Source organism: Rhyacophila brunnea, unplaced genomic scaffold, assembly GCF_057557595.1.
Source record: "Rhyacophila brunnea isolate RB1 unplaced genomic scaffold, BYU_Rbru_1.0 scaffold_15, whole genome shotgun sequence".
NCBI classification, from domain to species: domain Eukaryota; kingdom Metazoa; phylum Arthropoda; class Insecta; order Trichoptera; family Rhyacophilidae; genus Rhyacophila; species Rhyacophila brunnea.
In genome coordinates this window covers 34,113,803-34,402,160 of record NW_028232806.1, presented here as the reverse complement: position 1 = coordinate 34,402,160, position 288,358 = coordinate 34,113,803, and the positions used below count along the sequence as shown (strand labels likewise).

The 288,358-nt window shown below is 34.2% G+C and overlaps 4 protein-coding genes and 1 long non-coding RNA gene across 5 annotated transcripts; 3 read left to right on the top strand and 2 right to left on the bottom strand.

Annotated features, from left to right (window-relative positions):
• The first annotated feature begins 44,942 nt into the window (after positions 1-44,942).
• ppk9 (pickpocket 9) lies at positions 44,943-60,119 on the top strand. Its single transcript, XM_085943323.1, has 11 exons — positions 44,943-45,171; positions 47,054-47,251; positions 49,041-49,198; positions 49,333-49,441; positions 50,634-50,745; positions 52,172-52,296; positions 55,616-55,767; positions 55,874-55,927; positions 56,222-56,316; positions 57,188-57,293; positions 58,928-60,119. Exons 1-11 carry the CDS (start codon positions 44,978-44,980, stop codon positions 59,080-59,082), a joined length of 1,458 nt encoding a protein of 485 aa, XP_085799449.1. The 5' UTR covers positions 44,943-44,977; the 3' UTR covers positions 59,083-60,119.
• Positions 60,120-63,983: 3,864 nt separating this feature from the next.
• LOC147075260 (uncharacterized) lies at positions 63,984-64,715 on the top strand. Its single transcript, XM_085942910.1, has one exon. It carries the CDS (start codon positions 63,984-63,986, stop codon positions 64,713-64,715), a length of 732 nt encoding a protein of 243 aa, XP_085799036.1.
• Positions 64,716-91,317: 26,602 nt separating this feature from the next.
• LOC147075258 (uncharacterized) lies at positions 91,318-146,775 on the bottom strand. The gene is made up of 11 exons (XM_085943322.1): positions 146,503-146,775; positions 137,922-138,197; positions 135,715-135,871; positions 131,392-132,279; positions 108,174-108,280; positions 104,403-104,591; positions 103,120-104,001; positions 100,260-100,363; positions 98,987-99,281; positions 96,011-96,106; positions 91,318-93,186 (listed from the first exon to the last, which is right to left on the bottom strand). Exons 1-11 carry the CDS (start codon positions 146,596-146,598, stop codon positions 93,046-93,048), a joined length of 3,231 nt encoding a protein of 1,076 aa, XP_085799448.1. The 5' UTR covers positions 146,599-146,775; the 3' UTR covers positions 91,318-93,045.
• On the top strand, positions 105,513-107,896 carry LOC147075259 (uncharacterized). Its single transcript, XR_015070078.1, has 3 exons — positions 105,513-105,994; positions 106,249-106,488; positions 106,781-107,896. It is a non-coding gene; the product is annotated as an uncharacterized LOC147075259 (long non-coding RNA).
• Positions 146,776-156,537: 9,762 nt separating the features above from the next.
• tup (LIM1_Isl and LIM2_Isl domain-containing protein tup) lies at positions 156,538-265,676 on the bottom strand. Its single transcript, XM_085942909.1, has 8 exons — positions 265,568-265,676; positions 197,774-197,963; positions 183,870-184,000; positions 181,980-182,177; positions 163,909-164,047; positions 159,306-159,468; positions 158,294-158,515; positions 156,538-156,876 (listed from the first exon to the last, which is right to left on the bottom strand). The coding sequence occupies exons 1-8, from the start codon at positions 265,674-265,676 to the stop codon at positions 156,733-156,735; spliced, it is 1,296 nt and encodes a 431-aa protein (XP_085799035.1). The 3' UTR covers positions 156,538-156,732.
• Between the last annotated feature and the right edge of the window lie 22,682 nt (positions 265,677-288,358).

Genomic DNA, 288,358 nt, shown 5'->3' with positions numbered 1-288,358 from the left:
TACAGTGACGCCCCTAGACAAAATGCCGCCCCTAGGCAGCGCTAAAATGCCGCCCCATTTTTATATAGTATTTTTTTTTCATCCTTACATGACCCCACGTGTGACCCATTATAAATATTTAGGTACATGGGTCAATGAGAAATGGGACAAGTCTCAGGAAATAAAAACTAGAATTGAGATCGCAAGGAGCGCCTTTCTCAAAATGAGACGCCTCCTTAGTAATCGAGATCTTAACCTAGGTCTGAGACTGCGTATGGTACGTTGTTATGTTCTCTCAATTCTTTTCTATGGTATGGAAGTATGGACGTTAAACCAAGAGATGTCACGGAGACTTGAAGCTTTCGAGATGTGGCGGTATGGACGCATCCTCAAAATTCCTTGGACTGACCGGGTGACAAATGTTGAAGTTCTCAATCGAATGGGGAAGGACCATGAAGTTCTATGTAGTATCAAAACCAGGAAACTACAGTACAACGGTCACATTATGAGAGGACAAAAATACGGCATTCCCCAACTTGTCATTCAAGGAAAGATCAATGGGAAGCGTAGCAGAGGACGGCGACGCATTTCTTGGCTTAAGAACCTCCGTGATTGCTACGAGTGCAGCTCCACCGAACTATTCCGGGTAGCAGACGACAAAGATAAGATCGCATTGATGGTGGCCGACCTCCGCTAGGGGATGGCACAATAAGAAGAAGACATGACCCCAATATTTAAGAAATGTGTTGTATGGATACATTACTAACAAAATATATACCACTAAATCCAATTTAAATGCCATCTCTACTTCAATAAACAATATTGCGAGTCCACGGTTTCAGATACATTTAAAAATACACCTGACAACTTTCAAAACACGCGTGTTAGGTAAGTACCTACCGATGTAGGTACATACCTATAATTCAAAATATAATTCGTAAATCTGCACGTCGTGTCATTGCTGGTCATCAAGGACGTGAAGTCCAAGGTTAACAGAAGTAAACTAGATATCGCGAAACCGACAAAAATATTACAGTCCTGTTAAACCTTTTATGTTAATTCTTAATACATTTGTTTCCAAACAGTGAGCTGATTTTTTTAATCGAAGGATATTTTCGTTTTTAAGTACTAAGTTTATGTACCTATTTCTATATAATATACCTAATTATTCTACTCGATTTGCCGCCCTTCAAGTGACTGCCGCCCCCAAGCGACGCTCAATCTGCCTACCTCCACGGGACGTAACTGGTGTTTTAGATGTGAATTGAGAGAGGTAAATCGTAGAAATTTATTCCAGAAATGGAGATGTATTCCAGAAGTGGAGCTGTATTCTAGAATCTAGATTAATGATTAATTTTAAGCAGGGAAAATCAATTTTCCAATGTTAAATTACTACATAAATATGAGTATATGATCTCCATAATATTTTAATTTCTTACTTGAGAAACCCGTAATTATTTGCTTGGCATTTCCAATTAAACGGACGACACATAAAGCAGATACGTTCAAAATAATGACGTTTTATAACAGCGATTTCCAAACTGGAGGCGCGAAAAGTTTAACACAATAATTCATGTAGCTACAGGTTTGCAGTTTGCAAATGCATAGTTTATAAAACGGCCGTTAGTTATAGACTACACAAAAACAGTCCTATAAAAGGTTGTTTGCAAACCTGTCTGAAAATATGGAGACTAATTTTATAATACCATACTTCTTTCTATACTATTGTGAGGCGCGTTGGCTATCTCGTGAAAAATGAAATAAAAGGGTCAAATCATAATGTTGAAATGTGAGGCAAATTTGTTTAAGAACGATAATTTTGTTGTTAAACATGCCTATTTGGTTTAAATTTAAAAAAAAGAGTGATTAAATCAAAGCAAGGACTACTTATGCATTCACGATTTAAAAAGACAAAGTGAAGGCACTCATAAAAAACTGGAGCTTTGGAAATCAAAATTACAAAAACAAATAAGTTTGCCATGTCTCCGCTTTTAAATGATTTCTACGCCAGATAGGTATATTGAAGCAAACAAAAATCTATTTACTGAGTTCTTGGTTAGTTTGATACTGCACTTTTCACATTATGTTATTAATAGTAAAAGAACTATTAAATATTTTTAACATGTGGTTGAAAGATACTGGCCTGGGGGCCCGCTTCAGGATGTGAAGCCCATGATAGAATCCATTTGTCAATGAACGATGATGAATTTCAATTGACTACTACTGAAATTGATTGTCCTAATAAACAAGCACATTCGTCACATGAAAAACAAATTAATTTAAAAATGAATATAATATAAAGTAGTTTGTTTATTTTTATATATTTTTTTCATTTTTGTATTAGTACATTGTTGACTATTTAAAAATATGTCAGTATTATTTAATGAAATCAAGGGGGGGGGGGAGGCGCCAAGCTTAGATTTTTTTTAAAGGGAGGCGTAGTTACATAAAGATTGGAAACCACTGTTTTCTAATATGAAGAGAATATTCTATAAGTAACGTTTGCAATAACGTTACCTGTCTTACCTGTGTGAGCGATATTAATTATTATAATAAATCGTTATTAAAAGTCTCGCGTTGCAATCATGTGGTCAATTAAATTTTTCAATTTATTTATTTGTTTTTTTTTTTACAGATATTACAAACATATCATTTAAAACGTCCACAAAATAACTTCATCAGAACTCATATTTCAACCACGCGTACGAGGGCTGGGTGAAAAATCCGCACCATCAAAAAATATACTATTAATTTAATATACTTATATGATTGTGGAACATTTTAACAATAGATATCCGTGGCGCAGATGTGTACGAATTATACAGGGCAAATTTGATTATATGTAGTAGTTGACCTCAGTGACGTCTCGTGGGGGTAGGCAGATTGAGCGTCGCTTGGAGGCGGCAGTTACTCGAAGGGCGGCAAATCGAGATTTGGTATATCTGCTTATAGAAATAGCTAAAAATATTTTGTTTACATGTTGTACCTACCTACAATAATAGCTTTGTAAAAATGGTGTGTAACTAACAAATCTGTGTATTGCCAGAAATATCAACCAAAAACGACATCAGACTTTGATGATTTGGGTAAGTGTCTAACATAATTATATTTATTCGCTTTTTATATCGAAATTTAATTTTGTATGCTTTATTGGTGTACATTTTATTAGTAATGTATCAATACAACACATTTCTTAGATACTGGAGTCATGAAAGGGTGATAAAATACTGTACAAAAATGGGACGGCTTTTTGGGGCTGCCTAGGGGCGGAATTTTGCCTAGGGACGTCACTGGTTGACATGCATTAAACCAATTGCATAACTTTCTATCGCTCAGCTCTGACTGTGACTTATTATCTTTTTCTATCAAAACTACCAAACTTTGCGCTAATATGAGATATTTACAAATATATATCTTGCATGCGAAAGAAAAAGTGAGTTATATCTAAAAGTACCACTTTTCAGCTGAAAGAGAAGGAGAGGTAGAAGAAAATTGAGCTTGAGATCATTTTACATGTGAAGTTTATTTGGTCAGAGACGTTCATTTGAACCATCGCATTACAGTGACGGATTTAGGGACGTGAAGGCCCGAAACTAATTTTGAGGTCTCTCAAGATAAAAAATAAAATAAAAACGCTAAATTCCAATTACTAGTAAATATAACCACTTACCTAGTAAATATAACCACGTACCTATATCTTTCCTAGAATCACATACTATAATAAAAAATATCTATTATTGAAGATGACAGTTATAACTGATGACACATATTTTTTTTTTGTGTACGTATATATTGGAATGGTTATATTATAGCCCGTTTAGATATTAGTTTTAGGAATTTTATTGTTCTTTGTGTGATATTGCATCGGTGTTCAATTTAGAGAAATACGCATATTTTTAAGATTACAATTGTATCACTGGTGTGAACTGTTTCGAGACCCCTTTAAAACTTCAGATAAATCAATTGCATCATCGGCATCTAAATAATTCCCGCTGTATATATGCATTACGGTTAATTTTATTTCGCACATAGGTATAATAATATGTTATATTATCGTCATCTTATTATTAAAACCTCGTAAGTCTATTTGAGAATAATATTGAGGGGAAGAAAAAAACGTAATAAAAACAATATTTTAAACACTTCTCTAATCACTGGTTGTGAAATACGAGGTTTTAATTCCAAGTTTGAAACCACGAGACCTACGAGTTTTTAAAATTTGTCGATACGGACAGACTCTCTAGTCAGTCAGGACAGTCTAGACTCTAGAGCAGTGATTTCCAAACTGGGAGGCGCGGAGTGTTGCAAAAGGAAGCGCGAAAAGTTTAACATAAATGTAGCCACAGATTTGCAGTTTGCAAATGCATAATTTACAAAACGGTCGCTAGTTATAAACTGCAGAAAAAGTACTATAAAAGGTTGTTTGCAAACCTGTCTGAAGACATGGAGACTAATTGTATAATACCTCAGTTCTATGCTATTGTGAAGCGCGCTGGCTATCTCGTGAAAAATGAAATAAAAGGGTCAAATCAAAATATTGAAATTTGAGGCAAATTTGTTTAGGAACGATAACTTTGTTGTTAAACTTGTCTATCTGGTTGAAATTTGAAAAAAAAGAGTAAATTAATCAATGCAAGGACCACTAATGCATTTACTGATTTAAAAAGACAAAGTGAAGACATTCATAAAAAATGGAGCTTTGGAAATCAAAATTACAAAAAAATAAGTTCGTCATGTTTCCACTTATAAATGATTTCTGCGCCAGATATATTGAAGCAAACAAAAATCTATTTACTGAACGCTTGGATAGTTTGCTAATGCACTTTTCACATTATTTATTTAAATAAAACATGTCGATTTTACAAAGTTCGTATGGATATAGAATCCATGGCCCTCACAAGGGGGTGGGTTGACAGGGCTCAGGCCTGGGGGCCCGGCGAGTGAGATTAACACACATTACAAATTTACTCTAATAGTAAAAAAGTCGCCTGTTGCGCTATCTACTATTAAATATTTTATTTTACACGTTTCATATAAATAGTAAAATCTTGTTTATTTTTATATTTGTTTTTTCATTTTTATATTAGTACATTTTTGACTATTTAAAAAGGTGTCTGTATTATTAGTTTATGAAATAAAGGAGGGGGAGGCGCCAGGATTAGATTTTTTTAAAGGGAGGCGTAGTAACATAAAGTTTGGAAACCACTGCTCTAGAGAACAGGGTTTTGATTTGAATTAAAAAGTTTTTTTATTTAAATTTTGTCGAACAAACATAATTTTTTCCATAATATCGGACTTACGAGGTCTTAATAGTTAGGTGACGTTATACGTCTTTTATAATACGGTTTGACCGATTTGAAAAGGTTACTTTTGTTGACAGTATTGTTTGACTCTTTGAGTCATCGACGATTATTCAATTCAGAAAACACTCACAAAACCAAGTCAATATTTAACCCTTTTCAAACTTCGCAGTAACAATGTGCACAATAAATAATACAGAAGCACGAATTCAACGAGATACGCGGCGGTAAAAAGCGGAAGAGTGGACATCGGGCCAAAGTAGCGATCGGGGAGCCATCAGACATCGAAGGCATCGAACGGGAACCGAAAAGGTAGCCTTACCTTTGTCAAGTCCATCACTGTCAATGCTCAGCTGTCAGAAGGCTGTTTTCAGGACAGAGGCGTGGGAGGGCAGTAATAACAGAGAGGCGTCAAGAAAGATTAATTATTAAATAAAAATAATAAAAAAACATAATTTCATATCAAGATTAATCAAAAAAAGTGGATTGGATTCTCTTATTGAATCTATCAGTAAATTTACGATATTCAACAATAACTTTCTACTTTATATTGTCGACTTTTACGGTTAGGATACACGGCGATGCAAAATTCCACGTTTACGCCGTGTTACACGGGTACTAGGTCGGTTTGGTTGTGCTATATTTGTGTATAAATAATCTAATGCACATCTGGCATAACCAAATCTACCAAAACGAGGAAACTTACAACGCTATAATATCTCTTAAATCTTCTGCAACTTGCAGGACCGTGTGTCCTGTATTAGGATCATATAATGTTGACATATTTAATTAATATAAAATCAATCATTTTACAACGTTTTTTTTAGCTCGTATTCTTATTTGTCCGGTGGTTGTTTGTCCGGTACAAATCTTGCAATCGATTTTTAACTAACTTCCCGACTAGCTAGACATTTGAAACTTTTAGAATATATCAGAACACGATGCCAATGCATTTTTTAATACTTTTAGCCATCTTTAAGTAGAATTGAATTCATTTTCAGTTAATTCTGTTTTGTATGAAAAGTTATTTCGACACCATTATTGGTTGCTAGGGTCTGGGGTCCTAGCAACTTAATTATTAATATATACGTGCGTTACTATGGAAATCAATATGACATGTCAAAACGACATTTCAATATTATTTCTATCAAGTACAATTTTTTTTGATCGTTTAAGCTAGTCAAGTGAAGTTTATATGGTTCAACAGAAAATTTAAAAACGTTATATATAAAAAGTTCTTTTTATCTTGTAATTATTCATAGAGTTTTTTTATTTTATTGTATTTTTATTATTGTCACTCTCCCTGCATGCGACTTAATAATAGGTACATGAATTGAATAAAATATATATTATACCTATATAATGTAATAATTAATTTATAGTAAGACTGGTTTCACCTAGTTATAAGTATCTACCTACATATATATTATATGTGTGCAAACCGATGAAGCGATAAATCTATTGGTGAAAATTTTATATGACATTTATTATTATTATTATTAGTATTAGTGTTTATCAATGTGACCCCAAATGTGGAGCACTGGACTCCCCTCAAAGTATAATACAAATAATTTATATTGCGTTAAGATCTATGTAAAAATAATCCCTGGATATACGGAGAGTGAGTGAAAAACCTTTGACAGTTTAATAGACAGATAAAAAACACCTAGAGTATATTTAAATATAGACCTCCATACATAGTGAAATGATTACGTGATATTTAATTTTATTTACTGTTTAATTACAAACCCTCTCGCCACGTACGCAACTGCATGCACTCTCACGCGGTAAAGGCTATACGAGAAACAAAAAAGTGTATCGGCTGAACCCAAAGAGCTGTCTCCCTTATATGGTGAAACAGAAGATTTAATGTCTTGCTCCCGACTACACATAGCTCAGACCAGAGCTGGACATCATCGAAGGTCCAGTGATATTATCAAGTCCTCATAATTGTATTTATATAATGGTGAGAAATATGCATAATATGTTTATATTAATATGTATTTTAGAGTCAGGAGCTTAGTAAGGTATCAAAGGTCCAAAGCGGGAAGTGTAGATGGTGATTTATTTGTGAGACAAAGCCCAGACATGGCGTATGTTTTTTATCAGAATGCGGTGTAAAGCGTGTCCAAAAATTATTAAGAGTTGACTGTCTATACTCTATACCAGGGCTAGTCAACCTGGTCCCTACCGCCACTAGTGGGCGTTCCAACTTTCATGGTGGGCGGTAGGGGTTTTAAAAACAGTTTTATTATGTTTTCATACAATTCCCCGTGATATTCAGTTTATTGATACCTTTCCCTACCCCATATCTTGTGGAATCAGGCTTTAGTTTGTTCGTTAAATCATTTGTTTCTCACAAAAATTGATCCAGATATCCAGGGAATGGGACAACTGGACGCCAGATGTCGTAGATACGTAAACAGAACGTAGACGAGGAATTTTAATCAGTTTCTATCTACTACTTCGTAGTTTTAATTCATTTTACTCTGAAAATAATGTTTTTTATTACGGATTGAGAATTACCATGTCTAATGCCGAGTCTACACTGGCAACATGTCGCCAGCAACCTCGTTAAATTTTACGATAATTATCATACTTATTGTAAAATTTAACGAGGTTGCCGGCGACATGTTGCCAGTGTGGACCCGGCATAAGGCTTTATATAAAAATAAAAACTCTTTTTTCAACATATGCGCGATTAAATCATTATTTACGTGTGCATATTTAAATTCGCACCGACTATTAAATCATAATATAATAATTTAAATATAAATAATAATATTAAATATTTTATTAAAAGTACCTATAAGTACCTAACGTCTATTTATTTTCGAATTGTGTGGCGTCCAGTTGTCCCGGCGCCAAATCGTCCTAGACCCGATATTCAGTATTTAGTTTTGTAGCATCAGCCTCAGGGATCTCAATTAATAAATTAAATGTAATTTCCATCAGACTTCATGCTTCTGTGTATGCAAAGTATAAGTAAAAAGATAGATCTAACTTTGTACCTACAGTAAGTTGTTTTAAAAAGATTTATTCTACCTGACTTAGCGAAATTCTGACACAAAGTATTTGGTAAGTAATTATTATTATATGCTTTAACTTGCTGTAACTCTGCTTTACAAATTTTATAAAGTAAAGTTACTTCCCTACTTTATAAATCACCATTTCTGTGGAACCGGTAGGCGGTTAGAAAACTTTACTGCTAACAGAGATACAAAAGTGGGCGGTAGGTATAAAAAGGTATACATAATCGATAAAACTATTCTTATCTATATCATTCTGAAATTGTGTTCGATTTTATGCCATTATTCTAGATATTTTATAGATAAACAGATATGTTTTTACTATAATCTACTGTGGCTTGGATAAGGCAGTGTTTAATTGAATTTAAAAAACTAACAAACACTATCTACACATTTTGTAGTCTTAGTTCAATGAAACAAATACTTTTCACTGACATATTTTAGTATTCATTATTTATGTCGAATCTTAACGGCCCACCTCCACCCTTCGCCACTGCTATGTACCTACATATAATAATATATTTACCATAGAGTAAAAAAGTAAAGAATATTTACATAAATCTATTTTCTTTATGAGATTTGTGAAGTCAATTAATGATGGAGTGATGATGTACACACATTTTTATGGTAATAGGTATGTCAATACTTTTGAGTCGATTCAAATTTTCTTGGTAGACATCTAGCTTTTTTCCTATATAATATAATATAATGTTTGATAGCAATATTAACTGCCAACGAGTTCATTGCCTGCCTAGATAGTATCTTCAAATATGACATTCAATTGTATCTTAACACAATGCTTACGGGCCCTTTTAATTAATTTTGTAATTAACGTGTTAATTTGCATTTGAAAAGTAATTAGCAAAAACACACTTTTGTGCGGCCCGTAAGCTATGGGTTAAGTCTAAAGTGTTCAATTAATGTGTGCTACCATCATTCACATATGCATGTAAATCATGGACTCTTAATGTAAGAGAAATCCAAATATTACGACTTCCGTAAAGAAACTAATGGATAAGGAAGCAGACAAGAGAACGCGATGCGATAGAGGTCACTAAGGAGATGCAATGACAATAGGCTGGACATGTTGCTCAGTGAGACTCACCCAACGGGCACTAAATACTCACAGGGATGCCCTAAAACCCGCTGGATAGACAAACTCATAAATTACGTTGCAGCGAAGAACTACGGACCGAGAAGAGTGGAGGGGGCTAGGGGAGGCCTTCATCTAGCAGTGGATCGCCTGCGGCTAATGATGATGATGATGATGATACCTGTATATGTTACAATAAGTATTACCTCATAATCATTGCCCCCATAAGGAGGGAGATAACAGGGATCAAACCTGTGGACCCGGGCTCAGCGGGGGGGGGCAGCGTGGCGTGTCGACCAGAAAAAATTGATAAACATACATCACAAATTTGCTCTAATAGTAAAAAAAAGTCGCCTACTTTCTTTCAAGAGTATTATCATTTTAAAATGTGCGATGCAATGTGTGATAATTATACCTTATATCAATACTCGACAACTCCATATTTTAATTTTATAAAAGAATACCTACCCTTAATTTTACCTCGAACATCATTTGGGAAACGCTACTGTAAGGCATCATACTGCCTTTAACCTTAGCGATAGGTAGGGGGGCCGCCAAAGATTCTAGCCTGCGGGCCTGCTTCAGAATATGGGGGCCATGTTTATAATTATTACACTTCTACATACTATATAATAGATTCACAATAACCAACAATAATATTGTCTTTTGTTATCCTATGGTATTATCCTCAATAAATTAAATTAATAAATGTTTACTACTATATTGCAAGTATGTATATAACATGGCTAGATTTATAGCGCCTTTACACATGCATGGATTTACTGGCAGTAATAGTTTGTACTTTAAACTATCGTCACAATAGATGTTTACACGTAAAAGTGCTGACGGTCTTTCCAATCTCATTCTTCAAAAGTAAGTGACAGGTCGTAAAAATCGATCAACCTCAAAATGAGTCTCTACGCGGTGTAGTTCGTTTTTTTTGTCAGCAGGTTCGTCACTATTGTTCTACTGCGCAGGCGTAGATCGAAAAAATCTCAACTGCCACATGAAAATTCAGAAGTTTCCGAACTTTTTTGATTTATGCATGCAATCTTGCAACTTGCATGACAATGCGTGTTTACACATGTATTTTCTTGTTATGGCCACGATAATACGTAGCTGTAAATTCATGCACGTGTAAACGTGGTATTATACTCCGACCATGTCCGATCCTAATAATATAATAATATGGGCCTCCGCCGTGTGGAGGTTTGTATTAACGGATTTTTGTTTTTACGAGAAATGGATGTCAGCCACTTGTTCAACCTATTAGGTCCATACTCTGACTCATACACAAATTGAAAAAACAATATGTGTATTTGCCAGACCCAGGATTCGAACCTGGGACCCACGACGCTATAAGCCGACGCTTAATCCGCGCGGCCATTGTGGGTGTCACGTCAACGTGGTATTAGAGCGGAATGCAGAAACATTTGTCATAACTAAAATTTCCTTAGCAGAAAACACTATGCAGAAACATTGTCCTTAGTTAAGATCATTTTTATTGAAAATAATACCATGTTTAAAAATCCCCTTTCCTCTAGTTTAGGTAAATTATTTTATAATTGTTAAACGATGACAAAAATATGACAACTGCATTTTATAATTGCAATAACTAGAAATACATATTTATATTTAATTATAATACTCTTATGTTTCCGTTATAAGTCATTATACATGATTCCACAGGCACCGCAAGATATTTTTTTAACATGGTAACACTAGCGTCAAGTGTCATTCTTCACCTGGCATTTTGTATTTCTGCGGGCTGGCGTATAAAAGTAAAATAATATTCTGCAATATATTGAGATACGTTTTTAAATGAATTTGAGTGTATGGACTGTTTTATAGACATGCGAATTTATTTTGACAGCAGCTGTCAGTGGTAAATGGTAATACGGAAGGGGGCGTATTCATAACAAAAGTAGTCTATGTTTAAGGATTCCTTAACTCTATACTCAGGATTGTCTATAGTTAAGTCATGCTTTTCGGCGACTTATCCTTAGGATCGAAATCTTAGATTGTGCATTCCGCTATTAGGCTACACAAATTTATATTTTATAAAATGTTTCATGAAAAAATACTGGGTATGTTTAGAATAATATTAAAAAAATCTTTCTCACACCTGATCGATCCATATAGTCCGAGAGAGAATGATAAAAAAGATGTTAAATTACGTATATTACTTATCGACTACACCTGCTCGATATCATTTAGTAATAAGCAATTTATAATTCTATAAAACTTGCGCAAAAAAAATCAATAAAAACATATTTCATAACACCTGATATCCCCGATATGATGCAGAGCACATGTTCCTCTGAATTATTTTTTTATTATTGTATTGCTTCGCTTTTTTATATTTCGATATTATTATTACAATAATATAAATAAGCGATATAAATTACAACCATACATAACTAGAGGGTACTCTTGTTTTTATTATATTATTTTTTTTACTTAAAAACAATATTTTGTAAGTATAATATTAAAGTACATACATTTATGACGTGTAGATTTTTACAACGTTTTTATTAGGTCGTATTCTTATTTTTCCGGTGATTGTTTGTTCGGTACAAATCTTGCAATCGATTTTTAACTAACTTCCCGACTAGCTAGAGATTTGAAACTTTTAGAATATATCAGAACACGATGCCAATGCATTTTTTAAATACTTTTAGCAATTTTTAAGTAGAATTAAATTCATTTTCAGTTAATTCTGTTTTGTATGAAAAGTTATTTCGGAAGAAATCCGTAATCCAATCCACTATTATTGGTTGCTAGGTCCTAACAACTAAATTATTAATATATACGTGCGGTTACTATGGAAATCAATATGAGTGTCAAAATGACATTACAGTATTATTTCTATCAAATACATTTTTTTTGATCGTTTAAGCTAGTCAAGTCAAGTTTATATGATTCAACAGAAAATTTAAAAACGTTGTATATAAAAAGTTCTTTATATCTTGTAATTATTTTTTATGAATATTACACAGTCCATTTATGGGATAGTAAGTAGGTACCTTACTTAAGATGCCATAAATGGACTATGTATGAATAAAAAAAAAATACGCCTTCATACGTTTCGTTTGATAATTTTACTGTAGTATAAGTGGTTAAAAATTAATATGCACAAAGGGTTACTTTTCAAACTACCTACGTCAGGGTCAAGGACGATTCGGCACCGAGGCAACTGGGCGCCACGCAATCAAATTAAATTCGAAAATAAATAGACGTTCGTGAATTATAATATCTACCCTTAAAATATATATTTAATACTAATATTATTCCCAGGTTTTATTAGGTCCCAGGTTCGAATCCTAGGTCTGGCAAATACACATATTGTTTTTCAATTTTTGTTTGCGTCAGAGTATATATAGGTATAATAGGTTAAGCAAGTGGCTAACATCCATTTCTCGTAAAAACAGAAATTTGTTAAGACAAACCTCCACTCTGCGGAGGTCCAGGATCAGACATGGTTTAAAAGAAATTTATATTTAAATTATTATTTAATACTTGGTGTGAATATAAATATGCAGACATAAATACTGATTTAATTGTGCATATTTTGTTTAAGTTCCAATGAGAAGAGAGTTATTTTATTTTTATATAAAGTCTCAAGCATAATAATTCTCAATCCACAATAAAAAAAAACATGTTTATAGCAAAATTAATTAAAACTACAAAGTAGTAGATAGATACTGATTAAAATTCTTCGTCTACTTTCTGTATAAAATCGTGAACGTCAATTTATTTCATTTCACATTGCGGCACCCAATTTTCCTGACTCTCAGTTGTCCCATTTCCGTATTGTTCTATTCTGCCATAGCATATACGGTTAGATAGCCAGATGTTTTTTGTAAAAATACATAATAATCGTACTACAGTGGCACCATGGGCGATTCTTAGGTGTATTGGTGGTAATTTTCTGTAATATCTATTTCAATGTTAACCTTTTCCGCACCCATGGTATCACTATAGAATAATTTACTTATACCGAATTACTGGAAAATTAGCTGTACCTAGATTGGAATAAGGGTGATTCTTAGGCGCTAATTCCACTAGAAGCAGCGTGGCGTACTGCGAAGAGTGGTGTGATTAACAATGGATAGTACCTAATGTAGTACTAGTGAACCAGTAAGGAGGCAGTGGCAATGAAACAATAACATAAATACCTAGGCATTGATAAAATCACATACTTATATGTGTTTTGACCGTATTGAGAATAGAACAGAAAGCCTCCGGATGAGAAGCCAGTACCGCATTAGCCATCGCTGTGCACGGAGGAAATTACGCCACACAAATATCTTTGATCTGATCAGGAAAACATGTCCAGTAGATATCTTATGGGATGATGTATCCATTAATTAAGCCAATGTTGGCATCACCAAAATGTAGTCCTCACGGTTACATGTAAGTTGTACGTATGCAGTTCATCGTGGGACACTTATTCCACAGTGAAACATGTGTTCGTATAACATTTTATCAAATGACGAGTTCTTCGTTGAACATTTCACCGTGGAATACATTTATACGTATTTTACAAAATGCGGTGATAGTTTGCAAATAGTACTGTTCCAATTAGAATAACTCTAACCTAACCTAACCTAGAGAACCTAACCTAACCTAAAGACATCTCATAAAATTCGCCACATGTTGTAGCATACGTACAAATATACTCCACGGTGAAATTTTCAACGAAGAACTCGTCATTTGATTGAATGTTAGACGAACTCATGTTTCACGTATTGCGGCGCACAGATAAGTGTCCTGCAGTGAACTGTTTACGTACAAATTTCCGGATACGAAGTGTCACAGGTGGCTCGCGGGGTGCCACTTAAGCAATACATATTATTATAAACACTTAAATTGTGAATTTACACTTTAAATCCGATAAAATATTGACATTTATATTGTATTTTTATCCTTGCATTTTACGTATAAAATAAAGTAGCTGTTGAAACCAATCGGTTATTTTTGACCATGTTTCGTAATAATTGCATTTTAAATTGCTATATTCCGCAGCAAATGGAAAACATTGAAAATTTACCGATCACAAAAATATTATTTTGAAATCTGCCATCGACCATCTTAAAAATGTAACTACTTATTAAAAATTGCACTGATTCACTTGACTATCGCGAGGCTACAACTCCACTTTCGTTGATAAGTAAAAAAATGTAAGTTGAAGTATTTTCAAATGCATTTATTAAAAGTAAAAAAATACTAATATGTTATAGTAATCATGTTCAGCCGGGATCAAACTTTTGCTAAATGAAGGTACTGCCATAGCTTTAGTATTGTCACAATATCGAAGATCCATTCGATATAAGTAACAAAGATTTCAATATTTTATATATAAACACATTTTTTTTAATTAAATACAAAATACATTTATTTCTTCCTATTAGCTCTACAACCACGATGGCCGCACGGTTTAAACGTCGGCCTATAATGTTGTGGGATCCAGATTCGTATCCTGGGTTTGGCAAGTACACATATTGTTTTTCAAGCCAGAGTATGGATCTAATAGGTTTTGCAAGTGGCTGACATCCACTATGTGGAGGCTCATATGATCTTATTAAGATCTGAACATGGTCGGAAAAAATAGCTTTATAATCCAGTGTGGGTCTGGACCGCCCCATGAAGAGGTTTCTTAGCATATTTTTTTACGAGAAATGAATGTTGACAACTTGCTCAGGTCTACGCTTTGGCTCCAAACACACCTTGGAAAACAACATGTGAATTTTCCAGATCTGTGATTCGAACCCATTACTCATGACTTTAGAAACGGACACATCTTAAGCATCTCGGGAGCCTACATCAAAGCCTTGAATTATACGAAAGTCTTTATAATAATATAATCTTCGAAAGAAGGATAAAATATTCATGGTGGCCATGCGGCTTAAGCGTTGGACTATAACGCCATGGGTCCCAGGTTCGAATCCTGAGTCTGGCAAGTACACATATTGTTTTTCAATTTGTGTCTGTCAGGGTATGGACCTAATAGGTTGAGCAATTGGCTGACATCCATTTCTCGTAAAAAACAAAATCTGTTAATACAAACCCCTACTCTGTGGAGGCCCATGTGATCCTATTAGGATCGGACATGGTCGAAAGAAGAAGAATATTTTGGTGAAAGGTATGTTTTTATTAAGTCACGTAGGAAAATATAAATTATCAAACAAATGTATGTAACACCAACATAATGCAAGGTAAAAGAAAATTTATCAGGTAGGTACGCTTGAAATATTTAATGTCCAAGTAGTTTTTTCGATAAATTGACATAGGACATTTGGTAACTGTTTTCAAATAGTGATCTTACGAAACTGAGACCAATCGAAATATTAAATTTAATAATAAATGTATAGTCTTGGCTACCGCCTGATATTATCAAGTCGATATTAAACGTACGTTTTTTTATCAAGTCCCCCTCCCCCGTTTAATAATGAGTAATAATCTCGATATATTATCGGCTTAAATAGTTCCATCGCACGTAATTACGGCTCGCCTTTGTAATGTACCAACATGACGGTGTTGCCACTTTCGAAAATAATCGCAAATTAAACGTCCGCCAGCTTATTTGTAAACTTATCACCTTGTTTGTCCATTATAAATTTTCCGCCAGAGGTGGTAGCAAAATCTAAAAAATATTCACATCAAATTAATTTATTATTTCTGTATTGTATTAATTAAAACAAAACAAAATTAAATACGTTAAGCGCGCACTTAAGGGGGGGGGTTGCTGATGTAGCCCTGATGTAATTGATATTTGTCCTGGAAGGTTGCGTTGTATGCGCGTGATATGGTGCTTTGGATAGTGAGGAATGATACACACTGGTTGCATTTCTTGGTTTTGTATATTGTAGATAAGTTTGGACACACACGGCAATATACAGGACTGTCACATTAGTTTTTATGTTGAGTTGATATTATGTTTACATTGTAATTTGGAATTTGATTTTAAGTTGAACGTTATGCGTATACTTTGACTGTACCGTCGAAGAGCCGGAATGCAATTAATTTATTGCGTGTCATTTCCAGTTCCTATTATTGTCTATGCTATATAAATGAACATAGACAATAATGCTTCCCCCTACACCAGGAACGGAAAAAATACAAATAATTTCGTTAAATAAAATATTACATCTCCTTATTCTTCGTCATGATCTCATGACTGATTATGGTGACCCAGATAATTTGGCTCTCGAATAACCATCTGAACAGGTTGGTACCACTCTACTTGAAATTCTACGACATGCAAGGCATGTGGCCACTGGAAGACGCGTGCCACTCATAAATGTATGCAACTATCTGGGCATCCAATGTTTAGATTTTTTTCATTTATTTTCATTTTTTTTTTTTAACATATTGTGGACATTACAAATTATAAGTTTAAGATGTTCACAACATGACATTTAGAAACAAAGATATATAAATATAAGAGTATTACATAAAAAAAAGAGATATATCAGTAGATGAATTAGTTAGGTACAAGGAAGTACACCGGATGAGTTAAGCAGACCCTATTTTAAAATTTTATAAAACAACATCCACCTAAACTCATTCTCACGTAGGTGGAATATATCAACACCCGAAGCAATTTCGTTGAACATAGTTATCACTCTCCCAATTGGCATTACCAGTGGCAGGTTGGTTCTGCACCTTGGGAGAATAAACAACTGGTGGTCTCTATTTCTAAGATAGTTATCAGGGACACACAGGTCAACACTGCCCAGAATGGCAGAGTTCTCATTTATACCTTGTATAAGTCGAAAAAAATACGTAGCTAAATAAAGATTTCTTCTAAATTGCAGACTGCAGTATGTATAAGAGTATATCATGCCTAAGAGAAAGTCAGTTGGATAAAGCCACGGATAGTATCCATACAACCTCAAGTAAAGGAGTCTCAAGAATTTCTTTTGTACCCTCTCCACCATAAGGCCATACTTCAACTGGTGCGGTGCCCAAACAATAGACCCACTCTCAAGTCTGCTCACAAGATGTCTCAAGATGCGCCATGTATAAAAGACAATATAGCGCGGACAATACAAACGGACACTAATTATAATACGACAGTTCGCATTTTATTACCGAATTTATTGCTAGAGTGTCAGAGTATGGGGAATGTACCTGAAAAGTGACGAGAAGTTATAATTAAGTGGTAGCGGGGTAATTGCATTAAATTGCATTACACGACGACATATTTTAATATTGTTTAAATAAAATTGCGCCGTAGGTGACTTTTTTTTACTGTTAAAGCGAATTTGTGATATGTTTTACCTCACTTCGCTGGTTGAGGCGCCTTACCGGGCCCTCCTCAAGTCCGGACCCCCAGGCTATAGCCCTGTCAGCCCCCTCTTGTGGGGCCATGATGTTGTTCAAACCTTGGATTAACAATAACTTTAGCAACCAAATCAATGCAGAATTGCTCCAGATAGAAAGAGATTGTTGGCAAACCCTGTAATTTTAGTGAATACCATCCTCAGTAGTAAAGCAAAAATCGTAAAGAGAGATTATGAATGTAACTTTAAAAAAAAATGGCGACCTGAAACTCTAGATTTGTTTATATTATTTTAGCATTCCAGATACGGAAATTATATTTGGACAGTCCGTTAACGCTGTCACGGCGATAAATTTAGTCTATGGTTTCGTCATTTTGCAGATTATTTTGAACGATCACCACCTCTTTAATTTTAATAATGGAGAGTGCCAACTCTAATGTATTAGTATTCTGAATTATTATTCATTATTCATGCTAATTTCAATTAATTTTAACGGTTTCTAAGTGTACGCGTACGTTAAAATTACTAGCAATATTGTATCCATAGATAATATTTTGAACAGAACAGAACAGAACAGAACCTATAGACCATAGATTATAGAAAACATTATTATAGAAAATACATAGTGCCAACCGCTAAAAACAAAAAACACGTGATTTTAACATGAATCGAAAATGTGTAGGCATAGAGAAAATGATAAAAAAACATTCATTGAGTCATGCATGTGTCGATGCAGTGTGGTACAACGTGAGGTGACCTCATTATTGTTCTGGTGATTTCGGCAGATTTTCCTAACTGACTATGTTCGTATAAAGGTTTAAAATTTTCTAGGTGGTGGGAGCATCAGTCTGATAACATTTTCAACACCAAGAAAAACGACATTACAAAATTTTTTCCCGTAGCAGCAGCTTACTGTGACGTCACGTGATGGTACGCGACGTGCATCTCAATATAAGTACAACCTTAGCCTATTAAATCAAGCAGCATGTCATACCAAGATTATCAAAACTGTAAATAGATAAAAAAGAACCCCCAGTTAAAATTACTATAAAAAAACTTATATTAGCTTTTTCTAATATCTACCTACCACTCACTACCTACCTGTAAGACTTTTTATATGGAAGTGCAATTAATCTGCAAAAAACAAAACTAAAGAAGACGGGATTTAGCTTGTTATGATTAGGGATTGCAATACCGAATGAATATATCAATATCGGTATTCATCAAAACATATTATAGTAAGAAAAAGAAGTACTTATCAATGTTACGCGGAATGTACGAAATTAACTATTACATGAAATCGGCAAAATTTTGCCTAAATCATGAAAAATGCAAGCCAGTTGCCTTATTCATGAATTAGGCAAAATATCTGCCAAGTGCGTGAATTCGGCAGTAATTTTTCTCCCTAGTTCATGCATTGGTAAAATTAGATAGTAGCGCTACGGTGGTGTTTTTCGCAACTAAACCAAATGTGTCAAATGCTCATGCATTGGTCAAAATAGATGGTCGCGCTCCGGTGGTGTTTTTTGCAACTAATCAAACTAACCAAATGTGTCAAATGTCATTGATTATATAAAAATATACCAATCAATAAGTACAATGACGTTCATATCCATTTACTATGCCCAAAAAAAATCTAGAACATAATATGATAACGGAAGAATTTTATTAAAAGGTATTTTCGCGATTTGATTCGTGCTTGGGTATCAATCGTGCAATGGTCCATTGTTTGTTTGTGATAGTCTGTTGACACTTGTTAGCTAACCTCAAAATGGACATTCAGTTGAATTCAGAATTACAAAACCTAACCTAAGAATAATAATATTATATTATGTCCAATTATAACTAATAAAATCATCCGTATTAAATTTACTTTTTCTACTGTCATGTTGACAATTTAAGAATTCCATACCCTGGCGAATTCACGCACTCGGCAGATAATTTACCTAATTCATGAATAAGGCAACGGGCTTGACTATTACATGAATTAGTCAAAATTTTGCCCATTTCATGTAATAGTCAATTTCGCACATTCGGCGTAACATCAATAAATATAGCTATTAAAATATATCGAAAACACTATTTTATAGCAACCTAAATAACCTACTTTATCGACCTTTATAAATATGTATGGATCATAATATTTTAGAACTACTATTTTTTACAAATACTATAAGTCCAGATACAGGAAAATCACTCTCAAATTCAACGTTTGTTGGATGCACTATCAATGTTGGATCAATAGTTATAGATTAATAATTGGAAATATTTGCAACGAATGTTTTCTTTTTCGAAATATGTTGATTCATCGGGACAAATCAATAAGTATATTAGAGGGATTTTGTTTTATTGTTATTTAACTTTGGTTGGTTTCAGTCAATATATTTGCAGTTTGGCAGCATCAGTGACATCCCTAGACAAAATGCCGCCCCATTTGTATTTATTAGTATTTTTTATCATTTTTTCATGACTCCAATATCGAAGAATGGATACATTACTAACAAAATATTATACACCAAAAATACAAAATTAAATTTATAAGTACATATTTTTCCCCATTGTTTGACGTCGGTAATACTGTGGCTTCTTAGATGTAATTTTTGCGATACAAATATTTTGGCATATTGAAATCGATTTCTGCTCACCAAGAATGTCGAAGGGCAACAGAAGTAAACTAGACATCGCGAACCCTACAAAAAAGTGCAGTCCTGTTAAACCTTGTATCTTAATTAATACATTTTATCTCCAAGCAGTGAGTTGATTTTTTTTAATGGAAAGATAATATTGTCGTTATTACTAAGTTTAGGTAGCTATTTCTATAACTATACCAAATGATTCTCCTCGATTTGCCGCCCTTCCAGTAACTGCCTTCCCCAAGCGACGCTCAATCTGCCTACCCCCACGGGACGTCACTGGGCATCATTAATCTTTACACAAAATTTAATATAAGTACAGTATAGTAGTCAGTAATGAAAAAAAACTTAATTAATTTTCAGAAAACATTAATGTGTATGCTTTCATAATACCAAAAATACCGGTATTTTGGATTTTTGAGACCGGTATTTCGGTATCAATAAATAATTGAATACCGGTTTTAAAATACCGGTTATGCAATCCCTAGTTATGATATTAGGCCTGAGACAATAATAATTAATTGCATATAAATCAACAATTATTTTAATCCGATTAACTGAATAATAAGATTAATATAATATGTATCCTAAAATATGATGTGTAGACTTGCATAATTAAGCCTTTAATTGTGCCAGGGATTCTCATCTCTAAAACGGTATGTATCAAATGCGCTCAAAAAAACGTTCTCAATGTAGTCGGATGTACTTGAAAAAAAACGTTCCCAAAGTTAAATAATGGTTACATTTTTTCTGCAAATTATTCGCATTGGAGATTCTCACATGCAAATCAACAACCAACCAACCAACCAACAAACCTATCAGTAGTATCGCTCGCATCTGTCAAAAACGGAAAGCATTTCAACACAATTGTAGAATCACTCAATCAAGTTAAGCCTTAAAACTTTTATTTTTTATGAATGGATGGTATTTTTATTACTTACATAGTTACATGTACTGAAACCTATATCCTTCTATAATATATAACTACTATAGCTAATGTGAAAGGACAGGCAACGTAAATGACTGTATTGGTATACACAACTGCATATAAGTAATATCTGAATACAAAAATGGATACCTTTTCTAAAAATTATAATATACATATGACAATAATCTGTAAAAATCACCTTCATTGTAATGTAGGTAGGAACGTACAGTTCATTTTTAAGTACATAACATAATATCGTCACCTCAATACTACGACTAGATAATTTGATTTTCACTGTTTTTGAGTTACCTATTGAATATTATTCTACATTTCCTTCTCTACACTATGATATAACTAGGTAAGTCAGAAGTTAATGGGAACTGTATTAATTTTGTGTTTGAAAATATTAGATAACTTTAAAACCTTAACTATTATGGTTTGGTTTATGCAGGGTTTAAGTGAATTTTAAAAACTAACCAGCACCATCTGCAAATTGTATTCATAGTTCAATGAAAACAAATAAGTACGACTGACAAAGTTTAGTGTGCACAATTTATGTCGGCGCTTAACAGCCTTCCTTTAACCTTCGCCACTGGTGTCATACCATGGATTCCAATTGACAATATTTATGTAATATGCGATTTTCATGTTTCTGCAATCAGTGACGTCCCTAGACAAAATGCCGCGCCTAGGCAGCGCGACAATGCCGCCCAATTTTTTATACAGTATTTTTTTATCATCCTTTTATGACTCCAATATCTAAGAAATGACGTGTTGTATGGATACATTACTAACAAAATATAGATCACTAAAACATACAAATTAAATTTAGATATAAAAAGGGAATACATATAATATAGGTAATTAATTATGTTAGACACTTCATCCAAATTCCTCACCAAATCATCAGAGTCTGAGGATTCGGTTGATGTTTCTGACACATTTGGCTTGTACCAATCAACAATACACGAATTTATTATTTTCACACTATTTCGCAACAAAATAAGTTATCTATTTATATGTAGGTACTTATACCAAATGGTTCTCGATTTGCCGCCCTTCGAGTAACTGCCGCCCCCAAGTGACGCTCAATCTACCTACCCCCAGGGGACGTCACTGTCTGCAATGTATTTCACAACTGTAATCGGTGCCTCCGTGGCCTGTTACAGTGTTTAAAAAAGTCTTTGGCAGCCAAGTTAGGCCAAATGATTCCCCGCTCTAAACGGTTCAATGTGGTACCCACATATTAAATTATTTAATGTGTTCATATATATATGCGTGAGTACTTACATTTTATAAAAAAGTAATTTAACTATAAAATCATTCGTTATGAGAAAGAGATAGCGATAATAGATATGTATTTTTTACATATATTTTTTTGAATCATCGCAATCATTACAACGTGGTTTATACGTGACCGAAACGAATTCAGAGCTTTTTTATACCGTAACTAAATATTAATAATATGATTTTATAAAATGGTTATGCAGAAGTTGTCAAACTGTGGAAGGAGACTGTAATTATGTGTACGGAAACTTGTACGTATGCAGTTCGCCATATCACACTTCACCGTGAAATGTTGTATTGGAAATATAATATGGCCGTCTAACCTCTTTAAGTCGTACAGTACTGACATAAAATTCATATCTAAATTTAATAAAACACGGTTCTTGTTAGTTTACTTTACAGAAAGCCAGCAGCAAACAAATTTTGAAAATAGCCGATATACTGGATTATTTGTCAGGTTAGGTTAGATTAGGTTTTCATTCTTGAATTCTTGAATTTTGCCAAAATCAGCTAATAAAAATTGGAGACCGTATAGTATACGGTCATCTCTTTTCGATAAGAAAGCTCATGGTGAACTGTGCTACGGTGAAATGTTTTACGTACAACTTACATGTAACCCTGTAATTATTCACGAATTAAGTCATTCGAGTATGAAGAAAACATGCATATTCCAAGAGATTCGCTAGTTTTGTTCGTTGTCTTTAAGAAAAACGATTTTTTTATCAAGTTTTATAGTATGCCTAGCATCATTCCTCAGCTATCTATTTTCTAGGTTATTTAGACAAACAGATGCTATGTAAATTTGTAGAAATGCGATATATACCTACACGCATGGCCTCCATCATGAAGCAGGCCCCCAGGCCAGGATGTTTGGCGGGCCTCCTACCTATCGCTAAGGTTAAGGGCAGTGTGATGTTCTACAGTAGTGTTCCCTAAATGGTATCAAACGGAACCCCAGGATTTCACAAGGCAAAATTAAGGACATTCCGTGTATTTTTAGCGATTTTTTGTATTGTTAAATAAATCCAATCGAAACATTCAGTCGTGGGCACTCTGCATCATAAATATTTGAAGCACTAAAAGCAACCCCTTTTTGTGATAGCCAAGTAATGTGCGACCCATTTCACCAATTTTATGATTAGTTGAAGATATTTTTGATTATTTTTTGTTGAATTATAAAGAAAAGACCTTTGTACAATAAATGGCATTATTAACTCAAAAACTTAAAATTTTGAGTTTTCCCTATAGAAATTGGGTATCTATATACTTCATTAGGTAGCTATGTTAATATTTTCGGAAAATTATCGAGCGCCCAGTTCGCAGAATGAGAAAAGCAATTAGGTATCACAAATGAAAATGATATTATTTTCTGGTTGGGCCATTTATATTCCCATTCCATTCCCTATCTCCTCACCTACCTCCTAATCCCCAGTGCTATTGTCACCAAACAATCAATAAGCAATTACGGCTCATGAGAGACGGTGTTACAAAGAACATTCAGTTGCATCTCGATAGCGGGCGTGAGCGGGCTTCTAATAGCTTTCCGTCGCTTAAGTAATTGACTCAATAAATACAGACTCATTCAGAATCTATCATTATCATTCATACACCTTCACATTTAATCCATAAAACTGACACAAAGTGCGTGAGTGTACGAACCGGGTGACCCAAAGCAACAATACTGCACGAGTGAGATTTGAAACCAGACCACGGAGCCATCATACATCATCACAAAGGTCAGTGTCTGGCATTCTTGTTCATCACCCCCTTCCCCTATATCCAAACTCCTCATCATCCCTCAAAAAATTACAGTCCACTTAAAAAGCTCAACCATTTTCTAAAGAGGTTCTACTACATAAACATTAGAGAACCGCCTTCATTCTCCTATTAAAATTATTATACATCTGTGCAATTGCGTCCACGAATAATATTTCAATCCAACCACAATGTGTAGGTACAAGTCCAACATAAATAAATTAATTTATTTCGTCTCGGAACGCATCTGTAGTGATTAATTCTGATATTAAATCGAATTAGATTATTTTTTTCACGTAGGTACACCTGACTCACTGAGTAGACAGATTCTCCATTCAATGGAGGAGAGAAAAAAAACCATTCACACTTATTTAATTTGGTATTAGATTAATTTCATTCAGACCTTTGGAACTACTTCTTTTGTGGTGGTCTATCACATCCGATATATTATTTAAATATTAGGTAGGTAGCTGATACCAAGGACATACAAATACCTACATACTTAGGTACTTATGTATTTTATGTATCATATTCTGTAATATGCCAGTATTATTTGGAATAATCACAGGTCCGTCCACATAATGAAGCTGGATTGAGTCTACAATAGATTTCGTCAAGTTTTCTACTCAGTGACGTCCCGTGGGGGTAGGCAGATTAAGCGTCGCTTGGGGGCGGCAGTTACTCGAAGGGCGGCAAATCGAGATATGGTATACCTACTTATAGAAATAGCTAAATATATTTTGTTTACATGTTTTACGTACCTACAATAATAGCTTTGTAAAAATGGTGTGGAAATAACAAATCTGTGTATTGCTAAATGGCACAAACCAAATGTGTTAGAAATATCAACCAAATACGGCATCAGACTTCAGACATCAGACTCAGATGATTTGGGTAGTGTCTAACTTAACTATATTTATTCGCTTTTTATATCTATATTTAATTTTGTATGCTTTATTGGTGTATAATATTTTGTTAGTAATCTATCGATACAACACATTTCTTAGATACTGGAGTCATGAAAGGGTGATAAAAATACTGTATAAAAAATGGGGCGGCCTTTTGGCGCTACCTAGGGGCGGCATTTTGCCTAGGGACGTCACTGTTTCTACTTAAAAGCATACTTCAGTGAAACGGCAAATAATTTTCAGCAATAGGTGGGACGTAATTTCGCACGCGTTGCCAATCAGAGAGCCATAGTCGACCTGTGAGCACGTCAATTTGTTTTGTGATGGCGTCGGAGGAATTAATTCTTAAATCATGTAAGATATATTATTATTATTACTTAAATAATAATAAACATAACATAAAATGGACGCAGGTTGAATTTTTATGACAAATTATGTTTTGTTCGTCACACGTTGTTTGCACAATCTGCGCGTCGCGTAGTCACGATCATTTTAGACCATGCCTCAGCTGAAGTATAGCCTTAAGGTGAAGCCTTTAAGGTGCCTTTTTTAAAGAGGCACCTAGCGGAAAATACGAAGCTTGCAATTTGAGACATTTTTTTGATAATTTACAATTTAAACTGTATTAATTAATAAATATATATCTGAAAACAATACAGTTTAAAAAAAATGTGATTCTGTTATCATTATTATTAAAATATTATTTTATGGTCAAATCTATTATGAAAATTTAGTTTATTAAATTTTCTATAATGTTTTTGACTAATTCATCGTTTTAATATTTTTTATATTTATATAGAAAACATCGATTTTTATAAAAATATAAATGTGTACCTACTTATAACTTTCCTTTACTTAATCCTTTTTATTTATATCAAATCTTATTGTCCCAATATTGAAGCTCGATTTGATATAAATAAAAATGATGTCAAGTTATACACATTTATATTTTTATAAAAATATATTTATTATGTTATTTTATAAATTTATTTAAATTGTAAATTATCAAAAAAAATGTCTCAAATTGCAGGCTTCGTATTTTTCCGCAAGGTGCCTCTGGTAGGTAGAGGATTCACCTTAAGGGGCCGTGCCGTCCACATATAACGTCACACGATTTTAGCTATTTTTAACACCCCGCCCCTAAATGATGAAAAATGTTTGTTTTTTCCCTTTCAATTTTTTGTTTACTTTGTGACGTCACATTTTCTCTGACCCCCCTCCCCCCATCATGTCATATGTGGACATAGGTTGCGGTTACGTCATTTAAATAAACTGTACGTAGGTAGGTATTACATTTTAGAGCAGAGGTTTGGAGCGGACCCTTTTTTGAGTTGCTCCGCTCCAGCTCCGCTCCGGGACCTAATACTTGCTCCGGCTCCGCTCCAGGGTCTGCTCCGCTCCGGGTAAAAAGTTTTAATAATTATTATATGTATACAAATGTTAAAAAAATAAAAATAAGTATTTTTAAATTAAGCGTAATTTTCATTATTAATTCTATTAAACAAAATTACCGACAGCAAATCGTCTCTCATTATTTGTCTCTTCTGTCAAAAGTAAGGTTATTTATCACTCGGCATTGTTGCCATATTTCAAATAATTCCAGTGTTGCAAAGTGTCAAAATATACTATTTTCATTTGATTTTAGGACGAAAATTTAATAATAAAAAAAACATCCGGAGCAGTGGAGCACTACAAATTTTCGGTGCTCCAGTTCCTCTCCTGCTTCGGGTAAAATCCCATGCTCCTGCTCCGAGCTCCGCTCCAACGCTCTGGTTTAGAGTGAGCTGTCTTACCGAAAATAGACAAAATAATTACAAGATAGAAAGAACTTTTTATATACAACGTTTTTAAATTTTCTGTTGAATCATATAAACTTGACTTGACTAGCTTAAACGATCAAAGAAATTTGTATTTGATAGAAATACTACTGAAATGTAATTTTGACATGTCTATTCTATACAAAAAACTGCTTTCGGCCGCTAAGGCAGCTATCTAGGGTAGGTTTGTATCGAAGTATTAACACTTATTGTAACAATTACAATAAGTTAGCCGTCTAAACAGTCAAAACTGTCTACCTTGCTCTAAAGTTTAGCATACCCAAGAGAGGTGCTGTCAAAACATAGCACTTATTGTAACAATTACAACTAACTTATTGTAATTGTTACAATAAGTGCTAATACTTCGATATAAAAATACCATCGATTGCGGTAGCAGTCTTGTGTATAGAATATAATATGCGCATGTGTAGGTATTAATTAGCATCAAAAAGTAAAAGTAACTTAAGGAATTTATTAGGAAGACATAAGAAAATTGTGTAATGTAGATAAACCATTAAAAACATTAAAATCTGATTTTTCCTTCATCACTAAATTTTCAAATTGCAATATCTCGAAATGATGTTTTTTTGTGTTGGTGACTTTTGCCTGAACGGTGACGAATTATTATGTATTATGTCGTATTGGCCAATTTCTGTAATATAATTATAATCTTTTCTATATAAATAAATATATACTCTTATCGATTTGCATGTTTGCTTTTATGCGATATTTTTATTCTCACAGTAAATGATAATGTAGTACGACATAAATTTATTATTACTCTCAATGAATAAAATGAAATTGCCCATTGAATTATTACTGAATTAGATGCAATCTCCTATTTTGAATACACACACGACTTTTAATAGATAGTTACAACCTAATGCCTAATTGAAATCATTACGTTCGGTGGACGTGATGCTGTATAAACAGGGGTGTAATCGGTTATGTCCCTAGGCAAAGTGCCGCCTTTATTTTAGAAAAAATTACTTTAACAATTAAAAAAATCTCTGCAACTAAATCAATGCAGCCTATAACAGTATAACATAACCATTCAAATTTGTATACAAAAAATAAACCACAAATATTATTATGAATCATCTTCGATAATAATTATATTTGATTACAAGATGCGATTATAGGAAAAATATACATTGATATTTTTAGTAGTTGGATTGTATGGTTTCTATTTATTTTACAACGTTTTTCTTAGCTCGTATTCTTGTTTGTCCGATGGTTGTTTATCCAGTACAAATCTTGCAATCGATTTTTAACTAACTTCTCGACTAGCTAGGCATTTGAAACTTTTAGAATATATCAGAACACGATGCCAATGCATTCTTTTAATACTTTTAGCCACCTTTAAGTAGAATTGAATTCATATGAACCACTCATTTATTAATCTGTTCTGTGGGTGTATTTTAGTCCCTGAACTAGAGATTAGCATCCATAACACTAAACGCATTTCATGCTTGTTTCGTTCTAGATTAATACGAGGGTATACTGACAGAAAGCATTAACTCATTAAAACAAGTTCTGAGATAATCGCAAAAAGGACTTTAATTTTTTTTTTCAATGCGTCCTCCCACGTAGATTTTTTTGTGATTTAAAAACATTTTTTCTGCATTATAAAGACTAACCTTTATGGCAAACACAATATACGACATGTTACAAGTCCTGTATTTTGTATACGCAGTACGCATTAGGTCATTATCATGCTTTCTATCAGAATAAAAAAATAACAATATGATTTAATAATGTTTCTATTTTCTCATCATTATATCCTATACCTTTGTGCGTTTTACCAGGACGTAGAGAGTAAAATTGTATACATTTTGGCATTTAAAACAGAAAAAAAACAGCAAAAACTGAGTTAATGCGTTCTGTCAGTATACCCTCGAATATTATGCGTAAAATACTGTTTGGGCATATTATTCCTGAATACAGCTCTGTCCTCAAGTAACAGGCAAAGTTGTAAAATTTTGCAATTTAGCCAATAATTACAAATTACAATGCATTCAAATCGAAAGTAAATATTATTGAGACGTGTAATTACTGAAGTGGCCTAGCGATACCCGGAGGCAAAATTAACCCATTTTCAATCAAACACACGAAGGTATAGTTAATATTGTTATGTTGTAGCAAATGCGAGAAGGTAAAAAGAAGTAGAGCAAACTCCTCGGATTTGTCATTCATCATTTAAATTGCGTTTAAAATGCCATTAAATTTAAAAATCACTGAAGGACACAGCATTGTTTTATTTAATTTAATAAAGATATTATTTTTATTGCATGTTATAAGAAATATTTGGTTCTGTACAGAACTAGTGGTGTAATGCAGTGTTTCCCAAAGTGTGGTACGCGTACCCCCTGGGGTACGGGAAGAGTTTGTGGGTGTGCGCGCTGCACCGGGCTTTGGCTACGCCTGGTGCAACAAGCATTTTTTTCTAGATGCCTTTATGGATACCTCGCATTTACTGTCGAGGCTTCTTAAGGACTTTGGCACGTAAACTACTCTACTTGATGCTAGTCAAATGAAAATTATGCCGGCTGAGAGAATATGCCTTATTGAAAACTATTATTCTACCCGCATCGGGTTTATTGCTAATTTAAATTCGGCCAGGGCCTATGAAACTGCCTTGCAAAAACCCTGGAAAATTCTTTGTAGCGCAAGGCGGTGATGATTCTGATGAATATTTTGTCGTATTCATTGGGAACTGAGGACTGCGATTTTAGCCGAGTTTTTTCCCGTGGTAAAAGAAATGTCGCATATGACTGATATTCTGAGCATATACTTATCCTATCTTATATGACTGCAGTCACTGGATCTGAAAGGCATGAATCATCATTACATGTCACCATTTATTATTTTTATTATATCAATACAGAAATTAAAAAGTGCATCTCTTCCGGCCTCGTTTGCCATGGTCCCCGGAAGGTGTCGAGTGTCCGCATCTGCCATCTGTAATAAAAAGTTCAGGTTGTGCCGCTCCTTGCTAAAGATTTGACAATCTAGGAGTAAATGTAGGACGTCCTGGTCGCTTCCGTCGTCGCATGGACATTTTCCATCAGATGTTATTTTAAACCGGTGCAGATATGCTCGCATGACTCCGTGACCTATAAGAATCTGAGTCATCTCAAAACACAGTCCCTTATGCACCCTGACATCTCGTGCTGCTGAAATTGAAGGTAAAACTTTCGGGTCAACTCCCCTGTCGATGAGTTTGTGTATAGTGAGTTCCATTCGTTTTTCACCATATCTGAAATTGTAATTTTCGCGTAGCTCAGAGGAAATTTGTCATAAGCTATCGCGGTCTTGGGATCAGAGGCACCATGCCGAGCCAATTTGTCGGCTTTCATTTCCTTCTATCCCGTGTGTCCTGCAATAAACATTAAGGCTATACCTCAGTTCAGGCATGGGTTAAAAAGAACGTGGCTAGGTGATGCGCGGATTGCGGGTCGCGGGTGCAAATGACGCATGCCGAACGAAATATAATTTGTCATATAAATCCAACATGCGTCCATAGATCACGCAACTCCACAAAGAATGCATGAGTAGTGGCATATTCCCCGACTGCTGGAAAAGGGGTCACCTCACGGTGATCCCCAAAGCCGGCAGTCGCCCTCCTTGTGACCCGAAAGCGTATAGACCGATTACGCTCCTTTCCGTCTTCGGGAAAATATTGGAAAGATTGATAAACAGCAGGATTGAGTCCCACCTGTCGGAAAACTGTCCAATCTCGCAAAGACAATTTGTGTTTAGACCCGGAAAGTCCACCGAGGATGCGATTCGCTTTGTGATCGATTCTGTGGAGAGCTCTGGCAAGGACCTCTTGTCGGGATTTTTCTCGACATCGCGGACGCGTTTGATACTGCGTGGTGGCCCTTGGTTCTGGCAAAGCTTCGGCTGAAACAGATCTCCGGGGACCTCTTTGCCTTGGTTCAAAGCTACTTCAGCAATAGGGAGATAACCTACGACTCCAGCCCCAACCTGATTCACAGGAGTACCACCATGGGGTGTCCCCAGGGCTCCGTCCTGGGACCCCTTCTGTGGAACATACTGTTTGATGACGTTCTGTCCCTGCCACTGCCTCCGGGCTGCACGCTCGTTGCGTACGCCGACGACTTGGTCCTGCTTGTTGGGGCGACGAGCCGACCGGCACTTGAGCGTGCAGCCTTGGGCAGAATCCTTAATTGGGGGTTGATGAACAAGCTGACCTTTGCCCCGAGCAAGACGGAAGCTGTCCTCCTCCGGGGTAGTTCTCGGGTCAACATAACTCGACGGCCGCCCACGGTTCGTTTTGTCCAGACCTCAGTGCGTTTCTCCGAAAGGGTTACGTATCTGGGAGTAACTCTTGATGACAAGCTGTCTTTCGTTCACCACGCCAAGACGGCCGTCTCTAAGGCCAATTCGGCCTATCAGAGAATGGCCCGAATGGCGGGCAGCAATTGGGGACTTAAGCCTAGAGCCCTTAAGGTTGCATACGGCGCAATTTTCATGGGAATTGCCGGTTACGCCTCCAGCATTTGGCATTCCCGAGTAAACTCCTTAACTCTCGTGAGACGCGCACTACTAAGCGGGCAGCGACTTGCGCTGATCTCGCTTACCAAAGCCTACCACACAACTTCTACTGACGCGCTTGCCGTACTCGCGGGGGTGCTACCCCTCGATCTGCACGTCCAAGTCAGAGGATCGATCACCCTCCTCTTGAGGGGGATCAGCACAATACTCGCCGGTGTCCATCTGACACCACCGCAGAGATCCGAGGACAATCCTTACAGGAAGACTGTAAGTGACATTGTGTACAAGACCGCATTTGCGGCATGGCAGGCGAGGTGGACCGCCTCCCCCAAGGGGCGGCACACTTACCGTTTTTTTCCAGACGTATTCTGCAGGCACCAAACTAGAAGACTCCAACCTTCGCACTGGATTAGCCAGTTCCTCACCGGCCATGGCAACTTCGCCGCCAGACTCTACGCGCTTGGCTTGATAGTAGATGGGCCGGGTTGTACCTGCGGGCATGACCACCAAGATGTTGAACACATCCTCTGGGATTGCCCGCTTATGGAATTCGAACGAGCGGAGCTGTTTGCCTGGGTCCGTCCTCACACGGGCCCAATTGGTCATGGAGATCTGGTAGCAACCGAGGCCAACTTTGCGGCATTTGAGAAATTTGCAGCGTCGTATGGGGAGCGGGATAGTCCCGACTCTTCTGTAGACTCATCCATTTCAATTCATGACACTCAGTATGCGGGTACAGCGCTTACCGTCAGCGGACAGCAGAACCAGTCCAAAAACAAATATTTTCTTTCATAACTTTCTTCTTTAAGCACTACGGTGCATGGTTGCAGCATCAGTCCCGTGCGGTTCCGTCTCGGGACGGAATGAGCACTTAAAATCACTTCTTTAAGACACGTTTAAAGCGTCATAGAAAGCGGCCGTGCATATCCACGGTTGTGCATATATGACGGGTGGTGGTGGGCACTTTAACGTATGTTCTATTAGTAACAATAATAAAATATTCATTGACATGTTTTCTTTGTCAAGTAAATGGGTAACGTGTTTAGTCATCTTTACACGACTTAAGAATTAATACCCCCGTCGCCATCACGAAACAAATTGACGTATTCACACCTTGACATTCGCTTTCAGACTACCAGCGAGTCCAAAATTTCGTCGCGCCTATAGTTGAAAATTATTTGCCGTTTCACTGAAGTATCGCCTTAATACGACATCAATATACAACATCCATGCTAGAAGGTTTATCGCATGCAGAAGAAGAGCAATTGTTGGAATTAGCTTCATACGGATTCTTGGCTGGACTCCTTTTTCCTAAACGTCTCTCAATGTGCAACAATGGTATTCATAATTCATAACTCGTTTATCACAATTTAATTCATGTAAATTACCAAAAGCATGCACCCATTTAACAGTCATCGAAAACGAGCGGTGTGGTGAGCGCCCTAATATCGATCTTGGTTTGCCATTCATATTACATTGTGTAATAACAGTTCAACCCGACACGTGAAACCCATAAACATGTCATAAATATACAAAATTTTATGGCCTTTTGGGACGCAGCTCAAAATTCGACAAAAAAAAAACAGTATACGCGGAAAAATGTAGTAACTGAGATTTAGCAGGATTGATAAAAAAAAGATTTTTTCAAATTTAAATCTCATATAAATTCATTGAAAATAGGCTGATATTGAATACAAATTGATTATCAACATAAATATTATGTATACGATCCTTAAATCGTTCTATATTTTGCAAATTGTTGAATATAATTTATAAAAAATTAAAATCTTAGTTACCATGTACTTTCTCAAATTAGGTGAATTATTAGAACGATGTCATATTTTTAACAATGCAGGCATTTTGCCGGAGTTTTATTGCTTTTTGTAGACTAAGAAACTGACGCTTTGTCGAGAGTCGAAAAATACGTACCTACCTATTCAAAACAATCGATAGTTACACATATTTTTTTTAAATATTTTCTTCAAATATTATTTACTTACATACAATTCAGTATGGTTTCTGTCGTTGCGATCTATAGTCGGCTTTTTTAGGTGTTTTGTCACGTTATTTCAATAATTTTGTTCATAAAAATAAATTTTGAATAAAAGATTAATAATAATACATATAATTATAGTTTAATCAGTGAAGTGTATGTGTTTTAAAATGATGTCGGTAAACGTAGACTTTATCAATAATAATAAGAATTTCTTCGATTTCTTCGAAAGTGAAAAGTGTTTTTCAACCATTAAAAGAATTAAAACGTCTTTAAGAAATACTTACCATGAATCAGGACAGACTTAACTGTCTACCTGTGTTAGGCATTAAGAAACAACTTTTACAAACAGTTTCAGACTTTAATGAGAAGTGATTGAGGTGTTCGCTAAACAGAAACAACGCTGAATTGATATGCTTTTTAAATAAGGTAAGACAATTTTTAGTGCACCCCCAATGAAAGCAATTTTGGAAACCACCGGCCGCCACTGAACATGTGTATCCAGTTTTAACGGAGAAAGTCCTGACATACATCCTGCCTTTTCCAACTTCATATCTATGTGAAGTTGCTTTTTCAACATTTGTATTTGTAGACATTAAGTCAAAAAAAGGAACAGGCTTTGGGATGTGGAGCCGCATCTCAGATTAAAATTAACTACCAGGGAACAAAATTATGATGATCTGTCTCAACGTAAATATTTTCATTCTTCTCATTGATTATAATGAATGTTATTACAGTATAACTTTAATTTATATTTTATTATGAATGAATTTTATTTTTCGCTTGTTATTATTTTGTTTATGTACTAAAAAAGGAAACAATAAATATATTTTGATTGTCATTATAGTATATGGATTTTTTTTTGACGAGGGGTACTCAATGTTACGAAAATTATAGAAGGGGTACCCAGATGTCGAAAGTTTGGGAAACACTACTGTAATGGAACCGGGGCAAGTCGGTTCTCTGGCACTTCAACCTATATGTTACACGCGATAGTTAAAAAAAATATTTCGGTGTTATTTTTAACTTAAAAACAGTCGAAAACCAATAAACTGGGCGTAAAAAATTGAAGGAAGCGATTAGTCAGTTCAATTTGTAAGCGATTATGGAAAAATATATTGATCTTTAGCATCTGGAAATTTTCGATACGTATCTTTAGAGATATTATTTAAACATGTGATATTGATAAAGTGAGGGTTGGTGAGGGTTATAATGTTTAGTAAATAATGTGACCCGGCACTATGTTATAAAGCCTCGATGACATTGAGTGAGTTTACAAGCTACTAGCTGGCGAATTTACTATCAACTAGTAAACTCGTCCAGTGTAATCCTAACTAGCTAACAATCAACGAGAAAAGTTGAGAGCCGGGCTACTTTACTCGCTACTCGTTGGCGTGTGGGCTTGTTAGCTAGTAAACTAGCCGTGTGTCATCATAGTTGCTAGTGAACTAGCTGCGATTACGAGCAAATTAAACACATGGTTTCAACTCTCTAGCTAGTTGGCTACTGAGCGAGTGTAAAGTTTTATGTGTCATCATCACTATCGCACTAGCTGACTCGCCCGCTTTTAAACTCGCAAGCTAGCAACTAGTAAACTCGCTCAATGTAATTGAGGCTTTAAGCACAACACCGGTACCTATCAAACTGGTATGGAACGCTTGGGGCGGCCCCTCCCTTGACCTAGGTCTTTGCGCAAAGTGTCCAACCAATGCATTCATGTGAAACAAGGACCTTTAATGTAAAAGAAATCCAAACATTAAGATTAGCACAACATCGTATATAAACGTGCATTTTGCCCATAACGAGGAAAGGCCACAAAATAAACTAATGGATAAGAAGGCAGACAATATTACGCGATGTGATAGAGGCAGCACTCGAAATGGAGAATTTTACGAACCGGAGCGCTCGGTAATTTTATAAAAATATTAACATAGTTATCTAATTTTATGTGTTTTATAAAAAAATAAGTGTGTGATTTTTTGTTATATTATGGCCATTCTAGCTCAAATGATAAAATTATTTTTTCCATGAGACGGAACGACAATGTTGCCGATTTTACGACCCGGAACGGCGCTCCGGTGCGTTCCGGTCCATTTTGAGCCCTGGGTAGAGGTCGCCAAACAGATGAAATCGCAATGGGGTGAATATATCGCTTGGCGAGTGAATTACCGCTGGAAAAGTGCAGTCATAGGTATAGTGCTACAGCTAAGAGGCACTAAAAACGACCACAGGGATGATCTCAAACCCGCTGGATATACGAACTGGTACAATTCAGTGGATGTAGATACGTGGTAGCGAAGAACTAGGGACAGAGGAAGAGGGGAAGGAAGGCCTTCATCCAGCAGTGGATCAACTCCGGCTGGTGTTGGTGATGATATTAAGTATTGTAGGTATAACGTTTTCGCTCTTAACGGAGCGTATGAATATATAGGTACAAAGGAGAGGTTCTATTAAGATACTTGTATTTCGAAGGAATGATTGTTAGCCATTCGCCCAATCTAATGGGCATTATTCAACATCAAACATCTATTGAAAACACAATAGGTGAATTTTGCTTGACGCAGTAATCGAATCTGCACGTATGGCTTCACAGACTCTGATATGATAGACAATGATAAAAAAATAACCCTCGTAAACTATCCTATGCATAGACACATGGGTCAGATAATACAAATTTCATATTAATGTAGTTGAAAAATTAACTCTACCTACACTTCAATAAGGGAGCATAATTGAAAATTCACATTCATATATTATTTATATCGACTAGATACATGTGTGCGCTGAGACATTGCCACATACATTTTAATGTAGTTGTGTAATAAACTCTTATTGCACTAATGGTGATTATAGCAAGTTCGCGTTCTAGTCTTTGACCCATTCTGCTAACTTTTACTTCTGGTACATATATATATATTATAATATCCTGAGATAAGTCCATTATGTAATTATAATTGTAATCAATTTAAAATAAACTTTTTGAAGTTATACTACTTTAGGCGCGTTTGATAAATCAGATCAGAGTGTATTTTTTGCGTGTGACATGTAACACATAATTTATTTTTTCACACGGAAAAAAACGCACTCGATTGGATTCGAACCACTGATTGTTCTGTTATCAGCCGAACGCACTACCTTTACGCCACGGTATGGCACTGCAATCGTGACGATCATACAGTATAATATTATAGTTTAGAATTTATTATTATCGGCCGTATGCAATTCCTCACGTAAACAAACGATTAAACGTCAGAGTGACAGTTGGTACTTTAAAAATAAAAACAACGAGAAACCATTATATAATTTAGTAATATAAGTTAAAGTGTATAGAAATAAACCAATGGCGTTCCAATAAGCGGTCCTTTTTCTTGAGTTTGTAATTTAACGAGATAATTAAGACCTAGTCAAAGAATCTAGTTTATCACAAGTTTTGTTTTTGTTTTGTTACGCCAAAGAAGTACAACTTCTAACGCGCGTACATAAGTACACACACCGATTTTTTTCTTTACTCTACGGCCTACGCAAAGAGATTGGACGGTGCCTATCTTCAATCTTTTTGGTTTTACGTCATTTGAACTAGATTGGCCACTACACCACTGCGGGTGCAGATAGATACCCACTCTAGATTATTCATTAGTACGAGGGTGGGTCAATAATTCCTTAGAAAAAAGCATTAAAACAGTTTTTATTTTTGTATTTTTTTTTTTTATTTCTCAACATAATCTCCTTGGAGCTCAATACACTTGGTTAGACGTTTCTCAATTTTTTTTAAACCGTCAGAAAAATAAGTTTTCGGAAGGTCCTCAAAATAAGCATTTGTCCGATCGATGACTTCTTCATTTGAAAAAAAACGTTGTCCACTTAGCCATTTTTTTAAGTTTGGGAAAAGGAAAAAGTCACTGGGGGCTAAATCTGGCGAATACGGTGGGTGGTCGACCAATTCGAACTTCAATTCTTCAATTTTAGCCATTGATCGTAAACATGTGTGAACACGGGCATTGTCCTGATGAAAGAGGATTTTTTTCCTGTTTAAATGAGGCCATTTTTCTTCAATTTCGTTTTTTAGCTGGTCCAATAAAGATGCATAATAATCCCCTGTTATTGTTTTTCCTTTTTCCAAATAGTCAACGAAAATAATTTCACGTGCATCCCAAAATACAGTAGCCATAACCTTTACAGCTGATTTTACGGTTTTCGCCTTCTTTGGACATGGTTTGTCTTCGCAATCCACTGCTTTGACTGTTCTTTCGTCTCGGGAGTATAGTGGTGTATCCATGTTTCATTTACAGTCACAAAGCGACGAAAAAATTCATCCGGATTGCGTTGCATGAGCGACAACAGGGCTTTAGAGGCCACCACCCTATTGCGTTTATTGTCGACTGTGAGCAAACGCGGCACCCATCTTGCAGAAATATTTTTCATGCCCAATTTGTCATGTAAAATAGAAATGACGCTACCTTTTGAGATCCCTGTAACCTCAATTATCTCACTCAACTTTAACCTTCGGTCACTTAACACCATATCGTGGATTTTATTGATCATTTCTGGTGTAGTCACCTCTACAGGACGTCCTGAGCGTGGTTCATCCTTTGTTGATGTACGACCACGTTTAAATTCATTTAACCAGTTATAAATAGTTGCAAGTGAAGGAGCAGATATGCCGTAAACTAAATCCAACTCATTTTTTATTTCCTTTGCTGTTAACCCTTTTATATTAAAATGTTTAATAACAGCTCTAAACTCAATTTTCTCCATTTTCCATTTTTCCATTTTCCACAAGCAATTTTTTTTTAAATGTACGAAAAACACACAACAACCCGACCAATCTGATTGAAACTTCGCAGCATACTGAATCGGTAGTGCCGCTGCATGAAAACAAACCGCTTACAGTACTAGTCGCGCCACTTGTCGGCTTTTCTAAGGACTTATTGACCCACCCTCGTATCTTTTTAATTCAACCAATATAATTATCGTAAGCGATCATAAACGTGATTTTTAAAATCAATTATTAATACGACTCTATCAAGGGTATTGGTTCACAGTAGGTGTAATATCAAAATAAGAAATCTTTAATATGATTTCCTTACAATTATTCTGATTTTGTTACTTTTCGTATTGCATTGTGTGGTAGAAAAACTGTCATAAATTTTTGATGCACACATTGATTTTATCAATAGAAAAATACGATTTCATAACTCGCGTATGAAACTTATCATTTATTCAGGAATGTTCAATAGATATTCATTTGGTTTGAATGACATTCGTGACTGATTGGATTTCAGATAAACATAATATTTAATTAGATACAGAAACGGTTTTCAAACTGTTAAGTAAGGATTTCTTTATCAACTTGGTAAAACGTGTTCAAAAGTAGATCATAGTCCCCTGATAACTGAAGGCTTCAAGAAGAGTGAGTGACCATGTTATATCATTTTAATCTTCTTTTTCTAGGAATACGGAGACTTAAAATGTCATTCTCATCATCTCAACAGGTTATAAAAATATTTTATTCAAGTGTAAAAAAAATAACCTTTTGCCAAGACAAAAGATAAAAATTAATACTTAATATAAATAAATAATTACAAGATAAAAAGAACTTTTTATATACAACCTTTTTAAATTTTCTGTTCAATTATTATGCTCAATATGCTCAAACTTGTACATGATAATATGAAGTAAATAAAAAATAAACAAACAAATATAGAATACTGAAATGTCATTCTGATTTCCATAGTAACGCACGTATATATTAATAATTTAGTTGCTAGGACCACCCACTTAGCAACCAATAATAGTGGATTGAATTACGGATTTCTTCCGAAATAACTTTTCTTACAAAACATAATTAACTGAAAATGAATTCAATTCTACTTTAAGATGGCTAAAAGTATTAAAAGAATGCATTGGCATCGTGTTCTGATATATTCTAAAAGTTTCAAATGTCTAGCTAGTCGGGAAGTTAGTTAAAAATCGATTGAAAGATTTGTACTGGATAAACAACCAAAGGACAAATAAAAATACGAGATAATAAAAACGTTGTAAAATAAAAATAAATCTTTGCTTAAGGGGGGACATGCTCAGCGTAGTCAAAATGGAGCTTTTATGCTATTTTCAAAGCATGATCCTGGACATTCCTCAAACACTGTAGATAATCTATTTACATAATTTTGAAGCCTTATTATCCTTTATATTTATTTTAAACATTTGATGACTGCATATAGTTTTTTTATTACATAAAATAGTATTCTTTTAAACCTCTCGCTCTAATGTTTTAGAATATAGTCATATTTCAGTACGTCCATGTGGAGTGGTGTTAAGATTTTTTATATTTATTAATTTTTAAAAGCATTTATGAAACCATTAGTAAAATTTATGTCGACATTATTATAGTGAAATATTTACAATAAAAAATTATATTGATAATCTCTGTGATCCCAAAATTGACAAGAATTAGGCATTTTATTATTTAAAAAAATGGGCAAGATTTACACATTTAAAGATAATTTTAAAGATACTGGTTATAAGCTATGTCTTTGACCATTCAAATGTGATAAACATTCTACGAATAATGTTTGCTTTATAATAATTATTGACCTAAGAATAAGGTAGTATTTTTTTGAAATACACCATTTCTATTGGCATTTTCCAGTGGCTAAGCTACAACATACGGCCGTAGTCATAAATTGACAAACGATAAATGAAGTAGGGAGTAAGATCATGGTAACGCGCGTGTTTGAACATGTACCGTTTAAAAAAAATCGGTTAAGTCCTAAAATATTACCAATATTGAATACGCGTTTCATTTACGTGGCAAATTTTAATCACGGAGGTATATATATTATGTTACATAGTACTATATTAACTATTGAAAATGACGTATTCTTTAACTCGTGTTAAGATTTAAAACATGTCACTTTCATTTTTCCTGGGTATACATAGGTATGAGTGGCATAAACAAGATAGTGGCATACTTTGACGTTTTGTTACACTGAATGCCAATCGTTATTTGCGTTTTTTGTGATGGTTTATCGAAATATTCTCAATAATGATAGCTCACTATTACATGAAAAAAAAATACGTTTTTAACATAAATGCAATAAATGTTTATATCAATGCCACCCTGACAAATAAAAATAAAGCAATCGATGTGTCAAATGATTTAAAAAGGGGCCTCAAAACAGTTCAAACCACTTATACATTTATTTACCTATTACATTTTTTTTTTTTTTTAAAAACCTGGGGCATCAAAATCAGTAAATTCGTCAAACTTCCACGTTGAATCTTCTTCCAGACTGAGTTTTTTGTGATTTCCCTACCGTAATTATTGAAGCAAATTTTCAGTTTCAGTTAAATCCCATTTTTTGATCTCATCCCATAATTAGAGGTCATCCTAGATGTCATATTTGTCTCACTTTCATACAGTTAAACTATTTATTTATGCAAGGTTGTCTTCAAAAAAAAAATAGTAAGTACCTACTGAAGGGTATGGGTTTACGTAGGGTGTTGATTTATACTTTTCCACATATTAAAACCACGGATTCAGGGACATTAAGTATTACGTAAGTATATTTCGCTTGACAAGTAACAATTAATTACTAAGTAACAACATTTGTAAATGCACGCTTTGGCGCGTAGCAAATCGTATTTAGAGGCGACGTTCAAGACTCAAGGGTAGGTTACCGACTGACCGTACCTACTCTCGATCCTTCATCCGCCCAGAAACAGATAACGGTAACTTTCTTTTTGTTTGTTTCGCTGTGAATCCTGGTCTAGCCTCGACTCATTTACAGTTACATAATATTATCATTATATTCCCAACTCTGTCGATTGGAGGATTTTTGATGGGGTATTTAGGCATTATGATATTTGGTATCACTACTTACTTTTTTCCCCCCTTCAAAATGTAACAGTTTTAGAACCAATGTTCCTATTGTGAAACGGTAATAAAATATCTTTATTTTCAATGGCCTTTGCTTGTAAAATAGTCGGCATTATTACTACACTAATATAACAATCACATGTCCAGAGGTTTTCACTTTCCAGGACTATTCAGGACTTTTCAGGATTGAACCAAAGATTCTTGAAAAAATAAAAATTGAATTAACTAGGTAGGTACATTTATATTAGATAGTTTTTAACTCGTTGTTAAGTGTGATTTATTAATTTTGAAATAAGAGAGTTTGAAGATTGAAACCAAGTATTTAATGTTGGTACCTATATTCATTGAACTAGCAGTTTTGTGGTAGAACTTCATTATAATGGTTCCAAAACAAAGTTTTTTTTTTGTTATTCCTAAGAATCTTTGAGTTATTTATCACACGATACATATACTTACAGTGACGTCCTGAGGGGTAAGGCAGATTGAGCGTCGCTTGGGGGTGGCAGTTACTCAAAGGGCGACAAATCGAGGAAAATCATTTCGTATTCATAGAAATAGCTACCTAAACTTAATAATAACGAAAATATCTTTCCGTTAAAAAATTCAGCTCACTGTGTATTACATTATTAAGTAACATAAAAGGTATAACAGGACTGTATTTTTTGTCGAGTTCGCGATGTCTAGTTTACTTCTATCGTCCTTCGAAGTATACAGTGACCAGTAACGACACGTGCACAGGTGATAAAAAATACTGTATAAAAAATGGGGCGGCATTTTGTCTTGGGGTGTCACTGTATACTTATCACGATAGGTTGCAGTCATGGCCACCACATGAGGGGGCGCTGACAAGGCTCTATCTAGCCTGGGGGCCCAAGCTCAAGGGGGCCCGGCGTGACGGGTTGACCAGATAAAAACACACATCACAAATTTGCACTCATAGTTTTAAAACTCGCCTACTTTGACAATAGTGGTTGTTCAATGCATTTTTTGATTATTATGTGTCGATTCTTGACAACTGCATAATTCAAGTGGATGTACCTATTCATAAAAAAAATCGCTAAGATACATTGAATACTTACCCTTAATATTACCTCGAACACCATTTGGAAAACCCTTCTATAGAACGTCACACTGCCTTTAACCTTAGTGATAGGTAGGGGGCCCGCCAATGATCCTAGTCTCGGGACTCCCTTCAGGATGTGGGGGCTATGGTTACAGTAGACCAGGGATGGCGAACCTATGGCACGCGGGATGATTTTGCATGTCACGCGAATGTTTTATTTTGAAGAAAAAATGACCTATTATATATAATACAAAAGAGTTTTACAAATAAATATAATATACATATTATTAAAAAATAATGACTACGAAGCCATGTATATTTTCTTCGGTTTTTAATATTATTTTTACGAATAATATTTACCAATCGATGCGCAAACGGAAACGACGAAATGCATAAAATGACAGATCGCATTGTATAAAAAAGGCAAATACCAAAAAAATCAAGAAAACGCACTACGTTTGTAAAATTAATGTAAATATATAGTTTTATATGTCGGTCCTTAAACTTTATGCATCACACATAACATTACGAAGCCGCGTCGTGAACCTCTGATTTCGGTCGATTTACAATGCTTGAGACTCGTCAGGCAATTTAAATTTAAAATATTCAATCAACAAACTTGATAAAATTTAGCGGCAGTTATTCAAATACAAACAGCTATTTGTTATTTTGCCTCAAACATAATCGCTAAAAATGGAAAAAGAAAAGAAGAATATATGAAGAAAGCGTGGTTAAAATGCTTCCACATTCTCTTTGAATATAGAAAAAAATATTCAAAGAATAAAAGATATAGAAAAGCTAGAAACACGGCGAAAGATAGAAAGAATCTCAAGAACTCAATTGTAATTTTTAATCTTTTTTTTATAGAATTCTTAAAAAAAAAAATTTCCACATGAAAACTGCCCGGCTCGTCAGACAGTCGAAAAATAATATTTGGGAAATTTTGGCACGCGTACGTAAAAAGGTTCGCCAACCCTACAGTAGACCATTCCGGGGATAGGTTTAAAGTCTGTAACAACTTTGACACCCACGGTGGCCGCGCGGCTTAAGCGTTGGACTATCACGCCGTAGGTCTTAGGTTCGAATCCTGGGTCTGGCAAGTACACATATTGTTTTTCAATTTGTGTGAGAGTCAGGGTATGGACCTAATAGGTTGAGCAAGTGGCTGACATCCATTTCTCGTAAAAAACAAAATCTGTTAATACAAACCTCTACCCTGTGGAGGCCCATAATATGATCTTATTAGGATTGGACATGGTCGGAAAAAAAACAGCTGTCAACATAAATAATTCAAATATTGTATAATAAACAAAAACCATAATATTAGGTATCATATACCAAGGTAGAGTAGATCAATTCCGGAGAGTAAAAGAAATATTATGACGATTGATAAAATATAGCATTCATGCCTATTGGAGAGAGACAAGAACACAACGTTGTCATAATATTATGATATGGCCTTCGTAGGCCAGTGTGTAAAGCGCTGTCCTTTCATCCAGTGGCTCCAGGTTAGATTCCCCAATATATAATAAGAATGTTATTTTCTCAAAAGTCTGGGTGTTTGTGATTGTTTCATTTATATTACTGGTTACATTATTATTCCACTACACTTCTTTCATTGGGCCCCATAATCTGTTGTAAGGTTAAAAAGAATATATTAAATTAATATAATGTGTTTTTAATATCCATAACAATTTGATTCATTTTCGCCTTTTGACAAATTAAAAATGGTTGTCACAAATTTACATTTTATAAAACTTCTCTAAAGTAAGGTAGAATATTATATATTTTTTATTGTAAACTTTCAGTCTCAAACAGCTCAACAGTTTATAGTTACACATAGAGTTGGGTTTCGGGAATTCTCGAGAAATTTTCGAGATTTTCCATCCCGAATCTCGAGAATTGAAATTTTTAACATTTCGGGAAATTCCGGATCTCGAGAATCTTTTCTCGGGATTCGGGATTTCTTTATTATCAAATATTAATTGAAAAAACGATTTTCTATATGAAAAAAAGTGGACAGAAAACACAAAATATTCAAAGACTAATCGGGGCATTTAACACAATTAAGCCAACTTCGACTCAAAATGAGCGCAATTTTTGCAACATCAGGGAATTTTATGTCTCAAAGACGTACGCGATTGTCAGACGCAGCGATTGACAGTCTGTGTTTTTTGAAATTCCATTTTAATAAGTAATGTTATGAATTATTTTTGTTTTCCTACTTCTATTTTGTTTGTCTTCTTACATAAATAAAAAAAATTATATTTTTTGGAATTTGTTTTTACGCTGATTTTAGGATTTTACAGTTTTTTTTTTAAATTTCCCGATATCTCGAGAATTCTCGAGAATTCTTTTATGGAAATCCCGAATCTCGAGAATTGAGATTTTCTCGGGAAATAACTCTAGTTGCATACAATATAATTTTAATAGGTTTAAAAAATATATTTTATTATTTCACAGTTGTTACTATTGCGAGTCATCCATTTTCATATTGCCACAAAATGGCGTACAACCTACAGCTGATCAACCAGGACATGCAACAGCAGAAAACCTTAAGGCAGCAGGTTCCCAGAAAGAAAACTCTTCGCGACAGACTGGACGGAAGGGGCAATCGATTCTTCATTCTCTTTCTGGACACCAGCTCTATTCATGGACTCAACCATTTCACCAAGAAGGAGAGGCACCCAGTGGAAATGTCAGTAAACATGTTTTTAAATAGCCAAATAAGTATGTTTTGATTTGATTATAAAAACTTTTTCAAATATTCATGTTGTGTAATTTTTCCACCAGAGTTATTATCTATTTTTTTATTAAAAGCATACAAATTTTATATACATACCTAACTAACATGAGTTCGGTGACAAAATTCGTGTCATAGAATGAGAATAGAATACCGTGTTAGCCCTGCGCTGGCATATACGGAACTGCTGATAGCAGGAAAAACAGGTTGCAGTAACTGATAGGTCAGCATGCGCACCAGTGATAATAGCTATAAGCCAGGTGTTCATCCCTAGAATCAAACCGCAGATTGGAGTACGAGGAAAATGCGAGATAAAGCTGACCGTGGGTGTGATGATGTGTGATAAGGCAATCTGCGAGTATGAGTTTGTAATAGTTGATATGAAATCCGCTAATATCAAATTGACGCCTTGTGCAGCCGGCCCACTGATCAAACCATGGATCACAACGTATTACATACTAATTTACAAATTGAGTCAGCATTTAGTTATAGTAGAATTTTGTAATACTTGTGTGCAAGTTAGAGGTGGGAAAACTGGTCGATTTTAAAGACTAAGTATACTTACTACCAGTATAAAAAAATACTTAGTATCAAAACTTGTTCCAAAATACTTACTAGTATTTGAATACTATATAGAGCGCTTGGCGTGCGTATGCGACATAAGTCTCATACTAAACTGGAACTAAAACTTAACTCCATATTAGTATTTAAAATATCGGCTTCAATAGAATCGCTAAAAATACACTGAGCTGGGCTTTTCGAAATGTCCCATTTATTATAAAATTTTAAACACATTTTAAATTTATGAGTTGTTTTTATGTTATGTTATAATATTCTTGTTAACATAAAATGAATAACAATGATTTTTTTTATGTAAAGTGCGTCACCTCAGTCACCTCACCACATTTCTGAGGGAATAATATGCTGCTACAGAAAATTTATGACCTATTTTCCATACATAAGATGATGTCATTCGCATGCATAGACTAATAAATTAAAATATAATTGTATTCAAGTGCTAAATAGTATTGAAAGTCTACCAACTAGTCAGCGAAACTCGCGATGATATCATCACAAGTTTTTTGGAATAAGTTTATTGTGCCACACGTACTGAGTATGGGTAGTTTCACCCGATACTTGAGTACACAAACTGGTGACAGTATTTCCAACTCACCTCTAGTGTAAGTGACCTGACATAAAAAATGGGATGCCTCCACCAAAGGCAGGCACACATTATATGTTTTTTACAAATATCAAATGGCGAATGGAAATAACCGCTTTGACTCCAGATCATTACACCAGTCAATTCTTCACGCTACATGGTGCCTTCGCTGGCAGGCTCTTTGACCTTGGTCTTGTTACCCGTTCAACATGACCATGTGGCGGAAAAATACAGGATGCAAACCACATCCTCTGGGAATGTCCTAAAATGTGTACGGAATTACATACCAAATGTAGGGTCCCGTGAAGCCCGATTAAGACCGGGTGTGGTGCGGAGCAGGTGTGGTTTGGTGTGGCTATTTACTTCAATGTGTGTAAGTGAATATGAAATTATTTATATCAAATTCTATAGGTTGTTTTTTAAGTCGATAGCTATTTCAGTTAAGTATAACACTATTATCAAGACTACCTAATATTGATAATGGTATTATAACCGAAATAGCTATCGACTTAAAAACCAACCTGTAGAATTTAATATAATTTATATTATCATTTTGTACTAATTTTAAATACCAACCTGTAGAATTTAAAATTTACAATTAAAACAGTTTTTCCACAAGCAATAAGTTTTGAATTTTATATTATGTTTTTGTAAATTAATCAATTAAAATTATAGCTTCCTATGGATAGCTATAGTAGGCTTTGCTCTATGGGGAGCTGTCTATCTGAGCTCCAGTACTTGGAAACGTTATCAGGATTCACCCACCGTTGTCTCAATGGACAGAGACATGTTTGCTTGGAACACGACCTTTCCGTGCGTCACAGTATGCCCTCATAAGAAACTTGATGAAAAGAAACTAAGTAACTACTTAATGTAAGTACATTTTACCTTTGTGTGCGCGTGAGAACTCCAACTCACTGAGTCTATCCTTGAGACCTGCGTCCTGTATCTCTTTCCTGAGACTTTCTGCCTAGGGATTGCAATACCGAAAGAAAATGTCAATACCGGTTTTTCGGTATTTCTTATTGAATACCGGTATTTCTTAAACATTAAAAAAATAGAAGTAGGTGCTTATCAATAAAAATATAGCTATTAAAATCTTTTAAAAATATTATTTTATAGCAAGAATCTCCATACCTACATTTATTATGTTGACATTTAAAAATATGTAGGTATTGATCATAATTGTAGAACTAGTGATTTTTTACAAATAATTTGAATAATATATTGATAATTTTAACAAAAGCCTTCAAAAGTGCAAATAAGTCCGGCTGCAGGAAAAGCTTCTTAAATTCAACGCTTGTACAGTCATCAATAATTATAGAATAATTGAACATTTTTGTCACGGACGTTTTCTATTTCGAAATAATATTATGATAATTCATCGCGACAATTACTTATATAAATATATTTGATGAAATTTGTTTTATTATTTTTTCACCTCTGTTGGATTCGCTCAATATATTTGCATTTTAGCAGCGCATAACTTATAATTCATTTTCAAAAACGTAAACGAGTGTGCTTTCTTAATACCTAAAATTCCGGTATTTTGGATTTTTAAAACTGGTATTTCGGTATTGAAATACTGGTATTGCAATCCTTATTTCTGCCATCTAAGTTGATGATAATAGGCTTGCAAATATTACTCTATTGGTGCCAATGTGGTGACAACTATTACTGATAAAGTGGTTTTGTATTGGTGATTGTGGTTTTGTCTTCTATACCATTTCGCTATACCAGTGATGCACAATCCCCGGCCCAAAATCGATATCTGATGTAACTAATAAATTAAAAATAATCAAAATGTATGTCTGGTGTAGTATAATATAATATTATTATATTCAAATAGGTTTTGCACCACTGCGCTATATGATTCAATTAATTTGAATCTTTTAACTTGAATCCGAACGGAAATTTTATTTCGATGAAAATCTAAAAAATAGGTCGCTAATCCGTATCAGCAGGCCTGATCTAACATATCACTTAACATCAAAAAAGAGCTAGTTGTGATAAATATATCACATTTATTACTTTATGTAAAAAAGTTAACCATCTGAACTGTCAAAAGGTGATATCTTTTAACAGCCCCTCTCTTGGCCATGCTAACTTTGACAACGAGACAGAGTATGTCAATTTTACATATTGAGAATTGAGACACAAGATCCGACTGTTTTGATGCAATGTCGACATGTCTACCAACCTAAATATTCACTATATTACGAATTAGAGATAGACGCCGCTAACCGTTTAGTGTAAAGAATACATTCCGTGCTAATTTGAAAGAATGAAAATAACGGAAACGTGCTGTGCAAAAACATCTTCATGGCTACGTAAGGAAGCGCTGTTGGCGACTAAATGGGAGGAGCTTGTAAGTTTAGAATGGAAGTGTGGTTAAAAATGGGAGGAGCATGTTGGTTCACAGTTTTAACACGTAGCCAAGAAGATGTTTTCGCACTATAGTGATAACCGTTAAGAATAGACCTGCTTATATGAGTAGGTACCTAAGGTATTTTATACTTGTCCCAGAATTATCTCATTAAAGTTAGCAATCCTTGTGTCACAGTGACAATTTATTTATTCTTCACACTTTGGTATTGCATTATTAAATTAAAATTTTGGAGTACTAATATGAGTTGGTAAAATTTGTTTGTTATTATTACAGGAAGTCAAAATTGAAAGACAAAGAACTTCTAGAAAAATTCATAAAGGGTTTGGCTATAGCCAATTATTCAAACTTTGACTCCGTACCTTCGTATCCCCAGCTTGAAAGTAAAGACTATATGCAACTCTTAACAAATCTCTCAATGAACTTTGCCCCAGGTATAAATATATGAACATTATTATCTCAATAATCATCAGATTTGCTGACACTAAATAAAATTTTAGTTTTTATTACAAGTATACCTATTGAATAAAATTGCATACTATACATTATGTATTTATGTTACATTTAGGTTTGACAATAGGGGCGTCTGGTGTTTCGTTGTTTCTCGAACCGACAGTGACTGAGCTCGGATTATGTTATGCAGTCAATTCTAAAATCGCTGTCTACAATTCTCCAGAGTAACGTATATTTACTATTAATTTTATAATTTTATTATTTTTGTTCAATACAGTGGAACCCCGATCTACCGTTCTCGCGTAAATCGTTTTCCCGCACGGATCGTTCATTTTTAAAAGTCCCGCCAAACACCCATAAGAACAATGTTAAATAGTCCCGCATTTACCGTTCCCTGATTTATCGTTTTCCTCGATCTATCGTCTAAATATTATGGTCCCGTCACAAATATTATCCTGATTGACCGTTTTTGTTGAATATTTTTCATTTCGCTTTCGTAGAATTATTTATGATAAATACTATTAGACCTTTCAGTCGCGTCGCTTTGTTTGCGCAGGTCTATCGACGCTCAGGCTTGTCTCGCATATTGTATCATGAATTTTTATAAGTCGCCTCTAAAATGCCCCACATGAAGAAAACTAGAACTCTTGCTGAGAAACTAAAAATAAATCAAGACATCAAAAAAATCCAGGAAAAACATGAGTTTTTTTTTTAAATTTGTATATTTCCCGCATTCATCATTTTTTTCTAGGGTCCCTTGAAAAACGTAGAATCGGGGTTTCACTGTACTTAATATACTTGTAGGCTGTCCATCGAAATAGGCTGTCAAATGCCGTTCATTATATACAAACTATTCGAGTATCCAGTTGTGACTTTTGACTTTTTTGTTAGTTCCGAAAATTATGACATTGTTTTGAAATGCTATCTAAGGAAATCTGGCAACATTTTGTGAATGGTTGGCAGCCCTTATAAATAAACAAGAATTTTAGAATGCCATCTTTGTATTAAAATACATAATTATTTGGAAAGATAGTATTTTAAGAACATCACAGAATTTTTTAAAAGTATCTAATAATCTAGATGCCCTCTATGAATCAATCCTAGTAATAATAATTATTACCTTGATTTAATAATATAATGACCGTAGCCATCTGTTGGTAGAATTTGAAAACATCCACAGGTATCGTAGATATCAGGAAAATATCTGCAAGAAAGATAACTGGGTTAGTAGTTTAAGCGCGAAATATATTATGGTGCATGTCGCCTACTATGACGTGACTTCTTGGTGCTTAAAATGTTATCAGACTGGACGGACAGACGAGATAACTCTGCCTGTCGGCCTGTCGATCACGGCCTCATAGAGCGAGAAAACTCACTAAAGACATAGAACCGATTAAAATTCTTTCTTATGTTTAGGTATAGATATTCACAAAGATGGGATGTAGTAGAAGGAAATGATACATTTTTTGTTCACCCCCTCGATGGAGAAATCTTTGCTCAGATTATCAACCTTTCAACAGGTTACGATGTAAGTATCAAAAGATGTTGGTAAACCTTTATACAGTTTAAACACACTACAATTAGTATCTTATTAACTATTAATCTTTTCTGTGCCGCAATTAGTTAATTGGTGTAATTAACGTACAAATAGGGCTTGCGACAGTTAAATGGTTAACAGCAAAGACTTAAAAGAAAACCTTTATTTGTGTTTCTTCAAGAACTCAACGAGCGACAGACAGCAATCACCATAATACATTACCCAGTGGCGAAGGTTGGAGGTGAACATAAATAGTGCACACTAAACTTTGACAGTCATACGTATTTGTTTTCATTGAGCTAAGACTACAAATTGCAGATGTTGTTCGTTAGTTTTTAAAATTCAATTAAGCCCTACGTAATCTAAGACATAATAGATATGATATATATAGAATATATAAGACATAAAAACATTCGTCTATCTAAACAATATCTAAAATTATGCCATTAACACATTCGCTTGTTAGTGATATGACACATTTTTTAATTTTCGATTTAGATATATAGAAATGACTTATTCTATAAACTTTGTATCGTATTCCGTTCCACAGTACAGGACGTCTATGGACGTCCTATTATATCACATTTCACAAAATACGACGTCTATAGACATTGTGTCCGCGAATGTTTATTAAACCATACACAATTTTAGAAAATTTATAGATAGAAGAATATTTATTAACTATTATGGGTTGGTTTCTTTCGACCATGTCCGATCCTAATAGGATAATATGGGCCTCCACAGAGTAGAGGTTTGTATTAACAGATTTTGTTTTTTACGAGAAATGGATGTCAGCCACTTGCTCAACCTATTAGGTCCATACCCTGACAGACACAAATTGAAAAACAATATGACGTGTACTTGCCAGACCCAGGATTCGAACCTGAGACCCACGGCGTGATAGTCCAACGCTTAAGCCGCGCGGCCACCGTGGGTGTTCGTTTTGGCAGGGCTTAATAAATTTAAAAAAAACTAACCATCACCATATTATGCAATCAGTATTTTTAATTCAACAAAAACTATTAAGTAGGACTGAAAAAGTGTGCACTATTATGAATGCTGTATTTCGAAAACGTTACAAGTCACTATTGTGTTTTAGTCAAAATAGTGAAAACAATCCTATATAAAAGAAAATAGTGAAAAGTTTTTATGTAAAATATATTATTTTATAGTAAGCGTTAACTATTGTCTTCAAAAAGCTACAAAAAAATATCTTACATTTGTGTATTTAGTTAGGTAATATGAAGATTTTTGCAACTTATGTCAGTCTTTTTTAAAATGTGACATGTAACGTTTTCGAAATACAGCATTTATTTATATATGGGACTATTATTCATTGTAAATTAATAAACAGTGTCTCAACTCTAAATTGTGTAGAAATAAGGAAGAACATAATACCTATATTAAATATGAACAGGTTTTCCTCCACGGCCCTCTTGAGACTCCTGACATTGCCAGTCAAAGACAAGTTTCTGACGATGGACTCTACATGAAGTTATATGTCACAGCAATCACCATTTATACAGCACCAGAAGCAGCAAAGTAAATATCATTATTAATTTATAACGTGTTTAACATTGAGCCAATATTTAGTTAACTATTTTATTCATTTCACTGTGAAGAGATAAATGATTTTATAGAAATAAAATATTGATATCTTAACATAGTTGGCATCAGGAGTTCACCAAAATTTTGTGATGAAGTTTATTTCGAGGATTCTTCTAATATATAGTTGATTGGCATTTTAGCTCAATTAAGCGGAATGCCACAAAAAATTATTAATACAGCTAGAACGCTGTAACCTGGCAATAATTTTTTTGCCTCCCCGTTAATCACAGGCACAATATGTGGATCATTAACGTCGTCATGGTCTTATTCATCTCATTTTTGATGTTTCGATATAATGACTTCAACAATTGCATCTTCACAGCCTTCATTTTCATTGTAATATTGTACTTGCTACGAACGAACTTGGCATGGTACTCATAGATAACAGACGTATATATATATATATATATTTAGATTCGTAAGTTCCATACAAGAAGATACCCCCTATAATTAGTACCATCTATTGGCGTGACTAGAAGTTTTGATTATGACAGAACCATAGATCCGAACCCAAAAAAGTATTTATAATTATAAAAACGTAATTGTGACAAAAATGAATAAAAGTCGATATTTCAATTCAGATAGGTACACTCTATTGCAATGATAATAATATTGACAAATTATGAATAACAACATAAATTCATGAGGACATAATTATGTAATAATATTAATAGTAATGCACTCCCACCATGGAAATTATTTGTCAGCACTTCCTGCCAGATTGATGACTTCTTAATTATTTCATATTATGTTTCATTATAAATTTTCATCGCTTGCTGTTATTCTCGCAGTCAAAACCCTAATGATCGACAACTGATGTAGATTCTGAATCAATAATTTTAAAATCTACTTAATGTCAAAATATAAAATGACAATGATCGCCATTTACACTTTTGTAAGAATGCCCAAATATAATATAGACATATTATATAGGTAGGTACGAAATTTACTCAAACATAATCTTCTTTATATACCTACCTATTTTTTTTGTTTGCTTTGGTAGATTTGCAAACGTGAAAATTACAATAGGTAGGTACCTACTATCATTATTTTGATGCCATGACTGCAAAGAAATTTCAAATGGCATACAAGCGTATAATACCTATAAACATAATATAATAAAAGTAGACTTACCCATTAACTTATTTGATAAGCTATCGGATTGCAAAACCTTTTTATCAATATGGTTTAAAAACGCCGAACAGCAATATTATTATTCTGACACTTGACATTATGTCAACTCGAAAAATATTACACGACTGCTATTGTTTTGAAAATATCTGATCGATATCTCGAATGTTGATTGGCTGGACCATGGGTGAGCTCTGATTGGTCATTGAAATGGCCTTGTGTCATGCGACTTCGTGTGTGACCAGTGACGTCCCTAGACAAAATGCCGCCCCTAGGCAGCGTCAAAATGCCGCCCCATTTTTTTTATCATCCTTTCATTACTCCAATATCTAAGAAATGTGTTGTATGAAGCATGGCTCCCGCATCCTGAAACGGGCCCCCAGGCTAGGATCTTTGGCAGCCCCCCTACCTATCACTAAGGATAAAGGCAGTGTGACGGCTATTAGAGCGAATTTGAGATATGTGTTTATTTCACTTATCGAGCCCGGGACCCAGGCTAGAGCCCTGTCAGCCCCCTCTTGTGGGGGGCATGGTATGGATGGATACATTACTAACAAAATATATACCTACCACTAAGCTGAATCATAAAAAATTAAACTTAGATATTAATAAATAAATTATCAAATAAATATAATATTAGTTAAACACTTACCCAAATCACCAGAGTCTGAGATGCCATTTGGTTGATATGTCTGACACATTTGGTCTGTACCATTTAGTAATACCTACGCAGACGTAATATTTTTACACCATTTTTTCTATGCCATTATTGTACCCTACAATATGTAAACACAATAATTTTCCTCGTTATTTTTTTAATATAAACCTATTTTTAATCATAAATATACTATTAATTAATAGTCTCAAGACTCAACCGTTGATGATTGAAATAAAATACCCAAATCCACACTATTATCAGCAAAAAACATGTTTACAAAAAATGACTTAAAAGAAGGTATTGTTATTCACAGCACGATAAATACGATATAATCTAGATAGGTACCTACTAGTGTACATTTTTATTACAATTAGCTGGTACTTAATATAGTATGCACGAATACTAATTGATTATGAATTATGACAAATGTCAATGGATTAATAATCATTATGAATATCTATTTTGCAATAGACATCCAGCAACTTTTAAATCTCGGGAGTGACTAGCAAAAATATTTGGATAAATTAAAAAATACGGAAGTATGTACCTACCTATAAATCTCTACCATAATGTTCCTTGTTTCGTCACCAACGTTGAAATCTATATAGGTAATATTATTTTGTTTCAATACCTACCTACCTACGTCGCTTGTTCGGCGCCAGCTATGGCGCGACGGCTTTTGCGCGTATACCTACATCACTGTTATGAAAGGAACTCTTTAATCTGAGCAAATGACATTATATTATTATATTATGACTGATTTATTATGGTTTTTTGGTGTTTTACATTTATCATTTATAATGTGTCTACGTAGCAAGAGTAGTAAAAATATTTTTTATTGGCATTTGTATACGAAACCGAGCAGTCAAAAATATAACAAAAATTCCTCGCGAAGCGTGGTGACATCATACTAAAATATAGTAAGTACTGGATAAAAAAAACATCCGGAAAAAAACATCTCCAACGCTCTGGTTATAATATAACTAATATAGGTAGCTATTTCTATATAATACCAAATAATTCTACTCGATTTGCCGCCCTTCGAGTATCTGCCGCCCCCAAGCGACGCTCAATCTGCCTACCCCCACGGGACGTCACTGTGTGTGACCGTGCTGCCATCTATTCTGAGAACTGAGTATTAGGTGGTCACGTTCGCTGTATGTATCTTTCACCCCCCTGATGGTACTCCACTGCTAAACCCTCCATTCATAGCCCCTTAAAGCATCATATTATTTTTTTCTTGAAATTATGTGTAATAATATGTATTGTGCTCTTAATTTTACTGTCTCATTTGAGCGAAATGTTATCCCAATTAAGCAACATGAATTATTGTTAGTTCCTTGACATTTGGCCCAAATAACTGGCTGCCCCATTTAACCGGTGGCCCAATTAAGCGTAATCATATTCTGTATAATGTTTACTATGAGTTAGGTAAATAAAATTATGATTCAATTTGTATTTCAGGTTAAGTATTTTACAGAGGAAATGTAGATTTCATACTGAATCAAATCTGAAACATAACCCTGTATACAGCTACAATTTATGCAGAGTTGATTGTAGAATATCTCTCAGTTTACAACTCTGCGGATGTATACCACATTTCTATCAACCTAAAGGTTTGCTTATATTTCAAAAATATCAACATTTCACTCACAACACTACTGTGATGGCAACACCAGTTGCATCGATTGACGTTTAATATAATATAATTCATACTTGTAGGTAAAGAGAAAATATGCGATGTGCCAGGTTTGCACTGCTTGGGCACTCATGAACGTAAGTAAAAAATTTATCTATATTTAATTTTCAGTAAATTCCTCTTTTTCTACATAAAATTAAACAATGAATATTTTTCTTACAAAAATAAAATTATTTATTTCTATGCCAGGAAAATAATAAATTCTAAAACAAAATAATGTTGACATGTATGGCAGGCTTTTAATTTTGTAATCCCTCTATTTACATTTTTTTGTCAGTGCCTTCGGTCAAGTCGGGGTTTCAGTGGTGTATGCTTTGATTTCAGAGTACCTTCTTATGACTATGAAGTAACTGACTGCTTTATTCTTTCAGAATATCTTATGACACTGTACGACCCAAAAACTAAAAGGAAAGCGTGTGAATGTTTGCCGAACTGTAATGATGTCAATTATGTTGTACAATCAATGGTAAATAATGAACACAAACAATTATAAAAAAATAAGAATATTGAACATACATAATTTGAAGACATCTCATGCATAAACATATAGTAAGAAATAGTTTATTAAATTGTTAGCAAGTGCAAATACGTATAACAACTAAATATTTGGAGTGATTCGTGACGTAGGTAAGTAATAATTAAGGTATTTAATTGATAGCTACCTTGATTTAATATACAAAAACCAATGGCCAACATAATTAACGCAATTTGATAAGCATTTTATGTAAGAACTACTACTAGTTAAATTCGTCATAATTAAATATGATGCCGGTAGCTTAATTGGAAAAGCACACTGGCGAAAAACCCAACGGTTACAGGCTCAAGTCCCGCCGGGTGACGTATTTTTTTCTAAAAAAAATTGTTTCTAGTGGGTATATTATTTATGCATGAAATGTTTTCAAATTATGTATGTTCCTAAATTCATTTTATATTCTGTCGATGTATAGTTTAATATTTTTTAGTATTTCTCGGCTTTTCAGCATTTGATTTCATTAAAAAAATCGTCAATTATAGATGCATTGTGCTTCCAAGGAATTTCCAGGTAGGTACTATATAAAACTGTCCTGAATAGCATATACAAAGATGCACCAGCAAGCATAAAACTTCATAAGCAGTATTCTTATATTTGCAAGTGTACTCTGGAAGACCAATTCAGACGACTTGATTGGGAGAACAAAGGACCCCCATTAACAGAAACTAGGGACCGAGAAGAGTGGAGAGAGCTCGAGGAGGCTTTTCTTACGTGGTGGATCGACCCCGCCTATTGATGATTGTGACGTAGTTGTTTTTTCTTTTCTAGTTCAAATATAAATAAAATACTTACCATTGTATTTCAGTCGTTGCAGAGTTGGTTCCTCGGTACAAATCTTCAATGGGGAATGGTCTCGTACCCAAAATTAAGATTTAGAAGAGACATTATATTTGGTTTTACTGATGTACTTGGTAAGTTTTTCTTTCACTATTTATCACAAACGTTTTTATATAGAGATGTTAATATATTCACATTACCAATGGTTAGAGTATATGCTTCATAACTTTGCACTCCGGCTCTAGGATTAAAACATTTTTTTATACATATGTATTATCTGTCTATTTATTTACTATATTAGGCCGGGAATATACGGGCAACTTCGTGTTGCTGCTGCCGGCAGTGGCAACTCGGAGATCCCCAATTTTTCATACAAAACTCATAATGGACGCACACACAGCAACTCACTGCTGCCGACCTCGGCAGCTGCAGTCGACGCGTTGCCCGGAACCGCCGAGTTGCCGCAGTTAATTTGCGCCGCGTCAAACATACACTCGGCAGCGCTGGCTGCCCGGTAGGCAACGGTAGCAACAAAGGTAGCAACTCAGTCCCTCCCATCTCTACGCCTAGTCATGCGCACCGTCATTCCAGTCCGAGTTTTTGTCAAAGATGGACGATAATAATTTTGACACGGACGCTTTTATAAGTGACATAAAAAACTATGAGTGCATTTGGAATCTAAAATGTGATTTGTAAAATGTACCGTAGTTGCATAAATAGAGTATGAAATTCACCATGTCCAGCCCTTTGAGACATGATAGGATGTATCCGAAATCTGAGAGTTTTTCTACGTCTTCTTTTATGTACTAAAAGCACAAGCAACAATACTTTCACAAACAACACAGCTTCTCCTTCAACATTCATTTTGGATATGAGTCGATATTCGTTCGTAAACTCCAGCTCCCGCTGACACATTTGCTGCCAAGCACAGCAGCATGAGTTGCCTTGGTCAGCAGCTCGTTTGCTGCCGACTACGGCAGCACGAGTTGCTGTAGTCGGCTGCTCGTTTGCTGCCGTATTATATTCCCGGCCTTAATACAAGTAAATATCATTAAAATTTGATATAATTTTATGCGAGGTAATCAGGCAAAGAGGCGTATCAGTATTTTAGTAAAGACTGCAAAAAAGTGCACAAAATTATAAAACTTATACTCTACAATCATAAGACTGAAATTTTGAATGCTGGAAATCGACAATATCGGCTACTAAAATCACAAAAAAAATACATCTAGTAACACTTTTCTATAATGATTTGTTAAAAAAGCAGGTTTGCTAATCCCATAATCAAATCTCGTAAGAAAAATAGAAGTATTTATACATTTAAATATTTTTAAGTGCATAAAAATTGCATCACTTTATTAATAAAAGTAGGTACGTAATTGTTGACTTTTAATATATTCTTAAATTTTGAACAATCTAATTAAAAATATACATATTAAATCTGATCTCGAAATCACGGAATTCAAGAATTGTGTCACAGGATTTAGGGATCAGAAAAACCAACAGGATTCCGGGATTTTGAGGTATCTTAAAAGATTATTTTACCTTTCTCCCCTTGTGAATGAGATAGGTATCTATTCTCTTAAAAATGCTATTAGCAAGAAAAGGTGGACATAAACCAAATTTGACAAAGTGAATGGTTTATGGCGACATGGTAAGACTCTTTTTCGACCAGTCATTATTCATTTACATATTATTATTGTCTATCTTGAATAAAAAATAGTTTAAATTATTTCCGGTAACTGATTTAAATACTATTTGTTTCCAGTGTCTGTTGGAGGAATGGCTGGACTCTTCCTGGGCTGCAGTGTCCTCAGTTTTATGGAGATTGTCTATTTCTTTACACTCCGATTGTATTGGTACATGGTCAAGTATGATTCCAAAAATAAAAAGAATCCTTCAGTATTGGCTATCTCAAAATGATGAAAAAATAGTCCCATGGATCAATTGAACATTTACAACATTTTAAAGCCACTGTCCAACCCAACTATGATTCTTACTGAATTAAGTATGTCCACATTTAATTTTAAATATTGTATATGAATATACTTAATTGGATAGGTATTTAATATTACATTGAACAGTAAAAATGATTATTGTAATAACCACAATTTATTAAGTAATAATTAAATAGATATACAGCGACATCTAGTTAAGACTCCTCAAAGTAATCTGTGAGGTGCATTTTATTTATCAGTAAAAGATTATCTCCTAACTCTATTAATAGATGTCACTTTGAAATTGCAACTTTTAGTGTGCTCACCCTCTGGCCTCACAGACATATCCTGACGTGCATCCACAGTAGCGACAGCATTAATAATTTGACTTTGTTTGCTTGTTCGTTGTTTCGGGCACTACTTACCTGATGTGTCAGACAACTTTTATATATCGAATATCTTACCAAATAATCAATTTACATGAAGTTTATTTTATGTAAATGTCAAAAAATAAATCAAAAGATATGAGAGTGAATCAGTAGTGCACAAATGTTGTATGTTACCGAAGTTTAGAAAAAACACAAAACACATGATACACTTGTGCTGTCCAAATAAGGTATTTGAGTATTTCATTCAAATACATGATATCCATTTCATCTTTGATTTTCAATTGATTCGAATCATTTAAATTCGATATTCTTGAAACATAATAGCGCCTATACTCGTGCATGGCTTTACTTACACCAATAGTGTATTTTAAATTATCGCGATAATAACTGTTTACATGTATAAGTGCTAACTGTCTCTCCAATCTCATTCTTCAAGCGTATGTGTTTACACATGCATTTTGTTGTTATGGCCGTGATAATACGTACCGTCAGCAGTAAATCCATGCACGTGTAAATGAGGTATAAAACATTTGACATACAGCATCTGTGCACCAATCCATCTAAAAGTCCTTACTAAATTGGGTACATTTGTATTTATTTGTGTTTAGAAAAGAATAAAACAATCAATTCAATGCAATAAATACTTTTTCATTTTATTAACAATTTTATAAAATATTTGAATGCTGAGACAGGAGTCTTATTTAAATTTATTAAACTAAGAAACATTTTAGGCGAAATAATTTTCAATCACGAGAAATTCCTGTATAAGCAAGCAATTTGCATAATAAAATATCTTTAACAATGTCACATAAATCTTAATAAAATTCTATCATACAAATACTTTTATCTAAAACACTATTTATTATGTACATGGTCATTATAAATCAAAAATTATAATAATAAAATACTCTATTCAAATAAAAACATTGAAAATAAGTCTTCAATTTTATTGAAAGTTAACACTGTTTGCAATATTATAATTGTAGTAAGATACATTGGTAAATTGAACAGACTGACGACTATTATTTCTGAAATTTTTATTTGAATGGGTTGCAATAGACCTTAAATTATCAGAAACAGTATTAATTTTACAGATATACACTATTTTGGAACCAGCTACCAAATTCTGATAAAGGTGGGTGCAAGACGGATTCTTGTAAGCCACTCAAAATCATTGAATATGTTGGGTTGATTAGGCACACCGCCAACAGTATTGAGATCGGATATAATATTATTATCTACGTCTTAGTTAATGTTAAGATTGACACGTCCGGGGCCCAAGTTTGATGATTGAAAAAATTAGATTTCTGAGAAATCCAATTCCGTCAAGGCGAAGAGGGTATTTTTCTTATAAAAGAAATGTCTCACCGTGTCTTAATGGCATTTCAAAATATTAGTCCTCAATCGAGGTACAATATTTCAATCAAAACGAAAGGTTAGCAAAAAAATTGTTGAAGTTCTCAGTTGAGTAACAAACATGACATGCTTAAAAACACCATAAAGTAGGGATGGAGATGAATCTCATTTAAAAGTATTTGAAGACAAAGTGTTATAGCACCGTAATTTTGCACCTTTGTCTTTTGGGATTAGATCCTAACCCACTAAAGATTAATTTTTAAACATGAATTATAACACATAAACACACGCACCCTGTCTGAGGCTATCATAACAACCTCACCTACCCTCGTCCTTACCCTCATCCCCATAGTGGTGACCCCTAGACAAAACCTCATCACCATTGCAACAGTGGTGATCGGAGAATATTCCTTTATTTTTGTAACTTGTTTGCTGTGTTTTGACGAGTATTACGTAGCAAATTGACCGTGCAAAATTCCGTTGTTTCCCACGATAAACAAACCGTTATCCCACAAATTTTAATTTTTCCAAATTTACATTACAATACCCACCGGACCATATTTTACATCACCACTGCCGGAAACGACCCACCAACGCTCGGACAGTATCCAGTGGAATACACCCCCCACCAGATCCGGGAAATCAGCGCACACTCATCAGGCTTTACCGTAGTTCACCTGAGTCGCAGCATCAAAACCATCATTCTGCCCTGAGGACAATTCGGACAGCTCTTCAACATAGTCCAACTTCACTCGGAGCATCATCACCAGGATGGAGCGACCCGTGAACGCACTGCGCCAGGAGACCACCTGACCTCCCGCGTTTTGCGAATGTTACGTAACAAGTCGACTGCATACGTACCTGTGGGTGTATCATGGATCTCCCATCATAGTATATATAAGTTATGATAGTTTGTTTAAGTACCTAATAACCATGCTACTTTGTAAGATTGTCAATAAGAAAGGCTTGTAATATCAGTTACGAAATCTTGTTGACGGCACGTACTGAGGGCAATCAACCCGCCTGAGTTATTTGCCCGACGACAATTTCATAACAACACATAATATTTTCTTGATAATGTAGCTATTTGTAATAATTTGGAATGTGAGCAGAATAATACGAATCATTATTATCGCAAGTAGGAATGCAGTCATAGCAACTTTGTATTAGGAAATGTATTGTTAATTATTTTATAATGCAATGAGGAAATGCTGAAAGTGTCATATTTGCGTGAACCCTGCTTAGGTCATGCAATAAACAATGACATGCCTTTTCAGGTCGTGTGCCCCAAGCCATTGATGGGTTTCCTTTGTTTGAAATCGGTATAAAAGCTCGGGGCACGAGAGATCTGATAACACACGTCATAAAATCATTCTAACATACAGTCGAACCTCTGATCAATGAATAGTAATTTTTCTCATAACGCATCTTCGTAATCTAACTGTCAATCTCATTTTTAACTATCAATGTACTGTCTGTAATTTTTGTATCATTTATTGTTGAGGGAAATAAATCGGGTATTTACTTACATTGCATCCACCTTCTATTCATTGAAGTCAACCTACCTACCACATCCAACACCCTCCTCTTCCCCTCACAATATACCCTTAGGCATGTTTTCCCGCGATAAGTACACCGTTATCCCATGAATCGTTTTCAAAATTATACTTCAAGATGCCCACCGGACAATATTTCGCTGGGTATGGCACCACTGCCGGAGGCAAAACCGCAGCACCAGCGCAGCAGTCTTCACCACAGATCAACTGGGTCGCGGTCCGAATTGTACACCGTGCGACAGTATTCACTCCAGTCAGGACCAATTTTCCAAGCGCAATGTCGCCTGGTGGAATAGGAACCCATCTTGAAGATATTGATATGCACCTCCTTAAAGAACAATTCATCGGTAGTCAGTGCCGATGAGCGGAACGATCTGCGACTCCTATGCCGCAATCTCTGCTGTCCCCTGAAGACACCGATCGATCACAATCGGAGATTACAGCGCAAGATATGGAGATAATTCAATATTATGTTATGATTCGAACTCTAGTAAAATAATCACGTGTCACAGTTCCAAACTGTAAATCAAGTAAAAGCTCGATTTGAATATTCTTTTTTGTTTTGTGGGGATTAGCATGGAACCTCAACTTAAAATACGAATTATTATAATATATTTAAGTATCTAATAATATTTGTTACTATGTAAACTAGTTGATAAGAAAGGCGTGTTTCATGATTCACACGATCTGGCTGACGGCACAACGTCAGGTCAGTCAACTCATTTAGCAATTTGCAAGCCATCAAATTTCATCATAACACATTTGCTTTCTTGATAAAATGTAATTATTCATAAGAATTACTAGCAACATTGTAACGAAGAATGCGTGATTAAGCATTGCATTGCCATATAAAGCAATCCGGAAATGTGCTAAACTATCAGATTTGCTTGTACCTAGGCAACTCACAGTAAACAAGTGACATGTGGTCACCGGTCAACGCTCTTGACCTCAGATGAACCTTCTTTGTTAGAAATTTCTATAAAAGCTCAGAGTGGGGCAAATCTGATAACACACGTCGTAAAATCCTGTTACCCTACAGTCAAATCCCTGCTCGTCGATTCAGTTAATTTTTCTCATAGAAAACACGCCTGCGTAACTTAATATTAATCATAAATATATCGTCTGTAACCATTGTATCAATTAATATTGTTGAGGGGATTAAATTGTATTTACTCAAACACGCATCCACCTTCGATTTATTGAAGTCCACCTACCTACCTCATCATCCTCATCTCCCCTTACCAATAGTGGTGACCCCTTTAAAGTAAAAAATCAATCAATTCAGCTGATGAATCTTTACAGACTTTATTGCGTATTTTATTTTTTATAATTTTTCACTGTGTTTTTTTTTTGAGAGAGTTACTGAATCGTCGATCTCGTATTTCCCGCGAAGTATTTGAACATCCGTTTTCCCGCGTATTTTTTTCTATTAAAATCACTTGCTTTTCAAGATGCAAAATGGACAATATTCCACTGGGTATGGCACCATTGCCGGAGAAAACACCACAGCACCGGCCCAGTAAGCAGCATCACAGATCAGCCGCGTGGCGGTGAGGATTCCACCATTCTGCCCGGAGGACCCTGAAATGTGGTTCTGCATGGCAGAAAGGAGGTTCGAGGCATCTGGGATCAAAACCGACGCAACTAAATTCGGATACATCCTGGGAGCACTGGAGCCACGCTACGCCGCGGAAGTACGAGAGATCATCCTCAATCCACCTGAGGAACGAGCATACCAGCTTTTAAGGACGGAGCTGACGCGAAGACTGAGCTCCACTCAAGAACAAAAGACGAGGCGACTCCTGGAGCACGAAGAAATTGGAGATAGGAAACCATCACAATTCCTGCGTCACTTGCGAACCCTCGCAGGCACAGCCATGTCAGACGAAATCCTGCGCACAAGGTGGATGGGCCGCCTACCAAACACCATGCAAGTGGTCCTGGCCACACAGAAGGACGCCGACTTAAACAAAGTCGCAGACCTAGCAGACGCCATGGCCGATTCATCATCGAAAGCCACCATTGCGGAAACTACCATGGAGAACATGTTTGACAGCCGGATCAAGCAGCTGGTTGTCACTGTACGCCAGGAAATCTCAGCACTCAGCGAAGAACTCTCCAAGGACTTTAACCGGGATTCCCGCCCAGCAAGCAGGCAGTCACGTCAGCCCAGCAGAAATCGAAGCGCATCCCGAACCAGAGAACGAAGCCAATCACGCCACGATATGTGTTGGTACCATCACAAATTCGGTCAGCAGGCGAAGAAGTGCGTAACACCGTGCACTTTCGCCGAGGGAAACGCGCAGGGCGCTCGCTAAATGCGGCAAGCGATTTCAGCCCTACTTCAAGCCGTCTTTTCGTTACCGACCTCGCTACGCAAATTCAATTCCTAATCGACACCGGCGCAGATCTTTGCGTTTTCCCACGCACGAAAGTGCAGGGGCGCCGAACAAAAGCACAATACGAACTTTCGGCCGCAAATGGATCGATAATATCAACATATAGCAGCATCACGATGACCCTGAACTTAGGACTACGGCGAGATTTCACATGGAATTTCGTCGTGGCGGATGTCACAAAACCCATCATTGGCGTTGATTTTTTAATTCATTTTGGATTACTCGTCGACGTCAAAAACCGCAAGTTATTGGACCAAACGACTCATCTTACGACTTCTGGACGCTAAAGCACATCGGAGATCACATCGATCAAGACTGTCGCAGGCAAATCCACATTTCATGGATTACTGCAGCAGTTCCCCGACCTTACTTGTCCGGATGGAGCAGGAAGAGAAGTCATCCACAATACTCAACATCACATCCGTACCACTGCAGGACCATCAGTCGCCATACGCCCCAGACGCCTAGCCCCTGACAAGCTGCGAATCGCCAAGAAGGAATTTGACACCATGACTAGACTCGGAATAGCACGTCCATCCGAAAGCTCATGGGCCTCACCGCTTCACCTGGTTCCCAAGAACGAGGATCAATGGAGACCATGCGGAGATTATCGCGGATTAAACGCACGAACCATACCAGACAGGTATCCCGTGCGGCACATCCAGGACTTCGCGCAATCACTGCGCGACAGGAAGATTTTCTCCACAATTGATCTGGCCTATAACCAGATCCCTGTTGCCAAAGAAAACATCCCCAAGACAGCGATCACAACCCCTTTCGGACTGTTCGAATTTCCGTACATGTCGTACGGTTTGAGGAATGCAGCCCAGACATTCCAGCGCTTCATCGACGAGGTGCTGCAAGGTCTGGACTTCTGCTATGCTTACATCGACGACATATAAGTCGCGTCAACATCTGAGAAAGAACATCTGCAACACCTGGAAGTACTATTCAAACGCCTTCAAGAATACGGCCTGGTAATGAACTCCTCGAAGTGCCACTTCGGAGCAGAGGAATTCAAATTCCTCGGCTACCTAGCTTCCAGCACGGGAACCCGGCCACCTCCAGACAGAGTTAGCGCAATACGTGACTACGCCCGACCCGAAACTCAAAAAGGTTTACGGCGGTTTTTAGGAATATTGAATTTCTACAGAAGATTCATTCCTAAGGCCGCAGAGATGCAAGCTCCGTTTAACACACTCCTACAAGGAAAAACGTCGAAGAAAGAGCCTCTAAACTGGACACCAGAAGCAATCAAGGCCTTCGACGTGAGCAAAGAAAGTTTAGCACAGGCAACGCTGCTACATCATCCCAAGAATGAAGGAACACACTTGGCAATCATCAGCGACGCATCTGACACTTCCGTCGGCGCGGCACTGCAACAACGAGTTGACAACCAATGGGAACCGCTGGCATTTTTCTCTAAGAAACTAAGCCCAGCGGAGCAAAAGTATGGTGCTTACGACCGTGAATTACTAGCTATATACCTAGCTGTGAAACACTTCAGACACATGATTGAAGCTCACACGTTCACGATTTTCACCGACCATAAACCCATTACGTTCGCTTTCCAACAGAAATCCGACAAGTGTTCGCCGAGACAATTCCGCCATTTGGATTTTATCGGCCAATTCACAACGGATATTCGCCACGTCGCTGGAAAAGACAATGTTGTCGCTGACGCCTTGTCAAGGATCGAAGTTAGCAAGCATTTTCATGGCCATATAAAGCAATCCGGAAATGTGCCAACTTATCAGATTTGCTCGTACTTAGTAAACTCACAGTAAACAAGTGACATGTGGTCATCGGGTCAACGTCCTGACCTCAGATAACCTTTCTTTGTTATAATTTCTATAAAAGCTCAAAGCGGGGCGAATCTGATAACACACGTCGTCAAATCTTTGAAACATATAGTCGAATCTCTGCTCGTCGCATTCAGTTCAACTTTTCTCATAGCAAAACGCCTTTATAATTTAACTTTAATTCTAAATATATTGTCTGTAAGAATTGTTCAAGTATTGTTGAGGAGAATAAACTGATATTTACTCAAACACGCATCTACCTTCGATCCATTGAAGTCCATCTACCTACCTCATCATCCTCACACCTCCTCGCAATAGTGGTGACCCCTCAAGAGTAAATCAATCAATTCAGCTGATCAATTTTTACAGACTTTACTTGCATATTTGATTTTATTTTTATAAAGTTACCCTGCGTTTTCTTTGAGAACAGTTGAACTGAATCGTCGATCTCGTTTTGCCGCGAAGTATTTCAACATCCGTTTTCCCGCGTATTTCGTTTCAATTAAAATCACTTGCTTTTCACGATGCCCGCCGGACAATATTTCGCTGGGTATAACAGCATTGCTGGAGACAACACCACAACACCAGTCCAGCAGACCACACCACAGACCAGACCAGTAACCGACAGGATTCCATCACCTTGGCCTGAGAACAACTGTTCACAGACTTCAGAAGACAGTTCAGATTACGGCTCAGACACATCACAGGACACCTCCGACAGCGGCCCCATCAGATTTGGCGCCCCAGACTCCAACATCACAACCTGGTCGTCATCAGGAGCCGGCAACTACAACAAAATGATACTCGCCAGGATGGAACGACTGGTCGCCGGACTGCGACGTGTAGCCGAACAGGATGAATCACACCAACCCACCAAGGATTCGCATCCTTGCAGTCATCAGTCACATTCATCCAACCGCCAGCGCAGCCGAATCACCGGAGCACCATGGACCTCGCAGCAAATCAGGAGGCAGTTCCGGTGCAGCCAGAAGCTGACCAGTGCATCACAGGCGTCACGACAGAAGACACCAAGCAACCCGCTTTGGCCATCGTCACCCGCCAGGTGCACCCAGACTACATGCTAACTCCACTCCGTTCAGGCAAGCTTAAGATTTTCCTACACACACACACACACATTAACGTAGCGTCAACCCACGAAATTAGCATCTCTAGTTACATTTAGAAGCAGCAACCCTCGACTTCATCCCTAAGGCATTTTACTCGAAGGACCTATTCTAAAATAATTAGATAGTTTCCTGACGATGAGTAACTGTTCTAGGCGACTTTGATATTCCAACTTTAGACTTCTCAAAACTCAACCAACCATTTTTCAACCCTTCCTAGTTTCGATAACGCACTTTCAAACTACTCCACTGCACCCTGTTAACGCACATACAAATGATATGTACTAACAGAGCAGCCTCTAAGCTCATCCGAGCAGGCGCGAACGCCCTCGACAGCTTATATCCCTCTTAGCCCTGTGGATCCACTCACAAGCTAAGTTACCCCTTTCCACACTTCTGCACAAATTGCAAGTAGGAAAGGCCAGAAGATTTCATTTTACGAGCAGCCGAATGACAAATTCCCTCGTACTCAATGTTTTCAAATGGCCCGAAAATACCTTGGTTGAACCCACAAGCCTAAACTAAATTGGACACTCTATCAAATAATTCAAGTCACAACCCCAGCTTCTGCATAATAACTTAATGCTATTTTCATTCTACCTATGTTATGTCAATCACCTCTACAACTTGTAATAAAAGTGCACACACCACACATATAACAAGGAAAATCTAAGTGAGCCAGACGAATGACGACATCAAAATTAAGAAACCCAAGCAATTCGTTATTTTCAAGGACCTCAGCAAATCAACACACGTGTTTGTACGTGATGACACAGTTAAGACTCCACTTCAATCCCCGTTCAATGGACCATATGAAGTCATAACACGCAACACACGTACTTATGTCATTTGCAAACATGGAAAAAATATCACGGTTTCAATCGATCGTTTAAAACCGGCATATTTATTTAACGAAAACAATTTGCATACACAAACAACGCCGACAAAGGGAACTGACCTCGGTCAAACACAGTTTGTAACTCGAGCCGGGAGACGGGTCCGTTTTCCAGAGAGACTAGGTCAGCAGCATGCGAAAGAACAATAAACCATAAATATCGCACACGGCACGCGCCGCCGGAACGTCCAAGTGTCGAATTGCAAAATGACGACACGAGTTTCATTGTTATTACAAAACCAGTGCAAGCAAAAAAAAAAAAAAACCATACGAGTGACCGAAATACAGGTCAGTGTGTTTTTCACAACGACAAAACGCTTCGCAAGCAAGAAAATAACAATACATATTGGATCACACAGCTGGACTAACCAGTGTGAAATACGAGAGCAGTAACGAATCAAGTTACTAACGCCAACATCCGATAACATGGGTTCCCAGCAGACAAAAGAGGAAATCGTACTGTCACAAGCCGCCGCGGGTGGCACCATCATAAATGACACATCAGCAGCCAACCAGCTTTCTTGGACAACTTTTGCAATGGTGATCATCATCATCGCAGCAGCAACCAGTTTCCTGTTGTGGATGCTTTGCAAGAAACACCTCACAAAAAGGATCCTCAAGGACATCAGGACAGACGTCCCAGGATCCCGAGCACCACCAAGACAACTATAACGCAAGAGTCACCATGCTACACACCGTCTATCTTCCTGCATCACGACCTGCCACACCAGACCGCTAGGGGGGGGGTCTGTCGGGACTAGCATGGAAACTCATCATGACATATAAATTATCATAATATATTTAAGTATCTAATAATATTTGTTACTATGTAAACTAGTTGATAAGAAAAGCGTGTTGGCATGATTCATAATCTGACTGACGGCACACGCTGTCAGGTCAGTCAACTTTCGTAGCAATTTGCAAGACATCAAATTTCATCATAAACACATTTGCTTTCTTGATAAAATATAATTATTCATAAGAATTATTGAGCAACATTGTAACGAGTATGCGTTAGCAAGCATTTTCATGGCCATATAAAGCAATCCGGAAATGTGCCAACTTATCAGATTTGCTCGTACTTAGTAAACTCACAGTAAACAAGTGACATGTGGTCATCGGGTCAACGTCCTGACCTCAGATAACCTTTCTTTGTTATAATTTCTATAAAAGCTCAAAGCGGGGCGAATCTGATAACACACGTCGTCAAATCTTTGAAACATATAGTCGAATCTCTGCTCGTCGCATTCAGTTCAACTTTTCTCATAGCAACACGCCTTTATAATTTAACTTTATCAATTTAACTTTAATTCTAAATATATTGTCTGTAAGAATTGTTCAAGTATTGTTGAGGAGAATAAACTGATATTTACTCAAACACGCATCTACCTTCGATCCATTGAAGTCCATCTACCTACCTCATCATCCTCACACCTCCTCGCAATAGACATCTCAACATCAAACATAATTTGGCAGGAAATCATTACAATGTAAACACGCAACTTTGAACTGTTGCGATTAGACATCTCAACATCAAACATAATTTGGCAGAAAATCATTACAATGTAAACACGCACCTTCGAACTGTTGGGATTAGACATCTCAACATCAAACATAATTTGGCAGAAAATCATTACAATGTAAACACGCACCTTCGAACTGTTGGGATTAGACATCTCAACATCAAACATAATTTGGCAGAAAATCATTACAATGTAAACACGCACCTTCGAACTGTTGGGATTAGACATCTCAACATCAAACATAATTTGGCAGGAAATCATTACAATGTAAACACGCAACTTTGAACTGTTGGGATTAGACATCTTAACATCAAACATAATTTGGCAGGAAATCATTACAATGTAAACACGCAACTTCGAACTGTTGGGATTAGACATCTCAACATCAAACATAATTTGGCAGAAAATCATTACAATGTAAACACGCACCTTTGAACTGTTGGGATTAGACATCTCAACATCAAACATAATTTGGCAGAAAATCATTACAATGTAAACACGCACCTTTGAACTGTTGGGATTAGACATCTCAACATCAAACATAATTTGGCAGAAAATCATTACAATGTAAACACGCACCTTTGAACTGTTGGGATTAGACATCTCAACATCAAACATAATTTGGCAGAAAATCATTACAATGTAAACACGCACCTTCGAACTGTTGGGATTAGACATCTCAACATCAAACATAATTTGGCAGAAAATCATTACAATGTAAACACGCACCTTTGAACTGTTGGGATTAGACATCTCAACATCAAACATAATTTGGCAGGAAATCATTACAATGTAAACACGCAACTTTGAACTGTTGGGATTAGACATCTCAACATCAAACATAATTTGGCAGGAAATCATTACAATGTAAACACGCAACTTCGAACTGTTGGGATTAGACATCTCAACATCAAACATAATTTGGCAGAAAATCATTACAATGTAAACACGCACCTTTGAACTGTTGGGATTAGACATCTCAACATCAAACATAATTTGGCAGAAAATCATTACAATGTAAACACGCACCTTCGAACTGTTGGGATTAGACATCTCAACATCAAACATAATTTGGCAGAAAATCATTACAATGTAAACACGCACCTTTGAACTGTTGGGATTAGACATCTCAACATCAAACAAAATTTGGCAGAAAATAATTAAATGTAAACGTATATACTTTGTAACCAAACGTCAACCTATTGTCATCTACAATCCATCGAGAGTGTTTTGACCTCACATCATGGAATCGATACTGCAAAATCTAGATTGAAATCAGAAACTACAAACATAGCCAATGGGAATTCTCTCTCAAATATCTGTCTCACCAGGAAGAATCATTTCTCCAAATGAAGAACAAACCAATATTAATGCTACGAAAAGAGTCCCACAGTTCTATAAACGCAGGACCCATTACTTTCCCCATTCTTTACATTGTAAAAAAAAAACTATAGTATATGCCATTGATGGCCAGTGCGTCGGTCGATCGCGAACGTATTTTTGGTCGATCGCGGACATAATAATATATTATACTATTTCTTGTTCAAACGAGTCAAACTTACTCGACGTTCCAGCTCCTAAAATCCGCTAGTTCTTATCTCTTCTCTTACATATCATTATCAAGAAATACAATCATGCGAAAACACAAGTAATGAGAGCTTGGAAGAAATTCTACAGGAAAACTATAATAAATTAAATGTAAATTCCTATCCTTGCAATTTGACGAGTCGGTAGATTACACGAATATTACACAACTATGCGTTTTTATTTGATTGGTTTTTAAAGACATGTTTGCTTCACAAGAATTATCAACAGTTTTACCGATGGAGAAACGATCCAAAAGAGAAGATATATTTAATGCATTTAAGTTGTATATTAATCGTACTCGAATTCCTAATCATAAACTAGTATCGGTAACGACTGATGGAGCTCCTGCTATGGTTGGGAATCATGTTGGATTTATTACTTTATGTAAAAATGAGGAAACAGTACCCACTTTCATCAGTTATCATTGCATTATACACCAGATGGCATGGCTCCCACAAGGAGGGTCTGACATGGCTCTAGCCTGAGAGGAGCCCGGCGTAGCGAGTCGATCAGTTAACCCTTTACTGCATAGTGTCGCAAATTTGCGACATTTCAAACTATTTCGATATAGCCAATGCCATCTGTGTAAATTATCAAATAATATCCTTTTTCGATGCCTAGAAAACTGTTTTACCATAAACATCTTACTTTACCGATTTTGTTTGGAAATTTCAAGAAATAAAGCATTTCTGCATTATAGTCTCTGCATTTCTGCTTTGACAGTTGACGAATTCGTATGTACGCGAAAATCCGCATTTGTAAATAAATAAAAAAAAATACAGAAGATTGAAATTGGTTGAATAAAAATATCTACACATCAAATAAGGTGTGTACATTAGTTTTTTATAATTGTTTTCATTTGGTTTTGTATTTTGTCATACTAAAATGTAAGATTTCCAAATGTCATAAATCTGCGACACCACGCAGTAGCATACAAAATTTAATGAAATTTTCGAAAAATATTTTTTTCATTATTTTTCCTTCATTCACAAGGCATTTTGACACCAAGAAAAAATAAAATTTTTCAAAAAAAAAAAATCATGCAGTAAAGGGTTAAGTAAGAAAAACACAAACCAAAAATTTGCTCAAATAGTAAAAAAAGTTGCTTGCGACTGTCGACTATTTTTCTGAAGGGATATTTACATTTTAAAATACATAGCAGTGCGATGCAATATGATGTGATATGATTATTGATGTAATTATATAATAATTCATATTGTATTGAATTTATTTTAATTATGTTTCCTGGCGAAGGGTTGCATGTTATTTGGCTACTACAAAATTTCAAATATTCGATTCCTTCTACTTGCTGAAAGCATTGCTCCTTCTACTATACGACCCTCTAGCGTATCTGAACCAGGAACCTCAACTACTACAGAGACTGTAGTCAATACCAATAATACTCATACGATTACTGACGGCATTGACGGGTTGCTCTTATTACCCAGTGTTGAAAAGACAGTTCTTACGAATCGAAGATCCAAGCGAGATCCCAAGGCAATATGTTTGACTGATTCTGCTCTAACAATAAATGTAGCACCTAGCACATCAGGTGTGGTTAGCCCATGTACATTGAGAGAAGATTTTTCAAAAGGTGTAAAAATTAAAACGGAGCGCCCCACAAAAAGGTCAAATAGGAAAACGAGCACCATGTGCAATTACTGTGGAGTATTTTACTCACAGGACGCTGCTCTTAGGAATGGCGCTGTTTGGATCGAATGCATGAACTGTGCTAAATGGTATCACCAGACCTGCACTATCTCAAGTTCGCCCCAGTTTATTTGTGATTCCTGTGATGACAACCTAGATGTAAGTTCCGGCAGTGATTGGAATCCAGAATAAAGCACCGCTTATCACTGTATTACCAGTATGATTATTCAACTATCACTATATTAGCTGTAAGATATCACTGTATTACCATATTGTCGTTATATTATCCTATTGTTACCTTATGTTTTATTTTTTAATTTTTGTTACTAAATAATAAGAAAAATTAAAATATGATAATTTCTTCATTTAATTAAGACATCGATACAGCTGTACCATTACATTTGTTAAATAAATTGTAATTGAAAATGTGTGAAAATCTAAATTGTTTTCTTAATATCACTATATTACCTACCTTTACCCTACAGGTAAAATGTGTAACTACGTCGAAATTACAGTTAATGTGTAGGTACCTACTTAATTTTTTGTGTTACATATCTTAATTTAAGTGAAAGAAAACCTTATTATATTATTGTCGTTAATTCGATTTTTCTGTATCGTTATTTTAAGTAGTATAGTTAAAATATCTGTTTTCAAAATACATATTTGAATTATAAAAATGGGTTTTATTGTTCTCGCATGATATTTACAAGTGATATCAGTCGATCGCCATAAATAATTTTTTCAACTAGTCGATCCTAGAAAAAAAAGTGTGGCCACCCCTGGTATGTATATATAATACATAAATTAATAATCAAGTAAAAGATTGATCAGAATAATGCGATAGCATCGTAATAAATAAATTGATTATTTTTGACTAAAATCTTCCATGAAGACTAAAATTTTTAATCGAATTTTAATATAACAATCAAATAATCAAAAATTAATATAACGGTCAAAAAAAGAAGTATTACTCAACATAAAATGATTTTAAATCGGTAACTCGTAACTACATTTCCACATATACTATCTACATTTGTGTAAAAGCAATCATAGTCCCTCAAAAACATTGATACCTAAATAACACCCCGTACAGGTTCAAAATGTTTGTATGGTATCACCATTGCGATTGGCATATCAGTTGGCCAAATAAAATAATATAAAACATCGTTTTAATAAAGAAATGTTATTATATGTTTATGAAGCAGCATCCGACATTGACTCGAGAGCTACTTCATTCAACAGGGTTACCAGATTTAATCACGGTACGTTGATGAAATGAAATTTTCCACTGTGCAGAAAAACTACAAAGTTGGATCAACCGCCAGCGCAATGTCGCCCAGTGGAAAAGAAACCCATCTTGGAGATATAGATATGCACCTCCTTCAAGATGAAGATCAATTCATCGGTATTCATTGTCAACGGGCAGACCGAGCTGTAACTCTTATGCCGCAATCTCTGCCGTCCCCTGGAGAGACTGATCTATCACAATCGGAAATACAACGCTCGACAGTCGTCATTGCGGAGAGCAGAATATGGAGGTAATTCAACATTATGTTATGATTCAAATAAACTGGTAAAATAATCACGACCGATTCGCAGTACAGATTCCACCATTCTGCCCTGAGAACCCAGAGACGTGGTTCTGCATGGCATAAAGGAGCTTCGAAGCGGATGGCGTCTCCATGGACGCAACGAACTTTGGTTACGACTTGGAAGCGCTGGATCGTCACGCTGCGGAGGTGCGAGAAGAGATCATCCTTCGCCCTCCCGAACAAGGAGTGTACAAACTCCTCAAATCAGAACCGAATTGAATAGCATCATAATGACATTGTTTTTTGTTTTATAACTCCAGCAATTACATATTATTTCAAACAAACATCGCCATCAAGCTGCGACTCTTATGCCCCAATCTCTGCTGTCCCCTGAAAAGACCGATCGATCACATTCGGAGATGGACAGTCGGCACTGTGGAGAGCAGAATGGGGGGTAATTCAATATTATGTTATGATTCAAATAAACTGGTAAAATAATCAAGTAAAAGATCGATTTGAATATTCAGATGGCATCATAATGACTTCATTGTTTTTTGTTTTATAACTCCAGCAATCGCATACCAAAAAATCAGATTTAGAATTGAATACCTTGAAAGAAGAACCACTTAAATCACCTTAAGTGGTTTTTCGGTTCTCGTTGTATTTAGCAAGGTTTATAACCTGGCTATTAGCTCTCAAAAAATTATATCTGTATTTGGTCAATAGAGCTCGTTATATTGATTTAAGTTGGGACACCTCACAAGTTGTTCTTCCATCTAAGATTTTGCGGCCATTTAAGTGGTATCATAACCTCACTTTTATCTGTCAGATACATTTGTTGTAATTGTTCTTTTAACATATATTTTCGTTTTTTAACCATAAACAGACATCATATAATATCAAGAAGTAGTAGAAGATAGCAAGACATGTAATTATGATTAATTAATCACATAATGATCATTCAGAGTGACAATTGTACACAAAATGAAACAATCTCGGATGCATCTGATAGTGACAATGTCGTGTCAAAAAATCTTGGAGTGTAACGTAAAAAGTGTAAAGAAAATTGGAAGAAGGAAGTAGCAAAGTAAAAAAGGAATTCTGGTGTAACATTACAGCAAGTACTGGGAAAAAAGTTAATGGAAAATCTTTTGTTTGTGTCCAAAAGTGCTGTCCAAAACAGTGCTCGGATAAAATTGAATGTGTAGTTCAAAAAGAGTTTTTTGATAATCTTTGGAGCATTGGTAATAAAAATGTCCAAGATACTGCTCTTTTGGCACTTATTGATACAATATAACTAATAAAGAAATGTAATGCTACAAAATCAGGGGAAAATAGACAACATTCCTCTGTATACAACTTTTTGTGTTCTCAAAAACGAATAAATACTTTTTAATGTGTAACTTATGTTTTTTAAGTCCGATTAAATATAATTATTCTTTAAAACACTTTTTAGTTAAATTTATTACCATTTCCTATACATAATTTAACATTTTGTTCCACTATCTATTTAAAAAAACACATTTCTATAATTTGTACCCTGCTGTGTGGAATAACAACTTAAGACCTTGGGTCATTTACAAGGCTATATTTTCTTTACTAAGATAATGAAAAAAAAAAAAAAATATTACGTAAGTAGCTGAATAATGTCAAAATATTATATCAAAAGCATACATATGTAAATATATCCTATAATAGAAAGAAAATGTTTCGAAATGTTTAACACTGAATATCTCAGAACAAGCTTTTGAGGGTTAAGAGGTTCTTCTTACAAGGTCCTCAATTGTTTATCAAAACAAGAGAAAAATATAAATCAATACACGGTTGTAGATGCATTTTTATCTCGAATTCAAAATAAAAGTAATGAAGTCGACCCTCAAAATTCAAACTATCATTTTTTATTATTAGCTGTTCCACCAGGAGAAAGAAGTTTTTGACCAGATGGAAAACAAACTAATAATATGAATTCTATAAAAATAATGTTAGTCCCAGAAACACAGGACCAACGACTTAGTGTACGTCCTGAGTGGCAGCGTTCGGCGCAGCGTTGAGCGTTTTGCGCAACTAACCGTGTGTGACAGTGTCTTTTTTTGGTTATACATTTATACGGTTATACGTTTGAGTTGCGCAGACCGCTCAACGCTGCGCCGAACGCTGGCACTGAGGCCTCACACTTACACTATTACTGTGCCATAAATTGCAAAGATAGACAGCACAGTGAGTGTTACATATAAATAAGGAAAATTTGTTTTGAATATCGTGATTGCATTATAATGGATAAATTATATTCAACACGGCAACTCAACATAATTATTATGTATCAAGTTAATTGACATATGGATATGATGTGTGTATAGTTGTTATACGAGTACTTTTCATTACGAGACCAACAATTCCCAGCATCTGTAGATAAACTGGTGAATTTCAATTCGTCAAAATAGGCATAGCTCCTCCCGATATACGAAGAGAAATAGCGGCGAATGTCGAAAGAAGGAAGCAGACGCATGATCCCAGACACCCACTCCATGGACATCAAGCAGAGACCTCAAGGCTCAAGTCCAGAAAAAGCTTCCTTAAAAGAACAACGGAAGTGGATTGCCTCCCAGAAGAGAGTCGTATCCAGAAATGGAAAGAAAGACTCTGCAATCCTTGGATAGAGCTAACAGAGGAACCCTCGCCGGGACACGAACTTCCCTTCGATGTCTGGAAGGCACTGAACAGACTAAGAGTCGGTGTCACAAGGTGCAGGACAAACCTCAAGAAGTGGGGTGTCTTAACCGGCGAGGATGTCTCATGCGAGTGTGGGGAGGTGCAGGATGCGAAGCATATGTTGGTTTGCCCTAGAATTGGGATTGAGTGTGTTGAGGAGGACCTGTTGAAGGCCAAAGACAGGGCGGTCTCCGCTGCAACGTTTTGGAAAGGAGCGGTGTGATCCCGGACACGATAAGTAAGTAAGTAAGTAAGCATATGTATGACAATTGAATGAGCAATCATCTTATTGCAAGCTCATTTTTATTAACATGCTGTAATGCTGTAACTCAGAAGCTACAAGCGTACCCGATGGGAAAACTCCCTAAAATACCGGGAAGAATCATTTGTCGACATGAAGAACATGCCGATATTAATGCTACGAAAAGAATTACACAGTCCTAGAAAAGCAGGACTGATCACTTTCCTCATTCCGTAAATTGTAAAGAGAAAAATTATTGTATGTAAAATAAATAATTAAATATTTAATAGATTAATCAGAATTATGGGATCATATGAATACGTGTATTAATTAAGGCGCTAAGTACCAAAATAATAAAAACTGACATTTTTATAGAAAAATGTTCTACATACCAACCGCCAATCACTTCAACTATAGTCTAAGTGCCTCAAGCAAGTCAAAAAAATACAGCAAAATAATTAAACCTGTCGACGATGTTAATCCGTTGGCGTGTTTTATTTATAATGGTGTAAGTAGCACTGCAGTGGTAAACGGCATTCAATATTAAATACCTGACTATGGTGTGTTGACACTTGCGAGTTCTTAATACCTAAAATTATAGAAGCTGCCGTGATTGCTTCACACTGTAAAACTACATTTTTCAAAAGGTCTGCTTCATAAAATTTTACTGCAATGACTCGGTATTTTGTAACTACAGGCAATACTACTTTTTGGTACTTAGAGCCTTATTTAATACACGTATTCATATCATGAACCCCATTTGTTGTTTAAGCACTTGTTACCAGGGAGTTCTTATGTCATCAGATTGGCACAGATAAGGATTCAAGCAACTTCATTACAATTCATTAATTTATCTAGCCATTGCTGTAACCTGTCTGCAATCATGAATCATTTTATTGTTGGGGGATAAATAAATTGGGTAATTTCTTTTATCACACGCATCCTTTGAGTAACATCATTGAGTTAACCTACCTACCTCTCCACCCACATCATTCCCTTACAATAGTGGTGACCCCTAGAAAAGAAGAACTCCATCACCAATCTCCTTACAATATTGGTGACCTCGTAAAGTAACTTAAATTCAATTCAGCTGATCAATTTCTACAGACTTCATTTCATTTTTATTATTATATTTTCACTGCGTCCTCTGAAAAGTTACAACTCGATTGGATCTCGCATTTCCCGCGTAGTATTTAACACCCGTTTTCCCGCAAATATTTTTGTAAAATCACTTGGAAGTCACAATGGCCATCACCAGGTCAGCCATCACGAAACTCCACACCACGGTCAGGGTCAACTCACAGACACCTGACCAGCATCAAGAGGAGGATCGCACCACACATGAACCCAGGACAGCAAGGTCACAACAAGACTCACGGCAGCACACACCAGCCGCTTCATCATCTCCATCATCATGAACCGAGGACAGCCCATTGAGATTTGGCCCGCCCGACAGTCCACATGAGTCCGAGGACAGCAGGTCTACGCCATGGGAGGATTGTCCAACACCGAAACCTGATTATCACCCAAACCATCCTAGCCAGGATGGAGTGACTGTTCGCCGCACTGCGACGTGTGTCACCAGACGACACTCAGCAAGCCACCATGGGCCAACCCAGCATCCGTCAACCGCATCCGTCTAGCCGCCAGCGCAGTTTAATCACCGGAACCCTGTGGACATCACAACAAGCAAGGAGGAGGCAAGTCCGGTGCAGTGAGCAGTTGGATGGAGCACCGCCAGCATCACGACGCAGATGGCAGAGCAGCCCGTTCTGGCCATCGTCGTCTACCGGTAGGTACGTACTGACACGAACAGAAACGCCGACCTTCAGTTAGTGTTTGTGGCAGAGTATGGTTTAACGACATAACTATACAAATCTAGCCTTGTAGTCAATTCTACTTCTCAATAGCCGTGCGACAACCTCACAACAAGGTACAAACAGGATATATAAGTCCCATGGTTCTAAACTATGGAAGGAGCAGGAAAGAAATGGTCGAAAGAGACCATGAACAGTTAACCAGTAGCGTATTCGTTTAGTAATAGAAAGTAAATGTATACTGTTAACCTTTTCTTTTGTAAATTTAATAAAAATTTTACGTAAAAATTTTCGCCTCAGAAAATCGAGACTGCTCAAGTGTAATTGGAACACTGTGATCACAGGCCTCGAAATGTCACGTCGTGAAATTTCAACGCGATCTATTTTGAATATAAATTTCCGGGTAATCTCCATTAAACTTAGAAAATAAGTTATGGGAAAGATTGTTTACGTAAAATTTGACAAGTACATGCTTGAATAATTTTTATATGAGTAAGGGAAATGTATGAAAATTGGAAAAGAAAATTCAACATTTATAAATTTATGTACTGTGCAATTATGAGCGATGAATTTTAACACTAATTTTATTGAAACAAGATAGAAGCGAACTATCATTATAAAAATACTGTAAACGCGTACCTATATTTATAGACGCGTAATTATAACTATAGATTTTGTTATTACTATAACTCGCTAACTATAATAAATGTTATAAAAGTAACAATTGGAAAAACTTGAGATTCTGGTATAGATGGGTTTCTACCCATAAACAATAATAAATCTTAGTCGCATCCTAGGTAAATAAAGGAATCAAATATCGCAACTAAAAACACAAATTAACACGCAACCTTGAACTTTAAAGAAAATCTATTTCAATCAAATACGCGGCCCAGCTGTGTTGACTTGCGAGATAAAAATAGATTAAAGGTTGCATTCAAATTACTATGTAAAAGTTACCATGAAAGATTAAATAGGTTAGTAACTGCTCATAATTAACGTCTTGTTAAGATCAAACATATATATATATACTTAAGTAGAAATGTTAAGTGTAATATTATAGTATTTTCACGTAATAATATTCGTCCGAAAGGTAAATATCGAATGAGAAAGCTTCTGCGGGACCAAATAGTTTTATTAAAACTTAGTAAAATTCTATTGGCCTAAAAAGGCCAAGAGTGGTGGAAAGGACCAGGACGTGGGTGTCACCCTTTCGTTCTGACGTTTTAAATTTAAAGACTGCCATCCCCTTATCTAGTACACGAATACCTATTCCGATACCTCGTTGGAAAGCTAAAAACTTTCCCCTTCGTTTGAACACGAAAAATTATATAAAATCAACTATTTTGCTTACGTCATCGTAACTACGCATTTGAGAAACTTGTTCTAGAGGGTGTTTAAAACACCCCTATTGAGATTTAATTTTGCGGGAATAAAGTAGAGTAAATTTAACCCGACTAAAGTAGAAGATATCTCTATTAGAAAGTTGTCAGGAACGGGAGATATACGTAAATTTATCTCGTGAGAGAAAGATATAGATCTGCTATCCTTTACGGACTGTTTCTTATTAAAACTTCATCCTGAGGGTATAAAAGGTGACACTTTTTCCCGAATATTCATTAGTTTCTACACTCTTCACCAGCGATCTTCAGCAAGCAGCAGTCCTCACTGCAAGTTTGCGAGACATGGTTCTCAGTACATTCGCGATACATACGTACAAGTAAGACCCCTTCGGCGGGCGAAACGTAACGCGAATACCATGTATCTGTCGGTAGTGACGTATGCCGCTAAACGCAGCGCGAATACCACGTATCTGCCGGTAGTGACGCACGTCGCGGAGTAATTTTATTTTTCATTACGCATCGTACGAGGTGACGTAATCGGGATAAATTACGCGATCGAATTGTTTCATAAGAACAAATTAATAAATTCAGATAATAATAATAAATTTTACAAATTATTTCGGGATTGTAAAATAAATTTTTGAAACTTTATTAAGTAAACAATAATTATAAAATCAAATTTTAGTAAATAAATTTGTCAATATAAATAAACAACTGTGAACAAGTATGTAAACATAAACAAACCTTTTGTTAACAAGTTTGTAAACACAAATAAATATTTGTAAACATGCTGTAAACATAAATAAAATTTGTAAACAACAATAAAATAAATTCTATTCATTTTATAAACCCAATACTATGTGCCTAAAGAATAAATTATAATTTTTCCTACGAGAAAATATTTCGTGAAATAAAAATATTCAAAGAATATCTGCGTATAGATTCTCCGAGTTAGGTGTGACTTTTTGGAAACTTGTGAAAGATTTCACAGAGATCCTATAGTGAACAAATAAATAGTTTACTGACACTTTAATGAGATTTAATTACTGGAACAATGTCAGTTAACTTTATTGTGAAACCGTGAACTCTAGAACCTGAATAAATTCGGTACCACACCAGCTGAGAGTTTTATTTGGGAATTCAAAAGTTGTGATACTACAAAGGAGATCCACCCTCCTAGTTCATCCCTAGTCTCCTCAGTGACGGCCCGGTAGCATTACTGAGCTAGCCGCGAGCCGGGTCATGTCAGTACGTTGGTCGTAAATTCCTTCCAACCAACGGTCGAATCTCTGATCGCCGAATCAGTAACTAGCTTTATAGCTTAAAATTGTTTATTTGTTTTTTATTTAGTGAGTATGTATATTTCGTGATATTTCACATTAGCTGATTCCATTGTTTACGGGAAATGACGATTTAACGGGCTTACCTATTGAATGTATTAATAGTATGTAAGATATTCATTACGGGTTTTCACAAACACTTCAGATAATCAAAATTTGTTTTTTACTTGATCCTTTACTAATAGGTAAGAAGGTTTTCACATTCTTTTATTATATTAAATAACTATATAAATGAAAATTAGCTTTTTTCGATGTCAATGTGCATTTACGAAGAAGGCATACGCCGGGTCGTAAATAATGATTTAAATAGAATACCTAGTACAAAACATAAATCAATTAGAATATATTGATTAATGTTTTTGCCACTCGTACCCGTTAGATATAGGGACCATTATACCACGTTTTCCTCTAGAAGGTATATAAGGTACTTTTAAACACTTTTGAACTGATTTTTTGTCCACAAAATCACTTTATATTGAGACGTCACACAACAATCACAACTTACGAGATAGTGGCAAAAGATACGTCTTGATCACATAACATTACTTTATTTCTTGATCACATAACATTAATTTATTTAAAATGCAGAATACGATTCGTCCAAAACGCGCGCCAATTTGGATTAAAGACTATAGTGATGTGAGTTTTGACGGAACTGTCATACGTTGCAGTGTGTGTAATATAAATATAGCATGTAATAAAACAAAGTTAATTAAGCATGTTTCCTGTAAGACTCATCAGCGTAATCATGGTGTTATTGACCATCAAAGTGACTTTAATTTAGACTTTGCTGAATTTCTAATAAAGTGTAAAATACCGTGGATGTAAGCGCAGAATCCAATAATGCAAGTTTTTTTAAATAATTGTATAACGGGTAAATACGCTAAAGTTACGCTACCTACAGAATCAAATCTACGAAAGCGCTATTTACCAAAGTTATATAATATAGTAGTAAATAACATTAAAATAGATTTAAGTGATTGTTATGTATGGGTAAGTGTCGATGAAACTACGGATCAAAATGGTAGACATATAGTGAACGTGATTTGTGGACGCTTAGCCGAAAATGAGGTGAAGTTATGCCATTTAATTTCAACAAAAGTGATTGAAAGGTGCAATTCAGATACTTTATTTCGTTTAATGAATGATTCTTTGTTGACACTGTGGGGTGAAAATTATAAATCTAGCAGAAATAAACTTTTAATATTAGTGACCGATGCAGCACCTTACATGATTAGATTTGGCAAAAAAATGAAAGAATTGTACCCAAATATGCTACACTGCAGCTGTTTTGCATATGGAATTAATAGAGTTGCAGAAGAAATTAGATCCGTATATCCTAACGTAAATAAATTAATTTCTAATGTTAAAAAGATTTTTTTTAAATCTCCTTCGAGAGTCGCAGCATTTTCGAGCATTCTTCCAAATATACCACTACCTCCAGAGCCAGTAGTTACACGGTGGGGAACGTGGATAAGTGCTGCGTTATATTATGCAAATCATTTTGAAGGGATTAAATCCATAATAAACAGTTTTGATAGTCAGGCTGCATTATCAATTTCAGCTGCTCAGAATGCGCTTCGAGATGGAGATATTGAAAATGATCTAAATTTTATTAAAAATCACTTCTCAGTAGTAAAATCATCTATAGACAAATTAGAAAAACGAGGACTAGAACTTAAAGACTCCTTTCCTTCAACATCATACAAGATCTTCAGTTAGCATTATCAATTGTGCCTGGAAGTAAAGGAGAACTTATCAATGAAAAGTTACGAAATACATTAGTAAAAAATCCTGGGTACCGAACGTTGTGTCAAGTTAATAAATTATTAAAATACGAAGAAATTAACTGTACTGATGACGACAATATAAACACAATAAAACTGTTCGAAAAGTTAAAATACTGCCCGGTCACATCAGTTGAAGTTGAAAGATCATTTTCTCAATTAAAATGAATTTTGGCGGATAATCGACGTCATAATATAACACCAATCCACCTCGAGCAACTCTTCGTCGTTTACTTCGAAAAACAAAACAGTTCATCATCATGAATCATCCGATACATTAACAATTATTGTAAGTACAGACAATTCATATGAAATTTTTCTATTCAATCTCCTACCGTGTTTGTTGATAATATCCACCTTTTACCATATTTAGAATGAATTTCACCATAATGAAATGTATACCTAAAAACATGTTTTTGTAGTGACCACCAAGACACACAATACGGTTATTGTATATTTTGCATTTTTGTTTATTGTTATTAAATCTTAGTTGATATTATTCTTTTGACTTATTAACTTAAAAATAACAATAATGGATGAAATATAATATTCCTAAAAATTATAATATGGCACATACAATATATAATTATCAAGCCTCGATAGCGAAGGCTGCGTGACTATCAAATGCACTATGTAAACCTGCTATTAATATTGTTTCAAAAGCACATTGCATTGTTATTTTTTTAAGATTATCCTTTGCTTTGTAATTTTATTCTTGTAAATCCACGGTAAACATAAATTTATATACAATATTGGTATATACTACAGCTGATGATGATACATACTATCGTATGGAAAATAATTCATTTTTAAGTAGTGGACTTTTTGTATTCATCATGCGATTGAAAACAATAAAACCACATTCAAAATTTGTCATTGGTAGGGAACCTTTTTTAATATCTGAGGTAGGTGAATTTTAAACACAGAAAATTTTTCAGTGATGAATTTACGCTATTTCATAATGTATGTTATAAATCAGTCATTTAATAAATAAGGACAAATATCACCAACAAGTTAGTTCAAGTAAACAACGACTCCCACGTTATCTATACTTGATTAATTGACTTTTTATGCAATAATATGTACCTACCTATATTTTGTAATGTTATTCAATTGAAAATGTCCATTAGGATAAAATCGGTTAAATATCAAAATTATGAAATAAATGTGGAAAAAGTACGAAAGTACATATTAAGTGTTTTAATGAAATATGTATCTAGGTACCAGTCATTTTATGTGATGAATAGTTCTTTACACTTTATAATATGTAAGTATTTAAATCAAATACATAATATAATCATATATCAGATAATTACTTTTTAATTACAACATTCAAATATAAAAATATAATGCTAATTATGTCGAATTAGCGTACAATGTATTAAATGGGACGGCGGGACTTTTTTAACGTTACACACCTACAAACTTACCTGTAGAATGGACAAAAATGGAACTACGAACTACCATAGGACGCCATTTTGAAAATTTCATTCGAATGTCAGATTTTGTCCAGTTACGAGTCTTGATTGGGTAGTTTTCGACAATGGCTCCATTTTTTTTGTAGTACTTATTCCACTTTTAATCAATAAATTAGGACCGGTTTCGTCCGCCTCAGAGGGACATTCTCAACTGAATCTTCCCTTGTTCAGTTGAAAATGTCCCTCTGATGCGAACGAAACCGGTCCTAATTTATTGATTAAAAGTGGAATAAGTACTACAAAAAAATGCGTTTTATTAAATTAAACAACAATAAATATTAACGTAATACAATGACTAAGTGAAAATCTGAAGCAATATTATATTGCAAAATCTTTAGAAGAATGCAATTACGGCCCTCTTAACAGTTTCGCTGCCTAGTATATAATATAGAATTGACCTCATGTGCCAATTCCACGAAAAAAAATTTCACAGTACTTAAGACATTGAAAACATTCAAGTGGTTTTGTGAATGAAGGCCCTTGTAAAATACTCTTATGGATTTTTTATGGCCTGAGATAACGAAATTTATCAGGTCCCTAATTGATTTTATAAGATTTGGTGTTCACCATGTTATGAAAAGTATCAAATTTCAAAGCAACCACTTAAGTAACACTAATATGAAGACCAATTAATATTTTCTTTGAACAGTGGCGTGCTCGACTAAAAAACTTTTTATCTTTATAAAATCATACTGAAAAATATTCTAAATAACCTAATGCTGCCACTGCCGAACATGCGATAAGTGATAATGATAAGTGGTATGTAGGTAGGACCTTATAAAACACAGTGCCGAAAAATGTCTATAAAAAAAACAAATTAAAAACCAACTAGCGAAAAATATCGGTACCGTATTCATCTACGATGCCAGCTAAGAAATAAATCACTCAATGTTAGTGCCAGTGAAATAATGACAATTTCGTGATTACTATACAGGCGGCTGCGATCGGATACGGCGGCACCGACTATGAGTGGTAACGCGGCTCCGACCGGAGCCGGAGGCAGCGATGCTGTTAAGCCCTGTGAAATTCACTCACAGCTAAGACGCTCTTTTCCACGCTTCTGCGGACATCGCAAGTTGGAAAACGCAAAAGCAAAATGTTTTTCGTTGACTTCTCAAGTCTACCCGGATCCATATCAAATTCAAGTCTCAACATTGATTCTACCAGCAATGTACACACCTACATTCATCTGCCCAATTTGTTAAAGTGCCACATACATGTTCATTCAGTATTTACAAAAACGCAAAACAAGGGAAAATCTAAGCGAACCGAGGCAAGTTTTACGCTTCAACCAAAAGTGCCACGATATACATACCCAAGACCACTCTCTTAACCAGTATATTTAATCAATAAATCAACGAAAACAATGGATAAGCAATAAGCAAGCTGAGCTAGAAAAGAATCCTGACATCGTGAGAAATCGTGGTATTCAAGCCGGCAGGCATGTTCATTTCCCAGTCCGACTAGGTCAATGACACATAGGCAGAATAATGACACCATCCACACGCCAATGCCAGCTGTGCCGAGTGTCGTGTTGCAAAACAACAAAGCATGCTGCGTATTCAATTTCAACACAAGGCGACGATTACGAAGTGCATACGGCGACCGAAATGTAGGTCAGTATGCGAATGCAACACAGGAGAAATGCATACATAAACAATTTGAATATAATAAATACTGAGTACCACAGCTTAATAATTCAGTATAGCACGACCCACAACACTCGAGCGCAGTCCTGAGCTAAGACACCAGCATTAAAGAAAAGATGGGCTCACAACAAACCAAAGAAGAAATCGTGGTTTCACAAGCCGCGTCAGGGGGCGCGATTGTGAACGACACGTCAGCCGGCCAACTGTCATGGGCAACCCTCGCCCTAGTCATCATCATCGCCGCAGTGAGCAGCTATTTTCTGTGGACGATGTGCAAAAAGCACATCACGAAGAGGATTCTCAAGGACATCAAAACATACGTCCCGGGACTCTGATCACCACAACATCCACCGAGACAGCTGTAACAAGATCTTCAAGCGACACCAATTCTACCTACTTTCATCGCGATCTGCGTATTGCAGTTCACTGGGAGGGGAGTACTGAAGGGATACAAGGATCTTCAGACCAAGTGTACTGTTTTAGTTAGCATCTTAAGTTTATGATTAATAGCCTAAAACTATGTTACATTGTAAAACTAATATTAAGTGTGTCTTTCAAACCAATTTCAAACCAATAATTGTCAATGATATAATTCTACGGTCAGTGCACCCGATTGAGTAAACTGACTCATAAAACATGTAAATTATATTTCTTCCTAAATCTGTAGGGGTCAATACCCTACCATCCACATGACTCGGCAGGAAATTAATTTATAATTACAATGTACCTTGCAACATAACAATGTTGAAATAGTAGAACAAGCGATTTATGTGAATCAATCAATTTTTAACAGAAAGCTAATTTAGCAAAATAATTATTTTAAATAATTATTTATAATTTACAAAACACATGATATGCACAAAATTGTTTACATGAAAATCAATCTTGCTAATTATTAAAACTGCTTAATTGACAATTTACAAACAAGCCATGCATTGCAAAATAAACCTAGTAAGCAAGATATCACAATATGCAAATAGTGACAACAGCATTTTCTATTGTATCGAATCTGTATAAAACACTCAATTACATGACATCAATATGTCAGTCAGTTATCAAAGACTTAACCGTAAGGTTATCGTTCACTTCGCCCGATCGACTTAGCAATTTCTCATAACGCACACACGTGCTTTAATTCTGCTAAATTATAATCTGTAAACTTACCTGTAATAATTAAATTAATATTTATTTGGAAGGAGATAATAAAACCAGGGTTCATTTCATTCACGCATCAATCTTCTTATTATTGGAGTCAAACAAACCTACCCTGCCTGTTCCTTATACCATCTCACTTCCGATAAATCCATCATTCGTAAGAGTTTATGGAATGTCAACGCATCAAATTCAAACCGATTGTTATTGCGAATAAATAGCGAGCAAGCATGCAAATATGCGATTGCGAAACTTTGTAACAAGAAATACATTATAAATTAATTGATAACATTTTGTCATAGTGCAAACACAGACAGAATTCTACGAAATGGTCTACAGGGCATGAACCCACAGCGGTCATCCATCCTTAACTGACTTTACGTTTCCTTTGTCTCAATTTACTATAAAAACCGAGGATGCGAAACATCGATAACTCATAAGTCTTAACGCTGTTCAACTCTCTACACGCATCTTCGATACAACGCTAGTAAATTCTCTCGCAACACAATCTCCGTAATCATTAATTGTAAAATTCATTAAATCTCATTGTACGAATCTGTATTAACGATTTAATCTTTTTGATGGTTAAGGGAAAATAAATTGGGACTACTTTATCACGCACAAATCCTTCTACTCATTGGAACCTACCTACCCCATCACAGCTACCTTACTTCAAATCCAATGAAATGGCAATGAATAATTACCCTAATAACACCCATCAGAATTAAATAGTCGAGATTTTTAGTGAGTCAAGCTAGGCAGTCACTGTCATCCCCCGAGAAGTAACCCGTAGACCTCCATCGAGTCCGGCCACATACAAATAAGAACAAAAATTTACATATCACGAGAGATTCCGATGGCAGAGAATATAAATTGGATAAACTGCTACATATGGGGTTCAGAACTAGCTGATGGGACCCCGTCCCTATTCTATAAATGCCTTGAGATACTGGCCGGAACGACACCAACGGTTAATAATGACACGGAAAGAATAGAGTAACGTGAGATCTTATTAAAATAAGAAAACCGTAGCTGAATGAACAGACATTCCTGTTCCATTTGAAAATCACAAGAAATTGCCATTTGACCATCGAGGAGCACTGCTGTACGGATCCAATTTTATCAAGTCCTATTTTCGAACAGACAATGTTGAGAGATCGGTGTGAACCTATTATAACAATATTAAGTAACCGTAACAGCCGAAACTGCCAAAAGTAAATTGGAGATCAGGAGGAAGATGGGTGACATGTCGAAATGTACGTTATCAGAGAAAAACTAAGGTCTTCACCAGATCAACTACTCCAGATCAGATCCAGATCAAGCATTTAACAGTTTCGCTGCCTAGTATATAATATAGAATTGACCCCATGTGCCAATCCACGAAAACATAAAAATTAGGTCAAGGTAGATGAAACCAAGTGATGACTATATTCATAATATTTTTTTAGTGGATAAACATGTCAATACGCACGGTCGGAGCCGGGCGGCACTGCTCTTGAACTTGAACTGTATTTGTTATAAATAAGTTATGTTATAACAAGTCGTAAATTATAAAATTTTTCACAGTACTTACACATTGAAAACATTCAAGTGGGTTTTGTGAATGAAGGCCCTTGTAAAATGCTCCAAAATATTATTATGTTAGGCAATTTATTTTATGGATTTTTCATGGCCTGAGATAAGGAATTTATGAGATCCCTAATTGATTTTATGAGATTTGGTGCTCACCATGTTATGAAAAGTATCAAATTTCAAAGGAATCCACTTGAGTAACACTAATATGAAGACCAATTAACATTTTTTTTGAACAGTGGCGTGCTTGACTAAAAAACTTTTTATCTTTATAAAATCATACTGAAAAATATTCTAAATAACCTAATGCTGCCACTGTTGAACATGTGATAAGTGATAATGATAAGTGGTATGTAGGTAGGACCTTATAAAACACAAGGCCGAAAAATGTCAATAAAAAATCTAATTATAATGCAAAATAAAAACCAACTAGCGAAAAATATCGGTAACGTATTCATCTATGATGCCAGCTAAGAAATAAACCACTCAATGGTAGTGCCAGTGAAATAATGACAATTTCGTGATTACTATACAGGCGGCTCCGATGCTGTTAATGAATGATGTTTGGTTTATCGACTTTATCACCCAAAAAAGGATTATGTACTGTTTTAATTTAATATTAGCTCTCAAGGAATGCTAGATGAATAGGAAGTATTCAAGAATATTTACTCTATGTAGGTCCACCAAATTTTATGTGTGGAAAAGCTGATTAAGCCACATTAATATGTAATTGTAATTTCTAATAAAAAATATACAAAAATTTAATGGAACGCGTAATTTATAAAAAACCCCATACACGTTTGGTTCAAAGCTGTGTGTGCAGAACAACAAATGCCGGGTAGAGCCCTCGCGCTCTCCACGACACGCCACCATATTTCTTCTTCCGGTGAACTCTCTTTCGATTTAAACAACATTTCACTCACTATATAGAAGAGAATTTTTCCAAATTTTAATATTGATTGTTTCCTAAACACATGTAAATAATTTACAGAATAATGCACGCTTGCTGGATAACCCACTTAAATATTTAGTAGCAATTTCAACAAAACAAAGATTTCCAGAATAACGTTACTTTTCCGCAAAGAGGATCAATTTGAATATAAAATCGGTACTCGGATGCCGTTAGACCCTTCACAAGCAGAGTTTTATATTTACGAAAATGCCTTAAATCAGAATTTGGTTACTAGGTTCCATCTGTATATAAGAGATTGAGATAACATAATATATTATTGTAATATATAAATGAAATGAGGCGTCTATTTTAGGCAGGCGATTTTTAAAATCAACCATTTAAGCTTGAAACAAAATAAAACATTTTTTTTTATATTGAGTTGACCTATCAATATAGACGCCTCACAAAAGCAGAAGTCACTCACTGACTAAAAATGTTCAATGATTCAAAACCATTCAGCTGCCTCCAGACAACATGTCGAATTGTACACGCTTTCCGAGGGTAATGAGAGAGGGAAACAAACATTAGTTTAATTCCATACATTTGCAAATGACACTATTGATCTGCAAGAGTTCGAAATGGTAATGGGTGTACTATGCATACATACATATCAACACATTGTCTGGAGTCAATAATGAAATTGGCATTAATTTAATGCTACAACAAAACAAATGTACATACCTAATATATAATAAAACAAATAATTACAGCATTGTTTTGGACTGAGATTGTCAAAAATTATCAGGCTTTTCTCCGACAATAGATAACTCAGTCGATAGAATACTGAATATGTAGTAAGATAAATGCAGTTTTTCCGATAGAGAAAATATTCAAATAACAAAATAACAGACTAGAGTAAATTTTCGCATAAAATCTTTGAAAGCAGATCTTTAAAGTAATGATAGATAATAAATAAACACAGTAGAACCTTGATTATTCGGAAGATTTCAATTTTAAAGAATAGTAAAAACAAAATTTCAATTACGAAATTTTAAAATATTACTAAATTACTTTAATCCCAAAGATATCATATATAAAGACAGATCGTTGACTTGACTTCTAATAGTTTCTAAAGAATAAGGCCATCTCAAAGGAAACAGAACAACCTCCATGTCAGCGGTGCCCAGCCCGTAGCTCGCGTACCGTTTTAATGTGGCTCGAAAAAATGCAAAATTGCTATTCACTGTGGCAACACCTCGTCGGCAATCGCCACTGGCGAAAAGGCGAGAGTAATAGTATATTAGTGTATGGGTGAGATGAAGCGCGTTCTGACACTAGTGTCAGTTTGAAAATTATATTTATCATTATCTTATACCCTAATAATTATGTCTGAATATGAGCCAGAGAAAAATAAAAAACGGACATACACTTACAATTTTTAAGAAGATTGGGATTAGAAATATTTTTTTATTTATTTTAAGAACAAACGTACTGGTTTGATTTGCGGTTCAACAGTTCGCGAGTGGAGAGCTACAAGGTTCTAAGTGTTTGTCCTTGGAGAAACAAAAGTAACAATGAGGCAGCTTAGAATACTACTTCATTGTTGGGTTTGTTTTTTCAAGGACGAACACTTAGAACCTTGTAGTATTCGGCTCGCGAGTTGCCATTGGAAAAAAGTGCAACGTAGAATGACATTTTACAACAATTCATAAAAAATATGGTACTGAATATCCTATTATGTAACAGCAGTTTAAGAAAATCTAAATTTTCGTTTATTATTATTATTGTGTTTTCTTTTACCTATTGTGCTGGTTTTTTCAAAAAAAAGGCCATCGTCCTATGTGTGGCTCGCCTAAAATTTTTAAATTCTTAATTTCCTCGAGATAGACTAAAGGTTGGGCACCACTGTCCTATACCCAAACAGGATGACAGAAAAGTGGATATCTTAGAGGGGGAATTTTGGAGCTGTCAACTGTATTCGATGAGTGAAATAATCACATGACATAAAATTGCAGACTGTCTATACTGGATCGGGCACTTACAAAGAATGTAGTATGGGCTACCGGCAACCCAAAAATTACGAAAAATGAATAAAGGTTCCATTGTGCGTATACAAATAATATTAATTGAATTAGTGGTAATTCCTATCTTTGCGGTGTTCACATGGTCATCCTGGAGTCAAAGATGTAGTCTTCTTCGACGATATTCCAGTCGATGTGCTTAAAGTAGGCGTGGGATTTGATCTCTTCAATCTTGGTCGGTCCGCTGCCAAGCCTTTCACATGGATCGTAGCACAGGAGCTGCAAAAAATGACAACATCGATAAAAAAACTTCGAGGACAGTTTACGACTGTTTGAAAAGGTCAAAACAAAACTAAAAGTAGGTACATAATAATACGTCACGCGAAACAATTTTAGAGCCATGTAAAATTCCACCAGATGGCGTGCAGAACATCATTGTTGATGTAGCATCCCGACCTAACATTTCTAAGTGGGCATCTAGCTTACTGCGATAAATCCAACGATTTTCACACCGAAAACAACATTAGACAACGTATTAATACTATTGACCTAGGGCAGTGATCGGCACAAGCGGCTCTTTGCATAAACATTTGCGGCTCTCAAACATAAACTCCAATTTCACCTAATCTCAAGCAGCCTTATAACTTATCAAAGTAACTAACAGCATCTTGGCCACACCACTATATCATTGCCGATTTAAGGTACTCCTGGACGAAATGGATAGCGAGTACCTAGATTTACTTCTGCACAATAAGGTTTGCTGGCTTTCCAGAGGTACCTAACGTACTGAAAAGCTTTTCTTCATGTTTAGAAGAAATAAAATTGTTCCTTCGCGAAAAAAACATCAAACATCAGGAATTGGCAGACGACACATGGCTACAAGAATTACATTTTATGGTCGACATTACTTCACATCTTAATGCTTGAATATATTGTTGCAACGGAAAGGAAACGTTGCATATACATTATTGGAACAAGTAGAGTGCTTTGAAAATGAATGACAAGTTCTCACCGAAGATATAGAGAGAGGTGAATTACTTCACTTCAAGAATTTAAGATATGTAGTAGGTATCATGACAAAAAAAGCACTTGTTTTGATGCAATTTATTTCAGCAGCGTATTAAGAAAAATGAAGAACAGTTTTGAAGAACTTTGAAGAATGAAGAACTCCAGATGACGTTAATAGATTTAAAAAGCAAATAACTGTGGAGCAACAAATTCACAGATCTGACCAGCCGCTTGGAAGAACTCGAAAGAGAGAAATCCAATTTGATTTCTCAGCACAAGTGGACAGCTATAAAACCATGTCCGATCCTGATAGGATCATATGGGCCTCCACAGAGTGGAGGTTTGTGTTAACAGATTTTGTTTTTTACGAGAAATGGATGTCAGCCACTTGCTCAACCTATTAGGTCCATACCCTGACACACACAAATTGAAAAACAATTTTTTGAAAAACAATTTTTGTACTTGCCAGACCCAGGATTCGAACCTGGGACCCACGGCTTTGTAGTCCAACGCTTATGCCGCGCGGCCACCGTATATATATAATATAATATAGCTATAAAACAACTGCCTAAAATAGAAATAATAATATTTGATACATAGACTAGTTTGCCTGAAACATGACGCGTTAAAAAAACTAGCTTTTGGTATTCTCACAATCTTTGGCTCTACATATATGCGGACAAACATTCTCATCTATGAACCAAATAAAAAATAAACTTAGAAGCAGAATAACGGATGAAAATTTACAATCATGTATTCAATTAAAAATAAGTAGCTATTTTCCAGATCTTGTAGGGCTTTCAAAAGCGATGCATGGACGCCTTCTAATTAATTTTTTTAATAAAAAGTCTTAACTTTTTTCCCGTCACTCTAAAAATTTATATCCATATACATATGTATATATCTATATCCTTTGATATCTGATACCTTTGTTATCCAGTTTCCATGACAATTTGGCTCTTCTCACTTGACAAACTGCCAACTCCTGACCAAGGGTACTTAATGGAATTTGAATTTAAATTCTAATGGATTGTTTTGTACTATTCCATTTGAGTAATTTTTGCGACCTGGATTTCGCCTTTTGGCATCTTCAGGTACATATGCGCACTCGAGTACCATTGGTACATATACATTGACAACGAATACGATTTACCATCGCTGAGTGGACTTGTGCCTGAAGATGCCGAAAGGCGAAACCCGGGTTGCAAAAAACGAATCAAATGGCATACTTAGTACAAAAGAGGTAAGCATAAGAATGCAGCCAGTTTTTCTATACTGTATTTGATGCACTGGTACTGTGGGCCTTCTATTATATATTGACAACTACTACATCATGGCGCTGTATGCGATTACAGTATTACATCACGCGCTTTTTGCATGCAGGCGGTATTGCAACGGTTTTAGTTCCACAAACGACCACAATGACATGTACGTCTTGATATAGAAGCCGCAGTCAATTTGCGGTTTTTTGTGATTGTTTATCTAAATATTCTAAAAAGTAAACATAAAATAACAAAAATAACTAAATAATAAGAAATAATAATAGTTCAATGTATGAAATTAGTGTTTTTATCTCGGTGCAAGTCTGGCAAAAAAATTCAGAGCACAAGAGCAAATGACTTGCATGTAATTTATTCATTAGCTCAGTATGTTACCTATTTCCAACGATACTTTCATAATATATTTACGCTCCATCCATATAGAGAAGGTTTTCTTCAATGTCCTCAAAAGGACCTAATAATATTCTGACCATGTCCTATCATAATCATAGATCATATGGGCCTCCAGGGTAATAATATAAATGCACCAAATCAATTTCCAAGTAAAAATTATCATTTTTCAAATCTTGAATAACTTCTTACAGCGATAACGTTACATACACTAAGGTTAGGTTAGGCTTTCATTTGTAATACGTCACAACTCTATTTCTAATAGGCTTTACATAGATGCAAAATTCTGTATCAAATTCATTCGATAGTACGGCATATTATATTCAACAGTTTCCGCAATGATACAACTGGTGGCTTGTAATGGTGTTACTTCAACTTGTTTGAAAAATACTGGTGTATGGGTATATTAAGAATTATTGACTTACCTGTGTCAATAGGGATTCAGCGTCATGCGGCATGTCCCGTGGAAAATTCAAAATGGTGTGCGAATTGAATCCTGACGGGTGAGTCAAAGACAGAGGCTGGAAATTTATTAAAAATTAATTAAGAATGAGATCTGATGACATAATTTATATAAGTATTAGTAATTTTAAATTACAAACAGTGACATCTACCTATCTCTTTTCAAAATTATTATGAAACGGTGACGTCAAAATAGTCATTAGAGAATTATGCGCTTCTACCAGTGGCGATGCGCCCTAGAGATCGCTAGAGCGCTGAACACCCACACTGTAAAGGTTTACTTTTATGCGAAAAGAAAATATTTTTTTAAATATTTAATTTATTAAAAGTGTTCTAATCTATTACCGTCATCATTAATTCATTTATAGAAAAACAAACTCTAATATGTGTTTTTAAGCGGCTATTTATAATATATACAATGATCATGGGAGCGCATTCTCAGAGCGCTCAAATAATCATGCTTTGTAATGAGAATGAGTGCGACAGCAATAATGTTCGTCTGTAGCGGGTAGAGTTAAATTGGAGCGCCACTCAAACTGACAAATGCAAGCTCGGCTGACTGTAACTTGCGGACGGGAAGAAAAGTGTAAATAGTGTCAAATCTGTGCGAGCAAGATAAATAAATTATTTTTTAATGTCATATTTTTAGTTTTTCAGTTATTGTGTACATTAGTTTTTTTTAAATGGCAAATGCTGTTGTGTGACATATTATTTTAACAGCTTCAATCACGCAATATTGATAATACATATTATTAAGATTCAAAATAGTGTTGGTGATTTCGAATGGGCAATGGTTAATATCCGACAATAATCTGATACCTTAACTGAACCTTCGACGAGTGACAAAACGTCGGCGAGTGAATTAATTTACCCTGTTTAGTGAAATCCAAAGAAGTGTGTGATTTAATAATTATTAATCAAGCAAAAGACCGTTTTCAATTTTGTGATCATTTATTAGCATCCAAATTATTTTATTCTGAACAATTTATTAATTATCATAAATCTTTTCCTACAAATGATTTTAATTTGGTGACCAAAACGTATGGCTTTTTAGATAAAAATAAACTCAAAAATGAATCGTCTGTTATTTACAGCTTGGATACTTTTATAATGCTGATGGTGCCTCAGCATTATTAAACATTTTAATAGAAAAAAATCTTATTGACACATTTGCAGAAACGGTTCTACTATGTATTAATCTTAATTTGCACTATTCCGATGACATCAGTGGAAAGTGTAAGATGTTTTTCCACACTCGAACGGATCAAGTGTTTTAGCAGAAACACCATCACGCAACCAAGATTGAACGCATTATGTGTGCTAAGTATTGAAAAAATAATGAAACAAGAGATTCCTGACTTCAACGTGTGATTGAAAAATTTGTGTCGATGAAAAACAGAAGAATGGATTTCTCATACAAGTGAACAAAAATATACTTTAACACGTTGACCGCCATGGGGGTCACCGGTGACCGGCAAAGAAGACAACCTTAGAGTTGTTCTACAGTGCCGGCGGGCACGCGCGCAGTGAATTTTTCGATACGCGGTGGCCGGCATGGCCCTTCTGTATATTACTGCCACTTGGCCTGAAAATATGTCTTCCCAGTCACAAAATATACTCACTAACGTAAAGAATGTACATAATGAAAAAAAAAGTTCTCCTTTTAAATTGTAAATGTGTTTTTATTGATATAAAAATAAAAATTAAATAGATTATAAAAATGTAAGTTATAAAAATTATGTAAATAATAAAAATATAGAATTATAAAAATGATTATAATGTATGTATACGATAAAAATTATGTAAATAATAAAAATATAGAATTATAAAAATGATTATAATGTATGTATAACGTACATTTCCAGTTTATGTGTAACCAGGTATTATACTACCCAGTTTGAAAACTTTTATTCCGTATTTGTGCCTTTTCTGTTTATTATACTATCTAAATCTAAATATAATTCGACCTCAAAATGGCACCATGCTCTCAACACATATGGACAGGTGACCGGCGAAATGGCCGGCCCGGCGCAATATAATAAATTAACTTGTTGGCGCCGCGACGGACACATGTGACCGGCACATCATAAAAACCAATATTTACGTAAAAAAATCATCAAAACGATAAAAAACATTATATTCTTTCATAACCTATCAAATAATACCTTAGAAACAAATAATCATTTTTTAACTATTTTATGTAAAACTAGTTGGCGATCAATGTATTAAAAAAAATTGAACTACCAGTAAAAAATAACTCACCGGTCGCCACTGGCTTCTACATAGAATAAGATAAGCGGATTGTGACCAGTCAACTGCATTATCAAAAAAAATGTACGAGAATAATAATCCACCGATGACGGCTTTATCTTTCTGCTAGTTTGGTATGTCCACTGCAGAATTGGTGTCTTGCTTAGTTTGAATAATATGTTTCTCCCGTGAAACTTTTTTAACACTCACGGCAGTCATAAAAGAACAGCTGTTTATGATGCCGTGCGTCGCAGGATTAATCCCGCAGCTGGGCAAAAAATTGGATTTTGTTTTTTTTATGTTATCAATTATATACTCCCGGAAGTATAACTCCGCTAGCACTTTTTTATCCGTTACCCATTGACTACATTTCTCTAACAGGCATTCTTCGCCACCGCCCAATATTATACATTTACACTATAAAAATTAGAGTTAATTAATGTAATATAGATAAAGAAGACTGCAGGCTTTCAAATGTGGCTATATCAATGTATGATGAAGATTTCCTAGGTAGATCATGTCATCAATGAGATTTTAAAACAATCCAATGAACCAAGAGACCATAGAGTCACCATCAAACACAGAAAAACAGCATACTTACCGTATTTACCGCAATGAGAAATACAATTCACAAAGTACAGATCAGCAGAAGATTAGTTAGAAAAAGAGGAAGAAAAAAGATAACTTACCACTCCTGTAATAAGCTCGTAGAGGACGGCACCATAACTCCAAAAATCACCCAACCTGTCATCGTAGGTGGCCTCATCTCCCATCAAAAGTGGGAAATTCCTCAGCTCGGGAGCTACGTATCTGGACGTCCACGATGTGTTGTTGTTGGGCGATGAGCAATCTGCGCTGTCGGTTTGCGGCTGGCACTCCGGGTCCAGGAGGCGAATCAAAGACTCGCAACAATCGCGCCCGACCATGTATGTCAGGGAAAGATGGCCGTGTTCACCCAATAGGAGATTGCTCGGATTGAGATCCCTGTAATAATTACATGCACATTTTGCTTAAGGGGGGACATGCTCGGCGTAGGTCAAAATGGAGCTTTTATTGAATTTTCAAACCATGATCCTGGACATTCCTTAAACGTTGTAGATAATCTATTTATATAATTTTGAAGCCTTATTATCCTTTATATTTATGAATTTATGATGAGATAATTTTAGTAAAATATTTACGATAAAAAATTATATCGATAATCTCTGTGATCCCAAATTTGACAAGAATTAGGCATTTTATTATTCAGAAAATCGGCAAGATTAACACATTTGAAGATGATTCTAAAGATACTTATTATAAGCTATGTCTTTGACCATTCAAGTGTGATAAACATCTTACGAATAATGATTGCTTTATAATAATTATTGACCTAAGAATAAGGTAGTGTTTTTTTGAAATACGCCATTTCTTTTGGCATTCCCCAGTGGTTAAGCTACAACATACGGCCATAGCTATAAATTGACAAACTAAATTAAAGTAGGGAGTTTATGAATGCCATGCTTGTTTCGGGGTTTTTACGGTGGCTTTCAGATTTTTTATGTTCTATGCTTAAATAGAACTTGGCGCGAAAAATGTTATACCTATAACGATAATATCGTTAACGAGTAATGCTTAAAACGAGCAAATTCATTCAGTCCCATTTTTCTCGTATTAACCAAGTTCAACTGTATATTAAATAGGTATATTCTACAACAATAATTGCACACTTTGACTTATTTAGCAAACAGATGTTTTAATTAACTTTTTATTTTCTGATGTGAGGTCTTAGTTTTCTTTTTTATTCAGTCAGAAGCAATTTTTATTCAACCAAAAAACATATCCAGATTCAAGTCATTTGTGCCAGCGATGATCCTGCCTGCCAAATCTTTAAAAACACTCTCAGGGTCCAATTGTTAGGCCTAGATAATCACACATAAATGATCACATGGTGAAAAATAATATTCCTTAATGTTTACTCACCGGCATATGACTCCTGACTGATGCAAATGATCGATAGCTACCAAGAGTTCCGCACTCCATTTAGACAAGGCTTTCGGCGGTAAGGCACTTCTATTCGCAGCGATCTGGAAGCATAAGATAAGAAATATTAAATTTCATTAACACTATACGGTCCGCGAATTTTCGCGAAGAACCTACGCCAATATCCGGTATTTTTTAATGAAAATCAACAAATTTCGATCGCGAAGTTAAAAATAATATAACTTTTGAACCTATTGATATATTTCAATAAAATTTTCAGAAAGTACTTAAAATATATCAATGCATCAAATTTTGTCATTTATTCAACACTTGTCAACCTCTGGCCCGCGTTCCATAAAGGTAAAGTATATAATTTGTAAATTTTCGTATATTATTTATTATATGTTATTAGATTAGTTCAATTTGTTAAATATAATGTAAAGGAAACAGCCTATTGATATAAAGCATCACAATATATTATTTTTTAATTAAAAAATATAATAAAATATTCAAATACAAAATGTTTTACACCGCTATAGAATACGTATCAATTCATTTTTAGCGCTAGCTACTCATATCTCTGATTATCAAATATAATAAAATAACAAAGACTTCACACAAACTGTGAAGTGTTTAAAAATAAATGCACATTCATTCCCGAACTAACACTTACTAGTGATTTATTGGTTTTATGATTTTTATGGCCTAGCTGATAAAGGCAGTGCAGTGGCGTGCATATTTTCGAGTAAATTCAAATAAATAAAATGCACGCATATACATTCCCACCGCTTATTACAATTTGGTATTATTGTAGGAATCGAGACAATCCAATAACAGTGCAGAGGCGTGCGTAAAAAATTCATATAACAAAATCTATGAGCAATAGGATTGTAAAACAAACATCTACATTCCACAAAAATATTTGAATCAACACTCAATCTTATGGATAATACCTTTAGATAACTGGCTAGGCACGAAATAATTATTATCACACTAAAGCTGAAATTATTTGAAATAGTTTATAAAACTATGAATGTAAAATGAACTAACAACTAATACACTTTTTTTTAAATTATACGAAGAAAACCAATTACCAATATGTAGATGTAGAGGTACTTTACACTCTTTGGACATGTAAATAGTTTCTTTTCGAAGTTTATGTGAGGAACACACTTTTCACTTTCTTCTTAAACGTTTATTAGTTGCGGAAATCCCCGGAAATATTTGATTGTGATTGAAAATTACACTAAAATCTCCGATATCTTCAGTCACTGGGAATATCTGACATACAATCCGCATAGTTTTCCTCTGTTTAAAAACGAATGGTCCTCCATTTTAAAAAGTTTTTTTGGAGATAAAACTAATAAAAAATATATATCCTAGCTAAAATATACTTAGATTAATTATTTTTTCAATGAAATTAGTACAATATAAATAATAATAGCTATTATTTATGAAGTTACACAAGCAATAATCTCCCGAAAAAAGCGAACGAAAATGACAACGCGATACAAGTTCACATTTATAGCTGTTCTCATTTTCAAGTTAAGATTTCTATCATGGATGATGAAGCATGGTGGATGTTTCATGGGTGGTAAACCATTAAAGACAAATTATCAAATAGGATGCAATTTCATAGCTAAAAATCGCGTTCATTTAAAAAAAAAGAATGCAGGTTCATAAATGGTTGACTACCACTGAAAAGGGTCGACAATTAAATTTCGAAGTTGAAGTGAGGACACTGGAATATAACATTGAGTGTTTATTACCTTTTTTGTTTACGTCTCGTGATTCACCCGTCTAGAAATGGGCTTGTAACTAATAAAAAAAATGGTATAGGTACAAAAAAATACTGAATGGTATTACATCCGCCATCTCTGTAAAAACCCCGAAATATTTTTTTTCCATCATGCTTTTACTTCTTGCACATGTCATTCAACCATCTGTCGATAGATCTTGCAACCAAATATTAAATTTCATATTTATTTTTCACAGTAAAGATATGCCTATGTGAGGACGCCACGTAGGCGTCACCGGATCGTAACGTTCGGCTTGCAAAGGACGCCAATGTGGCGTCACCGGACCGTAAAGTGTTAATACTTTCCACGCGGACGGCACACCCGTTTGTGCCCTCATTATTTGGCCATTCGATATAATTAGTGTGTTATTTAAATGCGGTAATTAAATAGTCATTAAATGCTCCGCGGTCAACAAGTTAACTATTGTAAAGAAGTGACATTGTTAAAATTAACCGAGTGCATCTAAGATTGTATTAAAATACTTGCAGTTTTCCGATAAGTGTGTTGTTTGATATACAGTAAGAAATTTTCACGAAAAAAATGTCCCTTGAACATTATTTTCATAAAAAACCATACCATTAAATCAGATTTCGTAATTCGAAATTATTTCAGTCCTGGAATATAAAAATATTCAATAAATTGTAATAAAGTACACTATTTCATGAGCCAGTCATTGAAAATTGTGACAGACTTTTCGTAAAACATCATAAATTTCTTATTTTAAGGTAATGAAAATAATCCTGACATTTTATGAACCATTAACACTCACAGCACCGGAAATTTGGTAGGCACATCTATGATCGTAAACGATATTGATGAAAATCAAAAAAAAAAACCCATGGAATTCGTATTAACGAGGTTTTACTGTAAATGAATTTTCGTGTCATTTTGCAGTGACAAATGAAATGATAAATTTGGGGGTGTTCCTCATTTAAAAACAGAAGTGTGATTAGCTGCACTGGAGAGGATTGTTAATTCACAGTTTCAACACGTGGACAAGAAGTTCTTGTCCGACAGTACATGCTATGATCACAATCAATATTATCATGAATAATACTCACTTTAAATTGACAAGTGTCATCATCTAAGAACAGGTCCAGCTTCTCTTGGATGCCATCGAATGCCCGCTCCACCCTCGACACCATCAAGCCCAATCGATCCTCTCCGATAGCATCGCAAGGCACCGCTGCCTCCACCCCGTCCCTATCGCCATCGCTCTCAAGAAACCTGCCCGATAAGGCGTCGTCCACGTTCAGCAGCAGCCTCTGAGAGTTTATCACGATGTCCGTCACAGACAGATCTAAATTATTGTCAACATTCTTGTTGATGTTATTATTTCGAGAACCGTTCACTTTGTCCGCTCTGCGGTTTATCACATTATTTGCATGACCGACTAAATCTTTAGACGATTTCTGATACTCCTGTCCCAACTGTTCGACCAATTCTCTGGTCTGCTTCAGGATAACGGTTCCCTCTTCTTTCAGATCAATATACTCCTGAGACAGTTTTTCATCGATACTACTTAAACTAATCTTACTATCATTTGTTTTTCCGATTCCTTCTAATCTTATATTTATATCATTGTCAGTTTTAATGATATCATCAGATCCAATATTTTTCCGATTATATTCTGATGATTTCAAAGGAATATCTCTCACAGATTTTGCAGTCTTATTTTTTGCTCCGAGATCGATAAAAACATTATCTAAATTAACTTCTCTGGCCGGAGTATTCGGCACACTCTTGGCATAGTTTTCAATGTAGTCGAAGAGCTTCCCTCCCGAAGAATACTGCAGGACCAGAAACAGCAGGTTGGGCGTCTCAACGAAGGCCACCAGCTTCACCATGTAAGGAATGTCCGCAGGGAGAATGGGAAGTTTGTTTTCCGTAGGTTTGGTAAAATAATCTTCGTCCGGTATTTGATTGCAAGTCTTTTGAATTACCTGAAAGTCAAAATCAAAATAAAAAAACTTGCAGAATAGAATTCAGTGATTCCCAACTTTACGGAAGTGAAACTTTTTTATGTGCGGTACACGAAATGGAAGAGTGAATCCCACTGACATGTGACAAAAATCTACCATGATTTACTCGACAAAGAAAATAAAAATCGAAGGCAGCGGGAAAGAATTGATCCATAGACTTTTTGATTAGCAAGCGCTGATTGCGCCATTCCGGGCATTGGTTATTTGACCATTTTTTGTCTATATTTATAATAAACTATATAAAATGCATTTCATAATTGCTAGCAATTATATCGCAGAACCATACTTGCAAGTGTAAGTAGAACGATAAACAATTTGAAACAGACATAGCTAATTGATTTCCACTGTGGTGAATTAGTTACCTTCATGGCGTAGCATTGCTGGGAGTCGGTGCACAAAACGAGCATAACGTGTCCACCGATGACACCCAGCACTCGGTACTTGCTGAGTTCCTCATACGGCCTGCGGAGGTCTTCAATGGAGCACTGCTTCGCAATCTCTTTCACCCGGGGGCAGCTCTCGGATGCACCCCCCATGCTCTCTTCAGGCATCTACAAATTTTCAAACAAGTTTAGAAATGAAAACCAAAATTTATAAAACTAATAATACATTATGCGAGTTTTATACTATAGTGCTTTATGCTTTTCAATACCTGGGCAATTCCTTTAATCCAAAGATTATATGCCATGGCAAGTACCTACCATACTTAAGGTGAAAATTAAGAATTTGAGGTATGTTAACAGTCTAAGACTGAACCATCAGTAAACTCTGTACAAAAGATATTCGTGTCATTGTGATGATCTCTTTTCATCATAAGTGCTGATATAATATATTTATTTTTATAGTTATTAATATTACTCGTCTATAGCCAATATATTTATTTTTATAGTTATTAATATTACTCGTCTATAGCCACATAAGTATTTACTGTACTGTCTATGGAGACAGCACAGATTAAAGTAAACCGTCATCCATTCTCATGTGACACATAGACCTGATCACTACAAACAGCATTTACTCTTTCCTACTCATCCGCTTATCCCCACAATAGGAATTAACAATCAATGATCAGATAAAATATTTTTAAATATGATTTTAAACCTCTTTATTATAAAATTTGGAATATGGCAATATTTCACTTCATAAGATATCTGTTATAGAGGTATTACATTTAACATTTCATGTTATTTTTAAATAAATATTGTGTGAACCTCTAATTAAATAAAAATTGTTACGTCAGGAATGTTACATCTTAACAATATTTAGGGAACAGAGGAATTCCCATTAACGGCAAATAACGCATTCACCTGAGGTTTCCAAACGACATTAAGCCTTTATAAAAAACCTGAAAGATTTTCAAGAAAGCAAAAAAAAAATAGGTTTAAACATAAATATCTCAAAAACAAAAGTAAACAATAAATTGCTAAATGAGCGCGTCAACAACTACTGGACAACAGATGTTTTTGCACGATGAGATTGCTTGCAGAACCAAAGTGGCATGGAGCACATTTGGACATTTGAATAGTATCTTTAAAAGTGACACGTCGCTGTGCCTAAATCGTAAAAAGTTTGACCTGTGGGTGTTTCCAACACTCACATATTATTCCTCAAATAATTTACACATTGTGAAACACTGACACTTAATCTAGAAAGACCATAAAAGCAAACGATGCATAAGGAGTCTTTCAAAACTCTTACAAACATCTATATTTTTGGTTACATTCATAACTCATTTTTTGTTATATTATGTTTAACTCAATGTAAAAATACAAATGCATACCTAACCTAACACTTTTCTAACATAATATTACACAACAGAATGATATAATTATCATTAGTATACAATAAATAATTAAGTTATGGGATATCCATTGAGGAAAACTCGCTGTAAAACTCACTGAAAATCAGAACAGAAATAAATACCAATATTAAATTATCTAGATTTATTCACTATGTAAGTAAATAAAACTGATTTATTGAAAAATATCTTCAAACATGCTAAACACTTGGCAATACAAATTTAGACTTTGGAATGACTATTCATTTCTCTAGTTTTTGCAAAGACACAGAAATAGACAAAGATATAAGATATTGCCAACTCATATTTCAGTGTGACAAGCAATAATTATCATCATAATCTATGGTTTTTTTTTCACAAGATAGAAATTAAATATTATTCTTAATAATCATGCTTATTTGCATTTTTAGATATACAGTGTAACATGATCCCAGAGAATGCGAGGCGCAAATATTATATTCCTTTAGCCAACAATTCATTTAATGCCGTACACAAGAGGTACTCTGAAAAATTACAATATTCAAATATCTTTTCTTTACTTGTCACCCCATGGAATGTGCTTCAAGCATCTAACCTGCCTGCAGCACAAGTGTATAAGTTTTTCTCGATACTACTATTTTGAACTCCTCTGTTACTGGTGGTTGATACGGGTAATATAATCAAGAATGACTCTGAAATACTTAGCCGCTGTTATTCACCTACCAATATTATAATATGTTATAGGCTCATTTATAATATGTTTCCCGAGATAGTGGCCTGAATATGTTTAAATACAAAGAGGATTCATTTAATAATGGGGATCAATTACCCCCCCCCCCCATGAATTTTATGCTTCTACTGAACAAGGGCCCCTCACTTTAAACATTTTACAATTAAAAATTTAATTCAAATTAAAAATCTAATTTATAGATTCAATCGTTATTATTTTTTTCTTGCTTTTAGGGCACAACTCCCGAGAGTGCGAGGTTAAATCGGCCCAATAGCCCTAAGATCGGGCTTTTGAACTTCTATGTTGGCCATAAATCCAGATCAGCATGAAGTGAAACACGGGGTTCCACAAAGACGGAGATGCATTTAGCAATTATGTTTTTGCATTTTCATACCAACAAAGTATGTATGAAGTACATAACCATGGTACGGAATTTAACTAAAATGTTGTTATTCACAGTCAGTCACCGTCTCATTCTTTCGCAAACTCTGCGCCCCGGCCCCCACAGTCGTTTTTTCAAATGACACACAGCACTGCATATTGCCAGAGAAATTGTTCAGAATAGAATTGTAAATCAACTCAAAAGTAATTTTAAAACATGAAAAGAAAATTATAATTCATTCGAAACTGAAAAAAGTTAAATCTCATTAATCCGTGACTTCACAGGTCTACCACTTCCAGTAATCCGGCACCATCTGTACTGAGGTGAAGCAGTTTATTGTGTCTCGCAACTCGCGATAATATTTTTAGTAACATTTGAAACTGTAATCGGCGATATCACCCATAAGACTGATTACTAAAATTCAAATGCAGGAAATACATATATACATATTACAGTAAAACTTCGTTAATACGAATTCCATGGGACCGAAAATCGAAAAAAATTCGAGTTACGAATAATGAAATGTATGGGGGGAAAATGTTAAAATTTTGAAAAAAAAATATTTTTGATATTAATTTCGATTACAATCATAGATTATTTCCGATTCCGTGTGTGTTAATGGGTGATAAAATGTCAGGATTATTCATATTAGGTACCTTCTTAAAATAAGTAATTTATGATGTTTTAAGAAAAATCTGTCATAATTAATTTCAATGACTGGCTCATGAAATAGTGTACTTTATTACGATTTATTGAATATTTTTGTATCCCAGGACTCTGAAATCATTTCGAATTATGATATTCGAATTAAAGGTATGGTTTCATATGAAAATAATGTTCAAGGGACTTTTTTTGCGAAAATTTTGAATTACGGCGAATTTCGAATTATCTGTGTTCTTATTAACGAGGTTTTACTCGACTTCAATTTGAATTCTAAAATTTGAATATATTATGCAATTCCACATTTTCATGTTTTTTATTATCCAGTTTTCCATACATCACAGTAACCCACTGATTCCAGTAACCTAGCACTGCCCAATTTTATATTTTGCTGGATTAGTGAGATTTTATTGTATTTCAATTTCTGTAAATGTTAGAACATTAGTCGGTAGACTAATTGGTAAGCCACTCGCCCGGCAAGCACTAGATGTATATTAAATTCCCACTCAAATTCAGATTTTTTTCTAGTATTTTTCAAACAGATATGTTTCTGAGGCTTTTGAAAGTTGATTATAGAGACCCACCTGACTTCCAGGAATGTATAGGTGATCGGTGTAGATTTTCTCTGCGTACGAGAGATATTTAGTCGTCTTATCCTTGACGAATTGCCGACGAAACTCATTTGTATCACCTGGAGATAAAAGAAAATTATATATATTAGTTTAGTTACATAAATATTTATTAATTACATATATTAACTCATGTTTGCTGCTTGATGAAAATTAATAATAGGTAAATATAATGTAGGTATATTGTAGGTTACTTCATAAGAAATATATTATAGGATACCAAATGAACCGAATCATCAATATTTAGAATATTTAGATGAACAATCACATGTCATACATAAATACTAATGAAACATCAAAACAGGCGTAAGGCAGTGGATAAAAACCAAAGTTTGTATACACCATCATTCAATGCGGTAACATACTGGATATTATTTCAATTAATTCTAATTAATTCAACCACACTAAAAAAAAGGTAAAAAATCACCATTGAGTGTAGTAATACAATGTTCCCCCAGTTATAAACCAAACTGTTATTGACACAGTTGTACAAATAAACTTCTACCATACTATACACACAGTACATACCGACACTTGAATGATTAACAATTTGACTATGCATGGTGTTCAATCACCTTGAAAACTATAATGATAAACAAACAAATCAGTGGTTTTTAAACTATCATCACAAATTTCTTGAAATAATAAATATTCTTATCATCATTAGCTGAGGTCAATTCACTGCTGGATGAAGACTATTTCCTATCTTTTTTCTGACATGTATTTCCGACGAACTTAAATCAATTCGTCAATACAGCGGGTTAAGTGTGACGCTGTTAATAATTAGGCTAAAAGTCTATCTATATTGACAAAAGCTTTCATCTTCGACTAAGACCCGTCCAGCTACAAAAATTTTACCTGATGTAAACAAGGATATAAAAGACTATTTATACCCCAGAGTCAGAAAGCCTTGACCCAATTTTGCCAAAAATGAATTAAGTAGAGATTTTGCACGTAGCTGTCAGGCCCAATTCATAATTTGAATCTATTCATAATAAAACTTGAAATTAACAATAAAGCCATACATCAACTGGAAAATTTTTTAAATGTGTTTTCCTGAATGTGTTTTGAGGTAGTCCTGCTCCCAAGTACAGATAAAATCATATTGCCGGGTCTATCCTATTTTGATCTTTATTGAATACGCTAATATTGTCGAATATCTACCTCTAAGAGCCCGAGCCCACTAAGTTAATGCTTCACAGTGACTTTTTTTCCGCTATGCAAAATATTCGGCCGGCTGGCGTTGTCTTTGCTTTATGCCCCCTGCACACCTGTCGACCCTTCTGCCGCAATGATTTTAGGAGCCAGCCAGAGGAATATGCCCTGCACTGTGTATAGAGAGAAAAGGTCGCTGTGACGCGTCGACGTAGTGGGCTCTGTCTCTGAGTAAGAATCGTCACCCATGACGCTTATTTAAAAAATCTATCCGCAAATAAAATCGTGTCTATAATACTACTAAATACCATGAATCATTGTCAGTTTGTATAGAATTTGTTCTCAAAATGAAAATTAGCCGGCTTTTACTGTCTCCTGACTAAAAAGTTATTTCGGATTTGTATGGTGTAGAAGATATTAAATACAACTAGAGAGAACAATAATTAACATTATAAGATTAATAATTTATAATTCTGAATGCCTTACTAGGAAGGAATCAGAGGAAACTTTCCAATTATGATGGCAGCATTTTTACGACTCATTGTTTCCCGACTGTTACAAATCAATCAAACTACGCTTAAACGGAGTAATTAGTTTAACAAATTTTACAACCACAGCTTGAGGTGCTCAGTTGAGAAGCGACATGACTCACAAAAATATCTAGCAACAGATTAACATTTTTCAGGTTTGTAAAAGTTGTTTTGGTTCTGATAGTGATGGCAAGTAATTAGGTCATTCTGAAGTTAATGGCATTATTAGTGCGCTCAGTTGCAGTAATTAGTTAATCAAATTTGACTATAAATAATGTGTGCAGTGGAGAAGTTACATAACTCACAAAAATATCTAGCAATAATAATCAGACGCCTTCAACGCATATTTTATGAAATAGCGACAAAATCCTAATACTCATACGAATTGCCAGATCAGATATAGCCGGAACTGGAAAGCGAACAAAAACCAAGCCTACACAATTATTTTTGAAACTCTTCCTGATGAATCCTTGAAAACATAAAAATATCAAAGAAATATCAATGTCGACTGAGAGACATGCTGGAGATTGCAATTCAATTTCAGAATTTAATAAAAAATTCACGCAGCAGATGGTCCTAAGCTCTGGACTTTCTGATTATCAAGCGCGAAAACAACCATTACGCTATCTCATCCAATTGGGAGGGTGAAAAGTTTAATTGTAGACACAAACCAATTGATAATCCAAATTTATTATTGTGGAACAATGGAACAATTTAACCTTTAACATGCACAGATAGTATCCAGTGCACAGCTTTCTCTCGCTCGGCGCCCCTGTGACTATATCTAAAACTATCACACATCACGCTAATGTAGTATAGGTATTTATAATTTGTGTAAGTATGTATTATCAGATATTAATAGAAAATTGCTATTAGGTATTTATTATATGTGTAAAAAGTATTTCAATGAATTAACGAAAAAACTGATTAATAATGCCACGATGGCCGAGTGGTTACGCGTGAGGCTTATAATGTCCCAGGATTAGATCTAGAGTCTGGCAAATTCACGTGTTGTTAAATTGGGGAGTGGTAAAAAAAATGCATTTCAATATTTTTACCATAGTAGGTATGTCCGTTTAAAAATATTTTTTATTAAAACCAAGAAAAACATTATGTTCATCTTGTCACACCTTGTTTTAAAGAAGTTTTACTTCTAACGTGCATGCCACGCATATTTTTTTCAAATATGTATGTTATATAATTATAAAAACACCACCATCTTTGGTAGAGTTTATAACAAAATGCAAATAGTAGCCAATCAAATTTCATATTTTAAATCTGATTACGATAAGGTATTTTTGAACTTCTCAAATGGATGATTGCCCTTTGGCTCTTCAATAAATTATAACCTTGACAAGCACACCAAAAAAGATTCATTATAATACTATGGTAGCCATCAAAAATTGTGTGCTCCTAAAAAGAAATAAAACTGAATATATATGTCAATTAAATATTGAGAGAATAATTCTTTTGAAATACTCACAAGTGCTGGAGCCACGTAGCGGTTTAAAATGATACTGTACATAAATGTCTGTCTGCATTGGACTTGCCAAGTATACTATTGCAATCCTAATGAAAGATTAATGATATAAATATTAGTCACTGACATGTTAATAACTATAAATTGTGATAAGAAACGTTATCTAGGTTAACTGACATAGGAAACACCAATCAGCTAGCTTTACATGGAGGCTTCGATGATAAAAAACACCATTCCTTATCAGGCATATTCGTGGCATTATTGAACAAATATATAAGTTAAATATTTTCCCATTCAAACCTGAATAAACATAGATTTAATAATGTAGCATTCTTTATACTTTGAAAAGCCTCAAAAAAATACATATCGGACATTCAAAAAACATTCGTTTATGCATAAAATATCTAAAATTATGCCATTAAACCATACATAATTTTAAATATTTTATAGATAGAAGAATATTTTTTATTAATTATGGTTTGATGTGTAGGCAGGGCTTAATAAATTTTAAAAACTAACCAGCACCAGCTGCAAATTGTATTCTTAGTTCAATGAAAACAAATAAGTATGGCTGACAAAGTTTAAATTACACTATTTATGTTGGATCTTAACAGCCTACCTCCACCCCTCGCCACTGGTGTGTATATCGACAACTCCTACGTAAAAGGCCGAAACTGCGTTTTTATCTATTTTGACTTAATTGCCTCTAATTAAATAACTTTAAAGATAATAAAACGATGGTATCGAAAAAATTAACAAAAATTCAACCAATATTTTATAGGCATATCTAAAAAATACGATTCCTGCATTTAAATTAACGTTTTGGTGTCATTAAAATTTATTAAAATCGCACTACTGAAAAATTACCATTTTGCAGTTGCCGACCTTATACGTAGGTGTCGATATATATTTATATACTATCACCTTAGTATGTGTATATATATACATATTATACATTATAAATAATTTCAAAAAAAACTAGACATGGTCGAAGGGGCACCGAGCAAAAGCGATGCAATATTCCTGATAAAAATACAGTTCACAATAACAATCATAACTATAATCCCATTTGACTTGAGCATGTTCATGGTTTAATTGTTTCACTATATCTACACATATATTTAAAGACGTTCATAAACAGGCAATCACTTTGACATTGTTTTCACCTTTGACTCGTATGGCATTTACATGAAACTCCTCGTGCATTGAATGTGTACAGACGTATTGGAGCATAACATACTTAAAGAAGAATTATTTCACACAGTCAACTCTTCGTTATCCAGGATGTGGATTATCCGGTTTTCGAATTATACATAAAGCTAAAAAAAATATTTTTCAACAAATTGACAATACTGGATGCCATACATGGAGTAACTCAGCCTTAGTACGAAGTAATGCCAGTAACAAACACTCTTTCAATTATAAAGGAAAATTCTTCCAGATGTAGAAAGAGGTTTATTCTATCAAACCTGAGACTAGTTTTGAAGAGGCTTTGAAAATGACGATAAAGAAATCATCAATCGCATTAATCACAAGACTTCTGTCAACACTTTATCGGAGTACATTGACCAATTTGGATTCGAATATGATAATGATATAATTGTTCTTAATGATATTAGGAAATCATTTTAAGTATTCTCAAAAACAAACAAAAATCACAGGTTTTCTAGATAATACATAATATTTAACATGTAAAATAATAAATAGTCGGCATTAGAAATATTAATTATGCAATAGTATGTATCTTTCGATTATTCATGCCCCTCCCCCCTTACTCTATTTTTAGATTGGATAATCGGGAGTTTACTGTAGCCGTAAATTACTGCAATAATACAGCTTGCCCTGCAACAATGCAGGAGATTTGTAAGCCGTCTCTAATACAAACCAAACCCATTCAAAAATGAGACACAATAGAATGAATTTTGAATTTAAAAATTACCACATGTTTATTTACCTTTTATGTCCCATTTACCAAAATCCCTGATCTGATTACTTTAAAACAAAAAAATCACAAAAAAACAACAAAATGGCATTTCATATTTGCACATTCATACAGTTGGCAATGTTCCAACAGACTAAACTAAAACAACAATTGTTATTCCAATATGAAGTGCTGAGCAAACAAACATAAATTCACCCACTTAGCATATTTCCAGCCTATAATCAGTGTAGGTGTCATGTACAACAGGTAAGAATACTAAGTTCAATGGATAAGAGCAAAATTAAAAGTTTTACATGTTTTGTGGGGGCAATAATCAAAGTCAGCACATTACAAGAAAGGAACATATGAAAACTGCAGGTTTTTGAGATGTGCTTCTATCGGCGTATCATGAAAATTTCTTGGGCTGATTGCATTAACAATGAATAGGTTTTTAAGATGACCCAATAAGCCTAGTGAACTATAGAGCTACTACTACTGATGTCAGAAAATCTGCAAACTTAGGCCATATTTTTTACAATCAGAAGAATGACTTACTCCAACTCATAGTGTAAGTTACGTATTTGACTCAAATATCCAAGACATTGGTGATCTGATACAATAAGAAGTACTACGATTTGGTCGCCGATCTTCGATATAATACAGCACCAAAAGGAGAATTCTGAACATAAAATTTTTTTGAAGAATTTAATTCTAACCCCACAACCGGGGGGTTTAAAATTGTAATTTTATAGAATTGAAGTTTAAAGAATGCTGCCACGAGTTCTGATCGAGTATAAGCAATGATCATTGTAAAGTAACAATACAAAAAAAAAAGGTATAATGGCCAAAACCAATGACGTTTGACGAGAAAATCTAAGGCCTAAAGCGAAGACTATATGAATGTAAAGATGAAAAAAGGTTACTGCATAGCATAGCGCCTGTATACGCTTTATATATAGTACCGTCAAATGGGGCGACATTGAAATCGAGGGGCTACTTTGATACTTTGAAAATGATTTTGAAATTGGCAACACAGTACCCACCGGAACGGATATAATTATAAGTTACCGGTCTATTTTAAAAGATATATCTATGGTCTACCTGTCAAACTACAAATACGGTAATTAAGTGTCCGATTTGTTGTATATCAGAATCCGTAAACATCAAGGTGAACTTGGTGTCTTATTTGAAGAGCTATAAAATGTGAGTACCCTTTTATTATCATCGTAGTAATCCAATGATTATTTAAATACTATAGTGATAACACTATTTCTTTTTCATATTTTAAATTCAAATTTATTGAGGTGAAGTACACTTTTGTGTAACATACTGATTTAGAGTATGGGGCGTCATTGATACGGGGCATCAAAGTCGCCCCCACACCTAATGCCTATACTGAAGATGGTGTAGTTGATAAATTTTAAGAATATTCTTGTGATTTTTTTAATTTCCATGTTTTTAATTTCAGAATAAGATGGTGCGACAGTACAAAAAAAAACTAAGTTCAAATTTTATAATTTTAAGTTTTATTGGTTATTTTGTATTGTAATTTTAGTCTCGTATAAAAATGTTCCTAGATCTTTGTTGTTTACCCTGTACTTTTTTGATAACATGATGAATAAATGCTATAATGCAAATCTGTACATTTTTTTGTTTATTTTTTTGATTGAAAATACGTTTTCATATTTTTATTTTATTTAATGTAGCTTGTAACTCCTGAAAAAAAATTTGAAAAATAAAATTAAATATAGGGATGGGTTTGAAGTCCCACATATAAACTAATGAAAGCATAAAAAAAATAGGTATCAAAGTAGCCCCACCCCATGGTGTGACTTTGATAGGGTACATTTTATTTTTTATTTCAATACGTATTCGTTAAAATTTCAATTTAATATTATTATTCGGTTGGTATTTATAATGCAATATTTACATTATTTTTTCAGTCTATTCCTATAGTCGGTTTTCAAAATATCGTAAATATAAAATCAAAATCGATCAAAGTCACCCCACTTTACGGTATACGATTTACTGGCACTAATAGTGTGAAAATTAAACTATCGTGTTAAAAACTGTTTACACACAAAGCGCTGACTGTCTCGCCAAACTCATGCTTCTAGCGTTAGGGAAAGCGTTTATTGTCGCTGTATGGTGCTATTTGACATGTTCGGACAGGTTGCGAAAATCGAAATGTCGTCAAAATGGTCTACGCGGTACAGGTCATATTTTTTCCGTCAGGTTCGCCACTATATTTCTACTGCACATGCGCAGATATCGAGCAAGTTGCAATCATTGCGTGAAAATTCAGAAGCCGCTGAACTTTTTGATCCATGCATGCAGCCTTGCATCTTGCACGATAATACGTGTTTACACTTGCATTTTGTTATCATGGCCGCGATAATACGTACTGCCAGCAGTAAATCCATGCACGTGTCAACAGGTTATTAATCTGTAGCCAAACTTCACTTTACACCCACAATGGCTGCACGGCTTAAGCGTCGCCCTATAACGTCGTGGGTCCCAGGTTCGAATCCTGGGTCTGGTAAGTACACATATTGTTTTTCAATTTGTGTGTGAGTCAGAGTATGGACCCAATAGGTTGACCAAGTGGCGAACATCCATTTCTCGTAAAAACAAAAACCCCCACTCTGTGGAGGCCCATATCGTCGTTGAATCTAGAAAAATGTGTAACTACGTATTAATAGAAAATTTACATCGAATGCCATCTAGTGGCCGTTGTTAATATCTACCCGTCTAGCAAAAATGATGTAATTCAAAAAAAAATTGTAACATTTTCTAGTTTCAACGACGATATGATCTTATTCTGATCGGACATGGTAAAAAAAAAAACTTCACACTGTTGACCCGCATTTGTGAAAAACCAAAAGCATTTCAACGTAATTCTAGATTCACTCTTGGCTAATTCCATAAATTATTAAATGTTACTAGTCATAGTGAAGATAAACTTGAATTTACGATAATGTATGGAAAATTATGTAAAATTACAAACAGCAGTAACAGTAAGTGTAGGTATATTAGAACAAAACAACAATAAAGGCTGCCATCTTTCAAAGTGCCAGTGTATAAAATACATTCTATGGCAAGCAATATTATTGTCCTAAATTGAATAATGTAACAAGAAGAAATTTGCAAATTCACACCCAACAAACTATACTGAGCTCCAAAACATAGCATGTGGATGTACTTCAAAGACATTTATTATTGAGCAATAATTCTATTTTAATACTATGGCGTCAAAGCAGTTGATAATGATTAGAAATACCAAGCTATAATTTATGATAATATGCGGTTTTTCTGTTACATTTCTTTATATTAATTATGTCCACATTATCAAACGGATATGTGGGTTACTTACAGGTAACTATTATAAGATAATAAAAAAACACCTACTTAAGTGATTTGTATTTTACAAAATATAGGAAGGTAATTAAATACTTAAATAGAGTTTGAATTTGAATTTTTAACACAGGGCGCTTTGGCCTTATTCACATGGTGCGTTTTGACTCGCGCGTAACAAGTTTCGCGTTCTCCAGGTACATTTAACTCCATTGAGCCATCCACATGCACTCGCACCGTGACGACTGTCATGCGAAAATAGATCGCTAGACTTTCTTCGAGATCGCGGCATTTACAGCCCTTCCAAAATGAATTACGACCGCCTAGCACACGAACGCGACGGTTTTTAAAGCTTGTAAAGTGCCGAGAATACATATTGCAAGTTATCCCGAAATACAAAATCTCATAGAAACCGAGCAACATAATTGAGTTGTCATGGTTTTTTCTTGCACTCGCGTTAGTTTTTTATGCTGAGTCAAAAATGAATTACATCACCTAGGTTGTTTACTGCCAAGAGGAACGCATTATCTGGACGGAAGACATTTTAGGTAGGTAGTCAAACATAAATCGCAGTGGGACTCGCGCCATCGGGACAAGGTCTTTGTCGGTCCTTATTCTTTCATATGTGTCATGTTGGGTTTTGATAAATCAGAGTCCATTGTAGGTATATGATCAAATGTTACGACTGAATTGCTTGTAACTTTTACAATAAAGCAGTTACCTACATGCTTGAATCCTGTTTCATGCATAAATAAGTACATAATGTGGTGATGCGAAAATAATCCTAACAATATTTTTAATAATATGTGACTTGTACACATTCAATCTAGAGCCCCTCAATTGAAATAGAACATTATTTTCATTGCCTATAAGTAATAGAATCTGATATACCTACCTCCTGTGCACGTTATCTTAATAGACTTTATTTTTAAAAAGATGGATTGTTAGCCATTCGCTCAGACAGGTTCATCTCCTGTATTCAAATCGAGCCTACTACCTACTCGTATCATAAAAATTGATTCGCTTGGAGCATGCATAGAATCTACAAATTGTTAATACATAGTATAAAACCGGTTTTTTACTGAGTTGTTTTTGTAAAGATGATGCAAAACGTGTTCATTGAACTCATTTGTTTGCCGTGTTATCAACCTGTCGAACAAAATTGTTCCATTAAAATAATCTTTGCGGAACGACAATGTAATTATCTTCGGTTGACAGAATACTTGCTAAGTTGCAAAAAAATATGCGCATTGACTTATATTATTTTTTTTCCGACCATGTCCGATCCTAATAAGATCATATCGTCGGTCCCTATTAAAAAAGTCGGATCTGAAATTTTGTCATTTTCGGACTATTACGTAAAAGTTATTTAAACACTTTAAACATTTATACCACTATCACAGTTTTTTTTGTTCGTTTGAAAATGACGGATCTACCGAGAGTGTCCAAATAACAATGTTGGTTCTTACCAACCAACATCGTTGGCTGTGCGTGGGTGAGCAAGATGCGTCGGATCTGACAGTTGCTGCTATGTTCACCAGACAGACGGATGTTTTTATAAACATTTAGAAAAGTTTCTATAACCCGTATTTTTATTCATTATGGCAAGCAATAGGTCACAAAGGATATTTGATGAAACATCTTTGATTGCTCGTACTGAAAAATAGCATTTTGCAGATCCGACTTTTTTACTAGGGACCAACGATATGGGCCTCCACAGAGTGGAGATTTGTATTAACAGATTCTGTTTTTACAATAAATGGATGTCGGCCACTTGCTCAACCTATTAGGTCCATACTCTGACTCGTACACAAATTGAAAAACAATGTGTGCTTATCAGACCCAGGATTTGAACCTGGGACCCACGACGCTTAAAGCCGCGCGGCCATCGTGAGGTAACTTATATTATAAATGGAACAAAAACCGAACCACAGAATCCTGAGAACACCTTAATTAATAACATGAAATTAACACATTCGCGGACACGACGTCTATAGAAGTGTGATATGACAGAACATCTATAGACGTCCTGTACTGTACAATGTAATACGACACGACGTGTATAGAAGTTATATTTTGGATTAAAACACTATGTTCCCTATCTACTTGTGTCACGGTGCGAACATATTTCCATTAGATAATGTCGTATCTTAAGACATACTCATTTCTATATATCTAAATCGAAAATTTAAAAAACTAAAATTTTAATGTGTCATATCACTAACATGTCGCACCGTGAGTGTAAACCAAGGCATCTGCAAATTTTTCAATATGGAGATTAAATGCAAAACAACTGCAAAAGTCGTGAGTCGTGATAATGTAAAAGTGAAGTAACTGAAAGAACATTCTTGAATCATATTATGTAGTCTTGAATAAAAAATAAGAAACTATTAATACAAGAACGCCTGACCACCCTTACACTGTATACAAAAACTTGTGAATGTACAAATCGCAGGATTCGAACCGGTGACCAGAGGTTTCAGATACGGACAGTGTGCCACCAATAACACCATTAACTTAAATCTATACTTAGGTATATAATAATAAATAACATTTAATTGTGATTTAGAAATATACGCCTTTTCAACAGTGCTTTGACAATTTCCATACCTAAAACACAAAATATATTTTGGGTAATTTTTTTAAAATTTATGCTGTTTTTTATTCCATTATAAAAACTACTGAACCAATATTAATGAAACATGCACAGCTTATAGACTACATTGCTGGCGTGCCAACATCTCAAAAGGATGTGAAGTTACAAAATGAACTTTTCGATAATAATAAACTTGCAGATAGTACTGGTGGAGTGATGAGGTGCGGTGCGGGTAGACGTGCCCACACAACATCAATATCAATTGGGTGAGCTTACATAGAACTGATAATGGAATTGAATCACAAGTAGTAAAATGGTCAGATAGCAGCAGTGGAGTGGAGTTGAGTCTACATTGAACCAATTGTCTATACAGGTGGACAAATTACATTCCAATCAATTAAATCTATTTATTTATTGTATATATTATAGGTTCTGGGTCTGACAAGTACACATACTGTTTTTCAATTTGTGTATGGGTCAGAGTATGGACCTAATAGGTTGAGCAAGTGGCCGACATCCATTTCTCGTAAAAACAAAATCTGTTAATACAAATCTCCACTCTGTGGAGGCCCATGTGATCCTATTAGGATCGGACATGGTCGAAGAAGAAGATATATAGGTATATACAGTAGTACTCTCTCAGTAATCCGCCACCCCAAAAACCAGACAAACGTCCAATTAGTGAAAGCGGCGGATTCTAGTGCGTACATACAAACTATGGTAAAAATTAAATCAGGTATTTCGTAAAAATAGTTTTTTTTTTTGAGAAATTTGTACTAGCAAATTACCTACGGTTTTATTTATAATCAAAATCAAGTAACTACTAAATTATACCTATTTATAAACTAAGTTTATTAACTAAATATTAAACAGTAAATCACTTGAAACAACCAGTTGTTCAGTAAGGCAGATATTCTTGAATGACTTAGGATTCCTGGCTTTTCCTATGACCAAAAGCTTCAGTTTGTGTCCTGGTTGCATTGGAGCACGGCATAATTGTGATGCGGTCCTTGGGCACTTTCCTTCCTATACACGGTACATTACTTTCATCGCGATGAACGTACATTTTACGAAGGAGACATTTTCAAAATAAACCCATCTCATCTGCGTTGTATACTTGTACGCGGCGGACTACTGAATTTGACAATTTAATACCGGCGAATTATGGGGCTTGATCTTGTGCTTTCAACTAGTAAAAATAACGGCAGATTATAGTAGTTGCCGGATAATCGAGCGGCGGATTACTGAGAGTGTACTGTATATCTGTCTATCTACTTTTTATTTCCATATTTCACTAGTAATATATGAATTAGAGACCAAATATCCGTGTCCCATTAATCATTAGTTTAGATTAGAATGAGATAATTTTAAAGTCAATATTTTCTACAAATTAACACATGTCATCCTGATTCTGATTAATAGGATACCACATAGGTTAGTTACAATCATGTCATCAAGCATTCATGGAGTTCTACTAAACCTACCTTTAAAAATGATGTATTTCGGGATCATACACATCAACGTATTCATAATATCACCAATATAACAACCAACATTCACAGAAACCACCACAATACTAAATGTCATACAGATTTAAAGATCTTAAAAATGCTATTTAACAATAATAACATAATTATTGTAATGTTATTAATTTAGTAGTGGTAAATAGTTATTAATAACAAATAATATTACAGCAAATTTAATTTTGTTTATAAAGATGAATTTTAATTAAATTTGGATAGATATTTCTTCGTTTACATGTAGACAGTAACTTGACTGTCTTTATATTATTATATAAGTATTATTTGTAAACAAATTGTCACCTCAATACTACAACTAGATAACTTGATTTTCACTGTTTTTGAGATAGCTATTGAATATTATTTACATTTCCTTCTCTACAAAATGATAAAACCAGGTAAATCTGAAGTTAATGGGAACACTGTATTAATTTTGTGTTTGAAAATATTAATAAAAGCACAATTTTTTTTTTATTATAAATAATGATTATAGCTTTAATCGAGTAATGTTTAAATTTCATTTTCACAACAATGACCAAATTAGAGTTATCTAATTGTAGTATTGAGGTGACGAAATACAGTTGTACAGACAATTCAGGCGCAATTTCGATTTTTATATAAGTACGGCCATAAAAAACATTATACTTTACTTTTTTGGTGACGTGGATGATGATGACTTGAGGAGGAGGAGATGAACTGAAGTATGAAGACCGGTGGTCGTTGGCGGAGATGGCGAGTGTATTTGACTGATAGGTACAACCGTTATACAATGGTACAATATAACAGACAGGTAGGTATTATTGTCCGAGGCACTAAGTTCTCTAGCAAGATACAATGTGGAGTGAGAAGATTCGGAGACTGATTTTTTTGTTCCCTAGTGATAGCTTTTTATTGAACCCGTCACAATGGAAAATGCTTACCTCAGTATCTCATGAATTTAGTGAGAAGATATATTTTGAAATAAATATCACTGACGTAAACAGAGTGCTTACTAAGTAGTAATTCGATAGCGTGAAAAATGTATATTATAAAAAAGTTGCAGTACTAATCAATAATTAAATGAATAACATTATTTTGAAAGAGATTCGTATGTCATGGATTCTGCTGACACTGCTTGGTTCTCATGAAACCATCGACGGCCACACTTTCAACATCGGGACAAATATTTTACTTTTAAAAATATATGTACGTAAGTATATGCATAAAAAAAAATCTGGAAAATAACCAATTGGAAATATTTGGACTGGGTACGGAACAATAGGTACCATCCATGTCAAGAACGCATGCATCATAAAATTCATCAAATAACACGTGATCAGAACTATACGGCCGACAATTGACATCGAAAAAGTTGTCTAAAGCACTTTCTCATTCTGAAGAAAATGAACGTGTGACTTCAAACTGACCCCGATGAAGAACGCATTTATTTTTGTAATAGGAGGAAATAAATAAATTTTTGATGTTGAAACTTAATAAATGTACTTCTTGTTGGCAAAAAAATACATTTTCCATACATTATAATATGTATTTAAGATAGGACAACTTTAAAGTAAATTATCTATCTTGTAATCATGCCGTTTAGTCTAGAACAGCTGTTCTCATATGCGACCAACAGAGGATTTTGCTGCGGCCACAAACATCATTTTCAGTATTCAATTTAATTAACTGGACTAGCGTTAAATATGCGTTATTGGAAATGAGTCATGACCAAGTACTTCAAAACGATTTTAATAATACCAGGGTTGAAAACTTTTGGTCGAAGTTATGTGTTAACCAAGTCAATTCAAAGAATTGGCAACAATTGCTTCATTAATGTTGTCGATTTTTTCCTACTACTGTATACTGTGAAAGATCATTCAGTGTAATGCACTTCATAAAAAACAAATATCGAAGCCAGTTGACAGCTGATATAAACTTAGAAGCAGCCATGCAGCTCGCATTGGGAAAGAGGAGTATTGAGGAATTTCCATTTGCATTATTTTTAAGTAATTAAGTAAATAGATATGTACTAAAATGTTCAAATGTCTTTTATCAAATATAAGTTGATTCATTTTTTTAATAATAAAATTTAGCTTAATTTTTCAATCACAACAACAGTGAACTTTGGTGCGGCCACCAGACGTTTCCATAAAACTGTCACTGTCAATTGTGCGGCCACTGTTAAATTTCACATGAGAACCACTGGTCTAGAAGTGAAGTTCAAATTAAGATAAGAGAATTTAAAAAGTATTTTTTCATGTAAACCATAAATGAAACACTGGTCACACAGGTTCAATTTTAAGAATTTTATAAAACAACGCCCATTTGAATAATTTCACATGACTAAAATATATCTATACCTATCCCATGACCATGTCCGATCCTAATAAGATCATATGGGCCTCCACAGAGTGGAGGTTTTGTATTGACAGATTTTTGTTTTTCGAGAAATGTATGTTAGCCACGTGCTCAACTTAACACGTTGATCGCCATGGGGGTCACCGGTGACCGGCATTGGATTACGTTCAGGGGGCCATGGGGGTCACCGGTGACCGGCAAAGAAGACCTGCCTTAGAGTTGTTCTACAGCGCCGGCGGGCACGCGCGCAGTGCATTTTTCGATACGCGGTGACCGGCATGGCCCTTCTGTATATTACTGCCACTTGGCCTGAAAATATGTCTTCCCAGTCACAAAATATAGGCTCACTAATGTAAAGAATGTACATAATGAAAAAAAAAGTTTTCCTTTTAAATTCTAAATGTGTTTTTATTGATATAAAAATAAAAATTAAATAGATTTTAAAAATGTAAGTTATAAAAAATATGTAAATAATAAAAAAATAGAACAACAAAAATGATTATAAGGTATGTATACGTATATTTCCAGTTTATGTGTATCCAGGTATTATACTACCCAATTTGAAAACTTTTATTCCGTATTTGTGCCTTTTCTGTTTATTTTACTATCTAAATCTAAATATAATTCCACCGCGAAATGGCACCATGCCCTCGTCAACACATATGGACAGGTGACCGGCGAAATGGCCGGCACGGCGCAATAGAATAAATTAACTTGTTGGCGCCGCGACGGACACATGTGGCCGGCACATCATAAAAACCAATATTTACGTAAAAAAATCATCAAAATGAAAAAAAAACATTATATTCTTTCATAACCTATCAAATAATACCTTAAAAACAAATAATCTTTTTTTAACTATTTTATGTAAAACTAGTTGGCGATCAATGTGTTAAGGTCCACACTCTGACTCACAACATAAATTGAAAAATAATGTGTATTTGCCAGACCCAGGATTCAAACCTGGGAGCCACGACGTTATAAGCCGACGCTTAAACTGCTCAGCCGTCTATACCTATTTGAAACAATTCGGTTGAACTGTCATTGCTTCGACAATCACCATTACGAACACTCGAGAGAAGAAACAACTTGATGATCGTTAGAGTATCTGCATTTAGTCATGGCGTTTCTGAGGTCATTTCAACAAGGGGATCTTTTAAGGTACCATGTACCATTCAATTTAGAAAATTTGAAAGGGTAACAATAATTTTTGAAAGTCATGTTATTATAAACATACCACACCACATAAGTGTGAAGTTCGATAGTTTTGATGGAAAATGACATAGTTAGAGCAACATCGAGCGAGAGAAAACGATGCAATAGGCTTCATTCATGTAAGAGCAGTCGGAAATATTAATGGTAACAATAATAAAATTTACCCTATGCAATTACTTATTATTCTAATTCCTAATTCTAATTCCAATTAATTATTTCAATTACTAATTAATTAGTAGAAGAAATCGCAATCTACGCAATTTAAAGGTTAAGTTGTTGCGCTATATCTAGATATCAAAAGGGACCCGTAAACGAACATCAAAAATTGCAGATTGCCGATAAAATTGTCAAAAAAATGATAAAACTGTTGCCCAGTTGCTGGGCAATGTATGACCCGTCATCAGTGTCGGCCAAGTGAGGCTGATGTATTTTGTGCCTACACGTGGCAACAACGGCCGGCAATGAAGTTTCTGCACCATATCTCGTCCTAAATAATCACATAAACAAATCTAAAATAAAATAAGGATTTGGATCGTTTCCTACGTAAGCAAACATGAAACAATAAATTAGTTATTGATAATTATTTATTTAAAAACTTTACAAAAATGACAAAAATTGACTTTTAGTAGGTATTTGTTAAATACAATTAGTGTGAAGAAAAAGAAAGTAGATACAGTTATGAAGAAAGCAACACTGATTACTATTATTATAATACTGCCAGTCACTCTTCGATTTTTGCCAAATGGAGATTCATACAGGCGTTAAATGTATTATTTATGCAGGGTCTTCAAATCTTCGATTGCTCACATTGTTCCAGATCCAGAAGTTTGTGCAGCTTTGATAATTGGCCTTTTCATATTTTGATCACTATATAGTTTGGCTTCCACGTTCCACAGTTCAAGACGTAAATAAACATCGTTAATAAACGTCAATACCCTGTGGTTTGTTCATTTATTCATTATACGTAGTGTGAATTGACGATTAGTAATAACACCATAATAATATTAATAACGACACGGCGATTAAATTATAATAATGTGTTGTCAAATCGGCTGTCACAATAATGTTTTTATTGTTGCTAGGGGTGAGGTCAAACAGAGATGCATACATGGAGCAGAGCGAGAATGAAATAGATTAATCTAGCAATTATTGCTATATTTTCGATTGCGTTCGATATTACATATATTGACCAACCATGTTGCCAGAGAGCATAGCCAATAGATGTAAAGTTTTGGCAATGTAGACTACTATTGTCGTGTTTTGGGGAACTATTAACGGCGACATAATTGCCGTAAAAAGCAGCTCGTTTACGGGCCCCTTTAGGATAAGTAAACATATTTTAAAACACATATTGTATAGCTAGTTTGTAATAACAACTTGATAGTGGTAATGAATTAATGTAGACAATATGTTAATTGCTTTTTAATTTAGTCTTTGTAAAAAATATTTTTTTAAAGATTTTTTCTACCAGTTATAATAAGGTGAAATGTTTTCAAATTACATAATAATATTTGTATGTATGTTCAATATAAGTAGAATGTTATATTCTCAAATCCTGCGAATTATTCGTTGAATAAAAAAAATAATTCATTAAATTATTAGCAAGTGCAAGTACGTTGAAACTGAAATTTGGAGATATTCTGAGGTCAGCAAGCAATTAAGGAAATTACCTATTATTGGTACCTACCTTGATTCAAACCACAAAAACCGATTGCCAAAATTAACGCATTTTGCACAAAATGCTTCAAATTTAGGTATATACTACTAGTTAATTTGGTCATAATTAGATAGGATGCACGTGGCTCAATTGGTAAAGCATATTGGCACGGTGAATACATCCAGTGAATACAGGTTCAAATCCTGCCAGGTGTCATATTTTTTTCAAAGATTTTTATTGTGAGAGGTATCAAATTATGTATATTCGAAAAGGATATCTGTTATTATTTCAAGCATAATTTTTAATTTAACAATATTGGTGTGTACTGAAATCTTAATTAGTTAGTGTGCCGCTAATTCCAATTGCTGCACCCATGATGGCCGCGCAGCTTAAGCGTCGGCCTATAGCGTCGTGGGTCCCAGGTTCGAATCCTGGGTCTGGCAAGTACACATATTGTTTTCCAATTTGTGTATGAGTCAGAGTATAGACCTAATAGGTTGAACATGTGGCTGACATCCATTTCTCGTAAAAACAAAATCGGTTGATACAAACCTCCATTCTGTGGAGGCCCATATGATCCTATTAGGATCGGACATGGTCAAAAGAAAAGAAGAATTCAATAAGGTTAAAAACACTGATCTAAATATTGATAGTTAATTTTACGATACAGTGAAACCCCGATTCTACGGTTTTCAAGGAACCCTAAAAAAAGATAGAATGCGAAATGAAAGAAGATAAAATGCGGGATAGATAAAAGATTTTGGTACTGTTCGGTTATCAGGAATACAGCGGAAAACACATTTTGAAAATACCCGATATACTGGATTATTTGTTAGTTTGGGTTAGTTTAGGTTAGGTTAGGTTGGGTTGGGTTAGGTTAGGTTAGGTTAAGTTAGGTTTGGTTAGGTTAACCTAACAAATAATCCTGTTTATCGGCTATTTTCAAAATATGTTTTCCGCTGTATTCCTGATAACCGAACAGTACCAAAATTTGAAAAAAAAAAACTCTATTTCTCCTGGATTTTTTTCGACGTTTTGAATTATTTTCAGTTTCTCAGCAGAGTTCTAGTTTTCTTGATGGGGGGCATTTTAGTTGCGACTTACAAAAATTCGTGATACGAGATGCAAGGCAAACAAAGTGACGCGACTGAAATGTCTGTACGTATCATAAACAATTCTACTAAAGCGAAATGAAAAATAGTCAACAAAAACGGTGAATCAGGATAATATTTGTGACGGGACCATAATATTTTGACGATAGATCGAGGAAAACGATAAATCGGGGAACGTTTAATGCGGGATTATTTAACATTGTTCTTATGGGTGTTTGGCGGGACTTTCAAAAATGAACGATCCGTGCGGGAAAACGATTCATGCAAGAACGGTAGATCGGGGTTCCACTGTACTTCTTTTAAGCTAGTAATACTACTGTCCGACAAGATCTAGGCAATAACCGGAAGTCGCTGGAGTCGAAGTGCGATTAACTAAATAGGAGGGGCTTGTTAGGTTCACAGTTTTAACACGTGGACAACTCGTCGATAACCGGAAGTCGTTGCAGTCAAGTGCAGTTAAAAACAGGAGGAGCTTATTAGTTCACAGTTTTAACACGTTGACAAGAACATCTTGTTCGACAGTAATGCGAGGTGTTTTAGGTTCAGGCAAATAAGCCCCACCCCATACTCGAGTGTGATTTGTTATAAATAAATCTGCAATATCATGATTGCAGATCACAATTCAATCGTTATCGTTGGTAGGCCTTCCCATAAATATTTGACATATCGACCCTTAATCGGCAGAACAACGTAAGCGACAATTCATAAATTTTACAGGAGAAGGTTTTTTTTAAATTATTTCCGTAATTAGTTCCAAAAATGAATTCTGTTAATGTGGTTAATAATAATTGGTTACTGCCTATACGGAAATTATAAAACAATTGCATTAGTGCTTTTAGTTTTCGAGATAGTGGCGGTAACGCTGTTTTGCTTATGTCTATGACACGATATTTTTTCCAGGCATGTCGCTTACGCTATTTGGCGTAGTCATTTTTATTTATAAATTTCATGCTAATTATCATCAAAGGGCATTACTAATTAAGTATTAAAATAAATAACATAAGCACCCATTTATTTTACGAAAGGGGACGTTGTTAAATAAATTAAAAATACTTTGACTTTTTAAATTAATATTTTTGCTTGTAGATACTTAATCACATATAGGTAAAATAAAAATAAATGATTGGTATTTTTAAGGTTTCGCTTATATTATCAATATTATCAGGTATTGTTATTTTTCAAAATGAAATAGGTACGTATCTACTCGTACATAATTAAATATGGGGACCTACTAATTATGATAAAATAAAATTGTAATCAACTATTCAGTTTTACAAAAAAATTATTGTCCCACATTTTTTAAGCAGTAATCGCTGTATTATCCTCATTCACATCTTCCTGATCGGATTCCGGTAAAGTATCTTCCACTGATAATCCATGTGGCAGTTTTATAAACTCATCCGTCATCTCTGAGGGATATTACATTTAACACAGAGACTTTTATACTGTTACTCGTTATACTGGATTTCCGATATTGGTGATTTAGCACTATACAGCAAGGGTGGCTGCGCTTAAAGCTTCACAGCACTTGATCGGGATCTGATGACATTTTCTAGGTCTAACAGTTTAGTCCTACTGTCACCAGAGTAGGTACAATATTTGGTAAGTTTTTTAAATTATGCCTTTCATAATTCACCAAATTTAATTTTGAACTTTGAAGGAATGCAAGTAGCAGCGAAAGATTTCCAGTCACGGAATTCTGCATATGACATGATGACCTAGCGTTGGAAATGATGGTGGGTCATTTTGATAGTGCCCAAACTACTATATAAATGACTCAATTGTCGCATGAATGGAATCGACCGGCATCGTAGTACGACCAGTGGGTCTATTCTATACTTATCGACCGCTAAAGTGATAGATAGATATTATCAAACTTAGGGTAGGTTTATATAAAAGTGTTAGTACTTATTGCAACAATTATAATCAACGTATTGTAATTGTTACAATAAGTGCTAATTCTATAATACAAACTTTGTATTCTATAATACAAAGTTTGATAATATTTATCACTTTATCACTTTAGCGGTCGATAAATACAGAATAGACCCACTGGTAATAGAAAATGTATTTCTATCAATTCAATGAAAGTTGAATTTTTCATAAAATAAGATAGCATACCCAGTGTTGCCCGGTTCTTATTCTGACCAATCACAGTATAATAATTCTTTGATTTTTTCCCGCATTGTCAGTCCTGTCCAAAGATTTGTGCATGATTGCTGAGATCTCATTACTGCCACGTTTACCATCAGTTTCACCCCATAAAAAGCAGTATCCATTATTTGTTCCACTTTCGTAGATACTTTCATTATAGTATGCGTATTTCGACTAGGGAGTGTTTAGCACCTTCTCGAGGTCAAAACTTGCGCACAAAATGTCATTGTGATTTTTACTTTTGGCCAGATCATTAAAGAACATCTCCTTGCATTTATCCTTTACGGTAAGGGGACATTTGTAAGTATCCGTTTCAATTAGCCGAAGTCTCTCGTCACCAGACATATTTGTTACTTTCTCGCAAAAAGAACACTATTATCTTTTTTGGTAGATGAAAACCCAAGTTGAACTTACTGTCTATTAAATACGTTTCTGAAAACATTCCGAATCACGACATTAGTGGATTCATTCAAAGAATCCAAATTTTCAGTATAAATTTTATACTTATACATTTTTAACATTTCAAAAATCTATAGGAAGATACTATTCTTCGTAGATTATTCCGACAGTAGTGAGATGTAACGGCGGGTAATTATTGTTTAATAAACTCTATTACCAGGTTTATTTTATCTCAGCCAGTTTTACTGGACGGCGCGAGCTTTGCTCCCAAATCGGTTTTCGCACAACTCACTACCAGACGGACCACCGAATAAACCGTATCGTAGCTTACACTATCAAATAACGTCGGTTACGTTGTTTTGCTCTACTTTATAATGCGATACAAGTTAAAACGCTAAAAGGCACAGACCCTAAAAAAATGTCACGCGATTGAGATCGGGCTCTAATATTTTTGTCACTTATGCGCTAGGTGATATTGAACAGTTCTCCATTTAAAACGCAATTTACCAAAAAGTGTCGCTTACGTTGTTCTGCCGATTAAAGGTCGATATGGATCGGATTACGCTTGTTGTCATATTATGATAAAGAAATAAAAACTCCTATAAATAAAATCGACTAGGGTGGGTGAATAACTAAAAAGTATTCCTCATAAAAAAGGTCTGTCATTACAAACTCTATCCTGAGGAGACCCTTATATTCCGCTTAGGAGCTAACGTGGTAATTTTATTTACTTATTTATTATTATAATATGTGCATGCCTATTGATTGGCTTGCCCTACAGTTTTGGACAAATAGGTATACAGTAAAACCTCGTTAATAAGAACACCGATAATTTGAAATTCGCCGTAATTCGAAATTTTCGCAAAAATAAAGTCCCTTGAACATTATTTTCATATAAAACCATACCTTTAATTCGAATTTCGTAATTCGAGAGTCCTGGCACATAAAAATAATCAATAAATCGTAATAAAGTACACTATTTCATGAGCTAGTCATAGACTTTTCGTAAAACATAAATTACTTATTTTAAGAAGGTAATAAAAATAATCCAGATATTTTACGACCCATTAACACACACAGAACCGGAAATTTGGTAGGCACATTTATGATCGTAAATGATATTAACGTAAATCAAAAAAAAAAAAATTCTAAATTTTTATATTTTTCCCCCATACATTTCATAATTCGTAATTCGAATTTTTTTTCGATTTTCAGTCCCTTGGAATTCGTATTTACGAGGTTTTACTGTATGTATTACAATTTCGCGAAATGACAAGCAATGTTGTGGGTACATACTATAAAAATAGTATGAGGCTTCGTATTGACCCTGTTTAAATGCGGTACTTTACTTAGATATGTCACTATACTGTTCAACGCTTATATTTTGCAATTTACCATTCTTGACCTTTACATGTCAGGCACGTAGGGGTTCCTTGAGATTTTATAAAATGTTAAAAGGGTTCCATTATTCAAAAAAGGTTCAGAACCATCCTAAGCACACATGAGTTTTTATTGGAATAATTTATTGTCAATGGGAAAAGTATCTGAGATCATCCAACATGTCATTTTCTTAATATAATTGTTTCAGTGTGCATTGTCTATGTTCCCCTTCATGTTCAGTTGTCTACACTCTTACCAAAAGGTAGAAATTGCTTATGACATAAGACATGCGAGGTATCAGATATGTTGACCAGCTCCATAACCAAGATTAATAAAAGTCAGTAGGTACTTTAAATATCTTACCTTGCACTCCTATCAGCATCTTTTCAATCCCAGCCTTGTAACAATCGAAGGCCTTCTGAAAGTCTCCCTTGGCTTCATTCCTGGCCCCGAGACTCAGCAGGTAGCCTGCCTCAAACACGTAGCTCTCCTGCAGTTCGGAAGACGATCCGAAAATGCTGTCCATGGAACAGGTGTCTAGTCGGCTCGAGCAACGACTAATGCTTCCCTTGCCAGACGTTGAATCCACGCAATCCTTGGAACCATCAGACGAGCTCTTTCCGCGGTGGGTATAATTCGTATTGGAAGACACTTTTGAAGATCCACTCGATACGATGCCGGGTAGTTTCGTCTTTTTTTTATTAGTGGAATTTCTTTCCGATATTGGCATATCTTTCGTGCTGGTGAAGAAACTGGATACGCTCTGCGATGAAGATATTGTCAGATCTGTTTCCGATTGTGATATCGAACCTCCATGGATAGCCGCAGAATCATTATTCTCCTGCCGTTTATCGGTGAATATGGCAGACGCTGAATCCAAGCCGCCCAAACTGTCCACCGACGAGTCGATACTAGTCTGAGACGATTCCATGACGCCCGATATTTTACTGTCGAATGAAATCAAATCGGGTAAATTTAATTTGTTGCTGATCTTTCGAAAGGCGGTGATCTGCGAGGAAGTCGACTGACTGGTGATGCTGTCGAGGTTTGGATTGTTCCTCATGACGGTGCCGGGGTCCTGCATGATGATGACCTCCGCCACGTTTTCAACAGTACCCGATGTAATGTCGCTTTGAGAACTGTTCTGAGATTTGTGACTTCGGTTGTAGGATTGCTTTCCGGTCGCCGATTGGTTGCAGTTGTTTCTGCAGACGACTGACCCGTCGAGGCTCGCAGTGTCCATCGTAGATACTGCAAAGTAAAAAATAAGCGTGGCTTAAGCGATGGACTATCACGCCGTGGGTCCCAGGTTTGAATCCAGGGTCTAGCAAGTACACATATTGTTTTTCAATTTGTGTGTGAATCAGGGTATGGACCTAATAGGTTGACCAAATGGCTGACATCCATTTCTCGTAAAAAAACAAAATCTGTTAATACAAACCTCTACTCTGTGGAGGCCCATATGATCCTATTAGGATCGGACATGGTCGGAAAAAATAATAGAATATAAAATATTGATTCGACACATGCAATATTACGCAACAGAAACATAATATTATTTTCTGTACAATTAGGCTGGCCGCGCACTAGGCAGCCACAATAAGCCAAAGACATTTGGCTGCCTAGTGCGTTCCCTTGAATACATTTTAATACAAATATGAAGATCATGTTGGCTTCCTATTGAGCAGCTAGGCTTAGTGTTCAAATCTTTCAAAATGAATTTTAAAATAAAAAAGTAAGTCACCATGAACCAGCCAGCTGAAGAGGTATTGTTTAACATAACACATTGTCTGACTTGGGGTCAAATTTCAAGGCAGAATCAAATTTTTCATTAGGGCCATACAAACAGAACAAATAATGTACAGCCCTGATTTTTGCCAAATGCTAGATTTGAGCCCGCACCCACGGTTTCCGAGACAGGCGCTCTACCACTACTCCACCATGGGTAACTAACAATGAACAGACAACAACCAACTACTAAATACACAATAGAACTCCAGTATAATATGCTGACAAACGAATTCCTATGTTAATAAAATTATACTTTTGGATGGTAATTCAAAAATAGAGAATTGGAAAAAATAAATTCTCAATATAAATATTTCTCTCTATATCTTTATGAAAATGTAATCTTAATATTTATAATTATTGACAGAAATACATATTTCTATTGTGAAGTGGTTGATATTCATGTCCCCACTATCCTTATCTTCAAACCAGTGTCAATAATACATTGATAGAATTTATCAGTTCTTAATGTCCATAAACTAGTGGTAGGTATTCAAAGTCTATAATTTCCAGAGGCATTGCAGGCTATTCGAACAATTTTATGATTCCAGATAACTAGTTTTGTGACCCACTATGCCACCTTCACCTATATAATTTTTTTTTTTTCCGACCATGTCCGATCCTAATAGGATCATATGGCCTCCACAGAATAGAGGTTTGTATTAACAGATTTTGTTTTTTTACGAGAAATGGATGTCAGCCACATGCTCAACCTATTAGGTCCATACCCTGACTCACACACAAATCGAAAAACAATATGTGAACTTGCCAGACCCAGGATTCGGACCTGGGACCCACAGCGTGATAGTCCAACGCTTAAGCCGGGCGGCCACCGTGGGCTAATATTATCTCAGATTAGCTATCGATTTCAAAAATAAATTCAAAATTTGAGAGAAATGAGGGTGACTGCAATGACGTCCTGTATCACGCTTCCTGCTTGAGAAAAGGCACATTATAAGCGGACGAAAAACTAAGAAATGAATAATAGACAATCTTTATAAGAATTCTGTGGATATTAACCAATTTTTCGACTGCAGTGCTACCGATTTATATACGTGTTTCAATGTGTACATCAGAGATTTAAAAAATTTTATGTATCCGTTTTTAACGGATATGAATGAATGAATTTAGGCTATAGCACCGTGGGTCCCAGGTTCGAATCCTGGGTCTGGCAAGTACACATATTGTTTTTCAATTAGTGTTTGAATCAAGAGTATGGACCTAATAGGTTGAGCAAGTGGCCGACATCCATTTCTCGTAAATACAAAATCTGTTGATACAAACCTCCACTCTGTGGAGGCCCATATGATCGTATTAGGATCGGACATGGTCGAAAGAAAAGATGAAAGAATTTACATAAAATTTGAGACTAAAAACAGCAGATTACGGTATTTTGCCTTGGTATCTGTGACTCCAATATTGCATGAGAAACATGTTGAACATGCTTACCCATCCAACAGAATGGTATTTTTTTATAAGCTAAGGGCTCCATGAAATGAAAAATTGAAAACCACTCCCATAAAATGTTGTGAGTAAAGGAAATAATCATTTTATAAATAGATCCCTACTGAGTAAATTAAAAGTGAAGTTTAAATAAATATCTAATATTACAGAGATAAGACATTGAGTGTTCCAGGAAAATTGTTCAAGTAGAGAAATAATTGTGTAAATATGATACAAGCAGACAAAAGTGCTATTAGCACAAAATAAATATGTAATTCAGTATCAAAAGGTAAATAATGACCATTTTAAGCTTTCGTGACATCTTGATGTGAATCTGTTCTCTGGTTAATCCAAGAGTTTGGACTACAACTAGAAGGAACCTTAGGAACTGTTTATGTTACAACAGTTGATGTGGTTCAAATGGTAGGACTCCTGTTCGGACTACTGTGATTATCGCTTATGTTTAGTGATTCACACTGTGCACTGTGCTTGCAAAATTTTTGTAGATATAAAAAAAATTCACACAAATGATTCATGTAATATAATATGATACATAAACAAAAAAATATTTTTTGCATTTAAATTAATTTTTCTGAGTTATTCACTGAGAAATATCATATTACTATTACATAATTACAACTGACTCATTTAGTCTAGGCACACTTAATCTACAAACATTCAATTACCATATTATGTCAACTGTGTCACTATTGGCAGTAAAATAGAAACATGAATGTTTTGTTTGAATAGTTTGTTGGCTTAGGACAATGGATCATTTACTGTCCTTAGACAGTGCTACACATTCAGAGTAATGATATTATATAGAGCACCTATTTTCGGCAAAATGAAGTCATGTTTCTTGCGTATAACGCACAGTAGAACCTCGATTTTATTATTATCAACTTAACTATGAAACGTTATACCATCGCGTTGCTTCTCAGTACGGCTACCAAATTTAAACATAACATAGTCAACAATATGTTCAACTAAAATAACTAAAAATAATTACCACTAATTTTATATTAATTTCAGCAATACGTGCACGCAGTTTTTAAATGAATGTCATCAGTCATATCCATATTTATTGGTGACGTTTTAAAAAAATATTTAATTCAGCCGTAGAAATTCTATCTTACTCCAACGCATAATGCGGAGCGCATAGTGGTTTTTGTTCAGGCCTTGGCGACACACTTACATGTCTTCTGTTTAATATAACTCATAATTGACTCAATGTGGAATGTCTGAAAATCATGACTGTATTCAGTTGAAATCGAATGCCGCTTATTTGACGCTTGCATTCTGATGGTGGTGCTTTACGGTAACGGTACAAAGACTCAGAGCAACCATAAATTGAGCTTCGATAACATAAATGTGTGCACATGATCTTCTGCGTATTGTCACAAAATTTTATCTAAATATAAATTATCTGTATAGGAATAAAAGCAAGAGTCTCACCGCTTGGCGAATCGACAGTGGAGAGGGAGTCTTCTTCGGAACTCTGGTACTCTAGGGGCCCTGTCACTTCTGTGGGAAGGAGTAGAGAGCTTCTGATGGCTTCGATGTTGCTCGACGCCATGTACTGGCCATCCAGGCCGGGGTCCGGGTAAGAGGACTGGAAAAAATAAAAAAAATGTAATCGTTATACTCCAATGCAAATTGAACACAATAAACAAAAAACAATAATGATGCCAAATGTTTTCAATCAAAAGTATTCAGTTATGCAGTCATGACATTATGGTTGTAGAATACACAGAATTATATTATTTTTTTGCATATGGTGATAATTTTTTATATTTTTAACCTAAACAGCTTTTCCTGAAATATCATTTTATATTATGCAAATTGTAAATGTAAGATTACATTTCCTGCTCCTTGATAAAAAGTATGTACATTGTGTTACTGGTCATTTTGATAAATAATTATTATTGCTCTACAATTTAAGTACATTATGAACAATCAAGTTACACATAAATATCCAAGGATTTTTTATAAAAGGACTGTTACATAATAATATTGCATATACATCAGTGGCGAACGGTGGAGGTAGGCTGTTAAGATCCGACATAAATAGTGCACACTAAACTTTGCCATTCATACTTATTTGTTTTCATTGAACTAATACTACAAATTGCAGATAATGTTGGTTAGTTTTTAAAATTCAATTAAACCCTGCGTAGACCAAGCTATAATAAATAATTATTGTCAAAAAATAGTCATCTACTATCTAAAATTATGCAATTCAATCACACATAACTTTGAATATTTTATAGATAGAATAATATTTTTTATCTATTATAGTTTGGTTCAGACAGGGCTTAATGAATTTAAAAAAAATGAACCAACAACAATAATTCGCACCGTGAGTGTAAAACCAAGGCATCTGCAAATTTTTGAATTTCGAGATTAAATGCAAAACAACTGCAAAAGTCGTGAACTTGATAATGTACAAGTAAGTAACTCAAAGAACATGCAATATAATGTAGATATAAACCAAATATTATGGTTTTTTTTTAAAACTCTATTTCTCCTAACAAAACGAAGACTTCAAACCCTAATACATATATCCAAAATTAGTCTTTTGCAGATACCTTGGTTTTACACTCACGGTGCAATATGCGTAATATGTATTCTTAATCCAGCGAAAACAAATAAGTATAAATGAAAAAGTGAACACAATTTTGTCAACGTGCACTATTGATGGCGGATCTTAACAGCCTACCTCCACCCTTCGCTGCTGATATACATAGTACTAAACTACATAGTACTAAACTTCATAGTACTAAACTTCATAGTACTAAAATCAATTAGAATTCAATGGTGTAGTACAAAACTGAAATCCATCAGAATTTAAATTCAAATTCCATTAAGGCTATATCTCAGTTGAGGCATGGTCTAAAAAGATTGTGGCTAGGCGATGCGCGGATTGCGGGTCACGGGTGCAAATGACGCATGCCGAACGAAATATAATTTGTCATATAAATCCAACATGCGTCCATTTAATGTTCAGTTTATTGTTCTATTAGTAACAATAATAATATATTCATTGACATGTTTTCTTTTTCAAGTAAATGGGTAACGTTTTTAGTCATCTTTACACGATTTAGGAATTAATACCCCCGTCGCCATCACGAAAAAAATTGACATATTCACACCTCGACATTCGCTCTCCGAATGCCAGCGAGTCCAAAATTTCATCGCGCCTATAGTTGAAAATTATTTGCCGTTTCACTGATATATCGTCTTAAGTACCTATTTGTCAGTTGGTTGACGTAGTTGACAATTTTTTAATATATATTTATTGGAGTGTGCGCGGTGAGTACCCGCGACGGAAGTGAAACTTTTTGTTTGGGTAGCACATTTTCATAACCTTCACGGAATTATTCGTCAACATCAAAATAGGCATAATATTATAATTAAGGCTTGTCTTTGATGCTTCAAATGCATGTAGTAATATGTAAATTTAAAACAGTTCAGCATCGATTTCTGTTCTGTTATTGCTGAAGATTCTAGTCGTGTGAGCATCGAGAAATTTACACTGTTGGCCGGTCGAGTCCAAATAAAACTCAAGCGGCAATTGAAATTTACAGTACCTATGTATTTACGGTACCTTGATAAGTAATATTGACTGCAATACAGAGTATCAGTATATGAGTACAACTGACCTGAAAGAACTTGACGAATTCGGTGCTGGTAAATAATGGGGGGTGAGCGGCGATGAAGTCTAGCAGTGCCAAGGCAGACTGCTTTCTATCCTCAATGACGGGGGCGTGGAAGCGCTTGAAGTAGCCCCAAGCGGTGAAGGCAGGGCAGGGGGAGGGGGTGGTGAGGTGCAGATCTTGGTGCATCTTCTTCATGCTCCGCTGCAGGCGCTGCAATTCACTGTAGCGCTTCCATACTGACACAGCCGTCACCGCCTCCGGAGAAGCTCGAGGAAACAGCTGCAAAACAAACGCATACCCCACATAGAGTGATCTGAATTGAGACTCGAATGGCACTCAATGGAGGGCTCTTCCGGATTCGTCTCACTCCGTATCCGGCAAATTAGTTTATTAATTAATAATAAATTATTAGTTTACAAATCCGCCACAAGCGCGTTTACTCACTCTACAACTACATGCGCGCGAGGCCGTCCATGGAAAATGGGTGTGTGTACTGACCCCGGTCAATTGTTTTAAATAATTCAATATGTTATACACACACTGACATCTTCTGTAATCATGGTGACATACTTAACCAAAGTCTTTATGATATACTACTTTTATTATACTATTTATATCATAAGGATTTATTTACCGGGTACCGCCATGTTAATACCTCTTGGCATTTGATAGGTTGAGCCAAAAATGAACTTCAACACTGAATGCAATTCTGCAGTGAAACAATGTTGCGCGAATTGGCGACTGATTTTCAAACTAAATGTGGATAATTTGGTATCGTTGTTCAAGGGTGACTCCATTCATGATGATTCTTTGAACTCCTTATCATTAAAGATTAGACGAGAGTGCAGCGTTTGATTTCCTAGTAATTATACTCGTCGGACCCAATCGGTGCCAATCTGGCGCCGCTGTTACAGTATGCAGGATACAATGACTATATTAATGGACGACGCACTCAATACAGTAGCTAGCAAGTAAATTCGCATGTATAGGTAGACGTCACGCAATTTCCATTATGCGATATCACGCATTGGGAATTTATAGCAATATGACCTTTATTGTAATGGCGTTAGAGCAGTGTTTCTAATGTCAACGTTCATTTGAGCAAACCCGTTCGAACCGAACCATTCGGCAGACCCAACAAAAAGCATCAGGAATTTATAGCAATGTCACCTTTATTGTAATGGCGTTAGAACAGATTATGCCATTCAGCAGACCCGGCAATTAAGTGAGTGTCATTTTCTTTTCCAGATGATTCGTCCATATTAATGTCATTGGCAGGACATGATGAAAATTTAACAGTTTTAATCATATTTTGATTTGACTGACTATTTATATTTTTTGTAGATATTGTGCAAACAATCATGATCAGTGACCCTGGGTAACCTAGAGTAGTACAAATTAAACAATATAAAATTAACATGATTTGTGGGTCAGAGTTTATTATTATCCGTTTGATAGGTGGATATTGGTGTACCTCCCTCCTGAGCTGATCATTTATTGTACCAATTTTAATTGCAGCGTTTTAAACTGACAGCAGTCTGCCAAAGTCTATACCTATATATTAAAAATCTCTTGCAAAGAAGAATAATTACTTGCTTACTGATATGTCCATAACTTGCCATCCTCCATGATATTGCCAGATGACCTTTTGACAGTATAATACTAAGTTTAGTTCTAAGTAAAATAGCCTATAAAAGAAAATCTGCTTGTATGTAATGTAAGCCATCCTTTTTAGACAGTATTGAATCTCCTCTCACCGCATTCATAAGTCAATACTGTGGCGGTTATTCATTTGACATAGTGCCTGTCACTTGCACAACCCCATTACAAGACTACAAATTGCCACCAGCAACAAAATTCTAAGCCACATCACCTGCCTGTGTTTTAGAATCAAGTCATGCTTTTAGTTTAAATTAACATTGTTAATTAAACATTGTCATAGCTCATCTACTGACAGTACCTAGCACTCACAATCAACGTCATTTTCACCTCCCAAAACTGCGAACGAACTATGCAGGTACGCAACTATCGGAAAATTCGCTGTTGGATCACGTTCGACACCGTTAGACTGTTATACTACCCAAATGTAGCCTATTAATGATTGTCGATCAAACTCACGAGCTTGAGCTCACCGGGTAAACTGAACCATTTGGAAAGAGTAAGGAATTTCATATACTTTGGCTCAAGAATCAATGACTCCGGTAGCCACAAAAAGGAAATTAGGAAAAGATTTCCAATGTTCTATGACTAATCTCACGAAAATATGAGCCGCTTAGTTGCCAAACCCGCTCTAGGCGATTTTTCAATAAAATTAGTTTTGAATGTACGTATGTGCTATGCTATATCAATAGGTCTACCAGCCTATCGAGATGGGAATTTTAAATTCCGTCCTGTTTCATCAAAAAATCAAAATGAATATTGACTTGAGTCACTAAATCCAATCCAGCTGTACAGCTTACTAAATCCGCTCTACATAGCCGAGCAATCGGACATCGCGATTCAAGACATGATTCTCAGCATACTTTTAAATCGCTACACAAATGTCACTATTAGCATCAACATCATCGTCAATGCACAAAACAGTTTTCTGTGATTTACTCGAAACTCAAAAAACCCTCCAGAACGCGTTTAGCGACTAAGCGACTCATATAGGAGAACTGCAGCATTACAAAATATACTAAAAAATAAGGTTCATTAAAATGCTAATATTTTCAATCTTTCTATATTCAATTTATTTTTTTATTTATTCAATTCAATTTATTTATTTTTTTAACATATTGTGGACATTACAAATTATAAGTTTAAGACGTTCACAACATGATATTTAGAAACAAAGATATATAAATATAACAGTGTTACATAAAAAAAGAGATATATCAGTAGATAAATTAGATAGGTACAAGGAAGTACACCGGATGAGTTAAGCAGACCCTATTTTAAGAATTTATAAAACAACATCCACCTAAACTCATTCTCACGTAGGTGGAATATATCAACACCCAAAGCAATTTCGTTGAACATAGTTATCGCTCTCCCAATTGGCATTACCAGTGGCAGGTTGGTTCTGCACCTTGGGAGAATAAACAACTGATGGTCTCTATTTCTAAGATAGTTATCAGGTACACACAGGTCAACACTGCCCAGAATGGCAGAGTTATCATTTATACCTCGTATAAATCGAAAAAAATACGTAGCTAAATAAAGATTTCTTCCAATTTGCAGACTGCAGTATGTAAGCATGCCTAAGAGAAAGTCAGTTGGATAAAGCCACGGATAGTATCCATACAACCTCAAGTAAAGGAGTCTCAAGAATTTCTTCTGAACCCTCTCCACCATAAGGCCATACTTCAACTGATGCGGTGCCCAAACAATAGACCCACTCTCAAGTCTGCTTCGAACTAAAGAATTAAATAATAGTTTTAATACCGTAACATCTGAAAAGACCCGGGAAGTACGCATGACGAAGCCCAACATTTTAAGCGCTTTGTTACAAATGGTAACTATATGGCTAATAAATGTCAGTTTACTCTCAAACGTAATGCCAATAACCCTTACAGGTGATATTCGTGACAGAACTCTGCCATGCATCGAGTATTGGAAAAACAACACTTTTGAGGCTCTGGTAAACGATACAAGATTGCATTTATCAATATTGAATTCTAGTTTGTTACGCCTGCCCCAATTTAATATATTATCTATATCAAGTTGGAGCTGACGACAATCGTCCAAGGTGACAACTTCCAAAAAGAGTTTCAAGTCATCAGCGAACAACAAAAATATTTTTTATTACCAATGCTATGTCATTTATTAAAATCGTGAACAGCAACGGCCCTAAGTTTGAGCCCTGGGGGACACCAGAAAATGTGTAAAAGGTCTGTGACTGATAAAGGCCGTACGATACGTATTGTTGACGGTTCCTAAAATAACTCCCGAATAGCTTCAAAAATCGATCCGACAATCCAATAAGTTGGAGTTTTTCCATCAGGATGTCATGACCGACCTTCTCAAATGCTTTCGAGAAGTCATTGTAAGAACAGTCAACCTGGTGGCCTCTATCCAGTGCCGATGACACATAATCGGTAAATACACATCGGGTTAGTTTCCGTTGATCGGCCTGCTCTAAATCCATGCTGTTCATTTATTATAAATGACTCAATTTTTGGAGAAATCATGTTGTGCATGATCATCTCAAGAACTTTTGCTTTTGCTGGTGCAGAGAGAGATATATAGTGTTGTAACCTGGACTCCCAAAGAATCAACGCGTATAAGAGATACGGTGCTGGCGGAAGATGATCAGCATTCTATGAACGGCCAGGAGCACAAATCTCTCAATAACTACCAGAAGAACTTGGCATCAAAGACAGCAAGAGATGCATTCTACAAAGATTCCAGCAGCCCGCAGAGGAAAATGACCGCTGATTGTGTCAAAGAGAGAAATTCACGAGGGTATACGCTTTCCAGATGGAGTGGCACATCAGGAAATTCAAGGAATCCTCAGTAATAAAACAAGGGATACATGAAAATACCCTAATATGCCAACTGTAGTTTTTATCAGAATAGAAAACACCAAATTCTCCTCACAACAAATTTAACCTTGAAGCATAGGTAAGGGTAAGGACCAACAAAGCATCTGTCAAAGAGTCAGTTTCAAGGATTAAACGTGGAAAGTCCTTCATATATTGAGAACCATGGTATGGTGCATTCGTGATGTCCACGCCCGCAAGTGCAGCGAAATGCAAAGCATGCAACACATATTTCCATGTAAGCCATATAGGGTAACTGCATTAGTCCCCGGACAGCTTCAGTATACGGACAGTTTTGTACAAATATAACGAAAATAAGCGAAGTATGAGAGTTTCATATGAAGGATGACTCACATATTGTGCCTGTATTGTTCCTTGACCAATAAAATGATATTTGTCACATACAAAGGAATTCATTATATAGTATTACATTAGTAGTGGTGCACATGCTGACTCGAACAAAAAAAATATTCGATTTCTTAAAAAATAATTAGTGAACGAAGGATACAAAAAGTACGTTAAAACTATGATTATTTCATTTATTCGCTTCAAAGATGTTTCATATTATTCAGTAATATGTTCTTGTATATTATTCAATGATAAAAATAATGAATTTTGTTAAATTTAGTTAAATATTTGGTGTCCGGCAACTAAAGTGCAAAATTTTATCTTTTTTTAGTTGTCGGACGCAGTGTCCGGGCACTGAATTTATAAGAGACATTGAGTATTTGTGTGTGTACAGTATCACATCGAGGCTTGCTTGGTTTCATACAAGTTAGAAAAGGACAAACATAGAATTGTAAATATTTTTAGTTTTCGGACACGATTTTATAATTTTGATCCTGCTGTCCGGCGACTAAAATTCAATATTGAATGACCGGACAAAGCTATTTTCTAATTAATTATTATGTATTTACACAATTATCTCCAATAGCTGGTACGAGTACGTCAAATGCAAGCACCAGTTCATCAAGTGTGAGCAATTTAACATTAAAATCTCATCTTTTTTACCCCAAACCTACTCAATTTGGGAGTAAAAATAGAATAATAAGACACTCTCAAAGCACCAAGCGCCATTTCTTCGGAAGCGTGGAGGAAGATCATAGAAGAAAAAGTGAAGGATGACAAAAGTACAGCAATTCATAAAAGATGAAAGGTCTTCCTTAGAAAAGAGAAGACAAATAAAAAAAGGAAAGCGAAAAAGGCGATTTGCCAAAATTGTTCTGATGAATTAGAAAGTGATGTTGAGGATGGTTTATTAAAGAACATTGGCTGTGATGGATGTGTTCGTTGGTTTCACCGTAAATGCACGACAATGTCTATGTTATCTTATAGTGAAGCATCACTAAAAGATTTTGTATGTAATTTTTGTTTAAACTTAGACCTAAATTAATATCTTTATCACCCGTATAATCACTCAGACACCCGTATTACGTTGAACCCCGGTTCCGGGTTTGTAGGTGTTTAGACATTAAGTCACATATCCAGGCTATTGGGTTGGGGGTATAGCACTGAAGCATTTTTTTCTCTGTAAAACTACTGAAGAGTGCTTGATTCAAGCATGGATTTTTTACACTTAGTTCTCTTTTATATTTATGATTGAAAATAGCACTTGAAAACATTTATTTTTCGTCAGAGAAGGGATTAGGATTAGTATTGAAATTTATTTTAGTGTGTTTGGAAATATAATTATGGTGACTGAAGTGTTGAACCTTTTTTAAATTATCAATGGCAATAATTTAGTTGCCAGCAGTTCTCAAGTATGTTTTTTTTTTGTAAGCCTGCTTTGCATATTATAGAACACAAACAAAAGTTACACAGTTTGAGATTTTTTGGATGTAATAAAAATTAATGTCAAAATTTGGTCAACTCACTTGAGATGTTTATTAGTTTTACCATTTGATTTATGAAGTTCAGTTTTTTATTTCATTTTGCTTTGCTCAATTTGCACTCAAAATTACTTCGATAAAACTATATGAAAGAAACACATTGAATAAATAAAAATATGTTTTTTTTCAAGTTAGCAGTTGCTTGAGTGCTCATTGTGAACTATTTCTGCTTTTATTACATCACTGTATTAACTAAAATTGTTTAAACGTGAAAAAAAAATTTTTTAACACCAAAACTTGTCTTATTTTCTATAAGAAATAATCTGTCCGACCACTAAAAATAGTACGTCCGGAAACTAAGATTGTGTGTCCGGAGACTAAAAAAACCAACCATTTTTCTTAACATGAGAAATATGATAGTAATTTACCTAAATATAGATTTTTAAAATATTTATAAACCAAAAGAATATATATGTAAACATTTATAAATCATAACATATTTTGTTTTCTTCTAAAAATGGAAAAGATAATCGAAAATAAGGTGAGAAAATAGTTAACTGTCCGGATACCAGTGCATTTACCCTACCTACATTATAATTTAATATCAATGTGACTCTATAAGATGAGGAAAATGGTGGCCTTTGCTGACTCTTGGGGTGACACCATGTAGCCATGGAATATCTAACACGTTGAAGAAGAAGACACTATTATGACATTTATCCTATTTTTACATGTGCATACATTCATAGTTTTGAGCAATTTATATTGTAGGTATGCCTTGTGGAAAAAGTAAAATAGCCCTACCCCAAATACCACTGGAAGCAGCCACTACAATATGACCACGGAACTGATTAATAAGATAAAAATGCAAAGTCAGTCACCATAGACCAAGACTTTGAAGCCGAATTTTATTTATGACTTAACGACAGTCAAGCCATAAAATGCTTGAAATAAAAAGCCTCCGGAATATCCTGTTAAATGTTAAATCCATGTTTTCGATATGTGATAAACGTTAATGCATAAAGAAGTAACGGTGCTTTTTACTGGTTCTCCGTCATCGTAATCTGTCAGTCGCCATTTTGAATTTTAGCTATCTTTTTGTCACCGAATTATAGTACGCGGTCCAAGCCATTATAGTATTTCGGCAAAAATTATAGGACGTGTCGAAAATGAAAGTTTTTTGTTTGTCACGGAGAATTGGAGAAATTCCGATGCTCTACTTAATTATAACACCTCTTACGACCGAAAAATGCTAACAACGGCCGCCGTCATTAACTGTCACATTAGTTTTTTAGAGTAGGTATACAACGCAAAATCACGTCCATAGACTAATATCGCACACTGAGATCTTATATTATTTATATAATAATACACCGTCCCTCGCTTCACACCCCTAACCAAACCGGCGAATTCAATTAATAAAAATTTTAAAAATTGTGGTATTTTTGACGTACTATACTTTTTTAATAGTACGCGGACGAAAATGTAACTTTTCGAATAGTACACGAACCAAAATGTACTATAATTATAGTTCGGTTGGCAACACTACGCTCACTGACAGATGACAGCGGCCGGTGGCGGAGAACCAGTAAAAAGACCCGAAGTAACTATTGAAAATAACATATTCTTTAACATGTACAATTTTATCACATATTTCTCCACCCTTTTAGAATTAAACCTTGTTCCTACCGAGCCCACAAGATAATGCATTTCCCATTATTTCTGTATTCCCAAACATAACTCATGAATCTATGCAAGCAATAATGAAAGTATTGATTGCATGTACGAATTATTCCATTTAAAACAGACAGGTAATGATGTACTTCGAAGCTCTTGAGGTGCATTGAATTTAAGTTCAATATTTCTACAAGCCTAACTTGAAAAATCCATGGCCATGCAGAATTGCCAAGGAATATTATGTAGGTATGGAAATCAATAAAGATCAATACACTAGTGACTAGTGCAACAAACCCTTATTTGCATTCTGCAATTATTGATGCTAATATAATATTAAAATCGATCATGTAAAGGTTCAATCAATGACATGGGAGAACCGGCAAATTAGCCGGTAGCAAGATGAAAATAATGGATAAAAAATTCGAACTCAGAATTTAGGTGAAAATATCAGTCATTTTGTAAGTATGATTCTTCTGGGTACAGGGACGGGAAGACATAATGCGCATTTTACAAAATATAACAAATACGCATAGTAAAAGAACTAAAGACACTCACGTATGATGTAATTTTATAAATTGTGAAGCCATTTTTGTGCTTCGATGTCGCGTCCGCTGTGAAATGTCGCACCCACTTGTCGTTTACATCGCCCATTTTAAGCTCGAAATTGGCTCAAATATTACTGCATCGGCATCACGGGACACATTTTACACGGTTGACTTGAACTAGGCATACCCATCACAAGTTAAGACGAAGCCAAACCGTTAAAACAAAAGCCGTCGTTCACTTCCGAGCCGATGACATTGTTTTGTTTTTTCATTTTTCATCTTCTTTTTCTTTTGTTATTGGCCAGTTCCAGTTTAATAATAGGTACTTAAAAAAATCCCATGATTTTTGCCAACAGGCAATATATTTTTGGTGCCTAATCTACTCTAATACAAAACAAAATAATCTAAGTTTCATATTACAGTGACCAAACACTAAAAAGAGTCTTGCAATTGTAAATAAATATAATACAAATGAAAACAAAATAATAAAAAGAGTCTTTAAATAGAATATTAAAATTAAACGTTGTTTTATAAAAATCTACTAATAAAATTCTCTATTTAAATTATTGATCTCAATTCTAAGATTGTAGGACTCTTTTGTCATAAAGATTTGAGAATAATTGTTTATGAGATAATTTAACTTATTTCCAATGAGAAGGCATACAACATAATAATTATTATCATTGTTGCATAATTAGCTGAATTCAAAGAGATTGGGGAGGCAACTCTTTGGCTGAATTAAATTTATTTAGGTATAATCAAAAATCAAAAAACACTAAAATAATATGAAGATTTTATAGTGCAATTTTGTATTATTTATAAGTCAAAATAAAGTTCATTTATTTTGATTTCTATGTTTTTGCTCAAAAATTAAAACATTGAGAAGAAAACTGCTTTCTTTTATTTGATAACTGCTTTAATTTATTACCGCCTAACCGGCTAATTCTGATGAAATAAGGAAAATAATTAGATGAATAGTAGGTAATCTGATATGTTCATACCAGAGTTGAGTTAGAACACACAAATATTAATTGAAAGGTTCGGTTCTAGTTGAAAAATCGACTGGGGTTTGATTCCACTGTTTTAAAACCCACCTTCCTCAAAGACTACATTGATTACTGCTAAGTTCTTCACCCTCTTATCGGTGCACAGGTCAAGCACAAAGTTGCTCCACTTCTATCGGTCCATCACCATATCTCACACCCCCTGCCATGTGAAACCTGCTGCAACAATTCCATCTCCATTGCCAACTCTCCCTCACCAATGATACTAGTTACACTTAAACTTGCCCTTGCGATGGCCAAGTAATAATGTGATGTCTTATAATGTCATGGGTCTTAGATTCGAATAGGTCTGGCATAGTCTGGCAAATTTACACGTTGTTTTTTCAATGTGTGTTTGGACCCAGAGCATGGACCTAATAAGTTAGGTAAGTGGTTAACATCCATTTCTCATTAAAAAAACTGCCAAGATACCTCTTCGTTAGGCGGCAAAATATCACTTATTATTATTAAGGTTATACTTCAGCTGGGGCACGGTCTAAAACGATCGTGACTACGCGACGCAAAGATTGTGCAAATGACGCTTGCAGAGCAAAACATAATTTATCATAAAAATTCAACATGCGTCCATTTAATGTTATGTTTATTGTTCTATTAGTAATAATAATAATATATTCATTGACATGTTTTCTTTTTCAAGTAAATGGGTAACGTTTTTAGTCATCTTTACACGATTTAAGAATTAATACCCCCGACGCCATCACAAAACAAATTGACGTGTTCAGAGCTCGACTATTAATAAACAGTGGTGAAGACTGCTTATTAAAGTGATTGTTTAATGCTAACTTTAACAAAAACCAGTGGTGAAGACACAATATTATTATCAATGATCAGGGGTGGATTTATACTTGAAGGGCCCCTGTGGGTCTATTCCATACTTATCGACCGCTAAAGTGATGACCGCTATATTTTAACAGCACCTCTTTTGGCTGTGATAAAATTTAGAGCGAGATAGACAGTTTTGATTGTTGAGACGGTTAACTTATTATAACAATTATAGGTAATACCTCAATAAAAATATGTAATAAATACTATCACTTTATCACTTCAGCGGTCGATAGTCGCCTTGTGTATAGAATAGACCCGTTGGGCTAATACAGTATAAGGGACATCAAAAAACATCTTATTAAAAATAGTTTTCAATAAATTCAATCCTTACCCTTTTTTGTTGCAAAATCCCTAATTATTTCATCAAAATCTATTATTTATGATACGAGGGTGGGTCAATAATTCCTTAGAAAAAAGCATTAAAACAGGTTTTATTTTTGTATTTTTTTTTTATTTCTCAACATAATTTCCTTGGAGCTCAATACACTTGGTTAGACGTTTCTCAATTTTTTTTAAACCGTCAGAAAAATAAGTTTTCGGAAGGTCCTCAAAATAAGAATTTGTCCGATCGATGACTTCTTCATTTGAAAAAAAACGTTGTCCACTTAGCCATTTTTTTAAGTTTGGGAAAAGGAAAAAGTCACTGGGGGCTAAATCTGGCGAATACGGTGGGTGGTCGACCAATTCGAACTTCAATTCTTCAATTTTAGCCATTGATCGTAAACATGTGTGAACACGGGCATTGTCCTGATGAAAGAGGATTTTTTTCCTGTTTAAATGAGGCCGTTTTTCTTCAATTTTGTTTTTTAGCTGGTCCAATAAAGATGCATAATAATCCCCTGTTATTGTTTTTCCTTTTTCCAAATAGTCAACGAAAATAATTTCACGTGCATCCCAAAATACAGTAGCCATAACCTTACCAGCTGATTTTACGGTTTTCGCCTTCTTTGGACATGGTTTGCCTTCGCAATCTACTGCTTTGACTGTTCTTTCGTCTCGGGAGTATAGTGGTGTATCCATGTTTCATCTACAGTCACAAAGCGACGAAAAAATTTATCCGGATTGCGTTGCATGAGCGACAACAGGGCTTTAGAGGCCACCACCCTACTGCGTTTATTGTCGACTGTGAGCAAACGCGGCACCCATCTTGCAGAAATATTTTTCATGCCCAATTTGTCATGTAAAATAGAAATGACGCTACCTTTTGAGATCCCTGTAACCTCAATTATCTCACTCAACTTTAATCTTCGGTCACTTAACACCATATCGTGGATTTTATTGATCATTTCTGGTGTAGTCACCTCTACAGGACGTCCTGAGCGTGGTTCATCCTTTGTTGATGTACGACCACGTTTAAATTCATTTAACCAGTTATAAATAGTTGCAAGTGAAGGAGCAGATATGCCGTGAACTAAATCCAACTCATTTTTTATTTCCTTTGCTGTTAACCCTTTTATATTAAAATGTTTAATAACAACTCTAAACTCAATTTTCTCCATTTTCCATTTTTCCATTTTCCACAAGCAAATTTTTTTTTTAAATGTACGAGAAACACACAACAACCCGACCAATCTGATTGAAACTTCGCAGCATACTGAATCGGTAGTGCCGCTGCATGAAAACAAACCGCTTGCAGTACTAGTCGCGCCACCTGTCGGCTTTTCTAAGGACTTATTGACCCACCCTCGTATTACAGGATTATAATATATTATTATATAATGTAACATTTATATCTCACTTTTTAACAAGCATTATAGACAAGTTAACTCATTCGACGCGGATCACACGGCTCCAATTAGCATGTTATTTAAATGCGGTAATTAAAAATTAATCAAAAAGGTACGCAGCGATTGTGTTAAACATGTTTGGACAGCGGCTATGGTGATAAAAAATATTCCCGCTGTATGGAAAAACCAGACACCTATCGCAACAGCTTTCAGTATAACCAGAAACATGAAACGTTATTTTTGCAAAGAAATGATTACATACATGAAAATAACAATCTGTGTATTCTGGTGTAAACTTTTCGTTTAAAACTCGGCTATAATTATTTAAAATGAAAAATAAAATATGATATTTAGAAAAAACCTATTAAGTAGATAAAAAATGAAAATAACATGAAAACTAATGAGTATAAATACAGTCGAACTCGGTTATTACGATCTCGGACATAGTGAGATCTCGGATGTAATAAGGAAACATTCGTTGACATTTTGGTTTATGATTTTCTTCATATATTTATTCACTGTTATAATGACCAACTTATCAGATATACCGAGCTAAAATACTATTAATGTGTCAATTGTTTAAATACATTTCGACCCTAAGCAATAAAATCCGATCGGACAGGATGCCGCCAGGGTCAGATTACGTTTATGACACTAGTTAAGTGTCTAAGTATCTACCTAATTGGTGTTTCGCAGACAATAATAAAAAAGTATCCATGCATATGGTTGAAAAATCCAAGGTTTGTGAAGTCCGTAGGTACCTACCAGCGTTCATTACAATAAACAACTTCTTTTGTAGTTTATGAATGCCATGTTTATGTTGAGGATTTTTACGATGGTTTTCAGGCTTTTTATTTTCGACTTTTTGTGTAATGTGACCGCTCATTTAAAAATACCTATTCTCCGATATAACGAGTAACGCTTATAATGAGCAAATTCAGTCAGTCCCATCTTCCTCGTAATAACCAAGTTTGACTGTACGTATAACTATGTTTATTAGTAGAGGTCACGAGGGCTTGTTGGAAGGAGGTAAGCGATTGGTAACATAAAAATGCACAATTTAATCATACTTATGGGATTAGAAGTTAGATTTTGGTTAATCTTGAGTATTTTATTGATTAGTCTGTGATACGTGTCTTTTTATATAGGTACGTGCTCAAAGTCGTACTAGAACATGGACAACCCTATATTTAATGAATAAGAGTACACATCTGGACAGTGAAAGAATTAGTCAGTTTGGATTTCACTCGGTCCAAATTTTTTTCAAGAATATTTTCTAATGCGCCTACTAAACGGCAGCGTCTTGCCTGCGCCGTATAGTACTTTTACAGAAATTTTTAGTTTGCACGAGCTTCAATTTTCCCGTCCATACACACGAGCTTCCCGATATAAACCGGTTTGTGCAGGTAAGCTTGTGATAAAGCATGAGCGTCGCTTATGAGGTTTTTCAAAATTATGTATTTACAGTGAAAAAAAATCTTACATTCTTAAATCTGGTGTATAGCGTCAATTACATTGAGCTTCTTTACGAGCTGTTTGTTGGCGAATTTACAATCTGCCTGTAAAGTCGTCCAGTGTAATCATCGAACAAGCTAATAAGCAGGTTGTAAACACTCTACCGAGAAAAGTTGAAGGCCGGTCAACTTCACACGCTACACGCCGGCGTGTGGGCCTACTTCGTCTGCGCAGTAGAGCGCAGTAGCAACCTCCCGGTAAAAAAACGAACTACGTTCTGTCAAAATAGTCGCTGGCTTGTGGCTTCTCAGCGAATGGAAAGTTTTGTGTGTAATCATCAAATCGCAGTAGCTGAATCGCCCGCTTTTAAATTCGCCAACAAACAGCTCGTAAAGAAGCTCAATGTAATTGACGCTTATATTGTGTAGGTGTATTAAATAAAATAAAATAATTATTTGGTTGGGAATAAAAGATCACAAAACATGGAAACAAATTACTTACGCAACCGTTGTCATAATGTAATGAAGTCAACAGCAAATTCTAAAGAACTAATAACAAATAAAACTACATTTTGATTGTTCACATTTTATTGTGAGTTTTCAGTTTATCTTAAATATTTAAAGAATACACAAATAACACGAGAACATGAGAAATTTCTTCTTATATAAAACAAATTATATTATTACAGAAAATTTAACAATATTATGTCAAGTAATAATGATTTATAAATTTAATACTTGAATGTGTTTTATGAATTTTCATACTGTAATCGATTCAATTTTACATTGCATAGTTCCACAACAAAATATTATATAAGAACCTAGATTTTTCCAAACTTCAATTATTTTAATTTAAGCTGTCTAATAATTTAATTACAAAACTCAATACCCCGTTTACACATGCATAGATTTACAGTACAGCACAGTAAGAAAATGTATGGGAAAACGTGTATTATCCTGCAGTTGGCATGGAATTAGTGTTGGTAATCGTGCTTATTTTAAACCATCATGACACTGTTTACACGTAAGTGCTAATTATCTCTCCAATCTCATTTTTCAAGAGTAAGCGAGACACGATGTTGTCATTTTATACTACTATCTGACAGGTCTTATTGAAAATTGGTTAAGCTCAAAATGAGTAGTTCGTTTTTTACAGGCAGGTTCGCCCCTATCGCTCTACTGCGCAGGCGAAGATCGAAAATAATCTTACTTGCGCGTTGAATTCAGAACCGTCCAAACTTGTTTGATTCATGCACGCAATCTTGCCAATTGCAGGATAATACATGTTTCCCCATACTTTTTCTTACTGTGCACAGTGAATCTATGCATGTGTAAACGGGGTATTATATCGATTGTTTATTCTGTTGTCATTATTTGACAAATATACGAATAACAAAAATGTAATATTGTAATCTCAAAAGCTTAATAATAGTATATTGATCAGTAAAAAACCTAAATAAGCAGCTTTGACTATAAACTCTTTCTTAGTTTGGATATAATAGTACAGCTGGTAGAGGAAGGACAGATTTTTCTGTAATTATGGCCACAACGAAATCATTTCGGGACGGGTAAGTGTCATTTGAAAGTAACGATACCAACACCTAAATGATATGCATGCAGTATCACAAGAATCTAACACCATTCTACTGGCTTATGGATGCTGATGATTGATAGCAATAAGGACACGGATCGACCAACCATAAACTACAGACACACAGACATTCGAGGTGATTCTGACTTGATCTGTGCTCAGAAAAAGAGAGATTTATTCTGTAAAATCGAAACATCAAACACTTAACAGCTAAAGATTGTTCAACGAAAATATGTCTTCAGTTGAAGAAGTGTTAGTGATGTTTGATAAAAATAAGAAATTTTCGGAAATATTTGGTGCACACATCAATTATTAGGAATGATACTTGTCAACTTCTTGTATGATGCAGAAATAGCAATAGCAATCAGCTCGATCGCTATGAATTTGGTGGTTTGTATCGCTACGATTTTTTTAACAAAAATTGTTTTGTTGAGTTTTGCCAAGCCAGCTAAAAGAATTCAAGAATAAAATATAATGGTTGAAAAAAATGGCCCCAATACAAAGAATATGCATTATAAACAATGAGGCTTGATCTTTTCGTTGCACTATTGAGGCGTTCTTACAAACGAAAATCGTATATTGCCCACCTTCAGTTTGGACAAACCCGATATAAAATCTCATTGGCTGAAAATCATTCCATATTAATCAGTCAATTCCTCATTGGCTGCATACCATTTAATTTCAATACACTGACTAATGAATGGCTACGAATGTTGTACGAACAATCAGGTAAAGTGTATGCATCAAATCTATGTGAATTTAACTAAAGGCCTATCCAATATGATAAATCAATGGGTATAAACAGATGAAAGAATCTCATGATTTCTTACGAATTTTATACATTACATCACAGCAGGCTGTCATTTTCATTTTATTCAGAAACAATACTTCCAATAAACAGAATATTAATTTTTCTATAGATACCCATTCAACCATATTAAAAATATTCTTGAATTGCAAGTCCGAACCCCCACAGAAATGAAAAAAAAATCAAAACATTTAGGTGAATAGAGTATTATTTCTTTTTCTCATTCGTCAGAATCTCATGACTGAGGATCGTTACTCGCATGATTTGGTTGTGGAACAGTCTTTTTAATGGATTGGTTTCACTCCTCTCGGCATTCTACAACACGCAACGCCTGTGTCAGTGAAAGACCCATATTTGTACAAGCATCCAGTGCAACCTATGTGTAAAAGAGAAGACGGCAGAGACAATACAAACGGACACCGATAACCCTAATAATTATGACTATTAGGCCACGTGTAATCGATAACCATTTGTGGACGTAACAGGTTGCAACAAATATGGGTAATGTAGCCGGAAAAATTCAGGAGTTCGCGATTGATGCGATGAAAAGCTATAAGTTGCAGACGGGATAAATGCGGAAGTCAGTAGCCCTTGCTAGATTTTCTTAAACTCCTGCTGCATTAAAATATCTATAATACATTATTATGAAAAAAAATTCTAAATGGACTCCTCATACCATTTTTCTGTGTGGACACCAGTCCTAATTGCTGTCAGATGGTGTTATACACAAAATTTGTATTTTATTTCTTTTTTAATGTAAGTGGTACCGATTTAAATGTCCTTCGATTCCAATATATTAATGAAGTAGAATTATGCAAGTAAAATTGATTATTTTAGGTCTACACATATTTTAACACTTCTATTCACAGTTTTAAAAATTACAAATCCTCCTGTCGAGAGTTAAATCACATTGCAAATATATTTTTTTTCCTCATCTACTCTTGCACTAATCTCAAACTCTCTTAGCGAGTTGTCATTATTTTTGTTATTCCACTTTTTATTGCCACACTAATTAACTCACAATAATCAATTTATATACATTTTATACAAAAGTATTTACAAAAAAATGTTCACTTCCAATCACTAACAGGGCAACTCTCCATTTCATTAGTAAATGTCTCATTGTTCATTCAATAATTATTATTGTTACTATTTTCTACATTGATTTAAGTTTGCATTAAATTAGTTTACATTATATTTATATTTTCAAAGATACCTGTGTTCAATTACTATTATTATAATAATACAAAATATTTAAAAATAATCTCGATAATAATTTAAATACCTAGGTACTGAAAAAGTAATAATCTCATTTTTATCAAACAATACATAGATTATTATGTTTTTCTTTCTTCTGAATAAAATAATCATGGAATGAATTCCGTGATGTCTAGAAAAAGGGAAATAATTATAAACATGAAGCTAATGTGGTGTTTATGTTTATGCGATGATCGCATAGCAGTTAGGTTAGGTTAGGTTATTGTATTTGGTTTTGGGCTGTCATCGTGTATCCTTCCTTCTTCCTTTCGAAAAAGGAACATGAAGATTAGTCAAATTCATTAGTAAATTTCTGATTTTCAAATATATGTAAAAAACAAACAATACCACATTGATTTATCCTCTAATTACTTTTCTTAAATGTCATGGGGATACATTTCAATTTCATGTTTTTTTTATATACCTACCTAATCTCCCTTTTTCTTTAAACCACAGAATTATATTGACACCGAAATTCATAATCATTATTAACATGTTTTAAAAAATGTTGAACAAGATTTAGACGATAACAATTTTATCATAATAATTATTGGTATCCATTTTGTGTAATAAAATATTCCACCATTTTGTATCAGTACTTACTTCTCTTATATTACAGTATGAAGTAAGGTGCAGGGTTAGGCATTTTACAAGTTAAAATATAAAGGTTATGTCACACTGTCTTGGTGATGGTGGTATCACAATAGACCATTGATATACTACTGGATGAATCATATGCTTCTTAAAATGACGCCCGATTTTCAGCGACTCGGCCTTTGTTAAAACTTACTGAGTAAGCCCAACTAGCTTGCATCTTACTCTAACTAATAGTCAGCGCATGACGACTTGCTCTGTCTGCTTTGCGTTGCAGCCACCCTTAGGTTCACTATTCCAAGAACGCAAATATAGTTTTACAGCCAGGGCAATACGGGTGAAATTCGGGAATCCATGTTATCGGTCTTAACGCATTATACCTACAAGGAAATATTATAAGACGATATTCGTAATATCTTTTGTGGTACATTTTTAAAATGACACTTGTATGGGAACTGCTCATCTAGTAGTATATCAATACAATAGACACATATTATTTTATTTTATTAAATGCTTATGGTACTTGTTGATTTATTTGAATTATAGTTGGCCATTTTCTGTGTCCAGGAAGGTTGCAAGATAGCATTCACAGGATGTATTCGGTGGATCTACGAGATTCTGGTATGACCGAAGACGAAGCAAGGAGACTAACGAGTGTCGGAGATTCTTGGAGGCATCACATGCTTTACTCTTATTGTGGATACGGCAAAAGACGAGATAATGGATTTGTTATTATACTAATGGGCATCAGCAGTCAAAATAGTCATTCTTTGGGTGTGATAATATATTAGGTGAGGACACAGCTATCACCGATGTTGGCATTAATTTCAGATGATATTGAAAGTTATTTTCTTTCCGGATTGAAGTCAGTTTAGATTACAGGTTGCCATCTTGTTGTACTGCCAAGGAACCACAAGAGGTTAGGGGCTGGCCGGCATGGAGTCGTCGCTCTCGAGGTAAGTGACGTAGCTATCAGCACTGTCGGGGTGAACGAGAGAGTCTTGCATCATCGGAGTATGGTGCTGGGGCTGCGGTTGATGCATTCCAAGATCGTAGCCGTGCATCTGGAAATATAATTAGCCAGATTAATTAATTGATAATCAATACAGAGATTCTTATATTCAATTTTGAAAAAAAAAATTTCACGTGTAATTAAGTTTGAGAGAATGAAATGTGCAAGAATTAAAATTAAAAGAGTTTATGTTAGCTGTGCTTGGTTTTTAACATTTTGACATAACAATGATTTTCCAAACCGATCGGTTCATACATAATTTGGAAACACCTCAGAAACATACCCATTAGAAAAAATCTTGAAAATAAAATGCCACCAGACAGGACTCGAACCTGCATTCATTGGATTCCGGCCAATGTACTTTGGTTGATTAATTCATGTCTATCTATATGTTCAACTAAGCATTTTAAAACCAGGAAAAAATTGAATCCCTGGATTTCGTATTCGTAGGATCCCGCAATTGAAAATTCTAATATCAACACATTTACCACAATAAATAATACATAACGTAATCTAAGCTTTTAACCACAAATATACATAATATAGGTACTGTGTTTACATACTTTTTTGTGTTGGCAAACATGAGTGCTGATTAGTTCAATAAATTTAAATTTGGAATATTGACTTTTTTGACAATACTAAATTTGGAATATAAAACTGGGAGACAATAATAAAATTTAATTTTAACCCTATCCATTGAACATGAAATACTATACTTAATAGCTTTCATTTCATTGTAAACATTTCTTCACTCTTCACTCTTGAAAATTTAATTGTCATTTGCATTATAGTGTACTATGTATCGTGGCTTTTTTTTTCTTTTCGAACATGTCCAATCCTAATAGGATCATATGGACCTCCACAGAGTGGAGGTTTGTATTGACAGATTTTGTTTTTAGGAGAAATGGATGTCAGCCACTTGCTCAACCTATTCGGTCCATACTCTGACTCATACACAAATTATTGAAAAACAATATGTGTAGGTACTTGCCAGACCCAGGATTCGAACCTGGGACCCACGTCTCTATTCCCCTCTGTCAGTTTCCATCTCCTTCCCTTACCTTACTACTGTATCTGCCTTTTTAAATGCACTTAATTTTACATCTTTCCATACCAAGCCTCTTGCATAATTAGGTGTAAGACATAACCTGCTGAACGGAGTGTGGGTCTATTCTAGGCGGCTATCGATGGCTAATCACTTTATCATATTTATGTACCTATTGAGTTATTATAATTGTTTTAATAAGTTAGCCGTCTAAACTGTCAAAACTGTCTATCTAGCTCTAAAAGTTAACACAGCCAAGAGAAGGCTGTTAAAACATAGCACTTTTAGACGGTTAATATATTCTAACAATTAACCTTCTCAATATATAAATATGTATGCGTCTTATCTATAGAATAGCTCCGCAGGTGTGAAGCAATGGACTCGTGAGATATTTGTGAAGTAACAAAGAGTCAGTAAAAATTACCTGATTAACGAGGTGTTGGAAAGCGGGTCCGTGAGGTCCTCCACCTTGCTCAAGGTCTGTGTGGAGTGCAAAATCACTGAGCGCCTTCCACGGGGGTTGGTAAGCGGTGACCTCTAGCGGCGCCAGTCCCAGAGGAGAGTCGTGGCGGACGGGGGAGCCTGCCACCAGTGCTACCCCTTGCATACCGCCGTACCCCAACTTTCGCCCTTCCTGCGCCAGATACTGTTGGTGAGAAAATGGAATAGGGGGTCAAGGAAAATGCCTTTTCTTTGAAGAAGGCATAGTCTGAAATGTTAAGGGTATTATTTTACAGATTACTTTGATGAAGTGCTTTAAAAAAATGCTTGTGTGTATTATAAAAATCAACAGTTTTTTAATTAATTAATGCCAATCTTCAATCAAGCAGCTCTTTTGTCGATATATTATGTCCATTTTCCTTTTCGTTAAAGAAGTATATTGTATTATTAATTGCAATCTTCAATTATACACCATTTATAAATAAATATATAAATAAAAATCTATTATTATAGACAATTGGGTTGTGAAATCAAACTCTTACGCCGCATTTAGACCAAGCGAACGAATGTTTGTTCTTCCCCCACTCCAGCGAAATTCTCTTGACGTAAACGCTTTTTGTTGAGCGAGCATAAGAATTTCGCTGGAGTGGGGGAAGAACAAACATTCGCTCACTTGGTCTAAATGTGGCTTTACTCTAATCTAGATTAGATCACGTTGCTTTAGAGCTTAGATATTATTTTAGTAAGATAGCAAACAAAATAAATCTCCTATGAAAATAAATTTTAAAAATAAATCTCGTTGCCACGAAACCTAGGTGAAGGTGCAATATTAGAATTCCTGCGCTAATTTGACACCCCGTACAATATACCATACTTAGTGGCACATGACATGCCTATCCAGGCATTATCACTGTTAGTGATAAAAAGTATTAACTATTAATAATTAAAAATAAAAATAATAAAAATGTTGTGGTATTACTTACAAAATGACTCACCTTTTCTTGCTGCATCTGCAGCTTCATCTGGATGGTTTTCTTTTTGTCTTTGCAGCGCTTGTTCTGGAACCATACCCGGATCACTCGCGGAGACAGGCTCGTCATTTCTACTAGCTGCTCTTTCATTAGGGCGTCTGGACGAGGGTTTGCTGCGTAGCATGTTCTGGAATGCACAACAACCTATTGTTTACGTCATTGTTCACCTTCATTTACACACCAATATATTACCTTCTTACCTATAATTGATACATTGTAGTAGTCTGGGTTTTCTTAATCTAAAGCTAAGTGGGTGCTTTACAAAATTCAAATTGATTGTAGGTTCATTCATTCTAGGTATTTCAAACATCAGTTTTACGCATTCATTCAATTTTAAATATCAGTTTTACACATTTATTAAATTTTAAATATCAGTTTTACACATTCATTCAACTTTAAATATACGTTTTGCAATCAGTCATTCTATTCCAAATTTGAAAATATGTTTTAAATGAATTCTAAATAATATGACTTTAAATTTGGAACAGAATGATAAAATTGAAATCACATGAAATTTTTGGTTAAATTCATCATAATTTGTTAGTCTGATGCTAATAATGGAATAATAATAATATTATATTCACTTCATTGGAAGTTAAAACCCAACAAATCCAGCTTGACTTTATTCTTTGTTATAATTATCAAACTCTAAACACAAATGTGCTAAAATTTATGTTAGTATCATTTATATAAGTGCATGAGTATGTTACTAGCAACGTGGACTATACTATACCTAAAATTTTAATAAAAAAAAAAAAAAAAACTATACCTAAAATTTCAAATAAGTTCTCTATAAAAACTGGCCAACAAAAGATAAAGAGGCTTTAGTTCCTATGCTGTAAGAGATGGAGTTATCATAATATTTCTTTGGCTGCACATAATAAATAGAGGGGAGGGGCTATATTACTATTATTATCATAAGTCATATAATAAATCATTCAAGTGTTGTGATGTTTGTGATGTTGGCCAACCTGAGCGTGCGGTGTTGTTTCTCGCTGAAAACAGTGCGGCCGCGGGTCGGCTTGTCGCAGGCGCCCCCTTTCGCCCCCTTCGCGCCCTTCGAACCTCCCCGCTCGCGAGAATCGCACCTTCTAGGACAAGCTTCGGAATCACTATTGCCCCCCCGCATTTATATTTATTTATTTATTCAATGCCTGCCTTGCGTCAATGTTACGTTCACCAAAACACATACTACACAGAATACGCAAAAAAAACTTTTAAGTCAGTAAAAAATATCATTTATTCATTGCCTTGATAAGATTACAAATACTGATCAAGTTCAATGGGACATTATAAAAAGGCAAGCATATAATTGAAAAAAATAATATTGTTTTCAAAAACCGTGTCTTTCAACATTGAAAACTTCAACATCCACAAAATAAGGCTTTTTATTAAATGTTACCTTTTCATAGGTACATAAAAATGACAAAAAAACAAATTTCCTAAATATTTGTGAGACCAACTTTGTACAACTAAATGTTGATCAACAGAAATACCTATTAATTGAGAAAACTCTCAAAAATTTGGATTAATGTGAGGTTAGGTTTATTGTTTTGAATTAAAACAGCCTGTGCAACTTTTTTGTGTGATGTCACTATCTATCAAATATTTTAATGAAGCGTACATTATTTTTTCCTCATAATAATGTTTACGGCATACGAATATCCATTTTAGTGAAAAAAAGTATGTAAGTAAATACTACAGTTTGTTTTAGAAAATGACACATCTAATAAAAAAGGATTCTTGGCGAATGACACAATGTGGGCTTAGTTTTTCACCGAAAGGTTGACAACATAACAAACATCTCAACCGAGAACACAACACAATATTATAAATATGTATTTAAAAACAATACTAGTGACATCTATCGGCCAAAGAAATACTAAAATAAGATAACTGTACAATTTTTCCAGTTGAATAATAATATATAATATTATTACGTAGGAATATTGTTTTTGGTCGAATACAATAACTCTAATAAACTAGGTACCTACCTACCTACTTATGATTAAACTCATCTCTAAAAATATCTACTTACACTTTATTTTCACAAATTTATGGATGATAACTAGGTATATGGATGAATTATGAAATGTTAATTAATACACGTCTTTTGAAAGCCAATTGAGGTTAGGTTAGTTCCCGGTAATATTTTCGTATAACTTAAGTCGCGATTGTATAAAGTTATATTAAAGATTGACACCTTTTAATTTTTCTAGAGACATCTCGCGCAGAATGAAGAAACATGCAAATAGAATTGACGAAAAAATTTGCTTAAAAAGCGTTTCTATTAAATATTATGTAGATATCTTTCTAATGACATGTGTAAAAGTGAGGTTACTATTTGCAAACACGTCTCGTTCCCAGAAACACATTTTGCAGCAGAATGCAAAAAACTGTTTTACAGACTAATAAAGGACTAATTTGTATGATTTTTTAATTCATTTCTGGTGTAGTGTGTTTAAAATAGAAAACAAAGGGAAATTTATTCATTTCAATATTAATAAAGAATTTAATAACATTTCGTCGCTATAGGATTGGTTTGTCGAATATCCGTTTTTGTCAAAATCAACCTTTTAATGCAGAATGATTTTTTGTAGCTAAATGGACCAGAACCATCCTTTTCTTTAAATTGATTTGTAATGAATGTAAATACCTCCATGTATTTAAGTATAGGATAATCAAATTTGTTTTTCGTCTCGTGAACATTTGACATTCGGTCTATTCGACAAACCAATCCTACAGCGACGATTCAATGTTTGTATCAGGCCAGGTTTGAAAGCGATTGAGCCGTTTCTGCAACATTAATCCACCTATGTAAGTACACATCCAATCACATGACCCAAAAGCTGAGCTAACGTGGAATGAGCCGTCTTTGAAACTAAATAATTATGGAATAAGCCACATTTGAAAGTTTCGCGTTATTTTAATTTGATATTTTGTATGTAATAAAACCGGGTTTGAGGCTACTGCCTAGTATTCTTCTATACGAAATGTCATTTAAAGTTAATTTTTCAACAATTTTAGAAAGGGCCGTGTTTGCAAATCGTAACCACAAGAAGACTGTAATAAAATACTTACTACAGTTCAGCCGTAGCTCAAAACGTAATACTTTTAATTTGCTACATATACACAACTATCAGATTTCAGTTCTATCAGTGTAGTTTCTGGATTCTTTGTTTTTACTTTACAAAATTATCTCTACCTTACCAAATACTCTACTCATTGTATTATGGCTTGATTTAGTGAAGCTAAAATCCTTGGATTCAATTATTGACAATAGTTTTAAAAAATTTTGAGTTTTGTAATTATTTATATAGCGATTTCAATAATTAAAAGTATCTGGAATAATTATTGACATTCTACTGGCACTACGATGATAAAACATAGATTATAATCGTTGTTTTATATGTTATCTACTTTACTTACATTGTGTGAAAAATAATTTTCTTAATAAAATGTATTTAATATACATAATTTGAAAACATTTCATGCATAAACACACTATAAAAAATCATTTTGTAGAAAAAAATACGACACCCGACGGGACTTGAACCTGTATCGACTGGATTCGCGCCAGTATGCTTTTACAATTAAGCTACCGGCATCGTAGTTAATTACAACGATTTTAAGTTACATGAAATGCTTATCGAATTGCATTATAATGTTGGCTATCGGTTTTAGTATATTAAATTAAGGTAGGTAATTGATTCCTTATTAACTAACCGACGTCGCGGATCACTCCATTATTTAGTTTTTATAACGTACTTAGACTTGCTAATAATTTAATAAACTATTTTTTTTATTCAAAAAATAAGTCACGATTTGAGAATGTTACATTCATTGAATAAAAAAAAAGTTTATTAAAATGTATTTAGTTGCGTATCTCGTAATTTCCTCACCAGTGGGTCTATTCTATGCTTATCGACCGCTAAAGTGATAAAGTGAAAAATATTATCAAACTTAGGGTAGGTTTGTATCAAAATATTAGCACTTATTGTAACAATTACACGAAGCCGGTTTTTATTGTTGCAATAAGTGCTATATTTTAACAGCACCTATCTTGCTGCTGTTAAAATATCGCACTTATTGCAACAATAAAAACCGGCTTCGTGTAATTGTTACAATAAGTGCTAATATTTTGATACAAACCTACCCTAAGTTTGATACTATTTATCAATTTAGTGTTCGATAAATATAGAATAGACCCACAGATGTCTCTAAAATCTATTACACTCCCTAATCTGTAGGATGTAAATCTAAATTTTGATATTCACTATTCAGGTTCGATTTTGATTTTGTAAAATGGCTAGTTCCCAAAATATAACCGGAACCTCAGTGGGCTTTCATAAAAGTTCGATATTATTTAATATCTAAATTTTTTATATAATTATATTCATTCGATTTTTTTAAAAAATATTGTAATGTAAATAGATAATTAATCTCGAATAGGTACATTATTTTAGTAAAATTTATTTTGTCATAGCTAATTATTATCAGAAAGCAACATAAAAAAAATCACAGCCTAGGTGCCTAAGTACATTTTTAAAATTTTCCAGTGACTCACCTCAGGGTGTGTAGTTGTTTCTCGTTCAGCACAGTTCTGACCCGAGTAGGTTTTCCGTCACCCCCTGAGCCGCCACTGGCAGATCCCGCACCCTTCCCTCGCGCGCCGCCCTTGTGTGACCCCGACTCGCTACCCGAATCTGAAATACAAAATAATCTTTAATTATTAAATTGTAACAACGGCGTCAAACAGAAACCTATGGCGATTTTAGATATTTATTATTTATTTATAGATTTATACTGACAATACATAATTACAAGATAAAAAGAACTTTTTATATACGACGTTTTTAAATTTTCTGTTGAATTATTATGCTCAATATGCTCAAACTTGTACTTGATATGAAGTAAATAAAAAACAAACAAACAAACAAATATAGATTACTGAAATGTCATTTTAATTTCCATTGTAACGCACGTATATATTAATAATTTAGTTGCTATGACCACCCACTTAGCAACCAATAATAGTGGATTGGATTACGGATTTCTTCCGAAATAACTTTTCATACAACACAGAATTAACTGAAAATGAAATCAATTCTACTGAAAGATGGCTAAAAGTATTAAAAGAATGCATTGGCATCGTGTTCTGATATATTCTAAAAGTTTCAAATGTCTAGCTAGTCGGGAAGTTAGTTAAAAATCAATTGCAAGATTTGTACTGGACAAACAACCACCGGACAAACAAGAATACGAGCTAATAAAAACGTTGTAATATGTAAGTAGGTACATAACGAATTTGCAAACAATATGTAACTAAAAATGAAAGGGGACTCTCTCATTATAAGTCTGGTTAAGGGTGGCACTTTACCTAGGGATGTCACTGATTATAGGTATTCGGTATTCATATAATAGTAGGTATGTAGATACTATAATAATTTTCCGGGCGTATTCACAAGAAAGCGCAACCACGAGACGGTGTAACGGGCGCTGACGTGTTCGGAAACTTGTACGTATGCAGTTTGCCGTATCATACTTCACCGTGAAATGTTGTATCGGAAATATATGGCCGTATATTAAAGGCCGTCCAACCTCTTTGGGTTGTACAGTACTGACATAAAATTCATGTTTTAAATAAAACATGGTTCTTGTCGGTTTACACTTTACAGGAAGTCAGCAGCAAACAAATTTTGAAAATAGCCGATATACAGGATTATTTGTTAGGTTGAGTTATGTTTTCATTATTGAATTCATGAATTTTGCCAAAATCAGCTATAAAAATTGAATTAATGTTCATATTGAATCAGCTAATATAATTATATACCGTATGGCGTATGGCGTATAGTATACGGACTATACGGTCATATTATTATCTTCCCGATAGAAAGCTCACAGCGAACTGTGCCACGGTGAAATGTTGTACAATTTACATGCAACCGGGCGCTGAGCCTAATAATTTCAAAATTCGGTTAAAATCAGATAAATTATATAAAATGTAAATACCTATTTAAGTTTAAATACCTTGGTGCTTTCAGATGCACTTATGATGTGTCATTCCAACTTCTACCCACGCATATAGGTGTAGCATGGTATTATTGTATAAGCACTATAAAACCGCCATACAGATTGCAATTTGAGAATGTAGTCTGATTCCAAATATTTTAATTCCACTGCATGCGTAGACTATTAATTATTGTTTCCTTTGTGCGAGCCGCGAAAATATTATATTTTATTGCTCTCAAGTTGCAAAAATAACAACTGAAAAGGTATCACTTTTATCAATAATAAAATAACAATAAGATTATTGTATGAGTAAGCATTTGTTTTGGTGCCTGATATAAATATTTGTGCATTGTAAATATTTTTCCTTCTGGTGGCACTTTTTCATTGCAAATAATTCAAATTTGGTTTAATAAAAATATCTACATAAGGCCCGTTTCAGACGGGACACCGGTGTCGCGCTCATATTAATAAAGGAGGCCTTTGTATTCGAATAAATGGGCCCTTGTATTACATTTCTGAACGCCTAGAACTAATGAGTCAACTCGTGTCCTGTACACTTTTCCGTCGGCCGCTACATTCTCAAACCGCCGGTACACTTGTTTTTATTACCGCAGCCAGTTTTATGTTCTAATTTATAACGCGAAATTATGCATTGACTCATTAGCTCTGGGGCGTTCATAAACATAATACAAAGGCCCCTTCATTCGAATACAAAGGACTCCTTATTATATAGGAGTGCGACAGCGGTGTCCCGTCTGAAACGGGCCTAAGAGTCGAGAAGCGGAGATTTTTAATAAATTTATCGGCTCCAAAACCCCTACTAGGTACCAATTTCGTCGCTATGATAAATCCGGCCCTAATGGGCACCTTAATCCGTAGGATTCAACTGCATTAGTAGGTAAAAACAGTGACGTCACTGGTTGGAAACAAAATGTATTAATTAGCATAAAAGCTTTAACAAGACTGTATTTTTGTCGTCGGGTTCGCGATGTCTAGTTTACTTCCGTTGTCTTTGGACATCACTCCTTGATGACCAGCAATGACACGTGCAGATTTGCGAATTATATTATTTGAATTATAGGTAGGTACACACTTAGATATCTAATTAATTTATCCAAATATTTTACCAGTCATTCGCGAGTTTTGAAAGTTGTCAGGCGTATTTTTAAATGTATATGTGGGTCTATTCTATGCTTATCGACCGCTAAAGTGATAAAGTGATAAATATTATCAAACTTAGGGTAGGTTTGTATCAAAATATTAGCACTTATTGTAACAATTACACGAAGCTGGTTTTTATTGTTGCAATAAGTGCTATATTTTAACAGCACCTATCTTGCTGCTGTTAAAATATCGCACTTATTGCAACAATAAAAACCAGCTTCGTGTAATTGTTACAATAAGTGCTAATATTTTAATACAAACCTACCCTAAGTTTGATACTATTTATCAATTTAGTGTTCGATAAGTATAGAATAGACCCACTGAAACCGTGGACTCACAATATTGTCTATTGAAGTAGATATGACATTTAAATTAAATTTTGTGGTAAGTATATATTTTGTTAATAATGTATTTCTTAGATATTGAAGTTATGAAAGGATAATAAAAATATTGTATAATGGGGTGGCATTTTGACGCTGACTAGGGGCGGAATTTTGTCTAGGGACGTCACTGGGTAAAAACCTTCTGTAAAACATTACATCGGTTATTATAACAATAGAATACGATTATTAAGTAGGTATACCAAAAAATATAGAATATAAGGACCTCAGTTTTGTCTACTTAATTGTCAGGGGTTCTTGTCTCGGTTCCTGTTCCAAAATAATTAGGGGGTTCATGGGGTAAATGGTTCGGTTCCGGTTCCGGTTTCATTTCTAGCTCTGGTTTCAACAGCAGCGGTTTATCATTTAGATCAGGGGTAGTCAACCTGGTCCCTACCGCCCACTAGTGGGCGTTCCAGCTTTCATGATGGGCGGTAGGGGTTTTAAAAATATTTTCATTATGTTTTCATAAAATTCCACATGAATTTAAATTTTAGAAAATATACTATTTGTATCGCTCTCGCATAAGTTTAGTTTCCCTACCTCATATCTTGTGGAATCAAGCTTTAGTGCTGTTAATCATATTATGACCAAAGAAAGAAACCGCCTGAATATTTCCGAAAGCGGAGATCTTCGTTTGTTCCTCACATACATTGAGCCAGATATCCAGTATTTAGTTTCGCAACATCAGCCTCAAGAATCTCATTAATAACTTAATTAATTAAATGTAATTTCATCAGACTTCATGCTTATCTATATGTATGCAAAGTATAAATAAAAAGATAGATTTAACTGCAGTAAGTTGTTTTATAAAGATTTATTTGCTAAACTTAGGGACAGTCTGGCATAAGTTATTTGGTAAGTAATTATTATGATATGTTTTAATTTGCTGTAACTCTGCTTTATAAATTTTATGAAGTAAAGTAATTTCCCTACTTTTTAAATCACCATTACTGTGGAACCGGTGGGCGGTTAGAAAATGTTACTAAATACAAAAGTGAGCGGTAGGTATAAAAAGGTTGACTACCCCTGATTTAGATTAAAGTTTGCAGGGGCTGCCGTCTAAAACTGACATTAAATCTAAATAAGGGGTAAATACTTAAACACAAAAGCAATTTACTTGGAATATAGGTAACAATATAAAGTCACACTCTATAATTACGAATATTTTAGTAGAGTTACCACTTCATAACTTTGCAATCCAACTCAACGATGACTATAATGTATTATAGCCCCGCAATACTTTGAGCATAATTTATTATTCTTATCAAGTTTAGTACCTATGCAGTACAATGAATGTCTTGGAAATGCGTTTGATAAAGGTTTGATTTATCGCTTATTGTTTCAAACTTTCTTCTAACGGATATTGTCATATGAGAATATATTTGTAATATATTATAATATAGCTAATTAAAATAGCTTTACAATTATTGAGTTTATATTCAATCTAATGCCGGGTCCACACCGAAAACAAGTCGCGCGACATGTTGCCAGTGTGGTCCCGGCATTAGAGAAAGATGCATCGATTGCATTCACTGTATCAAACTATACTGTAAGAAGTTATTGACTAAAATATAATCTACATTCTCTAACCTGAGGTACTAGGTATAGGATATAATATTACGTATTAAATTAATAATTAGCTTCTAATAAAATCAGTTTAAATATAAAAGGTGTTTAGGTATATTAAAATAATCCATAACAGATGTACTTAGGTAGGTACTCAATATATATTCTAAAATATTATATTTTTATCATATTATATTAAGTATCTATTTATTTATTACTATATTATTATATTAATTCAAGTGAATACCACTTTGATTTAATTTTATGCGAGGTAATCAGGCAAAGAGGCGTATCAACTATCTTAGAAATAGAAAGCATTAGTTGTTTATTCTCCCAAGGTGCAGAACGTGCTGGTAATGCCAATTGGGAGGGCGATAACTATGTTCAACGAAATTGCTTCGGGTGTTGATATATTCCACCTACGTGAGGATGAGTATAATAGGTGGACGTTGTTTTATAAATTATTAAAATAGGGTCTGTTTAACTCATCCTGTGTACTTCCTTGTACCTATCTAATTTATATTTTTTGTATTTACACTTTTCTACTGTTTAATAACTATAATTAATACTGAACTATCTCTTTTTTATGTAATACTGTTTTATATTTCTTTGTTTCTAAATGAGTATTCTAAACTTATACTTTGTAATGTCCACAATATGTTAAAAATAAATAAATTGAAAATCAGTAAGTACACTAAACAATGCAAAAAAGTACAAAGATATGAGCTTATAAAGTATAGGTAGGTAAATAAGTACCTACTATACATATGTCACTTTAAAAAATCTTAGTTTTGTTGAGTATTTTTATGTAAACACGATAGAAACAATGTATACAGGTGGGTATCTAGATACCTAATATTAATGTATGTGTAAACGTTTCAGTCATGCTTCTTCGCTAATTGTTTGAATTGATACATCAAAAACAAAAAGAAAGAAAACAGAAAAAAATTAACGCTTTGCCGGGAAAACATGACGCCATTTTGTAAACGAAACGAAGGCCGTGACTAGTATATAATTATGTTATAAAATAACTTTAGACTGACGTGTCCTGTTTTGTCAGGAAGTCAATATTGTATAGTCTTAATTATTAACTATTATTCTTACGCTAGAATAAAATTGTGAGTCTCGTCACAGTAAATTAACCCCTAGCCTCCTCTCTAAATAGCTTGACTGTATGCACTGGTCACAATAATCAACCCCTAAAATGCACAAAGGCTCAATCGGGCGAGTGGTTTTTTAATCCTCGAAGCTTTCGCGAGCCGGACAGTGTACGGATTAAAAAGCTTAAACTAAAGTGATCAAACAATAAACAAATCCGTTTGTCAGTGACCGTTGCCAATTTTCGCGCCTTCATAAGCCATCCTCATACAAAATTCACAGAGTTATTACGTTATTAGGTAGGTACTATAGCGCAGAACACATGTTGGGGGTACAGCCATGTTCACAATGACTTATCCATAATAATATGGCATAGGTATATCAGTGGCGAAAGGTGACTTTTGGAAAGAGGTAGGCTGTGGAGATCTGATAAAAAGAGCACACTTGTCAGGTATACTTACGAGAATAGTACGATATTTACTACTAATGAATAGGTACACACTAGTAAATGACAACGACACACTAATTCAATGAAACTTCAAAAACTCATTGACGACATAAAAATGAGCGATGTGTTTAAATTACGTATTTTTCAAAACATGTACCTATACCCATCAAAAATCATTAGATAAAATTAATTTTTATTTATAAAAACAATCTATACTTATCTACTTATTTATTAATATTCGATTAAAAGCCGTTGAAATTATTTTTTTTAATTACTTATCTAATTATTAATGATTTTGGACAAAGTGCTCAGCCGTGACAACATTATTATGCGCGAATGTTTTAGGCTCTGCGATAGGAGCTTACCTTATTTCGTACAAATCAGCAGACTTGCTGAGGTTACGAGACGTAAAGTCCATACGAAAAAAATTCAGAATTATTTCACACATAATCGGAGATTTATTTACGTCGAGACGTCACGGCGTTTATTATTTATTTACGGCTGTGGTATATTTTTTAATACCTTTGCAGTTGTTTTGTAAACTGTGTAATACTGTAATACATTCCTACATATACGACATCTCTCGTTGGCAAAATAAATTATTTTTATATAACATAAAATAATGAAGTGATTAAGTATATAAATATGTCAATATGCAATTAAAAAATATTTTTCTTAAGAAGGTAGGCTTTAGATAATCGCCTAGTATGGAGTCTTTGCCACTGAGGTATATATACCTACCTATTTATAATTTCATCTCGATTTTTAATGTTGATAATTATTAATTAAAACTTATTGGAATCGGATAACGTTCTTGTTTGTCTACCTACTTAAAAATGTTTTTATTAAATACCTACACCTTATTTATAAAAATGTATAACTCATCGAGAAAAATATTTTCCTCTATAAAGGTAGCTCTCATTATCCCTAGCATTGGGAAATCAGAGACCGCAGTTTTTAACGCATGGCAATTAAAACCAATAATCATAAACATACTTTGATATATTGATTTAAGTTTTGTGCTATTCTATTTGGTTACATGTAAGTTATACATAATATGCAGTTCATCGTTGGACACTTATTCGTGCGCCGCAGTACGTGAAACATGAGTTCGTATTTTTATCAAATGACGTGTTCTTCGTTGAACATTTCACCGTGGAATACATTTTGTACGTATCTTACAAAATGCGGCGATAGTTTGCAAATAGTACCTAGTGTTCCAATTAGATTAACCCTAACCTAACCTAACCTAGTAAAGACATCTCCACATGTTGTAGCATACGTACAAATATACTCAACGGTGAAATGTTTAACGAAGAACTCGTCATTTGATTAAATGTTACACGTACTCATGTTTCACTTACTGTGGCGCACGAATAAGTGTCCTGCGGTGAACTGTTTACCTACAAATTACCGGATACGATTCCATTTTGTCAGTTTTTGAAACCCGGGTTTCGCCTCTTCCTGATGGTGGCAGACCACAGCTAGGGGATGCCACGATAATAAGTTATGAGGAAATATCAATTAATTGACATCAACACCAGTTACCTACCTACTCATTGAAATTTTATAATCCATATCTAAATAATAATATATCAGATATTATTTATGTATAGGCCCGAATGACAATCGATTGTATCGGCTTTATTATCATGAATATCTTTTTGTAGATACCCGATTAAGCTGTATCGACGACACTTGAAGCGTAATCTGTAATATCTCCAATCGAAAACACAACAACGTCGGCGTCTTGAAAAAATATAATATTTCACAGAACACAATCGACATTCACAAAATCAGAGCGCGGCAAAAGAACAAAACTTTTTGCGGCGGCGCAACATCAAAGAAAGTTTGAGAAGCCGGGGCTTTAAATCATCGGTTGTAAACTATTCATCACCTAAAATAGTGGAATCTAATTGATTACTTATAATTATAAAGTTAGTAAATCATGTTGTATTCCAACGTTAATAATCATTAATTCATTATTGCAGTAGTAAATGCAGTGTCCAAAATAAATAGAGCTGCAATTATTAATACCTACATTAATCCTGTCCACGCGGACGGAACGCCTGTTGTACACTAATTAATTGGCCATTCGATATAATTAGCATGTTATTTAAATGTCGTAATTATTAAAAAGTAATTAAATGCTCAGCGGTCAACAAAACATGTCGTCAGCGATGAGTGCGATGATGACACATAATAAGTTTATTATCGTGTCTACAAGTACGTACATATCTGTCTGACTAGTTACTATATAGGCCCCTTTGGAGTTTTTATGCTTTGGATAATATTTTATACTCAATTTGTGATGTAATAGTTGTTTGGTTTGAACTGTTCCAAGGTCCCCTTTTAAATCTTATGATGAATCGATTGCGTCACTTGTATAAAATAAAACCATCGCTGGTAGGTCGCTGCTAGGTAGGTACAGTTTTGTGGAACGAAGTGGTATTTTTTTTTTAATGTTGCAAAAACCTTATGAAATGAAAAGTGTGCACATAGCTTGTTTTGAAGGCGAAACGAGGAATATTATTTTTTTCTTCCATACGTACATAGGTATTTCTTAGTTTAAGAAAATTGTACCTAATGTAATATTTTATATTTTTCTAATTCATATAACCGGGGCTGCTAGATTCATGTGGGAAAGGCCGGCGAGGCCTAAATCAATTTTTTTTTAATAAATAGGTATTTTTATTATAGCTAGGTAATGTAAGTCACATAACATTATTAATTATTACAAGCATAATACCCCGTTTACACGTGCATGGATTTACTGTTGACAGTAAGTATTACCGCGGCCATAACAAGAAAATATATAGGTAAACATGTATTATCCTGCAGTTGCAAGGTTACATGCATGAATCTTGAAAGCTTCTGAATTTTCATGCGACAGTAGGGATTATTTCGATCTGCGCCTGCGCAGTAGAACGATAGTGGCGTACCTGCTGGCAAAAAAACAAACTATACTCATTTTGCGGTTAACCGATTTTCACTAGAGTACCTATACGCTTTATAACTTTGCACTTTTTGCACTTTTGACTACACTGATTTTTAATCTCGTTGCCTGATTTTTATGCCTCACATAAAATTAGGTCAAACGATATGCACTTGTATGCATTCATATAATATATAGTAATAAGAAAATAAATAGATAAGTATGTAAAAAATATATTTTTAGAATATAATATTACATCGGAGTGCAATGTTATGGAGTGGCAACTCTACCTGTCAAATATTACCGTAAAATGACAACATCGCGTCTCGCTTACTCTTGAAGAATGATATTGGAAAGACAGTCAGTACTTTTACGTGTAAACTATAAACAGTTGGGCCCGTTTCAGACGGGACACCGGTGTCGCGCTCGTATTAATAAAGGAGGCCTTTGTATTATGTTTATGAACGCCCCAGAGCTAATGAGTCAATACGTGTCCGGTGCACTTTTCCGTCGGCCACTACATTCTCAAGCCACAGATACACTTGTTTTTATTACCACAGCCACTTTTATGTTTTAATTTATAACGCGAAATTATGCGTTGACTCATTAGCTCTGGGGCGTTCATAAACATAATACAACGGCCCCTTTATTCGAATGCAAAGGCCTCATGTATTATATACGAGCGCGACACCGGCGTCCCGTCTGAAACGGGCCTTATTTTCACGACAGTCTAAAATACGCACTATTGCTGCCAGTAAATCCATGCACGTATACAGGCGCTATAATTAATTTGATTACAACAAGTAGTGTAATTATAAATAATTTTCAGATATGCCCGTTGTTGGAAACGACTGTTGTATTGTCAACAATATTCTTCAATGACCTTACTTGAAGTGGGGGATTGATAAAAGAATTGATTTGAAATAATTCGATTTTTTGTTATCATTTAAAAGAAAGATGCCGCTGATTTTATCAGTGACAAACGCGCGCCAAAAAAAATCTAAATAATTAAAAACAGCTAATCAATATCTATAACTACTTATTGAAAAAAATCGAAACTTAGAAATCCCGGATAGAATCTGGAATAATTCCTGATTACGAGAATGCGCCGTGATACGAAACTAAATTTCGAGGATAGTACACAATGACATTAATCATTGATAGTACATATTAATATCTAATAGTTAAATATAATGCCCATACTTCGAATGCAGGGAACTGAAATAGGTACCTAACGGGTAAGGAGAAGCAGGCAACCGATCTCGAGTAAGGTAGAATACGGGATAAATTTAAATTCGTGTCACGAATACGTCATACGTCGAATACTGACAATTCGAATAATAATACTGACGTCGAATTCCGATAGGCAATATTCAATACACTACATTTTGATGCAGGGTTTTGAACGTGTGAGTGTCCTGCAAAAATGAAACACGTATTATGCACGTGCAATAGCGTGTGTAATACACCAATATTAAATGAGCGTCGATGCATAAACCGAGAGCAGTTGTCAGTATTCAACGTATAACGTATTTTTGAGACGTGTTTTAGTTTATCCCGGATTATTTACTTACTCGAGTTCGGTTACCTGTTACTCCTTACCCGTTTGGTATTTCAATTCCCATTTACGTAGAGTGTACGTTTTATAACTTTGCAGTTTTTTTTCCACTTTTTACTACACTGATACACCTCTTTGCCTGATTACCTCTCATAAAATTAGATCAAATGATATAATATTGTATTAATATAAATGTAGACAATATGTGTAAAAAAAAACATAGTTTTAGAATATATTACCTACATCATTTACATCCTAGAGCCTGGGTGCAAAGTTATGAAGTATATTATACATCTTCCTGCCTACTAAAAGAATGATTATCAGTTCGTATTTGGGTAACGCAGGTGTGTGTATACGACTAGTTTCTCAATCTTCCCTAATTTTAAAAGAAAGCTTTCGCTCTAGATCAGAGTTTTTTAAAGTGTTTGTTTTCTTTGGGGCAACCGCGATTCGTGCTTTTAGTCGATCGTGGAGTGTACAATCTATAAATATGTATACGTGGCCACAACATCTCTTCAAGTGGTCGGCGTTTTGGAACTCCGGTCAGTAGGTACCCAGGCAGTTATAGGGTTAACACTTAGAACTTAGACGGAAGAATTTAGGCAATCGTTATGATGTTTCAAATAACCATTTTTATCTTACTATAAATCGAAACTAAATGTTATTTTACAACGTTTTATTAGGTCGTATTCTTATTTGTCCAGTGGTTGTTTATCCGGTACAAATCTTGCAATCGATTTTTAACTAACTTCCCGACTAGCTAGACATTTGAAACTTCTAGAATATATCAGAACACGATGCCAATGCATTTTTAAATACTTTTAGCCATCTTTAAGTAGAATTGAATTCATTTTCAGTTAATTCTGTTTTTGTTTTTGTATGAAAAGTTATTTCGACACCATTATTGGTTGCTAAGCGGATTGTCCTAGCAATAAATTAATAATATATACGTGCGTTACTATGGAAATCAATATGATATGTCAAAATGACATTTCAGTATTATTTCTATCAAGTAAAAATTTTTTTGATCGTTTAAGCTACTCAAGTCAAGTTTATATCAATGGATTCAACAGAAAATTTAAAAACGTTGTGTATAAAAAGTTCTTTTTGTCTTGTAATTATTTATCGTCACTTTTTTACTGCGAAAGGTATTGATTGTAATAATTTCTTTTTCGAGTGCACGCATAAGTTTACAGACAAAACAGAACTGCAATAAATAGAACTACGACCTTTCAGGAAAAATAGATATAGCATTTAATATTGAAATTGTCATATTACTCTATAAATGTTTTATAGATTTTTAACACAGGTTTTCAATACGCCGTAAAAAATCAAATTATAATAATTTTTGCATTCCTAATCGCTATTCGTTGGAAAGCCTCAATAAGTATGAATATCTCGTTTTAATCAATCTAATGTGTTTAAAATGCTTGGGTGACTAGTTACCTACAACGAAATAATGAGTTTAATAATACTTCCGTGGAGTTGTGCATGATTATCAAAATCAAGCAGATACATTAAGGTTTTTACGCCGAATAGCGAACATGCAGTGAGTATATATTATAGTAAATAATATTTATATAATATATTTCGTTTATAAACTTAAGTTTTATAAATATTTAATTAACACATAGATATGACATAAATGAATGTTTTAGATTTCCCCTGGCTGTTCTGTTTCCGCATGTTCTGTTTTATCATGCTCTGTTTATTCATGCTCGGTTATGGTTACATCATGTTCTGTTTTGTCCAGTTACTCATACGATCATACGATCTAAAAAAAATAGCACAGAAAGTCGTGTTGCACTTTCATACTTGAAATTATAATAATATCTTAACAGGCTAGGTAGGTACCTATATAATTATTCAAATATAATTATGAAAAAGTAAGTATAAATAAACATACCAACAGAGCTTTTATTTCTTTAATATTTTGACGAAAAAAAATGATAATATTTTGTTTAACATGACTTATAAAAAACTTCTGAATATTTAGTAACTAAACTTGTACCTACCCCATTGCCCCCACATCTTGAAGTGGGCCCCCAGGCTTGGATGTATGATGGACCCCCTACCTATCGCTAAGATAAGTGCACTGTAATTTTCGACAGTAGTGTTCCTCAAATGGTTTCCGCGGAACCCCAGGGTTGAGGTTATTCTGTCTATTTTTAGTGATTTTTAAATAAATCCAGTTCATTTATTGAGTTGTCGGCACTCGTCGTCAAGTTAGAAAATACACTTAAAATAATTTAAAAATAAAATTCTACACGTGAATTATCAGTTTAATCCTATATCAATCATCATATTACATCAAATTGCATCGAACAGCCACATATTTTTTTAATGTTTATAGTCTTTAAGGGAAATAGCGCCGCAGGCGACTTTTTCACTATTGAATGTGATGTGTCTGTTGTTCTCACTTAACTAGTCAACTCATCGCGCCAGGCCCCCAGGCTTGAGCTTTGTCAGCCCCCCCTTGTGGGGGCCATAATCTATCCATAAAATATTCATATTTTGCTATATTTATTTGATGTTTGTCTAGAGAGAGTCTAGACTCTTGAGATTCCCTGAATTTTTTTGAGTTTTATAAAAACCATCCGATAACCCTAAAATAATTTTCCGTTTAAGTATAGTTGAAAACAAACCTACAAAAAGCGGGTTAACCTTTTCAGATCGGTTTGCCAGTACAGCAACCAGTTAATGTTTACAAACCCGAGTACCGCTTAGTTCACCTGTTCACTGTCGGCTTTTTTGACAATCTACACACAAGTTTTTTTTCGAGCGTTTTCAGCCACTTCTACGCCCAACAACATTATAAAAAGTCAAATTTTAAAATACTTATTATTTTAACCTTCTTCTGGCATTTGGAAATCTCATCATACTGTGTCATGATGCAGTCAGATCTAGATGCTATTTCGCGATGGTCTTATTTGAATAAACTTAAATTTTCCAACTCCAAATGTAATATTATTTCATTCAGTCGTTAATGCAGTGACATTCCTAGACAAAATGCCGCCCCATTTTATATACATTATTTTTTATCATCTTTTCATGACTCAGATGCAATGACATTCTCAGATGTCTAAGAAATGTGCTGTATGGATACATTAGGCACTAACTAAAACATACTAAATTTAATTTATAAATATTTTTTCTCCAAAAGTGGGATTTTTTTGATAATACATTTGCTTTAGTACCTAATACAGTGGCTTCCTACATGTTATTTTTGCGATACATTAATTTGTTCTGTCTTGACCGCGTCGCTTTTCTTCTTCATGAAACTTGACCACATCTGTAATGATATTTTTTTAGTCTGAGATCGCAAAGGTTTAGAGCGTTTAGGCATTATTTTTAATCAATAATGGTTATAATGACGGCGCGACGCTTCGATACAGGGTACTGTTATTTTTAGTAAATCTGCAAGTGTCGTTTCTGGTCACAAAGGAAGCCTAAGGGCAACGGTTGTAATAGTACTTAATATTATTAAGTTGTAAATTTGCATTCGTTCCTTCATTTGCCGCCCTTTATAATGTGCCACCCCTATGCACCGCATCGGTTGCTTAACCTTTACCCAACGGAACGTCACCGCTTGTCAGTAGCGAAGGATGGAGGTAGGCTGTTAAGATCCGCCATAAATAGTGCACATTAAACTTTATTAGTCATAAGCATTTGTTTTTATTGAACTAAGACTACAATAATTTACAGATTGTATTGGTAAGTTTTTAAAAATCAATTAAGCCCTGCCTAAACAAACCAAGTTTTGGTATATTTTGGTGATACGACAAAATTTTGCACACTTTTTCATTCATACTTATTTGTTTTCGTTGGATTAAGAATACATATTACACATAGGTATTGTTGGTTAATTTTTTTTTAAATTCATTAAGCCCTGCCTAAACCAAACTATAATAGATTAAAAATATTATTCCATCTATAAAATATTCATAGTTATGTATGATTTAATTGCATAATTATAGATAATTTATAGACAGACAAGAATTTTTTTACTTTTATCTGGTATGGCTTGGTTTCGCAGGGCTTAGTTGAATATTAAAAACTAATCAGTATCATCAGCTGTGAATAATTTGTAGTTTTATTTAAATGTAAACAAAAACGTATGACCGACAAAGTTCAGTGTACACTATACAATATTTATGGTGTATCTTAACAGCCTACCTCCACCCTTCGCCACTGCTGCTTGTTACCTCTCCACAAAATAATTTACAGTTATTCTATTAAATATTATATTTGTGATACTAAAAAGAGGACGATCTATTATAGATAACGAAAGATAATTAATACACAAAAATATTATATTAATAATTTTACGTTAGCGTATCCAGTATGAGTTTTGGCTCCATAAATTCACTAGACCATGTTGCTTGTTCATAATATGTATATGTTTCTATTGTAGAATTCATATTAATTTATAATAATTAAATATTATGACAGTTGCTTTATTTATTACGCATGAGAAAAAATTGTACATATTCATTAAATTACAAAACATGCAAAAACTAGATATTAGTAATAATTGTAAGTAACTCTGATTTGAATTTAGAACATCGCAGTTTAATTTTAATCGAATCAACTGATTTTGAGATGAGTAAATTAATAGTTTTGTTGGTAGGAGAATGAAATTAATTTTAAATGAATCAGGTCAAAGATAAGACGTTAGTCTGACGAATTACTACCAGTTTTGCAAAATGCACGGATAAAAATAATTCTCAAAATAAAAGTTGCATCACCATTGAAGTAACTACTTGATTGAAAGATTAAATAAAAACTTGATAAAAAAATAAACTAATAATACTTATAGTTGCTATTTTTGCTGATTGTATCTGCCTTGTAATATACATCTACTCATAGTACGAATCTACCTATACAATATCAATATTATAAAAAAATATATTTTATTTATAAAAAAAATGATTTAATCATTTTCTCCTGCTCTGAGTAGGTACTCATCAGTAGCGTGCGGTAAATTTTAAGTTGAGAGATGCTCTGCAACATAAATAATTTAAAATATGTAACTTAAACTTCCTATTTATTTATTTAAAAACAAAACATTGTGTACACAACAACGTTCACAGCGTGATAGTTAAATTGAAAAATAGCTGGTTCTGAGCAAACTAGGCGGTCCTAGCAACTAAATTATTAATATATACGTGCGTTACTGTGGAAATCAATATGACATGTCAAAATGACATTTCAGTATTCTATATTATTTTATTAATACATAGAATTGTCAAGTTAATATGTTTCAACAGAAAATTTAAAAACGTGGTATATAAAAAGTTCTTTTTATCTTGTAATTATTTGTTAGATTAGGTTGGGATCCAATAAAATTGGAACAATATTGTCTGCAATGTTCCATGAACATTTTTCATATCGCTGCTATATAGATGACCGTATAGTATACGAGTACGGTAATCTCTTTCTGATAAGAAAGCTCACGGCTAACTGTGCTACGGTGACATGTAAAACGTACAATTTACGTGTAACCACCATAATAACTTAACTGAAAACTTAACTTAAGAATAATTAAAAGATAAAAAGAACTTTTTATATACAACGTTTTTAAATTTTCTGTTGAATCATATAAACTTGACTTGACTAGCTTAAACGATCAAAAAAAATTGTACTTGATAGAAATAATACTGAAATGTCATTTTGACATTCATATTGATTTCCATAGTCACGCACGTATATATTAATAATTTAGTTGCTAGGACCCCAGACCCCTAGCAACAAATAATAGTGGATTGGATTACGGATTTCTTCCGAAATAACTATTCATACAAAACAGAATTAACTGAAAATGAATTCAATTCTACTTAAGGATGGATGGTGGATAGTATTAAAAAAATGCATTGGCATCGTGTTCTAATATATTCTAAAAGTTTCAAATGTCTAGCTAGTCGGGAAGTTGGTTAAAAATCGATTGCAAGATTTGTACCGGATAAACAACCACCGGACAAATAAGAATACGACCTAATAAAAACGTTGTAAAATAGTAGATATTATTTAGAATTTTTGTCAGTTCATAAGTATTTTTTTATAACTATGGCTTCAATATATTGTTGTACACTCCTTGGAATTTTCGAAACATCTTTTTTGCCGGATATACTTCAAAGAAACGACTTTGTTAAATGTTCTGTTTTCTTATCTCCCCGACTTGAAACTCTAAATAAATATTATAGAATAAGTACTTGTAACTCATCGAATCACTCTCACTATGTGTGAATCACAGAGACCGATACTTCAAACAGCGTTTAACCAAATATTGTTATCTTTTTGATAATACTATAAATAAATCACACATGCGCAATGTACCCACTGACCTAACTACCTGCCTTGATATGATCATTACGTCATAAGATAAGACTTGCGAAATAGACAGATAGATGGACTAACTATAAACTAAACATCATGCTTTGATTTATATTTTTTTTAATTACGATGTTCTTCGTGCTTTTCGAGTAATGCTTATCATTGCACAATATTGCTTATTATTAAAGCTATACTTCAGCTGAGGCATGGTCTAAAAATATCGTGACTAGGCGATGCACGGATTGCGCAAATGACGCGAGCCGAACGAAATATAATTTGTCATACAAATTCAACATGCGTCCTTTTAATGTTATGTTTATTATTATATTCGTAATAATAATAGTATATTCATTGACATGTTTTCTTTTTCAAGTGCTCGTGAAAAAAGCTCGTGCAAGCGACGTGCTCACACCTCGACTGTCAGTCTTCGATTGGCGACGACTGCGAAATTTCGTTCCACCTACTGTTGAAAATTATTTTCCGTTTCACTTATGTATGCTCTTAAGGTAAGATTTGATTCGTACATAATTTCATAAAAAAATCACTCATTGGTCTGGTAATGGGTACATAATCTGTACATACCATTGGCGAAGGGTGGATGTAAGCTGTAAGATTCGACATAAATAGTGCACACTAAATATTGTTAGTCTCTCTCTCTCGCTCTCTATGTCTGTCTCATAATATTATGCATTAAAGTTTATATCAGTCTAATCACAGACTATCTGTATATCCATTAATGGCTACAGCTGATATACCATCATAAATCGTCGGGTGTTCGAATTTAGAACTAAGCTCATCATAGTATAAAAAGTATTGAATGTTATATCAAATGTTAGCATGTGGCGCCCTTCCTCAGCTGACAACTTATACTGATGGATCTTATGTTTTTGTCGAGCTTTATGCAAGAGGCAGCTACTGACTTCGCCTTATGATTCTTCATACTCCGGGGCCCCTACCAATTAGATTGCCCTGTTCTATAGCCCCTTTCGCCCTATAATAAATCCAGGCCTGGCTCTCGATCTCTACTAAAGCTAGTCGACACTCAATATGAGTAGTATTGTGAAGTTTGAACACTAAATTAAGTGGTGGTGTTAGTAGATACCTAATTATTAATTAAAATCAATAAAGTAAGGGTGCTCACCGGACATTGACGCTAGTTCTTGTCCCGTCCCACTAGAGTGATTATTATTACTAAGGCTTGTATTGTTATTAGATTCCCTCCCTCCTGATCCTCCTCCCGTCCCTCCCCCTCCACCCGCTGACACCCTGTCCACTCCCCCCGCTTCGTGGTCTTCTTTGCAGTATAACATCCCACCGTCCCGTAACGCGAATTCGTCTCCTGAAAATTGCAAAGGACAGTAGTAAGTTATAGGCATAGTTTCCTCAAAGCTTCATGACTGGAAAGCTCATTAAACATTTTCGCGAATAAAACATACTGCACCGCGCATCATTTTGATAAAAAAATATGCATTAAAGCTTCTCCTCAAATTCAACCGAAAATATATGACACTTTAAAATAAACAACGTATAAACATAAAATAAAGAAATTCCTTCTACTGTGCGAAAACGGGAATGGGACGACTGGACTCCAGACAATTGGACGCCGCACTGTCGTAGACACGTATACAGAACGTAGACGAGGTATTTTAATCAGTTTCTATCTACTACTTAGTAGTTTTAATTCATTTTACTCTTAACATAATGTATTCTTTATTGCGAATTGAGAATCACCATGCCTAAGGCTTTATATAAAATAAAAAAAACTCTTTTTTCGTTGGAACTTAAACATATGCACGATTAAATCATTATTTACGTCTGCATATTTACATTTTCACCAACTATTAAATCATAATATAATCATTTAAATATAAATAATAATATTACATATATTTTTTTAAAGTACCTATAAGTACCTAACGTCTATTTATTTTCGAATTCCGTGGCGTCCAGTTGTCCGGTGCTAAATCGTCCTAGACCCTGCGAAAACATCTTCTTAGCTACGCTTCTAGGCGCTGTTGGCTAACTAAATGGTAGGAGCTTGTTAGTTTATAATAGAAGTGCCGTTAAAAATAGGCGGAGCATGTTAGTTCACAGTTTTAACACGTAGCCAAGAAGATGTTTTCGCACTATAGTAGGTACCTATCTTTATTCTTCTCTAAGAAACATAAAAATGAATACATAGCACTTTGCATGAATGTGTTTTGGACTTAATTTTAATTAAACCATTGTGGTTTGGTTCGTAATAAAGTAGGTAGGTACTTATATTGCCTACTGTACGAAAACATCTTCTTGGCTACATGTTAAAACTGTGAACTAACATGCTCCGCCCATTTTTAACCGCCCTTCCATTATAAACTAATAAGCTCCTCCCATTTAGTATACAACAGCGCCTGGATGCGTAGCCAAGAAGATGATTTCGTACAGTATATTAAGACAGTTATTTTTACTATTTACTTCACCCTGTCACGCCCAGCATTGGGATATAAGGCAAGCATAAGGTCGCGACACTTCCCTGAGTCCATCTCCACGTTTTCCGCCATGTGAGACCTGCAGCGCATAGATCGCATTTGCAGCAACGCTGCAAAGTGAGTGAGGGTCGGCGATAGCGATGGAACCCTCGAGGTTGTGCCACAAGGGTACAGTGTCGCACTTACCCACAGCCGCGTGAAGCGTCATGTCCACTTCAATCACCGAGGGCTATCGTGGCCTCCATGTATTTCCAAGATTCGGTAGAGACATCAATAATTTGATTCTCAAAGCTGAGACCTTTGAAACTTGGAAAAATGCCATGCCTCACAGCCATATAGGAGCACAGGTAGCACGCACGTGTTGAACAAACGATATTTGGTTATCATAGAATACGGTTTTGACCTTCATGTGACTCCAAGTTGGCTAAATGCAGGCTACTTATTTGTACTACGACAAAATATATAAAAATTCTATAAGGAATTATGTTCAATATCATATGAAAGGTTTCCGTGAATAAATTGGGTATAAGTGATATTATATTGACATAATAATGCTGTCTTACCAGGTATTAGTTGTTTGGCGCAGGCACAGCATCTGAAGCAGTCTATGTGGTAGATCTTCGTCTTCGCTCTCATGACAAAGTCGTTTTTGCTGAAGGACGCGCCACATTTGTCGCATTTTGTACCAAATAATCTGAAAACAATTGGAAATCATGAATAAGAAACAACGTTCATCACTAGAGTTGCCACCTACAAAGGCTTAGTGGCCGAAGTGCGCCGGGTCGATGCTTATCTTCTTCTTCAAACGGTTGTTCTAATCAATAATATTATTATGTTAAACACATTAATGTTGAATCACGTGAATACCTATATAGAATTGTGGTATTCTTATTTTAAATGTAACAAAAAAATCGAGAACGTAAATATGTACTTATATAGATACCTATTATCTTATATATAAAAAAAGCGACTAAAAATTCCAACCCGAAATGAAAATGGAAAAAATTAGTCTTTATTCTTTTTATTATTATAATTGTAACTATTTATCATTTTACTTTAATATCTACGTACATAAGCACTTTCTTTCTTTTCTACTTTCTTGTTATACCTATTGGTTGTTCTTTGTAATTATGTCATTTTTATAATTTGTATTATGCATTGGCTAAACGCTGTAATGCCATAATGCTCTTTTTCTAAATAAATAAAAATCTTACATTTTTTCACAGACCGCGTAACTATAACCGAATGAATTCGTTCTAAAATTCGTAGGTAAATATATAAAATGTACAAATGAGTTCGTGGGTAGGTACATGCAAAAGTGCATATGGGTACAAGGTGAGGACTCGAAATGCTCGAAGCGCGGTTTCTCTCAATTCCCAAGATTATCACTACGTCTTCTGGAAAAATTAAGTTGACCATCTGAGGTAGGTTGGTCATATAACAAAAAGTCTAACACACTTGTTTTTATAAAATATAAATATACAATAATTAGAAAAATATGTAAATATTTTCGAAAAATTATCGAGCGCTCCAGTTCATAAAATATTCAATTTCAAGCGCTGCACAGAGTTGGGAGATGTCCGGAAATTTTTACGTTTGCAGTTTGCCGTATCACACTTCACCGTGAAATGTTGTATCGGAAATATATTAAGGTCGTATATTAAAGACCGTCCAACATCTTTGGGTCGTATTGTACAGAGCAGGTTAAAATAAAACACGGTTCTTGTCGGTTTACAGGAAGCCAGCAGCAAACAAATTCTGAAAATAGCCGATATACTTACTGGATTATTTGTTAGGTTAGGTTAGGTTTTCATTCTTGAATTCATGAATTTTGCCAAAATCGGCCATGAAAATTGAATTAATGTTCACATTGAATATAATTAAATCGTAGACCGTATAGCAGCGATTTCCAAACCAGGGGGCGCGCCTCCCTGGGGATGCGCGGAGTGTTGCAAAGGGAGGCGCGAAGAGTTTAACACAATTAATGTAGCCACAGGTTTGCAGATTGCAAATGCATAGTTTATAAAACGGCCGCTAGTTATAAACTACATAGAAAAACAATCCTATAAAAGGTTGTTTGTAAACCTGTTTGAAGACTAATTTTATAATAGTAAAAAAGTCGCCTGCGGTGCTAATTTATTTCAGGGCTATTAAATAGTTTAAATATATGGTTGTGCGTTACAATTTGATATGTTACCTATATGATTGATATACATAAATGATAACTCCCGTGTATAATTTAGGAAACACTACTTTAGAGTACCACACTGCCCTTAACCTCAGCGATAGGTAGGTGGGCCCGCTAAAGATCCTGGCCTGGGGACCCGCTTCAGGATGTGAGCCCATAATAGAATCCATTTGTCAATGAACGATGATGAATTTGGATTGACTACTATTGATGGGATGTTTTGCATTAGCTACTATAGTATATATAGGTACTAGTTCTGCATCCCTACTACGGGATGTTCTGCATTAGCTGCAATGAAATCCAAATATCGATCCCGTTTAGCAGAAAAAGAGCACTTTGTACTAACAAGCACATTCATCGCACGAAAAACAAATTAATTTAAATTATAACAACCTTGTTTATTTTTATAATTATTTTTTTCATTTTTGTATTAGTACATTTTTAACTATTTAAAAAGGTGTCTATTATTTATTGAAACAAAGGGGGGGGAGGCGCAAAGATAAGATTATTTTTTAAATGGAGGCGTAGTAACATAAAGTTTGGAAACCACTGATGTATAGTATACGGTCATCTCTTTCCGATATAAAGCTCACGGCGAACTGTGCTACGGTGAAATGTTTTACGTACAATTTACATGTAACCTAGGCAAGGCACTCACAGAAGCAAAGTTTAGAAGACTTGTAGCTTTTTTAATGTGGTGTACAAACGCAAGCTCCGTATCAACTAGAAAGGACAAATAATTTATGAATTTCGAGGATAAAAAGGAAATAATTGGTGAAGTAAAAACTAGAATATTGACGTACTTTGACCACAACATACGGCATCGCGATATAATATCAAGTGCTAGGTATATCTTTTCGTTCAAGAACCTCAGAAACTGAATTAATATCAGTACCTACTCAATTCCCGTTTATAGCAGCGACAGCAGTAACGGGCTTAGAGATTTGGAGTCCTAAGGCACTGATAAATTTTTGGAGCCCCCGACGATAAAAAATAAAATAAAATCCATAATTATTGATTAATTTAATAAAACGCATTTTTTTAAAGTACTTATTCCACTTTTAATAAATAAATCTGGACCGGTTTCGTCCGCCTTAAAGGGACATTTTCAATTGAATAATATTTATAAAACAGGTATTTACCAAAACAAATTCAAAAGGCGGCGCAAATACAATTTGAAATCCTACATTTGAATGAGAAATCTAAAAAATTGGATAAACTGGAAATCTTAGAGATTAACAGGTAAGTATAAATGTTTGCCAAATTCTAATTTGTTAAATGATCAATTGAATATTGTGTCACCTCCGTTATTGTATCTATCCTATATAATGTTTGGGAATTTATTTTTGATTTAACATAACTTTATTGATTGTACATTATGTATTATTTTATTTTATTTGTTTTTCATCTGATCTTTCAGTGAACCCTATTTGGTCATTGACCCTTTTACCTAAAATAAAGAATTATCTAAGTAAGATGAAAAACTACTTAGATAAATCTTATAAAATAAATTCCATAAAATGCATACATAAATTCATCAAAATTATAAAAACACTATGACATTTATATTTGGTAATTTTCCAGAATATATGCGAATACAATAATTTTCTATCCTGCTCGTTCTATTAGTAAAAAATCTATTTTTGTTCCTTTCTAGCACACGCGACGTTGAACTGTTTGTTAGAGGTAGAAAATTATGGGGTCGCAAAGACAGATTTAAAATATTTTTTTGATTGGTGAAAAATATTGATATGAAACTATTTTAGATACTTACTTATAAAATATAAAAATATATAAATGGAGATTTTACCTACCTACGTGAGTAGTGGGTAAAAATAAATATCAGTATTAATTTATTATTTAGGTATACCTACCTATTCCAAAAATATACCACAGAGTTTATCTACAAGGTATTTATATTAAGTACAAGATTTGATGGTGATTTCCGAAGGTTTTTTAGACTTATTCATTATTATGTGTTAACAAACATGATGGCTGATTGTTTTGTCGTTTTCGTTTGGTTACAATGTATGTCATACTTTCAATCAAGTTAATACATTGTAACGATTAAGGTGGCCATTCGATATAATTAGCATGCTATTTAAATGTGATAATTAAAAACTAATTATCTAGTCAGCTGTCAATGTGTTGATAATGGAAAAACAACCAAAATATTATATCAACATAAATATAAAACATTTATTATAAGTGTGGCGTGGCAAGGGGAAGTACCTACCTACTTATAGGATTTTTATTTTAAATTAGGGACAGCATTTTAAGCTTTGGCCGTAAGCTTTTCCCGTAAGACACTCGATGGTTTTTTACAATTTCATGGTTGGTTGTAGGTATAGATCTTTCGCGAACCGGTAGAATTTTCTTTGAATTTCACCACCACTAGTCGAAAATCAAAAAGTTTGCAATAGATACCTACATAAGTGTCAAATATGTAAAGCGATTCATATAAATCTTTTCAGCAACGAATCAATTATTGTTTGTAATTTAAATCCATTCTTTAACTGAGTTAGCGGAGGCTGTATGTGTTTTGATTTGATTATTTATTTAAATATTGTTATTGACAGAGTAGATAAAATTCAAAATGACTAATTAATTAATCATTCGCCGTTGTAACCCTTTTTCAGTTTTATCATCATCATAATACGTCTTATAAAAGGCGCATTTATCTTGTCAGTGAGTGTAGTGAGATTTACAAATTTCCCCGTCTACTAAAAATGATTTTCCAAGTCAGGCAACACAAAAATTATGGGAAGTGGCTTGCCTTCTACGATAAATATGGAGTGAACTTAAAGAATATGTTATTTTCAATAGTTACGTCTATATTAAAATATGTATTAAACGAAACGTGCATTCAATATTGGTAATATTAACGAAGATTTGTATTTCTTGTGTTTTATGGCCTAGCTGTCATTAAGACATTAACAAAATCTCACTTAAAATTCTTGGTCTATGGCGCATGGCTTTTACACTTTTATCTTATTAAGACAATACGTCAGTGAAACGGCAAATAATTTTCAACTATAGGCGCGACGAAATTTTGGACTCGCTGGCATTCGGAGAGAGAACGGCGAGCTGGGAACACGTCAGTTTGTTTCGTGATGGCTACGGGGGTATTAATTCGTAAATCGTGTAAAGATGACTAAAAACGATACCCATTTACTTGAAAAAGAAAACATGTCAATGAATATATTATTATTGTTGATAATAAAACAATAAACAGAACATTAAATGGACGCATGTTGGATTTATATGACAAATTATATTTCGTTCGGCATGCGTCATTTTTTTGTACCCGCGACCCGCAATCCGCACATCGTCTAGCCACGATCTTTTTAGACCATGCCTTAACTGAAGTACAGCCTTAATCTGTTTCTATGGTCCAAGTACACACTATTTTTTTCGGATACCTACTCATAATTAAAACTCACTCTTCGCTACCCTACCTACATACCCAATTTATTATTATTATTAATATTTTATCAAATCACGATTGCCATTTAATTATCTGATAGTAATTACCTAACTAACAACCCCTGTCTAAATCTAGCTTCACTCTCATGAAATATACTAACCTCTTCTCTTTCCCTCTTGCTGTATCATTATACCAACTATCCCTCTATACATGTTGTCTCATTCTAACTCACGTGGATCCATGTGTTGCGTTTCAGTCTCACCCCGTTAGGGGAGAGTGACGTAATGTGTAATCAAGGTAAAAGGTTTTTTCACTTTGCTCGTAGCACGCAATGTCTGGCAGACGGAGCGAACTGTTGATATTGCACCGTAGTCAAATAAAAACAAAGCATGAATGTTTTCCGAAATGGCTGTTTGTTTCTTTATATTATTGTCAAATTATATAATTTACATCACGTGTTATAAATACACATATATGTATAAGTAACTAGCAAAAAAAGAAAACACAAAAAAGATAAATGCAGTTAGCGCTTGAAATTAAATATATTACGAACCGGAGCGCTCGATAATTTATAAAAATAGTGTGGTAGCGATAGTGCCCATAGAACGCGTCGAGCGGGCGAAGTCCGCGTATGAAGCGTTTATGCATAACCATAATCACACGTCTCGTGCCGCGCATTACCCTTCACCTATGTAATAAGCGGCCCAAGCAGCACAAAATAATTATTATTACAGCGCCTCTCATAACAAAGCAATAAAAATATTATATTATTTCGGAGCTTGTAATTAATATTTACGACGACATTATTCAACCAGCGATAAACTGGACACGCAATAAAATTAAACAATGACTTCTCTGTAATTAAATAATTGCTTTTCGCCCGTCGATCGACGACGCTTCGCGCAGCGTGACTTTGGTAGCCGTGTTCAATGAATGGACTTCTTTGTATTTTCATTAAATTGTATCGCCGAGAAGCGAAAAACGGTGACTCATGCGGCAGGCGGGACACAAGGCATCGTCAAGTCCAGTGTGCGCTGGCGTATTTGATTACGTTGTATTTTCGATGATTTACGCGCCACTTGTAGAAATTTTGCGCAAGCGCCGCACTCGCTGCGTCAATGGGCTTTATGCCTAAATTTTTTGTTACGCCAATCTAGCTCAGATGGTCAAATTAAGTTTTCCACGAGACAGCGATAATCTCGGGGATTTCATGAACGGGAACTGCGCTCCAGTGCACTTCGGTCCATTTCGAGGCCTGAATGTGCGTAAAATTTGCAATTTTTTATTTCTGATTTCTTCTTTGCTTCGTGGTAAATTGGGGAACCGAATATTAAAATTATTCAAATGCACAATTATGTAAATCAATTTGAAAGTTTAATATCAATATGTGATTGTGAAATCTACATTAGAACGTAAATGGGGTTTAGTCTTCTTAAAATATTCATTTTTCTTTAACGGTGCTATTTCTCGATGCACAGACTTTTTAGCTATTAATTAAAATGAGACAACATCGAGTACTCTATGATAACATCTTCTTGGCTACGTGTTAAAACTGTGAACTAACATGCTCCTTCCATTTTTAAACGACTTCCATTATAAACTGACAAGCTCCTCCCATTTAGTCGACAACAGCGCCTTCCTTCATGTAGCCAAGAAGATGTTGTCGTACAATAGTTATTCCACTTAGTATAATAATAACCAGAATTGGTTTCATCCGCTTCAATGGGATATAACGTCAGCAGATTCAAAATGATATAGGTACAATATGACAGATATTTTAAAATCAAAATAATTTATTGAAGTTATGAAAAGTAATTAAATTAAATTCTCTATTGAAAAATAAATGGAATTTGCTTTAGTTTTTAGAGAATAGTAAACTTTGTAAGTTATTAGTAATTCAATAAGTTATTATGAATTAGAAAGCAATCAATGGTCACCGTAAATTTACAATTAGTATATATTGTAATATTTATAGAAATATAATTAACTATATTAAATCAGAGGCATTGCTTTTAGTTTTCTCACTATTCTTAATCACCATTATAAACATTAGCTTAAGTCAATTCACTGCTGGATAAAAGACTTCTTCATCCCTTCCACCCTCAGTCTCCAGTTGTTATTTTTGCCACAACGAACGTCCACTTTGATAAATTCGTCGATTCAATGGATTTTAGGCCAGTTAGACTAAACGTGAAGAGAGTTTTGTAACCCTTTTGTGTACCTACCACTGTATAATTACATTTTTTTAAAGGTCACCTATCGACATTTCACCTCATTACCATATCAAAGATTAGCGACCTCGATCACATCGTGTCCTATAATCCGCCATATATGCAGTGACGTCCCGTGGAGGTAGGGAGATTGAGCGTCGCTTGAGGGCGGCAGTTACTCGAAGGGCGGCAAATCGAGGAGAATCATTTGGTACACTTATATAAAAATAACTACATAGACTTAGTAATATAGAAAATATCCTTCCATTAAAAAAATCAGCTCACTGGTGGGAAACAAAATGTATTAATTAACATAAAAGGTATATCGGGACTGTAATTTTTTATCGGGTTCGCGATGTCTAGTTTACTTCCGTAGCCCTTTGACGTCCTTCCGATGACGTGCAGTATTACCGTCTGACTTATTAAGCAATTCGCACGGAATTCCAAACTAAAGATGCACCCCATATCGCCTCTGGTCCGCGATTTTAGTCTGTATCGAAGATTATCGATTTAATAATGCCTAAATCTTTGCGATCTCATGCTAAAAAAAGTTTGGTGAAGAAGAAAAGCGACATGGGTCGCCCATGATTCATCAAAACACAGCAAAGGCAGGGAGAAAATATTTATGAACATAATTTTGTATGTTTTAGTAGATATTGTATACCTATATTTTGTTAGCAATGTATCCATACAACACATTTCTTAGATATGGGAGTCATGAAATTATGATGAAAAATACTATATAAAATAATGGGGCGACATTTTGGCACTGCCTAGGGGCGGCATTTTGTCTAGGGACGTCACTGCATATATGTACCTAATCCATTTATTTCTTTTGTCGTCTATATCTAACTATTGGCAAATAAATAATACTACTACTGCACTGTGTTTAAACAATATTCTCTCTAAAAAAATCATTCACACACCAAATGTTGTCAATATCTGTCCTCTTGCAAAGCGCAAATAATGACGTAATCAATAAGCAGTGATGCGAAACCGTCGGCGGTGGTTTACTTGTAATTTATTACAGACATTGCAACTTGCAGTAACCCTTCGTTCATCGTTATTTGTATTTATTCGCTTGCGCTCAACCAAGAATGCACTTATCCAACAACCAATGATAATATAGATATTTCTTTGCTCTCTCGGGATAAAAATATAGCATTTTGATCTTATTTACATTTATACTTTTTAAGTAGATACCTATCATAGACTTTTTTATATTATGATTGGTCATATTATAGTGCGCAGGGAAAAGACAATCTGGAAAAATTCATGATATTTGATCAGGTCATAGGTCGGAGAGGACGAAGAATAGTTACATCCAAATGGATGGACCAAAGAAAGAGTGCCATAGGTTAAGCTACCTACACTTTTAGACTATAGCGATAATGCTTGTAATTATTTATAAAATAGATCGGTTTATGCATTGACGCTCATTTAATATTGGGGTATTACACACACTATTTCACATGCATAATGCGTGTTTCATTTTCGTAGGACACTCACACATTCAAAACCCTACATCAAAATATATATATACTATCTGTTCTGTGAGTCTCAGTATATATTTATATTTATATTCTGATTTATACCGTAGGTATGTAGATAGGTAATTTCTTTACAATTTTATTAATTACATCTTTATCGGTTTTCAGAATTATGAGAGGAAATGGATATTTTGAGTGCTTAAAGTCAGACAACGTTATCCACAAAAAAGTGTTTTTTTTTTTTTTTTTGAGATAACGTTATTTTACATTTACGGCTACATGATAGTCAAACAACGTTATGTCAATCTTTTTTAATTTCTTATTAAATCGTCAGTAAAGTTTAACGCTAACTACATAAGTTACCCTTGTTTTCATATTTTTTTAAGCTATCCCTATAAATTTTAACATCATCATAAGCAAGATAAATGTACAATACATAATAAATTATAAAATATTAACATTAGGTTTTAAATAAACATTTCCCTTGTTGAGTTACAAGAATCTAAAATAACGATTTTTTGCTCTCCTGTAAAGTTGCACTTTTGTAGATAGTGTTGTTTGACACTAAGCCCTCGATTTAAACACCTAATTTTACATTCCCATTAGGTACAAAACCCAAAACAATGAAAATAAATCAACTCTTTTATAAACAAAATGTTCCTACCGACTCCCAAAAACTGATCCTCGGCTCCCCTAACCAAATATTTACTTTTCTTAGATCAGCTTCCGCCGTCTAGATGTCTGTGCTTGTTCCGCGTTTAAGGGTAAATGACGTCACAACGTTCCCGGATATTTTGCAACTGTGCTCACAATGTAATTCGAAACGGGGAGCAAATCTAGGGTTAGGGGTTGCACAGCTATTAGGTATAAACCCGGATAGACCCACTCAGAATTCAACGTCATTACAATAAAGACTAAAGAGTTAAAACCTATGGTTTTCTAGTTTGTTATTCAGAGTCCATCAAAATATTAAGTAGGTATGTATATATATATTTAGGGCCATACCAGTGCATCTATTCTATACACAAGACTTTCGGCCGCTATCGGCGGTAAATGAGGGTAGTTTATCATATTATGTTTGTATTGAAGTATTATAATTATTACAATAAGTAAGCCGTCTAAACAGTCAAAACTATCTATCTCACTATCACTATCTACAAAGGCCAATTATCTTGCTTTCAAAAAATTTGCGGCGTCTTACTACGGGCGTGAAGATCTCTTCACATAAATATTGCTGCCTGTATGATTAGCTTCGTTCTTTGATTTAATAAACAGACAGCTTCACTTTCTTTTTAGTAATTTCCATGTGCTTTTTCTCTCCCTGGCACTTTGCATTAGAGTAAACTCAGTCAGAGCTCACTTTGAGCGTAGCAACCTAAGTCTTGGGAACTTTCTCCCAGGACACTTCCAGGCCAATTTTTAGATGCTTCACATCACCAATTGACGGGTCCCGTGATACTCTCAAGTCTCGATTAAGACCGAGGGTGGTACGAGGCGGGTTTGGTGGAGGGAATTTAACTTCAATGTCTATCTCATTTTAAAATTTAGCACAGGCAAGAGAGGTGATGTTAAAACTATTGTAACCTACAACTAACTTAGGTATTGTAATTGTTATATTAAGTGCTAATTCTTCGATAAAAAAATATGAAAAATTACCCTCAATCGCTGCCGATACCAGTCTTGTGTATAGAATAGATGCGCAAGGGTGTTAACTTTAACCCCCCCCCCCCCATCTCTCAAGCTCCATACTAATAATTATATTTATATTTTGAATACCTAAGTATATTTATTATTAAATATTTTATTAATTTATAAAAATAAAAACAGCGTAAAGTTACGCTTTGCCATACTTCCGTATCATGACTATCATGTAATTGTAGCTAAATTAGGTTTTTAAATTGAAAGAGTCCCCGCATTTAATGATTTTCTTGATCCGCCAATGACTTTAATAATGTAGTACAGTGGTTCCCAAAGTTGACTGGACTCCGACCCATCTAACAAAAATTTCCAATCTTGGGACCCACCTCTTAGCTGTCTTAGAGAAAAGAGGGCATAAATATTGGTAATGCTCAGATTCCCTAGTGGCGAGTCGTGGAACTACTTAATACTGTTTTATTTGTTCTAATTGAAATAAAAAATATATTTTTATAAGTGTTACCAATATGAATGAAAGACTGTTGAAATAAGAAACACAACTTAAATAAAAAAAAATATTACTTAAATACCTACACCTGCAAGGTTTTTTTACAAAGTTATTTCAATGGGAAGGATGTATTTGTTTCTAATTTTTCTTCATTACAGTTTTAGCATCAACAAATTAGTTTTAATGTTAACCATAGCCGAAAAGCCGACCTCACATAGATATGAGGTAGTAAAGAGGAGGAGGATTTTCATAGCTTCATCAAACAGGCAAGGATAATTATCAGCAACTGAGAGCCAGAATAACGGTAACTGTTTACGATTGAAACTATTTTTCAGTGACGCATCTTCTGATAAATCAATGAATTCTTCACTTGCTTTTGTTGACATACTAGTTGGTAAGTCGTCTTGAAATGGGTTACAAATCCAACGCAACGAATCAAACTTTTTCATCTCTTCCCCAAAAGTGGCGAGGGCCCACTCAATATTTGCTCGCGACCCATAGTTTGGGAAACCATGATGTAGTACATATGCAGTAGATACCTAACTGTTTTTTTATTATATAAACTAGTAAATCTGTCCGCGTGTGTTATTGTCCGTTGCGCTACTCGGCTACTAGAATAGGTGTTTTTTAAATGCTACAATTACCTTTTGCGGAACGAAATAATAATTATTTACCCCGTAATTAAAAAAAGATGCCTATCTAGTTTTATCACGGAATTCAATCATCAAGTTTCGCACGCACACATTTATGCCTAGGTACTTAAATTAATAGGTATATAAATATCTACCTACCCAGCGGCGCGTTTCCTTGACGCAAATAACGTAGTCGAATCATTGGAGAATTTAAAACAGAGTTTTCTAAGAGTTAAAAGCAGTCAATAATTCATTAAATTAATGATAAAAAAAAATATTTCTATTTCTCACAAACCGAGTGTAAATATTTATTACGCAAATTATTTAAAATTTCTAGATTTGGAAAGTTATAATAACAAGATAAAAAGAACTTTTTATATATTACGTTTTTAAATTTTCTGTTGAATCATATAAACTTGACTTGACTGGCTTAAACGATCATAGAATACTGAAATGTCATATTGACACTTCATTTTGATTTCCATAGTAACGCACGTATATATAAATAATTTATTGCTAGGACAATCCGCTTAGCAACCAGGAATGGTGTCGAAATAACTTTTCATACAAAACAGAATTAACTGAAAATGAATTCAATTCTACTTAAAGATGGCTAAAAGTATTAAAAAATGCATTGGCACCGTGTTCTGATATATTCTAAAAGTTTCAAATGTCTAGCAAGTCCGGCTAGTCGGGAAGTTAGTTAAAAATCGATTGCAAGATTTGTACCGGACAAACAACTACCGGACAAATAAGAATACGACCTAAGAAAAGCGTTGTAATATCGCGTTTTATCACATTGGCAAAAAGTGGATTTGACAAAATTTCAAAACTTCCCCCTGAAATAGTGAGATATATTATTATAACTAAATCAAATGACCTCTTTGAATACGATCTTTTCTAGACCAGTTTGTTATTTTCAATATTCATGAGAACCTGACACGCAAGAATAGTGACGGTTGCATTTTAAATAATATTTATTACGTTACGACGACATGCACCCAACAAACCAGATAGAAAAAAGAAAATGCTTCACGTTGACAACTTTTCGAGTGGCTACTTTTAAATTTATAAATATGAGTCAGACAATATGTTTAAAGACAAATCATCACGGTGGTGACACTAGTACCAGTACTTACCTATCTATAAAATACTGATAAAGTTCCACGTAAAACTTAAATTGAAATAGGTCATTGCCGACTCAAGTAGAAAGCCGATTCATTCACAACGACTGGTCCTACCTTTTCCGCCCCTCCCGTTGTTGTCTATTATGGATGACCTGTCATTGTTCTATAGAGTGCTCATACTGACGCAGTGACGTCCCTAGACAAAATGCCGCCCCTAGGCAGTGCCAAAATGCCGCCACATTTTTTATAAAGTACTTTTTATCATCCTTTCATGACTCCAATATCTATGAAATGCGTTGTATGTATACATTACTAACAAGATATATACCACTAAATATAATTTAAATGCCATCTCTGGTTCAATAGACTATATTGTGAGTCTACAGTTTCAGATAGGTACATTTAAAAATACACTTGACAACTTCCAAAACTCACGAGTAACTGGTAAATATATTTGGATAAATTTTGAATTAGGTATGCACGTGTCATTGTTGTTCAGCAAGAACGTGACATCCAAAGACAACGGAAGTAAACTAGACATCGTAAACCCTACAAAAAAATCCTGTTAAAACTTTTATAGTACCTAATTAATAGGTACAGTTTGTTTCCAACCAGTGAGCTGATTTTTTTAATGGAAAGATATTTCCGTTGTTACTAAGTTTAGGTACCGATTTCTATATTATATGCCTAATGATTCTCCTCGATTTGCCGCCCTTTGGGTAACTGCCGCCCCCAAGCGACGATCAATCTGCTTTCCCCCACGGGACGTCACTGTACTGACGCGTCTGTCGTGTTCACACGGGGAATGGTTTGATTTGTATAAATATGAGTTACATGATAAATAATACACTAGCATTAACACACCTTCTACAATAATATAATGCATAGATCAATGGCCACATATTTTTTGGAAATCGATATTACCACTGGTTTTTGTGTGAAAGACTAGCCTGACTTTGACAGCAGATGAATAACAGAAATATATAGTATTTATAAATAACACTTCTAGTTAATAATATATTTAATTTGAGATTTTTTTATAATTCAATTTTAAACGAGAAAGGGCGAATCAATATGTCAAGCAATTTGGGATCTGATTTTGACAGCTGAACAGTGGACCACTCGTTGCATGTGCAAAAAGATATGCTCAGGCTTTATTTATCTAAAGATGGTGCTGAATTGGTACATAGGAAGAAAAAACAGGTCTTAGGGCGTGTTCTGAATGAATAAAAATAATTAATAAATCTTACCTAGTGTAGTCTCTTTTGCAATAGGTCTTTCCGTCCCTGACGAAGCAGGTACAGGATTCATCGAGGAACTGTCTGCACTCCTGGCACTTGAGGCATGCGGCATGCCACTCTAGGTCAGGAGCCACTCTCAGGATGTACTGGTCGTGGATCTGGCCCCCGCAGCCGACGCACAGCGACAGCCGCAGTTTTTCTGGAATCAAAAAAGTTATTGTTAAGCCGATATTTATAAAGTAGCTAGTTCAATCCTATATACAGTGACGTTCCATGGGTGTCGGTTGCTTAGGGGTGGCAAATGAAAGAATGGATACTAATATTTTGTTTTTTACGAGAAATGGATGTCAGCCACTTGCTCGCGGCCACCATGGTAAGGTATGGTTTGTTTGAGGCAGGGTTTAATTGAATTTTAATAATTACAAGATAAAAAAACATTTTATATAGAACGTTTTTAAATTTTCTGTTGAATTATTATGCTCAATATGCTCAAACTCGTACTTGATATGAAGTAAATAAAAAACAAACAAACAAACAAAATAATAGAATACTGAAATGTCATTTTGACATTTCATTTTGATTTCCATAGTAACGCACGTATATATTAATAATTTAGTTGATAGGACCACCAATAACACAATACATAGCAACCAATAATAGTATTTTACTTTTTACGGATTTTTCTGAAATAACTTTCCATACAAAACAGAATTAACTGAAAATTAATGGCAATCGTTTCGTGATGGCGACGGGGGTATTAATTCTTAAATCGTGTAAAGATGACTAAAAAACGTTACCCATTTACTTGAAAAAGAAAACATGTCAATGAATATATTATTATTGTTACTAATAGAACAATAAACAGAACATTAAATGTTGGATTTATATGACAAATTATATTTCGTTCGACACGCGTCATTTGCACAATCCACGCATCGCCTAGCCACAATCTTTTTAGACCATGCCTCAACTGAGGTATAGCCTTAGAATGTAGCACTGCGGTATAGGTACTTACTACAAATATTAATAATACTTACCTATAGATATTTTAGAAAACTAAACAAATCAACAACAAATAGGTATCTACCTACTGTATGCTGTATGGATTGTTTCTGGGGATGCTCCCCAGTCCCCATCTACATAATCTATGGACCGCACGCCACTGCTGGGTATAGATAAGTAGGTATATTAATACATATATGTTGTTTAATATAATTATGCATTAATGTTAGTTGTACCTACCCAGTTTGCAGTCAATTTAAGACACTCAAAATAAGTATGTAGGTATCTACCTAAGTTTGTATCTATGTTGTAGGTACCCAAGTGAAAATTACTAACTATTTATATTTAATTCTATGTAGGTAGGTACCATAGCATGTAGGTAGGTGACCACTTAATTAATTGTTTAATTAGTGTAAAAACTCAACTGTTCGTAGATTCCTACCTAATTAAAAATTAAAAAAAAAGCACGGATACCAACTCAAATACCTCGTAGGTACCTACCTACTTATCTAATTTTAATTTTAAAATTTATAATTCTCATAAAATTCTAATAATAATAACACAAAGCATTATGTATAATTAATATTTTCATATATTATGTAACGTTTCCCATATAAGTCCACACCCATATTGCATTTAGTATGGGCGGATCGAATGTTGGACTCGCCCGCTCGGTTTTGTGACCGAACGCATATCTTGTAATACAGCCGTCCTTGTTGCACGTATTGTAAAATTTTAATCGATATAAATGGGGGAGAGGGACGCAAAATGCGCGGGAAATTTTGACAGGAAAATATTATTGAAGGTGATGTAATATTATTGTTTTCTTGTCTGTGGTGTTGTGTTCCATATTCAAATTTTCAACAAAGGGTTGAATTTCATTTCTATAATAAAATATAATTGAAACCTACTCAATATTAACGGTAACGATAGAATATTTACGTAAATATGGTAACATTAAGTAGGTAGGCATAACACGAATGAAAGGTATCTCAGTACGTCCCTGGTAATTAATTCTTATAGCTGAAGTTTGCTACAAATGGATCAATCAACACTGCAAAATTACATGTACCTACCTAAGTACCTAGATATTTTAATCATTAGCCTAATTACACAGTTAATAACATTTTACATAGGTACCCGTTTATGCTACATATTCGTATTTGAAAGGTTTCTCCAACATTTTTATTTGCTGATTTTCAAATAAAGTTATTTTGGTTAATTCTATTTTAATTGACTAATTTCGTTGACAGATGTTTCGGACTTTGGAACGGTGGACTATAACTAAAGTTGAAGATTCGGATACCTAACCTGTTTCCAAGTAAATACTAAATTAAGTTTGTTAAGATGTTTAACTAATTACCTAGGTACCAGTGGCAAAGGGTGGAGGTAGGCTGGATTCGACATAAATAGTTCACACTAAACTTTATCAGTCATAGGTACTTATTTGTTTTCATTGAACTAAAAATACAATTTGCAGATGGTGCTGGCTAGTTTTAAAATTAAATTAAACCCTGTTTAAACCAAACCATAATAGTTAAGCTATGCCATGTGCGATCCGACAAAAATAATGCACACTTTTTCAGTCATATTAATTTGTTTTCGTTGGATTAAGAATACATACATAGGTACCTATTACAGATGGTGTTGGTAATTTTTTTTAATATTCATTAAGCCCTGCCTAAATTAAACCATAGTCGATTAAAAACATTCTTCTATCTATAAAATATCTCAAATTATGTAAGTTTGGTTTAATTAAAGGCATAATTTTAGATTTATTATAGATAAACGAATATTTTTTGACTATTATCTACAATGGTTCGGATTAGGCAGAGTTTAAAAACTAGCAAACACTATCAACACATTATAGTAGTGCAGTGAAAACAAATACCTATGTTTGACTGGCAAAGTTTAGACTGCACTATTTATGTCGGATCTTAGAAGCCTACCTCCACCCTTTGCCACTGCTAGGTACCTCCATACCTATCTACTTTGTAGTTAACCAACTAGCATACCTACCTAAACACTATTTTACCACGTTTTTCTTAGCTCGTATTCTTGTTTGTCCGGTGGTTGTTTATCCAGTACAAATCTTGCAATCGATTTTCAACCAACTTCCCGACTAGCTAGATATTTGAAACCTTTAGAATATATCAGAACACGATGCCAATGCATTTTTTTAATACTTTTAGCTTTTAGCCATCTTTAAGTAGAATTGAATTAATTTTCAGTTAATTCTGTTTTGTATGAAAAGTTATTTCGGAAGAAATCCGTAATCCAATCCACTATTATTGGTTGCTAGGGGTCTGGGGTCCTAGCAACTAAATTATTAATATATAAGTGCGTTACCATGGAAACCAAAATTTCAGTATTATATATTAAATTTGTTTGTTTGTTGCGAAATAGCAAAAAAATGATTTGTTGACAATTATTGGCTTAATTGTCCTAAATTATTAATACATAAACTTGTCAAGTTTATATGATTCAACAGAAAATTTAAAAATGTGGTAAATAAAAAGGTCTTTTTATCTTGTAATTATTTTTATTTTTAGTCTTATTTAGACTGCACTATTTATGTCGGATCTTAGAAGCCTACCTCCACCCTTTGCCACTGCTAGGTACTTCCATACCTATCTACTTTGTAGTTAACCAACTAGCATACCTACCTAAACACTATCTTTAATTGTTATCATTATAATAATCAATGGGAAAATATTGCATATAGAATTGAATCTGACACACACCGGATGTAGTAGTTTCTTCTAATTCTATGAAAACAAAACATGTTTACCCTGCCGAAATATTCTCAAAATCTAATTATACCTATTTACATACCGACAATTTAATTACCTAACATAGCTAAATATGCTTAGTAATTAATTAATTACAACTCTGCATAATTTTAAACTGATTTACTTATTAAAAAGATTTCAGATAATTTTTAGAGTTCCATACGTAGGAGATAAGAATTGTGTGAGTATAATGTTTGATTGTTTAGCATTAAAACTATTTTAACATTTATTATTTTAACCAACTTTCTACTTTTATTCGGTATCATCATCGGTAACATGCATTTGCGAAGGATGGAGGTAGCCTGTTGAAATCCGACATACATAGAGTACACAACACTTTGTCAACTCAAACATAGACCCCTCCAAACCAATCCGGGGGTATCACGAGGCCCTACGTTTGGTTGTGAGGCATCAGTAGTTTTTTACGCCTGGGAATGTCTCAGGAGCAGATGCTCTCAAGTGAGCTTTGACTGACTAAACTTTGTCAATCAAACGTGTTTGTTTTCATTGAACAATACTACAAAGTGTAGATATTGTTTTTTTTAAACCCTGCCTAATTCAAGCCATAGTAGATAATAGTCAAAAAATATTCATTCATCCATAAAATATCTAAAATTATTCCATTAAATTAAACATAATTTTAGATATTTTATAGATATAAGAATATTTTTTATCGATTATGGTTTGGTCTAGCTAGGCAGACGTTAATGAATTTTAAAGAACACAAGCACCATCTGCAATTTGTATTTTTAGTTTAATGGAAACAAATAAGTCTGAGCGACAAAATTTCGTGTGCACTGTTTATGCGGAATTTAAACAGCCTACCTCCACCCCTCTGCACTGATAACGTGTCAACCAAGGGTGGATCCTGGCTTCTTCCAACATTTTTCGCCTGTTCCGATTTAAAGTATTTGGTTTCCTATTCGGTAACGTCAAGTCATCAATATGCCCACTTTTTTTAAATTAGGTAGGTATAGGATGGAATATTAATCAATAAAACCTTATGTCCATAATATATGCATTCTATAAGATTCCCTTCTACCGATTCTAACGTCCAAGAATATGATGTATGGAGCTACCGTCCTAGAAAATAATCATCTACATAATATTATACTACGGAGGTATATCCTCCTTTCGGTGGCGGCTAGTGATGTTCTTCGTGTCCCACACATCTTGAAGAGGACCCCCTGGTCAGGATCTTTGGCGTCCCCCCCCCCGCCATCCATTGTTTTGGTTAAAGGCAGCGGGACGCTCTACAGAGACGTTTCCTAAATATTGTTTTAGGTCAAATTAAGCGATTTATTTTGTGTTGTTGAATAAATCCACTTGATTTATGATGTTGTCGAATATCGAATCAAATCAAAAATTGCATTACAAAATTAGATATTTTAAAATATTAATACTCTCTAAGTAAAATAGCACCGCAGGCGACTTTTTCACTTTAGAGCAAATTTGTGATGTGTGTTTATTTCACTTATCAGGTAGACCAGCCGCGCCAGGCGCATCCAGTGACTGGACCCACAGGCAAAAGCCCTATCAGCCTCCCTTGTGGGGGCCATGGAGCTATTGATTAAGTTCTAAAAACCCAAAGAAAGATTTGGACCAGTAAATAACGGAACAATATGGAAGACTCGATGCAATGGCGCAATGACGGACTGTATGATCTAAGGATCTACGCACTGAATGTGTGAATGAAATAGATTTATTCAACAATACAAAAAATCACTAAAAACACACCGAAACCCTTAATTTCACCCCAGATACAAAATTTAGAGAACGATTCTGTAAAAAGTAGCACTGCCTTTAACCCTAGCGATGGGTAGGGGGGCGAGCTAAAGATCCTAGCCTGGGGGCCCGCTTCAAGATGTGGGGACCATGTACCTAGGTACCTACATATGTGGCTGAATAATTTGAAGAATATTAAGTACCTATATATTTTATAGCTACCCAAGTTATTTATAACCATCATCAAAACTCTAATATAAAATTGAATAAATAATTATTAAAAATAATAAAAAGGATGGGAATGCTGACTTATTTCACCTGTCCTTTCTTGACATGTCGATAATCTATATTTCCAACAGCTGTTTGAGAAGGATGCAAAACAAAATAAAGAAAATGCATTCATTAATAGAAATTAGTATTCATTAGTTTTCCAACAATCAAAATTTGAATACTACTTTATAGTATTAAAAAATACTACACATTTCGGTAGGTACCTACCTACATAATTATAAATAATACCTGCATATTTATGTACCTATCTAAAGAATCCTTCAGGTAGGTATAGCTGCTTTCGAATTCTCTTCGAATGCCAAAAAGCCTGAAATTATACTTTTTCCATCATAATAAGATATGAGCGGTTACATGTAAGTTGTACGTATGCAGTTCATCGTGGGACATTAATGCTTGCGCCGCAGTACGTGAAACATGAGTTCGTATAACATTTTATCAAATGACGAGTTCTTCGTTGACATCCATTTTTCGTAAAAACAAAATCTGTTAGTACAAACCTCCACTCTGTGGAGTCCCATATGACCTTATTAGGATCGGACATGGTCGAACAAAAAATATTCAATTAAGAATGCTACATTTTAAAATCTTACCTTATAAGCATGTAAGTATTATTTGCTGAATAAAAAAAAACATTGTAGGTATTGTTTAAATAATTACAAGATAAAAAGAACTTTTTATATACCTACCAGGTTTTTAAATTTTCTGTTGAATCATATAAACTTGACAATCCTATGTTTAATAAATACTTTTTTTGTACTTGACAGAAATACTGAATAGATATTATATAGAATACTGAAATGTCATTTTGACATTTCATATTGATTTCCATAGTAACGCACGTATATATTAATAATTTAGTTTCTAGAACCACTTACAATAGTGAGTAGTAAATATTATTTTTAACGAATTTTTTCCGAAACATACAGAACAGAATTAACTGAAAATGAATTCAATTCTGCTTAAAGATGGCCAAAGGTATTAAAAGAATGCATTGTCGTCGTGTTCTGGTATATTCTAAAAGTTTCAAATGTCTAACTAGTCGGGAAGTTAGTTAAAAATCTTGGACAAACAAGAAAAAAATTGTACTACACAAGAAAAAATCTGTAAATGAATTCAATTATGCTTAAAGATGGCCAAAAGTATTAAAAGAATGCATTGTTGTCGTGTTCTGGTATATTATAAAAGTTTCAAATGTTTAGCTAGTCGGGAAGTTAGTTAACAATACCGGACAAACAAGAATACGAGGTACTAAAAACGTGGTAAAATAAATCGTTTTCCTTACAAGACTGTTTCGTCATAGGAAAAGTAAGTAAATATTATACTAAATAACTAATTTATATTCACGTCAGCCGATTTTGGATAAATATGGCTGGTCGAAACGATGGATCTGTATTATTTGGTCCAGTGCAAGAGTTGGACGAATTCTTCGTGAAAAGTATATTATTTCAATTTTTAATCTGTGGAAGCCCAGGATAATCGTATCCAGTTATACTTTAAATGTAAATAATTATTTTAGTGTGTCATGTACGGCCACATGAACCACGTATTATGCAATGTATCGTGCAATAGTGTGTGTAATACACCAATATTAATTGAGCGTCAATGCATAAGCCGAGAGCAGTTGTCAGTATTCGACGTATGACGTATTCTTGACACGTGTTTAAATTTATCCCGTATTCTTCCTTACTCAAGATCGGTTGCCTGCGTCTCCTTACCCGTTAGGTTATTCAGTTCCTATTATTTCTGAGTTCCCTGATATTAAGCCTGTTAAAAATAATAAAAATAATAAATAATGCGACGAGATATTTCGACCACCCTGTGGATGCAACGTCTCATCAAAGCTACTGTGAGAAAATATTTCTGAGGAGGACTTACAGCAGACGCGTCTCGTGAATTAATAAATAATCCATGTAAAGGATCGGACATAAGTCTCTTGTAATGCGATTATGACTGGAATAAGAACGTCTGATATTTTCTGATAACATATATATGTATAATAGATACGTAAATGTCTACAAGATGAATATTTAAATTAGCTCAATGTGCAGCTGCTTGTAGACACTTTTAATAACATCAAGAAAATCTTTATCTTAGTAATATTTATTTTGTACAGTATTAATTCTTATTAAATATAAGTATAATTAGTTGTTTTCAATGTTATTTATTGTTGAAAAATAAATGCATTATTTTATTAGTTATTGAACGGTTGATTTTGACGGTAACATGTAAATTGTACGTATTATATTTTACCGTAGCACAGTTCGCCGTGATGTTTCTTATAGGAAAGAGATGACCGCCATACACCTGTGGTTTCCAAACTTTATTTTACTACGCCTCCCTTTTAAAAAAATCTAATCTTGGCGCCCCCCCCCTTTTATTTCATTAAATAATACAGACACATTTTTATATATAAATTTTATATAAAAATGTACTAATACAAAAATGAAAAAAAACAAGGTTTTACTAATATTATATTGATTTTTAAATTAATTTGTTTTTCATGCGATGAATGAGCTTGTTTATTAGCGCAGTCAATTTCAATAGTAGTCAATCCAAATTCATCATCGTTCATTGACAAATGGATTCTATCCTGAAGCCCGTACCCAGATCTTTGGCGGGCCGACCATCGCTGTGGTTAAGGGCAGTGTGGTGCTCTAAAGTAGTGTTTTCTAAATTATACACGGGAGTTATCATTTAAGTATATCAACTGTACTGAGTAGTACTGAGTAAATAGATTTGTGTTTGCTTCAATATATCTGGCACAGAAATCATTTAAAAGTGGGAACTGGTAATTTTGATTTCCAAAGCTCTAATTTTTTTATGAATGCCTTCAGTTTGTCTTTTTATATAAGAGAATACATTAGCGGTCATTGCATTGATTTATTCACTCATTTTTTTTTTAATTTCAATCAAATAGACAAGTTTAACAACAGAATTATCGTTCCTAAACAAATTTCAACATTATGATTTGACCCTTTTATTTTATTTTTTCGCGAGATAGTTTGCGCGCTCCACAACAGTATAGAAGTGAGGTACCTATTTTAAAATTAGACTCCATATTTTCAGACAGGTTTGCATTAACTTGGTTCTATCTTTCTATTCTATGCTAAACTATGCATTAGCAAACTGCAAATCTGTGGCTATATTAATTGTGTTAAACTTTTCGCGCCTCCCTTTGCAACACTCCGCGCCTCCCAGTTTGGAAATCACTGCTATACACTATAGAGTCATCGATTGCGTTTTGACTGTGTTAATTATTATGAATTTTAAAGATAGGTGAATGTGTACGTACCTACTTAGTAACAACAAATTAGTATAATTATTATATAATATAATTATATAGAGGTATAGAGTATTGTATAGAGGTAATTATTATATTTTTTTAAATTTATTTAAGTATTTATAATATTATATAAAGGTACCTATTATAAGAAAATTCTTTTACAATACGGTGATCTTTATCAAGTATGACAAGGTATCAAAATTCACGTTTGAGTTTATTTATGCAATGTTGAAATTATTGTTACTAATATGCAAAGGGAGGAGCGTAGAAAAAGAGCTATACGATTTGGGAAGAGACAGTTGTAGGTAAAATTCTATGTTAGGTATAATTTAGTAACTTGTGAGTAACTTTGACTGTCGTAAACTTGTAAAATACCTATGCAAAACAAACTTCGATATTTACTTGTTATTTTACTAATAAATGAATCAATGAACATTTTTTACAGAATAATAAATGGTCTTTAGCAGATGAGTCTATATAAATGTGTATTTTTTTGGTATCTACGCTTCTACGCCAAAACCTGTACGTCTACGATAAAGCGTAGCGCTCTACTTTCAATCGTTAATATAATAAACATAGTTATTAGGAATATAAATATCTTAATATAGCTTAAAGACACACCCGGAAAATGATGAGGGTGAGTTTGATTCGCACAAGGTATAGATTTTTACTCATATGTTTGTTTCTGAAGTTTTTCAAAATGATTTTCTTCAACCATGACAATTTGATACAGATGACAGATCAATGCAGTTTTTGTATCGTAGGTAATTATCGCATACTGTTGTCTGTATCCAGTGGCGATTATATTTGAGGCAGGTGATGGAATCGATTTTACAGAAGATTTAAAAGGAGTCCTCGAAATAGTTCAAACCAGTCATTTGACTACTAAATCACAAAATGAGTATAAATTATTATCCAAAGCATAACAAAACCCTTATAACTAATATCAAAAGGGCTACAACCAAACAAACCCACCATTTAGCTACACAAAAAATCACTAATATTGTTAGATATGTATCATCATTGATAATAATTGTTTATAAAAATATACATTTTTTTTTTAAATAAATACTTAATCTTAATTTAAATAAATATTTATAGTTTTTATTTTATTTTTAAGTAAACATAAACAGTATCTATAAACCCATCACTCTTTAGGTATATGCATATATACCAGTGGCGAGTGGTGGAGGTAGGGTGTTAAGATCCAACATACATAATGTACACTACACGTCTTTGTCTGTCATATTTATTTGTTTTTATTGAACTAACAATACGAATATTTGCAGATGGAGCTTGTTGGTTTTTAAAATTTAATTAAACCTTGCCCAAACCAAACTAAAAAATACTCTTTTTATAGATAGACTAATATTTTTTGACTATTTTATTAAGTACCTATACCATTATGGATTTGAAAACAAATACATACTGCCAAAATTTCATGTTAACTATTTATGACAGATCATAACAACCTACCTCCACTCTCTACTCTACGCCACTGGCATATTTGATTTGTAATGCCTCTTTTATGAATATTTTCCATATTTATAGTGAACGAACTATAGATGGTGGTATAGGTTAAGATGGAAAAGAAAAGAGCTGGTAGTCAAGATGGTTAGTATGTATTGAGCGTGTTGGCCGCTTGAGAGCAGTCGCTCTGTCTGGCTAAGAGATAAGAGTGGAGCCGAGACTCAGACGGTAGACACCAGACGACTGGACACTGTGGAAAATGCAGAGGGCATCAACTGAATCCTCGCGGGCTCCTTGTAATTCATAAAAATTTTAAGATCACCACAAACTGAATTACAAAGGTTGCAATGAAGTGCAACATACAATTTGACAATATTAAATAAGGGAAATTGATTTTTGCATATACCTAATACCTACGCTCCAAGTAGCCTCCTATAGAGAGCGCCTATTTTTCGGCAAAATGAAGCCGTGTTTCTTGCATATAATGCACAGTAGAACCACGATTTTGTTACTACCAACTTAACTATGACCAAATTAACCAAATTTAAACACAATAATATGTTCTACGAAAATAACTAAAAATAATTACTATTAACTTTATATTTAACACAAAAACAATAAATTTCAGCAACACGTGCTCGCAGTTTTTAAATGAATGTAATTAGTCTAATCCATTTTACCGGCGACGTTTTGAAAAAAATATTTTATTCAGCCGTAGAAATTCTATCTTACTCTAACGCATAATACGGAGATGCGTGCCACATATAAATAAACTGAAGGTCCTTGTTAAGCGAGATCCTGTAGAAGAAGAATGTGCTGACTGAAGAATTTTAGAGATCGGTTGAAGTTTAGAACTTTATGCGGCTTCAGAGCAGTGACAGATTATTATGCTCAAATTACATTGGCCGATTGCGTCTGGCCCGATCTTCGGCCATGATTGCCAAAATCTATTATCTATAGTTTTCCTGGATCGTGAGCGACCGTGAGCAAATTGGAACAAATTCTATTGCTGTCTGTCACGATCCATTTAAGTGAAGATAGCCGAGAACGTACGAAAATATCCGAACATGTGCCCGCTTGGTTTGACAGCTGAGTTTTGACGTAAAATTGCGCGGGAAAACTGATCAGTGTAGTTTTCGGTCAACCTATATTTTTAATGATAGCAACACTATGTTTATTTTAAGCCAATCAAAAGCAAGGACGAACGCGATCGAATCGTTGCGTGTAATTGCTTATAGTGTAAAGACGTTAGTACCGTCGGTCGGCGTGGATCGTTGGTTCTGCGCGTCTGCTAATGTAATTAAGCCTTTATGGTTCCTTGATCCCCAACGCCTTAATAATTTAGCCGCTTACGGAGGATCCGTAGTCAAGAAACTATCCTTTTACCCACGTTTCTGTTGCCCTCGACATTTATCTGCGTTTATTAATATAAATTCGACAATTATCCATGATTAAAAAAAAACAACCCAGATATTAACTCTGTAAAAAACCATCCGTAGAATCTTAAAAAAACAAACTTTGAAAAAACGCGCAAGGATCGATTAACACAAAAGTTGGTATGGAGAGGAATAAATGTGGGACATAATACAAAATGGAAAGATTTCGAAATGAAGATAGCCACACATTGCTCAAAGAACAGCTTATTGCTGGACAAATTAATAGCTGTTAGTTACAAACCCTAAGTAGGTACATTATAATATCGTATGTATTAATATGTATATTTTTTTCAACAACATACCCACTAAAAAAAGTCACCGCATGCCAGTGCTACCTACATATTCTCATATAGGTAGGTACCTAAAAGTATATTATAATGATGATAATTCCGTAAAGAATATTGCTATGTACGCGTACGTAAATTTTTATATGATATATTATGGTTACATTTTTACATCGTGTTATGTCGTCATCGTGTGTAATAATTTGTTTTCCAATATAAATAAATATTTAATAAATAGACTGCGGTACGGCTATATAAATCCTCTGCAGAAATGCGTAAAATGTGGTAAAACAAAACGAGAAGGCTAGGCTGAAGATAGCGGAGTAAAGTTCTGTTGTGAATTGTGATTATACTCAGACTTATGGCGTTACTCCGCCACCAATGATCTAACGGATCTCAAACAATTCGTTTTAAAATATGTTTTTATTAAATTTTAATCAAAACGTAGTCTTGTCATTGAATCAACGTTTATATGAAGACGTGTTATGGTCAATTTATCGCAATATTAATGAATATACGTATACATTTTATTTCACTAAGAATGGCAGCAGACAACACTTTGTACGAATGAAAATTTGCTGAAAACTGATATTTTCATGAAACAACACCCAATTTGTATTAATTCATAAAAGGTGTGATATTTATATGAATACAAAGATGTTCTACATTATTTTAATTAGAGAATACAGACAGTAAAAATATTACGTTATATTACTATCAGTGGCGAAGAGTTACTTTTGGAAACAGGTAGGCTGTGGAGAAAGCACACTTGTTAGATGTATTTACGGGAAATAATAAGATAATCTGACATAACTACTGATGAATAGGTAGGTACACAAAAACCGATGAAATTTCAAAAGCTCACTGATGGTATAAAATTAAGCAATTAATTTGAATTATGTATTTTCTTAAAGATACGCTCAAAATATATTGAAAATATCCGTTGTTGTGAATTTGTTCCATAACAATTTATAATTTAACCCGTAAACTAGACATTTTAAAATACTTCTATATTTAAAACACAGACTTAGACACAATATCAGATTTCAACTTACATAATTGGCTGAATAAATTGTCTTAGTCTATGAACAAACTAACAGACAAATAAAAATCATGAGATAAATTATTTATTATTTTTAACAACATCAATATAATATATTATATATGTGATTGAATCCCTAGAAATATTTTTTTTAAATTATCTTATAAACTATTTTGAATAAATGTGCACTTACGTAAAATGTAAGTGCTCCTTAAATAGCTTACCAATTTATATGGGTCGCCGCAGACGACTTGAAATTATGAGAAACAAACTTCATATAAAAAAAGTTTTCGATTCACGCGAACGTAATCCATACAATGTGTGAAGCGAAACGAGATGTCGCTTATTTTTTGAAGCCTTCGAGACATGCCATAAATGGTGCTTATTGAAATAGTGGAAAAGATCGTAAAAATATTATGACAATTATACGATAGATGTCGTTGGGCATAATGAATATATTATTATGTGATTATATTATTTAATATGTCAATATAAAATTAAAAAATATTTTTCTTAAGAAGGTAGGCTTTAAATAATCGCCTAGTATGGAGTCTTCGCCACTGATTACTATCAACCTTTGAATGGATTAAAATTTAGTGAATTTTATCTATGAAAATCTTTTAAATATAAGAATGTAGGTACCAGGATCATTAAAAGTAACTATCCACCTCAGTGATTATCACAAATTCAGTTATTTTGAATTTAACGTAACGTAAATAAAAGTTATTAGTCCTAAAAACTATCCCTATGGCAAAGTACCTTCTTTTCACTATTGGATGAAAATTCAATTTAATTAGAATATTCTTCTTCCATTAGTAAATCGGTCTAATAATCTCAGTGACATTCCTTCGTACAATTTATTGTTTCTGTAAATTTTGCACATAACCATAAACATGTACCATTACTTACTTATTGCATTTTGTGTAAATATCCGACTATATTTTAGATTATTGATGACACCAATCACCAATTCACAACAATTAGGTTTGGGCCTCTAGCTCTAAAAATTAAAGTTGTATCTACTTACCTAGCTGGAAGTAACTAGTCTACCTATGTTTTAATATATGATGATCTCTATTCTCACATATTGTAAAATATGTATATCATTTTTTTTTATAAACTTCTATATTACTTTGGGTATCAGTGGCGAAGACTCCATATAGGCGATTATTTAAAGCCTACCTTCTTAAGAAAAATATTTTTTAATTGCATATTGACACAATTATATACTTAATCACTTCATTATTTTATGTTATATAAAAATAATTTATTTTGCCAACGAGAGATGTCGTATATTATGTAGGAATGTATTACAGTATTACACAGTTTACAAAACAACTGCAAAGGTAAAAAAAAATATACCACAGCGCGCGCCGTAAATAAATAATAAACGCCGCGACGTCTTGACGTAAATAAATCTCCGATTATGTTGAAATAATTCTGATTTTTTTTCGTATGGACGTATCGTATCGTACGTCTCGTAACCGCAGCAAGTCTGCTGATTTGTACGAAATAAGGTAAGCTCCTATCGCAGAGCCTAAAACATTTGCGCATAATAATGTTGTGTATTAGTACGAATAGTATGATTACTACATTACTTATATGGTGCTACGCTTATTCCACATCATGTAATTTATGTTCGAAGATATGCTATAGATATAACACGAGATTTAAAAATATCTTCGAATACTATTAAGTACCTCCATACCAGTATAATTAATAAATTAAGTATTGATATTAAAGACCTACTGATCCCGAATCGTTTGCGTGTTAATAGTTACATGTAGATGAATACCTAACTTTTATAGAAATAGAATATACGCTCACCGACTGCTCTCTTCTATTTGACCACTACGCGCTGAGACATACTGAGGTATGATTTTGTATTACAGAATCATTTTATAACAGAGGTGGCACGTAAAATAATTGATCAAAATTCGAATGCATTCACAATAGATTACTATTTGTATAATCAAACGAAATGACAGAAGGAAAACTTGAACATGTTAAATACTTTTTACCACTTAAAACGATCGCAGGAATAAATCAATGTATGTTAGACTTTAGAATAAGTAAAATAATCACAACAATACCCAGTATTGAGAAAAATATAAATAAATTTTGTGATCAAACCAGGGATGGAATGAGTATTTTGCACATTTGACTACAAAAGTTATATACAGGTATCTGATGGAACGATGACAATAATTATATCTCTAGATACATCTAGACGCCACCCATTGCATTGCTAAATAAAGCTGCGTGCCGTGCATTTGGTTTGTGGGCGAGCGAACGCATTCGTATACAAATGTTTGAGACCATAGACCATTTCGCTAGTGCTCGGCACTAGACGCTCAGAATTAAAATATAATTTTCTATTTTTTTTACGTTATATAGTATTTTTAAGCAGTCAAAATGCAACCATTAGGTAAAGTTATCCATACTTTAAGTTATTTTAAAGAAACACTAGGTTACTTGATAATAAAATATATAATAATATACAAATAAATTATCACGAACATGTATCAACTTACCTATGAAACGCAATACCATCTTTTTGCTTATCAGTACGGCTACCACATTTTAATACAACACACGGAACCATCTTTTCTACTTAATTAAATAAAAATATTTACCACTGACTTTATGGTTAACACAAAAAATATAAATTTTAGCAACACGCGCTCGTAGGTTATCGACACTTAGCTATGCAAAAAACTAAGATTTGGCGGCGACACCATAGCAAACCATCTCACACATCTGTAAACCTTTTATCTTACTCTAGAGCGTGTCGCAGAGATTATAAGGGTGCCGAATACTTTCTTACTCGTACTTATGCATCGTTTTTGTTCAGGCCTTGATCTAAATATAGGTATCATAAGAAACAGCTAGCTGGAAATGAAATACGGACAACATGGCTTAAATTTAAATCAAGCCAGTGAAAAGCATTTTGAAGGAGCCCTAGAATTGAATTATCAATAATTATGACAAAGAATAATGTCAATATTAAGTGGCACGTGAAAAATAGAAAGCATTAAGATTAAACAACAAACACGCAAATCAGAAATTTATCGGGTGAATATGTTAATTTTGCTTGTGAAACATATTATAATGAGCAGTTATAAATGAATTTAATTTTGATTTTTTTTCCGTATTATAGAATATTATTAACACGAACCGCCTTTGGTTCGCGGAAAAGAGATAGCATGCGTTTATCATGAGTAATAATTCATTGGTTTAAGAGTGATAAGGACAATATAACTCGAAAATGAGACAAACAACGTGTTTGTTTCTATAAATTCTCAAGTATAAACGAGATAAATACAGTTTTTTGTGAGACGTGAGTTAAAATTAATAATCTATGATCAATTGATACGGGACTGCCAAGTTCCAAGAGATTTTATGGCCAATATCTGGGCATATTCAAAGACGACGGTGGATCCCTTCTATAAGTATATAATAATATAAGGAGTCCAAATACCTATATGAAAATTATGGATTGCAATACCGAATGAAAATGTTAATACCGGTTTTTCGGTATTTATTATTGAATACTGGTATTAATACCGGTATTTCTTAAACATTAAAAAAACAAGAGTAGGAGCTTATCAATAAATATAGCTATAAAAATCTTTTCAAAATATTATTTTATAGCAAAAACCTACATATCTACATTTATTATATTGACATTTCAAAATATGTATTGATCATAATTGTAGAACTAGTGATTTTTTACAAATAATTTGAATATATTGATAATTTTAACTAAAGCCCTCAAAAGTGCAAATAAGTTCGGGTGCAGGAAAAGATTCTTAAATTCAACCCTAGTACAGTCATCAATAATTATTATAGAATAATTGAACATTTTTGTCACGGATGTTTTCTATTTCGAAATAATATTATGATAATTCATCGCGACAAATACCTATATATTATATATAGGTACTTGATGAAATTTGTTTTATTATTTTTTCACCTCTGTTGGATTCACTCAATATATTTGCATTTTAGCAGCACATAACTTATAATTCATTTTTAAAAACGTAAACGAGTGTGCTTTCTTAAGGGGGATGCTTATACTATCAGAGGCGAAAAGAGGCACCTAACGGAAAAATACGAAGCTTGCAATTTGAGATTTTTTTTGATAATTTACAATTTCAACTGTATTAGTTAATTAATATGTATATGAAAACATTCAAAAGATTTTTTATTTTTTTTTTAATTTAAAAATAAACTTAAAATTGTAAAAAAATGTTATAAAATGTAAATTTGTCAAAGGACCACAATATCTCATTATTACATATATTTTATGATCATTTTTATTATTAAAATTTAGTTTATTAAGTTTCCTATATTGTAACATATCCTCCGCGTAACTTTGAAATTTAAATTGAAAGAAGTTATTAACAATAATTTAACATTAATATTAAAGAATGATTCTGATGCGTTGAGTGTTTGTAGACCTATATAAACTAGGTCACGCGTATTTCACTGACCGAGTTATAATATTATAAATAACAATATGGATGTCGGCAATTCTCCCCTTAAAGGAAAATTAATTATACATTAATTAATTGATTCAGATAATTATAATTGCTTATCAGCAATGAATCTATTTCTCCATTTTCGATCAATCAGCTTAATTATCGGATGTAATAGTAGGTTTGGCATTTAATATGCAAAAAACCGCCGCGTTGCGTGTTTGTTCAGGAATAAAATAATTATCGGCGCTTCTGAAAAACGTTTTTTTATGAATTTATTTTTCCAGATTAAAATTTACTGAGTTGATCGCGGCTGCTTAAAACTTAAGGTATTGGACACGCATTATTTGAATACTGAAATGGCAGGAGAAAAATCAGGGGTATGAAATCGTGGATTGTGTATATAATGTTAATAATATAGACGTTGGATGCGGTGTTAAAGACCTGGCAAAAATGGGATGCCTCCACTACACATAATATGTTTTTTTTTAAATATCAGACCGTCAATGGAGATATGATAACCGTTTTGATTCCAGATCATTACACCAGTCAATTTTTGACCGTACGTCGCTATAGGATTGGTTTGTCGAATATCCGTTTTTGTCGAAATCGACCCTTTGAATGCAGAATGATTTTTTGTATCTAAATGGACCAGAACCAACCTTTTCTTTAAATTGCTTTGTAATGAAAACAGCATTCATATGCTGTACCTAAAAGAAACAATTTAGATACCTTCATGTATTTAAATATAGGATAATCAAATTTGTTTTCGTCTCCTGAACATTTGACATTTGGTCTATTCGACAAACTAATCTTACAGCGACGCGTAGGTACATGGTGGTTTCATTGGCAGCAGGAAACACAGAATTAATGAGACTGAAATACCTAACCGGTGTGGAGTAACAGGCAACCGACACCGACCGAGTGTGGAAGAATATGGGATAAACTTAAACCCGTGTCAAGAATACGTCTAATATAGCTTGTCATTTGTTCTGACAACTGTCCTCGGCTTATGATGCGCTGACGCTCATTAAATATAGGTGTATTTTAAGGTTGCAGCACACACTATTGCACGTCTATAACCCTGCTTCAAATGGTAATGTATTGAGGCACCTATAGCATATCGAAGTTCTATTTATTAATCTGTGGCAGGCTCTGTGAGCTTGGTCTTGTTACCCGTTCAATATGTCCATGTGGTGAAGAAATACATAATTCAAACCATATTCCCTGGAAATGTCCTAAAATGTGTACGGAAAGGGAAGATTTCCGAGACAGCTGCTTTACCAACTAGGCGACATGTGATTTTTCTCCAATACGGAGATCGCACCCACGGCTGCTGTTTTCAGGGAAGGATATTCTAGCATTATTCTTACTTACCTACTATTGCTGTTAATAATTCACTGTAGCGTACATTTCTATTCATTAAATCAAAGTTTAAACTGTCAATGCCATGATGCACCCACAATAAGTCTGAATTTATCATTTTAATGTTTATTATTTTAATTTTCTATATACTTACTATCTTTATAATTCTAAGTATTACTTAGTACCTAGTCATTTTTTATAAAATTTAAATTTGGAATATAATTCGAATTCGGAAGGCTATTTGAATTTGTTTCGCGCGCCTGCTCTTCCAATACGCAAATTGATGAGGAATGCAATAAAGAATGTCTACCGATTGATTTATTTGAATTCAATCGTTCTCCGTGGCTATACCTACCTACTCACTTACTAAGCTAAAAATTCCAATGATAATAATATATACCTAGCAATAAGACTAAAACACAAAATCAAAATGAACCCAATTATAAAAAATATTTGCGGTTTTAATTTGCACCTATATTCAAGAAAAGCAATATCAGTGGTGTACTGGATATTAATTTTATTAAAAATATTTATTTTGTAATTAATTGTAGGTCGTGTTTTTAAGAATTGAAGTTATTAATCTTAAATTGTAGATAGTATATGATTGTAATAATTAACAAAATACCTAGGCATTCTATTTATCAGTTGAAAATGTTTTCACCGACAAAATCGGTTTTCATTTTCAACCAAAAGCTGTGAATAAGAAACACTAAAATTGTTTGTTTTTCAACTATTATAATAAATAACCTTCTAATATTAATGAAATTTACGAAATATATTGGTTTATAATATTAGCTTAATCGATCCATTACTAGATGAAGACATCTCTAATCTGTTACATATCATCTCGGTCTTAAGCATTAGGTACCACGTATTTCTACAGAGCTTAACTATTTATTGGATCCAACGGCATTTGTAAAGTTTTCTACCTTTTGAGTAGGTATGTAGCTACTAGGTAGTGGATGAGTAGATTTGTACAGAAATGGTGACTTCTTCGAGCAGCGTTCCTGTTTATAAGTAGGTACCTACCACTGTGAGATTATGGACTATTATATTATGTTATATGTTTTATAACTTTACACTTTTTTGCACTCTTTACTATACTGATACGCCTCTTTGCATGGTTACCTCACATAGAATAATTACAAGCTGCCAGACCCCTAGCAGCCAATAATGGTGTCGAAATAACTTTTCCTACAAAACAAAATTAGCTGAAAATGAATTCAATTCTACTTAAATATGGCTAAAAGTATTAAAAAAATGCATTGGCATCGTGCTCTGATATATTCCAAAAGTTTCAAATATCTAGCTAGTCGGGAAGTTAGTTAAAAATCGATTGCAAGATTTGTACCGGACAAAGAACCACAGGACAAATAAGAATACGAGTTAAGGAAAACGTTGTAATTAGATCAAATGATATTTACTTGTATTAAATATTGATATATTATATAGTAATAAATAGAAAGATAATATATTATAAAAAAATATTTATAGAATATATTATATCATTTTCATCCTACAGTCGGATGATGAAGCATATCTCTACAGTCTACATAATTTAAGAGCATACTTCAGGGAAACGGCAAATAATTTTCAAATATAGGTGCGACGTAATTTTGGACTCGCTGACAATCGGAGAGCAGTGGACACGTCAATTTGTTTCGTGATGGCGACGGGTGTATTAATTCTTAAATCGTGTAAAGATAACTAAAAAAAGTTACCCATTTACTTGAAAAAGAAAACGTGTCAATGAATATTATTATTATTGTTACTAATTGAACAATAAACAGAACATTAAATGGACGCATGTTTACTTTTTATGACAAATTATATTTCGTTCGGCACGCGTCATTTATACAATCCGCGCATCGCTGGTCACGATCTTTTTAGATCGTGCCCCAGCTGAGGTATAGCCAGGGAACTCAGAAATAATGGGAACTGAAATACCCAACTGGTAAGGCTACGCAGGCAACCGATCTCGGGTAAGGATAACATTAAACGCGTGTTAATAAAACGTTATTCTAAACTTGTGCGTTGCCCTGACAACTACTGTCGGTTTTATCTTCATTTAAAATTGAAAATAGCAATCTGCTCAGTAAAAAGTTGTGGTAATGATACAAATATGAAAAATAAAACAAATAGTGCAACTACATTTCACAAGTAAGCATATTTTTATTGTTATTTTGAATATTTATGTCAATATCGTAACATGCATTAAAATTTATTTTCTGCATGGCATTTGACGTTCACGCACAAACAATGTTAAACGTTATTGACGAGTGCGACGCACACCACTGTAATGCATATAATGCGTGTATTTTGTTTGAATAACAGGGCCGCATTTCAGACAGGGAATATTAGACAATATTTATAATAATCAATTAGGGATAACTGTTTTCGTTTATCATAATGATTTATTGTTGCATATGCAATATGCATAGGTAAATGTGCATTTATTTACTGTCAATATTCATTTTAATTATAAAATAAAAAAAATAAAATCAAGTCATTAAATGTTTCAGTTATTAATTATTGCTCACCGTTAATGTAGTGTATTTAGATACCGTTTTGTCATCAAGTAAGCAATTATTTAAAATTTCTTTTTGTACCTACCCATATTTATTCGGAAGGGAAGTGATGATGCCATGTTTAGAGAGATCTTCCATTATACATGCGACAGAATAGTCAAAAAACTTGATATTTGATTTATATGTTATATAATGATATTTTCTGTTAATATATAATTATAAATGCGATTAATGTTATGCCTATTTAGAATTACCTTTGTATGTAAATATTTATGTACTTATCTTGTTATTACTTAATCTTATATACTCGTATTATGTCACGTATAAGTTTGATGAGGTTTTAATAATTATATTTAATATTTTTCATAATTATTCTGTACAATGTACAAACATAGAAATATACTTACTACAAAATACAATTAATATCCTTTTTTCAATTTCTATAAAGTATATTCATAACTGTGTGTGAAAAGTATGTTAATTTAAAAAACGCGTTAAAACACCAATATTAGTAATATGTATTTATAATATTATATTGTTTCGTATGAAATATTTCTAATAAAAAGTAGACATCAATGATGCGGCTCTGTGTGCGCTGTGAAGGTCATTTTTTGTCCGTCCACCCTATTAACGCACACTTCTAAAATCCTGCTTCAATTTGCAGCGTTTGCAGGACCTTGGATCAGAGTTCTATTTATTTTTCTTTTCTGTGGGTATAGCCTTAAGGTGAAAGAGTTGTTGAGAAAATATTATTGTACCTACTCCATTATATAGAATATAGACCTTATTGGAAATACATAAATATTATCAATAATGATAATAGACTATAGAATTAATAAAATAATGAATTCGCATTGAAAGTTAAAAACAAAATAAATAGGTATTTATATTCACTTAATAAATACTTAATACAAATAATATTAATAGTGAAGAGAAGGTTAAATAAAGAACGTCACTGAAAACAGGTACTTACCTGCGTAGATCGACAGAGGACTAATTAAGAATATTCAAGTTATAAAGTTAGTAAAAGCAAACCGAGCTGCGAATTAGGTGTTGAGTTTAAATAAAAGAAATAATTAATGATAGGTCCTTACTAATTAGCGCTAACGAGGTAGCAAAAAGATGCCTAGCGATAATTTATTTTTTCACCTTTTTACCAGGTGAATTAAGTAAAGGTCGGCAACCTTTGTCCAACAATAATAAGTACCTAAGTAAGTACATATTTCACATAGTATTAATACCTTATGATATTTTACCACGTTTTTATTAGCTCGTATTCTTGTTTGTCCGGTACAGATTTTTGTTGTGTGTCCAGTGCAATTTTTTTCTTGTTTGTCCAAGATATGTATTGGACGATTGAAGATTTTTAACTAACTTTTGGTTGACTTTTGGTAACATTTTTCCATGAATAATGTGATTTTTGTCACCAAGACCTTTCTAACTAATCAGGGAGCTCTATTTTACCGCGTTTTTGTTAGCTCGTAATCTTGTTTTTCCAGTACAGATTTTTTCTTGTGCAGTACAATTTTTTTCGTATTTGTCCAAGATTGTTAACTAACTTCCCGACTAGCTAGACATTTGAAACTTTTAGAATATATCAGAACATGACGACAATGCATTCTTTTAATACTTTTGGCCATCTTTAAGCAGAATTGAATTTATTTTCAGTTAATTTCTTTTGTATATATCGGAAAAAAATCGTTAAAGGTAAAACACTATTATTGGTTGCTAAGGGGGTCCTAGGAACTAAATTATTAATATATACGTGCGTTACTATGGAAATCAATACGAAATGTCAAAATGACATTTCAGTATTCTATATTAATTTAGTATTTCTATCAAGTACAAAAATAAAGTATTTATTAATACATAGAATTGTCATGTTTATATGATTCAACAGAAAATTTTAAAACGTGGTATGTAAAAAGTTCTTTTTATCTTGTAATTATTTTGTTTTTGTTTTATGATTGTATTTTTTCAAATATTATGATAGGTTCCATGTCCCGATATAATTTAATATTTTAGTGGTCGTATGTGAGTTAAAAAAATGTTAAATTTGTCTGCCAAATTTTTGGAGGGTGCCTTCTGCGGCTATATGTATAAGATAAACCGCTATTAGTCACACAATGCAACAGCGCTTACCAAGAAAAGTTTGGTTTAAGAACGAGTAGGTTCCTTAAAATACAGGTTCTACGGCCAACGACGTTCTACAAGGAACACAACAATAATGAGAAGTGCGTTACCTTCCGGGTGTGGTTGTAGGAAGGTACGATTCTCGAGTATGAAGAAATAAGGGATATATTTTAATATTAATGTCTTTATCGTATCATAATGAGTGTCATCGCTGTCATCTTCAAAAATAATTATTTATAAATGGGTACAGGATGTGATTATAGGAAAGAGATAGGTAGGCACATTTATATTAGGTATACCTGTTACCGGTGGCGAAGGGTAAACAGAGTACAGTAGTCACGTATACGATAAATAAGAAGACAATACAATATTACTACTAATGAATAGGTACACACTAATGACGATACACTAACTCAACGAAACTTCATAAGCTCACTGACGACATAAAATTGGGTAATGAGTTTAAATTAAGTAGGTACTTTCGTATTTTTCAAAAAACATTTATACACATCAAAAATTATTAGAAAAAATTTCTTTTTATTTTTAAAAAGGCTTAAGACTTTTTTGCTTAAGGCTTAATGCTTTTAAAAAGGATTGAAAGGTTTAAGGCTCTGCCATGGGAGCCTACCATATATAATACAATTTGATAGACTGACTGGGGTTACGTGACATAAAGTTCATACGAAAAAAAAATCACAATTCCTTCACACATAATCCGACCTTTATTTACGTCAAGACAGGTGACGCGCTGTAGTATATTTATTTTGAACCTTTGCAAATCGTTTTGTAATCTGTATAATACATTCCTACATAAACGAAATCTGTCGTTGGCAAATTCAATTATTTTTATAGAATATGAAATAATCGAGTGATTATTCAATATGCAACTTAAAATATTTTTCTTAAGAAAGTAGGCTTTGAATAAATGCCTATTTTGGAGTCTTCGCTACTGCCTGTTACATTTGTAGTTGGAATTATGGTTTTTATTTTATTTGTAAACGTGGGGGACCTCAACCAGTCAGTGCCTCGAGCTTCCAACTCCCCTAATCCGCCACTGCTTATTTGGACCTCCCCCCCCCATATACCTATATGTATGTGTGTGAGTATCTGATGACTACTCGTTACCAAGAATCGTTAAAGAATACCACCATATTCATGCAAGTTTTAAGAAACAAGGAATCTCTGTTCAAACAATGGCAGAGTCCGCGTCTGCGGCACCACTGTTTTGCTATGATATTAACACCTTACGGACGGTGGGTTCAAATAAATTTATTATGACAACAAAATGCCCCTGCCGAGTTACGCGCTAACAGGTTAAAAATCAAACATGCTAGATCTCGTCTCGTATGCCGGCGACTTTTCTCAATTCCGTGATAAATAGACAATAAATACATACAGATAGAAAAATTGTAACACCGGGTATATAACTATTAACATGTTTCAATATTATTAAAATGCTATAATATTTTACTGTCATATTACGCACTTTGTAATAACGCGTTTCCGGTAAATAATTGTATGTATGCATTTCGCCGAATATATTATCACCATGAGGTTTTTTGCTGGTAACATTTAGCAGTACAGCAATGAAACTAAATGACGCGTTTTTCGTGGAAAATACTAATTCAGATACATAGCAGCTCAGAGTAATAATACTAATAATATAAAGAGAGTGGTTATTATTCGGCAAAATGAAGCCATATTTCTTCCGTATAACGCACAGTAAAACAACAATTTTATTATTACTAACTTAACTATGAAACGTTGTACAATCATGTTGCTTCTTAGTACGGCTACCGAATTTAAGCAGTTAACCATATGTTCTACTAATTCAACTAAGAATAATAACCACTAACTTTTTATTAAACACAAAAACAAGTCATTCAAATTAATATTTACTGGCGACGCGTGCAAAAATTATTTAATTCAGCCGTAAAAATTCTATCTTACTGTAACGCATATTGCGGAGATATAAGCGTGCCAAATACTTTTTCACTCGCACTAATGGTTCGTTTTTGTTCAGGCCTTGCACAGGAGGCTTTTAGACGAGCCAATGAGCAGAGCTACGCAAAGCTAAAGTACTCAGCTTTCTGGCTGATTACTCCAACTCTTTGAATGATTTTATTGGCTAGGCAACGTTGGGCCAGGATCATGGCCCCCACATCCTTAAGCGGGCCCCCAGGTTAGGATCTTTGGCGGACCCCTACCTATCGCTAAGTATAAAGGTAGCGTGATGCTCTACCGTAGCGTTTTCCAAATCGTGTACGCGGTAAAATGAATGTGTATATTTATTTAGTGTTTTTTTTTTTGTATAGTTATAGTTTCATACATCGATTTGAATTATGTAGTTATCGAGTAACGATACATAATTAAAAATTATATCGTACAACCACATAATTTTAAATAATAACATTATTGAAGGAAAACAGCGCCTGTTCTTCTTTTTACTTCAATTCGGTCACCTTCGGTAGGAAATGGCACCAAAAGAAGAAGAAGATTTATTCATATAGTAAATATTATTGTGCTAAAATAGTTTTTGGATGATCAGTGGTGCTTCGGAATCAGATGAGGCGTTCGTTTCGTCACGAATTACGAACATATTCAAAAGTTGTGTATTGTTCACAATATGAGTAGAAAAAATCAACTTAGGCATGAAATAAACACGTAAAATTTTATTTTATAATTATTTTTAGTGTCTTTCCTGACTAATAAAAATAGCCATTTATCCAATGTGGCGAAAGTTTGCATGTTACTTTGCTTGACTACCACAAAAGAGGGTCGTGATCAGTTCTTTATAAAAATGATGCCGGCAACTCAATAATTCGAGCGGATTTATTTAAAAATACAAAAATACACGGAATAGATACACTTTATATTACTTCGCGTTACCCCAAAATTCTCGACAATACCATTTGAGGAACACTACTGTAGAACATCACATTGTCATTAACCTTAGCAATATGTTGAGGGCCCTGCCAAAGATCTTGGCCTGAAAGCCCGCATCAGGATGTGGGGACCATGATTATGATACTCCTAGCCCACCACCCTGCAGCATTGCTACAAAATAATATGATCTACTTTTTTTGGTCGGACCTGGCAAAGAGAGCGGGACGTGGCAATGCACGGAGAGATTTAACAAGACCATGTGATTACTTCCATGAAGTAAAAGAAATACTTATAGTGTTTTACTTAAAAGGTACAAAACCGTTGTTTTCATTGACAACTAATCCATTGATCACAGAACCGATGGACTATTTGCAAAATACTTCAATTGATAAAGTTGTATAAACAATACCTCTGTAGTTTCGCCTTCGGATATCATCTTACAGTATTTATCTTAGTGTCCTTCGGCGTTCATCAAACGACGAGCGACATATTCTCTCCAACAAAAGAGGAAAAAAATAAATTGTTTGCATTTGGGCTGGGCTCGATGTTCGACGAAAACAAATACAGATTTCGTTTCACGGATATTAAAAAAATATGTTGGATAAATAAACCCGAAAGAATCGATGGGAATGTAAAGTAAAGAGTTTCAAATAGGTACTCCGACAATAATATGCATGGGAAGGTTAAGGCCTGACTCACACTTACCGAATTTTACAATCGATCCTGGCCGCAAAATGTAGCCGCGTAATGTAATAAATTTATAACAAGCCGTAAACCTCTATTTTTGGAAGCAATGACGAGCTTTTTAGTTATTTTGCTAGAAATATTTTTTGGTATTTACGGTGACCCGTGGGGTAAGTAGACTATTTAGACACTCCGTATGAGTGAAGACGGTAGGTAGATAAAATACTAAAAGAAAATAATTCAATTTTTCATTTCAAAATATTTACTATATACCTACCTATTTGATTGTTTCGCCTGCTACGCTGACAAATTTTGCTAGGTCAAAAATAAAGTAGATAAGTACCTACTCGATTTGTATTGCAAAAGTTTAAAGATTATAAATTGTATTATTTTTTTTTATCTAAGACGGGTATCAGCGGCGAAGGGTGGATGTAGGCTGTTAAGATCCGCCATAAATAGTGTACACTAAACTTGTCAGTCATACGTATTTGTTTTCATTGAAATAAGACTACAATTTACAGACGGTGTTGGTTAGTTTTAAAAAAAATGAATTAAACCCTGCGAAAGCTAAGCCATAACAGATAATAAAAAATACTCGTCTATCTATAATAAAATATCTAAAACTATGCAATTAAATCATACATCACTTTGAATATTTTATAGATATAATACTATTTTATAATCTATTATAGTTTGGTTTAGGGAGGGTTTAATAAATTTAAGAAAATGAATCAGCAATACCTATGGTTATCAAATATTATGTATTCTTAATCCAAAGAAAACAAATAAGTACCTATCTATGAATGAAAAAGTGTGCACAATTTTCTCATATCGCCCAAAATATACCAAAACTATTATGGTTTGGTTTAGGCAGGGTTTAATTGATTTTTAAAAACTAATCAATACTATATTCTGTAAATTGTTGTCATAGTTCAATAAACATAAATACGTATATAAGTAACAAAGTTGTGCACTATTTATGGCGGATCATAATAGCCTAACTCCACCCTTCGCTACTGGTACATACCTACACCTATTTGTAAGTATTAAAATCTAACGTATGCAGAAACTGATGACCGTATAGCATTCAAATCGAATTCATTACTAAAGAAAACACATTAAAATACGTAATAAAAACCACTGTAATACAATGGAAAGACAGAAGAAAATATTATGTAGGTAAGTAAATTAGAAATACAATCATTTCGTATTTATTTATATATATTCTGAATGTTACAAAAGTGAGTGCTCGTAGGTACCTATCAAAATCAAATTATTGTTATTATTGAATCGAATAAAATTGAAACATCACTGTTAACAATGCTCTATGAACAACACTTAACCATTTTTTAGCCATCTATTCCCGGTACGATAGCTCACGGTGAAATGTACCAGTATGTACAATTTACATGTAACCAAATTAAAGACCCTTATTAATATTAGAGACAATTAGAACCGACACACTACTGACTACTAGTACATCCTCTGAGACTGCCCGCTGTTGGGATCCAACTGTGCGGAGCTGTTTGCCACGGTCCGTCCATACACGACCCAATTGGCCACGCCGATTTGATATCAACCAAGGCCAACTTTAAGGCATTTAAAAGGGTTACTGGAGGACAGAAGTATTCAGATCCCTCCTTAGATTCATCACTTTCAACTCCTGACTCCTCTGTTTCGGCAATAATTCAGTACATGGATACAGAGAGCACTTAATGTCACTAAAGATAAATGACGGCAGAGCTTAGTCAAGAATCTTTTTTTTTAATTTCTAAACACTTTTTTAAAGTACCAAGGTGAATGGTTGCTACATCAATCCCCTGCAGATTCGTTTCGGGACAAGGAAGTGTGGCACTGAAATCTTTTCATTCGAACAATTTAATTTTAATAGGTCATGTCACAGCCGTGCACAAATCGCGGCTACATATGCATGCTGGGGTACATGCCCCACACATGTTGATGCAGGCCCTCAGGCTAGGATCTTTGGTGAGTCTCCTACCTATGGCTACAGTAGCAAATGGGAAGATAACGGATATTCAATGTATTATTAGTGATTTTTTATATTTTCTAATACATCCACTTGAATTAGGGAGTTGTTGAGTATCGACACACAATAATCAGAAATTGAATCGCACAATCACATAATTATTCTAAAATGTTAATTGCCATTAAATAAAATAGCGCCGCAGTCGTGTTTTTTTACTATTAGAGCAAATTTGTGATGTGTGTTTATCTCACTTATGTGGTTGACCCGTCACGCCAGGCCCCCCAGGATAGAGCCCTGTCCATAGCCCCTATAACCTGAAGCAGGCACTCAGGTTAAATCTTTGGCGGGCCCCCCTACCTATCGCTAAAGTCAAAAGCAGTGCGACTTTTTACAGTTGTGTATTCCAAACAGTGTTCGTGGTCAAAATTAGGGTATTTTTTAGCGATTTTTTTTTTGTATTTTGTTCAATAATCAAAAATTGCATCGCACAACCACATAATTTAAATTTTTAATTATTTTTTAAGTGATTTTTTTACTGTTAGTGCAATTTTGTGATTTGTGTTTATCTCGCTTGGCTGGTCAATTCGTCAGGTCGGTCCCCTCTTAAGCCATGCCCCCCAGGCTAGAGCCCTGTCAGCCCCCCCATGTGGGGACCATGGCCTTGTCAGCCCACCCCTTGTGGGGGTCATGATGGAGTACCTCAAATCAGGCTCCGGTTCGTAAACTCTTATATTTCAAGAGCTGCCTAATTTTGCAAACTGTTTATTCGTATCGAAACGGTATCTAATGTAATAACAAATAATGTAATATCTAATCATGATGATTGAAAACACCTGCAATGAATTATTGATATTAGTATGATAAAATTATTAATCAATGATTCAAATCCTGAATTAACAAATACTTAATGATGTGTTTAAATTTATTTACGACTACTTTCTATACTATTTATACACCTGACTGATAAGAGAGGGTTATTAGCCATTGCCAAACGTGAAGACGCGTTATGCAAATGTGATTACAGTTTGAACGGTTTTTTTTTCTTGTTAATTTGTATGCAGAGTCAAAATAACAATATGTTGTTGACATTAATTGAAACACATGCATGGCTAAATCACATTATAGAAGCTAGTCGCGTGGGTCAATAAATGATACTATTTATCAATAAATTAATAAAAAAAAATATCCAAATTCTCAAAAAGATACACAAAAATCTGCATATATAAAATATTGTTGAGACAATTTAGACGAGTATTATGCAATGATTCAGATAGGGAGTATACAGCTACTAGTGTCTCAGTGTAGAATCTTATAAAAAATCTTTGTCTCAATATGCAAGGATTACATCTGACGATATCACTGTAATCATGTGTTTTATGAGATAATCAATAAGCTTGACGTCGTCAGATTCATGAAAATCCAACATCTACGATGGGCTGGTTACTTATTAACTTGACGTATAAATGAGTACTGACAAAACGACAAAACGCAGAGCGGGGAGATTGCGAATTCGATGGCTTGATGGTCTGGACTGGAGTACTGAGTGATTGACTGGACAATGGGAGAAGGACTGGGTAGAGAGGAGAAGTTTTCCTGACGCGGCCAAGACCCACCTGGAATATTATAATGCCGAAGAAGAAAATGGAGATTTAAAAACATTATACATTTCATGAAATAAAAAAATACTCAAAAATATTTCATTAATCTGTATATTCTTCTGCTTGTGCAAACATTAGTGTTCTCCATAATTTTATACATTGTCAAGTCATGGACCCTGGAGGCGAAGAAACGGAAGGCAATGATGCCTTTGAGGAGTGGTGTTGGCGACGAATGCTTCTTTACTTGGACAGAGTACACAGTATACCATTCCCGAATGAAGCACTATGACCTAGTTTTAATATACTTCAACGAAGTATATTAAAACTCAACCGGTAGTGTCGACTGCAGTATGGAATTGAAGTACACATGCTTTGGCGGTAGAGGCGCTAGCAACTCTCCGTTTGACATATTATTAAACGTCAGAAATTCGTACGTAGTATTGAAGAGGGCTGTTCTTCTATTTTTTTTCTATCTTTTACATAACTATTACCGCTGAAAGTATTATTTTGTGTTTAAATTCTCATTTAAATATTTATTGTGATTTTGTAATACAGAAACACACATGTTTGTTTGCAAAATACAACGGAAATTCCGTGTTGTAATATTGTTATATTGCAGACGTAACTAGCTTGTTTAAAGATTAATTGACTACGTACTTTAACAATGAATGGTTTAATAATGCAACATTAACGATAAGTACTGATTAAATATGAAGTCATTACCAAAATGGATGAAACTGTTATTTAATTTCCATGAAATTGACAAGAGTTCCGTCATGACATGTTTACTGTCTATCTTACTCTAACGCATAGACATGAGGTATAAGCATGCTGAATGCTTTCTTACTCGCACTTATATTTCGCGTATCCATTCCATTCGAAGCTCTATACACACAATATCTCCTGTAAAAACTAAAAATTTTACGTGCTTCAGTTGAAGCGGTTCGGTGACGTGTTTTGCAGTGCTTCATTCGGGGATTGGCCTCCAGGACAAACCAGTGAATGATCCAGAGACTGCAGATAAAGGAACGGCTCTCGCAGTATGTCTGAGTTGCATTCTGCTATTTTTTGACATATTGTTCGGTGCGGACCGGACAACCTGGAGAGGTGTGTAGTAGCGTGTAGGCTACAATAGTCACGTGTAGCTTTGTTTCGGAACAAGAAAGTGTGACACTAAAATCTTTTCATTTTGGCGTGTTTATAGCTGAATGGAAGGCGGCTGTGTACAAATCGCGGCTGCATGGCGGGTGGAGATGGGGTAACTCAAATCATTGCCTTTCTACAAGGAGCATGCTCACTTTTCACTCTATTGAATCTACTTATATTATACAAATATATATTTTTATTTAACTTGTTTGATTAGAATCAGCTTTTTTTCAATGTAAATCCCATGTTGTAAACGTTCTGAATTTTGATTTGTTATGTCCACAATGTTTTTTTTTTTAATAAATTTACGAGCTAATTTAAAGTCAAGTCTATTTTAAAATTTTTGCATAATTAATTACGTCGTGTGATCAATATAGGTATGATCATCAGCCGGGGTCAATCCACTGCTGGATGAAGCACACATTGGTTGAACACCCTACGCTTAAGACATAATGGTAGGTCACTCTTGAAGATACTATTCAGACGTCCTTTTTGCAGATGATATTGTTATACTCTCACAAGATCCGAAAGACCTCCAAGGTAGAATTCAAGAACTCGCGGATGTCAGTCAAACGGTCGGCCTAAAGATAAATGTCTCAAAGACAAAAGTGATTAGGAACTGTTTTTCGGACCCTGCGATTATCTGTAAATGGCACCCAACTCGAGCAGGTTAGCACCTAAGTCTATCTCGGACAGCAGGTACCCATAGACGGAAGCATGCACGATGAAATTGCTCAAAGAACAAAGCTGGATAACCTATTCTAAACATAATTAATGAAGAAAAACTTTACCTAATTACAGTCTAAACTTTGTTTTCTAACGTATCCTCCTCCTGCGCCTTAAAATAAAGGAATTGAAACTTCTAACTAACTAAATAACCATCCAATGAGTATTTACATTTTGATATATTCGAATGCTATAATTATCTTTCTCTTGATACAGTTATTTTGAAATTATAGTAAGCAGGTTAAAACATAACAGTAGTAACGCTGCGCAAGTATAGGTAATGTCCATGAATTAATTAGGTTTGTTGTTAAACTGGAATTACCTGTGGTCGAAATTTCCAATATTGTCTATAAAAAGGGGTTTATTTAAATATCGGCATATAAATATGCGGTCCAAATTAAATATTTTTTACGACATTCTCTTGTGATATTTTATACTTTTATGGCTGTATTGTGTTCGGCGGAGCTTATTCTGGACGTGTTAAATATAAAGCTAGCGCAGTTTTATTGGTGGGCAATAAATACCTGGACCCGCTACTGTAGAAATTTATCCACATGAAGTTATTAAATTTAATAGTTACAGTGCCGAGAGCACAGTGGATGCAAGTGCACACAAAACCAATATGACTATTATAATCGGAGTTACCTTTCAGGATTCTTCATCACATACAAAATTTGGTACGGTTCGGTTATGAGGAATTCAGCGGAAAACATATTTTGAAAATAGCCGATATACTGGATTATTTGTTAATTTGGGTTACTTGAGGTTAGGTTAGGTTAGGTTAACCTAACAAATAATTCAGTATATCGGCTATTTTCAAAATGTGTTTGCCGCTGTATTCCTCATAACCGAACTGTACCCAAAATTTCAATATTAAAGTGCAAAGCGTTGGCACCAGTAGCGAAGGGTGTAGGTAGACTGTTAAGATCCACCACAAATAGTGCACACTAAATTTTGTTAGTCATACGTATTTGTTAATTGAACTAAGACTACAATTATTTACAGGTGGTATTGGTTAGTTTTTAAATATCAATAATTAAACCCAGCCCAAACCAACACATATTAGTTTTGGTATATTTTGGGCGATACGACAAAATTGTACACACTTGGTCATTCATACTTTATTTGTTTTTGTTGGATTAAGAATACATATTACATATTATACTGTCCATTCATTTGATTTTTTTTAAATTCATTAAGCTCTGCCTATCCAAACTATAACTAATAAAAAATATTATTCTATCTATAAAATATTCACAGTCAAGTATGATTTAATTGCATAAATTTAGGTATTTTATGGATAGACGAGTATTTTTTTTTACTGTTATCTATTATGACTTTGTCTTCGTAGGGTTTAAACTAAATCTAGCCAACACCATCTGTAAATAAAATTGTAGTCTTAGTTCAATAAAAAACAAATACGTTTGACTGACAAAGCTTAGTGTGCACTATGTATGGCGGATCTTAACAGCCTACCTCCACCATTCGCCACTGGTTAACACAATAGCCAGTTGCAAGATAAAAAAATAAAAATAAAAATCATGCCTATCTAAATTCTAACACCCATTAAAAAAAAATCTTTCTCAGTGACAGGTTGTAGGTTATAATCACAGAACAGAAAATAAATAGAATACCAATTAGGCTATATTCAATACGCCGCTTGGTGAAGCAGGCTTGAATGTGTGAGTGTCCTACGAAAATGAAGCACGCATTATGCACGTGCAATAGTGTGTGTAATACACCAACATTAAATGAGCGTAAATGCATAAACCGAGAGCAGTTTTCAGTATTCGACGTTAAACGTATTCTAGACCGACCAAGTGAAAGAGATGACTGGGGGGTACCATCCATTCTGCCCTGAGAGAAGCGAAAGATCGAGATGGATGGAAAGTCTTGGTCGCTCAAAGGATGGCGAAATTTAAATGTAGTCAGAATCCTCAGCCATGAGTGCACGACCAAGAAGAAGATCTAGTCTTTAAATAATCATCTAGTTTGGAGTCTTCGCCACTGCTACATGGAACTATTTTTTTACTTGATTGTCACTTGTACTCATTGGGTTCTCAGCCAGTCTATTTCTGTTATGATGATCGTTAAATAAGAACTTGTCTCTATCCGTGCACCAGTTGTTACAATATTGAGCTCGTATCTTTAAATTAAATTTCTATTTCGGGCTATAAGTATACAGAACATAGGTAATACCAAATATTCAATTGATTTAGATCTAAGCTAGAGGACACTCGAGAAATGTATAGTGAAATGGGAGTTTTTTGATAATCAAGGCTGCAACTGCAACGAAATGCGAATCATGAAATAATTAAATAATATTTTGTACGATTGTTAACCTTGTAGCGATGCGTCGTTGAATTTTGGAAAAATTACAATACTTATTATACTTATATGCAATCTTATATTATATAGTGAATACAAGACGAAATAGTTTCATAATATGAGGAGCAAACATTCAAAAAGTGATTTGTCACACATTTTGAAAAATGCCGTTTATTGTCAATTCTGATAGTCCATATTTAAATCTATGAAAGGAAACCAGAATCAGTGTTCAAAGAATCTTTTATCCTATAAAAAAATATAATGCCTTGATTTTCATTCAAATAGTGTTTTGCCCACAAGTTTCATGCAAATCGTAATTTGTCCAAATTTCAAATCAAAAAATGAACCACTTCCGCGAATTTTGGATTATACAAAATACCAGGTTTAAAACTCTTTCCTTAAACAGTTTTATAATAAAAAAACCCATTTTGTGTACAATATGTTTTTCTTGATTATCTCAGCTCAACATCTGTGTGACAAATCACGTTTTGAATGTCTGCTCCTCATATATGTTTTAATAATAATATGACAATATAGTAAATCTATCATAATCCTATAAACGATAATTAAACAAAAACAGTGAATTTATTAAAAATGGAAATATATTCCAAAATAGCATAAGTACCTACATATTTTTATTTATTCATTAAATATTTGGGGGTTTTATTTCGATTTTTTGAGTCAATAAACTTCAAAGTCAAATACCTACTTTCTAAAAAATATATTATAAATTGTTACCTATATTATTAGATATTAGTACACAAACAACATTTAAAAATACTTTTTTAGAAATTATACATATTATGAGAAAGATATATATTATAAGGTATTTTTAATGACTCGTTCAGATTTTACGAAAATGGAAAACTTGCCTTTATGTTTCTAATTTTGGACACCAACCACTATGTAATTATGTTCAAGAAAGTAAGAAATTTGAAGAAATAAACATAGTGAAGCTATATAGCTATCAGTCTGTAGGTAGATAAAGGAGTCCTTGATGAAAATGTCAGGTTTAAACCGGTCGAACCCTCAAAGCTATCGAGACTGGTGGGGAAAACATGAGGTTTAACACTAGTACTATGAAAACCTTTCATTCAATCATTCCAGCGCTCGAAATGGAATAGTTTACGAACCGGAGCGCTATAAAATTTTCTGAGGATATAAACAAGGTTATCAAATTTGATATGTATATTATAAACATAAGTGTGCTAGATTTTTTGTTATATCTATGGAATATCTAGCTTAGACGGTCAAATTATTTTGTCAGTGAGACGGAGCGATAACTTTAAATGTTCCACGAACCGGAACAGCGCTCCGGTGCGTTCCGGTCCATTTCGAGCCCTGAATCATTCAATGAATTAAATAAATTCCCCATTTCATTATAAAGTATATAAGTATTATCGATTGTTTTTATTAATGATACACACATAATGAAAGTAAATATGTACTTGACTTTAGACCTTTAAAGTTGGGTTTGCCAAACTATGTTCCGCGTAAATTTATCATTGAATAAAGCTATTATTGTTTTACCTTTATTTACTACGACATATTTATGTGAAGCAGAATTTTCTTATTATGCTGCAATTAAGTCAAAGTCCAGGAATAAACTCGATGTCACATCAGATAATATAAGAATTCAACATTCTGATATTGTGCGTGATATCAAGAAGATTTGCAATTAAGGAACCGAAAATAATCGAAGATAATCAGAACTTTATTAAGTACTTACAATACTTATATTTTTTAAATAATTATTGTTTTTCTTATTTTTTTTAATATATCTTCTTATTGATTATGTATTATTTACCTACTGTGACACCCCCGTATGGTCCCCATTTGGGGATGTCTTGTGTATCTGGAGAGGCCCGAATCGGTATCAAATTCAACAAATAGTAACGGCTGATTGCGAAAATAATTAAATAATGTTAAATATCTGCCGGCAACATTGTCTGAATAGCGTTAAAAAAATACGAATGGCAACGCCGCATTTTGTACGGCTCTCAAGTGACCGTTGGTTTTAGCGGGAGTAGCGTTTCTGACAGCAACGCTGTAAGCAGTGTTAACCTCGCTATCAGTCAAAATTAAATCGAAAAGAATTTGTATAAAAATGTAACCGTTTACAATATATTAACGTAAATATACCTTGCCGTTTCCAAAACAATTCCGGAGTGTTATTGTTCACCTCCACATCCCGAATCCAGACGAAAAACCAGACAACAAAATAAAAGTGACAGTTTGCTATTCACCTACCAAAATGGAGGGAAATGATTCTACATAGAGTCTGCAAAATAAACAAGATGTTCCGCTAAAATTTTAGCATTTGCAGAGTTCCATCTCAGGAAAAGTTTGGGAAACCCTCGAGTAGAGCATGAATTACCGGTTTAATGGTAAATAAAGCAAACTTTCATAATCGAATTACTAGTAGGTAACATTTATTTCTTACTATCGGTATTTTTCGGTAAATTATATAAAATGTACTTTTTAAAATCTTTTTATTGCAGTTATATAAGTATTTAGGTATTGACAGTGAGTTTGGATCCTACTTGATTTTACTTTTTTCTAATAAAATTTTTCTAAATTCAGTGATTACTTACTTTTACTTTTATTACTTTAATGCCAAACAATTATCTATCACTAAACTATTACCGATAAACCGGTATTCGCTTCATAATTTTACCGACTTACCGGAAACGTATTCTATCGGTTATTTTTGTTAAACCCTAATTTATCAATAAATATGACCAGATATCCACATAGTCGGGGTGCGCTGATTCACGCCACCGCAGGCACATTACTGCCTCAATGCCCAATAATAATAAAGTATAAATTTTATGAAAATATTGTGGTCGTCTCAGATTTATTGCCCAAACGCGGCATTTAGGCCCCCAATTAGGGAAGGATTAACGGCTCCATGCCCCAATGAGTAGATGCGACTATATATCTCTTACCCTTTTTTATCTTACTTATTTTATTTTATCCTGGCTACCGTCTTTATTATTATAATATTAACCTGTTTTTATTTTACTATTTTTGTTGATAATGAAGCAAGGGTTTTTGTCTATTATAGCGTCGAACCAAAAATGCGGCTACTATCAGCGACGTGATATGACAACGGGAGCATTCGATATTAATATCTAATGATTTCAATTTTCAATTATTTTATTTTTAGCATATTGTGGACATTACAAATTATAATTTTGAGATTTTCACAACGTGACAAAAAGTAATAAAAACGATAAAAGCGATAAAATGAGCGATGACAAAAAAAACCTTAGGTATGTGGCGATCAACGAGTCCTTTGAGAACAAGCATTGTCAGCAAAATCCGTGACTTATTATTATACTATATTATCTAATTATTATTATATCGTCTCTGTTCTGGCAGAACACACTAAATGGAGAATACTAGTTTTGAGTAATTTGAATTTGAAGTTGTTAAAATGTTTGAAATGGTCTATCATGTGAGTTTAATAAGTAATCGTAAAAAGGACGACTTTAAAATAAAGACTGTTTATTTATAAAGAAGGTTTCCAGACGGTAAAGTTTGAAATAAGGAACATTTTGGTATAACTAACTCAATATGTCATTTTTTTCGAGTTAGTATCTTCTGCCAGAACAGTGACGATATACATTTTTCACAGGCCGTCAGCGTATCGATTAGGTCAGGTTAGTGCTTACTCAGTTGACGGCAAAAAAAAAACTGTTTCTTTCATACAAATTTCACACGAATCTAAAATTACCAACTGTAAATAAGACCTTTTACCTCAGTACTACGCACAAAAACATCATATGGAAATGGGTTGGAAACATAGCTCGAAAAAGGACAATCGTTGGACAAACTTAGTCATCCAGTGTTATCCAAGAGGTACAAAACGTCCGCAAGGTAGACCTAGAGGTCGCTGGATCGATGATATGATAAAGTTTTGCGGAAGTACGTGGCAACGCAACGCACAGAACCGAGAAGTGAAATTAGCTTAGAGAGGCCTTCATCCAGGAGTGGATAGATTCTGGCTGATGATGATAATTAAGACTATGTAGGTATTTTGATAAATGCATTTCTAACTGAAGGTATGGGATACTCAGTGTTAGCATTATTCAATCGTAATGGGTTTCATAAATAGACTATCACGATCGAATGAATATCTTACTCCGCTTTTATGTTGATCGTGTAATAGTCACTCGGTATCGCCAAGCCTTGGGCTACAAATTTGACTAGTTTTTATATCTTACTAGCTGAAGTACCCGGCTTCGCACAGGGTCGCTTCGTGGTCATATTTATCTTAGATATTTAAAAAATAATAAGAGGTAATTATTTTTTTAATATTAAAATATCTGTGTTATACAATATGGCAATATGAAAATAATTCTAATAGGAGTAAAGGTCAAACAAAAGACCACTAAATTAAAATCGAATCCAAAATATGCAAACGTTATTAATGTTATTAATATGTAGTAAAAAAAAAATCAAAATTGCATGGAACAAACAAACAATAAACGTTGTATTTTATATAATACTAATTAAGAAACCTTCGCAGGTGTGCGCACAATAACTGATAAAAGATTTATCGTAATCGGATGAATGTTATAGGAACGCATACGAATAGAAGAAGAAGATGATTTTCTAATCACTCACCAAAGTTTCATTGCGAATAGAAGAAGATAAAATAGAAGAATAAGGAGATGGTTATTCTAATCCAAAAACCTTTGCAGGTGTTGGCACAACCACTAACGAAAGTTTCATTGCAATCGGATGAATGGAATAGGAACCATACGAATAATGTATAAAGTATATAGAATAATGTATAAAGTATAGGAACCATAAGATATAATGAAGAAGAAGAAGAAGATGGTTGTTCTAATTTAGAAACCTTTGCAGGTGTTGGCACAACCACTAACGAAGGTTTCATCGCAATCGGATGAATGGTACAGGAACCATACGAATAAAAGAAGATATAATGAAGAAGAAGTATAAAAAGATGGTTTTTCTAATTTAGAAACCTTTACGAGTGTGTGTACAATAACTAACGAAAGTTTCGTCGCAATCGGATAAATGGTATAGGAACCATACGAATAAAAGAAAATAGAATGATGAAGAAGAAGAAGATGATTCATAAATCTTTGCGGGTGTGCATAAAACCACTTACCAAAATTTCATCGCAATCGTTACCACAACAACTGACGAAGGTTTCATCGCAATCGGATGAATAGTGTAGGAACCATAGGAATAAAAGAAAATATAATGAAGAAGAAGATGGTTGTACTAATTCAGAAACCTTCGCAGGTGTTGGCACAACCACTTTCGAAAGTTTCATCGCAATCGGATGAATGGTATAGGGACCATACAAATAAAAGAAGATAGAATGATGAAGAAGAAGAAGAAGAAGATGGTTGTACTTATTCAACAACCTTTTCGGGTGTTACCACAACAACTAACGAAGGTTTCATCGCAATCGGATGAATGGTATAGGAACCATACGAATAATGTATAAAGTATATAGAATAATGTATAAAGTATAGGAACCATAAGATATAATGAAGAAGAAGAAGAAGATGGTTGTTCTAATTCAGAAACCTTTGCAGGTGTTGGCACAACCACTAACGAAAGTTTCATCGCAATCGGATGAATGGAATAGGGACCATACAAATAAAAGAAGATATAATGATAAAGAAGAAGAAGAAGATGGTTGTACTTATTCAGAAACATTTGCGGGTGTTACCACAACAACTGACGAAGGTTTCATTGCAATTGGATGAATGGTATAGGAACCATACGAATAATGTATAAAGTATAGGAACCATAAGATATAATGAAGAAGAATAAGAAAATGGTTGTACTAATTCAGAAACCTTTGCAGGTGTTGGCACAACCACTAACGAAAGTTTCATCGCAATCGGATGAATGGAATAGGAACCATACGAATAATGTATAAAGTATATAGAATAATGTATAAAGTATAGGAACCATAAGATATAATGAAGAAGAAGAAGAAAAAGATGGTTGTTCTAATTCAGAAACCTTTGCAGGTGTTGGCACAACCACTAACGAAAGTTTCATTGCAATCGGATGAATGGAATAGGAACCATACGAATAATGTATAAAGTATATAGAATAATGTATAAAGTATAGGAACCATAAGATATAATGAAGAAGAAGAAGAAGATGGTTGTTCTAATTTAGAAACCTTCGCAGGTGTTGGCACAACCACTAACGAAGGTTTCATCGCAATCGGATGAATGGTACAGGAACCATACGAATAAAAGAAGATATAATGAAGAAGAAGTATAAAAAGATGGTTTTTCTAATTTAGAAACCTTTACGAGTGTGTGTACAATAACTAACGAAAGTTTCGTCGCAATCGGATAAATGGTATAGGAACCATACGAATAAAAGAAAATAGAATGATGAAGAAGAAGAAGATGATTCATAAATCTTTGCGGGTGTGCATAAAACTACTTACCTAAATTTCATCGCAATCGGATGAATGGTATAGGAACGCATACGGGACAGACAGAAAGACAGACAGACAAACAGGCATACAGACATTCATTTTTATATATAAGATATAGCCTATACTCTTCACGGAAGTGCAAACAATAAGTTAACAAAGTTTTATCGCAATCGGATGAACGGTATGGCAGTGCATACAATACGAACAAACAAACAAACAAATATAAATTTTTATATATTAGATATTATTGACTTTATTGTAACTGTGTAAGCTGTCCTTGTCAATCCGCAATTATCCATCTCCACCAGCAACTAGGTACCAGTCTTTATTCGTCGCTCTTCTAACCATCCTCCAACATCATTTCCTCTACACTCATGTGACCCTCAAACTTATAGGTATACATTTATTAATTTTAATAAAAATGCAAATTTTATCGTACTGATTCCACTTTTATTATAACCGGACCGTTTTCGTTCGCCTCAGAGGGACATTTTTAACTAAGATAATATAAAATAAAACAGACATTTGTAATAAACAAATTTAAAAAGAGACAAAATAATTCATAAATACATTAAGTACCCTATCAAAATATATTATGATTTATGACACTCACATTTAGTAGGTAATTAAAATGAATAAATCGAATATTAATAATTAATCATAATGCATTATTAATAGGAGACTTAAACCAAATTTCTAATTGTGTATTAATAAAAAACAAAATTACAAGAACATCATAAAGCAATAACCACATACTTGTGTTAGTATATCATAAGACAAATACTTTTGATAAATCAATAATTAATAACATGATATAATTACTATCTAATAATTAATTTATAAATTTACAATATAATGTATTAATACCACATCGTGGATATTAAATTTGAGCAAATAATGAAACAGTATTAACTCTAACAAAAAATTATGAATCAAAAATAAATAAAAAATAAAATAAATACTTAATGTAGGTATGCATAATCTATGAAATAATTATGTTTAATCAATTAGGCATTATCACGATCATTATATCGAATATTATAACAAATAAAGGAGAAGACACATAATTCAACTGATCGTTCAACAATACTTTGAATTAGACATAAGTAGGTACATTTATATACTCGTAGGAACCTACATATTTGTCTTGTAACGCATGAAAAAAATATAAAAATGTGTATGAGAGAGCGAGACAGGGAGAATACTTATTAAATGTAATGTAGGTAGGACACGCATATATTTAAAAAAAATCGAAGGAATTGTTTATTTTAATCGGATCGTGAAAGAAAACAAATGTTACCCTCATAGTGGTCTGATAGATGCTTACTGTACGATAATAGCATAACGCGTGATAACAGTATCAATAAATAAAGTGTACTATCAGAAATTTAAGGGAAGTTATAATAAGGATAGGGTGCCTAGCATATTATAACCCTAGACAGCACACATAATCAATAAAAAAAAAATTAGAAGCATTATGTCTGATGAAGGATGATCACTGATCAGCTAAGCGTCGCCGTTTGACATATGAAAAAGTTCATTGATGGAGTGCTCGGCAAAGTCAGGAGATTCTACAAAGGCTCTGCCAGGTCGATGCAGCAGCTCATGGACAATTTATTGAATCTAAAACACTGGAACATAGACAGTAAGACAAAATATACACGTAAACGTATGACAGAGCGTACAGAGGTACTGCCACCTGTTATTATTTGCTAGTTTTAATATAATATATATATTTCTATATTTTAGACGTTTACTACCCTTGGATAGGTATCATTGAATTACTGATTTGTCCAGATCGAATGACCATTGGTTATTTATATGAATTGTTTATTAGGTAATGGAGTGACGTGGGGTATATATAAGTACATAAAGAGTTTTCCTAAACTATCTTTATATTAAAAATTATAAATAGTATTTAAAAACCATGATAGATTCTTTTTAAATTGAATTTATATGTTGAAGAATGTATAGACACCTAATACATATATACCTACTTATAGGTATACAACCAAGGTTACAATAATTTAGAAAAATTGAAAAGTTTTTATGAAAATAAAAATTTAACTTACAAATCAACCGGAAATATACAAATTATTAACTATCGCAGAATTGTAGAACCATCAGTTTGTGAGCCCAAAGCGGCCCATTCAAACATTCAATAAAAATAATTTACAAGGTATAATGAAGTGCACGACATGCCATGATATCTGTCTGGCTATCTCTAAAATCTATCCGGACATATTATTGGCTAATAGAATTACTTATGAATGAATCAGATTGGTAGGTAAATTACCAATAAAAAATGTTTTTATTGGCCATATCTAGTCGCTATCTTTAGCAATTCAATAAAACTTCTATGAATAAAACGGTCGATCACATCCTGTTTAAAATTCGAACATTTTTTTAAACAAATTAAGCTGTTGGAGTAACCTAGGAAACATAGACATCGCCACATTGATAAAAAGTTTAAAAGGCGTATTTACGTATATACAGATACTAATTAATAAAGTAGTACATATTATCACGCATGATCAATAGTCGCCATACATTTGAGAAACTCGACGAAACCATATATTCGAGATTCTCAAAATATCACCAGTGAAGAAGTCAGATGAATGACATTTCAAAGATCTGACTCCTATCAAAAAATATTTCTACCAATTCTGCCAATGATATTGATAAGACTTATCAGGCATAAGCATTACTATTTTAGTAATAATTAGTAAAACCTCAAACACCCTACATCCGAACTACGTTTGTAGGAGATGCCAGATAAAACCATGAAAATGTAGATAGATGTCTGTACTTACCTACACTATAAGATTCAATATGAAAGATAATGTCAATAGGTACCTAATAGCCATCGACAACCATTTGCCCAACCTATCAGGTTCTTGTTTTCAATCAAACACATATTGAAAAAATAGCATGTAAATTTATGCGAGCCACATGATTCGGGCTGACCCACAACTTTTGGAGGGGGACGTTATACAATGCTATCCGAATGCAGGCACATATTACAATGAAATAATTAAATATTTTAAATTACGTAAAGGTGTGTACATAGTTAAATTATAATATGTTCAAGAGATCCCAACAGGGAACTGAAATACCTAACGGGTGTGGAGAAACAGGCAACCAATCTTGAATGTGAAAGAATACAGAATAAGCTTACGGGTGTTATACGTGTTAAGAATAAGCTTGTATTTCGTTCTGACTACTCTCGTTTTATGCACCGACGTTCATTCAATATTGGTATATTTGAAATTACAACACACACTTTTGCACGTCTATAATATGTGGTTCATTTTCGTAGGACACCCACACATCTAAAACCCTGCGTGAAAATGTAGTGTATTGGGTTATATCCTATCGAAATTCTATTTATTAATCTGTTCTGTGGATTCCAAGTAGGTATGTTTTAATATAAGTTCCTATTTAAACTTTCCGTACCACTCTTAGGTATAGAATTAGCTCTCTTTCTCTTATACCTACGTCTATGCCTTGTTTATACTTATAGGAGTTAAAATAGAATATTTTTATTTGAATAGATAAGAACAGATAAAATAGATTTTGCTATGTTTGATCGACCAAACCCTTTTCCCTAAATCCACAGAACATATTAATTATGCAGTGGCGTGCGAGATTATATTGTCTGATCGTGAATAAAAAAAAAAAGTTTTATTGGTTGCGGTCGCCATTGAATGCGGCATCTTTTTATGGAATCATCGTAAATGATCGCACCGCTATGCGATCTGATGACGGCATCACAATGCCGAAACAGCGCGCGATTTAGTTTGAACAATTTTACGATACGCCCTCTATCAATGGTAAACACCGCTTTGGTTTTATTGTTAGTGTATCATATTTGAATAGAAACGGGTATATAATTATTATATGTAGGTATAGCTTAAAGTACTATAACTTTATTTTTTACTTACTTATGTCTCAATGCACAATTTTACAATGGTCTGAAATTATTGGTATTATTTTTTTACGTCAGGCAACTCAACGTAGCACCTATCGAAAATGGTATAAATTTCTTTTTTTTTTAATTTAAAAACTTCGTAATTAATAATATCAGTATTTACCTTATTCAAAGTTTTAGTCCAGCGATGGCAAATACGTGGCACGCTAAAAGTTTTCGAAGTCATGCTAAAAAAGTAATTTTTTTTTTTTTTTTTTAATAATATTCAAAACATTTATAGCGGAAAATATAAAATCAAAGCGAAATCATGTTTATGTATCTATATGTAGGTACTTATACTTCTATTCAGTGATGCCATCCGTACTATATAATTATAGTACAATACTATAATTTAAATTCCGCGAAAAATCTAAAATACTATACATTTACGCCAAATATACCAAAATACTATAATTTTAAAGGATTCAAGACGAAAAATGTTCCTGTACTATATATTTTTTCGAAATACTATAATTTTTACCCCTTTGTACCTACTATAATAACCATAGAAAAAGATGGCAACACTGCTTCAATTGTTCTTGCAATCGACGACATATCAGCCTGATACGAGTATAAATAGTCGCGCAAATAACATGAAACAGAAAACCTCAAACAAAAATTAGTGTGTTAAGTATTAAATGTTTTTATACTTATTTTCTTTCATTTTTTATAAGTACATATATTTAATAAGCATTATAGTTATCTACCAATACATATAATTATGTGTTACTCCTAAAAAGGAACTGTACGCGCTACGAATTTAAAAAAATCGGCTTATTTTGGCAAGCCGATCGAAACCTACTTCCCATCCATGTTTTAGTCTCTAGTTTGTATTTGCTCTAGTGCATGAACTAAAGAACTAGGAAAACTCCATTTTTCGATAGGTAATAAAAACAACTCTGTTCGAGTTATAAGTGAATATTACAATTTTATTGAACTCCGTGAACTCGAATGTAATCTTATGTATTAACTAAAATAAAACGGAATAGATATGCACAGATGTAAATAGAGGTAGGTACCTACTTAGGTATAATAGGTGGTCGACTAATTTATAAATGTATCTGTAAGTATATAAGTATTTCTAGAATAAGAGCAAATCAAGCAGAAATCAGGTAAATCTAATAAAAATGATATCGTATTTGTTAATTGAAATGGCGTTTACATGACAGAACTCTAATAAGCGATAATTTTACTCTATTTCGTTAGTTACTACGTTATAGTAGATCGTTGCAAGCATGGGCTCCACATCTTGAAGCGGGCCCCCAGGCTAGGATCTTTGGTGGGCCCCCCCACCGATCGCAAAGGATAAAGGCAGTGTGACGCTCTACAGTCCATAATACAGACAAAACGATGATGAGCATAATATGATGTACGCGGTAAAATTAATGTGTATATTTTATGTTTTTTTTGTATATTTTAATACATATACGTATCCAATTGAATTATGGAGTTGTCGAGAATCGATACACAATTAAAAATTGTATCGTACAACCACATTTCAAAATTGATTATACCACTCAAATCATATTTATAGGTTAATAAACAAGAAACTATGCATACTTTGGTCACATCGTGGATCCTCCGGAGAGATATCAACTTCTGCATCCTTATCATTCATGGGAATATTTCCAGTAAGTAAGGTCCTGGTAAAAGGTGAATGTTCTGGCTCAATATCTTCAGAGACTGGTTTGAGCTCAGCACTCCCTATTTAGAGGGAGGAATGGTCAAACTCGTCGCCAACGTCTCATAAAGAATTAGGAACGAAAAGATGAAGAATGAACGGTGGAAGATTTGGATGTTAATGTTTCAGACAAATGTCACGATGAACCATTGTGTTACGTAAACACCTAAGATAATAATTTTAATCAACGGTGTATCGAACATGTGTCCATAGATGGTAGTATCTAGTATCTACTATCTATATAGAGTATATAGGTGCATATGCGTATGACGAAATATTATTAACCGAAAAAAAGAAGGAAAAAGTATAAACAATAATAAAACGTAAAAAAGGTAAGTAAGTAGGTATCTATTATTAAAAATTCAAAAATAAACCTAATTAAAATTTCATTATGGTTTATGTAGATACCTACGACACCCACGGTGGCCGCGTGGCTTAAGCGTTGGACTATCATGCCGTGGGTCTCAGGTTCGAATCCTGTGTCTGGCAAGTACACATATTGTTTTTCAATTTGTGTGAGTCAGGGTATGGACCTATTAGGTTGAGCAAGTGGCTGACATCCATTTCTCGTAAAAAAAAAATCTGTTAATACAAACCTCTACTCTGTGGAGGCCCATATGATCCTATTAAGATCGGACATGGTCGGGAAAAAAAGATACCTAATTGAAAAAAAAATATTGTGTACCTACATGTACAATTTTCAATTTCAATTAATTTTTTTAACATATTGTGGGAATTACAAATTATAAGTTTAAGACGTTCACAACATGATATTATGAAACATTATTATAAAGAAGAATAGTAATAAAAACGATAAAAATGAAAATATAGAAAGAGAACACAATTAATTACAACGTTTTTATTAGGTCGCATTCATATTTGTCCGGTGGTCGTTTGTCCGGAACAAAGCTTGCAATCGATTTTTAATTAACTTCCCGACTAGCTAAACCTTTGAAACTTTTAGAATATATCAGAACACGATGCCAATGCATTTTTTTAGCCATCTTTAAGTAGAATTAAATTAACTTTCAGTTAATTCTGTTTTGTATGAAAAGTTATTTCGGAAGAAATACGTAATCCAATCCACTATTATTAGTTGCTAGGAAATTATTAATATATACGTGCGTTACTATGTAAATCAATATGAGTGTCAAAATGACATTTCAGTATTATTTCTATCAAAAACAATTTTTTTTGATCGTTTAAGCTAGTCAAGTCAAGTTTATATGATTCAACAGAAAATTTAAAAACGTTGTATATAAAAAGTTATTTGTAATTATTTTATTATAAACATACAAAAGCATTGAAAATACAATTATAAATCTATAGAAGTTTAAAGAAGTACACCAAGTTTACTAAGGAGACCCTTTTTTAAGAATTTATAAAATAGCATCCACCAACAAAATTCACCTATATCGCAACTATATTGTTTTATTCCACATTTTGACACTAACATCTTGTGAACATCAGGGTACGATAATCCTGTACTAATCTTTTCCTTATCACAGATAAATAATATTCATCCAGGTATGTTTGCATTGTCAAGATATATAAAATGCAAGAATATTAAAAAAAAAATACAATTCATGTTTAACGGCACATTTTTCAGGTTAACATTATATTTTCCGGAATGATAAATCGGCAATATAAATTTTCTGCGATGCCCATTTTCCTTAATGACGTAAGCACGTAAATATTTACCTTTATAACCTGTATTAGTTGCAAAGTCTGTTAACTCTACTCAATGTACATACCCAGTGACGTTCCGTAGGGGTAGGCAGATTGAGCGTCGCTTGGGGGTGGCAAATCGAGGAAAATCATTTGGAATATATAGAAATAGCTAACTAAACTTAGTAATAACGAAAATATCTTTCCATTAAAAAATTCAACTCACTTGCTTTGTCGGGTTTGCGATATCTAGTTTACTTCCGTTGCCCTTCGACGTCCTTGGTAACCAGAAACGACACGTGCATATTTGCGAATGATTCGTCTGATATTTTGTTAGTAATGTATCCATAAAACACATTTCGTAGATATTTGACTCATGAAAGGATGATAAAGATAAAGTGTAAAAAGGTGAGGCGGCATTTTATCTAGGGACGTCACTGTACATACCTGCATCAATTTAAGATTGTTTACTACATTGCTACGTTTTATATATTCTAGAGATAAATATCATAGTTACTTTATTACGAATATCTTATAATGCCTACATTATTGGTAGTTAAGTTTCTTATTACCTAAGTATTTACCTGCATACCTATGTGTAAATTAATATTACATACCGAAGGTTATAACATCAATATTTTTTATTGTTACTATGTGTCTTAACACAGAAGTAGGCGATTAGGTACTTTTAATGATTTGTACTTACAGCAGTTCAAGAATATTTTATTATAGGTAAAATTAATAAAAAGTTAGTAGGGGAAGGTCGCGATCATTGGACCAGTGCTTTCATTGGACCACGTAGGTATATCAGAAATAAAAGATGTTAGAAACCATCAGTGACCTCACAAAGCAAGCTTTCCATGCCTCTTTCGCGCCTCTTTTTTTTCAGTCTCATCTTGGACGTGGTAAATGAGTCACATTCGTTGGTGTGTTCATCGTGCTTAAAATATAACAATCAGGTAAAACTAAAACGAATGTAAGTATGATTCCATTAACTATATTTGGTTGAACTTACATCAATTATATAAGGTAATTTATTACTATTTGCAACTATGATAATAGTTGTTACGTTATTACTTTGGTTTTTTTGTGAAACTTGTTTTTGTGACAGCACCCGTAGTTGCTATCATTGGACCATGGGTAACATTTACCATTGGACCGGTCCAATCATAGGAACGATTTTATAACATTTTTCACATTATATTCTTTTTGCATTCCTGAATGGCGAAGAGAGGGAATTACTATACCTGGAATGAGCCCAGCATGTAATTGGCATTACAGGCATTAAGGAAAAAAGGAGTAGGTTTGAACGAGGCAAGTCGAATTCTTGGAGTTCCTAAAGCGACACTGAAACGAAGACTAGATGGAAGCAATTAAAAAGCCAAAGAAGAAATTCAGATAGTTGGTTCCGAAGGTGATCTACCATTAGAATTAGAGACAGAGCTTTGCGAACACATTTTCGAGCTTGAAAGTTGTTTGTATGGTATCACTCCAGTAGATGTCAGGCGATTTGCATTTCAATTAGCTGAGCAAAATAATATAAAGAATAGATTTAATAAAGAAAAGCGAATTGCGGGAAAGAAATGGTATTACGGGTTTATGAACCGGTGTCCGAACTTGAGCCTACGACAACCGAGAGCTACTTCATTCAACAGAGCTACCGGATTTAATCAATCTACAGTTAAAGATTTTTTTGATAAACTTCAGACATCTATGGATATGCATGACATTAACGATGGTCGGCGTGTATTCAACATTGATGAAACGGGTCTCTCCAACGTGCAGAGAAAACCTAGAAAATTTTTGGCATTGAAGGGTAAGCACCAAGTTGGAGCAATCACTAGTGGAGAACGTGGCAACGACCACAGCTGTATGCTGTGCCAATGCTGCTGGCTTATTCGTTCCTCCGCTTATCATATTTAAACGGAAGAGAGCAAAGGATGAATTGAAAGATGGAGCACCACCTGGTTCAATATTTGCTTTCAACCCAGACGGAATTGACATCGAATTGACAAGTGTCAAGACGCCGAAACAAAAGGAGAAAAAGTCAAAAAAGACTCAAATCAAAAATCAAAAATGCAATAAAGATATTGAGAAATGGTTTTGCAAAATCAGCCTCCAGTGTTCCGTAGAGGATATGATACAATGCCTAATGTGTCAAGCCTGGATCCACGAAGTCTGCGCTTGCGTTAGTAAAGGTATACAAAATATATTTGTCCTATATGCAAAACATAAATAATAATTATCTACATGTATTATTATTACTATTATAATATACGATACCTACTATTATTAAATGTACTTTTGTTTCATTGTTATAAAATATTATTATAAATCACCTTGATTGGACCACGTGTGTAAATTATTATTATTTTTTCAAAGTCCAATGATGGAAACCTAGTGGTCCAATCAAGGAGTATGAGGTCCAAAGACGGCAACAAACAAAAATTTGGTTTTCTTGTTAAATCTCGAAAATGGTTAATTTTATTGGACTGATGCTAAGTGTATACATAATAAAGTAAATAATACATTGAAATCAACAATTTGTTTTATTTTATCAATAATATTTGATGAGTTACACCATCACAAAGTTAAGTGGTCCAATCATAGCAACCTTACCCTACCTAGATACCTATCGTTATATCGTGGGTTTCTATTTACCTACTTATTGCTACTAAAGGTTTAGTATAATCTCGCAACTAAAATTAAATAGACATTTTACGCTCACTGATAGGCACGTAGGTATGCCTATCTATTATAATAATATATTATATTGCAGTGGCAAAGGGTGAAGTTAGGGTGTGAAAATCTGTCATAAAAAGTAGCTTTGTAAGTCAAACGTAGGTAGGTATGTGATTTCAAGACAACAATGTATGTATAATGTTCAATGAAATCAAATTTCGGACACTTACACATTACGCCCAGAAAGACCAACATAATAATAAGATAAATTATATGGCCGGGGTGTAAAGCACATTAGTCATGAAATTGCATTTTTCGTTTTATTGACGATTCAAAAAGTCAATAGCATTCTATATAATAATATGTGTGTGTTTAAGCAAATATTATTATGTATGTCGTCAGACTCGGGATTCGAACCCGAAACCAATGAATTTAGTTACGTTATCGCTTCCTCATCCACTCAGCAGGGGGCATAGTTTTTATTTATGTTTGATTATTTCGATATAGTATTGAGTTGAAATCCATTTTAGTGTTGGTACCAAATCCTATGATATTGAGTTATTAATTATGTTGTATGCTGTATTGGAATATATACTTATTTCCAGAACTAACTACGATAATGTAGTAGAGAACTACGGTGTCTACAGTCTACATAATTATTATCATAGTTCATTCTGATGGGCGTACTACAGCTAAAAATGATTCAAATATTCATTATAATAGAGTTCTACCACAAAACAATCAGTTCAATTAATCAAATAAAGTATAATATATCGGGCTATTTTTACATTAATTTCAGATATTTTCGACATGATAGAAATAAAATTTTACAATACAATAAAATTATTATTTCTTAGGTTTTCTCGTTTGACCTACCGTTGAAGTCTTTTAAAAACAATAAGAGAAAGTCGTGGAATAATATTGAGATTTTACATAAGATTTATTGAAATAGCCAACAATATATTTATGTAGGTCTGGAAATATGATGGAATCTTCCATACTTTATTGGTGGGGAGGTAAATATGTTTACAGTTGGTATTAATGTCTAACAGTGGCGAAGGGTGGAGGTAGGCTGTTAAGTTAACGGCAGTGCAAATGCCATTAAATCAAACTTAAATTAATTTAGATATTTTATAGATAGAATATTTTTTTTACCGATTATGGTTTGGTTAGGCATGGCTTAATGAATTTTAAAAAAATAACCAATGTCATCTGTATTATGTAGGTAGGTTAATTCAACGAAAACAAATAAGTACATATGACTGAAAAATGTGCACTATTTTTGTCCAACCGCCCATAGCGTACCTAAACTATTATGGTTTGGTTTAGGCAAAGTTTAAGTGAATTTTAAAAACTAACCACACTATCTATCAGCACTAAATTGTATTCTTAGTTCAATGAAAACAAATACCTACCTACTTATGTTTGACTAACAAAATTTAGTGCGGACTATTTATTTCGAATCTTAACAGCCTACCTCCACCCGCCACCCTTCGCCACTGATATCTTATACGTTGACATTGTTAGTTAGAATTTTAACATCTTTGAAATATGCAGTAGGAATTTCTAATTAAAATTATTGCTGTATCTCTGTTGACGTCATAGCAGAGATATTTGTTTGTGCTCTGGCCTCATTATACATTGTCTCATTAGACTTTGGCTACTTTTGCTTATGCGTATTGCCGTTAGTATGCTTACAACTTACTGATATCTTCTACCTTAGGGAATGTATTCTTATAAATGTATACCTACCAACCTCTCGTACTTATGCTCTGACCGGAGCGGATAGATAAATATGGGAAAAAATAAGCATCGTGGCATAGAGGTATAAATCGTGGTATAAAAAGTAAATAGTTCGCGCATCCTCAAAGGGGAACGTAAGGCAGGTGAGAGAAGAGTGAAGAGAGATGAGGCAGGAAGGTAAAGTGAAGAGAGATGAGGCAGGAAGGTAAAGTGAAGTACCTAACTTAAAATAAAGTAAAGTAAAGAAGTGAAGAAGCAGTCGGTATTTAGGGCCCGAAACTTCGCGGGGATATGTTAATTCCGCCTTTCAGGTTGCCGCGCAACTAATAACAATATGTTCTCAAACTGTGGCTAGTTAGAAGAGACCCATTCATACATTAAAATCATCTAATCAGCGCTTAATTTAGATATATTATGTTATAAGGGGTAATTCATAAATGTCGTCACGCGATTTTTAGTGATTTACCACCCCTCTTCCTATCGTCACAGTTAAGAGCATACATAAGTGAAACGGCAAATAATTGTCAACAATAGGTGGAACGAAATTTCGCAGTCGTCGACAATCGGAGACTGAAAGTCGACGTGTGAGCACGTCAATTTGTTTTGTGATGGCGTCGGAGGAATATATTGTTAAGTCGTGTAAAGATGACTAAAAAACGTTCCGCATGTACCTACCTACTTGAAAAAGAAAACATGCCAATGATTAATGAATATACTATTATTATTACGAATATAATAATAAACATGACATTAAAAGGACGCATGTTGAATTTTTATGACAGATTATATTTCGTTCGGCTCGCGTCATTTGCACAATCCGCGCATCGCATAATCACGATCTTTTTAGACCATGCCTCGGCTGAAGTAGTCTTAATCATGAAATTTTCCACACATTTGACTAAATAAATACACATTTTAACACCCCACGACTCATTAAACACTTAGGATTCTCTGAAATTAATGAATTTTTTATGCTTTGTTGGTTTTGTAACCAAACCTAACACAACCTAACCTATTCCCGTTTACCTCATTCATAACAAATTGGCACATTATATCAGACATCCTTCTCAGTGGTTACCTAGCAGTGGCGAAGGGTGGAGGTAGACTTTTAAGATCAGCCAAAAATAGTGCACACAAAACTTGGTCAGTTATATGTATTGGTTTTCATTGAAGTAAGACTACAATCTACAGTCGGTGTTTTGACAGAATTAAGCCATACAAAACTAAGCCATAATAAATAATAGTCAAAAAATACTCATCTCTCTATAAAATATCTAAAAGTATGCAATTAAATACAATGACATTGTTATCTATTATAGTTTGGTTTAATTAATTAAAAAAAAAATGAACCAATAATATGTGTAGGTAGAGTCTGTATTCTTTAAACTGACGTACACGTCACACGGAAAGCATTGTGCCATCGCGTTCAACTGTTCATGTTTTCAATGGGAGGGAACGAGATGGATGGTGAAGCGGGGGGAAACCGGCACGCCAGCTTATAGAAGACAGATTCTAATATGTATTCTCAATCCAACGAAAACAAATAGAAATACGTATGAATGAAAAATTGTGCACAATTTTGTCGTATCGCCGAAAATTTACCAAAACCATCATGGTTTGGTTTGAGCGAGGCTTAATTGATTTTAAAAAACTAACCAATACCTACCATCTATAAAATTGTAGTATTAGTTCAATAAAAACAAATACGTATGACTAACAAAGTGTATTGTGCACTATTTTGGGCGTATTATAACAGCCAACCTCCACCCTTCGCCACTGTTAGGTACCTATATATCTTCTTTAATTTTAATTACTAGAAATATTTCCTAAGTAATAGTAACAAAAATAAAGCTTGAAAACGCTTTGCAAAGCTCTGCGCCACACGGAGGTCCGCAGGCGGACGATACCCGACATAACCTCACTTTCGGTGACCCGTACTTAAATCTCTGCGCACACTCTGCGATGCCAAAAAATGTTTATACCCAAAAAACCAACACAGACCCAATAAAATGAAAATTCCAACACTGTTAATAATACTTATGAGACTGCAAATATTTCGGCAGGCCGCAAAAGAATATTAGGGTGCCTAACTATAAATCTATATGGAGAAAATTATTTATTCATGCATGCACTGATTGATTTTTTCGATTAATTCCAACTACCAACGTACGAATCGATCTAGTATCTAATAATTACAAGATAAAAATAACTTTTTATATACCACGTTTTTAAATTTTCTGTTGAATCATATAAACTTGACAATTTTATGTAAGTATTATTAATTTAGGACAAATAAAACCATTGTCAACAAATCATTTTCTGCAACAAACAAATATAGAATACTGAAATGTAATTTTGATTTCCATAGTAACGCACGTATATATTAATAATTTAGTTGCTAGGACCACTCCCTTAGCAACCAAGATTAGTGGATTGGATTACGGATTTCTTCCGAAATAACTTTTCATACAAAATAGAATTAACTGAAAATGAATTCAATTCTACTAAAATTCGGCCAAAAGTATTAAAAGAATGCATTGGTATCGTGTTCTGATATATTCTAAAAGTTTCAAATGTCTAGCTAGTCGGGGAGTTAGTTAAACATCGATTGCAAGATTTGTACTGGATAAACAACCACCGGACAAACAAGAATACGAGCTAAGAAAAACGTGGTAAAAATATCAAAGTAGGTATATCTTTTCTAGATTTACAACATCATGTAATTAAAACAAATTAGGTATAAATATTATTGGAGATAATAATGACATACACTACAAGTTCGTGCCTATCTGCTTGATTGGTTATGTTATGGGCTCAATTAATATTAGCTGCAGGGATTTTGTTTAATAAATGTTTGACAAGTTTAAGATTTTAGTCAAATTTATTTTATTCAACGAATAATTCACAAGATTTTAAGAATGTACCATTCTAATTATTAAACATACATAATTTTTGAAAACACTCATAAGAAAATAATATAACCAATAGAAAAAATCTTTTTTGAAAAAAGTAAGAGACCTGGCAGGATCGAACCTGCGTCTCGTGGGTATCGCGCCCTGTGTATTACCACTTCAGTTCGATTCCCGGTTCGGCATCACTTTTTTGTTGTCGTAGGTACCTACCTAAAAGATCTATTTTGTGCATGTTTTCTTTTTTAGTAAATTTTATCAAAGTAGAATACTGAAGATGAAATAAATTTTAAATTCAAATCCCATAAATATGACTGTCCAAAACGTTTTTTCACTATACAGATCCACCAATATAACTTGTACACTTAGTGAGGGCGCCACATACCAACATTTGACAATTATCATTTCATGCACGGCTGCATATTATACATACCTAAATGGCGGGTGGAGATGGGGTAACTCAAATCATATCATTTCATACTTTTTACAACGTTTTTATTAGCTCGTATTCTTATTTGTCCGGTGGTTGTTTATGCAGTACAAATCTTGCAATCGATATTTAACTAACTTCCCAACTAGCTAGACATTTGAAACTTTTAGAATATGAATATATCACGCGATATCAAACACGATGCCAATGCATTCTTTTAACACTTTTAGCCATCGTTAAGTAGAATTGAATTCATTTTCAGTTAATTTTGTTTTGTATGAAAAGTTATTTCGGAAGAAATCCGTAATCCAATCCACTATTATTGGTTGCTAGGGGTCTGAGGTCCTAGCAACTGAATTATTGATATATACTTGCGTTACTATGGAAATCAAAATGAAATTTCAGTACAATTTTTTGATCGTTTAAGCTAGTCAAGTCAAGTTTATATGATTCAACAGAAAATTTAAAAACGTTGTTTTTAAAATTTCTTTTTATCTTGTAATTATTTATACTGAGATGAGCTTAGTTCTAAATTCGAACTCCTGACGACTTATGGCGGTATATCTAGCCATACTTTACCATAGCCCACCTTTCTTCAAAAGGCACCCTTCGCCATTAATTCCTACTTATTTAGGTAAGTACTTTGTATTTTATAAAATTATCATACTACCTAATTTAATAATTGTGCTATGTATTGGTATACTTAACTACCTACTAGTTTAAGTTAATATTATTACTTTATGTTATATATTTTATGTATGTACCTACTTTAAGTAGGTATATAAAACGTTAAAAGTAATAAACTACATAGGTACAATATTATATATAGATACAAAAGCTGCATAAGTTTCATATCAAATTACTTAACATATTATTTCAAAATAGGTCCAAAGCTTCCGTGATATTGTTAATCCTAGAGGGCCGTGGTATGGCGGGATTAGGCCCCGGACACTTCACGCGACAGTCGACAGGTAATCCACACAACCTGTCAACCTAATTCCAGGTGTCGCCCCGGTACAAAACGCGGCAGAAAAAAAACAGAAAAATCCAAAAACAAAACATTAAACCCGAAAATGTATGGCGCCAACCTTTACGAAGATCTTTTATCGGACTTGTTCTGGCAGGGTTGGAGTAATAGTCTGATTTAGTTGATTAGATTTTTTTGGCGAAAACTGGCTACAGTTTTCCCGACAAATGTTAATTTTCAAGTTACACTATGCAAAATAGATCTACCTACATAGAACAAAATACCTACATTCCACATGTTTTTTTTCATTTTGTATAAAATTCCAACCCGTAGTGGTCGAATAAATTTGTGTTTATTTGAAACTAGAGCATGGATCTAACATTTTAACAGATTGATCAAGTGGCTAACAACACCCAGTTCTCGGGAGAAAATATCTTTAGGATTGTATAGAAAATGAAAAAAAATATGGCTGTAGTCAATGGTTGTAGTACAAGATTTCCATTTATTACACTTAAATAACTTGCCTCATGCACTTGACAATGACTTGAATTGACTTGAACATGACAAAACATGCCATGCAATCCCGTGTCATGCAAAATTTTATACCTATACTATTTTCAAAATAACGGTTTTATATTTCACTTAAAAATTATAGTATTTAATTAATAAAGAGATTCTACAAAAATGAATGTTTTATTTTTCCCCTGGCTGTTCTGTTCGTCTTTCGGCATCTTCCGGCACTGTGAGCAATCACCAAAAGGTAAATACACACTGAGAACGAATAGGTACAGTTAATTCTAACTTACATATATATAAAAAAAAATACAATAAAATAGGTAAAAAATTTATCACCTACCTATTTAAGCCAAGGATCACAATAAAGATATAACAAACATTAATATGAATAATTGAAGTGTTTGTACAAAATCGCTATCACTAATAATACAATCAATCAATAGGCGTATACATCGTCAAAACCCTAAAATAGATCATTAGATTTAGATAATAATCAATAATTATAGGTAGGTACCTACTACATTCAAGCCCGGGTCGCAAAAAACGACTACGGAATAGTACAAAACTTAAATCCATTATTATTTAAAATCAAATTCCATCAAGTATCTACCTACTTACCCTCTGTTGATATTGTTAATAAAACATCTATGCATGTTAATTATTTTCTAAAAAATATGTACTTATGTACCTAGGTATATTTATATTTAGTTGTACCGACAGATCGACATTTTAATGAAATTAAAAAAGAAAACATAGCTGGGTGTTTTGCAGTACCTACTGATTACGAACACATCGTCCAAATTATAATAATATAAAGGGATTTCATCAGAATGCTCTGATAATTCGTTTATGCTTAGGTATAGTCTAAAACATTTCAGATACCTATTATATGTAAAACAAACAAGTTAATTCTCATTATAGGTACCTACGTTTTGTCAGATTAATATACTTAAATGTAATATGGCTCCACCCCATTGCTTAGTAACTTAGTTCATGGTCTTTAGAGGGTGTAAATGAATTCCTCGTTCTTCGGGTCTCATTGATCTCTTTTTGTTGATCCTCCGCGGGGACATTATTTAGAACGGCGCCTTATGATCCGGGAACAAGGATACCGTCTACAACTCTACAGCGAGAAAACCGGCACGCCTGTGTTCAAATCCCGCTCATGTAGGTAAATATAAAACATAGTCTAGGTGCATAGCGAAGGATAATGATGGGTTATATGAAATAAACACACTGGTAATTTACCTACTATTCTATCATTCAATATAATATCTTCCATCATTCAATCAATAATACTTACACAATAATTCTAACATTCAATCAACAGTAAAATTCCTTTTTATGTGACATTTATAACAAATTCGGATGACAACGGAGATTTTCAATATATTTTGAGCATATCTTGCGTTTATATTTAAGAAAATACATAATTCAAATTAATTGCTTAATTTTATACCATCAGTGAGCTTTTGAAATTTCATCGGTTTTTGTGTATGTACAACCTATTCATCAGTAGTTATGTCGGATTATCTTCTTATTTCCCGTAAATACCTAACAAGGTGTGCTTTCTCCACAGCCTACCTGTTTCCAAAAGTCACCCTTCGCCACTGGTTCACAGACGTGGACAACTCGTCGATAACCGGAAGTCGTTGCAGTCGGAGTGCGGTTAAAAAGATGAGGGGCTTATTAGTTCACAGTAATAACACGTTGACAAGAAGATCTTGTTCGACAGTAGGTAGGTACCTATTAGCCATTAATATAGAGGAATCATTATTAAATTCAAGACATTTCCATGAAGTGGGGGGAAGGGCGAATGGGTGGACAAACAGATATGTAACAGGGAGGGAACTCAGAAATAATGGAACTGAAATACTTAACGAGTGTGGAGAAGCAGGCAACCAATCTCGAGTGTGGAAGAATACGGGATAAACTTAAACACGTATCAAGAATACTTCATACGTCGAATATTGACAAATGCTTTTCGGTTTATGAACTGACGCTCATTTAATATTGATTTATTAAAGGTTGTAACACACACAATTGCACGTTTATAATGCGTGGTTCATTTTCGTATGACACTCACACATTCAAAACCCTGCGTCAAAATATACTGTATTGGGATATTTATAGCCTATTGGAATTCTATTTATTAATATGTTAAGTGTTAACAGGATATCGACTTTAGAAGTGAAAAAGGGATAAACCCTCAGTTTTTTTCAAAATAGATTTTTTGCATAATTATGTTGTATTTACACGACTAAATACACGTTGTGTCCAAAAGATGTAAGTTGAAAATGCTGATTTATTTTCTAAATTTAGCTAGCAACTTAACAAAGTGACTTGGGAAAATCGACTTAATCATCATTTATTACATTTGTGTGGATTACGCTCTTTTTCCTTTCCAAAATCCATATATGGGTGAATCGGTATGATGGTTTTGTCTAATTTCTCTCTAATTCAATTTCGTACACGTGTTTTCAGTTTTCGTATAAATCATCGGACACAATTTGCAACAATATTATCGTAAGAACGTATTCAGCTTTTATCATTTTAATATAAAAACATAGGTAAGAAGTTAGGTGGTTAGGCAGGTATACCTACATTACCTACCGCGAATATTCAAACAAATCAGGTGAAAACCGGCGCAACCGGGCCTCGAGCCAGTGATATCGAGCACATCAGTTCAAATGCCGCCACATTAGTACCTACCTATCTATATCAGGACTGACCGGATGACCCAAGAATCGGGATAATGAGTAAAATAATACAGAATAAACTCGAACATGAAGCAGTCGAATACGTTTTGGACACTGTGTAGTTAGTTTGTTATATTGACACTTTTTAGAGTTATAAATCAGTTTAGTATCAGTTTGTTTATTAAATTAATGTCGGTATAAGTGGGTTTACCAGCCAGGCGGGAACCACGCTAATTTTCATAGACTATTTTGGGAAAATTCAAGAATGAAAACCTAACCTAACCTAAACTAACAAATAATCCAGTGTATAAGCTATTTTAAAAAATTGTTTGACGCTTGCTTCCTGTAAACCGGCAAGAACCGTAATTTCTTGTACCTGATTAGGAGTGTGTACCTATCACTTAAATAATATATACCTACCTAATAGGAATTAGTAGCGAAGGGAGCCTATTCAAGACAATATGTAGGCTGTGGTAGGTAACTGAAAAAAAGCCATATTTACAGGACTTTTAAATTTTCTATTTTATTTAAAAAAAAGTTTACCTTTTTATAATCTAAGTAATAGATATTACACGAAAAAAAGACAACATATTGCAATAAAAAAGTAAAACTCAACCGTAAAACATTGAGTCAAACACGCTTAAATTATTGTATTAAACCAATATTTACAAAAATTGCTCGGATATAAGCACGTTAGGCTAAAATACCTACAGCATTGGGACACATGATAGTATGACACTGATTTTCGCATTGTACGTGTGTGTTTTTTACAATGCACGTTTTTTTATTATTTAGTGCCATAGCTTGTTACGTACCTACGTATTAATGCCATTTGTCGGTCTAGTTAGGCAAGCGGGCATTCAATTTATTATATCTACAGACAGATGTCGTTGGTAAATTATAATATTTTTGCAGAATATAAAATAATGTAGTGACCTTAATAATTTTATTTAAATATGGTCCCAATATTGAAAGTCGATTTGATATAAATAAAAAGGATTTCAAGTTATACACATTTATATTTTTATAAAAATCGATGTTTTTTAAAATAGTTATAAAAATATTATTGAATAGTCAAAAATCTCTTGGACGATGCTTATAAAACTTAATAAACTAAATGTGATTGATAAATATGACCATAAAATATATGTAATAATAAGATGGGGTCCTGCACCAAATGCACATTTTATTACATTTTTTTACAAGTTTATCTTTGACTTAAAATAAAAAATATTTTTCTTTTTAATGTTTTCACCTACATTTTAATTTATTAGTTAACACAGTTGAAATAGTAAATACCTAATCAAAAAAAATGTCTCAAATTGCAAGCGTATTTTTTTGCTAGGTGCCTTTGGTAGGTAAAGACATCGCCTTAAAACGTCTCATCCAGCAAAAACAATCAAAATGTTGATATTGATAAAATATTATGGTGCAGATTGTCGCAGTGTAAAGGCAGATAAAAATACAAAATTACAAAACTGCTTTCGGCCTGTTACGGCCGTCAATTAGTAGAATGGCGTTGCCAACACGAGCTATCATTTACGAGCGATCGCAGTCGCCGATCGGTTTTTAGTAAAGCCTCGTAAAACTTTTGTAACTTTCCTACCTATCGCCATATTAAGTATTATACTTGCGCTGCGAGATGAAACAAAAAAATATGTGAACGATAATAAAAGACGGGCGCGACCGCGATGTGTTAACATAAAGATCGGCGATCGATAACGCCGGTAGATAAAGAGTTAAGAGCTTTTAAACATTTACAATCTGAGCACAGTTTGAGAAAAGTTTATTCTGATATTACGAGTCTAGTGGCGGATATCTCACAAACTTCGGGTTAAGATGAGATTAAAATTCCTCCAAAAACAATGCCTCTTAAGTTTAAGACCCTAACTTTATTTTTCACTACATTTAAAAAAATCATAAAATGAGAAATTTCGCTTTCTATACTTACATGGGCCCTTATCGCATGAGAGACCGACAGAGACCGTTTCCGGAAATGTGTACGTATGCTGTTCGCCGTATCACACTTCACCGTGAAATGTAGTAAGTATCGGAAATACCTATATGGTCGTATGACGTACCTATAATATTATAGACCATCCAACCACTCCAACCTCTTTCGGTCGTATAGTACCTAGGTACTGAGATGAAATTCATGTCTAAATAAAAAACGGTTCTCGTCGGTTTACATTACAGGAAGCCAGCGGCAAACCAATTTTGAAGATAGCCGAAATACCCACTGGATTTTTTGCTGTGTTAGGTTAGGTTTTCATTCTTGAATTTTACCTAAAACACTGACAAAATACGTAATAAAAACTACCGAAATACAAGAGAAAAACGCTATAGAGATGACGATCATCTCTTTCATATTAGAAAGCTCACTCCGACCTGTGTGTGCTACGGTGAAATGTAATATGTACAATTTAAATGTAACCGAGAGACAGTGTAGTTATTATCACTATTGCGGATGTCTCGCAACAGTTAATAAAATCCACTAGACAATTACGAATATAAATCGAAGGTAAATTTGTAATAGTTACCCTACAGAAAATATTTGATGAAAAATATGCTTTCGCTGAAGGTTTACCATTACAAATCAAGTTATCAGATGGATTTATTAACAATTCAGAGTTTTGATTTATTACCTATCAATAAGTAGGTACTAACAGGGGCGGCTAGGTTCTTGGGGACCATCCCCACATCATTATAATGTCAAAAATACATGTCAAATATTTTTATTATTGTCATAATATAGGTAGATACCTACTTAATCACATGATTAAATGAAATATTTAATTTATTTTAGCCATCTAAACCCATCGCAATTTTATAGGGATATTTGTTATTATACAAATAGATAAAGCAATTATTGTAAATTATGTGATAACATAATGATTATTACGCGGTATTAAAATAATTAGTTAAATTAAAACGCCCGACTTCACGGTGACACCTATGTACAAATTAAGAAAGCTATGGCATGTATTTTCTCTTCCTACAAAGGATGCGAATGCGCTAGCGTTAGTATACGCATACTGGGGAGCGAATCAAATGACCCTAGGTGAATAAAAACGCTCGCTGCATGTGGATGTTGAAAACTTATAATGGTAAGTTTATAATAATCATTATTATTATTTAAGTAATTTTTTTTAAGCACGCTCTTTAGAAGTGATTAAGTAACGACTTAGATAATCATATTATTTATTCTGAAAAATTACTCATTTCCTCATTAATAAAATCATATTATTATAAGTAGATTGATACATAATGTATATGGTAGGTATGTATATTTAATAGTGAATGGCTAAACCCCACCACCTATAAAGTCGTCGAGCCGCCACTGAGTACTAAGGTTAGATTATTTTGTTCTTTTTCATTATAAAGCTTCCAAGAATATAATGTGCTAGATTTAGTGGAAATACTATAAGTAGATAATGTATGCGCCTGTGATGGACGAATGATAGCGTGTCCGCGTATGAAGTCACGGGTCTCAGGTTCGAATCCCTTGTCAGGTAAATTCAAACAGCGTATAGGTAGGTAGATTGAATATAATTTTCATATATTAATATTGAATAATCTAGATAAGTATAATTTAATGTCGTGTTTTATTTTAATTAATGAGTAGGTATATTTAAAAATAATTACAAGATAAAAAGAACTTTTTATATAGTACCTACGTAGGTACTACGTTTTTAAATTTTCTGTTGAATTATTATGCTCAATATGCTCAAACTTGTACTTGATATGAAGTAAATAAAAAACAAACAAACATAGAATACTGAAATGTCATTTTGATTTCCATAGTAACGCATGTATAAATATATTAATAATTTAGTTGCTAGGACCACCCACTTAGCAACCAATAATAGTGGATTGGATTACGGATTTCTTCCGAAACAACTTTTCATACAAAACAGAATTAACTGAAAGTGAATTCAATTCTACTTAAAGATGGCTAAAAGTAGTAAAAGAATGCATTGACATCGTGTTTTGATATTATATTCTAAAAGTTTGAAATGTCTAGCTAGTCGGGAAGTTAGTTAAAAATCGATTGCAAGTTTTGTACTGGATAAACAACCACCGGACAAATAAGAATACGAGCTAATAAAAACGTTGTGATAAATAAATACCTAGGTACCTACACACCAAGGACAGATTCTTCTGGCATATCATTAATTGAAAGTAACGATACGTAGTCGATACCAACTATTAAATGAGTCGCATGAACTGCTAATAGAATCTGACCGATTCTACCGACCTCGTCTAAACAACTTATGTATTTTGATATAGGACATATTATGTCCTATATTATTGGACTATAGGTAGGTAGTGTTTACTTTTATGTGAACAATATTCAAGATTCCTACCTTGGTGGTAGGTTAAACTAATAAATATTATAGATATTTACTTTGATTATCTATTTCTTATTTATTTATTAAAAAAATGAACATACCTACAATTAATTTAAATCGTGGAAACCATCCGAAAAAGAAAGCCGATAAAAATAATTATCATTTTAATTAGAACTTCTTTTTAATTGAATGTATTTTGGTCACTAATGATTATTAGAAGTGCTTAAATGAAATTGTTTTTATCTGAAAAGGGTTGATTGGAAAAAGTTATCTATAAATACATTCCGTCGAGGTAATTTTTAATTGATAATTTACCTGAATTATAAAAAATATATCAGACACAGGTGATTTAAGAATATTTATTTAATAACTTTTGTGTAAACTTAATTGTCGACGCAGGTCATTATGAGTCGGGGCCTATTTTAATGTTCTATTCTATTCTATTCTATTATACTTTAGTCGTTGTTAATTCGAACGAATTTCTATGAGTAGGTAGCAGTGCAAAAATGTCGATGAAGGGCGTTAAGATCCGACATAAATAGTGCACACTAAACTTTGTCATTTATATGTAGGTATTTGTTTTTATTGAATTAAGACTACAATTTGCAGATAGTGTTGATTACTTTTTAAAATTCAATTAAACCAATCCATAATAAATCATCATCATCATCAGGGGCGCGACAACCCGGTGTGGGTCTCGGCCTCCTCCAACAGCTTAAATTCGGTACCCCCAGAACATGGCAGTCACTGGCAGCTCCATCCAACCAGCGAATCTTTGGCCTGCCTTTTCTTCTACGCCCTATTGGATTGCTGGACATCACTCTCTTTGCCGGTTCATTATCAGTTATACGATGCACATGACCTAGCCATCGCAGTCTCCCAATCTTAATTGAATGAACTGCACTGCAATCTTCGTATAGCCCGTAGAGCGCAGCATTATATCTTCTCCTCCAATTGGTGCCGTCCCTGATCGGTCCATATATACGGCGGAGAAATTTTCTTTCGAAAATGTTATGGGCTCGTTCATTTCGCAGAGTTAATGTCCAGGTTTCCGATGCGCAGGTGAGCACTAGCTTTACAAGTCGTCGCTATAGGATTTGTTTCCCGAATATCCATTTTTGTCGAAATCGACATTTTAATGCAGTTCATTTTCTTTTATCGAACTTTACCGAAATAATTTATAAAAACAATATATTTTTATCTAGGAACAGAGATATTTTTTAAAAAAATATCCACAGTGAGTACTTGTAAATAAAACGCATTTTCTGTGCATTTAATGATTTATACCAGTATATCATTCTTGGAATATATTCTGAGATAATGTTGCAATCATACAGTGTAGAAAGAATGATTGATACATCTACTGATATTTAAATATACGACAATGAAATTTGTTTTTCGTGTCCTGTAAAATTGACATTTGGTCTATTCGGGAAACAAATCTTATACCGACGAAGTATTAGTAAAGAGTGCTTTTAGTTCGGCAAGCCATAGTAAAAAATATTTGTCTATCTATAAAATATCTAATATTATTTGCCATTAAATTAAATCAAATAAGTAAATATAATTTTGGTTATTTTATAAATAAAAATAATATTTTTTATTTATATTGATCTAGGGCTTAATGAATTTAAAAAAAACTATCCAACACTATCTGTAATTGGTAATATCCTATATATGAGTACCTTGGTATCAAAGTGGGACAAACGCCACCTCCCACTAAATTCATGTTTTAATTGATTATGGTAGTGCAAGTGATGCTCTTTTCAAAAAATCCACCAAAAGTATCAAAAACGGTAGTTTTCATAGAGATTTTTGAGTTTAAAGTTGGTATGTTATATGAAAAACGGTCACTTTTCACACATGTTTGTGAGTCTCCTGTAAAATTTTGTAAATGGCTTATGTCCTACTTTGATACCAAGGTACTCATATATTCTTAATTCTACAAAAAATACGTATTATGACTGAAAAAGTGTGCACTATTTTTACCACAACTTTTATGATTCGGTTAGGCAGGGTTTGATTGAATTTTAAAAACTAACAAGCACTATCTGCAAATCGTGGTATTAGTTAAATGAAAACAAATACGTATGACTGACAAAGTTGAGTACCTACCTACCTATGCACTAATTTTATTTTGGATCTTAACAACCTCTCTCCACCCTTCGCCACCGGTAGGCAGGGAGTTTATTTTTTACAAACCTGGACAAAATGGCATTATTTACATGCAAAATAAACACATATTATAGAAAATCAAATTTCTACCTTGAAATATAGGTATTAAGCATAAGTACCTAGGTAGGTACTTAACAAAATTTGCATACAAGTTTATTACTAAAAATGAAAGAAGGCAATATTTATTCTGAGTGTCTATGGGCAGCATTTTGCCTAGGGATGTCTCAGTTGAATGCCAATCTACATTCTTCAATATAGCGATACCAGATGGAGCATACAACCCCCGTATATAATAGTACCTCTACCTATAAGTATCATCTGTTTCACAATTATTTTATCACAAGTAATTTGAAAATTTCAGTGCGTTTATACTCACTTGGCAGCAGGTCGCATTCCATGTGGTGCCTCGAGTTGACCAGGAGGGTCGGCTGAACGAGAGCCGCGCGGTGTAGGCTATTTGCCTCCGCGATAGCTATGTTTGTCATCACCATTCACAGGAGGCAGTCACAGTCACCGATAATATTCGAGTCCCACCAACTTTGACAGGGGATTGGCAACCGATTATGATATTTTTTTAAATAATTTATTTTTAATCACTGTGTTTATTTTATGTCGATTGGCTAAAAAATAATTCATTGTTATAATAAAATAATGTGGGATTATTAATTATTATTACAATGATTTAATACCTATTGATGGTGCGATATGCCTTGCAGATGTGAATACATCATAGATTCGAATTATGCAATAATTTAAAAAAATTGCATAGATAGCAGGTACGTAATTAAAATTACATACACTTACACATGTACTACTTAAGTATATTAAAAGCTACATAGTATATAAGTACGTATGTAGGTACCTACCTAGGTATCTGTGGCTATCTAACAACATCTGAAATTTGTACCTATTCCTAGCTTAAAGAAAACAAATAAGTAGGTACTCATGACTGAAAAAGTTTGCACTAGGTATGTTTGTCGGATCTCCACAGCCTACCTTAACTCATATCTTTGGTTGAGGTAGCGTTTAGTTAAATTTTAAAAACTGATTAACCGTCTGCAATTTGTATCTACCTATTCATATTTCAATGAAAACAAATAAGACGTATGACCGACAAAGTTTAGTGTGTATTATTTATGTTGAATCTACACAGCCTACCTCGACTCTTCGCCACTGGTAGGTATGTACCAACTAATTTATTTATCATACATGGCAGAGTAGCGGAGTTGGGATGGAGCGTGTAGTTTATCAATATGGCTCCAATAGTTAAAACAAAGCATGCAAAAAAACTAACCATAAGTACGAGTGAGAAAGCATTTCTTACACGTATGATCTCCACAATGTGCGTTACAGTAAGATAGAAGACATATTAATAAATTAAAATTAAACAGTAAAGTTTTAGAATGAGACACCATTAAATACTAGTTTGATGAATGCACTTAGAGCAAACACTACGAGACGTGTTGCTGGAATATATAGATAGTTTTTATGTGAAATATAAGGTTAGGGTACCTACATATATTTTTAGTTAATTTAGTAAAGACTATGGTTGAGATAACATAATGATAAACATGATGATAGTAAGTATGACATGGTAAGTTAATAATATAAAAAAAATCATCCTAACCAAAGAAAACTGTTGTATATATGCGGACAATACACTCTCTCTTTAGTATTACTGCTCCGAGGTTAGCATGAATTTAAACCCCATGGTCGACGATATTCATTAGTTTCAGCTTATCTAGTTAAAAATAAATCATGCCACAATCATTATTATTCCTATTTCACATTTTATATCTACGATGATCGGTTTCATTTAACCGCATTATCAATTAGGTATTTTTTATAAGAATATAATGACACAACTATGAATTAAACTAATTAGATATGATATCGTTTCTTTATATACCTACCTAATTAATTATTTTGGCTTTCCAACAAGATTGGCATCCTAATAAAAAATCAATAACCATTGAATAATATAACCTTTACTTATACTTAATTAACCCATTACAAGAGTGTAATGACAAATGTGTGGATGCGTGACACTGTAGGTAGGTATCTAATGCTAATTCTAGAATACCTATAGGTACCAGTGGCGAAGGGTGGAAGTAGACTCTTAAGATTCAACATAAATAATGCACACTAAACGTTGCCAGTCAAACGTATTTGTTTTAATTGAACCAAGACTAGGTAGTTTTTTTAAATCAAACCCTGCTTAGCCCAGGCCATGGTAGATAATAGTCACAACATATTCGTTTAGACATCAATACAATAATATCTAAAATTATGCTATTAAAGTAACCATGCATAATTTTAAATATTTTATAGACAGAAGAATATTTTTTATCGATTATGGTTTGATACATCATCTGTTATATTGGTTCCATGGCAAAACAGAACAGTGACAAAACAGAACATGACAAAACAGAACAACGATAAATTTAATATAACTACCTATGACCTTTCAGGAAAAATATAAATTTAATATTGAAATTGTCCTATCTCTAATATGTTGATAGATTTTCAATACGCCATAATAAATCAAAGTCACTGTTCTGTTTTGTCATGGTATTTTTTGTCCGGTTACCGTAATAATATGTATTCTTAATTCAACGAAAACAAACAATAGTATGACTGAAAAAGACAAGTAGTGTGCACTATTTTTGTTGGAACACCCATAGCATCCCTAAATTATTATAGTTTTGTTTGGGCAGAGTTTAATTGAATTTTATAAACTAACCGGCACCATCTGCAAATTGTATTGTTAGTTCAATGAAAACAAATAAGGACGACTGACAAAGTTTAGTGTGCACGATTCATCATTGTATTGCCACTGGATTATACCATATAGGTAAGTACCTATTATAAACCCTTATGATCTGTTAAGATTTCACACTAATTGAACATACCTACTTAAATGAAGAATATCTACCTGTCTTATTGTGATGTTCTTCAATTGAACCTAATCATAGATACCTATCCAAACTCTACCAATGCACCAAAATTAGGAGATATGTAATCCCAAATACATACCTATTAGGTACTTGATTTGCAGATATCCAGATCGAAGAAATTTACTAGGTATCTAGGTAGAGGTGAATTTAATATTTAAGACGGTCAATAACACCAACATAATATTTGTTATCCGATAGAATTTGCGTTATATGGCTATCCATTGGCCGATATAAATAGTCAGTATTATCAGTCATTTTAATTAAATTTTATTGTATATAATCTTTTAGTTTAAACTATTATTTTGATCACAAAAAGCTACACAAAACCTAACTAGAGTTTAAGTAGGTGCCTATTATAACACCTAGTTATATACCACTATAATACTTAGGTATGTACTTATATGTAAGTAGGTAGGTGTACAACCTTACTATACTAATATCTAATTAAATAAAAACAGTTAGGCATTCACTCAGATAGATCCATAGTTTATTATAAATATGTTCTAACTTTACTGTGGATATAATTTACGAATACAATATTAGGTAACCAGTTAAGGGACCTATTCAAAATGTCACACTGTGAAAATGACAAGATGATCAAGAATAAAATGATATTTTTTTAATGAAACGTAGGTAGGAAAATACCTACCTACGTAACATACTCTAAATATGTATTAAATTTTAAGGAGATCAGCCGGTTAGTATCTAATGTTATAATGAATAGTTTAATAATAAATATAGGTAATGTTTACCAATGGAGTTTTAATAGAATTAAACTAGTTTTTTTTTTTGTAAAGCACTTTTGTTTTGTATGTGAGTATTTTAATTATTCACTGTTAACTTTATTGATCAGGAAATTTGTAGTTATTAATAATTTTATATCAAAAGTTAAACATATTGATTCACACACATACACTGCCGCGATCTGAATACACACGAACACGACACATCGATATTGCAAAAAGAAAAATAGCGATACACACACCCAACATCGGCGGCGGTCGAAACCAGACTAACCATAAATGTATAGAATTCAGTTCTGCCTTCCGATTATGAAAAATGGACCCGCCTATTCGGCGCGATCTCATTGGTCGGATTTGAAATTGGCCACGCCTCTTTATGGAATTTTCGTCAGCTGTGAACGACAAAATGGTTGCTTGGGCTTTCGAGGGAGCTTTGCCCATGCGCAGTCGTGACTGGGGTATAGATTATTATGACGTACTTGGAATCAAAAGCTGCATTTTTTACACTAAGCATCTTACGTTTTCAGTAGACGTTGTTTCGATATGACTGTTTTTCGGTCTTGTGTATTTTGTTCTTAGTTTGAATTATCGACGTTCAGGATTCGAATTTCGAAGATTATTTAAATTTAATTATTTGGATATTCTTAGATGCATCCTAATATTATACAATATAGATACTTAGATGATAATAATAATATCATTCTAACTTCTTATCCACGCAGGCTTTATAGAAATATTTATTTGATCCCTATGCAATAATCATGCTATTCTTTCCTACCCTTGGCGTGTTTATAGGTAGGTTGTTAGTTTTCCACAAATATTTAGGTAGGTAGCTACCTAACTATTCACATCAGACAAGACAAGCTACTATTTTGATTAACTCGAAGGCTTTTTTTGACTAAGAAAGCAAATTTTCAGCCTAGTGACAATTCATCGAGAAGATCGAGAATTTCGGAGAAATAATTTTTCGAGATTCGAGATTAACCTTTTCTGAATACGACAATTAAATAAATATGTAGGTGGTGAAAATATCACCCACAGTGTCGCCCAAAATGGCCGCGCGGCTTAAGCGTCGGCCTAAAGCGTCGTGAGTCCCAGGTTCGAATCCTGGGTCTAGCAAGTACATACATATACATATTGTTTTTCAATTTGTGTTCATGAGTCAGAGTATGGACGTAACCTAATAGGTTGAGCAAGTGGCTGACATCAATTTCGCGTAAAAACAAAATCTGTTAATGCAAACCTCCACTCTATGGAGGTCCAAATCAATAAAAATTATATATGATCGGCATGGGCCCCACATCCTGAAGCGGACCCCAGGCTAGGATCTTTGGCGGGCCCCCCTACCTATCACTAAAGATAAAGGCAGTTTGACGCTCTGCAGTAGCGTTTTCCAAATCGTGTACCTACGCGGTAAAGTTAACGTGATTTAGTGTTTTTTGTATATTTTAATAAATCTATTTGAATTATGGAGTTATCGAGTAATGATACGTACCTACCTAATTAAATATTGTATCGTAGAACCACGTAATTTTAAATAATAACATTATTGAAGAAAAATAGCCCCGCAGGCCTCTTTTTTTTAATATTAGAGAGAATTTTATTTGTGATGTGTGTTTATATCACTTATCTGGTTGACTCGCCACGCCGGTCCCTTCCTGAGCCAGGCCCCCTAAGCTAGAGCCCTGTCAGCCCTCCACTTTGTGGGGACCATGATGATCGGACATGGTCGACAAAAAAAATGTCAACGCACTTCTTTCCTGTAATCACATTCTGTACCTAAGTACCTACCTAACTAACAAAAAGTTATATAGTACGTAGATACCTAGTCAAGGTATGTAGTACCTAATAGAAGTGAAACAATCACAAACGCGCATGATTTGAGAAAATCACACACCTATCTACCTACCTACTTACCAACCTAAATAGTAAATATATTGTGACCTCACCGGGTCGAACCTGGAGCCCCCGGATGAAAGGCCAGTGCATTGCGCACCGCCGTACTCAATAATTTGTGTAGGTATGTTGTTTATGCATTAACAAGTGTTTTTTGTGTAGGTACCAACAAATAGGCGAAATGCAATAATAAGATTTGACCCTGCAACGAATTTACATTTTATTACATTTTTTTACAATTGTAAGTTTATCTTTAAGAGTAAAAAAAAATAAAAAATCTTTTTAATGTTTTCGGATACATATTTATTAAATAATACAGTTGAAATTGTAAATTATCAAAAAAAAATCTCAAATTGCAAGCTTCGTATATTTCCGCTAGGTTCTCTACTGGCATGCGTCTCCCCCTTAAGATGGTAGGCTTCAAATAATCGCCTAGTATGGAGTCTTCGCCACTGTAGCATACCTAGAAATGGTCAGTAGGTATTGTACACACCTACCAATATATTATATTCTATACTCTATACCAGTGGTGCACAACCTATTTTAAATGGTTAGTAGGTAGGTACCTACCTACCTACATATTATCAGCTTCCAGCTAGCAAAGGGTGGAGGTAGGCTGTTAAGGTCCGACGTAAATAGTGCACAATAAACTTTGTCAGTCAAACGAATTTGTTTTCATTAAATTGACTACAATTTACTGAACTTAGGATTGTATTTTACTTTTTCATAATAACAATTTCACTAAAAAAAGACAACGTGATATTTTATAAATAGATAGATATTTTACTAAAAAAGGTGATGCTTATCCGAAAATCGAACTTGCGCTAATCTACGCAAAGGCGTAGTCGTTAGAAGCACGACTCGTTTCATATTATAAGTACCTACCTACCTAGTGAACCAGACAAAAAATCAAAGACAAATCGTGTCCAAATCATCCAAAAATCTATAAATTAACCCAAGCTTTTTGCGTGTGTTAGTAGAAAAATCTATAGACTTTGAGACCTACAGTCTATACCTATATGTGTAGGTGAATCCTAAATTCAGTACATTAAGTTATTGTAGCCAGATGGCTATAAGTGGTAGGTAGATATTAGATACCTAAATTAAAATTAAGAGCATGCATAAGTTAAACGGCAAATAATTTTCAATAGTAGGTGGAACGAAATTTCGCAGTCGTCGCCAATCGGAGACTGACATTCGTTAAAGTGCCCACCACCACCCGTCATATATGCACAGCCGTGGATATGCACGGCCGTTTTCTATGACGCTTTAAACGTGTCTGAAAGAAGTGATTTTAAGTGCTCATTCCGTCCCGAAACGGAGCCGCACGGGACTGATACTGCAACCATGCACCGTAGTGCTTAAAGAAGAAAGTTAAGAAAGATTTTTTTTTGTTTTCTGGACTGGCCTGCTGTCCGCTGACGTTAAGCGCTTTGTGTACCCGCATACTGAGTGTCACGAATTGAAATGGATGAGTCTACAGAAGAGTCGGGACTATCCCGCTCCCCATACAACGCTGCAAATTTCTCGAATGCCGCAAAGTTGGCCTCGGTTGCTATCAGATCTCCATGACCAATTGGGCCCGTGTGAGGACGGACCCTGGCAGACAGCTCCGCTCGTTCGAGTTCCATAAGTGGGTAATCCCAGAGGATGTGTTCAACATCTTAGTGGTCATGCCCGCAGGTACAACCCGGCCCATCTACTATCAAGCCAAACTCGTGGAGTCTGGCGGCGAAGTTGAGTCTGTCGAGGTGTGAGCACGTCAATTTGTTTTGTGATGGCGTCGGAGGAATATTCTTAAATCGTGTAATCTGTAATCGTGCGATTTCTGAAAATAAATAACTAGACAAGCAGATTATCGATACCTAACCTATGCTGTTTAATAAAACCTTCTACTCACCTACTCATCAGCAACATCTTCCTGGCTACGTGTTAAAACTGTCAACTAACATGCTCCGCCCATTTTTAACCGCACTTCCATTATTAACTAACAAGCTCCTCCCATTTAGTAGGCAACAGCGCCTGTAAGCGTAGCCAAGAAGATGTTACAGGAGAGTAAGTACCTAATAGTTCATGTTTTAGCCCAATATATCACATCGTGTGGACGGTGCACATTTTATTGCTATGCTACGACAAACTGCTACGCTTCTACGTTATAAGATTATGATTAATGGCTCTACGAACCTGAGCATCATTTTCTACACTATACCTACACAAATACTTAGTTATATCCCTCCTTTATTTATTTATTTATTTTCTAAGCGGCTTAACAATTTTATTAGTTGTAGGTACTACCTAAACCTCTCTGCTTAAATGTATCAGTACGTAGGTACCTAGGTAGGTAGTTAGGCATTTAATTAAGTGGGTAGGTTTTTACAGTTTCTAACTTTTTATAATCCATGTTTTTTTCTAAACTTTAGGCAATCCATCTATATTAATTATACCTACATGATTTTTATTTTATTTAAAAAAAAAATCAGAAAAAAATATCGGTGTGTGTACCTACTTAGTAAGTACGCGTTAGAAGTTATACTTCTTTGGCGTAAGAAAACAAAAACAAAACTTGTGATAACCCAGATTCTTCGACTAGCTCTTAATTATATTGTTAAATTACACACTTAAGAAAAAGGACCGCTTATTGGAACGCCGTTGGTTTATCTATAAACTATAAATTATATGACGAAATTATATAATGGTTCTCGTTGTTTCTATTTTTAAAGTACCAAATGTCAATCTGAAGTTTAATCGCTTGTTTACGTAAGGCATTGTAAATGGCCGACAATAATAAATTCGTTTCCTAGGCAACGGAACAATTCTTCGTACATATAATAATAAATTCGCTGCTTAGGCAACGGAATAAACTATAATATTATACTGTATAATCGTCACGATTGCATTATCATACTGTGGAGTAAAAGCTGTGCATTCGGCTGATAACCGAACAATCGTGGTTCGAATCCAATCGAGTGCGATTTTTTTCGTGTGAAAAAATAAATTATGTGTCACATGCCAAAAATACACTTTGATCTGATTTTCCAAACGCGTCTAAAGAAGTAGGTATAACTTCAAAAATATGTCGAATAAATCTTTTATCAATCTATGATTTTTAGAAATAGTCAGTAACAGTAAAAAAAGTCCCGGGTCAGCAATGAATAATGCACCCTTTACTTAATACAAAACTTGTAGATACCTATGCACCATGGCCCCCACATCGTGAACCTACTACTATCTATCTCACAACTGCTCGACCTTCCACGTGGACTCTCCTAATCCTGGGCCCCCAGGCTAGACCACTGCCGGCCCACTTTTTAGGCGCCATGCTATACACATTTAGATACTAGGTACCTAGGGGAATAGGACAACTGGACGCCAGGACAATTGGACGCCGCACTGTCGTAGACACGTATACAGAACGTAGACGAGGAATTTTAATCAGTTTCCATCTACTACTTTTAGGTAGTTTTAATTCATTTTACACTTAACTTTTTATTGCGGATTGCGAATTACCATGCCTAAGGCTTTATATAAAATAAAAAAACTTTTTTTTTCGTTGGAACTTAAACATAATATGCACGATTAAATCATTATTTATTTACGTGTGCATATTTAAATTCTCACCAACTATTAAATCATAATATTTTAAATATAAAAAATAATGATAACTATTTTTTTTAATAGTAGACCTATAAGTAGGTACCTAACGTCTATTTATTTCAAATTGCGTAGCGTCCAGTTGTCCCGGCACCAAATCGTCCTAGACCCGTACCTAGGTACCTAAGTACCAATCTATAACCACCAAGTTCGATGGTGTCCGGTTATCAACATAAAAACGTTGGGCGTCCAAACTGGATGGAAGTGGCTTTAGCATTATACAGACCTGGATTAAGACCTAGGTACATAGGGATGTAGCACATGAAGTAGAAATAACATGTGAGTGCATGTTATTTAAGTATGTACCTACATACCTACAGGTAAACAGAGAAAGCAATAATGCTTTAGCGTCCGGTAAATCATTTTGACAAAACAAAACGTCCGCTTTTAAAGATTCATCAATATGTTCAACCACACAACATACGGCATCATGAAATCAGTTAGGTAACTCTGAAATTGAGTATCTATATGTAATTCTTGAATAACATATTCCCGAACTCCGAAATCAAACGCCCAACTATCCCTGAGATAAAATCTCATTACGAAAATGGTATTCTATTTTTAAAAGAATGTTCGAATTTTAAATTCTTTATTTTTGATAATATCTAACCGCTCAATACAGAATATGTACCTACATAATAAAGTGGAACGTCATTTTGACATTCCGTGACGTTTGGGATGACTGACGAAACATGACGCAGTAAAAATATGGTTTTATTTTTGAAGTTACTACATTTCCATCCCACGCAATATTTTAATTTAAAATGTTGCGCTTCATTAAATCAAGACAAAAAAAATCACAAATTTTAAAGATTCTAAGCTAAAACAAATACCTATTTATTGTTTGAATCAATACCTAGGTACCTACCTACTTATTGGTCAGTAGTAGAAGAAGAGCTAATAATTTCTCCAGATTTGAGAATTCAAGAATTCAAATTCTATATTTTTATTCTCGAGAATTCTGGATTGGCTTGTTGGTTTCTCGGGTACCTATATCTATACTTACCTATTTATTTTTTAATTGTCGGCCGATTGAATTCGAAAATCTTTTTTAAGGGTTTTCATAATGCCAAATTACACTATCAGATTTTCGAATGATCGTCTGCCATGATCTCTCGAAAGTCCCGATCATGGAATGTGACGTGTGTGTGAAAAGGATCGTTCATTAACGTGGTTCAAAATAGAATAATTATTCATATTTTTTACTCACGACTCAATAAAAGAACGGTGACAGTTTAATCGACAAACACGTATGTTCTCGACTGGCTTATAGGTAGGTCATGGCTTGCACATCCTGAAGCGGGCCCTCAGACCAGGATCTTAGGCGGCCCCCCCTACCTATCACTAAGGTTATAAAAATTCAGTGTAGTTGTCGACTATCAACATACATTAAACAAAAATTACATCGCACAACTATATATTTTAAAATGGTAATAATTATAAAAGAAAATAGCGCCGCAGGCGACTTTTTTTACTATTAGAGCATATTTAAGATGTCTGTTTATCTCAATTATGTGGTCGACCCGCCACGCCGGGGCCCCTAGGCTAGAGCCCTGTCAGCCCCTCCCCCTTGTGGGGGCCATGAGGTAGGTACGCGGAAAATATGAGAGTTATGTATTGTATTTTAACCACAACCCGAATCCGAACGATCCGACGATCCAAAATGACATTTCTCGATTGGATAGAATCGGCACAGACGATCGGTAGGGCGATCGGGGCAGACGATAGGTTTGAGAGTCTGCCGGTCAAATTGGAGCTTTACAAAAATGTATGAGATGAGCCATGAAAATGACACGCAAGCGAGAGAGAGAAATAATTAGACTCTTTGATGATTCAACTCTTTCATATAATATTATAATTACTAGCTGATCCGGCAAACGTTGTTCTGCCATATAAATTATTTCTAGTGAATATTTTGGTTGTTAAATAAAAAAATAACGAATGTATCGTAAGTGTGTGGGGATGGGATCTATGACAGAAAGAGAAATAGAGCGCTGTAGACGATGACCGCCGATAAAAACAAAAAAACATCAACCATTCATTTTCTCAATTCAAAATGAGTAATGATGTTCATAATGAATGAATTACCTGTGACAGGATCTCGTTGTTTAATGTTTATGCAATATCCGTCTTGTCCCTTCCAGAAAATTAGCGGATATTGGAGAGCGTCGTATGAACGGTGTGTGTCAGCGATGAACTCCAGATTATTGTTTCTTCTTTGAATTACGATTTCTCGCGTCGATGTGCGGTCGCCAACCATGATTCCAGCAATGTCGTCAACAACATGCGCATTGAATCGACGCACGTGCTCTCCAGCTGGTGTTTTATCAGGATTGATGACAATAGCGTGAATGTCACTTTGCAATTCGTGCATGTGTGCTTTGAAGAATTTCAATAATTCATTGTGCTCATTCAACAGGGCGTGTAGTTTGCCAACGATGCGCCTGGCATTAGGCAAATTGAGGCTATTGTAGCCACAACGTGCATCCACATGATTGATGTCCTCACCGCCCATGAAGTAGATTTGTAAAAATTTATGTGGTTCGTTTGGCATTGGCAGCAATGAGCCTACTTTGTGGTATACTTGGCCGTTGATTTTGAACGTAGAATGGAATTGTTGACCATTTGCCGCAATATTGTGAACTATTTCTGTTGCTCCGAACGAAGTCATTTAGAAGCATGGATTGAAAGTGCGAATGGACTTCAGGAACAGGTTTGAATCTGGAACCGTGCCGATGAGCAAGCCGTTCAATGGTTCTGGTGGTATCTCAATTTCTGGTAGTTGCACTTTTCCTGATGCGCAACACATCCCGGCTGACTCATGTTTGAATTTGAGCGCATGACAATGGGGACATTATTTGTCCATAGCACCAATCAGCACTTTCGGATGAGCGGAATATTCAATATCTGGCTCGTACTTGAATGCGTAACGAAGGAACGAAGCGGATGTAAATGTTCGATGTACTTGTTGGCGTTGTCGCTCATTTGCTCTGCGTGTCGTCGCTATAGGATTTGTTTCCCAAATATCCATTTTTGTCGAAATCGACATTTTAATGCAGTTCAATTTCTTTTATTGAACTCTACCGAAATCATTTATTAAAAAATAATATTTTTTTATCTAGGAACAGAGATATTTTTTTGAAAAACTCGAATACGCCATGTTAAGTTACAATTACTCCGTGTTGTTCTCCCGAATGTCCAACTATTCGTACCTGAATATCCAAGTTAATTTTGGTCGAAATAAATCTCTGGCTGAGTTTTTATTTCCCGAATATGACTTTTAGCCAATCAAACCGCGCTGACGCCGTGCATCTCGCTCCCACATTCACGCTGTCTAGCTCTAAAACAATCACGCCCACTTTCATATTTTTCGGCCGTCTGGAATCCTCTTTCAAATTTCGTCTTATTGATATTGTTTTTAAAGTTACTATTGTTTTAATAGTGAATTCATCTAATTTGAAGAGATCGTTTATAGCTGATACATCACCAGTTTGCCCATAACTTATAGTAAAGTTATGGAAGTGAGTATTTTAACCTAAATAACTGCATTTTGTTTTGATAAATGACACAAAATCCCAACGGTTATATGAATTCTACAGTATGACCCGGCAACTACTATGACGTAAAAAATTATTATTATTTCAAATTATTATTAATCAAACATTGTTTGTCTTTATTTTACTTTTAATCTAGGTATTTCTATGAAAATAAAGGCGATGCTATGATTTATTTTTGAATGCGCTGATAGTTAATTAAATTTAATATGTATGTTAGTAACTATTTATTTGGTGAATATTATATACTTAGGATATTGGTACCTACCTAATATTAGCAGCCAATGGTAATTAATTTATAGATGCTATTATTTTGTGTTGTCATTCCAATAGTAAATATATAATATTTATTTGGTGGTTTGTAATAAGTTTAATTGTTAATTATAGAAATATATAGGTATAATAATATACAGATATAAATACATAGTTTTTTTTTTTTTTTTTTGAAAAAGAATTAATATAAAATTGTTAGCAAGTACGAGTAAGTACCATCATAAAATATTGGAGAAATCCGTGACGTCGGTTAGTAATTGAAGTAGTAGATACCTACTTTTATTTAATAAACAAAAACCGATCGCCAATAGTCGCATGATTTTGAAGAATACTGATGAGCAGGTATTAACAGGCCAATAATTAAAGTTTGTCGTCATAAGTATGTCACCTCGTAGCATAGTGGATAATTCGTGGACTTGGTCGTAAACCCAGGAGATGCAGGGACGATTCCTGCCGGGTGTCTTACTTTTTTCAAAAAGATTTTTTATATTGGTTTTAATATATTTTCTCAGAAGTGATTTTCAAAATTATGTATGTTCAATAATTAGAATGGTACATTCTTAAATCTTGTGAATTATTGGTTAAAAAAAAAAGATTATTAAAAACTGTTTTATTACTTATTACGAAAAAAACCGAAAAAAGCGAATGCCGCATGTTATTATTACCTACGAACTTGGGTTATTACGATCATTAGGTATTTAAATAGTAAAAGTAATCAATACCAATTATCGTGTAAATAAATATAACATTTGAGGTGCGTACTTTTTAACCACTCAGTAATCCGTGGGCCGTGCAGCAATACGCTACGGTCTTAAGTCCCGAACGTCCATGTTTTGTCCCGAATATCCATTATTCTGAGAGAGCGCTAAAAATTTCCCGAATATCCACAACGAGTACTTGTAAATAAAACGTATTTTCTGTGCATTTACTGATTTATACCAGTATATTATTCTTGGAATCTATTCTTAGATAATGTTGCAATCATACAGTGTAGAAAGAATGATTGATACATCTACCGATATTTCAATATACGACAATGAAATTTGTTTTTCGTCTCCTGAAAAATTGACATTTGGTCTATTCGGGAAACAAATCCTATAGCAACGGTGTGTTAACTACGAACCGGCGCGCTTGGCTCCGTTCCAATTGTCGTTGTTGATTTCGTTCTGCTCATGCCTCTTGTAATTGGGGTGCACGCAATTGCGACATGCTTACTCGCACGTTTTTGTTATCTTGTTGGATTTGTTCGTCTGTTCTTTCTGCTCTACTATTTTGCATGTTTATTGCTTTACACTTTTTGTTTGTTTGTTTGTAATACACGCACATAAAAATAGATAAATTAAAATAAATCGTACAAAATTTTGCACGCACTGCGTTGTAATATGCAGAATGAAATGTCAAAATGACGCGACGCTTCTCTTGAATTCTTCTCGGACGTAGTACCATCTGTCATTCAACAACATAAATAATTTCGTTCTGTTTGAAATACGAACGACGATTAAATTTGTTCATACAAAAATAATAAAATCGCGATTAAAAAATGGGAGGGTGGGGGTAGGAAGGTGAAAATTTGGTGTTATAGGTATTTTTTTATGCCAAATAATTAAAAAAATTTGAAAAAAAAATTGTCAAAAAAATAAAAGAAAATTTTTCTGGATAGAGATACCCTAATCACCTAGCGGTATGAAATATACTTGTTGACCTATTCTCATACCTAACAAATATATATAAAAAAAATCATAAAAATCGGTCGAGCCATTTCGGAGGAGTTCGACCACAAACATCGTGACACGAGATTTTTATATATATAGAGATTAATTTAGGTTTACCTACTCTACGAATTTCGGTCAAATAGAACATAGTTTGGATAGTAAGTAGGTATTTTAGTATAGGTAGGTACCAGTGGCGAAGGGTGGACGTAGACTGGATCCGACATAAATAGTGCACACTTAACTTTGTCAGTAATACCCACGTATTTGTTTTCATTGAAATAAGACTATAATTTACAGATGGTGTTGGTTAGTTTTTAAAATTCAATTAAACCCTGCAACAACCAAGCCATAATAGATATCTAATAGTACAAAAATAGTCGTCTATCTATAAAATATCTAAAGTTATGCAATTAAATCATTCCTACATAACTTTAGATATTTTTTGTCTATTAGGTATAGTTTGGTTAGACAGGGCTTAATGAATTTAAAAAATGAATCAATAATAGGTAGGTACATTCCCGTGTACTACTTATTCTTAAGACTATATATAGGATATACGTCAGTTGAGTTGAGGCATGGTCTAAAAAGATCGTGGCTAGGCGATGCGCGGATTGTGCAAATGACGCGTGCCGAGCGAAATATAATTTGTCATATAAATCCAACATGCATCCATTTAATGTTCTGTTTATTGTTCTATTAGTAACAATAATAATATATTCGTAGAAAGTAAATAGGTAACGTTTTTTAGTCATCTTTACACGATTTAAGAATTAATACCCCCGTCGCCATCACGAAACAAATTGACGTGTTCACAGCTCGACGTTTACTCTCCGATTGCAAACGAGTCCAAAATTTCGTCGCACCTATAGTTGAAAATTATTCGCCGTTTCACTGAAGTATGCTCTTAATCCAACGAAAGCAAATAAGTATATTGTATGAATAAAAAAATGTGCACAATTTTGTCGTAATAGAAGTAGGCATATTGCCCAAAATATACCAGAACTATTATGGTTTGGTATAGGCAGGGTTTAATTGATTTTTAAAAACTAACCAACAGGTACCATATTATGTTTATTGTACCGAGTCTTAGTTCAATAAAAACAAATACATTTACTATTTATGGCGAATCTTAACAGCCTACCTCCACCCTTCGTTACAGTATATACCTAGTTACTATACACTACCGATTAAAACAACGTTTTATATAGTGTCAAAGTATCTACAAAGTCTACCTACCTAGTAGGTGCGTAGTCCAATTATTTACATGACAATGCAAAATATTACCGTTGATAATATCGTAGGTTGTACCTAAGTACCTACTTATGGGAAATAGGTAGTTATTAATTTAGATATAGCTAAGATATATGTAATATTATGTTTTGGTTCAAAGCAACCGCCCGCTAATATTCCGGGGTTGGGAGTCCAATCGTCGTGCCGCGATATGTGTCTGAATCTTAGTAAAACATTCACTCGTTATCTTGTCCCATCTCCGAAGCTCCCTCGCGCAGCTAAAAGCTTTTTGGGACTCTTTTTTGAAAGTGTGATTTGATTGGCCGATTGCGGATGATGATGATGATAATTTATTGACCCGTTAACTGCGGGAGGAATAAGTTGTTGTCGATTTGATAAATATTAAGTAATTCTTGGTGGGAAAATATTGTATGTCAATCATGGCCCCCACATCCTAAAGCGGGCCCCCTGCTTATCACTAAGGATAAAGGCATTGTCACGCTCTACAGTAGCGTTTTCCACAATATGGTGTACACGGTAAAATTAATGTGTAGGTATATTTAGTATTTTGTAGTATATTTTAATACATCCATTTGAATTATGGAGATGTCGAGTATCGATACACAATTAAAAATTGTGTCATACAACCACATAATTTTAAATAATATCACTGAAGGAAAATAGCGCGTTATTATTATTACTATTGTGATGTGTGTTCATCTCACTTACCTGGTCGAGCCTCGCCACGCCGGGCCCTTCCTGAGCGCGGGCCCTCAGGCTAGAGCCCTGTCAGCCCCCCCCCCTGTGGGGACCATGATGTCGATACTTGGTAGGTAGGTACTTACCTAGTTGTTAAATTAAATAAAATATACATTAGTTACATAATTTACCTAGGTACAGGTAAATACCTATCTATACACCTACATTCAATCGCGATCATGACCGGTTTCTTTCATTTACCTATAGAATACCCAACATGTGAATAAACTTTTCAGTGCAAACAATGCTGCATTCTCGCTTCTCGGTTGCTGGTTGTTAATTACCTTTAAGTTGACCCCGTACTTTTCAGAGAGGTCAGTCAGATAAACTTAAGAATACACCAACTTAAGTTACTCGTATTTTGAATTTAGAGTTGGCGACCAAAATGTTCGAAGTTAGGAAAACCCATATTTATGATGTAGTGTAGACGTTCACTATACTGCGTAAAATAATACAATAAGTACGTTATGTCGCAGTGAAAGTGTTGATATCGTTCAAATCGTAACAACTTTATGATAATTTTGCAAAGTCACATGCATCAGAAGGCATTTAGTAAAAACTACTTGAGAAAATGCCGAAGATAATCTCTTCCGATAGTAAAACTAATTCTCTCTTTTTTTATTTGACGCCTTTTGAGTATTTTGACACAACTTCGAATTTTTGAATTTTGTTTTTCTTTGTTGAGTCTGCCGACATTATTTGGGAAAGATAAGATCATTTTATAATATTATAAATACCTAGGTACCTACCTATAGGTACCCTACATTATTTGTATGTCTTAACACCCCTAACTATACTTATAGCAGTGGTGAATATTATTTTTTGAAAATATACCTATTATTATAATCAATAGAAAACTGAGCGCGAAACCCGAGAGATGCAGGTTCTGCTGGATGTCTTACTTGTTCTATTAGTTCCTTATAAGTTAGTAGGTACTTAATATATTTTCTCAAGTGTTTTCAAAATTATGTCATCATCATCATCAGGGGCGCGACAACCCGGTGTGGGTCTTAGCCTCCTCCAACAGCTCCCTCCACCTGTCCCTATCCAGTGTGGCCGCTTTCCAATTTGGTACCCCCAGAATACGTCACTTACTATAGTCACTGGCAGCTCCATCCAACCAGCAAATCTTTGGCCTGCCTCTTCTTCTGCGCCCTATTGGATTGCTGGACATCACTCTCTTTGCCGGTTCATTGTCATTCATACGGTGCACATGACCTAGCCATCGCAGTCTCCCAATCTTAATTGATTGAACTGCGCTGCAATCTTCGTACAGCCCGTAGAGCTCAGCATTATATCTTATCCTCCAATTGGTGCCGTCCCTGATCGGTCTAAATAACGGCGGAGAATTTTTCTTTCAAAAATGTTCAGGGCTTGTTCATTTCACAGAGTTAATGTCCAGGTTTCCGATGCGTTGATGAGCTCTGGCTTTACAAGTGTCTTCTTTCAAAATTATGTATGTTCAATAATTAGAATGTTAAGTAGGTATATTCTTAAATCTTGTGAATTATACGTTGAATAAAAAAAAGTTACTTAATTAAATATAAGTACTTAAGTAGGTTAATTATTTGTATTTAGAATATGAATATTCTAGATTATTTGAGAAACGATATGTACGTAGGTATGTCAAAATATTAATTTTTAAGTTTTTGATGTATTAACCCCCATACTTATAGGTACTTAAGTAGGAAACTTTTTTAAAAACTTGATTTTTTAATCAATTAGGAGCAAGACGTATTGAGAGATGTAGGTGCTGCGTGCAGATATGACCTTCTAATCACAGCCACAGTTTCCCATACAGATGTATAGGACGTCCGCACACTCCGCGTAGTGTGCAGTGACCGAATACAACTCGCTACCTACCTACAGAGTTCAGAAAATTTGCTGCGACTGAAGATTGCACGTACACCTCATATTATTACATTACCGCGCTTCGTCCCTTTCCCAGCAAATCTACAATATACTTGCTCGCGTACATTAAATTAACAGTAATTTCTCAACGATTCTCCGCATTTTGATTCTAGAAATAACCACTTGATCCAAAGTCCACTATTATAGTCAGACCACGACACTCAATTGCAAACTCCAACAGTAGTGTTAGTTAGCCGGCTCGCACATCACAACTCGCCTTGTGTGCCTGACGGCCATAAATCAAAACTTCCGAGACCGCCGCCGAATGTTGCATGCTACAACCTCGCACATCTGCCTAGCGGCAAACGTCAAACGCGAAAAAGGAGAAGTCTCTCGTCTGCCATTTTTATTGTGTTGATTGTATGAACAAACGTCAAACGCGGTGACCAGCGATGAGCGAGCAATGACAATGTAGACAGAGACAGAGACAGAAATGGCCGATTGTGCGGCTGTGCGCATGCGCGTAGTCGACATTTTTTGAAATCGACAAGCAGGCTCTAGCAAACGCAATTCGTCGCATGCAGGAGCATCGCAGTTGCATCGGCCAATCTGCGAAGCTCCATTTGATAACGTTTGTTTCTTGGTTTACGATGACGTCACATCGACGAATTCGTCGTAAGACGCATGCGGCGAGTTCTGATGTGCGAGCCCTCTTATACCTATATTATCTTCGAATGTAAATGGTAATCTCTTCGTAGTAAACGAAGATTTTCAATTAAGGGCGGACATGCTCAGCGTAGGTAAAAACGGAGCTTTTATTGTATTTTCAAAGCATGATCCTGGACATTCCTAAAACGTTGTAGATAATCTATTAATATAATTTTGAAGCCTTATTATCCTTTATATTTATTTTAAACATTTGATGACTGCATAAAGTATTTTTATTACATAAAATAATATTCTTTTAAACCTCTCGCTCTAATGTTTTAGAATATACCTAGTCATACTTCAGTAAGGTCAGGTGTTAAGATTTTTTACATTTATTAATTTTTAAACGCATTTATAAAACCATCAGTATAATTTATATCGACATTATTATAGTGAAATATTTACGATAAAAAATTATATTGATAATCTCTATGATCACAAATTTGACAATAGTTAGGCATTTTATTATTCAAAATACACTATACATTATAGAAGAAGTACTATAAATTTTTATATGTAGGTTACTTACCCTTAAAAAAATTCCATTTTTCACGTTGTCAACTCATCGTTAACCGAAATTGCACCCAACACGTTATAATTTTTTGTAAATTAGGTCAAAAAATAAACTTTGTGTGTCTATTTATACACCTAATAACTGTTGTACTTAATACTATTTAAGAACATAAGATTAAAACAATCAAACACATTTAATAAAAACTCCGTTATAATACCTAGTGTTATGGAATGGCGGGATCATTTATATATAAACACTTTTTATATTTCCACTGATCTCATTAGAAGGTAACTTTATGATTAATATAGCAGATTACATTTTAATCGGTAACTTGTACACAATGGTTTAATACAGAAAATGCAGTCGATGGGTTTTACTCAAAGGTTGGATTTAAACTGAACTACAAATTAATAACATAATAATATGAAACTTTCAGAGAACAATGGTCAGTTTGAAATAATAAGCGACAACAAATAAGAATAAAAAGGTTTGCCGCACAAATGAGACCTTGAAACCACAGAACAAAACTCTTGAAACATTTAAGGAAAAATTTATATCATTCTGTTTCATTTTACATATTGAAAATAGTATAGCTGTCTCGTTTTCGGCAATGACCAAAATTAAGTGTATGCAAGCGATAAAACAATATGAAAAAAAGGCGTGTTTTGTGCTTTCTTTCCGTCTCACATATGGGAAATGAGAGAGAAAGAAATATTATTAAGAAATATGAATCTTGGCGTTCATGAAATTGACCGAGAAACGCTTGTGAGAGTTGAGATACGTGTGTGTGTATGGTGGTTAGATACACGTACATACAAATTAGCGTGCGTCACGTTACGATCGCTCGCCAAAACGGAAAAAGGCGTAGGATAATAATATATAGGAGATAATTGACATTGTATAATGTATAAAGATTGTAAGATATTTATTTTTGGGAGGTCATTGACTATTTGACCCTAGGAGCCAGCCGCCCATGATCTTTAGGATTATCTTCAAATGTGTTAATCTTGGCCATTTTTTGAATAATAAAATGCCTAACTATTGTTAAATTTGTGATCATAGAGATTATCAATATAATTTTTTATCGTAAATATTTCACTATAATAATGTCGATATAAATTATACTGATGGTTTTATAAATGCGTTTAAAAATAAAAAATCTTAACACCTGACCTTACTGAAGTATGACTAGGTATATTCTAAAACATTAGAGCGAGAGGTTTAAAAGAATATTATTTTATGTAATAAAAATACTTTATGCAGTCATCAAATGTTTAAAATAAATATAAAGGATAATTAGGCTTCAAAATTATATAAATAGATTATCTACAACGTTTAAGGAATGTCCAGGATTATGCTTTGAAAATGCAATAAAAGTTCCATTTTGACATACGCTGAGCATGTCCCCCCTTAAGTAAATATAATTATAATTAATATACTCGTACAATTACCTTTTCTTCAATGTAAAACAATCATAATTTTCTACAAACAGTTTACTATATTGCGTTTGGAGTTTGAGCAATAACTAGCGTTACCATCGGAATTTGCAATTGGTTGCCTGCAGTTATCAATGTTCCCTGTAAGGTGTGCGCGTGCACACGCGCACACCTACCAAAATGTCTCCGCACACATGTTTCCATCCCCCACACAGTCCTCACACAAAAATATTGTAAGAAAAGTTTCCTTTGCCAGATTTTAGTTTTTCTCTAATACACGAAAACATCACATACACAATTCTTCGAGTCATTTCTCCGAAGGCGAGGGTCAAGTGCGACTAACACGAGCACGAAAGTGAAATTTTACGTCGAGCGGGATCACTATATCCGCCCCGATTTATCGCATGCCAAAGTATACGAAAAGAAGATACGTATTTTAGTGTTTATCAATGACCACCTGATTATATCCTATACACCTCGGAGAGGAGAGATGTAAAAAAAATATTATCATTGAATAGCAGCGAAATAAATTTATCCACGATTTTACCGTTTAGTATTTAACATATTTTATCAATACTATTATAAACTTTTATATACTTTTAACAATACTTTTTTCTTTATTTCCTTTTTTTTATTTAAGTACTTAGAAAATTATCGCTTTTAGTGTTTAAATCACTGAAATTAATAAATACCTTAAAAATGTAAGTTTTAATGAAAAAATGTATGTGTGTGTTTGTGGGGGGGGGGGGGGTGTAAATTTACCCACCGGGTCACTTCGCCACTGATCAGATACGTTGATGATCCGCACACACAATATAAAATTTAGAGGGAAGGTTGGCAGTTATAACCCCTGGTGCGAGGCTTAACTACAAGTAGTTGCGAATTGTCGCATAATGGTTATCGTATGCGCGTGCGGCGTGGCCTTTTTCATTACATTACCATTGTATGCCACACTTTGAAGAAGACATCTAACTATCTATATAATCCTAAACTGTCTCACCGGACACCATTGATTGATTGTACCCACCTATTGTGTACGTAACATATTTGTCGCAAACAAACAGAAAAATAAAAGAATTGTTAGTAGCAAAAGATAAAAAGATTACATTCTTCTTCTGATTCAAACAGTATTATTGTCAACAAAGTGGCAATTTATTCAACCGCACCAGGGAATATAAATACATAAGTATTAAGTAGGTAGGTATCTACTAGGTACGTATAATATAAGAATTTTAGGATTAAAGAAATTCGATATCTTCAAGGAGCTTAAAGCTCTGTTTAAAGAAAAAGGTAACCCAGAGTAGGCAGTGTAGATCAGTACGTAGGTAGGTACGTAGAATACCTATACGTTTTATAACTTTGTATAGGTAAATCGTTTTATACTGGCACCATGGGTACGGCAAATGCGGCTTGCAGTTGTAGTGGTATTGTTTGCTAGCATTGAAACAGGCATTGCCGCAAGCAATTCAATACACGCGTGAATCGCCTATGGTGCCACTGTAGAATGATTTACCTATACTTTACACTACACTGATACTCCTCTTTGTCTGATAATCTCGTATAAAATTAGATCAAAATGATATTCACTTGTATTAATAGGTAGGTACCTAATATGTAGTCATAAATAAATAAATAAGTACTTACTTACATAATAGATGTTAAAAAAATATTTTTAGAATATTAAGTAGATACGTAGGTAGGTACATCATTATCATCATAGAGCCGGAGTGCAAAGCTATGCAGTGTACACTTAGTAAGATTACAGATCAATAAGGTAAACATTTAATAGCCAGTAAGTTGCCATGGACCAAGGTTTTAAAGTCGATTAAAGACTTCGTAGTATTTTTTTGGTGCCGATGTTAAAAAAATCTGGCAGGTACCAC

What these genes read in the sequence shown, in the direction of transcription:
- tup (XM_085942909.1), bottom strand. Translation starts at nt 265,676, where the DNA reads ATGACAAACATAGCTATCGCGGAGGCAAATAGCCTACACCGCGCGGCT. An exon ending in GGAATGCGACCTGCTGCCAA is followed by an intron (nt 197,964 to 265,567) that starts GTGAGTATAAAC and finishes TTTTGATTCCAG; the next exon opens with AAAAACTGCGGCTGTCGCTG. An exon ending in AGAACTAGCGTCAATGTCCG is followed by an intron (nt 164,048 to 181,979) that starts GTGAGCACCCTT and finishes TTTGTATTTCAG; the next exon opens with ATTCGGGTAGCGAGTCGGGG.
- LOC147075258 (XM_085943322.1), bottom strand. Translation starts at nt 146,598, where the DNA reads ATGGGCGATGTAAACGACAAGTGGGTGCGACATTTCACAGCGGACGCG. An exon ending in CAGTCAGGAGTCATATGCCG is followed by an intron (nt 99,282 to 100,259) that starts GTGAGTAAACAT and finishes TAATTATTACAG; the next exon opens with GGATCTCAATCCGAGCAATC. An exon ending in ACGAGCTTATTACAGGAGTG is followed by an intron (nt 96,107 to 98,986) that starts GTAAGTTATCTT and finishes ATAAATTTCCAG; the next exon opens with CCTCTGTCTTTGACTCACCC.
- ppk9 (XM_085943323.1), top strand. Translation starts at nt 44,978, where the DNA reads ATGGCGTACAACCTACAGCTGATCAACCAGGACATGCAACAGCAGAAA. An exon ending in ACAGCACCAGAAGCAGCAAA is followed by an intron (nt 52,297 to 55,615) that starts GTAAATATCATT and finishes TTTGTATTTCAG; the next exon opens with GTTAAGTATTTTACAGAGGA. An exon ending in TGGTTTTACTGATGTACTTG is followed by an intron (nt 57,294 to 58,927) that starts GTAAGTTTTTCT and finishes ATTTGTTTCCAG; the next exon opens with TGTCTGTTGGAGGAATGGCT.
- LOC147075260 (XM_085942910.1), top strand. Translation starts at nt 63,984, where the DNA reads ATGTGGTTCTGCATGGCAGAAAGGAGGTTCGAGGCATCTGGGATCAAA.